Genomic DNA, 288,358 nt, shown 5'->3' on the forward strand with positions numbered 1-288,358 from the left:
GCATTGTTTGTAACATTTTTCACGTACAGACTTCTTCAACGTTTGCCTTTATTCCAAGTATCGTTTAACGAAAGTCAATAATTATTAAAGAATTGCAATTGATCGGCCCCAGCCCGCCCGACCTGAAGAGAAATCAGTGTCGGCCAGCCCAAGCCCGGCCCGGCCCAAAGAAATAACAGTGTCGGCCCGCCCAAGCCCGGCCCGACCCAAAGAAATAACAGAGTCGGTCCGCCCAAGCCCGGCCCGTGCAGGTCTCTAGTATGTAGTACTAGTTTTATCCACGTATTGAAAGACTCGGTAGGGGCAAATCTGAAATTACGACTGCTCCGAAGTGTTAAAATTTATCACGGCCTCAGTGTTGTCCATCAGTTTTTACAATAATCTGGATTTCTTGAAATTTCTGTGAATGCCGTATGTGACCCATCAATTCATTCAGCGTTTTACGTTTGGTGAGGTAAGTTACCCTCTTCGAGTAATACCACAAAACATATATCGTATTATGTCAAGTCAGAATTTCATGTTGGTCATTGTAGCTGGAATTTCTTACGTGAATCAGGATAACCTAGTCAAGTCTCTGCGCTTTTTGCGCTCATTCACAACAGAATTAAGAGGGACAGCAGAAATATAGTGGAAAGTATACAGCATATACCCACTCAGCGCGTTTATAAACCGGTGTATATTCACTTTAAATTTATGGAGTACACAAGTATACTCTCCAAGTGGAGTATATACCTGCTCTTCTTGGTTGCTTTGCCGTCAATTTTTATTCAGTTTTTCGAAATGTAAGCAATATATAGGGGAAGGTGTTGTACGTACCTTTGAACACCTGTGTTTTTCTCGAATTCAGAGCTATCTAGGTGCAGTGATTAAAATTCTTTTGGAAGAGTAAATGAAAAAGGGCACTACAAACGCGATTGGCTGTTGTTTACTGAGTGTTGTGCCGAGTAATGTTCCTTTTAATTTTTTCACCCCCCAAAACGAAGATTTTTTTGTAGTTACCTTTTTAGTTTTGTGCCCTTCGGTTTTCGCAAGTTGTGATATTTATTTGTTCAAACTTGGGATAGTATCGTTGGTGAGTACAGTAGTGTTTTTAGTTTTAACTTCTGTACATTATTTAAGCTAATGGAGAACTTTTTTTCGTAATGGTGACCCTTTTCTACCTATGAACGTTAATGCATTGTGTACCTTTGAACGATAAATAATACCGTTTAAAGGTACACGATGTAAGTAATTAAAACAATTTGAAATATTTTATATGGGTTAGGTTAGGCTATGAAGTTATTAATTATAATTTAAAAGTAGTTTCTAAGTATTCGCTTGTTTATACATGTGTGTCAGGTGAAATGCCGACAAGTAAGACTGGGGGGAAAAAGAGAGCCCATTGATCCTGAAGCTATGAATACAGCTGTTGCTGCTGTAACTGCGTTTCCGAAAAGACGAATCTCTTTTCGTGAAACGTGCAGGATCTACAAAATAAAGTTAGTTGCTCTTCATAAACATGTGACAATGTACTTAAAGTCAGGTTCTTCCAAACTTTTTCATTCGGTGTTAGATACGATACAAAGAGAGTATTTTCTGAGAGTGAAGAGAGAGAACTTGCAGAGTACCTGGAGACATATGCAAAGATGGTTTGAGCAAAAAAAAAAAAAGTCTGCAAGAGAATTAGCTTTTTTGCCGTTGCTAAGAGGAAGAATGACAGAAGTCAGTGGGATCTGAACGAAATTGCAGGTGAGGAATGGATGCGCTTCTTTCTGAAAAGACACAGACAGGAACTTTCATTGAGCTAGCCAGAGGCAACTAATCTTGTAGTACGATCCACAAGCTTTAATCATGAAAACGTAAGCTGCTTCTTCGTAACTTTAAGAGGGGTTCATCGTAGTTACACACCAATCCCAACAGATCGGATATATAATGTAGACGGAAACAGGCTTATCAACAGTTCAGGAATCCAGAAGCCCCGAAAGGAATGAAGGAAGTCTGCGCAGCAACTTCAGCTGAACGTGAAAAAACAGTGACAATGATAGCGGGAGTAAATGCCTTCGGTAACCACGACCAGCTATGTAGATTTTTCCCAGGGTAAATCTCAAACATTTTAAGCTAAAGAGGGCACCAAGTGAGACAATTGGAGCGGCAAATCCTAGTGGTTGGACAAATGAAAATTGCTTTCCTCAGTTTTTAGACCATTTTATCAGTCATACAAAGCCAACAAAATATCAACGAATTCTGGATGTCCTTGAACCACGAATATCATCTTCGTTTGCAAGCAATTGAAAGAGCATGAGAAGTTGGGATAATAATGGTGCCACTGCCTCCACATACTTCAAACAAGTTACAGCCATTAGACAAAACTGTGTTTGGATCATAACAAGCGGAATGGAATTGCTAAGATTGTAGGGTAAGGTTATGTTAATAGTTTATGCTTTATTGTTCACAAGTTTTTGTTAGAACTTCTCTTCCATTTTGAATTAAATTAATAAATTTCAATTCTGGGGAACTTTTTATAACTAAACTTTTTATTGCAATTTATAACTATTAATATTTATGGCTTCTTTTTATATTATTGCCGCTGAAACGTTGTAATTATTACTTTGTTCAAAGGTACAAGAGGGTCTGTTCAATGGTACACGACCATAATGTATCTGTGAACAAAACGGATATGTTCGTATTATATCTTATAAAAGCTAGTGTAATCACGTAACACGTTTGAAAATCATCCTATCTGATAGCAAAGAGATGGTACTTCAAACATGCGACAAAAATTGGGAAAAAAGTGCTGAATATTAGCACCAAAATTTCGAAAACTCCAAAAGTGTTCACAGGTACAACGCCTTCCCCTATGTATTTGCATATGCGAATGACTTAACTGCCTCCTCTTAATTTCGGTCACTTAACAATTATGACAATTTTCTCGAGTTAAGGAGAGAGAGGAACAGATTGTTCCTACCGAAAGCTTGGGGTTTTCATCACAACACTGAAAATATATGGGTACAAAAATCTTAGAACTAGTCACCAACTCACACAAGCATCGAGAGCTAAAAGAATGAAAGAAGCAGAAATTAAAAACACAAGCTGAATGCATAAAACGATAACGTACTGGAAGGAAATCAGTTCAAATTGGCAGTGCCGCAAATATAGAACCTTTTTTCGCCGTGTCGAACTGTAGCTTTTAACAATAAGCAACAGCCAATAATATTAAGCAATTTTTTCTCCAGACATGTTTTTAGGGGGCACTGACCCCCGGAGCTCTGAGAGTGCCCCCGGAGTAGACCAAAATAATACTTCTATAATATAATAATAAATAGAATAGTACCGTGTTAAAATAATATGTGCCCCTTCGAATACTAGGTGTGTCTCCCGGAACATTCTTTTTTTCTGAATGAAACACTGATATTACGGATATTGAACGACAAAAAAGAGCAATGTTAAAGGTATCCGCCTCAACTACATTTCATTAATTTGTGCCACTGAATTTAATCGATAGCTCCTCCGTGGCTAAGCGATTAGCGTACGCGCCTTTGGCGCGGAAGATCCGGATTCGATTTCCGGCGGAAGCTTATGTGGTTCGGATTCCACGTTAATCAGTAGATCCACGAATCATATGGCCTTGCTGTTGAAAAGGGACGTTAAACTCAAAAATACAACTCAATTTAATCGAACTACAAGGATGAGTCGTAAACCCTACAATATTTTCACAATCCAAATAGCACGCGCGTTTATACGCCGTAATCGATCGTAGGTACAATGTCAAACAGGCCCAAAAGGTAATGTGGGAAGTGCACTATTTAATACGGAGGCCACCACTTCATCAATGTCTTCATTCAGTTTTTAGTGGCAGTGACGTTGACTGCTCAACAATGTCTGATTCCTGAACTGTTACTGTATGAATTCAAACTCGGACATAACGCTGCGGCTATAACCCAAAACATTTTTCATGCGAAAGGTGGAAGTGAAGTACGACACAATAACTCCTTGGTTCCAGAAATTTTGTGCAAATTGTGAAAATGTCGGAAATCAGTCAAGATCCGGCCGTCCCAGGGTAATAGGTTCTGAAGTCATTGAGAAAAATCCAATCACCAGTACATGACGAATGTAAAACCGATTTGACATGTTGGAATCCACTGTAGTGCGTCAATTCTACGAACTCGGGAAACCACTAGGAGCTGCCGCCTTGTGCCGCATGTCTTGACCCCAACTCAGACTCACAGGAGAATAGGTGTATGCCGAGAGCTGCTGGAAAATCTGCATGATGTGCGTCTCCTGAAAAGCATTGTCACATGCGACGAAAAGTGGTTGCTTGTGCGAAATCCAAATGAGCAAAAACACAATTGAACAAGGGTCAATTTCCAGAACCGGTCGTCAAACAGAACCGTTTCGAGTATAATGTCATGCTCTGTGTTGTGGAACCACGAGGGGGTAAATTCACTTCGAGTACGTTCCTAACCGTCGTACCATTTATGCCGATCTTTATTCCAAACAGTTGAAGCTGTTGTATGCTGCAGTACGCCAAAAAATATATATATATATATATATATATATATATATATATATATATATATATATATATATATCTTGCATTGTAAAAAGAAAGCTTGTAACTGGATAACGCAAAGTCAAACTCGGCGCGAGGGCAGTTATGTCTTGTGTAAAGTTAGTGATAATATAACTGTGATACGATAACAGGGACTGTGCTCAAAATCTCCGGCTGAGTACGTGAGGTACGTGCGGTAATTAGGTTTCTCCACATTAGGAAGCTGTAGGCGTCAGAGATCCACCTTCAGTTATATGATGTGTATGGACCGTATGCTATGAGTAAATGTATTGTCAGAAGATGGTGCAGATAATTCACAATAGGTCATACTAATGTGCACAGTAGTGGCTGACCGTCTATGGTTATACCTGAGTTGGAACAAAATATGTAGTAAGCAATTCTATAGAACTGGTAGTTCACAATGTCAGAATTCTCATTTCAATTTCCGAAGATCTGGTATTTCCTGCCTCATGAGTTGTCCTGTCACTCAGCGATTTAAGTTTTATAATGTGTATGCATGATGGATTTCAGAACAACTGACAACGAAGCACAAGAATAAATGTCTAGCATCTGCTTTGATCTTTCTGCTCCGTTACCACCTGGAAGCAGAGTAGTTCTTCGATTGCGTCGTCACCAGGGACGAAACACGGGTGTCCTACGTGAAATCGTGTTCAACGACTTCCACCTTAAGCGATTTCTGAGTCTCGACAGAGAAGCTGAGTTACAAACGATTGTGACATCCTTCCTCCAGCCCTTGGCGAGATCCTTTGGAAACAGAAAGCTGTTTCCGTGTTACGACAAATGCCTCAACAAGGATACCGCATAAATTGAGAATTAGGTTGTCTGCCATTAACTCTCAGTAATAAAATCATGTTCTTCTGGTGTTCGTCTTTCATTTTACATTTCATGGGAACTTATTCTCGGGATACGTCTAGTAGAATTGAGCATTAATATTTATGTAATCGCATGTTGGTTGTTGGGCATTTTTTTAAAGTGAAGAGTTAATCACAATTCTTTACTTAAATGTACAGAAGGTCGAAGGCTTGGCACAACTACTTTTTTTATTACAATACGATATATACACTACTATATTATCTACACTATTATATATAAAAAGGATTAAAGTGACTTACTCATCAATAACTAAGACAAACTATTATAGATAGAAACATGAATTTGTAAGAGTGTTCCTTTGTCACAAAATCAAGAGCTAAGAAAAGATTTGTTTGAAATGTGTACTATAGAAAAGTAAAAGAGGATTCAAATAGTTCTTTGCTAAGAATAAAGTATCTCACGAATCTTTGAAGTTTTTTTTTTTTTTTTAATTCCGTTGCTGAGAAGGGGAAATAGAATCATTTTCTATAATATTATAATACAATTTTAGTTTTATTAAGGAAAAGTCTCAGGTAATTAAAACCAAACATTAGTGCAAAATATCAGAAAGTTGCAGGTTTGATTAGCAGTTACTTGATAAACCTGTCAGTAAACTGAACTTAAAACGAAATTTAAAGCAGGCTATTGTGGAAATTATTAGGAATGCGCACGAGTCGAGACACACTTTGTAAAATTCGAGACGAGTCGAGACAAACATATTTCTCGACTCAAATTTTCGAGTCGAGACACGAGTCGAGTCGAGACAGTTCGTAAAAATCTCGACTCGACTCGAATGTCTCGAAAATCTTTCTATAATTTTTAATATTATTTTGAAGAAAGTACTCATTCAAAAACACTCGGCACGAGAATTTCGGAAACTACAGGACTTGTCAAGGTGTTCGAGGAGTGCTGTGGTGAGTGTCTTCAACAAGTGGTGAAACCAAGGGGAAACGACTCGAAACGTCGAGGTGTTGGGAGGCCCCCCCCTCCTCGCCTCATTACACAATGTCGGACGTTGTAGGCTTAGCAGACTGGTAAAACAGGACAGGCAGCGAACTGCGTCGGAACTAACATCAGAGTTTAATGCTGGGCCAAGTACAAGTGTGTCTGAATTAGTGTTGTAAAATTTCCTGAAATTTTGAACCTGTTGGTAAAAAAACGTTTTTTCTATTTCTTTCCGGAAAAATTGGAAACATTGAAAAAAAATTAACAATGTTTGTATTTGGTTAATTTTGCTAGTAATGATATTTTTTTTCAAACTCGTGAAAAATATAAGTTCAAAAATTTCAATATTGCGAATATTAAAATATAGTACTCGAAAATAACACTATTCCAATATTATCTGTATTAAAATACTAGATTTACGCGTATGTGTTTGTCCCCACAGAAAAGTTTGTGTTTGTCTCCAGTCCTTTCGACAATGAGATATTGAACCCACAAGTGCTAGAAACGTGCCGTTTTCATTGGTTGATTCCAAATTTTGTGTAAATTGTCGAGTTCCACTGAATATTTAAAAAATAACATGACCATTAGTTCTTTTTTAGGGGTACACTGGAAGTACTGAAAATGTTTAAAAGTAAAGCTTCATACCCTACGAGTTATATATTCCAACATCACATAGTTGTATATAGGGGTTGTATATTTCTCAAATGTTTGTTTCATGGCCAAATGATAAGAGAACGAAGGATAACCATTTCTCCAGTCTAAGATGAATCTTCATTGTTTGGAGAGATTTTTTTAATGAACTCCGTATATAACTGACATAATTAATTGTGTGTGTAATTTATTTACTTATTGCATAATGTATGCAAAAAGAAAGAAAACACGGGTTATATATGAATTAAAAATTCCAACCACAAGTCGGCTCAAATCTTGCAAACGGTGCGAGATATTGAAAAAAAAATAGTCGAAAAAATTTCCCCTTTATGATACTCCTTGCCGATTTTTATGAAGGCGTCCTTCACTTGCATCTGTAAAGGGACATGTATAGATACGAGGAATGATAAAGATATTCATGCTCATATGTGAATGATGCGCTGTGTAGAGAGCGCAGGTTCAGCTACTTGAAAATTAATAGTCTGCACTTATTTCTGTTATCTCCTTTATTCGTGGATGTGCATTAATTACAGAAGTTAAAGTCACAGTTACATACAGTTGCATGCATTAATTACAGTTACATACAAGCCTACCAACATGAAGTGTTCTGTTGCAACACATAGGTCTTTTGAATAAAACTGAGTTCTCAATATGCTCTTTGGTCTGGTGAAGTTTTGTTAATTTTAACCAAATTACTTCTTAACAGAAAGAGGAGTAGGCAAATTTCAATAATACTCATGATCTAAAACATATAATTACTATTGTTTAATATTTTAATACAGACACTTATATAAACTTTATTTACAAAATCCTGTATGTAAACAAATACATGTTTTCTAGTGCGACAGATTATTACAATCAAAATGAAAGTGACTATGTTTCTAACTTAATAACTCTTAAATCATCAGACCGATCTCGATAAAATTTTCAACATAGATGAGGTTTGGGATGGTTTTTATCATTTTACTTTGAAGGTGCAACTTGAGGGAAGGAGAGAGGGAAAAACGACATATTAGTGTCGAATCCACAATTTTCGGGGTCGCTGAAATGAACAATGACACTTCCGATGCCATTTAAATCAAAATTCAGCTCCGCAACTTGGCGGAAGGGAGAATATGTATATATGTCGATTTTTCTTGCACCATTTAATGGTAGCGGAATATTTCCTTTTCTGTCTTAAAAATGGGCTGACAAGAAACTTTAAAAAATACAAAATAGTAAATTATAGGTTTATTGAAAATCAGTTTTTGTTGTTGTTGTTTTTTGTTTGTTTTCGTTTTCCTCTTTTCTTTCAGGAGAAAGAGCTGCGAATCTTTGTTCCTTCTTGAAGCCAGTTAATAATATTCAGGGATCTTTCCCTCGTGTTTCCCTTTGTTCATTTCTTTTTCGCACACTAATATAAACCATAAAGGCGCTGAATCAACCAGATTTTCTTTTCTGAAAAGACTGATGTCTCACAACAAACTTGTCTGTCGCTAATTCAATGGCCATTAGGGGTGGAAAGTTTCGGGTTGAATTCCTGAGATAAATAAAGCAATAAGGCAAAAGTGGACAATGAGCAAAAGTCAGACTCTCTTTCTCTTTCACAAATGAGCATTCAGTAATTGGAAATGTGCATTCAAGATGCAGAAATATAGAAAATGTTCATTCTATTATCTATACAAGCCGGCTACGAGTCTTGTTTTGGCCACGGGTGCAGTCCAAACTACGAAATATGTAGCCTACCGAAGGATCACACAGATGTTATCGAAACTATGTGCTATTGTTTCTTTGTATGCTTTGGCAGAAACTTCTTTGGATATTCTCACTTTTGTTACTTGCCGACACGTTGAGAAAAGCAATTTAGTAAACCAAGCTTTCTGTTTATTTTTTTCACATTGAGAAACAACTTCAACTCGTTGCGCTCTCGAGTTTGTGCTCAATTACAGTTGTAAAAGATTGAAGTTCCGATCACAGCGGCTCAAGAGATCCTGTGAATCTGAACATTTTGCAAACGGCTTCGGCTTCGGGGACAAAAACGTCGTGGGATGAATTTTCAAGCAATAAAGCATCTTTCATTTAGTTGGTCGTGTGATTTGTTGCGTGGTGTGGCAGAAAGAAAGCTGTAAATATTTTCGAATTATGAAAATTTTAATTGAATCTTAAACGTACGTATAAATGTGTAGTGTGTAGAGGAACATCGAGTAGTTACCTCCAGATGTGACAAAAAGTATAGTCGCTTTTTTAAAATTGCCAAGGACCATGTGAGTACATGTCTTATCCTATGAACCATGTTTTAAAATATTATGCTGTCTTTTCGTAATTTACGTTGCTGTCTGGAATAGGCTATAAAACGTAGATATTTCAACAGGGACGAACGCACGGGGTGGAATTTGGGGGTCCGGACCCTCCGAAATCCTGATTTTTGTGCAAATCTAGTCTAATTCTAGGGGCAAGTTTACAAATTCTAATATAATTTATCCTCAAATTGAACTTGAACTCCCAGAATACCTTTGACCCTTCCGAAATAAATAAGGGGCGCGGTGTCTCAGTGGTGGAGGGTTCATCTCCGGTGCTTGGGTCCCTGGTTCGATCCCAGCTAGCGCCGTGTGGACTTTGTGGTGGACAAACACCGCGCTCGTGGGTTTTCTCGGGATTCTCCCGTTTCCTTCTATTTTCTTCATTCCACCATTTCATTCATTTCCGCTGCTGTTCCACTCAAAAGTGTAGGATTTGAAGTCTGAACATTGGGAGCTAATTGTGCTATATATTGTGTTCATTATTATTATTATTATTATTATTATTATTATTATTATTATTATTATTATTATTATTATTATTATTATTATTATTATTATTATTATTATTACCCTGTAAGGTATGCAACCAACCTTCCAACTTTTTAACCATTGTCAACGTGAGGTCCAGCGTACCGGCAAATTTATTATTAAAAAACACTATAGATAGATATACATATATACATGATCGAATCCATACTTTTCGGGGTCCCTGAGATTAACAGAAGATCCCGTTTAAATCCACAAATTCAGTCCCATTTAGTACTCATAAGAGGGGACGGGAACAGGTAAAGGTAATTGAAAATTACCGACATTAGTGTCGAATTAATAGTTTTGGGGCTCGATAAGTTCATTGGTGAAAGTTTTGGTTCCCTTTATGTCCAAAATAAAACGTATTCTCCCCGTGCAAGCTATTCGGCTATTCTGTAATAATAACGAACGGAAGTTTCACATATTCAACCCCTTATTTCTCGCTGCTCAAATTTACTCACTTGTGCGGTATATGTGTGTATGTGTAAATAAGATCATATCTCTTTTTTTAGTTATTCGAAAAACACAAATAATAAAGAGGGAGGATTTTACCAGAAATCCGAAAACTAAAAAAGTAAAATTAAAACCTGTTGCTTTAAGTATTTTTCCTGTTAGCAAAATACATTGTATAATGCTGCAAACATGTTACAGCAAGTAAGATTACTAGCATCAGACGAAGAAATAGTTTTTAAATTGTATTTTCCGGTTTTTGCTAATATTTCCGAACTAATTATTTATTAATGGTTTCAAAATTTTTGGAAATTTTACCGATCTCGATAAAAATTTTCAACATAGATGAGGTTCGGGATGGTTTTTAATTATTTCATTTTGAAGGTGCAGCTTGAGGGAAAGGGAGAGAGGAAAATGACAAATATTAGTGTCGAATCGATAGTTTTCGGGGTCGCTGAGATGAACAGTGACACTTCTGGCAGTTTAAATCCAAATTCAGTCCCATTAGTACTCTAAGGGGGAATAGTGACATGTAAAGATAATTGAAAATTACGGATATTTATGTCGAATTCATAGTTTTGGGGCTCCATAAGTTAATTGGTGACAGTTTTATTGCCCTTTGTGCCCAAAGTGAAACGTATTCTCCCCGTGCGAAAACCGGGTATTCTGCTAGTCTGTAATAATAACGAACGGAAGTTTCACATACTCAACCCTTTAATATATTTCTCGCTGCTCAAATTTACTCACTTGTGCAGTATATGTGTGTATATGTAAATAAGATCATCTCTCTTTTTCAGTTATTTGAAAAATATACAAAGAATAAAGAGGAATTTTACCAGAAATCGGAAAACTAAAAAGTAGAATTAAATATTGTTGCTTTAAGTATTTTTCCGTTAGCGAAATACATTGTATATACAGTAGGACGTCGATAATCCGAACGTCAAAAATCCGAACGCGGTCCCTAGAAGCTTTTTACATTTTGTCTTAATATAACGCTAGAGATAAACAGACAATAGTGTGTTCGTCGGCATTATGGAAAGTAAGTGTTTTTACAAAAGTTCATTCATACGTAATTGTTTGTCATACATATTTTTATTTTTTTATTTTCTCTTAGGCCTATAAGTTTTAAGTGTGACTTACAAGATCAATGTAATTTAGTGTACGAGCAAGTTCTTCAGAAACATTAAATATAAGTAGCCTTTCGTTTGGTATTGTAATTACTGTATGTACTGAATAACCACTGTATCGATAGAAGAACATACCGTACAGTATATGTAAGCCTAAATGGCATTTTCTTAGTCATTTTCGAAAATCCGAACTACCTGTGGCCCCAATTAGTTTGGATTTTCGACTTCTTACTGTATATGCTGCAGACATGCAAGTAAGATGACTAGCATCAGGCCAAGATATAGTTTTTAAATTATATTTTCCTGTTTTTGCCAATATTTCCAGACAATTTTTTTTTAATGGATTCCAAATTTCCGGAAATTTTACACAGAACAAGGAAGACATCTCTATAAAATACATGTTTGATTTAACGTATTAACTAAAATGATTCTGGCCCTGTTATTTTAACACTTCCCTGCCATCAAGGGGGAACTTCATAAGATTGCTCGAGATAATTTTAATGCGTCTATACTAATAAAGCTAACTAGGATTATATTTTAGTTTCTTTTGTAGCCATAACTCCGCTCTATCACGGTGCTAACTTTGAAGTGTTTGGATGAGTTGTGCACAAAATTTCCCTATTCTAATACAAGAAACATAAGTACTCAATTATCTTAACTCTAGACTAGTAAATATAAAGTAGTTTTCATTTTGAAAGCATAATATAATAAAATATTCGAAAATTTCAATTTTACCCAAATTTTCCGTTTTTTTCAAGTTCGGGAAAACCGTAAGAAACTGTTGTTTTTTTTTTTTTACCCAAAATGTCCGTTTTCTCCCAGGCCTTCACAACACTACTCTGAACACATAGTGCACCGAACACTCCTAACAATGGGCCTCCGCAGCCGACGACCCATTCATGTGCGAATGTTAACACCACGATATCGGCAACTACGACTGAAATGAATACGTGACCATCGCCACTGGACCTTAGTATACTGGCAGAGCGTTGCGTTGTCTGATGAATCCCGATAACTTCTTCATCATGACGATGGGAGGGTGCGAATCCGTCGTATTCCAAGGGAACAGCTCCTTGGCACTTGTACTGCGGGACGGAGACAAGCTGGCTGCGGCTTAATTATTATATGGGGACATTCACGTGAGCCTCGATGTGTCTAGTGGAGCTCGAGCAAATCACCATGACGGCCGAGGCGTATTTCACACTGCTTGCAGACTACGCACACCCCTTCATGACGACCATGTTTCCAAACGGTAATAGCATTTTTCAACAAGATAATGCACCATGTCACAAGGCAAGGAGTGTGATGGGGTGGTTTGAGGAGCGCAGAAGCGAGTTCCAAGTGATGTTCTGGCTCCACAACTCGCCGGATCTGAAGCCAATAGAACACATCTGGAATGTGATTGAACGTGACGTCAGGGCGCATCACCCGCCTGCCCGGAATTTACGGGAATTAGGTGACCTGTGTGTGCATATGTGGTGTCAACTCTCTCCAGTGACCTACCAAGGATCATTGCGTGCATGCCAAGACGTGTCGCCGTTGTTATCCGTGCCAAAGGTCGACATACTGACAATTAGGTACGTAGTCATAATGGTCTGGCTGATGTGTGCGTATATTTTAACTCGTATATTTTGTCTCGTCTCGAATTTCGAGACGTCTCGACTCGACTCAAATTCGAGTCGAGACGTCTCGAAATTCGAGACGAGACAAAATATACGAGTTAAAATATACGCACACATCAGCCAGACCATTATGACTACGTACCTAATTGTCAGTATGTCGACCTTTGGCACGGATAACAACGGCGACACGTCTTGGCATGCACGCAATGATCCTTGGTAGGTCACTGGAGAGAGTTGACACCACATATGCACACACAGGTCACCTAATTCCCGTAAATTCCGGGCAGGCGGGTGATGCGCCCTGACGTCACGTTCAATCACATTCCAGATGTGTTCTATTGGCCGAATTTGAGTCGAGTCGAGACAGAGGCTGTCGCGCCGAGACACGAGTCGAGACAGAAACATATTTTCGAGTCGAGACAGCATTTTCTCGAGACGAGTCGAGACAGGCTTACATCTCGACTCGACTCGACTCGTGCGCATCCCTAAAAATTGTATGTAAATACTCTACTATTGTATTGAAATTAATATAATTCAATCGCTATCAAATGTCTTACATGAAAACGAATTCTAAGGTTAGTGGCTTGGACTAGATCTATGGTTCTCATCACTGAAGCCAATAAATGGGCGATATTAAAGAAATGTTGTTTAGATTTATTGTATATTATTCTGATATGTGGTCTCTTTTCACTTAAGACTATTGGTTTGGGAGGTGTGAAAACGAGTTAACTCAGTGTTGCTCCCGAGAAGAGACGTCTTGTTAAGTTTGAAGTATCGTCTCGATTCTCGAAGAATTCCGCTTCGTCTCGAAAAAATTTAATCTTCTTCAGTAATTTTATATTCTTTTAAAAGTAATTTTGGTGAATTTTTGGATTTAGCAATAAGAAATTTAAATGCTTTATTTGGATAGGTGTTAAATAATTAGCATTAACTAAAAATATACATATCGCCCAGCCGTTTTAACCAATGTTTATATCGAAACCAGGTCTGTAGCTAGGATGGCCAGGGAGATTTCCTCCTCTTCGACTACCTTCAGCCCTCCTGAAACTTTCACTTATTTGTTAGTGTGTATATCAAATAACTGCTTCTGTTATTTTCGGCCTTCGAGTAATGAATCATAAAAGGTAAACGAAATATATTGAACTGCCAGTGGTAGTAAAATAAAACTGCAAGTATTATTCTAACTCAGGGTTTCTCAACCTCGGGGTCGCGACCCCCCAGGGTTTCATATGGGTAGCTAAGATAAGCGGAAGAGATAAAGATGATTAAAATCTAATATCGGAAAATATTTTTAAATTTTTTTTTCTGATAGGCATATTTTTATTTTTATCCTTACTGTTAAAAACAACAACAAATAGGTCTACTAAATATTTTCAACAGGTGCAGAGTTGTTTAAAAATCAATTTAAATGAAAGAGGTGCGATATGAAACTAATGAGAACTGCATATTGAAACACCAGAAAAATCAAGTCATTTAAAATACTCAATAACTTGTTTTAATAACTGTTCAAGCTTTTTCCACGAAAATTAGAAATTACCTTTTTTTTTTAATCATACATCCAAAATTAAGGGAGCTATAAAGTTTTAAAAATTTTCAAAAGGTCTCCATTTTGAAACAGTATAACGGATCGGATTATATTTGTAATATGAATGAACTGACCAAATTCGGTTTTAATCTATTCGCTTTTAGGGAAGTTACTGTATCCATTATATACAAGAAATTGATTCTACTATTATAGAAATAGATGGACGTCGTGAGATCTTCGCAATAGGTATATTTAAAAATCCCACACAAGCTTATTACAAACCAGAAATTATCAATGGGTCGTTGGTAAGAGGATGTGATAAATTGAGGGTCGTAATAGAAATTAGGTTGAGAACCACTATTCTAACTGCATATGAATTCTTCTACAAGAGTGAGTGTTATCAAACATGCAAAATAAAAACTGGCAATAAAATACATCAATATATTAATTTATTATATATAGACCTATAATTATTAAAAGTAAATTGGGCAAACTATATTTAAATAGCGAATTCTGTAAAAACGTGGGATTATATGTTCGCTCGTTCGTGAATTAAAAAAAAAAAAAACTCAATTGATCAATAATCAGCCACAAATATTACAAAGTGCATGATCTACGAAAATAAGAGAATATTAAAAATATGGAATACTGTCTTACTTTGGAAAGTGCTATTCCTGATCTAAGTCAGAATCGTCTGTTGACGAATCTGTTATTTCCACTAAAACTCTGCTTGAGTTATTGAAAACCAACTGAATATCTCTGTAACTGTCTTCAATATCCTCCATGTGTCTCATGTAATTTTTCCATTTGTCAACAATAATTCTGCTCGGCAGGGATTCACCTTTCAAATTTGGTTTTAATTGCGACTACACCATTTCAATTGGATTAAGTACGCAATGATATGGAGGTAATCTTAAAACAGCATGCCCATATGATACTGCAAGTTCGTCTATTGCGTATCTTTTTCTTCTTTTGTTGGCAGGCAGTTGTTCATCAATAATTTGGAGAAGAACAGGTATTATCGGGACCGGACTAGGTACGGCGATATTGTGGATTCGCATATAATTAAGAATAGTTTCTTTTCTTCACGATATATTAGGCTTCGGATTAATTACACGGTTATGGTAAGGGGCATTATCCAAAATTATAACTGATGGCTCCTCTAAGCTTTTCAGTATGGAGTTTTCAAACCAATTCTCGAAAATTTCTGCGTTTATTATAGCATGATAATCGGCAGGAGCATCAGACATTTTCTTGTGGGTTATAAATAAAGCACTATCCACAAACCCAAATCAGCCACCACAGTGCATAATAACGATCCATTCCCCTTTTTTGTCCGAAGTTGCAACTGTGCAATTGTCAGAGTCATCAGACCAATTTTTCCTTTGGCACGTGTTGCTATCGTACCAAGTTTCATCGAGGTACACATCACAGCATCCCGCGGAACGGTAAGCTTTAATTTCTTCGAGATAACGGTATCTCCAAGCAATAACTTCGTTGGACTCACATTTCGCGCTTTTTCTAGACACTGATTTATATAAAAACCCCATACTATGTAACAGACGACGTAATGTTCTAATCGAATATGGAAATTCATAGTTAGTTCCGGATGTCTTCTCACACATAATTCGAGACAGCGTTCTTACAGTAGGTGACACCCCTTTCTTATAGCACTCATATACCGTACGTCGCAGCAAATCGCGAGTAAAATAATCTATTTTGCCGAACGGTGCCTGCTTTCTGTTCACGTATCGTTTTGTTAGTGTTCGATAAACACTGGGATCTGGAATTTGTAAAATATTTTTTTTATCGTTGTGAGTCCAATCCGCGTAGCGTCCGCTGTTAGTTTCATAGCATTTTTGCTGGCTAAAACTCCACCTTTTCGAATAACTTCACGCAAAAACTTTTGTACATTTCGCACTATAAAGACGCTTTGCTTCCTCAGCTTTGCTCCACTTCCAAGTACACGATCCTCCTTTCTGTTACTTGGACTTCTCTGTCCAGAAGGACCAGGTTGCGGATAATTTGGTACCGCAGAACTACTTATCCACGGCCGAAAGAAATTGGACATTTTCACTCATCGAGAAAATACTAAGACACCAGCACACTACAATCACTTTGAACAAAGTGTCGAGAGAAACTAGAGAACTCAAATTTACCAACTGACAACTATTGACAACATTAGTGGCCATAAACAATCAATTGAGGCGTTCTATAATAAACTAAGTTTATAGAGAAAGCATTCTAAGCTAAGATTTTCCCTTCCTTCTATTCGTTCCTTTAAGTTGCAAAACAGTATAAAAACTTTTAACTTTATTTATATGCTACTGCTCATTCATGGATGAAGAAAACCTAAATCAAAACTGTCTTTCTTCTTTTCTTTCCATTATAAACTTCAAAAAATTCATGTTTAAATTTACAAGGATTTTTTTGATTCATTTTATTATGGTTTGCAAAATCCGGAAAACTATAAAACTCAAGAGGGGAAAAAAAGGAAAATAACCCTACTGCCTGCCTTAAGTTGTAAATTATAGCACCAAAAATAAAGTTTCTTGCAGGAATTGAGAATAAATATTTACCCTTTTAAAGGCATTTACACACTTCGCTTTTCCGTTCTTTCTTTCTTTTTTTAAAATGTCACTCTGAAGGAAAGAGGATCTTTTTAAAAATAGTGAGACCTTCGTTAGTTCATTGTTCCGTATAGATCTTTTATGGGCAATACATAAATATGTCACTTCACTAAATGACATAAATATGTCACTAAAACTTTCGAACACCAACATTATGCAAGTTGGTGTGTAGGGTAAACTGAAAAATCAGTTCGTACTTTTGTTGTCCTCACATGACAATCTGGACTGAAAACCTTAAAACAGAGAGACACCAATTCATTCAGTTTAGAAATCTGGCAGCATTGAGTCCTTCGCGATCTCCAGTGCAGTTTGTGGTTGCTAAGCCACAGGGGTTAGAGAAAAGTCTTTCCTCTTCCAGGAAAAATAGTCGCTTATCCATGGTCCCGAGATTACAGTAAATAACCCGTATAACTAAGTCACTGATGACTTTGCTCTCCTAGAGTATGTTTAAGAAAATTGAATAGTGTTTTTGGTTAAAAATCCAAACATCCTGCAGCAAAAATCCTCGTCAGTGCCATGAAAGATTGTAGGAAGTGAGTGGCTGACATAGTTGTAACCATATAGATCGATTGCGTTTGGAGAATGAGTCAAGGTGTTTCGGTCAGGCCAAAGGTCACCAGATTGGTTCCGTAGCGATAGTTCGTCCATTATGAAGGAGAAGATGAAGTCAGTGTGATGTTTCCTTGAAAGCGACCATCACTGGACTGTTATGGAGATATCTGAAGAAATGTGAGTTGAGCCAAGAAACTATACGGCACATCCTAAAGAAGAAATTATACATGAAGATAATTGAGGTTCCGTAGGTTGCTCATCATTTCACCAAAGTGAAGAAGTCTTACCGGTTACATGATAGTTGCCTTCATCTTGACAGATACTGCATCGGAGAGGATAAACTCTTGCTGTGTATTGTTACTTTTCAGCAACGATTGAAAACAAAAAATCTACAGGAACCTAGATACTGATAATGACGTACGACTAAAAGCGTTCAATGCCATGCAGTACCTACAGGTGAAAATGACAATGTAGCGTTCTAGTACCACTTACTTCCATCTATACGTCCCAAATATCTGAATTCATGAGGGACACATTACATCTTGCATGACAACGCTCAATGTCACATGGCAGATACAGTGATCCAATTGCACTAGCCTGCGATGGAAAAAGTGTTTAGAAACTAATAAGTGATTCTTATAGATTTCGTGGCGCTGATTTCAACGGAATAATCGAAAAAGCTCTATTACGTAAGGTTTTTCACAAACGCGCTTCTTTCTATACGCCTTGGCTCTTTCTGTGAACGCTGTGTAGAAAACACATTAAATAGGTTCTTGCTAGATGGCAGGAAGACTATTGATAATGTACTTCCAAATTTAAGAGATAAACATACATAAAACAAATAGGTATAATATCTTCCTACTAATTAAATTTAATTTTGGTATGCAAAATTCAGGCACACCTGTTTATTAAATTAAGTTTTGTGCAATTCCAATGGCAAAGAACGTCATTTGCCATTATGGGATTGTTAGGTAATTTGTAAGTGTATGCCAGAGGTGAATTGTCTTAGTTTTGAATGTAAACGTCGCGGTCGTTTGAAGTGCACTACAAACTCTCCATAGTGTTAGTGAAGTGGTCTAAATGGCTCCAAGGAGTTGTAGGAATTCACCAGACGCGTTTTGTTACATTTGTGGAGAATACGTAGTAAAGAAATATCAGCAAAACATAACCAACTTCGTCAAAAAGTGTACTTCGCTTATTTTGGTGTAAAACTAGGTGACCAAGATAAATCGTGGGCTCCCCACAAAGTGCGTTATCCATGTGTAGAAGAGCTTCGAAGTGGTGGAAGGGTGCAAAACAGTCTTTTCGTTTTGGTGTGCCTATGATCTGGAGAGAACCCCGAAATCATACCGATGAGGGTTTTTTTTTTTTTTTTGTTCCTGCAACATACAAGGGTTCAACAAGAAAAATAAGAAGCACATTGTTTATACAAATCTACCTTCAGCAAGACGCCCCGTTTTGCATTGCTATTACAACCCTTCCAGAAACATTAGGGGATACCAGCTTAAGTTCTGACGAAGATGATAATCAGAATACACGTGAGTTTGAAGCAGTTGCAGGAAACAGCGAGCCTGCACTATTTTTGCAGGCAGAACTTAACGATTTAATTAGGGATTTGGGTCTTACAAAGAAATGTGCAGAACTACTGGGTTCTCGACTGAAGGAAAAAAATCTTCTGGCACCATATACTTCTTTTTATTGGTTTAGAAAAGGAAAAGAGATTTCATTCCTTACTTTTGTGAAGATGAAAACCTAGTATATTGTTGCAATGTCGCTTGATTGATGAAGAAATTGAACATACTATACAAGGTTAAAGACTGGAGACTATTCATCGACTCTTCGAAAAGAAGTATTATAGCGGTGTTGCTACATAATGGCAGTAGATACGCCTCAGTTCCAGTTGCTCACTCTGTGTTTCTAAAAGAAAGCTACGAAAATCTATCTGCAATACTCACAAAACTTAAATACAATGAACATGGCTGGACAATATGTAGTGATTCAAAGGTTACTTCTATGATTCTAGGACAACATGCAGGTTACACTAAGTATCCATGCTTCCTCTGCGAATGGGTTAGCAGAGATAGAGCTCATCATTGTACCCAGAAAGTCTGGCAACCTCGAACATCTCTACAGCCTGGAGGTAAAAATATAATACGGGAAAGCTTAGTTGATCCTAGCAGAATCCTGCTCCCGCCACTTCATATTAAACTTGGCATCTTGAAACAGTTCGTAAACGCTTTGCCAAAAGAGGGAATGTGTTTCCGATACTTGACTGAAAAGTTTCCAGGACTTTCAGAAGCTAAATTGAAAGAGAGTGTATTTATTGGTCAAGGCATTAGAAAACTAATGAAAGATAAGGAGTTCGATGATACGATAACCATACCTGAGCAAGAGGCTTGAAATGCATTTAAAGAAGTTGTTCACAAATTTCTTGGTAACTTTAAGGATCCTAACTTCAAGTTCATTGTAGAAAACATGTTAGTAAAGTTCAAAAATTTGGAATGCTCAATGAGTTTAAAATTGCACTTCCTTAATTCACATTTAGACTACTTCCCAGAGAATCTAGGTACAGTAAGTGAAGAGCAGGGAGAACAGTTTCATCAAAGTATGAAGGATATGGAGCGAAGGTACCAGGGAAGATGGAAAGTCAACATGCTAGCAGATTATTGTTGGATGCTGCTGAGAGACCTTACGCAATCATCCCATAAACGAAAATGTCGAAGGCGCAATTTTCAAGCAAAAAGGCAACATGAGGACCTGTAAATGTATGTCTTCGAGTTTTATGTAAAAACTCAAAAGTAAACTGTTTATAAAGTAAGAGTATAAGCTATTTTTCCTTGCAGCTATGACTCTTTTATACAGAAACCTTACGCGATACAAAAATATGAGTGTTATTTTTGGAATTAGCGTGCGAAAATACATAAAGATCAGCAATTATATTTTAAACACTTTTTAGTGACCTTCATTTTGCAGGCTAGTGTTATTGGCCAGGTGACATATGGAGGTCTTGGAATATTCACTATATTTAACACGTGAGGCAGTTCGATTTTGACCTCTTTGTACAGTTGAGAGAATCTCTCGGAGGCATCAATTTTTCAGATATTATATCTGTTCTATAACGGGCTTCAAATTGGTCCATTGCAACTAGCAACCGAATCAACCTCGCCAACGATATATGATGGCTACCACGAATTTGGGGAAACAATGCAGGACAACACAAGAGTTTATTGATTGGTGAGTTGAGACTTAATGGGGCATCAAACACAAAGGTTTAGATCCAAAGGTTGTAATGTGGTTTTCAGTGTAAATTCAACAGAGGTTGTTCAGTCTGCATTTGGCCAATTTCGACTTACCTAAAAATTTAGAAGAATCCATGGCGCCAGGTCCGTAAGTGCTCGATGTGTTTCCCTTGGTTCCTAACCATAGCCCGGCAGCGTAATTTCCACTGTAATAGGCTTCTCTGAAGAACTGGGAGGGGAATTGTGTCCCATTCCCTTTGCTCAGCTTTCCAAAGTCCTTCCACAGTTGTCACACGCAGTTTTCCCAAAGCCCGCTTCAGCAATCCAAATCCACAATAGTCCATAGGACTTGCATCTGGAGATTTAACAGGTACCTCATTGAAATTTATCACCTGTATACCACTTGCCTCCTCCATCTCCCTGTAGAATGTGAGGGACGATCGTGAGGTATGTGATGAGCTCTTGTCCATGTGAATGCGCACCAGATTGGCGTCATTTCCGTATATTGTTGGAATCTCATGCTCGTAGATCGGCCGCATGATCTGCTTATGAAAATACTGCGAATTTATTTTGCAGTTCTTCGCCACCCTACGAATCTTCAGTTTACCTCGGTAACAGTAGCTAGTAATGACTATGAAGTGAGGTTCCATGAACACCCTTACCGAGCTCCTTCTAAAGAAATACACCTGAATTTCCAAGACGATGACATTCATATCCGTTGCAAATGCTGTTTTTCCTTCTTTATCTTTTTCATTCTAGTATTGATGTGAGAACTATGTTCACTGTCTTTCCTTTCATTGGAAATTATCTTTTACGTATGAAAACGTAGGTGACAAAACCAGTATGTGTTCACATGTATATATAGATTCAAAATACTATATCAATAAGTATTTCAATGATTCTTACTTTTTCTACACTTAGTAACATGTCAACATGTCTTATTACATTTAGAAGAAGAAATTCACATCTTCATAATTTTTCCCGTTTGAGAATGTTGGCTTGGGGGCTCGAACCTATCTTTACAGGAACATGCAGTCTGCGCTTGTTGTGTTTCCGTCACTCTTAATGTATCAAACAGCATTTGCTTTTCTTTCCCACCCATTCTCCAGCGTACTTTGCTCTTGCTTTTCTGTGTTTGCAGTAGTCATTGGCTTTGCAATGTAAAAAATTGATTCTTCACCTTAATTTTTATATTTAATTAAATAATTAATAAAGACTGTCTGTTCCATATACCGAAAATAAATTAGATTTCTATAATAGATATGAAAGTTAACGGATGGATAACAAAGAAAGAAATTTACCTCATGTTTGAGATGTGACAGATGCTGGAGATTTTACAAATTTACTTGCTAAAACTAAGTGAAGACTGAACCTAAATTATAATGATCGAATGCATTACAAAATAAACATTGTTTTGGGAGGTTAAGTTGTATATACACGCAATATACATACCAAGTAGAATTTTCCGTATCTTTTGAAAATTTTGCCCATGTTTAGCCTTTTTGTGTGTGTTGCATACTTAATTAAGTATTGTATTGGAATGAATGTTCGAATTCTTATAAATAGCACAATAATGGTAATACAGTATTTACATCTAGGAACATAGAACATAGAATCTTCTTAATATTTTGCACGGTACTTCACTGTTTTTCATCTGTTTGGAGGACGACATGAGCAAAATACAGATTTCGTCATCCTAAATATTAAACAAAAAATCTCATCTACTCTACATAGTTCTCTATGTGATACTAAATCAATCCGACTCCTGTTACGTTCATAAACAGGGGACATTTGATCAGTTCGAGTTGAGTTGATTTTAGTTTAGCGTCCCTTTCAGCAGCGAGGCTATATGAGACGTGGACCTACTGATTAACGTGGAATCCGAACCACATGAGCTCCCGCCGGGAATCGAACCCGGGTCTCCCACGCCAAAGGCGCGTACGCTAACCGCTTAGCCACGGAGGAGCTCTTGATCAGTTCGACTTCCTCGAGTTGAATTAATATGACAATACTTGTAAGCTAATTATCTTGTTAAATAACACTAGTTAACAAATTTAAACTTAAAATTTAAACATGAGAAAAATCACCTGATCTTATAGGAACTTTTTGCGCTGAATTCGAATATGCACTCGGTTTCTCTCCATCACGTACAGTTTTCCCGTAACAGAGGGATTTTCGGGAAATTCCCTCAAAAATTTCCCTTTTTCAGATATTTTATTCCCCTAGCTCCTGTCCCCTTACATATAGTAACATAGAAATTACACCTAAGTATACCTTGATTTATATTTAATAAACCCTAAAAGTTTCGTAAAAATCGCTTTGTTCTTTCTAGAGAAATAAATATATTTGTATGTATACTGTGTGCACTGTTTATTGCACCTGATAGTAATGCTTTCAGATCTCCTGAGTTGGGGTAAAAACGATTTGCTTTATTACTACAAACACAGACATAAAAATGAATATTTACAATAGTCAACAACACACTTGTATTGCTCTCTGTAAATTAGAAACGTGTATAAAAATAGAATGTACTTCCAACGTATATTTTTTTTAAACGTACAGTATATGTATATCTTAATACATATATATACAATTCTCCAAGTTTTTTCGTTTTGTTCATGAAATGGTTATCAATATTTGTTATCAAATGTAACAGAATGCAAAAGAAAGAAAGAATGGAATACAGACTCATTGTTGACAACAATGAACTAATGCAGTCTGAATTTTCCACTACGGTATCGTTTCCCCCTCCCCCCGCGCATTTCTTTCTTTCTTGTGTTCTTGACACCTGGTGAGGGAGTTTTGTACATTTTTATATTGACGTGTGGTTTAACACTACTTCACTTTCAAAGTTGTCTTTGCTGCTAAGAGTGCTTTCATGTTTGATCTTAACGGCATTATACCCAACTAAGACCAGAAGTTTAGTTTGTGATCAGTACAATGGCGTCAAGAGGACGGCGTTCGTGTGTTAACTCACCAAATAGTTTTTGTTATGTGTGTTGCCAGTTTGTAGTTAAAGGACAGTGTAGATCCATTACGCCATCGGTGAAACTAGCATATTATATATATTTCGGATGTCGTGTGGGAGATCAGGACAAAACTTGGGCACCCAACATAATTTGTGCGTCGTGCTACGTCACTTTACTTGCATGGGCCAAAGGGAAACAGAGGTTCATGAAATTTGCTGTACCAATGGTGTGGAGAGAACCCACCAACCATCTGGATGATTGTTATTTTTGTCTCACAGTAGTTAAGGGACATTCTAAAAAAAGCAAATACACAATAAGTTATCCCAACGTTAAATCCGCAATTAGACCTATTCCGCACGGGGATGAACTTCCACTTCCCGAGCCCCCTACCAACTGGGAAGAGATATGGCCAAAAGACTCTGATGATGATCATGACCTCGATGAACCATCGACATCAACATGTACATCCAAGGATCCAACGTTCATCCCTGACTGTGTTCGCGAGTCACATTTCATCCGCAATGTGAACTTAATGACCTAGTCCGTGATTTGCACCTGACAAAACAAGAGGCGGAACTTCTGGGATCAAGGCTCCAGCAGTGGAACTTATTGGATGCAGAAACGAACATATCAGTGTACAGGAAAAGGCATGTTCAATTTTCAAGCTATTTCTGAATGCAAGATAATGTGTGCGTATGTACGGATATAAATGGGTTGATGGCGGAGCTAGGAATTCCTTACGTTCCAGAAGAATGGAGGTTATTTATCGACGCGTCAAAGGTCAGCCTTAAAGCTGTCCTTTTACATAATGGAAATAAAAAACCTTCTATACCACTTGCGCACTCAGTGAAGATTAAGGAATCCTATGACACCATGTCAACTTTGCTAAATCTTATAAATTACAAGGACCATTGTTGGCAAATATGTTGTGATCTCAAGGTAGTTGGTATTTTATTAGGACTGCAGTGCGGTTACACGAAGTACCAATGTTTTTTTATGTTTATGGGATAGCCGAGCTGATGACAAACATTATGAAGTGAAGGAATGGGAACCTAGAGTGAATTACGTACCTGGAGAATGCAACGTCAAATACGCTCCTTTGGTAGATCCTAATAAGATATTACTACCGCCACTTCATATCAAGTTAGGACTTATGAAAAACTTTGTCAAAGCCATGGACACATCTGGTAAAGGTTTCAAGTATTTGCGAGATAAGTTCCCTAACCTGAGTGATGCTAAGATTTCAGCGGGAGTGTTTATTGGTCCCCAAATTAGGAAATTAATGCTTGATGATAGCTTTGACAGCAAGTTAAACAGTGCTGAGCTAGCTGCCTGGACAGCATTTAAGTGTGTTGTGCGCAACTTTCTGGGCAATAACAAAGCTGAGAGTTACACAGAAATCGTACAGGACATGATACAGAAATACAAAGAGTTGGGTTGTAGGATGTCTTTAAAAATCCACTTTTTGCACTCCCACCTCAGCTTCTTTCCTGCTAACCTAGGTGCTCTCAGCGACGAACAGGGGGAAAGATTCCACCAAGATATAATGGCAATGGAGAAAAGGTACCAGGGACGATGGGATCAATCAATGATGGGGGACTATTGTTGGGGTCTTGTTAGAGAATGCAACATTTCTTACAAAAGAAGGAAGTAGTGTACGTTTTTGTAACCCAATGGAAGTTTCATATATTGTGATAATTTTGATTGTCTTTTCATGACCTTTTGGTACATTTGTATTATTGTTTATTGTAAATTGTCACACTTGTAAATTATATTGTATTATATTTTATATATGTGTTTGTGGTAATAAAGCAAACCGTTTTACCTCAACTTAAGAGATCTGAAAGCATTACTATAAGGTGCAATAAACAGTACACACAGTATACATACAAACATATTTATTTCTCTAGAAAGAATAAAGCGATTATTACGAAACTTGGAGGGTTTGTTAAATATGAATCAAAGTATACTTAGGTATAATTTCTATGTTAGTATATGCAAGGGGACAAGATCTTGGGGTGTAAAACGAAAAGGGAAATTTTTGAGGGATTTTCCCGAAAATCCCTCTGTTACGGGAAAATCGTACGTGATGGAGAAAAACCGAGTGCATATTCGAATTCAGCGCAAAAAGTTCCTTTAAGAACAGGTATTTCCTTTTATGTAACAAAACCTTTGTGTACTAGTGTAATAGAAACCTTCAGGTGACAATCGATTATTTCTGTCTCATATTAGAAGCGCTGCCCACGAAATAAGATTTCAGGCTGTCCCCTCTCAAAAATATTTCATGAAAGTAATGTCTCATATCGAAAAGTATGTTTCTATTGGATGATATATGCAACACTACATATGCAACAATGATATGTATTTACCTCTTTTATCTTATTTAGTATTCAGGGCAAAATGCTATTTTATTTGGGAATAGCTACAAACTAGAAGAAGAAGAAATGTTACAAAAATTGTCATAAATAATCTTGATTTGTAAATGTTTTATGTTTCTGTCGCTAGATGTAAATGTTTGTTGATTAGTCCTGAAGGCAGTAATCCGATTGCTATGGTAACAGTTTTCGTTTCCAGGGATTTGTTTATAATTAATTGTCAATATATAATGCAAAAGGTTGCCATATAACCTAGAAGTGTGTTGAATCGCTGTGAAATAATTAATAACTATTTTGAAATATAGTGAATTTAAGTAAATAAAACTAGTGTGTAATCATTGAATATTCATCGTAGTAAGTAGCAACACTGTTATATATGATTATATACTAGGATAAATATTTAAATAAGTAAATATTCGAACTGTGGTGTCGTTTAGAGAGATCTAAAGTTTTCTCCTCTGGTCTCGTAATCTTTTCTCAAATTCTTGTCTCGTCTTGATTCACGAAGAATTCTTTCTTGCCTTGTTTCGGTTCTCGGAAAGGTTTTCTCGTCTCGTCTAAATTCTTTGCTATCTCGTTTTCTAAATGTATGTAGAAAATTTATGCCCAAATTTTCCCTCAATTTCATCTAGAAGTTATCAGGGCATTACTGCTGTATCGCCGGACCAATTTGAAAATCGAAAAAAGTACCAAAATGTACTGCATTCGGTTATATTTGGTTCGATTACATTACGTTATGTTAGATTACGTTATTAGGCGTGTAGTTTTACTATGCGAATTCATAATATAAGTAGTAGTTTAGTAGTAGTAGGAACGGGTTAAAAGCCCCGCAGGGGTTAGTGGGCTCTGTTCTCGAAATGAAATGGGTTTTTCTTGTCCCTTTTAAATCTATGGATACGTATAATAAAACAAGTGTACCTCTCCGCGAAATAGTCCATCCGCCTCCACATACAGTGCCGCTAATAACATCAAAAACAACCAAAAAATACAACCATTTGCTTAACTTTTACTAATCCCTTTACCTGACTTTCACTCATTCTTCCTTACAATCTTAAATAAATTCTCCAATTGACCCGGTAAATTTCCTAAAATTGGTCCGGCGATACAGCAGTTAACCCGTTATCAGCATCCTTCTGAATCACGAGAAATGCAGACGCGTGTGATGTAACATTTATACCATATTTACTATTGAAGTATGTTCTGTATTGACTTGCGTAAGTTCAAACGTTGAAAATGTAATGTTTCTCGTCTCGCTGGCATTTGAAAATAGACTTTTTGTCTCGTTCGCAACACTAGACATATGTACGAAATTTTGAGAAGTGTGTTTCATCTTACTCATGTTTGTCAAACTTAGAACATTGGCTTACGAAACCAAAGATCATTGTACTTGAACTTTAACAGGATTTTTCCTAGTTCATTTTCGATACTTTCATTGTTCATTGTAGCCTCTTTACACTCATTGGATATTTTCAGGAATAAATTATCATTTATAGACGAAGTAACAATAGGAATACCCTATTTTTGTACATTTTGGGTAACAAATTGTTATAAAATCTTCCTACTCCATGAAGTCTGGGAACAAAAAATTTAGTAATGATACAAAAAAAAAAAAAAAATGGATCAAACGATTGCGATCTTGGCCAAGAATTTTAGAAATGATCAAAAAATGCATCAAAAGATTGCAATCTTGGCCCATAATAAGTTTTTGGAACAGGGGTACCAAATTTTTGAAGGCCCGTAAATCGAGTATTCTTATTTTATACGGAATAAGCACAACACACCCAGTTAAGTGATAGTTTCGGTTTGGCTAAGTAGTAGATTTCCAACAAACGCATATGATAATGAGCACCTGCGTGCTTTCGAGACGGGAGAGGGGGAAATTGAAGATAGAATGTCTATTGTTATTGTTTACAATAGGTCTTTGTTGACAGGAATGTTGTTTAACGTTGACTACACATGTACACGTGTGCGAACAATGTATGGAATCTTACCACAGATGTTTGTATGTGTAATAAATTAGGATAATTGACAGTTCGACTTTCTTTATCCTTTGTTGACAAGAATGTAGTTTGACCTGAATGGTGACTTACTCAGGAGAAAATTGTTTAGGGAGAGGTAAAACACAGGTCTGTTACTTTTTTCTATTGTTGACAGAAATGTCGCTAGACCTTGAATGCGCACCTACACATTGGGAAAAATTCTAGGATTTTTTCTATTGTTGACAGGAATGTTGTTTTAATGATCACGTGATTGCATAGGTAAGTGGGTGGAAGGGACTTGTGTGAACTTGTTGTTAGGACTTCATTTTGTTGTGACGTAAACACTTAAATACTGAGTTTCAGGAGACTGTTGTATGTATTCCGCTTTGGCTCCCGTACGCAAGTTAGTTTTCAGCGAACTTGACGGCGAGGAGACGCTATCATCTCCCCCTGAGCGGAGGAAGAATTTAAAATCCGACAAGAGGCTGGATTTCCCGGACTGCGTTGAAGTAGTATACTTAACATCTTCGGATGATGAAGACATGGTGACATCCAGAAGTCCTAAACGACAGAAGTCCTAAAAATATAGGCACTAGACCTAAATTTTAGTACTTCTGCAGTTTAGGACTTCTGCAGTTTAGAACTTCTGCCGTTTAGGACTTCTGCAGTTTAGGACTTCTGCCGCGATATGATTTTTAGGACTTCTGGCGTTTAGAACTTCTGCCTTTTAGGACTTGTGCCGTTTAGGACTTCTGCCTTTTTCATTCAATTGCTTTAGTTCTGAAATTCGGTACCACCACACGAAATTGGGACGATGCAGCAACTAGTTGGCAATAATGTTACGAACGTAGCTAATTCCAACAGTAACAGCTATATTTGTACTACTAAGATTATTATTATCACTATCTGTTCTGCACTTATACACGAGTTACATAATACAACCTATTTCATTCTAAGAATTAATTACATAATTAGTTAAGAAATTAGTTTCTTTCGAATGGAGATACGAGAATCCCAAGACAAATTCCTAAAACAAAAATAAAAAACAAAAAATTAAAAATGTTTAAAAAGCATATTTTACCAGACTTCCGAAACCAAGCAAACATTCAGAATTGCAATATATACTATGCGGAGCGTATTTTATTAAGAGTAGAACAAAAATCTACCAAAGTTTACTTAATTAGGACAAAAGCTCACTAGACATTTCAGTAGTAAGTGGTTGCCACAATACCAATATGAACGTATTTAATTCCAACGGTAACAACTATGTTAGTAACACTAAAATTATTATTAATAATGATAACGAGTAAGGAGTAGTTAATTACGAGCATGACAATTATTTGCTACAGAAAGACTTCTGTACAAGAAATATATGTGTAAAAATAATTTACTTCAAAACAACGCAAGGAAAGCAAAATTTATGACGTACATAACTAAAACACAATATTATGTTACTAATATGAGGTCAATGGTGTGGAAATAGAGAAAAACAGACATTATGAAAGATGTGGGAATTACATTTGGTAGGAAGTTAAAATTTGTTAAAATTTTGTCAACATAGAAATATATCATAGAAAGAGCAAGAAAGGACATTTATTTATTTATTATTTCAGAACGATAGAATATGTATTTATACAAATAACTTGTAAGAACTAAGGTTCTGTAATTTGAAACAGTATATCTAAAACTTTGACTAACAGATTGACAGTATTCTTCTTACGGACTCGATGGTAGCGCCACAAGAGATTTTTAGGACTTCTGCCTTTTAGGACTTCTGCAGTTTAGGACTTCTGCCGTTTAGGACTTGTGCCGCGAAATGATTTTTAGGACTTCTGCCGTTTAGAACTTCTGCCTTTTAGGACTTTTGCAGTTTAGGACTTCTGCCGTTTAGGACTTGTGCCTTTTAGGACTTCTGCCGTGTCTCCCGCAAGATCGCATATTATTGGTATATTCACCCAATAACATTTTTATCAATCATTTTTTGATTTAATTGAAGAAAAGCGCTCATTGCGCTAATTTTATGAGTGAAATAGTGAGAATATTTTAAAAAAAAGACAAGAAATTAAATGGTACGAAAAGTGAATGAACTGAGTGTGTTGCTGTAAATAATTTTCTTACTAGTGAAAAATCATGTGCAAACTGATTGATTGAAGTGATTGTGTTTGAAAAAAGATGCATTCTCATATTGATGGTGATTATATTTGTGCATCTTGTAGTGACAATAATATTAGTGAACTGTGTATTTTAAAAACTATGAATGTATACTCACGTTTAAATACCGTTTCCTGTGTACAATGCACGATGAATTTTCAGTGTTTGCTTCATACCAGTGTTCATTTCAGTGATACCAGTGTTTGCTTCTTCCTGATATTGGACCTTTTGCTGTACAGCATTTATCCAACGAAATAACTCATAGATTTGTTTGAAGTGTTTGAAGAACAACATAGTGAAATCTCAAGTTAAAACTTTATACGAAAAAGACCGTGAGTCTTTAAACAACATGGAATTTGTCGGACAAATAATTCCGTTTTTCTAGCAACGTAAACATGAAATTTCACCATTTGTTAATGAATACATTATTGACATACAAGAGCAAAATCTCCATTTGAATACAATCGTCTTTAGGATGCCAAAAACAACTTGATTGGTTAACATCAAACTTACACGGACTAACTTGAAATAATAAAAACGGATATACTGTATCACATATACGTAACCTTGGATGTGAATTATATTTGCAAGATGCAACCTTTTATAGTAAAGGTGCAGAGAAATCCATTTGGATTAAGAAACTATTTTCGTTAGATAATGTTGTTGATCTTGAATCAAAACAATGTGCACCATTAAATGAATTATGTGCAAATGTTATGAATGAATATTGGTCTTTTCATGAAGAAAACATAAAACTTGAGAAAAAATCAGGTTGTGCATATCTAAATGCACAACAACTTAATTATTGGTGGAAGTTTCAACGATCAACAGCATTAACTAACGTATTTTCAGTGTTGTAATTTTACTTTTCTTCATTTTCTTGTTTCTGAAATGAAACAAGTATTTTTTTAAAAAATAGTTCATTAAAAAATCTTTTTTATTTATATATTTATGTACATAACATATAAACAATAAATTTATTATTTCAGATAAATATTTTGTTTTCTTTTTAAAAAATTATTTACATTGTTATATACAATTTTATCATTCTTTTTAAATTTTGTCTTATGAAACAGTTTTTTTAAATGAATTATTGCGTACTATATGATACACGAAAAATAATACAAAATATCCATACACCACTGATTTTTCGTGTTGGTATGCTTGACATAGTAAACTTTAGTATCTTTACATAATAATGAATGAATTTCTTTTGGCACTGGCATTCGTAAACTATCAAAGTAAAATCCATGATTTTTGTTTATGTATAGTCCAACGCAATGAGTTCCTCCGGATTCTGACGTATCATGATTAATGATTAGTCCAACAGGAGTTTGCACTGTTTGTGGAATTGTATCAATGGAATAAATATCACTCACCTATGATCAAGTTTATCACTGAGAAGAACTTTTAAAATTTCATGTCTACTTTCTTTTATTTCCTTATCAGTGTAGGAATGTATTTATCACTCGTATTGTTCACAAACAATATATTATCATACACTTTTACATATTCACTGTATAATAAGGCTTCATTTACAAGTTTTGTTGGAAAATGTTTGATTAATATTAAATAGTTTGTTCTACACTTGTAATATCCAAATCGATGATTATAATGGGCACATTTTGACACATGAAATCCTAGAGATGTATACCGCGTACAGTCCAAATTGATTATATCACGTTGAAGAATTTCGTGCAGAAAGTCCTGGCTAACTTTCCCAAAAGTATAAACATGAAATATTTGTACAATATTTGCGAAGGATTTTCTTTAAGATGTGAATATTCGACATTTCCTTCGTGCCATTGGATTTCGTGAAAAAATTCACACAAGTATTTGTTTACCTCTTGTTGTTTCACACAGTTCAGTAGTAGCGCAGGGAGGTTTAAATATTCAGCTTTGTATTAATGGTATATCTGGATTAGCTATTGCTAAGTCCTTAACAATAAGTTCATCGTCGTTTTCACCACGGAAAGCGAAGAAGTGAACAACAACCCTCATGCTGCTCAACTGATTAAATATTAAAATGAATTATGACTATATACATTTCTATCTTTATTTATTTGTATGAAAATCAAATTGTGCATATACAATACAAGTGATTGGTTGTCCTAATGATTCTTTAAATGATACTTTTAAATTAATGGGAGGATCACGTACAACAACTCACGTAATATCATCCAATGTAGCAGTAGGGGATAGAGTAAATGCATAAAAAGTGTATCCATGTGGGTATTCATCATATGTAACAGTATGGCCATTATCTTTATAAAATATTCCTGTACCGGAGAACAGAGTCTGCTAACATAGAACGTATAAATTATTTGAAAAATCAGGGAAGAAGAGATTGGGAGGAAATGATTTTGAACCAAATTTTAGTTGCAGCTTGTTAAAGTTTTGGAATTCAAAAGGATTAATTTCTGACTTTCCATTAAAGGCTGCGTTAGAGACAAATCCGATAACGATCGCTTTAGGTACATTTCCAAGGAACAGATTATCAAGATTCTATGAATTTACTTGGGGTATTGTATAAGATCGAGTTTCAACTCTTGTGAGAGGTAATTTGGCACTTTCATGCACCCTACCTATATTTTTTCCATACCAACATGTGGAGATGTGTCAACACGTCGTGCATACATTGTAACTTGAGTACTACTTCATAAGATGTATTTGAAGCGCGCATTAGACAAAACACATCTTTTGTACGATGTAATTTATTACGAAGTCCAACTTTGGATGCACACGACCTAAACTTGCAATATCTACATGAATACGTCCATACATTTCAAATGGTGCACTATTATTAACAAAAGCAGCACGTTTATTAAAAACAGTATTTTTATCATGGAATGTATTAAATTATTTTGTGGTATCTTTGTATCATAAAGATGTAAGATGTGTTTGCGATGCATCATTTGAATAATTTAACAAGGTTTCAATATATGCGCGATAAGGATAAGATTTCGATTTCAAAGTAATTAATTATCATTTAATGAAATATCAACTTGACTAAGTAATGAATGTAGAAAATAATTTACTGGTGCAACTACATCGTTTTCATCTAAATTATTACCATTTGATTTTGTAATTTTACAACGTACGTAAAGATTAAGATATGCTCGATGAATAAATTCCTATGTTTCACCAGGTATAACAAATTCAATAGCTCCTTCTGAAGTTAGTGTAGAAATAGGACGATATTCCACATGAGAAGTTGCTTCTATAGCAGTTTGTGTCATTGGAACAGAAAATAAGTCAAATTCCGAAGTACAACACTCATGACTATTCGAATTAAGTAAAGCTATTATGAAAATATATCTTTAGTCTTCCTTCTTTTTGTTTTACGTTTAACAGTATGAGAACGTCTAAGTTTCATTGGTGGTCCAAAATGTATTACGGGAGCTTTACGTTTTCGTGGCCGTCCCTTTCCGCTACCAGATAGTAACTGACCAAATTTGTTAACAGCTTTTGTCTTTAAAGTTTCACCAGCCTCTTTTACACGCGCACGGATAGGTTCTTTTATTACACGGTTTTCTAATACATCGCCTGGAACTTGTATTTTTATTTGTGATGCTTGGCGACCTAATGCTTTGGCACCGTGTTTAAGAAACGGTAATGCAATACGTGCTAAACCTTTAAATAAACTACGGATACCGTGTCCCCGTTGATAAACTGGTCCTGAAAAATAAGGTATTTCACGACCGCGTTGATAACATATACATCTAGATTTCATTTTTATTTAGGAGCAATGCGTTTAAAATGAAGTGTTACCGTGAATGTAACTGAACAAAATTGCAAATTTCGCCCACCATGGCACTTTAGTAATACTTCGATATTGTTAAAACAAAATTTTGCAACTGGTTAATAATGAATATCTTGAAATGTGATTGTTTGCACTTTTCCGTACTTCACATCGCAAATTGTTGCAATGAGTGGTAATGGAGCTTTGGTATCACCTGAAAATTGATATTGCACAATATCAATAAGCACAAAAATTTGATGTGGATAACCAATATCAACGTGGGGTCGTTTAAGTCCACGTTTATGCAAAACAAGATCTCTATTTTCGGAAAATCCTCATTGTAAAGATAATGTTGGTGACAATGTGATTTAACACGATGATCACAATCTACGAATTCTGTATTTGACACATTAAATTTTATGAATTTGGAAACTTTACTTAATTCTTCGATTAAATGGTACACGGTCGGAGAATATCCTGGTGTAATTTTACTTTTGTGAGGTTGTGTATATTTTAATGTAAACCAAACAACATTTTCCCCATAGATAACATTATGACATGTTAGTGGAATGTGTATTTAACTTATAGCAACACACTAATCAGATTCAGATAAACGAATAGTGTTATTAATTGATTAATGAAATGTGAAGGACTATTTTTAGGATATATATCAGTACTAGTTGTTGAAACGAGTGTAATGTAAAACTATCATCAACACTATCAGAAATCATTTTTACTTAAAATGTAATGTTAAGTTTGAAGTTCCAAATTGAAATGTTTTTTGCCCGTGTTTATCTTTTAAGGTTACTTCTATCGGGAAAAAAACACTTTTTCTCCACTTTAGTGTGGTATGTGAGACAGAAAACATTTGATGTTTGCCATGATATGGTGTCCATTGATTTGATGCACTAATGACAGACAGGCGGTCCAATTACACAGTGTCTCAGTCTTGCAAAGTCTGTTAAATTTTATGTCGTCTGGGGTACCAACCTCGTCTATGTCTATATGTGGAGAAATGTAATAATAATAATAATAATAATAGTTCGAAAATAATTCAGAAGTGTTGAATACTCTTCGTCATAAACATTAAGTTTTCAAAGTAAAAGTCCAACGTCTTGTTGTTGTTTTACAACATCAACACAAACACTTATTTCAGTTGGAGTATTATAATCTAAATTGCACGGCAATTTTCAACGTGGAAGTAATCTTTCTTGTGTGTTTGATAGTTTTAAGTATACAACAGGAGAAAAATCTCTTGAAGGTTCATTAATAAACCTTAAAATGTATTGTAATCCTTTAGTAATACCAATCATACATTGATCTGATGCTTTTAAAATATGATATAAATGCTGGATTTTTATTTTATGATATACGTAAATTTTCAGGTATCATATCTAAAACACTTTTAACAGAAGAATAATATCCTGATATGATATTAATTTCGTGACGTTCATGTTTACCGTCAATATCATTATTTATTGTATTTTACGTTTTCACCTACATTATAAAAATCCAAGGAATATTAATTTGTGTTAAAGGAGCACCCCATTCACCGTCCCATAAATCAATAGTTTGTGAAAATTTCACTCTATAGGATGCTGTTGTATTATCAAAATTTTATTACATGCATTTGAAGGAAGAGTAACGTAAAAGTCTTGTTTAAGTCCTTTTTTAATCAAATATTTTTGTTTGAATTAATTCTTGTAATCCTTCTTTTTCTTCTTTTTGTAATTATTTCTTCTTATAATTCTTCTTTTTGTAATTCTTGTGCATAAAATATTCCTTTAATTTCATCACCATTCCAATCTTTTAATTTATAAGTTACAGGATTTCGTCCTGGTGCATACAATGTATATGCGTCTTGTAATGCTAACCATTCTTTTATTTTCGTTTGTGATATTTTAGTTTTACGTTGTACCATTTTAATACAAGATAAAGAACCAGGATTTGAATAATCATATGAATTTTTGATAAGTCTGTCATTTCTATTACATTTTATATTCTTTCGAACCTTTAAAAAATCTGGTTTACAAATTTTACTACCAATGACTTAAGATGTACTCACACGAGTAGAAATAAATTCTTTAGGAACATTAAGTTCTTCTAATAAAATTTTAAACTATTGAATTCCTAATGGTTGTTTTGAATATTTCCGCGTGCAAACAACATCATTCATTAAATATATAATATTTGAACCTGGAATTTGTTTTCCATGTATCTTTACTGTTCCTGAATGATCCCAATCTATTTTCTTTGAATTTGTGAATTGTTTTATTAATTGGTCTGTTTTCCTTCAATGTGTTTTCGGTGCTGATTGTAAAATGTCCGATACAACAGGTAAAATAGAACGATACTTTTCATCAGATGATCATATTCCTTGAACTTTTTCAAGAATAATTAATGTAAGAGGTTTCTGTGTAGATGCATATTGTAAATACTAATATGTTTGCTGATACATTATCTATTTTTCTTCAACACTAAGATCATTACGTTGTAAAATACTACTCATTTCTTAATCTAATTGCGATTCATGTGTATCTATAGTTTTAGCATTTAATTGAAATTTATGTTATGCATTTTCATGAACTAAAATCATTTTACGTTAGCCCGACCAGGCACGTAGCCAGGATTTCATGAAGGGGGGGGGTCCGTGACATGAAATACTGTGGTCATTACAAAAGGGGCTCGATCACTCTAAACTATTTTACTAGAACATATATTGGTTCGTTTAGCCAGGATTTCGTAACGGGGGGGGGGGGGCATGAAATTCTGAAGGCCCAGGAGCTCGATCATCTAAACTACTTTACTATCAACATATATTGGTTTGTTATAACAATAAAATGAGGATATGTTGGCAAGTATTTTAATAACAAACTATGAAGAAATTTCGAGCAAAATAATAAAAAAAAGTATTGAAAAAGATTTTGCACTATTTACGTCCTTCTCCTGTTTATTCAAATATAACAATTTTCCTTTCGTTATGACCTTAATTATTATAAGAAGTACATACTGAATACTGTCTTGTAAACTATCTTCTAATATATAAATAAAATAAAGAGTTTGTTTGTGTGTTTGTCTGTCTGTCTGTCTGTGTGCGGCCTGGGGACCAGACGAGTGGACCGAGAGTTACCAAATTTTGGTCAGGGGTGCCTTGGCCCAGGCCTCAGATCAAGACGAAGCGTTTTTTCAATATTTCGAAACAGTGGGGTCTCAGGGGGGCGTTTACTGGAACCGGCTTGGGAACCAGACAAATTGACCGAGAGTTACCAAATTTTAGTCACGAATACCTTGGTCCAGGCTCCAGACCAGAGTTAAACGTTTTTGTCGAAATTCGAACCAGGGGGTCTCAGGGGGCGTTTACCGGGACATGTAAAAGTAGTAGAAAATGACCGATATTTATTTATTTATTTATTTAACAATCACCAGATACAGCTCAGAGGCAATTTTACATTGAATATCCAACAATATTAACAATGGAAAGGATTTGGGAAGGTATCGGCCAGGGCCTGTTTAGCAGGTGCCATCCCGACATTTGTCTAGTAGGACTGAGGGAAACCCTGGAAAACCTCAGTCAGGATGGTAGGCAGCGGGATTCGAAGCCATGACCTCCCGAATGCGAAGCCAACGCTCTACCATTTGATCTATTAGTGTCGAATTCATATTTTCGCGGTCGCTGAAATCAATGGTGAAACTCCAGTCGCATTAACTTCCAAATTCATGCTAACCGGCTCCGGGCCGGGGGTCACCGGAGGGAGGAGTGAGATACCAAGACATATAAAAGTAATCCAAAATGACCGATATTAGTGTCAAATCCATAGTTTTCGCGGTCGCTGAAATCAATTGTGACAATTCCATTAGCGATGATTTGCAAGTACGGTATGTTGGCCGGGAGTCAGCGGGGGATGGATACCGAGACATGTAAAAAAAATAGCCCAAAATGATCGATATTAGTATCAAATCCATAGTTTTCGCGGGCGCTGAGATCAATGGTGACACCCTCACAGGCGTTGACTTCCAAATACAGCCCCATGTGCGAAACATGTGTATATTCAACTAGTTTTACAATATATGCATTCCTTTCTCTGTTGAATCAAATGCTAACAGAACTTTCTTTCAATATAATTTTTTTTTGTTTTTATTATTTCGTCAGCTACTGTCGGTTCCAAATGACAGGTTAAAGGAGCAACAGAAAATTGTCCTTGAAATAACATGTTTGATACTGCAAGGATGCGATGACAAAAAGTTATGATTAAAAATGTCCACGCTATTACACAACGGCACTTATGCTTTCGAAAGCTTGAAATCTCCCTGACTAGTAGCAGAAATTCTGAGAATCCCATAACTTTTCTTGAAATTTCAAATTCCCTTACTCTTCCAGAATACCTCGCTTACCTCGCCACCATATTGCAAGTAATACAAATCTCCTCATAAGAAAGAGAGGCAAAAGCTTCCTGTAGTTTTCTTTTTAATTTTTAACACTGATCCTTCTTTTTGTCATTTCATTTAGTTTTATCCTTCCTTAATTTTTTTCATTTCTGGTCTCGAAGGGGGGGGTCCGGACCCCCCGGACCCCCCCTTGGCTACGTGCCTGGCCCGACTTAATTTTTATCTTCCAAAAATACTACTTGTTACAGCTCCCAAAATCGGACCTAGTAACGACGGTAAGAAAGCACCTGAAGTAATATCTTCGTTTTCTTGCTTAATGCCGTACGTTGTTGAGAAAGAACTCGCTAGATCTTTTTATGTCTACGTAAGAGTTGCTTCTGACAAAAATTTAAAGGAATGTTCCCTTTTATCGTATTTTAGTAAATTGTGAAATGGTTCGTATTAAATCACCTGAAGCATTTCTCAGAATATGTTTACGTTTTGGTGCTTTACATTTACACGGAGTACGGAGAATGCTAAAGTGTTGTTTCACTTTCAACATCTTAATAGCAACTAAACATAAACTATGATTCCTTTGTCTTTTACGTTTATGCACAAGTACATTGTTTCATCGGGAAATATATTTGTACGTATTCCTAATGCATCATTTGTTTCCTGTGTTAAATCATATAATAAATAAGTATGACGGAAACATGTCACTTCATCAGATACATGAACGATATGTTTACTTTTTCGCGGTATGATTTGTTTACCTAAATATTGAATTTGTAATTTATCACGTGGATTTTTAAATACTATAATATAATGTGCATTTAACCTAATATCACGTACGTATTTTCCTTTTGGAAATAAATTTGTGCTATAAATATTACAATTAGTTTTTATGATGTGTAAATTTTTTTACATAAATTTGCAACATCATGATTGGTTTCAAACTTTAAATCATATAATATTAATAATGAATTCTCTTCAATGTGAAAAGTATTCCTATCTGGAAATTCTGTCTATGAAACTAATATTTGCACGGGAATCTAATTTTGGTATTACTGCACCGTCACAATACAATTTCACGAAATGTGGTAAACATTTGTTCACGTTCATTAAGTAAACTATTTACAAAACAAGTTTTAGCAACCCTTGAAGTTGCAGCAATTAAAATGGTAAAAGAATGATTTATTTTCAACATCTTGTTATCAAATGAATGCATGGAATAGAAAACTCACCTTTTATACACTCACTCACTCACTCAATAAAATTAAAATGACTAGAATATTAAAATGATTAGAATATTAAAGCTATCGAGTTTTGTTTAAAGCGATCCAATAAATAATTAGTATGATCACACTCAATGATTGTTCTTATGTTTCCATAGGTAGCAAATTGTTTACAAAATCACACCGTAGCCGTTCTACGGAGTACGCTATGCATACGATATAATAAATAATTAACAACTAGCTTGCATAGCAAACAAACTAGCACGCTCACATTCATTCGCATTTGGCGTTCGTGAGTCAAACGTTAAGTCTCTTGGTATCCGTATTGTATGGTTCTAGTGTTTTGTATGTCATGTAAAAGAATATCGTCATTGTCATCAATTCATTTACATTTTTTGGTAACCATACGGTGTGTTTTAGTCTCAAAATTAATTTTTCAGAGTTCTGTGGTTCAGTGTTATTCCTCGAATTATTTAAGCGTGCCGAAACTCGTCTTGACTTTTGCGCAGGCGCATACAATAATTTTTGGGTCCAAGAGCTATCCAAGTGTTAAATTCCCACCCCTCATCTACTTCATCCGTTAAATTCCCAAGATAATTACCCAACTGCTCATCTTTCTTTTGTAAAAACATAATACTGTCAGTATCACAGTAAATTGCACGTTCGGGTCTTACAGCAGTCAGAAAGTCTTAAAGTCAAAGTCTGGCCCACGAAGTAATAAATGCAGCCAAGACGACATTAGAAAATGCCAACAGAGCATTGTCATTTTCCAAGTCCTTGTAGTTCACTATGAGAGGCCTGTCACCGACTGGAATCACAAAATGAACTTAATATCTTGCCGATGACAGGTACCTAAGAAACTCTGTTTAGTTGTTGAGGATTGTACACTGCATCGTGTCCGGACGTTGACCCCATTTCCCATACAACGAATTAAGATATAATTTCGTTGTAGCGCGTAATCCCGGGTTCTTCCGAATATTATTATAATTTAATTTAATACCTTCATGGGCATAATATTCATCGATGTATTTACGTTTGTTTTCCTCAGTTTGACATGGTGCAGGAAAACCTGGGGCTTATTGCTTCATTTGAAGAAAGAAGTTCACGTAACTTCCGAACAATTCACCTGAATTCAGGATTCATCAGTTCGAATTGCCAAATTCATGAATATCGATGATCTTATAACCTTTTTAAGAGCAAGGTGAAGCTCAGGGGTACAAAATGTACCTGTTACTGCGCGATCCAATTCTTCATGTGTACATTCCCACACTACTTCATTTCCTTCTTCCATACATGCCCGGCACAGTCCGAAAAGTAATCGTCCACCAGCCACATATGGGAGAAAAGGAAAATATTAGTTTTTTGGAGGCATAATAGTACATTTGACTAACCCACGAGTGTTTGCCACTTCTGGAAAATCTGGCTCCCTATGAATCTTACGCATTACAACTTTAATTGGTCTACGTGCCATTAGAAAGGGATGTAACGATGTAATATCAAAATATTTAATGGTCTCATTATCCTTGCAATTAACGTATGATCGGAACACTTCAGTACGAACCCCTTGAAATGTCATTCTTGAAACAATAAGATCCGGTAAATGTGTACAATGTTCTTCAATGAACTTTTATAAATCTTTATCTGTTTTCCCATATTGTGCCAAGTACATTTCCAAATCTCATGTAATCTTACACCGAGATTTTGAATGTATTCTCGACGAATCATGGTTTGTTCGTACCTTCTTGCATACGTATCGGAAGGATCCTGAGATGTGTGAATGATTTTATCACGGTTGTTAGGAATACGCACCTGTGAAAATGACACCCATAATATTCATACGCTGTATTTGTATTTGGATCATATCCGTCAACCCCGTATTTACCGAAGCGTACCTCTAGACCAGGACCGCAGTACTGGATATTCTTCCCAAGTTGATGTTCAACATATTTTAACCACAAGAGTGCTTTCGCACTTTGTCGTTCATTATATTGAAATTCCTTTGGGGGAATCACTGCAATGGTATTCTTTGGTAATTGCAGGGTACGATACGTTTTCATACTTAACCCTGCAACCGTGAAACAAGCAATAAAATATTGGAGACCGTTCGTTTTCTCCTCTATGGTATTATTAACTTTGATGATAACTTCTGTAAGAATTCTAACGTCATTTTCACAGTAAGCCAACATTTCCTTTTGCAGGTCGTACTGCTTGCCACTTGCAGCACGTTCTTGGTGCCAGGCGATAAGTTGTCTCTTCTGTGTTCTGCGAGTCAGGGTCAAAATGTTGAAGAGCGGGAACCGGACCTACATAATTTTGATTTTCAAAAGTATTAAATAAATATGAGAAATCTCCCTTCTTCAAATTTTTAGATAGGCCTAATGTTTTAGGGAGAATTGATAATTCAACTCCAACGAACAAATACGTGTCACGGAAGAAGAATGTATTCAGAATGGACATACAAAATATTTTTTGACCCTGAACCAATATATCAGGAATAATATGCTGCTTCTCGATTAGATTTCTTAAGTTTTACTCATACAGTATGAACATGTATTTCTGCTTGTCTCACCATTCTCATCTTCCGCCATTAACATTATTTCAATATCAACTTTTGATATGTGTAGACTTCAATTTTTGCACAAAGCATTGATGATTAGGTTCTACTGTTGGGCTCTTACTGTTTAGCGGGAAGTCGGAATCAAAATGGGAGAGTCTAGCTTGACATCAAGCTAGAACCCCCCCATATGGTTACAATGGTCCGATAGAAAAAATTCAAACGCCAGAATTATGGGCTGTTTATGGGCTAATTATTTGCTCTAATCCCAACCTTTGGGCTCCTACTATTTAGCGGGAAATTGGAATCAAAATGGGCGACGAGTCTAGCTTGATATCAAGCTAGAACCGCCCATTCGGTTACAATGGTCCGATTGAAAAAATCATACGCCAGAATTATGGATTGTTTATGGGCTAATTAGTTGCTCTAATCCTAATTATTTTTGGGATCGTACTCTTTAGCGGGAAATTGGAATCAAAATGAGCAAGTTTAGCTTGATATCAAGCTAAAACCGCCCATTTGGTTACAATGGCGCGATGGGAAAAATTCAAACGCCAGAATTGTGGACTAATTAATTGCTCTAATCCCAATTATTGGGCCCCTGCTATTTAGCGGGTAATCGGAATCAAAATGGGCGAGGTTCGCTTGTTATCAAACTAAAAAACCGTACGCTTACAATGGTCCGATCCTAAAAATGCAAACGCCAGAATTATGGGTTATTTGTGGGCTAATTAGTTGCTGTAATCCTGATTTTTGGGCTCTTACCTTTTAGCGAAAATTGGAATTAAAATGGACGAGTCTAGCTTGACTAGTAAATTCATGAATTCTCTTTTCACGTGTTTATGTTCATTATCTTTGGAAGTAAGTAGTGTATATATGAAATGATGGAATGAATAAAGTGGGAGGAAATGGAAGAAACCCGAATAAACCCAAACACATGGTGTTTGTCAACCACAAAGAACACTTGGCGCGATCTGGGATCGAACCAGGGATCTTACGCGGAAGAGATAAACATTCTACCGCTGCTCCACTGTGACTCCCAGCAACAGCGAAGAGGCATTTCCTGTAAACTAAAATATATTTTAAAAATAATATATTTCACTATATAAATTCTATATATACACTACTTACTTCCAAACATTGAACATAAACACGTGAGAAGAGAATTCATGGATTTACTAGTAGAAATATATATTTGCATTCGCGGAGAATGGAAATAAACCAATTTTCAGTTAATACACATCGACGTTTTGTTACTGCAACTTTGAAATTATCATCCCACGTTATCTAGAAATCAATTCCAATCTTCCATGAGATTTCCTGCTAACGATAGGAAAACGAAAATCGAAACTAGAGCAACTAATTAGTACACAAATAACCCATAATTAAGACATATTAATTATTTGACCGTAGTATTATAGCCCTAGGTTTATAGCTAGACGTTAAGCCAAATCCCATAATTTCATGGAGAATTCGTGCTGAACGGTAGCAGATCCAAACTCGAAATTAGAGCACCAATTAGGCAATAAATAGTCCATAATTCTGGCGTTTGATTTTTTTCGATCGGAGCATTGTAACCGAATGAGAGGATCTAGCTTGCCATCAAGCTACACTCGCCCATTTTGATTCCGATTTCCCACTAAACAGTAGGAGTCCAAAAATCGGAATTAGAGCAAATAATTATCCCGTAAATAGCCCATAATTCTGGCGTTTGAAATTTTACAATCGGACCATTATAACCGTAACCGTATGGGGGTTCTTGCTTGATGTCCAGCTAGACTCGCCCATTTTGATTCTGATTTCCCGCTAAACAGTTGGAGCCCAAAAATTAGGATTAGAGGAACTAATTAGTCCATAAATAGCCCATAATTCTGGCGTTTGAATTTTTTCGATCGGACTGTAACCATATGGAGGGCTTCTAGCTTGATGTCAAGCTAGACTCACCCATTTTGATTCCGATTTCCCGCTAAACAGTAAGAGCCCAAAAAATGGGATTAGAGCAACTAATTAGCCCATAAATAGCCCATAAATCTGGCGTTTGAATTTTTCAATCTGACCATTGTAACCGAATGGGCATTCTAGCTTGATATCAAATAGGTTCGCCCATTTTGATTCCGATTTCCCGCTAAAGAGTAGAAGCCCAAAAATTGGGATAAGAGCTACTAATTAGCCCATAAATAGCCCATTATTCTGAGATATGTTCCGGTTGTTTAGTGTTGGTGGTTGGTCTAACTTGACACGTGTTGAAAATATTCTAAGGCTGCATTTGTTTCTCTAGTTGTGTATAACACTCGTTGCCTTTCGATTAATGTAGCTAAAATATATCTGATATAGAGAGAAGCAAGTGACCTTCGTCCTTTCTTTTAACCTAAAATAGGTTGTTGTTTCCGTTATGACAATATTTGCGAATGGAACAAATAGTTTTTCACACAAATGATTCCTTAATAATTTCAGATGTGGTTCATCAACAAAAGTCAATATCATGTATGAATGGGATTTACAACCATTTTCTCAATATCTCCTTGAAGCGCAAAAATTGTATTCTATATATTTGTTTACCATTTGGACATCAAAATCATAGCACATCATTTGTTTCCATTTTGAAAATTGTTCATAAGCTAAATAATAATAAAAATCTGAAATTTCTGATATATGGTGTCCGAAAAAGAATGTAACCTTCTCGAAAAGTTATTATTGGATCCTCTAATGTCATATTAGACAGTGGTGCCCACCCCCCCTCATGTCCATGACGCACCCCCCTCAATTGTCTATCCGTAGGTGTTCTTCCATGAAAAAAATATTTTCGATTAATTTTTACACCCTCTCAAACATATTTATATAGATTTTAACCCCCCCAAATATTTCAATGACGCAGTTTGCGTCATAGCCCCCCTTGTGGGCACCCCTGTATTAGAATCCTTTATATACCAAAAGCAAGGTAATATATCAACGTTGTTTTACCTCTCTTACAAAGATTCAATATTTTCACCCTTTGTGACAGCAGATATTTAGTCGACAATCCACTTCCTCCCATATCCGAATCAATATGTATCTTCTAATAACTGCAAAGGCTTCTGTGATCCGCTCTCGCAGCTCCGTCAGATAACGAGGCAATGACCTCGAGGGTCATCTCAACAACGCTTCATCATCATCACGAGTGCAAGCTATCCATCGCTGTGTGAGAGTTCATTCAGATACTCTCTCACGTCATTATGGAAGTGGGGTGGAGCTCCATCCTTTTGGAAAATAAAATCTTGGGAGTCCTTTTCAAGTTGTGGTATCGACCATATCTGGAGCATGCCAAGATACGATTGTCCTGTTATAGTATTTATTGCAAAGAAAAACGGTCCATAAAGTTTCATTCTGTAAATGGGAGCAAAGACGTTCAAATTTGGAGAATCTCTAATATGCTCAATGATTCGCCGAGGGTGTTCTGAACCCCAGATTCGAACATTATGCCTGTTGACTTTGCCTTGATATGGACGATCGTCTCACCGCTGAAGACTACCCTAAAACCTACCCTAGGAACATGTCAACACTGAAGACAGTGTAAAGTTTCTTGTCGTCTTCAATGAGTGCCTGCACAAGTTGGAGCTTGAATTTCAAACTCTTACGAAGAACATCCCAGACTGTTGAGTGGGGTAATGCTAACTCAAGGCCCGTTTTTCGAACTGACTTTGTGGAGCTACCTTGGAAGGATTGCCGAATTGTGTCCATTGCCTTCTCTGAATATAAAGGAAGGTCAGTGCTTTTGCCTTTGCATTGGTAACCTATCTCAATGAGTTGTATTACCTGACCAGGATAGCAGTGCGGTTTTGGGAGGATGGCACTGCTATTGTGTTTACATCAGTTTGTTCAAGGATGTTATAAAATAGAGGATATGCCCATACGTATCTTCATCATATGAACTCAATGAAGCCAAAATCAACCGAGCATCGTCTGAGCCGGAACGTCTGATTGGCTACTCACGTTTCCGCCATGATTGTTGGCTCAAAACATTGCGATCTTAGTGGCGCGGAGTGGGCAGAGTAGGTGTGGCGAAGCTGTGACGTATGTCTTCACGATTTTTTTATATGGGCAGATCCTCTATCTTGAGTTTCTTGGCGAGAACAGTGGGACAGGGGAACGGAGAGTTTCACTCTGCAGTGTATCCAACGATTTTTAAAAGTTGCAGTTTGCATATTATGCATAGCCTAATCTCTTTCCGCTTAATAAAGAACGCCGTAAGTTATGTGGTTGTAATGAACTATTCCTGCAGTAATACAGATGTATTGTGAATAGTGACATAAAAATGGAAATTATCATAGAATTAACAACAACATAGCACAATAGACAATTCAGTGAGCTTCTACCGTGTATTAAGCAGATTGTATAAAAATTGATTACGTTTTATTCGATGTCATTATAAAACAGGAGCAGCCTGTAAAACGCTGCTCACTAGTTTGTTCGCAAGTTAATAAGGAGGGTGTATTTTTGTTGTAGTTGTTTTTGTGCTTGTTACTTAAGATGTTCTGCAAATAACTTCAATAACTTTTAAAACTCTTTGTCTTAACTTGAACCAGGGGCTGATCCAGGTTGAATGTTTGGAAGGCAGTCGTTCGAAGTCAAATCAAGGTAAGAGTGTATTGCAAAAAAAAAAAGTAAAACAACTTTAGAAAAGGAGAAGTAGCTATTGTCTGCAATTTCTACAACAGAAATGGCCACCTGTGATTTCGAAGATGTACATTCTATTAAGCAAGAACGCCAATGTAAGGAATTTCTCGCAATTTATTCCATTGTTTGACTTCTGCAATGTAAAACAAAAAAGTAAGGCCTACCCATTTTAGCTTTCATTTTACATTTATAATACAAAGGTGAAAATTCTTAGGTTTTATTTTTAAAATAAAAAATATCCTATTCTTAGGGGGGAATCGCCCCGATCGCCCCTCCCACTGGACCTGCCCCTGGCTTGAGCATATGCGTGAAGTGGTTTATTACGAACAGGACCAAAAGAACTGTGATAGATTGATTACAAGTAATCCGGTTAGAAACACTGCTGCTTGCATTTTAAGTCCAAAGCCGGCCGCCCGCACTCGTTCTCTGGTCAGGTAATATGGAGTTCTTGTCAGGTGGATCGATCACAATCTGTCGCCGAAAGTTGCATTGTGTTATGATAATGGACGATGTCTTTGTGTATTCCACGGCACAAAATGCCTTTTGTTGTGTTAGCGCCATCTTGAAAAAATTGTGATCTTGAGAACGGCGGGTATTTAAATCAAAACTTGGAGTATCTGATAGCAATCCTTGTCATTGACACTTCTCTCCACACACTGGGGACCTAGGAAAAAATCAAAAAGAATGCAATATTTTTCGGAAATCCTGCGTCTGTTTTCTTGTAGAAAGCTCTAATCTCCCTCGGGAGAAACTTGAAAGCTTGAATTTACAGATAAGCATAAAACTCAGGGAGAAAAATATTGGGTTCTGATGAAGAGGTGATATATTTTTTAAAATTGTTCTAATTGAGATTGCATAAAAAACTGATTTAAGAATTTCACCAATTAGAAACACTTTTTATTATTAATTTGAGAAGAAAAATGGATACTGACTTCACTGAAATCCAAATAGCCAGAAAATTTTGTGCGGAAAATTTTAATTTCTAAAATTAAGATAGTACCGATATGAAGGGTGTTCGGATTTCCCGTTTCGCAATTGGGAGGTCCAAGTTTTATAGGTTTGTTTCAATGAATGAATGAATGAATGGGGAATTAATGGGGACGTCAGCATCGAGGCTATATGTCCCCATCACGATGAACGAAATTTGTTTCAAACTTCTAATAGAGTTAATATCCTTGAAATGAATGGAACACACCCTAGAAGTGTTTGGATTTAAGTTGTCCTGTCTCTTGCTCCTTCTACTCCAGGCAAACAATAAAATGTTAAGGAAAGTCAAGGGGAAAAATATTTTTTTCCTCTTAGAATCGTTCGGATTAGTCACATTAACACAAGTAGAAGGCACTTTGAACACAGTTGCATGTACAGTACATATATTCTCGCAACGTGTCCTGTTACCAACGCTTGAGACGTGACGTACTCCTAACAGTAGGATCTAATTGCCTCACTGCATGTAAGTCTAAGCAAAATTTCCGGATCGCATCACAATGCAAAACATGCGTTAAGAACTTTCGATGGTGCGTATATGGAAAAAAATCTTTTACTAAACTCATATAATCTTTAGTTATGTGATAATTTCAAAATAAACAGTCAAAAACATTGCTTAGTTTTTAATTCCATATTTTACTATTACAGTGATAAGAGCAAATATATAAGAAATTCAATCATAATTCAAGCGAAATTATGAAATATAAAAATGTCAACGGTTGATTAAGAATTAATGAATGCGTTTTCTCCGGACAGTAAATTAAAACCTACATGAATAAATTACGTGCCAGCATTGGAAGAATGTGTCTCCAATGGATGAGTGGTTAAGCTTGTTGCCTTGTAATCAAAGTCCGGGTTCGATTTCCGATGGAGACGCAAGTGGTTCAAATCCCAAGTTAAGCTGTAGGTCCCGTCCTTATTAGGTCATCATCATCTCATGGAAGGCAATAGGAAACTACCATTGGTTCACCTTGCCCAGAGATCTTCAGGTCAAACACCTACCTTCGGGCAGAACACCACATTACAATCATCATTGCAAGAATTAGGCCATTTAAAATTACGTTGGAACTTCTGTAACTTGTAATACCTAAACTGCTACTCAACAAAAGCTTTATGTGTGCGAAATCACGGCTTGTTTCCTTGTTTGAGACATAAGTTTGTGGGGGGAGGGGGCGGCAAATTATTTAGAGCCCAGGGGCGCACAATATATAAATACGGGCCTGGTTATACCCAGACATAACAGTAAATTTTACCATTTCTACCTTTATTTTTAGAAATTCTTACAGTCGCAGGGTTAAACATATGGGGCCTTATGCAGAGTCGTTCTGATGCGTGATTAGTGCTATACTAAAGATTTTGACTAACATATGTTCCCTGCAGTAGTCAGGCCTTTAGTATGACGCTAATCGTATGTCAAAATGACTCAGCATAAGGCGCATGATCTCTCAGAACAAGATATAAATGTTTATTTCTTAATCTCAAATGTCTAGATATCAAAAGTGAGAACTGGGATCACATTAGTGTAGCGGTGAGGGTTATTTATATTTGAAACGCATGTATACCATTATCAACAATTTTTGATACACTGCTGGATTAAGGTCTTTTGAATACTTTTGACAACCATCTATCCTGGATAATTCGTTTCCAAGATATTCACAGTGCTACCTAATTTCGTCAGACGCCCTTGTATTAGGATGCTGTGTAGGTCTCTACTTATTACTTGTGGTATCTAGTAAAACACTTGCTTTTGTCTACCTTGTATGGTTTGTTTTGGGTCTATATCTATTCACCTACACTTTCTCTCTCCGGAAGAGAGAGAGAACCAGTTGTTAAAAAAATTAGAATAGCAGCACTGCGTGTACGGTAAAAACGTGCATTGGTCATTTGGTCTTGAAGGTTCATGAAATGGAATATTCCGTGCATCGTACTGTAGAGCGGGCTTTCTCAACCTGGTGGTCGCGAGAGGAAAACATGGAGGTCCCGAAGGGAGGTGAATGAATGAAGGCTAGGATCTAGGATGATTGAAAAATGTATTTTTCAACACTAGTATTATTTTGTATTCCTTATTTTGATAGATATGTTTTTATTTCCGTAGGCCTACTTATGGTAAGATACAGCAAATAATAAGAAACAAAAGTTTAAACAAACGAAGAACCTTTTAAAAACAATTGGACAGACTGGAAATTACTCACGGAGGATATTGGTAAGAGGATGTAATAAAAGGAGGGTAGTAATATGAAATACGTTTAAAAATACTAGCGTAAAATGTGGGAGATTAGTGCAAAATTTAAGATTCACTTTTGTAGTATTTGTAACTTTTATTGGTATAACTATATAAAGTATTTTACAGTAAATGAATAGTTGTACGTAAAAGGATGTAATAATATTTTACAAACGTAATAGAATAAATCACAATGTAAGAAAATTCTAAAGTTTTAGCCAACTTAATGGTGGTTCGATGACAAGAGAAACCTTAAAATTTTCTGCTTGTTCTTTGTACACTGCTTTGAAAAGATATTCTCGTACTAATTCTGTTTTCGTCAATGTATACTTACTAGCAGCATCTTGGCTATAATGCAAAAAATTTGAAGCTTCCTTTAATTTCTTGTAACAATTGTTATTGTCACTATGTAGGGAAGTCGTGTCCGTTAACAACATGGCACGAATTTGTTGACGACGTTTCAACACAAACTTTCGCCATTTTTTCACTGTCCATCTAGCAAGGATCTCTTGTCGCAAGGAAACCCACCTTAAATCTTCAAGTTCAATCGACTTATCGTTTGTTGGTGATCGTTGACTTAATTTTCGAGATGGATTGAATGCAATAGATGAAGATGAATTCCAAAATTTCAACGTTGGATTTTTCCAGAGAGTCTTGAAACGCTTAAACATTCCTTTTCTTGCATGTGACATTGTAAGATGTTCAATATCTTCGTCATTTTGTATTCCGTGAGCTTGAGGATGAAATTAAAAAAAAAAGAAGAAAATGAACTTGAAATAATTAATTAGTTTGGAAATACAAATATTTGATAAAATAAAACTTCTTTCAAAGATATAATATAACAACGTTTCTCAAACTGTGTTCCCCAGATCACAATTGGTTTTCGAGACCTGTTCTTGTGATCCTCTTAGATTGCACATTGTTTAAAAAAAAAAAAAAGAGAGAGAGAGAAAATACTAAGATTCAAGCAAGTTGCGCATTACACACTACCTAAGAGTAGACAACAATCTCAAACACAGATTCTAAAAGTTCATATAGATATATAGATATATACCCGATATATTATTACATACTTGAGGAGGTAGCCTTAGATTATTACAAAATATGTATTTTCTTAATAGCAATATAAAATTAAGTTTTTCTTTAAAAAATTAATGCTATTTTAAATTAAAAATATACTGGCAAAGTGGTATATACTCAAAATATTAGAACAATGATAAATTTTGATTTGAAGCAAACAAGAGTACTGTGAGCCGTAGTACATTCTGACAAAAAAAAAAAAGTTCTTACCTGGGAAAAGTTTGAAAAACGATGTCATAGAAAATAAAATATTGCTAGTTTCAAGTTTTAGAACACAGAGTACTAATGCATGATCTATGCAAATCTTAGTACGGTTTTAATTTTAAGTCAGGATATGAGTTATCTGAAGGGTGATTTACAGACTGCAGAGGGTGAGCTTAAAGTCTAAGGAAGGAAGAAAATATGATGAAAAATGGAAGAAGCAGCTAGTAGAAAGATTGACGAAAATAGATGTTCATCTTCTATTTCTGTCTATAACTAGTCCTTGATGTTATTATTTGATTGGCGATTTCGGTTAATGTGGTCATAGTTCGTGAAGGAAATTGTCATCAAGATAGCATCTAGCAGAAGATATGTCGAAGAGTAGAGAACAAGAGAAATAGAGAATGGAAAAATAAAGAATAATAAGACAACTGAAGGGGAAGTATTGACTAATCTTAATAGGTCGTTCACACACGCAACGATAACATCGGTGGAAGCGCCGATAACGTTGGTGGTGGAATCGACTTCAATGTACACAAATCGTAGCTTGCACACGCCACCGACATTACCGGTCGATCTTCCGACACGGCAGATGCTGTCGGCCAAGCCTCCGATATTGCCGGCGATATCGCAGACATCGGTTTTGTCGGGGGCAATGTCTTCTTATGATTGGATGCACATGCGGCCGATAATGTCGGTCGGGCAGTGGTTTAGGTGAAGAGAGTGAGTGACAAGGCGCTGTGTATTCTTGTTTCGTTTCTTGTTTTGGAGTTTTGTTGTTTCCATTTTTCCTAACATAATTGTATATCATTATTATTATTATCTTGTCCTACAAACAACTTCGGAACAAGCTTATTCTGTTTTGGAGTAACTAATTCCCTTTATTAAATAAAGTATAAAATGTAGGAAATCTGAAGAGTACTGGTTTCCCTCTAAATAGCTATTATCAAATAGAATACAGAAAATTTAGATAACTAATTTTCGTTGATTATTTTCTACTCCCTTTTTATTTTTGTTCTCTCTCTCTCTCTCTCTCTCTCTTTTTTTTTTGATTGTACCTTTTTAAATCTACCAATGCATTAAAATTTTATTAGATTCTGGAAACTAATTTAAGCGTAATTTTCAAAGTTTGATACACTGTGAATATAAGCATAAGGAAAAAAAATCCTGATTATTATTACTTCCTTTTATTTTCATTGGAATTGTGTGTAGATCACTTTTCCCGGTCCCACTCAATAAGCAATGATTGTATACCCTATAGAATATTTGTTAACAAGTCAAAGTAGGATTATTATTATTTTGAAACGAAACCAGCACAATCAAACACTCTTTGCAAAGCTCCCAAGGACGTGACTCATTTGGCATTTTCTTTGTGGTGGGCAAACGCCGTGCTCGTGGGTTTTCTCGGGGTTCTGCCATATCCTCCTACTTTCTTCATTCCAACTTTTCATTCATTTCTCATCATCACCGTCTCCTTTAGCCTAGCCGGCATAACCGTGGGATGTAAAACTAAAGATTTCATGTCATTTTCATCTGGCATTTTCTTGATTGTGATCTCAACAACAGGGATGTGACTCCACGCTTCACTTGTCGTAGATCTTTTCTCTCACTTCCAAAACTCTCTCCCCATTTTTTAAAAGATTTTGTGGAATGGCAATTGAAAACAAAGACCAAAGCTGTGTATCCAAGTTTTCCCTCTCGTACCGGGATCGACCACCTGATCGAGTTCTGCAGTTTAGCTACAGTGACTGAGTGAAAAGGTTGTGTATTATTGCATTCTTACCTTTCTTGTTTTGCTTAGAATTTTAGAGATGGCAAGAATTTTTCCATACGATATTTTAACCCTTATTGAACTTGTAGAATGTAGACCTTGCTTACGGGATAAGACAACATACTTTTTCAAGGACAGAATTGAATAGCAAAAACCATGGCGAGAAGTTTATGCAAGTCTTGCCGAGGATTTTGAGTTCATAAACAAAAAGAAACGAGAAACGACAGGTATATATGGAGAAATGTAAAACAAAATTACTAATTCGAATCTTATCATTTAATTTACTATGACATTAGTGTTAATTGCATGGAATACAAAATAATATACATACACACGACATGTAACAGTGTTTCAACAAAAATTAAAACTAATGTACTGTGCAATGTACCGCAGCATCAATTCTAATCGAAACGAAAATAATATGTTTACGAAATCTATTTAAAACGGCACCGTTAAATCTAAACATGTTTAGGCATATTTTTTCTAAGTTTTGTACCGTCCTCCACCAGGGGCATCATTTCAGACTTCGCTTGAGGGGGGCAAGAGCACCACTGACGTAAGACTTTCACGTTTTGTACTAATATATTAGTAGACAATCGATTAAAGTATACGTCAACTCAAACTCTTTCGGGGCAATTGCCACCTCCTGTCTCCCTAAATGACGCCCCTGCACACCTGTTCAGAACAGTTTTTGTAGTCCTTGTTTTAAAAAAATAATTTTCCCGATTATTATTACTTTTATTTGTTTTCATATATGGAGAAGATTTTTAGAAACACAGTGCAGAATATATTGTGTGTGTCGATTACTTAGCTCATGACCTTCAACGATACTGTCGAGGCTTCCACCGACATTGTCGGCGACGTGTGCAAGTACGCCGGCACCGACACCGATATTATCGGGGCTTCCGCCGATTTTGTCGGTATCGTGTGGAAACACGCTAAGTGTTTCGTCTAGTTCATTCTTGTCGTATAGTTAAACGTGGAGTAGAAATACTAGTACTTCTTATAGATTTGGCATGGTAAATTAGATAGCATAGTCACGTTCTACAATGAGTTCTCTGTTAATAAACTAATGAATTATGAATAAATTGTATTAGTAGCGATTTCTGCTTTCATACTTAAACTGTTCCTTACATAAGCTATAGAAAAGTACGTAGCCAATAAAATCAATTCTTTCTTATAAAACAACTAATAACTTATAAGTGGCAGCTACTGTGAGCATGACTGTATCTGTTATCTGAAATTCTATCATAATTTGATTGAATGAGAATGACATCTGTTTTTCATATTCTTCCTCTGCTGAATCACATCTTTGTAATCTCTTCTGATAACCTTAGCATGTAATGTAATGTTTCAGGCTTATGTTGTCAAGTAAGATTTGTCAGAATTCAAATAGCCTACTAGGTACACAATCAATGTTTTCAATTAGGCCTACACTAAATAACAATTGACTATTTTTTTATTATTTAGATACAATAGACACAATAATAATACTTATACACAATTCCAACGTATATACTTATCTCTCATCATTAATTCGTAAAACGTTCTTAACGAAACAGGAACAAACAAAATTGGATAAAGAAAACTCACATTAGGAAGAATATTCTTCCTTTACTGATTCTTTACCAGTGTATCTATAAGTTCCATAAAAGAATGGGAAGGAACTAATTTTTCAATACCTAGGATGCATAAATTTTGTTCTTTTCTTTGCGGATGAATTTTCTTTGAACTATATCAAGTTCAATCAATATTTCTTTTATATATATATATATATATATATATATATATATATATATATATATATATATTTGTATCCTCATATTAGCTTTTGAATGTTACAAAACAATTAAAAATGTTTTTGAACCATTTGCACCTTATTTACATAGTAAAAGTATTAAATTAGGCCAAAATATGTCCTTGTCTCAGAGAGCAATGAGATTCAGTCTCTAATACAGATTGTTCTCCTTATTTCATGGTATGTGCACAATATAAATTCTCTCATTCTCCCCCTTTTCATTATGTTTGCGATGTATCCGCTGTAGCTGGGGTTGTAGAAGACAACACGTACCTGTTGCGCTTTGCTGCAATTATATACTTGTCCAGGACTGAATTGCTCTATTCGTGGCGTGCTACTCGCAGTACCTAATTCTGGTTTACGACTTGAATCTTTTCCTGGAGTTTTCTGCTCAGCAGGAAATATATTTCGATAGTCGAACCAAAGGAAGGGGTAGAAAACCATCTATCAACGGCATCATATCTAGTATTACTGTCTGCTTTTCTACGCCATCCAATGATATTACATCTTATTTGTATAGTATGTCGTCCAGTTGAATAAATGTTCAGTGTTGTCCTTTGTGTTAGAGAAGAAACACCTCATCTAGTTCTTTTCCATGTGGTAAGGTGCCAAGAACCGACGACACGTTGCCACGTTGGATAGCAATAGATATGCGTTGAATTTATTTTTATTATTTTTACTCATTTTCAGTAAATCCTTTTGTTAAAAACTACAAGTATATCATCTACGAAAAAAATCATAAACAACATTCAGGTAATTACCAAAACAATGGAAAACCCATGATTTGCAACAGTACCTATGTAGAAACCATTTTGTAATTTAAATTTTATTTAGATATTTGAATATTGACACTTTTCTGAAAATATTTTTTAGTGAATTGAGCTCTTTGGAGGCTTTACAATCTTTGCAGCTGCATTTATAGACATTAGAAATTATTTTATATATGGTTACTCATCAGTACTGCCCCGACCTTTAAATATATCACGGAAGTCAAAAATACTACTGATTCTAAATGATTATTTAGTCTTTAGAAAATTGCACGTAGGGAAATAGTTCATATTATCAATGTGCTGTAGTTGAAATGCCAATTCTTCGCATAAGGAGAATAGTTTATGGGAAATATCTGAGTCCCCTTATTTCAACGAAAATATAATGATAAAAATACAAAAGATACTCTACTTTCGGACATAAATTTTGAAACATCTTATTCCACAGAAAATGTTTGTAATCAAATTGATAGGATTAAAAACTCAACTTGAGGTGCGGCACTAACCATACTCAAAAAGTCATTTCAAATACTTAGTCCTTTTCTAATGTCTATTATTTACATAAAAATATTTATATCACTGAATTCTGAGATATTGCAAGCTCTTTTTCAGTAACACAATAAACATGAATGATATGGGAATTCATCACTTAATGAAAACCCAATTAATCGATTTATAGAATTACATTGACTACTTTGGGAGTGCCTATTGTAACATCCTGTCTCTGGTGCGAGTCGTCACAAGTAGCGACACTCGATTCCCGGTAGGGATACTCGGTCGAAAAAGTGTAAAGCGGCCCATACATGATCAACATGCATGAAAGATTTGTTTTATCATGCATGTTGGAAGAATTTTTTCCCCACACACGTACCAAAATGCTGTCCAACTTACTAGAAATAGTTTGAGAAATGTGGAGGACGTGGACCAGGAAGAGTCGAATGGCAAGACAACATGATTGCTACCAACAAATAGTAACCATCGATGTCTGTTAATTCAACATGACAGTACGCAGGAATAAGTGTGAAAATAAAACTAGTTGCAGTAATGATTTTTTTTACTTACCTGTGGAGATACCTCATCAGGGTCCTCATCTAGGTTGCTTCTGCTTACATGGGTTTCTTCGTGATACGATAAAAATGAAAGTTCATCGTAGAACCACAGGGGTGTAGCCACGGGGGAGCCATCGGGACCAGTCCCCCCAAAAATGATTTCCTGGACTCCCCCAAATGATCAGCATTTAAAACATCATCGTAAGATTACCTCGCTTCAGTCATTTAAAAATAATTGACTTCGAAAAATACTTTTTTTACACGATCAACTTGCCGTGGTTTTATAATTTTAATGCAAGTTGGAAGGTTTCTTCATGCATGTATGTAAGTGTATGGACCGCTTAACATTTTTTACAGGCCAGGTGTACTAAGTAAGGTTTTCCTGGGTTTTTCTCATTCACACTAGACAAAATGGCGGTATGGTACCTAACATAATAGTCCAGGTCGCTTTATTTCCTTCCCCTTTCTTTCTCTTTCCTCCCCAATTCACCAAGCAGTGTGATCGCCGAAGGACATCGTCCATCATACGTGACGAACTAACATGGCCTTAGATGCCGAAACCCCACAAATCTAATTCCTAATCCTAATCAAGTTCTGTAAGGTTCGAGCTAGATCCGCCATTTGTAACAATCTTACATTAACATAAAATTAAGTATACCAAAGGAACTCAATTTCACTTGGTCGATCATATACTTGCTAGTTCATTTCTGTGCAAGAGAATTTCCGAATTCGTGAACCTGGAACAGTTAGTATTCACCAGTGGCGGCTAATGTTAGCGTTGCAGCGTTGCGCAACGACCAAAGTATTTAAAGAAAAAAATATGATTATCAATAGTAGTAAAGAACAGAAAAATACTTTTTAATACTCGCATATATACACTTTAAATAACATATTTTTTACTTCTGTAACTGTCCGTTCCGTTAATCCATTTTAAAAAGCGAAAAATAATCCGTCTCAGAGTCTCTAATTTATATTGTGTTGCAGCGAGCATACAACGACCAGATTCCTTTACCGCGGGAATTGGAGCAAATGTTAAGTCTCCTTTCCTCTATCTCAGAAGTTAAAGGGACTGGTCGTTGCAGTGCTTCTGCAACACAGCATGGTTTCCAGTGAACGAGGTTTTTCGCTCTAAATAAGATTTCTGAATTTTCTTTCACTAGCAATTAACAAATGGAATTTGTTTTTATGCATTCATATTTTTAAATTACGGGACCATACTGAAGCAAATCAATATAATGACAATTAAAAAAGTGATTAGAGAATTACAAAATAAGAAAGAAAATATCTAGTAGAGGAGAAAACAAATGAAAGTAGACCCGCACTTACAAGCTAATTCTTATTTTGATATTGATAATGAAGGCCTAATTTGTGAATCAAATATTAATGTATGTAGAATCGCTCCCCCCCTCTGTGGATAGTATTTTAGCAAAAACATATTTCTTTAATAATATAAGTACATTTTATACTCTTGATAATTTCCACATAAAACTGTATGATGGGGAACGCCACATTGAATTTGGGTCTAGCTGGCAATGCTCAGAGGCGTAGCCACGAGGGGGGTCCACCGGGTCCGGACCTTCCAAAAATTTCGAAACTTGACTAACATTTGTAGACTTTCTTAACGAACTATACTTGTTTAACAGAGAAACGATTGATGTAGGCTTAATATTTTATTTTACGCCTCATCATGTACTCTTTCTTTTCTTATAGAAATAATAGTTCTATCATTTTTTCTAAGAATATAGGTGACAGTAAGTAAGACTTACTTATCGTCTTTTCGGGTGCAGAATAAGACAGGTTCCATATTATGTAGACGTATTGGACCTCCCTCAAATACTTTGAACCCCTCCCAGTTAACATTTCTGGGTGTAGAACTGGCAGTGCTGTTTGTTTTGATGTTCTTTTATTTTTGGCTCCTGTTACATGCTGATCCTTCATCTGGCGGGTTTCGAGGTTTCCTTTCCAGAACATATCACATTGGTAAGCGTTGTTTCGCCTCATGTGGAAGTATATTGTGTTCATCGTGCATTGCGTAACAACCAAGACGGATGATTTGGAATGTAGTTTTTTTTTTCTTTTACGCACATGTGTGTGTGTTAATGTATGAATATGTGACATTCGGAATTCATATACCAGTACCTCTTTTGTATCAGCTGTTTGGTTTTTAAAGTTTAATTTTATTGTGTGTGCTTTAATTCTGTAAATAACCTACAAATTCTGAATGAATTGTATACCATGACTTCTGTAAATAACTTACAAAAAACATTAACCAGCTTTCAACTGAGGAAAAATTTGCAATTAAGGCTTAGACAAAACAAGCAAAGGGTAATTCAGGAGAGTGTTCGAAAATAAAATCCAGTTTAAATTTACAGGTTATCTTATGGCAGTAGTGTTGTTTACACAAGATACATTTCCTCCATTTATTTTAAATTTTCCTGGATAAACTGTGAATAAAGTGTGTTCAATGTACATTTTTTTATAGCACTAATCTCTGCTACGAACTCTCTTCAGTCAACGCTGAAGAGGAATTCGGATCACTGTCAGGGACTGAGTTTGCTAGAATGAATCGTTCGCAATAATCCAGAAAAAATATTTAGTGAATCTACAAAGCTTCTGAAATTAATATTAACTGTACCTATGGCGTCAGCAAAAGACGAAAAGTTTTTTTTTTTTTTTTTTTTCCACATGAGAAAGAATTGACACTTTCAAGGAATTGAATGTCCCAAGAAAGGTTATCGCCATTGGTTATGCTTTCCATCGAAAAAGACCTGACAATAAGAATACCAGAGTTCAACCAGCATGTATTAGACAGATTTGCTCCAATCAAAGAGATGATAATGAATTTACTAATTAATTAAGGTGATTAATCGGATAAAATGTTATGCATTTCTTATTTTTTAAAAAACAGAATTTTATTTAATTTAACATGTCCCATAGCATTTGCATCTAAAGTTATGCTGATTAGTCAATGAGACAATTTTATATCTTCTGTCTCTTATCGTTCGTACTGCAACACCCGAAACCACAATCCACCGGCCGCCACTGGTATTCACTTGTTCCTACGTCGTCTTATTTGGACAGATTTTGCTAGGAATATAAAACTTAGCCCTTCACGATTTTTTTTTTCAGAAAAGGGGTACAATATCGCATATAACGTTACATAAAATGATGAACAAATCACTTTGTTCCTTAGCAACTGAAAATTACATAAATAAACTGAACTGTATAGGAAGCGCTAAACTCCATTATGCTCAATACAGTAGATGGAACAGGTCAAACGCACAGCTTCCTCCGTTCCTCGCTATATTCATGCCTGTTCGGGTTTATTTCGAAGGAAACAACCCTAGTACTACCAACAAAAACTAAATGTTCAACGACATTGCACCACTACAGAACAGAGTATATAGGGTTTGTGTGCAGTAACGCAACGAAGAAACTTTTCTTCCCTAGAAAATACCGTACAGGATTTAGAATCATGTAAATCTTACTCAGAGATGCACAAAGGGCAGAGAACAGGCCGTTCCGTCTGTTCCATGGAGAAATCGCTACAACTTTGCCTCATATTGTATACTATAAATGCATTCAAAACTTGAGGTCGCTTGAAGTGCCACTTACTATTATTCAATTGATTTTTTTTAAGTGGGTTACTTTCGTCTATACGGAACCAATTTAGGTGGTGAGACTTAACGAAACTCAGAAGTCGAAATTTGAGGACCACCCAAATATATGATGTACGGCGTTGTTCCTGTAAATTATCAATCCAGCTGATATGCCTGTTCATGTCCAAACTTGGGATTAAATGTCATACAGATTGCCACATAATAACTTAGCGACCCCGAAAACTATAGACTAATGTTGGTCATTTGAGACATTTATCTTTCACCCCTTCTCACATTCCCATGTCAATGGAGGCTGAACTTGGACTTTGACGCTATCGGGAATATGAATATTAATTTCAGTAACACCGAGAACTATGCGTTCGACACTAATTCGATCGTTTTTATTACTGTTCATGCAACTTTTTCCCGCCGTTCTAGAGGTGCTAATGGAAGTTAAACGTGCTTAAGCGGTATAGGATGCAGCACTATTCATCTACGGGACTTCGACAACTGTGGATGGGATACTAATATAAGTCATTTATTATTTTTACACGTTCCTTATTTCCTATTCCCGTAGGGGCGCTATGGGGTCTTACCCCACTAGGGGCTGAACTTGGATTTAAAAAGCATTGGAACCGTCTCAAATCAACTTAGGAACCCCGAAAACTATTGGTTCGACATTACTATCAATCGTTTTCGATTATTTTTTCTCGCTAATGACATTACACTGGTGGCCACACGCGAATTAATGTCTCAACGATTCACTTAGCAACATCTATTTAAATAGGCCTACATAAAGTGCAGGTGTTTCTTTTTTTAATATCCTGAGTACGGCGCTGTCCCGCCTCAAAAATCCTGGATGCGGAACTGTTTCCATATGTCCTTTTGTCCCATTGCAGAATGGGAAAGAAAATGCCCATCCTATACCTGGCCTGGTGGCTCAATTTATGTATTAATTAAGTAAGCTAGAACTTATCTTGGAACAGGAAACAACAACAACAATATTGTTTTCTGGAAACACTGTATGTCGGTATATATTGTTCGTAGTCGCAGAAAAACATACTTTTATCAAATTGTTAGAATTGTACTACACATAGGCGCCGACTTGAAGAAAATATTGGGGGGGGGCACTGGCGCAAATTCCAGGAGGATGAGAGGGACACGTCCCCCCAATCTTGGATCTGGTGGGACAGTCCTCCAATAATCTGACGTGAAAAGTTGTTTTTGGGATAAGTGTTATGATTTGTGTTCGTGTGCCATAAAGGAATGTGAGATGGAATTGACTTCTCTTGGCTTTTACCGGTACATTTTTTTTAAAAATATTTATTTATTTATTTATTTTTAAGAAAGAATCGTACTCTGTAGTAGTTCAAACTGAACTTCGTGCTGTAGTGCATTTAGCAGTCTCATCAATATGTATTAATTCCACATCCGTTACTTGGGCACAAATTGCAATAAATGCCAGAGGAGAATATGCCCATCTCCTCATTTCGGAAAATTGTCTCAGCTGTAGGCATGGGCACAATGCCCAGGAAAATTGGGAGACATGTCCGCCAAACATTGGAATTGGAGGCTCTCCCAATAACCCGATTTGAAAAGTGCTTTTTGCAGATAAGTGTGATGATTTGAGTCCAACTGCCTAAAAAAATAAAAAATGAAAAAATAAAAATAAATAAATAAATAAAAAAGAGGGGGCGCGGTGGCTCAGCGATAGAGCGTTCACCTCCGGTGCTTGAGGTCCCTGGTTCGATCCCAGCTCGCGCCGTGTGAACTTTGTGGTGGACAAACACCGTGCTCGTGGGTTTTCTCGGGCTTCTCCCGCTTCCTTCATTCCACCATTTCACTCATCTTTCATCATCACCGTCTCCTTTAGCCTAACCGGCATAACCATAGGACGTAAAACATAAAGATTTCATTTCATTTCATTTCCGACTGCCTAAAGAAAAGTGAGATGAAATTGATTTATCTTGGCTTTTCCATTTTTAATGAAAGTGAAGGTGTGCGATTGTGTGGGACGCTACCTGATGTGAAATCTTATCTCCTCCTCTCCCCTAGGCCCTAGCACACGAAGAGTATATAGACTACCCTATGTCAGTAGAATCCATTTTTTCAGTAAACGCGCATTTCATCTATTTGTATTATCAGCCTAGGCATCTACTCAAGCTTCGTAAGCAAAGAAAAGAATTTAATTGCCTGAATATTTTTCTCCGTAATCTTAAGGTTACATATGTTAACTAAAGAGTATATGCCATGCGTCAGATTTCTGTAACGATTCCTGTAATGCTATTGAGATTATCACCATTTTGCTCAAATAAGAGTATTGTTGCGTCATACATAATTTTCTTTCTTCCTAGTTTTGAGGAACTCATTATTTATATTATTATAAGACAAGTGTCCAAAATTTTAATGTGGATCATTGTTGATGCCTAATTGGAAACATACCAATTATAAATATGCATATATTCAGATTTCAGAATGTGTTCACGGCAGTGATTCGTAATACGGATATGTACTACTACTACTTAATCTACATCGCCTAATACATAATATACTCTACAACATGTTCACCTCAGAAATCAGATTCATCTACCGTAATATGAAAATCTTTTAGTTTTATGACCCACGGTTATGCTGGCTGGGCTAAAGGAGACTGTGATAATGATAAATGAATGAAATAATGGAACGAAGAAAGTGGGAAGAAACGAGAGAACCCCAAATAAACCCAGGCACATGGTGTTTGTCCACTACAAAGTTCACTTCGCTGGAGCAGGATTTGAACCCGGGACCCCATGCACCAGAGATGAACGCTCTACCACTGAGCCACTGCGGCCCCTTACCGTAATATGGGTTTCATCTCCCTTCTTTAGAATAAGTCTCAAATCTGCCCACCTCGCAATGTTGAGGACAACCAGTGACGCCTTTAGGATTTTGTTTTGAGGGGCTATGCCCAACACAGGGAAGGAAGTGGGCAATTGCCCACCTGAGTTTGAGAATTAAATGTATTTTAATTTAAGCATAAATTGAAATTTTATTGGCAAGAATTGCAGACCGATAAATCCTATATGGTATAATACAAAAATTTAGGAGTGAATCTCACCTTTTATTCTATCCATAGAAGAAAAAGGAAGTATACCCTTGGCCTACCTAATTTTCCGGGCTAATTATTCCCCATTTTGATTTTCTTTAATTCAAACATTTCCTTCTCTTTAAAATAACAAAAGATATAATTTTTTCCTTTGCTATAATAACTATAGTCCCGTTATGTTGATATCTGCGCAAGTTGGTGTGGAACATCAGTTTCGCTTATCAACTCCTCTTAGTTTTGGTGTTACTGATGACGGCCGACTTGAATTACAACTGACGCGCATTGGTCGAAAGTATGATAGGCGAAACGAAAGAAAGTAACATCAAGAAAAAGAAACAGAAAAGTAGAAAGGATGAAAGAAAGAAAAAGAGAACACAATTCTTACATTACATGAAATTTGGCACATACAGTATTATTTCTGAACAAAGAGCATAAGAAAATGGAAAGTCAATAAAATTCTGAAGGAATATTGATTTTTGTTCTAAGTGGAATGCGAAGAACTAAAAAAAATTATTACGAGAAGATCTTGAGCTCGATAGCACCCTATACGCCACTGAAGACAACTCTGCTCCCCTGATCCTCCACAGTATTGTTTTTGAACTTCATAAATATTTTGAACATCGCTTATATATATATAATTACCCTATCCCCCAATGTTGAAGACAGATTTGTGCCGATGGGGAGCAAACAATGAATAAATATATCATCATATTCAGACGTTTTCTATCAACTGCTTGATGAGAGCCCCTTCCCCACAGTATCTCGGTCCGCTCCGTCTGCTCCGCTGCGAAATTCTCGACCTAAATCAAATTTGCCTAAAACAAATTCAAGTTCAAAATTTGAGAACTTCACTGCAAGTTTGCGTACCACATTGATCTTCCCTTGTCATATCAGTGCTGCGATAGTGTTGGTTGAAGCTTCAGTGCTCTATTTAACACAGCTTTGAAAGTGGCGTTTTCCATCGAATAAGAAGGCTGTTCCTAAAATTGAATTAAAGGTACGACGAAGTTTATGACAGAAAGTCTTACTCCTCTTTGTTAATTTTTTCTAAACTGGATTATATTGGGGGGGGGGGCGATTATATTGGGGGTCGGCGCCTATGGTACTACACAAAACAGACAAAAAATATGTATTCCGAAAGAGCAATTGAAAACTATTTAATTTCAAAATATGGGTACAGAGAATAATACTTAATATAATTGAATGGAAAATGAAAATACATTGAAAGAGATAGTTAGGAAGAGGAAATTTCACTTGATTATGTATTTGAGAAGAAATTATGATTACGGTAGAAGATAAAACAGAAAAGCCAGGAAAGGATTGTAACTGATGAACGCTATTAAAGATGAGTTTTAAATCAAAACGACAAGTCTAATGGAGAAAAGTAGTGCATGGAAGCTTTTAAGTTTGTGACGAGTGACCTGACGGTGATGGCAAAATACTAATGATGATAATGATATCTCAAAGTGAATATTTATTAAATATGTTCAGGATACTTTTAGGGTCCGAACTAGACTTTCTACCAGAAAATCTTGTCCGGAGATGCAAAATGATATATAAGGGGTTGCAATTGGAAATTATTTGCTAAAGGACGTGACCTGCATTAGACTGAAGTGTGAAAACAATTTAATTTAGTTTAGCTCTGAGGAATGGGGGAAGTTGGTCAATTCTAGCGAGAGGAGGCACAGCCTTCTGGAAGTATGTCTGAAAGAAACACACTGTAACAAATTTCATAGGTAAATTTACAAAGAACGGTGACAATCTATTTGCCGAACCTCTATGTAAACCAATTTATACCTATAAAGTAAAATTACTAATATGAAATGGTGTAAAATTACATTTTTATCAATTAAAATATCATATTTTCTTATAAGTTTACTGTATTAAAAAAAAACAGAAAATTTTGTAATTTAATCTAAGGAAATTAATACCAACTTACAAAATAAAGGGTAAATGATTTTACATTGATATTTGGTAATTTAAACTACAGAATTTTTTTTTTCCAGTGCACTTGTCCGAACTCCAACCATTTCAGCTTTCTTTTAAACTCTGAATGAAGCGTGTTTTCTGAGCAAAATATTGTTTCTTAGATTTTAGATACATCGATACATTAATGTAAACTTGTTCTATTCAAGTAATAGAATACAATTACATCATATTATTAGAATATAAATTTTATGAATATAATATATCGAAAGTAATACCATCTGTTTCTTGTGCTGTGAAATCCTCTTTTGATGTATAATTCCTGGTGGTATAGTCACGAGCCATCAATCGACATAGAACATAACCTATGAATGGAATATAAGTACCACTTTTCATTGCATGTTGGAAGCTCTTCTGGAATATTGGTTCCCTTGGATCTCGGTATTTCTTACATAATTTGTCCAATGTTCTGAAATTAAGGTTATTTGCACATAGAATTCAGCTGCCATATGTCAGTGCAACTTAAAGCTAACTTTAACATGAGTTTCATTTTATTTGTGTATGATTATGTCTCTGTAAAGCAACAAACTCAACTGCACTCAGTTATTACTGTATTTATACCAGAACGACCAAAAGCACTGACAGTGATGCCAAATAGTGGGAAAAATCCCATATTATGTTTTTTTTTTGATAATGATTTCTTGAAATGGGAAAAAGGGAATTTTAGAAAAAATTGACAGGATTTAGGGTATTTTTCTTATATACCCATTCCATTAACGCCAACAAAATTGTCTATGGCTGAGTAGACAGATGAGTCTCTAATAGACCTGAAATCAATGCTAATTGTCATTTTTTTAAAGTATAAAATGCATGTTAATGTTAAAGTGATTTATGCAGTGACTTATGGATCTAATAAAGAAAAAAAAACTCAAAGGAACGTTAATTATACTCTGCTACTAAACAATAATTAAAAATGAAAGGAAACACAGAATTAACGGAAGAAAGTAAAACGAAAAACGTCAACTTCCAGAACGTTCCATACGAAATAAGTGAAGAATGAAGTTTGTCTAGTTTGATTATGTTCTGTGGAAGATCATGGCACAAAAGCGTGATGGGAATAAATAAACTCACATCAAAATTTATTTATTTTCATCAGCATCTTCAATTATCTCTTTCAATTAAGGAAAACATGTGCTCGTATGCCGTTTGATAAATATAGATGTTCGCAATTTTTGGATCATTCACTCATAGGTTGAAGAAAATGACTGATATACACTAATTTCACTTTTTATATTTTCTAAGTTTAACAAATGTTGTTATTAGTATAGCGTGGGAAACTCAAGAGCAAAATAGGAATTTTTGCCTCTGAAGATGAGGTTTTATAACGTTTCAAGTTAGCATCACTGATTGAGCCTAGGATCGCAATTCTTTGTGCAAATAATTTCTTTAATACGTAGATTGAAAAAAAAAAACTATAGTTTTTCGAAATTCGCCTCTTGTAAGATAAAGAAGGCGAATCACTTTTATCCTTTAGGTTTTTCACTCTTATTACCTGTTTATTTTGTATCGCTGAGGGTTCATGCACTAAATTCGTTATTCGAAGTAAGATGTTCAATGAACCAGGAAATGCGATGCCATCCATGACCCAAATTCAAAATGTCTAACTTAGAAAAAAAATGAGACATTCTTTGAACCGCTGGACGTAAGCTTACATTCTTTTAAATCAAAGCAGTAGTAGAAAATGGATCGATCTGGCTCATAATAGAACAACCTAGCTCATATGAGAACAACTCACAAGCCCCTGGGAAAAAGACCATTGTACACCGTGAGCCCACGACCTCCATTTTAGGGGTGAATTTATTCTCTTTTATGAGCACTTTTTAGGGGGTGTACTCGTTCTCTTTTACGAACACATTTTTAGGGGTGTACTCGTTCCCTTTTATGAGCATATTTTTCAACCCTTATTTTAACATAGCAGACTATGAACATACAACAGAACAGATTCGTTCCCTTTTATGAACACTCTTTCAGGGGTGAACTCGTTCTCTTTTATTAGCACATTTTAAGGGCAAAACTCGTTCCCTTTTATGAGCATATTTTTCAACCCCTATTTTAACATAGCAGAAATTACATAGCACAGCTAATAAAAGAACATGGTTTATTTCCCAACATAGCAGAAATTACACTGAGACTACGTAACACACAACATCCTCCATTTTAGGGGTGAACTCGTTCCCTTTTATGAGCATATTTTTCAGCCCCTAATTGAACATAGCAGCCTATTTTAACATAGGAGATAACACATAAGATTACGAACACAAAGAAGAGAAGATAACACATAACACTACGTAACACACAGCAGAACAGATAACACATAAGAGTACATAACACAACAAGAGTGTACTCGTTTTCAACCCCTATTTTAACATAGTAGATAACACATAAGATTACGAACACATAGAAGAGAAGATAACACATAACACTACGTAACACACAACAGAGCAGATAACACATAAGATTACCTAACATAACAAGGGTGTATTCATTCCCTTTTATGAGTATATTTTTCAACCCTTATTTTAACATAGCAGAAATTACACTGAGACTATGAACACACAGCAGAACAGATAATACATAGCACAGCTAATAAAAGAGCATGGCGTATTTTCCAACCCCTATTTTAACATAGCAGAAATTACGAACACATAGAAGAGCAGATAACACATAACATAGCAAGGGTGTATTCGTGAGCATATTTTTCAACCCCTATTTTAACATAGCATATAACACATAAGATTACGAACACATATAACAGCATCAGACTACAAAACATAGCAGGGGTGAACTCTTTCCCTTTTATGAGCATATTTTTCAAATCCTATTTTAAAATAACAGAAATGACATAAGAATACATAACTCATTCCAACCCTTATTTTAACATAACGAGCAAAGATTACAATCGAACACCCACGGTCTACAGATAATCATTTTAGAGGGTGTATTCATTCATTCTCTTTGATGACCATTTTTTCCACCCCTAATGAAATTACATAGGAGAGCAGATAATACATAAGATTCGTTCCCTTTTATGATTACTTTTTCAACCCCTATTTGAACATTTAAACATAGCAGAAATGACATAAGCATGTCCTCAAACTACTGACCATCGTGAACAAAGGTCAAACTCGAAAACGAAACAACATATCGAGGTGCTGTTTCCACATTTAGCAATTGGTCATCAAAAAAGTACTGACCATCAAGGTCAAAAATTAAAACTCGAAAACAGAGCCACATTTAGTAATTGGTCATCAGGTACTACATGTCCCAAAATTAGTGGCCATCGAGGTCAAAGGTCAACATACTTAAAACCTAATTACTCGAAAATGGATCCACGTATTGAGGTGCTGTTTCCACATTTAGCAATTGGTCATCAGGTACTACAAGTTCCAAAATAATGACCATCGAGGTCAAAGTTCAAAATACTTAAAACCTAATATCTCAAAAACGGAGCCACATACTCAGGTGCTGTTTCCACATTGAGTAATAGGTCATCAGGTACCACAAGTTCCAAAATAATGATCATCGAGGTCAAAGGTCAACATACTTAAAACCAAATAACTCTTAAATGGATCCACATATTGAGGTGCTGTTTCCAAATCTAGTAACTGGTCATGAATTACTACAAGTTCCAAAATAATGATCATCGAGGTCAAAGGTCAACATACTTAAAACCAAATAAATCTTAAATGGATCCACATATTGAGGTGCTGTTTCCAAATCTAGTAACGGTCATCAACTACTACATGTTCCAAAATAATGATCATCGAGGTCAAAGGTCAACATACTTAAAACCTAATTACTCGAAAATGGATCCACGTATTGAGGTGCTGTTTCCACATTTAGTAATCGGTCACCAACTACTACAAGTTCCAAAATACTGATCATCGAGGTCAAAGGTCAACATACTTAAAAACTAATGACTCGAAAACTGAGCAAAATATTGAGATGCTGTTTCCACATTTAGTAATCGGTCACCAAAGACCACATGTCTCAAAAGTGTCAACCATCGAGGTCAAACTCGAAAACGGAGCCAAATATTGAGGTGGTGTTTCCACATTTAGTAATAGTTCATCAATCACTGCAAGTTCCAAAATAATGACCATCGAGAGCTTGTAAACAGAGCAACGGATAAATTTTGTACAAAGCAGAAAAAGTGAAGGAGGAATAAATTTGAGTGGCGTATTGAATTTTGTACCAACGAGAAATGTCATTTTTTCTAGACCATGTTCTAATATTTAAACAAACGAAGGGGTGAATTTGAGTGACCTATTCAATTTTGCACCAACGAGAAATAATTGCGTATTTTAAACAAACAATCGGATAAATTTAACCGGCTCAGAAGTTCAATACTATTTTGTACTCTTGAGTGAGCTTTCCAATTTTGTAACAAGAAGGACCATTTTTTAAAAAACTAACTCAGAATTTCATTTCATTTTTGTAATACTCAAATTTGGATGAAGTGTTTAGTTTTGTACGAACCAGAAAAATTTGATTGGATTATTTCATTAGGTACCAACTGGAAAAAGTGAAGGGCCATTATTCAAATAAACGAAGCAATAGAGTATTTAATTTTTGTACCAACTAGAAAAAAAGAAGTGAAGTATGAATAAAATTTAGGTGGACTATTTTCTTTTGTACCAACTGGAATGTTCTATTTTTGTATCAATCACAAAAAAAAACGAAGAAGAGCCATTTTAACAAGTTCATAATTTCGATGTTCTACTTTTTATACCAACGAGAAAAAAATGAACTAGCTGAATATTTAAATATACGAAAGAACAAATTTAAGTGACCTATTCAATTTTGTACCAATGAGAAATGGCTCAGCAAAAGGCGAAGAAGGACTATTTTATATAATTTTACTACTCAAATAAACAATGGAGTATTTAGTTTTGTACCATTTTGGAGTGTTTAAATAAACAAAGTAATGCATTTGAGTGAGCTATTTAATTTGAAAAACCGAAGTTGAGTATTTTATACCATTTTGTATTATTTCAACAAACAAAGGAATAAGCAAAAAAAAGGATCATTTTATATCATTTTAAACTAGTCTAATAAACGAAGGCATAAATATGAGTGAGCTATTTAATTTTGTAGCTGAGTATTTTAACGAAAGAACAAAATTGTACTAACCAGAAAAAACCGAAGAAGACCCATTTTAACTAACTGAGAATTTCTGTACCTTTTGTACTATTTAAACAAACGATGGGATAAATTTGAGTGACCTGTTTTTTGTACTAACCAGAAAAATCGAAGAAGGTACCTTTCTACTAGCCCAATGAACGAAAGAGCAAATTTGGGTGTTCTACTTTTTTTTATACCAAACAAGGAAGAACCATTTTGTACTACTCAAATAAACGAAAGAAAAAGCAAAAAAGACCTTTTTAACTAGCGCAGAATTTATGTAAGAATAATTTCGATGTTCTACTTTTTATACGAACGAGAAAAAATGAACTAGCTGAATATACGAAAGAATAAATTTAAGTGATCTATTCCATTTTGTACCAAGGAGAAATGCCATTTTTATCTAGCTTAGAATTTCTAGTGCATGTTGTATTATTTTAAACAATACGAAGGGCTAAATTTGAGAAAGCGAACATGAACCATTTTACTCAAATTTGGATGGAGTATTTAGCTTTGTATGAACCAGAAAAAAAAGTAAAGAAGAACCGTTTTAACTAACTCAGATCTTTATACCATTTTGTACTACTTTTTGTACCAATCAGAAGAAAATCAAAGAAGGGTCATTTTAACTAGCCAAGCAAAAAAAAAAGGAAAGAATTAACACTGTACTAACCAGAAAAGGAGAAGAAGGATCAGCATTCTATACTTTTCGTGCCATTTATTGGGGTGTCCTATTTCTTTTTTTACCAACGAGAACCATTTTTAACTGACTTAGAATTTTATACCTTTTTGAAAAATTTGTATCAAATCGAAAAAAGCAAGGAAATACCATTTTAAATAGATCAGCATGTTATAGCTTTTTGTGTTTTTGGTCTACCCAATTTCTTGGCCATGTTGTACTATTTAAACAAACAAAGGAATAAATTTGTGTGACCTATTCACTTTTATAGCAAGCAGAAAAAGGAAAGAATTAACATTTTGTACTAATCAAATAAACCAAGGAATAAATTTAGATGGCCTATTTAGTTTTGTACCAACCACGAAAAAAAGCGAAGAAGTTCCATTTTAACTAGCTCAATATTTCTGTACCATATTAACTAACTCAAAGAAACGAAAGAATAAATTTTGAGTGGCTTAAGCAAAGAAGGTCAATTTGTACCTTTTGTGTTATTAAAACTGAGTGACCTATTCAATTTTATACCAAGTAGAAAAAATTTCGTTTGCAATTAAAAAAAACGGAGAAGGTCTATTTTATGTACATTTTGTACTACTCAAATAAACAAAGAAATACCATATTCTGCTACTCAAACAAACGACGGAATAAACTCAGAATTTCTATACCTTTTTGTGTTATTCAAATAAACGAAGGAATAAATTTGTGTGACCTATTCACTTTTATACCAACCATGAAGGTCCATTATAACAAGCTCGGTATTTTTATACCATTTTGTAATACTCTATTTCATTTTTGTAATAATCAGAAGAAAACAGCTCAGAATTTTATACCTTTGTGGTGTTACATTTTGTATATTTTTATGTCATCCAGGGAACAATTTAAATTGACTCTCCCGTCATTAAGTAAGGTTCATAAAATATTTGAACGTGAGATTTAACAAACCAGAATTGCGTTATAATTGTGTAGAACAGACTCCATAGTAATTTGCGTAACATCATGCATGACCATTTTTGATCACAGCAGAAGAAGAGATCATATCAAAGTAAGAAAAGTTTTCATAGTTCCATGTTGCTGCAGATATTTAAGCAACGTTACGAATGCGTTACCTAACATTTGTATTGCTAGTATACTGCCTATTGCTCGACGATTCAATTGTTTTTAGACTTTCCTTCCTCGTCTAAGTCAAAAAGACAGATATATATTTTTGCATTTATGTATTTTATTATAATGGAATATAAGATTATGGAATATATTTGGAAATAATAGAACATACATCATGATGTTATATTGCCTTGAAACATATTATGAAACACGGAGAATGCATAGAATGCTTTTATTGTAGGTATATAAAACTATTTATTTGATTTGTTTTTGCGGAAGAGTAGAAAAATGACTAGCATGGAAATGGCTTATGTTTCACCTAGAGAAAAAGAAATTCAGCGTGAAAACGAGAAACCAATACTGTTAATCCAGCCGTCTGACCCCGATTTGCCAGATGAATTACGTGATAAAGTGAGAATCATATATCCAACACAAGAAATAGAAGAAGTGTATTATTTTAGACGCTATAATAGATATAATGATGAAATACTCCCGGAAAGTGATGATGACAGTGTTTCCAATGTTACCTGTTTTGAACTGGAAGCTAATGAGTGCGAGTGTACTAGTAAAAGTATTAGTGATACATGTGTTATACAATTATTTAATGAGTATACACCAAATTCAGTATTATTATGTGAGGCATGTTCTAAACATAATGAGAATGAAAAAGATCACAACTGTTTGCTGCAGTATGATTACGAATTATTCCAAAAGGTGTGGACGATCTTAATTAAATGTGAAATGAGAGAGAAAATCTATAAACTTCATATAAAGAAGCATTTTAAAGGTTGTAATATTAAGAACACTTATACTTTGGAGAAAAAATTTAATCTGGTATATGAATACATTACAGAGTGTGATTATTATATCAACAAAATAGTAGAATTGTTTTTAGAGAAAGATAAACAATTATTTAATTCTGTAAATGAACACTGAGCCCACTGTAGCATATGCATTTGATTGCGTAACAATAGAAGAACTTGAACTGTTAACTGGATCAATTTGTAGTACTGTAATATTACAAACATTGGACTCTGGCAACTGAATTGTCAAGGAGAGTCAATTTAAATTGTTCTCTAGATGACATAAAAATATACAAAATGTAACACCACAAAGGTATAAAATTCTGAGCTGTTTTCTTCTGATTGTTACAAAAATGAAATAGAGTATTACAAAATGGTATAAAAATACCGAGCTTGTTATAATGGACCTTCATGGTTGGTATAAAAGTGAATAGGTCACACAAATTTATTCCTTCGTTTATTTGAATAACACAAAAAGGTATAGAAATTCTGAGCTTATTCCGTCGTTTGTTTGAGTAGCAGAATATGGTATTTCTTTGTTTATTTGAGTAGTACAAAATGTACATAAAATAGACCTTCTCCGTTTTTTTTAATTGCAAACAAAATTTTTCTACTTGGTATAAAATTGAATAGGTCACTCAGTTTTAATAGCACAAAAGGTACAAATTGACCTTCTTTGCTTAAGCCACTCAAAATTTATTCTTTCGTTTCTTTGAGTTAGTTAATATGGTACAGAAATATTGAGCTAGTTAAAATGGAACTTCCTCGCTTTTTTTCGTGGTTGGTACAAAACTAAATAGGCCATCTAAATTTATTCCTTGGTTTATTTGATTAGTACAAAATGTTAATTCTTTCCTTTTTCTGCTTGCTATAAAAGTGAATAGGTCACAAAAATTTATTCCTTCGTTTATTTGATTAGTACAAAATGGTATAAAATTCTCAGTTAGCTAAATTGGACCTTCTTCGATTTTTCTGGTTAGTACGTTAGTTACCATTGATCTTCTTTGCTTAAGCCACTCAAATTTATTCTTTCCTTTTTCTGCTTGCTATAAAAGTGAATAGGTCACACAAATTTATTCCTTTGTTTGTTTAAATAGTACAACATGGCCAAGAAATTGGGTAGACCAAAAACACAAAAAGCTATAATATGCTGAGCTATTTAAAATGGTATTTCCTTGCTTTTTTCGATTTGATACAAATTTTTCAAAAAGGTATAAAATTCTAAGTCAGTTAAAAATGGTTCTCGTTGGTAAAAAAAGAAATAGGACACCCCAATAAATGGCACGAAAAGTATAGAATGCTGATCCTTCTTCTCCTTTTCTGGTTAGTACAAAGTGTTAATTCTTTCCTTTTTTTGCTTGGCTAGTTAAAATGACTCTTCTTTGATTTTCTTCTGATTGGTACAAAAAGTAGTACAAAATGGTATAAAGATCTGAGTTAGTTAAAACGGTTCTTCTTTACTTTTTTTCTGGTTCATACAAAGCTAAATACTCCATCCAAATTTGAGTAAAATGGTTCATGTTCGCTTTCTCAAATTTAGCCCTTCGTTTTGTTTAAAATAATACAACATGCACTAGAAATTCTAAGCTAGATAAAAATGGCATTTCTCCTTGGTACAAAATGGAATAGATCACTTAAATTTATTCTTTCGTATATCCAGCTAGTTCATTTTTTCTCGTTCGTATAAAAAGTAGAACATCGAAATTATTCTTACATAAATTCTGCGCTAGTTAAAAAGGTCTTTTTTGCTTTTTCTTTCGTTTATTTGAGTAGTACAAAATGGTTCTTCCTTGTTTGGTATAAAAAAAGTAGAACACCCAAATTTGCTCTTTCGTTCATTGGGCTAGTAGAAAGGTACCTTCTTCGATTTTTCTGGTTAGTACAAAAAACAGGTCACTCAAATTTATCCCATCGTTTGTTTAAATAGTACAAAAGGTACAGAAATTCTCAGTTAGTTAAAATGGGTCTTCTTCGGTTTTTTCTGGTTAGTACAATTTTGTTCTTTCGTTAAAATACTCAGCTACAAAATTAAATAGCTCACTCATATTTATGCCTTCGTTTATTAGACTAGTTTAAAATGATATAAAATGATCCTTTTTTTGCTTATTCCTTTGTTTGTTGAAATAATACAAAATGGTATAAAATACTCAACTTCGGTTTTTCAAATTAAATAGCTCACTCAAATGCATTACTTTGTTTATTTAAACACTCCAAAATGGTACAAAACTAAATACTCCATTGTTTATTTGAGTAGTAAAATTATATAAAATAGTCCTTCTTCCCCTTTTGCTGAGCCATTTCTCATTGGTACAAAATTGAATAGGTCACTTAAATTTGTTCTTTCGTATATTTAAATATTCAGCTAGTTCATTTTTTTCTCGTTGGTATAAAAAGTAGAACATCGAAATTATGAACTTGTTAAAATGGCTCTTCTTCGTTTTTTTTGTGATTGATACAAAAATAGAACATTCCAGTTGGTACAAAAGAAAATAGTCCACCTAAATTTTATTCATACTTCACTTCTTTTTTTCTAGTTGGTACAAAAATTAAATACTCTATTGCTTCGTTTATTTGAATAATGGCCCTTCACTTTTTCCAGTTGGTACCTAATGAAATAATCCAATCAAATTTTTCTGGTTCGTACAAAACTAAACACTTCATCCAAATTTGAGTATTACAAAAATGAAATGAAATTCTGAGTTAGTTTTTAAAAAAATGGTCCTTCTTGCTACAAAATTGGAAAGCTCACTCAAGAGTACAAAATAGTATTGAACTTCTGAGCCGGTTAAATTTATCCGATTGTTTGTTTAAAATACGCAATTATTTCTCGTTGGTGCAAAATTGAATAGGTCACTCAAATTCACCCCTTCGTTTGTTTAAATATTAGAACATGGTCTAGAAAAAATGACATTTCTCGTTGGTACAAAATTCAATACGCCACTCAAATTTATTCCTCCTTCACTTTTTCTGCTTTGTACAAAATTTATCCGTTGCTCTGTTTACAAGCTCTCGATGGTCATTATTTTGGAACTTGCAGTGATTGATGAACTATTACTAAATGTGGAAACACCACCTCAATATTTGGCTCCGTTTTCGAGTTTGACCTCGATGGTTGACACTTTTGAGACATGTGGTCTTTGGTGACCGATTACTAAATGTGGAAACAGCATCTCAATATTTTGCTCAGTTTTCGAGTCATTAGTTTTTAAGTATGTTGACCTTTGACCTCGATGATCAGTATTTTGGAACTTGTAGTAGTTGGTGACCGATTACTAAATGTGGAAACAGCACCTCAATACGTGGATCCATTTTCGAGTAATTAGGTTTTAAGTATGTTGACCTTTGACCTCGATGATCATTATTTTGGAACATGTAGTAGTTGATGACAAGTTACTAGATTTGGAAACAGCACCTCAATATGTGGATCCATTTCAGATTTATTTGGTTTTAAGTATGTTGACCTTTGACCTCGATGGTCATGATTTTTTAACATGTACTAGTTGATGACCAATTACTAAATGTGGAAACAGCACGTCAATACGTTGCTTCGTTTCCTTGTTATTAGGTTTTAAGTACTTTGACCTTTGACCTCGATGGCCACTAATTTTGGGACATGTAGTAGTTGATGAGCTCTTGCTAAATTTGGAAACACCACCTCAGTATGTGGATCCATTTTCGAGTTATTAGGTTTTAAGTATTTTGACCTTTGATCTCGATGGTCATTATTCTGGAACTTGTAGTATTATAGTTGGTGGTCGATTATTAAATGTGGAAACAGCATCTCAATACGTTGCTTCGTTCTTGAGTTATTAGGTTTTAAGTGCCATAGAAAGGGCGTATGCCACATAAACTATAGGACCCAGGTAAAAATAAGTATGATATTTGTAATCAGCATGTCCGAAAACCCCTATATACCGAGTTTCATCCAAATCGGTTAAAATTGTCATAGAAAGGGCGTATGCCACATAAACTATAGGACCCAGGTAAAAATAAGTATGATATTGGTACTCAGCATGGTCGAAAACCCCCATATGCCGAGTTTCATCCAAATCGGTTCAAAGAGCGTATCGAATCGCTATGTTATTCATTGTCTTAAAATAGGGGTTGAAAAAAAATCTTATGTAATTTCTGCTATGGTAAAATAGGGGTTGGAAAAGTAATCATAAAAGGGAATGAATACACCCCTAAAATGGAGGTTGTTGTGTTTATTATCTTCTCTGCTATGTGTTCATAGTCTCAGTGTAATTTCTGCAATGTTAAAATAGGGGTTGAAAAATAAGCCATGTTCTTTTATTAGCTGTGCTATGTATTATCTGTTCTGCTGTGTGTTCATAGTCTCAGTATGTTAAAATAGGGGTTGGAAAATATGCTCATAAAAGGGAATGAATACACCCCCTAAAATGGAGGTTGTTGTGTGTTACGTAGTGTTGATAGTCTCATGTTCAAATAGGGTTTGAAAACGAGTTCACTCCTGTTATGTTTCGTAGTCTCTGTCTGATGCGCTATGTTCAAATAGGGGTTGGAAAAGGGAACGAGTTCACCCCTGTTATGTTTCATGTTCGTTATGTTCACCCCTGTTATGTTTCGTAGTCTCTGTCTGATGCGCTATGTTCAATTAAGGGTTGAAAAAGTAATCTTAAAAGAGAATGAGTACACCCTTTAAAATGGACTATGTTTAATCTTCGCTATATTTCTGCTATGTTAAAATAAGGGTTGGAAAATATGCTCATAAAAGAGAATGAATACACCCTTGTGTGTTACGTATTCTTATGTATTATCTGTTCTGTTGTGTGTTACGTAGTGTTATGTGTTATCTTCTCTTCTATGTGTTCGTAATCTTATGTGTTATCTCCTATGTTAAAATAGGGGTTGAAAAATATGCTCATAAAAGAGAACGAGTACACCCTTGTTATGTTATGTACTCTTATGTGTTATCTAATCTGCTGTGTGTTACCTACTCTTATGTGTTATCTTCTCTTCTATGTGTTCGTAATCTTATGTGTTATCTCCTATGTTAAAATAGGGGTTGAAAACGAGTACACCCTTGTTATGTTATGTGTTCGTACCCCTTTGCTATGTTCATTGTCTGCTATGTTGAAAAAGTGCTCATAAAAGAGAACGAGTCTTATGTGTTATCTGCTCTTCTGTTATGTGTTCGTAGGGGTTGAAAAATATGCTCATAAAAGGGAACGAGTTCACCCCCTAAAATGTGCTCATAAAAGAGAACGAGTACACCCCCTAAAAAGTGCTCATAAAAGGGAATAAATTCACCCCTAAAATGGAGGTCGTAAAAGACCATGGGCTCACGTTGTACGGTGGTCAATTCCCAGGGGGGGCTCGTAAAAGGGAACGAGTTCACCCCTTAAAAGTGGTCATAAAAGAGAACGAATACACCCCCTTAAAAGTGCTCATAAAAGGGATTAAATTCACCCCTAAAATGGAGGTCGTAAAAGACCGTGGGCTCACGGTGTACGATTGTCATTTTCCCAGGGGCTCCTGAATTGATTGATGTTGAGCTAGGTTGGCCCAGATCGATCATTTTTCTACTGCTCAAAGCATAGCTATAAAATTGTTCTTCATTTGCTTTGTTATGCTTTAGACCTGCGATCGAAGCACTAAACAGCATTTTTAATCCCTAGAGTATGTATGAATTGTGTGATGTTCCTATAAGAGTCAGGAGCTGAAATAGTTTATTGAAACTGAAGAAGTACGATCCTCAGATAAATATTTATATGTATGTTTGCATTTTGATCTTTAAAGTAGCGATAATGTATTCTGCGTCACGGATCTCAAACAAAGAATGCATCAACATGAAATAACCTATAAAATGGGTATATTAAATAGTGATGTCAGCGTATGACAATAACTAATGTTGTTAACGTTATTGATTAAAAAGAAAATGTTCTGTCGGCGGATTGGAGAAAACATTGAAGATTTCTAAATTTAATTCGTTACAACATTCTTCGTCATTGTTAAGTCTGCTAAGCCTATTTGTATAGGTTAGTGGATTATTCTACAGTACGGTCAGCGTTGTTTTGAGTTTGGTGCTTGTGTAGCGTATTCGCGAAGTTTCTCTAGCTGGGATATGACAACAACAAAAGGTTTTCAGTGTATAAATTATACTTTCCGGGAAGTCTTTGTATCATTTTCGAGGGAATTCTGAGTAACTTCGATTTGATGAGTTGATTATCACGAGCTGAGATAGTTGATCATCAATGTGTCTATAGAATTTCTTCGGCCGCCTAGGGACTTCGCCCCCAGAACCCACATTTGCTCTGCCTACGGCTTCGCATCTCATATTTATTTATACCTTTGCTTCCGTTCTTCGCACAGCACGAATACGTTTATGGCATTATCGTATCGTAGAAAATTTAAATCCCTTTTTCTCTTAGAATATGCATTTCAATCAAAATGAAATAATAAAAACCCATTTAGGCCCAAGTGCTAACTCTGTTCAAAAATTCAATTCAAATGGTTCACCCGTTTTGCCCTGATAATGGACAAGCAGGTAGCCCACTGTATAAAAGTGAATTTTTAATGATTATTTAATTGCATTTTTTAAATTTATTGTTACTATTATTATTAATTATACTTACTTTTTTAATTATTTTTTTTATCTCGGCCGATTATGAGAGAGAGAGAATAAGTAGTGATCGTGGAAAAAATCTAATTTGAGATGTCAACGGATTTCCATGTTTCGTGACCTCCACGTGACAAAAAAGGCACTTTTGGATGTGTAAGATTAGTGCGAATGAAACGTCTGATGGATGTCTGGTGGGAACCAAGGGAACTGAGCAACAGAACACAGAGATGGACTAAAGTCACGTATCTGATATCACAAACTTGGTATTACGTCCAGCAAGTAGACCGGAGTACCCAGTAAGTCGGGAGGCAATGGGTTATTGAGCAAGATGGTATGAAAGTGCACTATGGAGAACATACAAATGGAACTAGGTCATCTTTACGAATTCAAAGTGACACATTCTGCATAGCAAGCCGCTAGTCAGGAAATGGCAATAAACGCACCATTCGCCGTTGGTTTGTGAAATTTCATTCCGGTGACACAGCGTTGTAAAATGAACCCTGCAACTACAGACCAACATCATGTGTGGATGAGATGCTTAGGAACACTGTGGAAGGAGACACACAGAAAAGTGTTCGTGCCACTTTGGATGATTTAGGCTAGGCATACACCATACCATGGTTGTTCGGCGGCTAAGTTGTAAGTGTAATCTGTAAAGTTGAAAAGTTGGACTCACAGGCTCCACATAAGCTGACACTAGCCAAAGAGAATCACCGTCCGAGCGTATAAAGTTCTCTGAGTGTAAGGAAAAATCGGAAAATTTCCTGCATCGGATTGGCATTTCAGATGAAGAAAGGTTCTGTTCTGGCAATAGTAAACGGTGAGAACAATGGTTGGATTATAATCAGCATCCAGCTCTACCCACAGAATGTGGTGTTGCTGATATGTTGGCCTATGATGGTAGTAATCCGTCATGTCTTTCTCAGGCGAGATGAAACCATCAATACAGATTATTACAGCATTGACGTGCACGAAATGAAACGCAAACTTGTCTGCAAGCATTCAGTAATATACAACAGGAAAAGTTTCCTCATGTTGTTAAGACGGCGCAGGCTCTTCGAGAGTTGCAGTATGAAACCCATCTTCATCCACCATATTCCCCCGATATCTCTCCCACCGACGACCATTTGTTCTAACTTCCTGGCCATTAAGGTTTAACAAATGCTAACATTACCCAAAACAAAAAAAGAACGTGAACGGCCCTGATCGGTGTCAGATTATAGAATGTGTCATACCGCAAAATACCAGATTGAAGAGATTCTACGGTACATTAAAGTAAGATCTAATTTTTAAGGAAGTGATTTCTAAGAGTGTACAGTTGTCTACTAATCCTACAGATTTGACTAGATGTTTATTCTCTTTTAAGTTTCATTTAAATTACAAACGGGTTCAAATTTCGCTTAAAATAACTCTTAAAGCTCTTCCTTAAGCTCATCTTCACTTTCTTGAATCTTATTGAATAGCTTAGATACAAGAAAGAATATCAAAAATGTAGAAAATAAACAACGTAATATTTACAAAATACTATTAAATAAATTCTTGACCGTTTCCAAACCTTCTCTTATACACTAGAAATTCAGGTGCGCAGTTTATGACGTCACGCTTTTTAGTACACGAATTTATATACTACTATATCTTCAAAACAATTATTAGTTCATTAAAAAGCATTTTGTGGATAAAATCTGGCTTACTTTTTACATTTTGTAATATTCTTCATTGTTTTTAAGTTATTCACTTAATTAGAATTTTAGGAATAATCAAACAATCCATCAAAAGATTGTGATCTTTGCCAATAATTATTGTTTAATTATAATTAGTGTTTGGATAAGGGGCCACAAATATTTGAACGGCCCCTACATCGATTTTTTTTCTTTTTACGGAATAAGCAGATCATACTGAGTTAAGTGACAGTTTGGGATTGGCTACACTATATGTAGCTCTCCAAATATAAAGCTTACAAGAAAGATTTAAATTTAAATTTATTGGATCTTTTGATTAAAAAAATTGGAGCGTGCTTAATGAAGAGTCAAATACGTATAAATCTATACTTCCAACTGCAATTTTTATGTAAATGAACAATATGTACGAATATAACTTACTTATACTTGCTTGAATGTTTGCGTCTAACATAATTCCACGTTTCTTGAAGGCGGTAAATTGGAGGGCTCTGAAGACCAGACAGGATACTATAACACGATTGAAAACTATGCAACTGATGACATTTGTCTGCCGTTCTGATCAGCCGAGCAATAAGTTTTGCTCTATCCTACAAAGAAATTAATAGGCAAATATAGTAAAAAGAGTTTACACCTTATAATTTGTATTCGTAAGTTCTGAAAAATTAGTAGATGTTATCACGATTTTGTAGAATTTACTTTAATGGCTTTAAAAACAGTTAGGAGAGTATTTTGAAAGCAACAGAAGAAAGACAATACAGTAAGGGGAAAAAGAAGAAAGAAATTGTACTTTGAATTTTCGAAAGAATAGTTACAGCAAAATCAACGTGCTTAGTCTTTCGTGAATACCAGTCACTTCCAACTGCTTGCTTTGTGACGTCACAGCTTGGTGCTCCTCTTCTTACGTTAGTGAATAACAGTCGTGACAGTCAAATAAGAACATCGATAGCGTATTGACGGTTTTGCAGGCGTACTACTTGAGAGTCAATGGCTACACGCACACTGCCAACATTTATTTATTCCATTTCCTCACCTCACCCCCTTCTCTTCGTTCCTGAATGTTTTTTTCACTCAGGCATTTTTATGATTGTAAAATTCTGCCCCTACGTCCACGTCTGTAGCCAGAGCACTAATAAGGGAAGAGAGGGAGATTATATATTGAAGTGAAAGATGGCTTATACACCAATCGAAAGCACTAATGACGCATATTACGAAATTGTAATAAAATTTTCCGAATGCATATAATGTGCGAGTTATATTAATACACAGGTGTCCAGAAAATCCGTTTCCACTCCTAGAAATCGCAAACGGTGAACCAAATGTCAAAATAGGAAAACACGTGTTTGATAATTTTAAAAGTACAACGTATCAAAGCAAAAGTGTTGTCCCAGGGCCACCCACAGGGTCCCAGATGGGGTCCAACTCAAAAATTGCAAATGGTAAGGAGATCTAGAAGCATATCGTTGGAAACCTGTTGGGAAACGAAACGAAGAAGACGGAACAAGTCTCAGCTTTCTAGAATTATCCTGCGCAAAATCAAAGGGTCAGCAAAAACGTCATTGTAAAGTCTATGGCAACCTAAAAAAAGACAATAATAATAATAATAATAATAATAATAATAATAATAATAATAATAATAATAATAATAATAATAATAATAATAATAATAATAATAATAACGAAATGGTGAGACAGATGTCAAAACAGGAAAACAGGTGTGTTATCATTTCAAAAGAACAGTGATTGAAAGTAAAAATATTTGTCCCAGGGTCCTCCACAGGGTCCCAGATGGTGTCCTACTCAAAATTTTCAAATTGCAAGGAAGGTCAAGTAACATATCGTTGGAAACTTGTTGGGAAATGAAAGAGGACGGAACAAGTTTTGACTCTCTAAAACTATCTTGTGCAAAATGGTGGCCGGTCACAATGTACATCCTCATTTCGATTCTCCAAGTACATTGGCTTCCCATTGAGCAATCGGTACTTGTTGTCATTGTGACATGATTGTATGTATTTCCTGTTCCTGGTGCAAGAATTTTTTATGTTTGAATCATTTTATATTTAATAATCCAGAAAACGAGCGTAAGTACCACTATTGTACATTATATGTTAATAGTCAGTTCTATACTCAAATAAGTCAAATGTTATTTCTTTTCTCTTCTTTATTTCTTGATTTTCTTTTATTTATTTATTTATTTATTTAGATATTACTGGGCTCAAAAAGCAGAATCTCACAGTATGGGCGTTTCCTTTTTTCCGTTGAATAAGAATTGAAGTGAAAACAAACTAAAACCCGACTACAGGAAGAAGAACTAAAATCCAAAATGTTATCGTAGAGCGCCCACACTTATTCCATCTACCTTCATTTAACAACAACTTTCAAACGATATCCTTCTTGAGCCCCTTGCCATTTGAAAATTTTGAGTAGGATCCTGTCTGGCACCCTATGGAAGATTCTGGGACAAATATTTTTACTTTCAATCATTGAACTTTTGAAATGATTACATATGTGTTTTCCTGTTTTGACGTCTGTCTCACCGTTTCAGTTTTTTTTTAAAGGTGCCCATAGACTTTACAATGGCGTTTTGGCTGACATTTTGACCGGTAGCCATTTTGCACAGGATAATTCTAGAGAGCCGATACTTGTTCCGTCTTCTTTCGTTTCGTTTCCCAACAGGTTTCCAACGATATGCTACTTGACCCCCCTCACCATTCGCAATTTTTGAGTTGGACTTCTCCTGGGACCTTGCGGTGGCCATGGGACAATACTTTTTGCTTTAATACGTTGTACTTTTAAAATTATCAAACACGTGTTTTCCTGTTTTGGCATCTGGTTCACTGTTTGCGATTTCTAAGGATGGAAACGAATTTTCTGGACACCCTGTATATTCATATAACTCGCATAGTATATGCATTCGGAAAATTTTTATTACAATTTCGTAATAGGCGTCATTAGTGCTTTCGATTGGTGTATAAGCCATCTTCCACTTCGATATATAATCTCCCTCTCTTCCCTTGTAAGACAGAGGAGGAGGACGAGATCCTTTTTACGAAAGGGGCCCTGATATAAAATTAATTTTTTGAGTTTTACGTCCCACGTTTATGCCGGTTACGCTAAAGGAGACGGTGATAATGAGAGATGAATAAAATGGTGGAATGAAGAAAGTGGGAGGAAACGGGAGAACCCTGAGAAAACCCACGCATACGCTGTTTGTCCACCACAAGATTCACTTGGCGAGAGGAGGGTTGGAACCAGGGACCCCAAGCATCAGAGGTGAACGCTCTACGACTCAGCCACCGCAGCCCCAGGCTCTGATATGAGTTCACTCCTCATACATAGGGGCTACATTTCAACAAGCAGCTGAAAATTTCAGGTTGCTGAAGACAGTCGCAGGGGAGCTCAGCCTCCTAGCCCCTTCTAGCTACGGGCCGGGGTGGCTAGGGTTCATTTCCTACGTCATACATTGTCCAGTAGGAAATGACTGATGTGGAGTGCATACTAACACTAGATATCATATACAACTCTATTTCATAGCAGCATTTTTTTAAAACTAAAGCTTATCTCGTGTGCCACCTACTCTACAACTATGAAAGGAAATAAGGACACGATAATACATAACCGGAACTTGAAACTTCCAGGCAAGATTTATGTTCGCCTGCCTACGCGGAAAAAATCTCTGGCTTTTTAAACTTTTTTAACATTAGCGTATGAACCTCTACTAGTTAATATATTTATATGTACTGTTTTAAAAAGATAAAAGAATTAAAAAATAAAAAAATAAAAATTTTAAGTTATAAAAGTTTTACTGGAACGATTAATGAAAATCCATAAGCAAACAGGGATTCTGCAAAATTTCGCAAATTCTGATTTTCTCTTCTTTGAATAAGCGCAAAGTATACCAAAAGGAATTTGAAGAAACTGCATAAGAAACATATTAATTCTTCAATTGTTGATCTTTTTTTCGTATGTTTTGCGCTAATTCAAAGAACAGAAAGCCAGAATTTGTGAAAATTTTGCAGAATTCCTGTTTGCTTAGTCCTAAAGTTCTTGTAAATGGTAACTCATAAATAGTGACTTATTTCACGTACCTGCAAAACACCAAGTTCTACAATTTCCGTTGCAATCAGACAAGAAATCCTATGGGAGAAATGTATCATAGCATTGATGTTCGGGGTACCACGTATTGATTTGTGACATAGAACTTCCGTCAACTCAGAGTCAGTTATCTGGAAAACAAGAATAACACAACCAACAGGGAAATTCCACAATACAATCAAGATTTAAGCAGAAACTGGCAGCAAAGAAGAAAACTGCATTTAGACTCACATTCATAAGTCGTACTATTTAAAAATACATTTTAACTTCAGTTTAATAGAAGAACTGTACCTTTTAAATCTTTAAATATATGTGTCTAATCTGCGAACCACTTGCCAAATGTATTTAATAACCGATCTTCTGTGGTCCACGATGCTCTTACATTCTCTACTTCAAATTTAAGCATTGAGCTTTCTACTATAGGTGAACAGTTCTATTGTAAATTAAAGCTGTTCCATGAATGAAAAGTTGCCATTTGTGGAAATGGCATGATAATATATGAAATTACATGAAAGTAGAGCATTTAATGTGAATGTTAAATAGTAGTATTGAAGCGTCTTGTACACTTGAATAGAACCGCAGGGGGTCTGATTAAACTGGTACTCTGTATATTTTCTTGTCAGGTGTGGTAGGACAGGTCATTAGGAGGTTAAAGATTTATTGCCAGACCGTTAGATGGTCAGACTGGTTCTTGGAAGGTTGACCGTTAGGAAGGTTCCTAGAAAGGTTGAATGATCTGTATCACGCGATTTGTATATGGGGATCGTTTCTATAGGAAACTCAAAGGAATTATATTCCGAAAATACTAAAAATTGATCAAATTAATCTACAGAGAACGTTTCTTAGTTATTTATTTTCTCGTAATTACGCGTTGAACAATCGCTGATTACACTAGTCAACAAGGTTTTTGCCACATGAAAGAAGAATCCTGATCTTTAAGGAACTTTGGCCGTTGAATTCGAATCTGCAATCCGTTTTGCTCTATCACGCACAATTTTCCCGTGACAAAGGGATTTTCGGGAAATTTCTCCCAAAATTTCCCTTTTTCTTCAGTTTTGTACCTCTAGCTCGGGTACCCTTAGGCATATAAACATACAAATTATATTCTAGGTTAGCTTGATTTATACTTAGTAAACCCTGTAAGTTTCATCTGAGTCGCATCATTCTTCATTGAGAAATAAATACATTTCTATAAATATAAGCTATTTGTACTGTCCATTTTACCATATACAATAGGTGCGGAAAAATCACATGTAACTTCCACGGGAATTACAATATAAGCAAGGTTTATACTTCATTGGATTTGTAATGAAATATACTTTACAATGATGTATACAATGATGTATACACCATTTTATAAGAGGGAAATTCTAGAGGAATTTTTCGGGAAATTCCCTAAAAAAGTAGATTTTTGGTCTCATGTCACTGTTCATATAGTGATACAGAAACGGGAATTGCGCCAGATTAATCCTATTGAAAAACTGATCTTTAACTCCAAAGGTATACAACAAAATTCTTAGTTTCCACGCCTTTTAAACGTTATTCAAGATAGTGAACAAAAAATAATATTGACCTACAAAAACAAATATAAATAACTCACAATGGATCAAACACAATTGATTTACAAAGTATGAAAATAAAACATTTGTACTTATAATTAATTCTTCCTTTTGTAGTGCCAGTCACTTTCTCTAACTAAAAACTAGCAGTAGTCGCCCATCATATGAGGATCCCATTTACCTTGATAACGTTGCTCCATTTTTTGAATGTCCTGATGGAATCGTTCCCCTTGTTCGTCACTTACAGCTTCTAAATTCTCGGGGAAAAAATCCAAGTGGGAATGAAGAAAGTGAGTTTTCAGGGACATTCTACATCCTAACCTTTGATAGCTATCCAAAAGCTCTTGAACCAATTGACGGTAATTTTCTGCCTTATGATTTCCCAAAAATCCATACACCACTTTACTGAAAGCTCTCCAGGCGGATAGTTCATCATTATTTAACTTTGTCTCAAAGATGTTGTCCTTTAATAGTTTCCGAATTTGGGGCCCGACGAATATCCCCTCTTTTACTTTCGCGTCACTAAGTTTTGGAAACTGACTTCTAAGGTACGCAAAACCTTCTCCATACTTGTCCATGGCCTTAACAAAGTTTTTCATTAAGCCTAATTTTATATGTAAAGGCGGCAGCAGAATTTTTTCTGAAATAACTAAGGGAGAATACTTAACATTGTGTTTCCCTGGCATATATGTTTCTCTTGGGGACCATTCTTTTTGAATGTAGTGTGATTCAGTTGCCCTACTGTCCCACAAGCAAAGAAAACAACAGTATTTTGTAAATCCTCCCTGAAGCCCCAGTAATATAGCAATGACCTTTAAATCACCACAAATTTGCCAACAGTACTTGTTATAATGTATCGCAGCTAACAACACAGACAAACTTTCATAAGTTTCCTTCATCTCTACGGAATATGCCATTGGAATTGATGGCTTAGTGTTCCCATTATGTAGCAAAACAGCCTTAAGGCTTGTTTTAGAGGAGTCGATAAACAACCTCCATTCTTCAGGGATGTGTTGGAAACCTAGTGCATCCATTAAACCATCTATATTTGTACATGCACAGAGGGAATTTTGCATTATATAGTAACCTGAAAATTGTTCATGTCGGTTTCTGAAAATTGAAATTCTGGTGGTAGGAGCCAGTAAATTCCATTCTTGAAGTCTCGATCCCAGCAACTCAGCTTGTTGCTTACTCAGATTTAAATCCCTCACTAAGTCATTGAGTCTGGACTGGTTAACAAGAAGAGGTGTGTTTTTGGTTGGGCTATAGTTTGGATCAAAGGAAGTTGATGGTTCGGGCAACTCATCTACTTGCTCTTCTGCTAGAGAAGATTCTTCTGACTGTGCTTATGGATCAGGGATTGGGAGTTGAGGTCCATGTGGTCCATGGGTTTTAGAGCGGTTGGAACATTTGGGTACTCAATATTAGATTTTGTTCGTTTAAAATGACCCCAAATTTTTGTTAGACAGAAATAACAGTCTTCAGCATGACTGGTTGGTTCTCGCCAGACCATTGGCACCGCAAAAGGCATAGCTCGAGTTTTATCGCCACTTTTCCACTTAATAAGAGTAGAATAGCATGTTGCACAGCACACATGGGGAGCCCACACTTTGTCTTGATCACCCACATGACACCTAAAATAGCTATAATAAGCTTATTTTAACGTTTCTGTTAATGCACGGCGCTGACCTTTCACAGTATATTTTCCACACACGTAACAGAAAGTGTTCGGTGAGTTTATACACGCACGCCGCGATCTCTTCATAGCGGAGAAAGAAAACAAACACGCACACGCACTTACGACCACTTGTCACAGGTAAATCCAAATTAAAACTAAACGTACAATATGCATGCAGTTATACAACACTTCCTTATCTATTTGCCATGGACCTGACAATTTATCAGTAGAGTCCGATTTTGCGCAGCTTTATTGCATCAGCTAAACACGTGTTCTTGTACAGCTGTATCAATGCAAACACATGTCAGGTGGTAGAAAAGCACAGACCTCTTACTCCATGTCGTATACTCATTTTTCGTATTTGTGCCTGGATGGGTAAATGAAATTGTGTTTTTCTTCTTTTGGTGCAAAGAACGCAACATCACGTCTTCAAATAAGTAGTACAAACAACATACATGCAGCTATACTTATTTCTCCAGAAATAATAATGCGATTGTTCTGAAACATGCGAGGTTTCTTAAGTATAAATCAAAGGTTTATATGGTGTCATTTTTGTATTTATATTTCAAGGGCCAGTGGTACGAAAATTTGGAAAAAAGGTATATTTTGAGGGAATTTCTCAACCCCCTCCCCTTGTCACGCAAAAAACGGGTGATGGAGAAAAACGGATTGTACTTTCGAATTCAGCGACCAAAGTTCCTTTAGGATCAGATGTTTTCTTTCATGTGGCAAAAACCTTGTTTACTAGTGAGCTATTGATTTATTGAATTGATATAAATCTATATTCTGGCGCAATTCCCGCTTCTGTATCCCTATATGAACAGTGACATGAGACAAAAAATCTACTTTTTTTAGGGAATTTCCCTCTTATAAAAATGGCGGACATGGTGTACACATCATTGTAAAGTATGTTTCATTACAAATCCAATGGAGTATAAACCTTGCTTACATATAGTTCCTTTAAGATCAGTTGTTTTCTCTCATGTGGCAGAAAAAAAGTTAAAATTTGTTGACTAGTGTTATGATCAAATTAATTATTTGTCTTTTCATATTACTCGTTGTTATAAATGGGAGAGAATAAACTTTATTCATGCGGGACATATTTTTATTTTTTAATTTGAGTGATTGTATGCATAGCATAGTCGTTGTTAAAAACTTGTGGAAGCTCATGATACTGGTACATATACAGAGCATGGTTTACGTACGTCTTTCGCTGTCGAACTCAAGAGACGAACTGAACTTTTCCCGCGCTTTTTGGGAACCCGTTGGGTGGGAGTGAAAGATGGCGTTGTCGGGTAATAACCTTACAGGTACGTGTTAAAACATGAACACTAATACAAAAGACCGACGCCGCACCGGGTAGACATCACAGAATGCCGACAAGATAATAAAAACAAGTTTGGTGCCGCGGTGGGTGAACATGCGTTAGATAAACATTACAGAATACCAACAGAGTAATAAAAACAATTGATGGTGTGGGAAATGAACATCACATAATGCCGGCGTAGAATACAAAAGAAAGTTTGGAGCTTGCGGTAGATAATCAGCACAGAATACCGACAGGTAATAAAAAGAAGTTTGATGGCGTAATAGGTGGACATGACACATTATCAGCGGAAAATACAAAAGAAATTTTGCACCACGAATGGTGAAACTTGACACGTCACTGAACACGAATACAAAAGAACTGATGACCCTGTTGAAACATGAGGTGGTATTGATCGTGAATACAAAAGAATATTACCATAATAACGGATGATCCTTTTAAACAAGAGGCGACACTGAACGCGTATGCAAAAGAAGATTGTCACAGTGATGGATGAACGTGATGTGATACCGTATGCGAATACAAAGGAAGTTTGGTAGTATGAAGGGTATTGATAATAGAATGTTAGTTGTAATCATTTTATTTTACGTAGATGGTATGTGATTGCTTAGTAGATGTTTTGTTTACGCGAATAACAATAATGGTGGAATGTTGTTGTAATAGAAGATGTAAATGACCACATGAATAAAATAGATTTTATTTTAAAAACATGTAAACTATTTATTTGCACACGGACCATGTAAATCTTTTCTTTGTACGTAGATGACAAGTGATTGATTGGTACGCGATATGAATAACATTTTTGAGGGAATATTGCTCTAAGATGTGAATGACCGTAGCACAATGTAAATAACATTAATGATGTTTTAAAAGAATGTTTTGATCAGGTGAATGGTATATGAGAACATAAACGAAATGTAAGTACATGTTTTCTCCACCCCTATAGCTATGAAAATTGTATAGAGAATTAGGAAAGTACATGTGAAAATTTTTTAATTGTTGTAGGAGGAGTGTTTGAAAAATGTTTTAAAGTACCACGTGATATGACATCGTTGGTAAAGTTTTCCTTATATATGGGGTATGAAGAGAAGGCTGGCACTGTATCATCATTGAGTCGTTTGACAGTCAGGCACAACGAGAAATTGAGGAGGTAGACTGGGATTCTTCGTTTGATTTTGTCGAATCTCCTAAGAAAAAGTTTAAACCTTTAAGAGAATTTCCGTACTTGTTTATACAGGAGGATACACGTTATTTTTCGTCGGCTTCTCCAGATATTATTATAGACGCAGTAATTATAGATTTGAGAGAGGAGCCAATATTGATTCCTACTTCACCTGTTAGATCAAGAACATCCTCACCAGTACCACGGCCAGTACCTCACCAGTACTCTCCCAACATTTGACAATTTGGATGAGATTAAACCAATCTCTCCAGAAGCGTGTGTTTCTCAAGATAGCTCATCAGGTGAATCACCATTGCTTTTTCCAGTATCACCCCAAAAGTATCCATTGGATTTGTCTGTGCAGTCCAAAGGAAAAAAAATCATGTGCAAGTGTAAGCGTGACTTTAGAGATGAAAACTGTGTTAAAAATTGTTTTAAACTGGAAAGCAGAGTGTTTTACTGTGCCAAGGGTGTAGCTTAAATTATTTTAATCAATTCGGGCACAGGTGTCTTTTTATGAACACATTAACACTTGAGCCGGAAGCCTGGTGTATTATGACAAATAAAAATGTTAGAAATGAAGTGTATGATGTCTATGTGAAATCACACTTTAATAGTGAAATAAATAAACCCTCGTTTGATGAACAATATGAACAGTTATTAAGAAATCCTGAATATATTGAAGATCTGGTAAATTTACTGCTCGAGAAAGACCGAAGTCAAAGTTGTAATGTGTAATTTTTCTGTATATAGTATTATGATTTGCACGTTTTGTTTCCTTTTTTCTGTGAATATGCATATTATTTTTCTATAATTTCATTATTAAGTGTGTATACTTGTATATATTATTTTGCTATAGTTATGTGTATTATTATGTTTGTATACTTGTATATATATATATAATTCTTTTTGTATGTTTTCTTATATATATTATGTTTTTATATCGAAATAAATATATACAGAAAATTCATTTCTTGATTTTTATTTAACACAAACTTTTCCTAAATAAAAGGTATAATTGGTATTTTACAAGGTGGAACTTATCACATATAACTTTATTTTATACTCTTAAATTTATGGTACACGTTTTTTCCCTCTAAGTTTGATATTTGATGAGTGCTGTCTATTTTCTTGAAATTTGTTCTCTATTACTTTGAACTATTTAAAATTTTGATGGATATTTTTACTTTCTTGAAAATTTTACATAGAATTATTTAGAAGTTTCCAGTATACATTTGACAACTTTTTAAGAGCCACCGACATCCCTTGAAGATTTATAAACACTTATTTGTTATAATAATAAAAGTTGTACCAAAGGAGTATATTTTAAATTGGTTTGTACAGAGTTTAAACTTTGTAATAGCATTAATCAGTTCTTCTTCTGCAACATTTACTCCTCCCCCTTCTCATTATCAAAAGAATGTTTTAGTATTATTGCACTGCACTACACTGCACAGTAACTATTTTAAACTTTCTTAGCCAATTACCACAGTAAGATTCAATTGTTATCAGTTTTTACGTTCACAAAAAAACAAGTCATACTAATCCTTTTTACACTTTGTATGTGTAATACACACATACAAACACAAAACACTACAACTATCATCCAAAGAAACACAGTTCTATCAATTGTTGGATTTTTTCAATCATGAATACAGTTCATAGTTTTAATTACATTGGTTTCTATTCTGAATTAAGAGCTTCTTAAAATCTTTTTGCTTAAATCACTTGTTTAACAAATGCATAATTATGAATGGGTTCTTCATAACTATGGAAATTTGTTCTAATTTATTAAAAGTACGATCATGCATCTTCTGCAACAGAGGCAGAATTTCATCTTGTATGTCCATATTTGTAATAATGCTTATCACATTTGTCTTCAATATATATTTTTTATCTAACAGAATGCAGTTATGGTTTATTGTGTACTCTTGTGCACCCATTGCAAAGAAGCAAGCTTCTACTTTTAGCCTGCCACGTTTGGAACGTATTTATTAGACATTGAATGGTTATGTGAATATTATTGCTGTAACATGTGCATACATTTTCACCAATATCTTCATTAGACATTTTGACTTCTAATCTCCAGCACCCACAAAAAGAAGTAGAAGATTCCTCTATTGAAACAATTTTTGAAAATATTGTCTTTTTATGTATATAAGTAAATCAGTACGTAGAGAGATGAGTATTGTGTGTAATCTATACAGTCACACATCGATGTATCCTTTCTTAACTGTGTTATTTACATAGCTTTTAGTGACCTCATTGTAGAATTTTCACCGGTCCTTTTATTGATTTATTTGGAACGTCCACTTAAAAAAGGTTTGAACAAGTATGGCAAGGTAAATGAAAAACAATTGACAGTGAAACTCCGTTTTTATTTTGTATTACCACTACAATCTTTTATGATTATGAACTGTACTTGTATTCTTATGTTCAGTTTAAGACTACTTTTCTAAGATCTACGATACATCTAATTAGAATACTAACATTATTGGTTTCACACAATTGAAAAAACTGTTCTCCGTATCCAATTAATTATTTTTCAATGTATATGCGGTCACAGTTTGAATTTCCGATATATGCTGAACCAGTAATATTATATTTTCATTTGTTCTCGTTTTAATAAAGAGTATCTCACATATAGTAATATAAAACATTTTTAAAAAGTCAGAGGAGAGGCTTTTAACATTACCCTTCTAATTCTTATCTACTAGATTCTTCTATACTTAGGTCTTTCCATTCGTCATTTCCCCACTTTGAACATCCTAAGCTGCACCTATTCATTATTTTATTACTTTTGGCCATCCTCAGGTCACCCTTTTATTATTTTTTCTACTTAGGCAATCTTACATTTAACCCTAAACGGTTCATTCCCTGCTTCTGGAATTGCTTACAAAATAACATATTCACAGACTACTTCTCAGGTAAAATTAAGCAAAGTTGTCACCAGGAGGCATTATCTGCTTTACTATCGCGGAAAGTATGTACACAGATAACCACAACGAACAATACCTGAAAATAATTCTTTTCAAATGCTATAGGTCAGATCAGATGGTAACAAAAAACTCGTTAAGGGTTAAGGACCACGACAATGTTTGTTGGCATTGCATACTGTATGTTCGTGCGTTTAGTGCTTGTGTTTCCGGATTCATCTTGCACTTGGTGCACAAACCAACTATTTTGCCTTTGCTGCAAACAATGCAAATTCTCATGTACACTCGATATATCTCCGAATAATAATATTGTTCACAGCACAGTACACTTTTTTTTATCGATAGATAGGTACTGTGACCTTCATACCTAACATATCCCTAGATGTTAAAACTGAAAGGAAAGAACAACTAATTCCTATCAATTTTAGCAAACTGCGCAAATTATAAGGTTTCCAACATCACCCCCTCCTTCTCACGTCTAAATAATTGTTTCATGAAATTGCAGTTTATTTTAACGGATAAGGTGTAGTAAATATCCTATTTACCTGTTTTCTTTTCTTTTCTGGAACATATATGCTGTACTTTCAAAAAACAAGTACTTACTCAAATACCTTTATATGTATATGTATTAGGTTACACATCTCTGATGCGATGGTTTCTAGTTCGATCTCCCACACTAATGTCTTCCTTCATCTCATTTCATTCATCCACTTGTCTTAAGAGGAGTTTTTCATACCCTCTAGAAACAAAGATTTGAGTTCAGGTTCTTGAGACCATTCATCTTGTTGGTATTCAATAGCTTTAATTATATGATGTACAATGTATGTCAACTCTAACTTGTGTAGTACTTACTTATCACTTATTATTTAGTGTTCAAAACAGAAAAGATAGACAAAATTTGGAATTGATCCTAATTGTTTTAGTTTTCAAAAGTTTGTTGACAAATCTATCAGCAGGTTAGCCATAAGCCAGGATTGTTTAGAGGAATTCGTTTCCTATTTGTATTCTTTTTTCGTAATATGTAACATTAAAATTCCGTAGGAACCTCACCTTATTTCTCTTAATTTTAATTATTTTAGTTCTGAAAGAACTTCGATGTTAAATGTGTGTGAACGTATAAAGAAGTCATTCTTAAAATTGTAATTGAATAAACAAAATCATTCAAAAGTTCTTGAGCAATATACATGTATTCATGTAACTATTTTATACCATAGTCATATATTCATTCAACTAATATTGAAACTCAAGACCAAAATGTAGAGAAAGTAATAAATGATGTAAACTATCAAATTGTTGTAAAGATAAGGACATTTTTTGCAGACTGCAATGGCTCAGTGGTAAAGTTCCAGCCTCTTATGCATCTTGTTTTGAATGGCATTCATTTGTCACCAACAACTGTCTCTCTTAGCTCAAAGGATATAATCATAGCACGTTAAACTGAAAGAGCAATGTGGGTTAAGTGGTTGAGCATTGATCTCACATTCAGGATAATTCCAAACACCATCATAGCTCTTCCGTGGCTAAGCGGTTAGCCTACACACCTATGACGTGTAATTTTCATTCGTACGAAACAGTCTCTAATCCCTCTTTCCATTTTTAACAGGGAGTATTATTGTAAATAATACGCGAGAGAACTAGTAAGTTAACAGCGACTTCTTCATACGATCACACAAGTCAAATAAGAGGGTTTGATTCCGGCAGGAGTTCTTGTGATTCGTATGCAATATTAGCATGTAGAGTCACGTCTCGTGTAGCCTCACTGCTGAGCGAAGTGTTAAACTCAAATTCAACTCAACTCCATACACCACCAGCACTACCATTGACTATCTTAACTGAAGTTTTCCTCAGTCCTACCACGCGAATGTTACCTTAAATAGATATCTAGTATGTTAAATAAATAAGACCATTTTCACCTTTCCTGCAAGTGTTCCAAAGTTCAAAGTTCCAATCTAGGTTTTCATCAATTAAATGTTAGAATGAGACTTAACATACAACTTATACCCTACGTTTCTTCCTTCCTTTTTCCACCAATACATATTTGAAACAAGTTGTTTAAATATAGTTCACCTTAGGTGCATAGGACCCCGGGTTAGATTCTAGCCTGGCCAATTATTTCAATTTCATGACAAAAGTTTTGGATCTAATGTATTATAATTGCAGTGGAGAACATCCTGCTCGTGGATTTTTTCTTGGAGTTCTCCCGTTTCCTTCTCTCACTTTTTTCATCCTATCATTTCATTCATCTCAAAAGTGAACTTTTTAAAACTGATCTGGTATGAGAAATCCTAACTGTAAGAGGATCGGTACAACTGTAGGACGTAAAACTCAAAGATTTCATTTCATTTCATTTTTCCTTTAAGTATACCATATTTGAAACTAATTATTCACATCACCAGTACTAACTATAGTAAACAATCAGCATTAAGTAGAATTCATATCATTAGATGAAGACTCTGATCTGTTTACTAGTACAAGAGAAGAAAAATGAATTAACATTCGAAAACGTTGTTTTAGATGTTATTTGAAGCAATATGTGATTCGGATCCATCAGTAGCCTGTAGGAGCACGTCACGTGTACTCTCGCCGCTGAAAAGAGACGATCAAAATCCATCCATCCAATCATCAAAAAAATACTTGCCATAATTTCATGTAAGACTCTACACTTTGCACTATATGAAAGAAAAGACTTTGTGTCGTGCATAGAATGAATTTTCATCACAATATTTAATGAGAGTATTTTGATATGAGTTTAGTCTTACCAGAAAATACAAAGTTACACATTTATGAATACCTAAACACTGTTAAGAAGGGTAGAAATTAAAAAGAAAAATCTTTTTCCCCCAGCACACAAATAAGGAGGATTTATGTATAAAATATACAGTTTTCTATTTTACAATTTTTCTTTTAATTTTTTTATTTTTTTAGTCTCTCCAATTTTTCCCACGCCTTCACTATAACCCAATCCTCCCCATCATTTAAAAATATGTCAAGTTCATCAACATTAGCCCTCTCCTCCAACATTCCTATTGGTGCATCAACATCTACTGCCCACCTTCTTGCACCGGTTGGACTTCCTGTTCTCTTCGTTGATCCATTGGTACTTCTACTACTAGCTTTGTGCGTTTAAGTACTACTGGTGTTATCTGCGATTCTTCTTTTCCACAGCCTTCGTCATCCTACATACTTGTTTTTTCTTCTCTACCACTGCGCCCTCCTGCACCTCTTTTTTACCTCTCTTTTCCCTCTTCACATTGTTTTCATTCACTTTATCTAATAATTTGTCGAGACTGGCAAACCATGTCTCTGGATTATAAAATGATGTCGAGGGTTGTGGTTTTTATTTCTTCTGCAAAATAAAAACTAAAAGTGTTATTAGTACAACATATTTTTACAAAAATAGTACAATTATGATTAGTGTTTTCAATGTACACAATAATAGTTAATAGCAATAAAATTAATCCAATAAATCTTCGTAAGAAAGATCAGTCATAAACTTCTGTTATTCTAACCACGTACGAGATTAAAATATCAGTTTCTTTACCGTGCAAAACCTATGTAATATCTTTAGTTTGCAAGACCTATGTAGGATTCTGGGCGGTACTTAATCTAGTTTGCATTGTTGGTAAAAGCGCCGCAAGAAAGTTTTGTTCGTGTCTGAAATGTATTGTAGTGGGCCGCAAATTCGCAAACTATTTTTTTGCGAGTAAATATTCTTTTTTTTATTTTTAAACCTGCAACAGATTCGTATTCCATTTACTTCTTTTAAAATACAAATTCGTGTTGAGTGTTCTTTTTTTCCTAGCTGGAAACCAGACATCCTGTCTGCTTTCACGTCTCGCCACCGAGTTCCCCCCTTTCTGACCTGTAGGTCAACAGCAGTTAAGATAAACATTCTTCCCTTCTGGTTCGATACAGAAGCTTGGTTTTTTTTCTATATTTATGTAGTCTTTTAACAAGTTAGATTATTATTATTATTATTATTAGTGGTAGAATACTGTTAAGAAAACCCATATAGTTTGTGTATCTTTTTAAAATGTCATTTATGCTTCTGAAAGAAGATTCTTTTTCGTTCTTCGAAACATTAAATATATATGTATGTCTTTGGTCGAAAACAAGTAAGATAAACTGTCGAAGGGTCTTGAGTTCATTATGTATAAAACCTTTCAAGTTTATTACTTGAAATCTTTTATGTTTAGTATATGTTTATAGTTTAAGATACTATTTGTACAATTCTCTGTAATATCTCGATGTAATATCATTCTTCCAGAGAAAGGGGCTCACACACCTAAACTCAAGGACTACACATCACACGCACACGCATGCGCACACACAAAATCTTATCTTTTGCCTGGCTCCGCCCAAGGCACCTTGTTCTAGCCAATCTAGATGTTAATGGCATGGCTCGTTCCAATAGCTAGTAGCTCCACCCCTCAGAGTGGAACCTTTCCGAGGTCATCTGCACCCGAAATCGTGTGCAAAGCCAATAATCTTTCTTTTCAGGATACTGGTCCCCCTCGGGCTCCGCCCTAGGTACTTTTAAGATATCCACACATGCTCAACCTCTGACCTTACGGTCCTAGTGCAACGTTTGCTCACGTTACTATTTTGCACACAGACCGTAAATTGGTGCCGATTGCACCACCGACCGAGGCCATTAAAAACGCATGTTTTGGGCTCTCTCGTCGGACAACGTCCCTCTCCTGAACCCCTCAGAGACGTGCAGACTACGAGGAGTACGCAATTCGTTAGGTACGTCTCAGTTCAGGAACTTATCACGAAAAAGTCTCTAGTTGTCCATCCCTCTGCCTTCCAACCTCTCTGCCTCTACGGAGGCCTGCCTACTCAATCTCTTGGTTACCTACCTCACTACCTTGGTTTACCCAGTACTTGGCAATCTGTTTCTGAAAGCTCGATGGCTCAGCCAGGGTTCTCCCATAATTGCTGGTCGGCTTAGGAAACTGACGGTCAAAGTACTACCCTACCTAATCCTCACGGTAACTTGGCAATCTGTTTCTGAAAGCAAGACGGTTCAGCCAGGGTTCTCCCATAATTGCTGGTCTACTTAGGAAACTGACGGCTAAAGTTACCTCCTTCCGAACTTGGCAATCTACTTCCGCAAGTTTCGCTTCAGCCCGGACTCGCTCCAGAAACTGCTGGCAAGCTTAGGAAGTTGACGGCTAAAGTTCTGTCGCACCCCTATTTGATGTGTGTTTTGACAGACTCTAAGTTTATTGCTTAGCTGGCCTAAAACGCACCGGTAATCAAATAGTTACACCCTGTTTGATGTCTGTTCGCAGACCGGTAGATCAAACGGTAAACCCTTACACCTTCCTTGTTTGATGTCTGTTCGCAGACCGGTAGATCAAACGGTAACCGTAATTCCTTCTGGTAACCAACTTTGTTTGATGTCTGCTTAGCAGACCGGTAGATCAAACGGTAACCTTTACACCTACCCTGTTTGATGTCTGTTCGCAGACCGGTAGATCAAACGGTAACCTGTTCCTAACCTCTGGTAGCCTACCCTATTTGATGTCTGTTCGCAGACCGGTAGATCAAATAGTATACCTCTTACCTACCTACCCACTAGGACTGATTCGTGCCCTCCCAGTCTAGTACAGTTTTGTTTTATTTGTGAAAAGTGCTACAGTCAAGTTTGTTTTTTATCAGTGACTTTTAGTGAGTTATTTCTTAAACTACCTATTAGAACGCCGCCACGTAAGTTAAAACTCTTTTATATATAGACACAGTACTTACACTATCGCCCCGGCTCTGGTTCTTGTAATTTGTGTAGAGCCAATAAACTGCAGGCTTACTGCAAGGAACATATTTGTCGAGTTTTGTTTCAAGAGATATCCCAAAGGATTGTTGGTTATCAAACCTTAATCAGGATAACGATTCCATTGTTTCCATTAGAAGATAAGTCTTGGCCACGGCCAACGCTACCGTGTAATACTAAGATTCTTCAGACTGTTTTGTTAGCTGAGTTCCTGTTTCCAGTATAACTTTGCCGCTCGAGTTATAGTTGGTGTTTTGCAGAAACTTTGGTTGACTAATTAGAAGTATTTTGGTAAATTACAAAACTCTCTTGTGTGGGTGCCGGTCTACGCAAACGCATACCGCCGGCCCGCCACATAATTTGGTGTCAGCTTTGTGGGATAACTTGAACAACCTAGGATATCTTGAACAACCTAGGATATCGTGAACTTTTGCACAGCCTTAGGATATCAGGAATAATCGTGACATCGTAAACTTTGATACCAGTTTAAGTTATTTAAGTGAACTGTGTTTGGTGCATGTGCATTTTGCATGTGTGATATTTATTGTGTGCTGAAAGTTTTTTCCATCTGTTTAACTTTCGTTCCATCCTCCTTGGCGGAAGCGAAAAAGGGAAAAGGACGCTTTTGTTGTTTGACTGGCCATCAATCAGCAAAACATCCTGCTCACTGTATCGTGACGCCAAACGCACATTAGTGATTTCAGTTCATTAGTGTTTAAATAAGTGCAGTGCATCTTAGTATTGAAATTAGGCATTTAAAGCCCCATACAGGTGATAAACTCATCGTGAATTTAGATTTAGTTAGGTTAAGTGAGAAACTCCTCTCAGAAACCATTATTGCTCAAACCTTCGAGTTTTCGCAAATCTAAGAGGTTCATTCATTTATTTAATTTATTGTTTCCACATAGAAACGTAATTTGAATTTTTAATCATGGCAGAAGCTGACGGAAGTAACGTACAGCCAGAATATGTTAAAGTTTCTCAGGCAATTCAGGTTATTGCAGAACCATTTACAGGAGATCGTTCTAAGTTGAGGCAATTTATTGATAGTTGTGAAATTGCTCAAGGGTTAGTTAACCCCCGTGATAAGCCTGTATTATTGAAGTTTATTAAGTCGAAAATTTTAGGAGAACCTAGAAATCGTATTTTAGTTAGATTGAACGTAGATACTTGGGAAGCAGTTAAGACAATTTTAGAAGAGAATTATGCTACACATAGATCTATTGATTATTATGCTTGTTTATTGTTTTCTGCCAGGCAAGGCAAAAATGAAGGTATTAGCTCATGGGCTAGCAAGTTAGATACAATTCGAGCTGATCTGAAAGCTGCTGCTTCGAAAATATGTCGTGAAACTGAAAGAGCTGGTGCTCATTCACTTATTGATCATTTGACAAAAGCATCTTTTGTCCAGGGAATTAGCGATCCCCGCATTCAAACAGTAATTCGTGGTAAAAGTACAGAAGACGATAGTTTCGCTCAATTAGTAGATTTCGCTCTAGTTGAAGAATCGCACATATTGTCTCAGAGACGAAAGCCATTAGATTCTAAGAATGAAGATAGGGCAAATTCTTCAAATCATAACCATAAGTCAGAGAAGAAAGGAAATAGGAAATTTTCCCAGAAAAAGCATTCTGAAAGTAAATCTAGAGATTCTCATAACTCTTCTCATTCCCGTAAGGATAGTAGAAATTTTAAGAAAAAGGTTCATTGTTTAGAAGATTGTGATCATTCAGTAGACTTGCATGAAGAACCGCATGATAAACATTGTAGTGAAAATAGTGACAAATTTGAGGATTCCAATTCTTGTTGTGTTTTACGTTGTACACACTCCACAAGAAAGTTTCAATGTTGTGTGAGACCTATGTTTGTTTCCCGGTACTTCATACGGTTCAGATTGATCCTCACAAACAATGTTTTTTGTATGAATCTACAAGAAATAACCTTACTGCTGAATGACACGATAAACTGAAAATTAACTCAAATCAATCTTAGCTAAAACTTTCCCCCAGTGTATGAAAGCTAAATTAAAATCCGAACAGGAACACTCACAAAAAGTTTCACGGTTGTGAAAAAATCTCGTGCTTTGAAAACTCACATGATTCAGATTTTCTCCAACAAACAAAGTTTTGATGCCATAAAAAACAAGGTTCATACAAAATTATTTATCAAAAAGTGTAAAGCGTTCACTTCATATGCCTGGGGTCTGTAGTTCGATCCCGGCTCGCGCCACTTGAACTAACACTATGTCTGTGCTTTCTTTATACTTTCTTCATATACTTTTTACAAGTTTTTATAAAAAAGCGAAACATAAAACCACACCGGCTCCTTAAGCCTACCTGAGATAATAATGTTACGTAAAACTAAAAGATTTCCTTTTATTTATTTATTTATTTATTAAAGTACAAAATATAGTCTCCTTGGTAAACAACAAAAAATAAGATTGTTCCGGGTATTTCAATAGATAGTCAAAATACAGAAAACATTTATTTTTTTAAAGTTTCCTAGCAGATTATCAGTTCATTACTCTAACAATGGTAGTTCATAGTAAATCATTAATAAAATCTATCCTATATACCAACATCCTCAGTACCAGTGACACCTAGCGGCAAAATTCTGAATTAGACAAAAGTTGGGCGGTGGATGTTCTTTAGTGCACACGGATGTCAACAAATATTCTCTATTTCAAACTTAATGTGTTGAATTAGTTATTACAATCAGACGCAAAAAATTTCTTTCATGTGTTAGATTTCTCTCACCCACAAGATTGAGGCATTTTCAATATCCCCATAAATATGCATGTATGTTTTGATTATCTTAACATTAAACTGAACTATTGGTGATCAATACAAGTATGAGTAAACTCAACATTAAGTTGAACTATTTAGGTGAATACTGGCATAACCCCCTTCTCGCAACAAAGCAATAAGAATTCAGTTTTGAATCCTATGACCAAAGAGACGTAGTGAATGGTCTTCAGTGAGGCAAAAAGAGTAGGGGACTAATTAACAGCAGATACGGGCATAGCCCCCTTTCTCAGCAAGGCAAGAAGTGTTCGCTTTTTGGAAACCGCTAGCAAAAACAAATACCGCTCGCTAATGGTTAAGTCTAGGGGAGATTTACTGTTAAGACACGGGTATGATTACTCCCATAATATCATTTTTTCTCACAAAAGTACGGAGCAATATTTCTTGCGTCATGGAACAGGTCCCCGTTTATTACGTATCACAAAACTTGCAATGGTATTGCAGTGGCAGGTTGTTCTCGCTGGTGTATGTTGTTCTCGACGGAACAATTATAAAAGTTTCTAACATCATTTTTTCTCACGAATATACGGAGCAATATTTCTTACGTCTTGGAACAGTCACCGTTCATTCCGTATCGCAAAAGTTGCAATGGCAATACTGTTCGACGCAAGTCCAAAGGGACCATGCCTTAGCTTTCATAATCAAAATAAAGGAACGTGTTTCTTTCTTTCGAGTATATGAGTTGGGAATGCTTAATAGCAAAATACGGAACAATATTTCTTACGTCTTGGAAAACAAGTCAGCGTTCATTCCGTATAGCAAAAGTTGCAATGGGATCGCACTGCCATTTTCCCCCGCAAGTCCAGAGGGACCCGCGCACTTCGATGATCAAAATAAAGAAACTAGTTTCTTTCTTCCGACTCTAAGTCTGGAAAGTCCCACAAATTTACAGGAATCCTTCCACATCCACGTTGAAAATAGGAAACGCAATTTCTGCGACGTACACATCTGTTTCGGAAAACTGCCCGCTGCAAGCTGAAACCTTTTTCTTTATTTGTCTCTTTTCCCTCATATTTGTTTGTCTCATTATATCTACATTTTTATTATAGAAACACTTTTTCGAACACATTTTTAAGCAGTTTTAAACAATTAATACTGATTGATTTTTCAAATAGTACACAATAAATCTATTATATTTTTTCTTTCCATTCATTCTTGTTCATTTTCTATCTGTAAAGTGTTCATTTTTCGGAAACACTTCCCAATATGAGCGCAGGTTCTCCACAAATAGTTTAAACAATGTATTTACATATCTCTACATAAAAATAAATGTAATCTACAACCAATCAAATAATGTTGGTCACTACCCTATTCTGTTTAGTCTCGCTTTTAGGATTACGTAAAATCATGCAGTTATAAAGATTGAAACGAATTTCACACTTGGTTTCAGCACTAATCTATGAATTATGAACTGCACTAAATCATTTTTTCCTTCAGTGGGGCACTGAGGGACATCACTAAGCATTTCTAAATATCCTGACTTTTCGTAACTAGTCGGATATTTCCATGTAAATAAGACGGTAACTTGTTCAAGAAAGTATCACATGTAGTTTCTGACTCCCACCTATCCCTAGTTATAATACCACAGTACACTGTTCCCCAATGTTTCAGATGTCTAGAAATAGACACATAAAAATATGTACACTCGTAATAATAATAATAATAATAATAATAATAATAATAATAATAATAATAATAATAATAAAGCATGCTAATCATATAATGTATCTAGTGATATACTTGTTTGTTGCTTAAGTTGCCCACGAGACGAAGCAAACACGTACTTTTCAAACAAGAGTTTCCTGCTTAAATTGCCCACGAGACGAAGCAAACACGTACTTTTCAAACAACAGTTTGGTTGGCCGTGAAACAATTCATAATTCCCTTTTCCCTTTACATCACTCACAAAGTTATAGTCTTAGCATATTGTTTCAATTCATGAACAAAAGCAGATATCTCTCGTTCGTGGGGACACGGTAGATCAGTTGTAGTCTTTTTCGGTTTAGGAAAATGTTGGCTCAGTGGTAAAGGATATGTCTCTGGTGCATGAGGTCCATAGTTCGACCCTTGGGCAAATAAGTTTGTGATGACAAACACAATGTGTGTGGATTTCCTAGAGGTTCCCCGTTCGCTCTCGTTACAAATATATCAAAGCAATTATTATAATAATGTATAATCTTACGTTAGTTTTGATGCCGTCACTTGAAGAACACAAATGAAACAAACACAAAACCACAACTTAACGAAGACAGGGCAGGGGCGTCATTTCAGAGTTTGCTTGGGGGGGCAAGAACACCACCGACATAAGACTTTAATGTTTTGTACTAGTATATTAGTATACAATTGATTAAAGTATATGTGTTCCTCAAACTCTTGGGGGGCAATTTCCCCCTCCTGCCCCCCCTAAATGACGCCCCTGAGACAGGGTACTGAACTAAAATATTCAAAAATGCAGGTGTAGTCAATTTATGTTGTTTATTTATGAACATGACAGGAGAAAGGATAAAAGAGAGATAAGGTAAATGAATTTTCGTTTGTAAAGCCGCTTTGATTCAATTCTCTCTTTGTACAAAGAGTGAAAGGACGGGATATTATGTTTCCAGACAAAAATGCGCGACACCGTCTCGCTTTTATAGTGATCAATTCACAATTTATCAATTCTTCTTTCAATAATATGACAGAATACAGTCAAAGGTAACAAACTGAACTCCCATAATCAAAACAATTTGGCATTTTTTTCGATAGTTTCACAGAGACTTCGACAAAATACTTATGGAGGTAGATGGGCATTAACTGTAAAGTCCTTCAATATATAATCCGTTATCAGACAATTTCACATTGTGCGTAAAAACTCTACTCACCAATTTTAATTGATAGCATCAGTTATATCTAAAAATCTTTTGTTAGCTACGCTATCAATACAAGACATTTTGTCGGGTTTAATGACATGAGAGGCTTCACCAAACATTCAAGCTGAAAACTTCAATGTACTAGGAAAAATTCCCTTCTAAAAAATTCATTAAGGCGGGGTGGGCGTAGCAATTTTCTTTAGTCCAATATACAACAGCGGCTTCATACTAATTTAAATTTAATGATCCATACATTTCAGTAAAGGAATATGAAAGCCGATGTCAGTTTTTATATTGATTTTAATTTATTGCCTTCATTTTGATGTATATCTCAATAAATGTATTACTGAGGAAACAAAAATCAGACATCTGAATAGACAATGGCCAATAAACACAGAAGCCAGGTAGACCCATTTAGCAAAGAATGATCATGTCTCAGATATTCTTCAAGTAAGTGGCAATTGGCAAGGAACAAAGAAGGCGCAAAGTATATGCCAATCATCTATCGGGTCATTGGCATTGGGGCAAACATAAACCTCAACTCAAAAACTTGTTGCCAGGCAGCTTACAAGGAAAAAGCAGGAGGAAACCCATTCAGCCCTGTTTAAGGCAGAGAAGTGGTAGAGGAAGGTGTGTCCTTAACCAACTGCCCGGATAATTACAAGAACGAGAGAGAGAAGACGATGTAGCTGGTCAATGATCGGGGGTAAGAGGGAAGGAATGGAATCACCCGTTCACAACATGGAAACTGTGACCATTGAGGGGAAAGAGGGAGGGAAAATGGAATCTTCCGTTAACTCACAACTAAAAGAAGTGAATGACATGTGCGTAGATGAATATTTCTGTCTATCGCCTGGTGGACTTAGAGCTAAAAAGGTTTTCCAATGTTCGGCTGTGCAGCAGTGTGTGCGCGTGAGCATTTGCTCTGGGTTGGATGAGTTCCATGAGAACGTGTTGGTAGTTGAGGAAAAGCGAAGCTGGGAGACGGATGTATGTGTCTACGTTTCTGCAAAAGACAGTTCGTTTCCCATCGAAAAAATAAATGAAAAATAAGTAAATAAATAAATAAATATTCATTCCTTCTTCCCTTTCCTGGACACCTTATTCCTGTACACATTTTTAAATATTTTCAGAACAATTTTAACATATTCAACTTTCATAGAATTTTTTTCTAAATTCTCACTCAATGAGTGTTCTGTTAAGAGAAAAAATCTGAGTTTCTTGTTGAATTTTTTAACAGTGTAATTTATTACCAGCTTTTTGGTAGGATCACAATTAAAAATTCTTCATAAATTAAATTAAGGGGGAAGCTTCTGGGAGCTAGGGATCGCGTTTCAAGGCTTATAGCGGAGTTTCGATAGTCTGAGACACATTTTAATGTTATTGTATCATAATTAAAAATTATTTTTCGATTAAAGAAGCGTGCAGGATCATGTTTCAAACAGCAAATCGGTCATTCAACCTTCCAGGGTCCACCTCATCTCCTTCTAACGGTCGGGTAATAAATCCTTTCCCTTCCTAAGGCCCTCTAACACACCTGGCTTACACCTGGCTTACAGGACATGAAAGTACACAGCCCCAATAAAATAATTTACAGACAATAGCCCTATTTAAGTGTACAAAACGCTCTAATACTACTTTAATTGCCCCTCAATACTCTTGACATTTTAATACGACCAACCGATAGTTAAAGGCTAAACATCTGTTTTAGACAAAATAAAATGAAATATAGCGACCCCTTCTTAACATCTTAAAACTGTTTACTTTTGCCCTTCTCTAACATAATTTTGAAAGACAGGCTCTACTTCATAAACATTTCGTTTAAGAATATGAATACTTAATTTGTCAGGCTATGTAGTACAACAGATGCACAAACAATATTTGAAAGGTGTACAGAATAAAAATCAGAATAATCAATTAAGTAGAAAATTGAAATTGAAAAATACCGAACTTTAAAGAACAGCAAACTAATACATTTTCTTAAAAACAAAACTTTTCACTCAATAGAGTTTTCCTTATGAGTTACTATATTTAAAGCATCAATGAAATCACTTGAATGATATTGCTATATTTTAGCACTTTTTTTAGAATTTGATTTTTCTTCTTGTACTCTTAATTTATTTATTTATTATCAAAATTCCAGCTAGAGTTTCTATAGTTATTTTACACTGAAGACATTAGTCTAATAATGAAAAATGGAGAGGAACGCAATGGACGTCTCCAACTCGTGCAGAGCTAATACTTTGATCTGTTAACATTTTTGCCTAAAACCATTTGAAGGGGGTGAAATCAGGACCTACAGTAGCAACATTTTTGGACATTGAAAATATGTTTGGGAAAAGGAAACAACTGATATAGAGGCCTGAATTTGTGTGTGCATGTAGTCTGGGGTCATAATTAATATACAAAAATTTACAGACTTGTAGCTGCTCCCAAAGGTCTGAAAAAAATCGTAAAGTTAGGTAATTATACCAATTTAGCACATTTCACTGCCCAATATCTCCAATGGGTCTGGATAAAAAATTTTGATATTTTGCGAGTAGTTAGTCCTTTAGTATGCCATAACACACAACAAAGTGTGTTTTGTGTTTTTGAGCAGAAGGGAGTCAAAGTATTAACTAATGACGTCATACTCTAGGAGGTGTTTTGTTCATAAAATCTACTTGAAATTTGTTGTGTGAAGTAAAATAAAGTAGGATGAATGGTTAGTCCAGTCAAGGCTCTTAAGCTCGTTTCTTTCCTCTATTTGTAACACTGTCTTGTCAGACTTACAGCAGCACTGGTGACGAATGCCGCTATCAGCAGAAGGTGAAGAGAGTCAAAATGCACCCTTGACAAAAAAAAAGTCCGTAAGCATTCCTTGCTCTTGTTGCTTGCTATATTAATGATACTCAATCATATTTATTCTTGTTTTAAATGTCAACTCATGCAGGAGACTGTTGTCCTTTCTTTTGATCTACATTCTCAAGTCGATGAACACTTACTCGCTGTAGACACTGACAAATTTCCAGTAGATTTAATGAACAAAACACCTCCTAGAGTATGACATCATTACTTAGTACTTTGACTTCCTTCCGCTCAAAAACACAAAACGCGCTTTGCTGTGTGTTATGGTAAGTAGAAATGGAGCGACTTGTACACTTGAATAGCTTTTATTGCTTTCTTAATTGATTTTATTGCTTTTATGACTGTGTACTTTTGATGTCAATATGGCCGTGTCGGCCTTGGGAAGGTTTTAGGGGGAGGTGGTTTTATTACCCTGTTTGTTAGGTGGTTAGACGGGTTCCTGGAAAAGGTTGAGTGTTAGGAGGGATGGAGTAGTTTCTAGAAAAGAGGATGAAGGACATGTATCAGGTGATTTTGATAGGGTTGTTGCTAACAGCTATGCTATGATCAAATTAATTATTCTTTTATTTGTATTTCCCTAATAAATTAGTCGGAGCAATTGTATTGGTTCGCTTGCTAAGCAAGCTCCTTATTTATTGGATCGTTTGCTAACGCATACTCTGCTTATTTATTGGATCGTTTGCTGTGCAAACTCGTTGTTAAATTTGATTGTGATTATATTAATTAATTCGCTTCATTAGAAGCTCATTCTCTTAATAAATTAATCGGAACATCTTATTTTACGGATTGCTTGCTAAGCAAGCTCATTAGAAGCTCATTATAAAAATATTATGTTCGAACAATATGTGAGCATACTAGAAACGCTTGTTGTTAAATTTGATTGTGATTATATATTAATTAATTCGATCATTTGCATAGCAACTTGTATTTTGATGAATCGTATGCTAAAGCATACTCGTTGTTAAATTTGATTGTGATCATATTAATTTGTTATTCTTTCGCTTCATTAGAAGCTCTTTCTTATTTGTATTTTCCTAATAAATTGGAAGGAATAAACTTTATTCATGCGGGACTTTTTAATTTGACGGATCGTATCTTTATTTTCTCGAACACTGTGTGAGCATACTAGAAATTTCGTGTATAGAATATGTATGTATACTTCGGTACGATAGGCATTGCTGGTACATATACAGAGCGTGGTTCTTGTACGTCTTTCGCTGCGGAACTTAAGACATGAACTGAACTTTTCGCGCGCTTTTTGGAAACTGGTTGGGCAAGAGGGAAAGATGGCGTTGTTGGGTAACAGGTGCGTGTTAAAACATGAAGACAAATACAAAGGAAAACCGACGACACGTTTAGTACACATCACAGAGTGCCGAGAGAGTAATAAAAACAAGTTTGGCGCCAGGGTAGGTGAATACAAGACATTGGCGGCGAAGAATACAAAGAGGATTGAGGTTGTGGTAGGTAAACATGTTGAATCATGCCCCTTTGCTAATTGGTAATAGAAAAGAAGTTTGGCGTCAGGGTAGTTGAACACAAGATATTGTTGACGGCGAATACAAAGAAGATTGAGGTCGTGGCAGGTAAACATGTTGAATTATACCTGTATGCTAATTGGTAATAGAAAAGAAGTTTGGTAATGCGTTAGGTGAACACATCATATTGTCAATGGTGAATACAAAGAAGATTAAGGTTACGGTAGATAAACATTACAGAATACCGACAGAGTAATAAAACAACTTTAATGGTATAGGAAATGAAAATAAAACATTGTTGACGAAGAATACAAAAGAAGTTTGGCACCACGAAAAGTGGTACATGACGCGACACTGAACGGAAATACAAAAGAACTGTTGATTCTGTTGAAACATGAAGCGGCATTGAATACAATAGAAGATTGTCACATTGATATGATACCGAATGAAAACACAAAAGAAGTTTTGCAGTATGAACTGTGTTGACACTTTTCTTTGTACGTAGATAACATTTTAAGTGAATAGTACAGGATATGAATAACATTATTGAGGGAATACCGTTGTAAGATGTGAATGATCGTAACACAATGTAAATAATATTGACAATGTTGTTTCAAAAGAATGTTTGATCAATAAATGATACATGAGAACATAAATGCAATGTAAGTATATGTTTTCTCCGTCCATTATACCTATTGAAAGTTGTATAGAGAATTGGGAAAGTACATTTGAAAATATTTTAAATGATGTAAGGGGCGTGTTTTAAAGTACCACGTGATATGACGTTGACATAAGTTTTCCTTATATACTGGGTATGATGAGAAGACTAGCATAGTATCATCATGGATTCGTCTGCCAGTACAGTACAACGAGAAATTCAACTTTCCAACGAAGTAGATTGGGATTCTTCATTTGACTATGTTGAATCTCCCAACAAAAAGTTTAAATTGCATAGAGAATCTCCGGACTTGTTTATTGATGAAGAAACTTGCTATTTTTCACCGGCTTCTCCAGATGTTATTATAGAGGAAGAAACTTGCTCACCGGCTTCTCCAGATGTTATTATAGAGGGAGAAATTTGCTCACCGGCTTCTCCAGATGTTATTATAGAGGAAGAAATCATTGATTTAAGAGAAGAGCCAATATTAATTCCAACTTCGCCCGTTGGATCAAGAACAACTTCACCAATACCAGTAACAGGAACACCGGAGCAAAAGTTTCAAGTTCCAGCGATAAAGTGGACACTTGCAGAAGAAGAACAAGAAGAAAGATCAACAGCTCCTGATTTATTTAATGAGGAAGAGGAGGAAGAAATTTGTAAGTTATTCAACGAGATAGAAGAGTGTAAACCCAGCACGCCATCACCAAGTGTTTCACCGCTGGACTTTCCATCTTCACCCCAAAAGGTTCCATTGGATTTGCGTGTGCAGTACCAGTGCGAGTGTAATAGTGACTTTGTTAGTGAAACATGTGTTAAAGATAGTATTTTAAAGTGGGAACCGAATACAGTTTTACTCTGCCCTGGTTGTACCCTAAATTTTTTCAATCAGTTCGGGCACAGGTGCCTTCTTGTGAATATATTAACTCTCGAAGCAGAAGCATGGAAAATTATGGCAAGCAAAAATGTGAGAGACAATGTGTATTCAAATTATGTGAAATCACATTCTGCTAACAAAAGAAGTGAACATTTATTTCATGAAAACTATGACAACTTATTAAAGAACCCAAATTATATTGAAGGACTAGTGAACATTTTATTAGAAAAAGATAGAAACGCTACAAAGTGATTTCTTTTTTGTATGTAATATAATCTGTATATATTATTTTTATATGTGTGTCTGTGTGTGTGTGTGTGTGTGTGTGTGTGTGTGTTTGTACATATATAATATTTTCTATACTTGTTTGCTTGTATATATCTTTATCTCCAAATAAATATATACGAATTTCATTTCTTGATTTTTATTTAATAAAAGAAACTTTCCTAAATAAAAGGTATCATTGACATTTTACAAGGTGAAACTCATTTATGGTTTCTATCGTTTAAAATTGGTATTTGATGAGTGTTTTATATTTTTTCTTCATTTTACTAATACTTTGAAGTATTTAAAAGTTTGATGAGTATTTTACAAGTTTGCGATTTTGAAACATAGATCCTCAAAGTTTGTGTAACAAACAAACATACCTTGAATAAGAAGAGTTTATGTAACGAAAGATCCACATAAATAAATAAATAAGAACGAATTTGTGCAACAAATATTTGATGAATTACACTCTATGAGTATTGTGTTAAGAAAAGTAAGCAGACTTTCTGCAAGAATTTTTATCATATTCACAATCATAAATTGTTCAGAGTTCCACAGAAACTTTTTTTAAATATATTTACAATAAAAATATTAACACCGACTTTGCAATGAGAAAGCATTTTTAAGTTCACACTTAAGTGTCCTTAGTATTTTACATAGTATTTATTTAACACTACATAACTATGTTGATGTAAGAGTATTACGGTAAGTGAAACGAAATAAGAAGATTGTTCATCGTATTCTTAATACGTTCACACAAAGTGTTCGATTAAATAATTACGAGATATTAAATAATACATCAAAAAAAAATAACACCGACTTTGCAATGGCAAAGGAGAATATATATAAAAACAGAAACTGATCTAATAATGAATTTAAATATGTATACTATGAAGTAATATTATAGTATGATTTATATACTTACCTTACAAATACAATAAGTTTCACATACATGTGATATAAAATGCAGAAACTGATTTTACAAACACGAATCATAACATGCAGAAAGTGTTTTTACAAACGCGAATCATAACATGCAGAAAATGTTTCACATGCAAGCATCATAACATGTAGAAAGTGTTTTACAAACGCGAATCATAACATGCAGAAACTGTTTTACAAACGTTAATCATAACATGCAGAAACTGTTTTACAAACGCAAATCATAACATGCAGAAACTGTTTTACAAACGCAAATCATAACATGCAGAAACTATTTTACAAACGCAAATCATAACATGCAGAAACTGTTTTACAAACGCGAATAATAACATGCAGAAAGTTTTAACATACAACCATCATAACATGCAGAAACTGATTTTACATACAAACATCATAACATGCAGAAACTGTTTTTACAACGTGAATCACAACATGCAGAAAGTTTTGACATACATGTAATATAACACGTAGAAAGTGTTTTACATACAAGCATCATAACATGCAGAAAGTGTTTTACATACACGTGATATAAAATGCAGAAACTGTTTTTACAAACGCGAATCATAACATGTAGAAATGTTTTACATACAACCATCATAACATGCAGAAATTGTTTTTACAAACGCGAATTATAACATGTAGAAAGTTTTCACATACATGTGGTATAAATGTCGAAAAGTGTTTTCAAAACAAATAATTAACACGGAACTTCTATTGAAGTGATTGAACAAAATTAAAACTAAAAAATACAACTTACGAAAATGAAAATGTAACTTGCAAAAATGAAAATGCAAGTTGTCAAAACTAAAATGCAACTTGTGAAAAAATGAAAATGTGAAGTTTTCACATGCATGCAATATAAAAGTGTACAAACAAATTTTAGGCACGCGGATCATAACATACGGATTTTTGTTATATGCACATGTTAAAGTTTCATATGCACATGTTAAAGTTTTTAGTTGCATGAAATAATTTTCACAGAATATTTTAAGTACGATAATGTAAAACGCATTTACACAAAAGAAAGTTTTAAAATCATACATCTAAGGAAATAATAAAAAAATGAAAACAAGTAATATACAGTGATAAAATTTTATTTACAAATTACAATAAGATATATATATATAGTTTACATACAGATACATTTGTGATTTTAACATTCCTTGATATATTGTTTAATACAATCTATATTTATATTAGTATATGTACAATTACATATTGGCCAGTTTACTGCTGAAAGTTTTTTATCACTTGTTTTTGTTAATTTATACACATTGTTATTATTATTATTTTGTAATTGATTAGCAGAAGAGTTTTTATTTTCCATTATTACTATTTTTTGTGCATATTATAATGTAAATCTTTTTGTAAGAATAACTCTGTAATTAACTGAATGTTATCTTTGTTTAACAAAATGTTATATAATGTATATGTAAATGTCCAATCATCAATTTCAATATCACAATGCACTGTTGCAAAATCTTTATATAAGTCATCAAAACTTTGTGTGCTTACCATTCTACGCCATGCATTATAGCATAACATATCACAGTCTAACGTAATACAGTCATGCTCATTTAAATTTGCGCGATTTTGAAAACACCCGTAACACAAAAGTTCTCGCTGTGGTTTCCAACGGTCAATACATAATAACATACATTGTTCATCTATAGAAAAAGAGGAACACCGATATTCGCAATACTTGTATGTATTTAGGAAACGACATTGGTATTCACAGTATGGATTATTGATACACATTTTTATCGTGTTCAAGATATGTTTCTCTTAAATCAGAAATGTGATAATCATTGAATGTAATCTCCTGATATGTATAGTTAAATTTGTTTATAAGATGCGGAATAATGTTTACGTCTATATATTTCACATGAATCTTTAGATATTGTTTTAATATTTCCTCGCGTGTTGATTTCTTAATTAGGAAATTCCACACAGTAGTATTTAATTCTTCATCACTTTCACTTACACATTTATGCTCAGTTTCTTTCTCACTACGAATTGCACAACTTTCACAAAGTAATGGTTCAGAAAGTTTATATTTTTCTAGTAACTGTTTTACACAAACTTCATTTACTTCATTAGGAGTACAACCACACTTCACATCAATGAATATCAGAATGTTATTAGAAATTGTATTTTGATCTAACACTAATACTTCCTCTTCAAAGGGTATTTCATTTGGGTATCTGAAATTTCGTCTATATACAGTATCGTCTATGGTAATTTCTTGTGTCGGATAAATAATCCTATATCTTTCAGCGTCTTCTTCAGGAATGTCAGGATCATTTGGTTGTACAAGAATAATTTTCTTTTGTTTTTCAAGTTCAAAACGTTTTTCACGTGGTGAAATGTACTTTACATGTTTACTTTGCGATGAGGAAAGATTGGTTTCAATTTCACCTTTCCTTTTCTTATTATGAAAAGAAGAATATGTTCTTAATTGTTTAACATTATGCAGGTCTTTATTTATTTCTCGCTTTGCAACTGCTGAAACATCTACCTTTTGACTGTACATCTTAACAACGTATCATCCACTTTATTTGTGTTAGTACAAGTACACGCATGCGCAGGATTTATAGTGCAAAGGTAGGGGATGCGCGAAACAAATGCGCAGAAAATAAGTATGAATATTTTAAAAGTTTTTTTTCATTACAATATTTGTTTACGTATTGAATTAGATTCTGTGTATTTTAAATATCAAAAAATATTTAATTTGATACGTCAGACTAACTGCACTTTTTTATTTTGATTGAATATAATATTAACTTAAGAATAACATTAATTATATACATGATCTTATGAAAATATAGTGTGAGAAAGCATGATTTTATTCATACAGATTTAATTGGATGACAATTCAGTATTTGGATGTTACAGTACTATATCCAATTGTAATGTTTCATGATACAGAACATATACACAAAGTAAAGAAATATGCATGTAACAGTAGACATATACGTGTAACGGTTGACATATGTTTGGCTTATGTTGCACATGTAAGGAAGAAGGTATCATTGAATGCACACATTGTGACACTCAGCATGTCTTAACAGACACATATTGTTCCCCAGAACTTCATAAAGCGTTAAAGACTGGATATAAAATTCTGCAAATTATTGAAGTATGGGAATTATGAACTGTTGGTTCTGAGCTTAGTCATTTAAATATATCAGGAAGCTTTAAGATTTTACCTTATGTCAAATCAAAGGAGACAATGAAAAATACATGAAAAAGTATCATGTATATGAAGGAATAGAATTAATGGAAGATAACATTAGGACGAACCCATGCATGAAACAAACTACATGTCAATGTACGAAAAATGGACATAACGATCAGCCTTACTGCAAAACAAAAGATTTTGTTTACTTGGTGTTAACGCAACGCTATGCTACGGGTGTGAGGGTAAACATATGTAAACTTACTGCAGGCAGCATTCCTGCATTTTGGCTGTGTACCGGCTATTGTATTGAAAAGTTGCAAGTCCGCAAAAGATATTATTGATTTGTACTGTGTGGGCTTCTTTCGTCAAGACAATATGCTGAAAGCTACGTGTGAAAAAATTAGTGAATTTGTGTCTGTAGGGAAGACTACTGGCTTAACTGCTGATGATTCCGACGAGTTAATGGGTGTTTTTTTCGGGGTTAGTACGAGTTTTGCACCAGAACATAGTATATGTTCTACATTGTATGGTACAGGCGCTCGGGATTACTTTCGCATTGTTAATAGTAAAACTATGCAATATCCTTATTTTGGTCTGCGTGGAAAGGAAGTTACCATTGAATGTGTGCACACTAGTGGTATCGAAGACCCGCAAACATATGTTCGCTCATTATTCGAATTTGCACAAGAACATAGGCTAAATGACGTTAATGATGATGATATGTTTATCAGTATTACTATTGAAAGCTCGCGTCAAAATTAAACAAACGATGTACATGACATGACATCCTAAAAAAGGAAATGAATCCCGATATATCGTTACATATAGTTGAAAATGTTTTAAATACTAATGAACATTTGGAAAGAAGGGAAATCCATGCAAGGGAAAGGGTCGAACCCACGGATCAGCCAAATATGAAGATTATGCAACGCTTTGGAAAAGTGTTCCATCCCAATGGAGAAACATTGTATATTGTCATTCTTGGAATGGGTAAGACTGATCAACGTCGTAACTGCATGTACAAACTAAAGAATTATCCTGAGCTAGTATTAAAACAGACTAAGGATTTGTGCATTGATCCCAATGTTAGTGTTGACCATTAACATGGTTGTACTATTGCAGATGCGAAGAAGTTCGAAAACAAACTAACCTCTGAATATCAGATAATTATTTATGAGAAGAACAAATGAGTTAAGTGTATAATATATCCGTGAATTAACGATGGCAACAAAATTTACACCTTGTATGAGAACCAATTGATAACTAACATACATAAACGTTTGTAACCCAATGTTTTTTGTGGTTATTGTTTGTAGGATCTTAAATGTATTATAGTGAATATCTTACTATCACTTATTTCCCAAATAATTCTAGCAGAAGCGTATCTTTCAATATTTTAAATTGGGTTGTACATAGTTTTCATTTTGTATTAGTGTTAATCAGTTCTTTGCAGCATTTACTACTTTCTTTTCATCATTATCAAACATATGTTTAAAATTATCGCACTATACCGAACTATGCAGTAACTATTGTCAACTTTCTTAGAGAATTACAGCAGTTAGATTCATTTGTTATCAGTTTTTACGCTCACAGAAGAAATCAAGTTATACCAAATCCTTTTTACACTTTGTATGTGTAATACGTCTACACAGGAGTAACATTTTCACCCATACGTCTATTATTTCTTCATATTTTTCAATCACAAACACTATCACTATCACTATGGTTTTTATTCCAAATTAAGAATTTCTTAAAATCTTTCTGCAAGAATATTTCTATCAGTTGATTAAGAAATGTATCATTATGAATGGCATCATCATATATATGAAAAAACTGTTCTAATTTATTAAAAGTATTGCCGTGCATCTTTTGAAACTCATACCAAATTTCATCCTGTGTATCAATATCCATAACAATGCTTAGTACTTTTGTTTTCAATATATTTTTATCTAACAGAATACAGTCATGGTTTATTGCGTCTTTTAATCCCCGTGCACATCCACTGCAAAGAAGCATACTTCTTCTTTTAGATTCCCACAGTTGAAACGCATTTATTAAGCACTGAGTGGTTATGCGAATGTTATCGCAGTAACAGACCCATACGTTTTCAGCATTAGACATTTTCAGTTCAAATCTTCAACAGTTTGAAAATATTGTTTTTATGTATTTTTCTAAAACACTAGGCACAAATATTTTCACTGCCCAACATACGAAGAAGAAATCTTTTCATCGACTACAACGGAACAAGATTATTATATGTACCTTTGTTAACCCTGGTATTTATACGTTTCACCGTAGGATGTATTGTATTATTTGGATTAACCAATGAAAACAGGTTTGAACAAGTTTAAGGTAGACCTGAAACTCATAGTTTCCACCCCCAATTAGTTTTAGTTGCTATTCTTTTATGATTATGAAGTGATTCTTATATTCAAATTAACTTGAATATTTCATCTTTGCAACAGTTTTTTTTAAAAACAGATAAAGTCACCCATGCCATTTACCCGCGCTTGCTTGAATATCACATCTTTGCAATAAAATCATTTTTTTTACAAAAGTTTTTTTTACAACAGATAAAGTCACCCATCCCGTTTACCCGCGCTTGCTTGAATTTCTATACACTGACATTTAGATTAATAATTAGAAATCACGATACCTGAACATCAATAGATCCTTTGCATGTGTTTGTTTTAATTAGACTATTGAATTCGAACGCAATGTGACAGTTTGATTTGATCGATAAATAATTCTTTTAAAAGTTAAAGGGAAGATTTTAACAATGTTTACTAGATTTTCCGATTCTTAAGTAGTCCTTTGCTCTTGTTATTTTCCAATAATGATTATCTTAAGCTGTATCTAATTATCATTTTCTTACTTTTGAACATTCTTAAGTCTCTCTCATGCTGAGTTTCCTACTTTGTCCACACTCGTCCTATCCTATTACCCATTGAAGCCTTAGCGGTTTACTCCCTTTTCTATTTGCTTTTAGTATTGCTTTTCATTTGGTTCCCGCGTAAAATTCATCAGAGTTGTCAACCGGATGTGGGTAGTTGCTCTACTAATGCAGAAAAGTATGTGCACAGATAAGTACAACAAACATTATCTAAAATAATACTGGTCATAGGAAAGATCAAATGGGAGTAATAAATTGTTTAAGGATCTGAGAAGTGAACTTTGTGCCGGACAATATTGTTTTCGTAACTTTTCTTGGGAATTTTCCCCGTTTTCCCTCATAGTTTTATTCATTTCGTCATTTCCTTTAGCCTAACCGACATAAATGTGGCACGTAATACTCAAAGATTTCATTTATTTCATTGTTTAAGGAGAACGAGAATGTTTGTCAGTATTGGTTAGTGTAGGTTGCGAATATATGTCGCAATTGCACTCGCTGTTCAAATCAGCTATTCTGCTACAAACTTATACAAATTTTCATATTCAGTTGATAAATCTCCGAATGCTGATATTGTTCACAGCGCAGTACACTTTTTATAGATAAATAGCTAACATGTCCTTAAAGACTGATAAGCTCAACCAAAGAAAGAAAAAAATCTAATTCTTAATAATATTTATAGTAAACTGAGCAAATTATAAAAGTTTCCAACATCACCCTCTGCCCCCTTCCTTCTTACGTTTCATGAAATTGGAATTTATTTTTACGGATAAAGTGTGGTATATCGCCTATTTATCTGTTGTACAATCAAATAGATTTATATGTAATAGGGTACACATCTCTGATGTGCTAGTTTGTGATTCGATTCCCAACACTCATGTTTTCCTTCATTTATTCACCCGCGTGTCTTAAGAGGTGTTCTTCATACCCACTAGAAATAAAGATTTCAGTTCAAGTATACTTTCTGACTTGACCTCATTCACGTTGTTGGTATTTAATAGCTTCAGCTATATATCAGGTCTAATTTTGAAGTGCTTACTTATCATTATTTAGTGTTCAAACAATTTTAACAAGGAGACTGCTACGCATATGCACTCTAAAATAATACGAAAAATTACAGTGAGAACTATGAAATTGTTGACAAATCCATCATTAGGTTAGTTCTAGCTTCGTATTGCTTATGAGGAATTCAATTCAATATGAAGATCGTAATGTTGTAAAGATAGGAACATATTTCGCAAAACCATGAAGATTATTGAATACAAACTTTTTGTAGTGTACATCCTCTTTCTCTTCCTCTCTCTCCCTCTGTACTTCTCTCTCTGAACTTCTCTCTCCCTCTCTCTCTCCCTCCATCTCTGTACCTCTCTCTCCTTATCTGTCCCTCTCTGTACCTCTCTCTATCCTTATCTGTCCCTCTCTGTACCTCTCTCTATCCTTCTCTTCCTCTCTCTCCCTCTCTGGACCTCTCTCTACCTCTCTACCTCTCTGTACCTCTCTCCCTTCATCTGTGGACCTCTCTCCCTCTCTCCTGCTCTGGACCTCTCTCTCCCTCTCTTCCTCTGTGGACCTCTCTCCCTATCTCCCTATCTGTACCTCTCTCTCCCTCCATCTCTGTACCTTTCTCTATTCATCTCTGGACCTCTATCCCTATCTCTGAACTTCTCTCTCTGTACCTCTCTCTCCCTATCTCCCTCTCTGTACCTCTTTCTATCCCTATCTCTGAACTTCTCTCTCTGAACTTCTCTCTCTATACCTTTCTCTATTCATCTCTCCCTCCCTCTCTGGACCTCTCTTTGAACTTCTCTCTCTATACCTTTCTCTATTCATCTCTCTCTGTACCTCTCTCTCCCTCTCTGGACCTCTCTTTGAACTTCTCTCTCTCTATACCTTTCTCTATTCATCTCTCCCTCCCTCTCTGGACCTCTCTTTGATCTTCTCTCTCTATACCTTTCTCTATTCATCTCTCCCTCCCTCCATCTCTGGACCTCTCTCTCTCCTTCCATCTCTGTACATCTCTCTCTTCCTCTAAATGTACCTCTCTCTGAACTTCTCTCTCTCTCTCTATCCTTCTCTTCCTCTCTCTCCCTCCTTCCCTCTCTGGACCTCTCTCTCCCTCTCTCCCTACATCTCTGGACCTCTCTCTCTCTCCGTCTCTGTACCTTTCTCTCTTCCTCTAAATGTACATTTTGTTTTGTTTTGATTGTCAGCATTATTCATTTCTCTTAGCTTACAGAGCATAAGGAAAGGAGATTACACTAAATGATCAATGTATCGATTTCACGTCTCATATAACCTCTGTACTAAAAGTAATAAGAATAGTTTCTCTCTTTGTTCTAGCTTGCCTATGAGATGAGACGAGATGAAACAAAAGTTTGTATGGTTAAGCGGATAGCGTACATGTCTTTGACATCTAAATTTTATTCATACTTATAGTTTTCTAATATCATTTTCCATTTATTTCACAAGTAGGTCTTAATATGGTCATAGACTTTAGTGTTTCGAAACATTTAACAACTATTTTTTAACGTTCACACTCAAAGAGTGTTCTGAATTTGCAAAAAGCAAATGATCCAATGTAAATTAAATAACACGAAAGAATTCAAAAGCTGAGTTTTAATAAAAACGAAATAACACAAAAGCAGAGCTTGAACTCTTAAAAATTGTAATTGGTAAGTCAAAATACATACCGCAAAGCAGATAATCCAATAAAAGAAATACTCAAAAGAAGAAGAAATAAGTAATAAGAGGATTCGATTCCCAAGTAGAATGTTTAAAAGAACTTCAAAGTCTATCAGTTTACTGTCTAAGGACTACAAAGAAAATAGCTTTGATGAACTCCAAACAAATTCATACATATCATGACTATCTTACGTGAAGTTTTCCTTAATCCTGCAACGCAAATGTGATGTCAAATAAAATAAGATTGTTTTCACATTACGGTCACAAATTCAAAACCGAGGGAGGTTTACACCAATTAAATGTTAGAATGAGACTTGACATACAACTTGCTTACTGTTCTATCTTCACGAATGCATATTTTCAAACTAATTGTTGAACCAAACTTCACCTTAGATGGTTGAGATCCCGGGTTGACCAACTAAAATTATGGCTGAACATATTGTGTCTGTAACTTTTTTTCTTGAGCATTTTCCAAGCGTTCCTCTCAGAGTTTCTTCATTTTACCAATTGCTTTATCCTAGACAAAATAATTGTAAGGTGTCACATTTCATTTTAATACACAGTCAAGGGGAAATCATTTCAATACATAGCGAAGAGAGACCACTAATTATTTATTTATTTAACTAGTAAAGAATCTGATTTCAAATTTCAATATAAGACAGCAGTGGGTCAGTGGTAGTACCAGCAGTTAGACTTGTAGTGAACTCTCTTGGAGTTTTTCAAGACGAAACAACATTAAATCATTCGTTCATTTCTCATAATTACTGTCTCCTTTAGCCTATCCAAGTTTAAACTTTGATTAGTTTACCACAAGACAAAGAGAAATATTACTGGTGAAAAATCAAATAAGCAATTCTCTTTCTCTCTTTTCAATTGTTTTGAAATCTTCAAGGTTTGTACAGTATAGTTTCGTGTACAGTTTGTTTTCTACTGAAAAAAAAATCATGTAAGCACCAACTAAAATTGTTTCATGGCCAAGTGGTTAGTATGATCGTCTTGGCTAACTGAATAGTACATCAGTGTTGGACATTTAATATTTTTATTTGTACGAAAACATTTTCTAATATCACTCGTCGAGAATTCGATTCCCGAAGATAGGTCATGTGACAACAGATTAATTCTTACAAGGAATGTTCTAAGAATTTAGAAAAAATAGAGACTTCTTGCTGAAAAATAAACTCAAAATTCAACCATTCATCAAAATAGAACCTGCATTAATTTCAAGTATATATAAAGGAAGAAGAAACCTTATATGTTTGCACATTAGTTATTGAGACTATTATCAAAATACCTCAGTACTGTTAAAAAGTTAGAAAGGTTTTAAAAATTCAGAGGAAAGAAAACACAAATTTCCCAGCACCCATCCAGCAAGAACACACGATTTATTTACAAATATATATACAACTTATTTTATTTCAAAAATTTTTCTTTTAATTTTCTTGCCTTCTCTAATCTATCCCACTTTTCCCCTGCCTTCACTATAACCCAATTTTCCCCATCGTTCAAATATATATCAGCTTCATTCGCTGCCCCGCTATTACCCCGCTCCCCCACTATTTCCAGTGTTACTTCTTCCACTGGTCGAAGTTCTTTTCTTTCTTGAGTTAGTGGCACTGTTACTTCTTCCACTGGTGTAGCTTCTTTTCTTTTTTGAACCACTTCTACCACTGGTGAGTAGCGCGTCTTTTTCGTCCTTTGTGATGTCCCCTCATCTCTTCTCCTTTTCTTTCCCTCTGCTACATCTAATAAATTATGTATTTTTTCAAACCACTCGATATGGTTAAGGGAGGAGGAGGAAGAAGCGGATGATGATGTTGATGGTTGGTGTTGGGACTCCATTTCTTCTGGAAAATAATAAAAAAAATGTTATTAGTACAACATAATTTCACCAAAATAGTGCAAATTATACTTAATAGAAATAAAAATTCTGTTATTCTATCCACGTACGAAAATCAGTTTCTTTTAGCCTTTAGTTTGCAAAAGCTATGTAGAATTCTGGCAGAGTACTTTATACATTTTCGAATTCTCAATAAATCTGTACAAGCAAACTATCTGTGTTGTGTAAGACCCAAAGCTAAACGTACCAATAACTTAAGATCAAATCTAGTGATCCCTCACAATATAATCGGTAACGTTCTTGCATTCAGTGCGAGCACCACCTGGTTCAATTCCCGGTAGGGGAACTAGTGTTCCCCCTCACAATATAATTGCTAACGCTCTTGCATTCAGTGCAGGCACCACCGGGTTCAATTCCCGGTAAGGAGAACCAGTGTTCCCTCACAGCGTAGTCGCTAACGCGTTTTGGCTTTAATGCGGATGGTTCCGTGTAGCATACTCGCTGTCGCTTTTTGCGTTCAATGTAAGCGCCCCCGGAACCGAATCCCGGTATAAAGGTGTCGCGACGCGGACGTACCCGAAAACACATTCAAAGCAAACGGTTCTGGTCCAATTACCGGCGGGGCATTCAGTCAAAAATAATAATAATGTTTTTTCTCATTTACACCAAACAAATGTCTTGCGTGATACCTAATTTCCCTCTTTTCCCGAATAGTATGCTTGCTAGGAGTTGTCTGATCTCACAGGTTAAAATGTTTAGAGATCGGAAATATAAAATCAAATCAATCTTTCATCATCGTATAAAAGATAAATCTAATTCACCCGCAAAAACTCTTGCACTTGTAAAATCCTATATCTCAATCCCGATAAAAACTTATATGAGTCCGCTCCAACAACATAACAAGCAAAATTTTAATGCTATAAACGGAATTCAAACAAAATTATTTATTTATTTATTTAAAAAACTGGTAAGGTGTTCACTTCATATGTTTAGGGGGTCTGTAGTTCAATCCTAGGTTATGCCAACTGAACAAACACTATGTCTGCGGATTCCTTATACTTTTTTATACTAATACTACCAATATGTTTCCAAGAAAAAATTCAAAACCAATACATTAGCAATAGTGATTTAATACTATTTTAATAGAACTACTAGTGACATCTAGCGGCAAGAGTCATAATTAAAGATTAGTTGTGCGTTGAAAGTCCCGCAGTGCTGACGCGTGTGCGACTGATTTCCGTATATTTCTCAGGTGAGTATAGTATATATATGTTTTCAATGTGTAATAAACCATAGCACATGCTTGTATATTCTGTTGGTCTTAATATTCTATCAGAGTATTGAAGATCAAACGCGTATAAGTAAAACTATTGGGTTAAATAAGGAATATAAAGCCAAGTCTTTCAATGACAGAGCAAATATTTACTTAAGTGGTGCGGTACCGCATCATTTCTGGGATATGAAGCCCAGTTTTTCAGTGAGGGACCACTACCTCATCATTTCAGGGGGATGACCCCCTCTACTAGTATTGCTGCATACGTTTACATTGAAATCCTAGTGCCAAAAAGACGGGGTAAAACCAAAATCTCTCACTGCGAAATCCATGTATAAAACAAGTAACGTTCAGTAATGGGAGGCATTACTCTTAAAGACGGGTATAGCCCCTCTTCTCTACGCAAAAAGAGCGCGTTCACTATTTGGAAAAGTTATGAGGGGGGAATTCAGTTCGGGTATAGTGTCCCCTCTTCTCCACGCAAACGAGTGCATTCAGTAATTGAAAAGTTATGAGGGGGAATTCACTCCGGGTATAGTCGCCCCTCTTCCCCACGCAAAACGAGCGCGTTCACACTGCATTGGATTCTCTTTCTGCACCCCTAACAAGATATTTCGTATTTCATTTCATTTTTACAAAGCCAATATTTATTTTTCTCACTCATTACCTTGCTTAATATAGAGTTAGTATGTACAAAAACCATGTGACTACCATATGATTAAGATTCTGAATACTGCAACACATGTTAAAAATACGCAAGTTCATTTTTCAAATATATTCCCAACACTTATTCAGAAATAAAGAACATCTAGCTTAAATTTCTCTCACTTAATTACATTCTTTCATTTGTCATGTCTTGGAAAAAGAACCATTTGAGTATTCACTACGTTTCGTGATAGCCAAGCTATTCTAACACGAATTCAAAGGGGGAGTCCGCTGCTATGATCCAAAATGAATCAATGAACGTAGTTCTTTTCTTTCGAGTCTAACTGTAGGAAAGAAAAGTCTACACATTTACGTAAAAATTGCAATATTCACATGTATCTTGGAAAATTGCATCCACTACAACTAAGAGCTCTTTATATAAGTACATTTTTCAGTATGAAAACACTTTTTCGCGGTTCTGAACACTTTTTGTTCAGTTCTGAACACTTTGTGAATACATCTGTACACTTAATACTGACTGATTTTCTAAATATTAGGGATACAAGCAAACAAATGTCTATCTTTTCTTGAACTTAATTATTTTACACTAAACAATATATTTTGAACATTATCTGTAGTAAATATTGAATATGTATGTGTTCTAAAAGTGTTCTTTATGTGTAAATTGCTTATTTTCCGAAAAGACTTCCCAATATGAATACAGATTCATGACAAATCATTCAGACACAATGTATTTATATAAAATCTACCATCAAAAATATTGGACAGTACGCAATTCTGTTTAATCACAATTTCAGTTATAAAGATTCAAAGAAATTGCACACTTGATTTTTGTCGTAAAGTCCGTCAGTGGCGTGTCTTAAGGCACATTGCCAAACGTTTCTAAAACTATAAAGTATCTCATTGACGGCTCTTAAGGGATGTCACCATACATTTCTAAAATACCAACTATTATGTAAAGTATCTCATTGACGGCTCTTAAGGGACGTCACCACGCATTTCTAAAATACCAACTATTATGTAAAGTATCTCATTGACGGCTCTTAAGGGACGTCACCACGCATTTCTAAAAACGTCAAAAAATTCTGTAGTAAACTATAAGTCCATCTATCATTGGCAATTCTTAAGGGATGTCACCACGTATTTCTAAAAACGTCAAAAAAAAATTCTGTAGTAAACTATAAGTGCATCTGTCATTGGCGATTCTTAAGGGATGTCACCACGCATTTTTCTCTAAAAAGATTAACACTGCCAAGATATTTTTCGTGTCCCCACATGTTCTTAACTATAATATAATAATGCTAGTTTCATTCTTGACTCTTTCCTGTGGTTAACTTGTCCAAAAACGCAACCGAAACGGAATCAAAACTCAAACATAGTATTCAAACAATTAAAAAAAAAACCAAATATTTCGTTCCTTCGTGGTGACCGTTCAGGAAGCTAGCTTTTCCGGTGTTGGGCGTTATGCCCCCGCATGTATGGATCCCCCTGTTTGGCAAACACGGAAGGCAATATAAGTCATGGGAGGTTCCCCTGTTTGGGACACTATTCCCCCATGTATGGTTCCCCCGGTTTTGGCAAACACGGAAGGTAATATAAATCATGGGAGGTTCCCCCTGTTTGGGGTACTATGCCCCCATGTATGGTTCCCCCGGTTTTGGCAAACACGGAAGGCGTTATAAGTCGGACGCGGTTCCCCTGTTTGGGGGTGCTATGCTCCCCACAAGTTAAAACATATTGGCAACTCTTAGTTCGTTTCTACACTGTGTTAATTATTTTCATAAGAAAAAACAATATGTGTTAATTTTCTAGGGGAGTCCCACCATTCGATACTTATGCAAATATATCTAATCAATTATAATGATATAAAACTTACTTGAATATCTTCTTCTTTGAACAAACACAGAAAAAAAATCCAGAAAAACACTTTAAAGAAGCAACGCAGAAGACTTCACGAGCAAAATTGTTGATACAGAAAATGTGTACTGTATTTATATAATATATTTTTATTTATTCATTAACATAAGGGGAATGGAATAGGGGGAGAAAAAAATAAAGTAAATGAATTTGCCTTGTAATACAGCATTGCCTCACTCTGCAAAGAAGCAGAAAAGAATTCCTTTGTCGGTCTCTTGCCGAATCGAAGGAAAATATTTCTTTCTTTTTCTATAGAGGTAATACCAGGGAATTTTCACACAATGCCTAAAGTTTGAAAAACATCGCCAGCATGTCTGAATTCATACCTCAAAGACGCCAAATTGTCGTATTTTTCACGGCAATAGTTGTTTACCAAGCAATAAAATTCGTTAGCTGGGTTCAGGCGACAATGTTCTTAGATTTTAAAATTCCGGCTTTATTCAATAAACTATATAGCTATCATTTTCAACATCTGTTTCAATAACTTGTATTTTGCCGAAAAGAACAGCATAATTATTGTATGTGGCAATACACAGAAACCATTCTACAGGTTCTTTTTTGTGTGTGTGTTGTTTTGCAAACTCAAAATGAAGGACAACCATTTATTCATCAGGTTATTGGCATTGAAGTCCAAGGACAGTCTGGTACCATCACCCTGTTTGTTTGTCCGAACAGGGTAGTGGGCGGGGGAAAAGGTTGTTGTTCGCAAAACCATCCACCAGAAGTGGTTTGTACAAGAAATGTATGTCAGTTGTCGCAGGGTAAAATCCTGTTCATACAGGATGCGGCCAAAGAGAGGCGGTGAAGGGTGGGTACAAGAAATGTATGTCAATTGTCGCGGGGTGAGGAGAGGGTAGAATCCTGTTCACACAAGATGCGGCCAAAGAGAGGCGGGGGAAAGGTTGGTTCTCCCGTTCACTCAAACTAGAGGGAATGATTGGCAGGTATCTATCTCCCATGGTTAAACATTAAAGGCGGAGCAAACTGGTTTTTCCTGGCCAATCATATCGCAAGGTTGTTTGCATAGGGTGTGAGAAACTGAACTTCATTCTTCTTCCAACGCTCAGTATTGCAATGGATGTTGGAGAGAACACAGGGCCTTGCGTATCTTCAGTTCTGTACTGAGCGCCGCTGAAAAATACCAAAGTTAAGTCTGTCATTTAAGAACCACGCAAGCTAAACGAAAGAAGTGCAGTTCGCAACAAGAAAAATAGATGAAAATAAATAAATATTTCCTCCTTTCCTTCCTTTTTTCTATCTTAATACTTTACTCCGTAAAACAAAACACCATTAAAAATCATTGCTAAACATTGGAGCTTAAAGGGTGTAATCATATTCATTATTCATAATTTTCTAGTTCAAATAAGAGTGTTCAATTAGTTACGAGCTTTACAAGTCAGATCATAATTAAATTAATGGGGAAAAACCTTGTGGAAGCTAGGGAACGCGTTTTAAACCATATAGTGAAGTTCTAATTATCTAAATCATAGTTTTAATTCTAATTTAATTATAATTTCGATTCAAAAACGTATAGGTTCATGTTTAAAGCTAGGAACAGCGTTCAAAGCCGTATCCTCAATCAAAATCGTGTTGGATCACTTTCAAAGCCGTATACCATTGCTCTAATTATCTAAGTCCTAGTTTTAATTCTAATTTGATTATAATTTCGATTCAAGAAACGTATTAAATCATGTTTGAAGCTAGGAACACCGTTCAAATCCATATCCTCAATCAAAAACCGTGTTGGATCGCGTTTGAAGCTAGAGATTGCGTTCAATGACGTATACCAATGCTCTAATTATCTAAATCATAGTTTTAATTCTAATTTGATTATAATTTCGATTCAAGAATCGTATAGGAGCGTGTTTCAACAAGAAAGAAGGTCATTCCACTTTTCCAAACAACCTCTATTGCACAACTAATAAAACCACTTCCCCCAGAAACCTCCCCCAAGGACGGGGCCGGTCTCCCCAAGGCCGACACGGCCATATTGACATCAAAAGTACACAGTCATAAAAGCAATAAAATCAATTAAGAGGGCAATAAAAGCTATTCAAGTGTACAAGTCGCTCCATTTCTACTATGGTATACTAAAGGACTAACTATTCCCAAAATTTCAGATTTCTCTATCTAGGCCCATTGGAGATATTGGACAATGAAATATGCTAAATTGGCATAATTCGCCAACTTTACGATTATTTTTTCAGGCCTTTGGGAGCAGCTACAGGTTTGTAAATTTTTGTGAATTAACTTATGACCCAGGACTACATGCACTCAGAAATTCAGACTCCTACGTAAGTTGTTTCCTCTACCCAAATATGTTTTCAATGTCCAAAAAAGATTTTATGAACAAAACACCTTCTAGAATATGACGTCATTACTTAATACTTTGACCCCCTTCTACCCAAAAGCACAAAACGCGCTTTGTTGTGTGTTTTGGTATACTACAGGACTAACTATTCCCAAAATTTCAGATTTTTCTATCCTGGCCCGTTGGAGATATTGTGCAGTGAAATATGCTAAATTGATATAATTCCCAAATTTACGCTTTGGGAGCTGCTACAGATCTGTAAATTTTTGTGTATTAACTTCATTGGCGTCTCTGGCATGTAAAATTTGGGGGGGGGGGACATCAAAGGAAATGATCTAACTGCTAGTGAGTGTCTAAATAAATTAAATTAAAATAAAATATTGAATATTTCGTATTTCAAAATATTGGTGGGACGCGTCCCTCCGTCTCCCCGCCAGAGACGCCCATGATTAACTTATGTCCCCACTTTCAACAAAAATTACAATGGCAAATATAGGCACGGGAGACGGTGTGACATCATGCGTTCCCCTACCTGTTGGGCTCTACTTTCACCCCTGGTTTCATACTGATATCAGAAATATTAACGAAGAAGTTTCGATATAAAATGTATAATAGTCCTAACGATAAAATACCTTAAGAAAAAAATCTCTGTCAATCATGACGAGTTGCTCTGCAAGTGACGTGGAGTCAAAATCTGATGCTGATAGAGCAGTCTTCATATGGAGTTTCTGCTTCATGAACGACTTCTTTTTATCATCAAAGCTACATGATACTGTCTGTAACAAAACTATTAGCATTTTTCAGATTATCTAGTATGTAGAGATGCAAGGGCTCGGAAAAAAAACGGCTTTTTTGGGAAAAAACTCGGTTTTTTCTGCTTTGCTTTTTTGCTTCGGAAATTTTGGTCTTTTTTCAAAATACTGCTTTAAATTGATAAAACAGACTTTGTATCGCTTCTCTATAACACAAAAAATCATTTAATTAGTGGTTGATGCTGATAATAATATAAAACATCGAAAATAAACTATGAATTTCGAAAAAATATTTCAAACAATTTTTCTTCAACATATTTACATTATGAATTCCACAGGATTAACCAATGTATATAATAAGAATTTTTTAACCTCCTATATACAAAAGTAAGCAGAGTTTTGGCAAGAACCGTGGTTGTTTTTGAAAATGCCAAAAACCCGTTTTTTGGGGGATGTTTAAACCAGGCTTTTTTGGTTTAAACCAGGCTTTTTTGACTTAGATTTTTTGCTTTATGTATTTATATTACATATTCACAGAAATAGCCTAAGTTTGTTTCGCCTTGATGTTATTATGCAACAGCGGGGTTATGCCGGAAGAACTCCCATAAGCTTAAAGAAGTGCGGTCAGTAAATTTCTTAATTTGAGAATCTCCCGCCCTAGCCATTGGGAAAATCCCGTCATTACTTGAAATGTAAGACAATAACGGGAAAATCCTGTTATTGCTTTGCATGTAAAATTTAAAGGTCAACGTACCATAATCAGTACGCTAAAACTGAGGTATTAAATTACAAATTTAGTACCGGTACGTAGATATCATTGAAAGTCCAATCCAAGCTAATGTTGGAAGCTACGTAGGCAATCGATAAATTTTGCCAATTTCTATCAATATATTTAAGCAATATTGGCTTCTTTATAAAACAACACGCATTTAGGCATACAATTTGGTTTGTTTCGTATATTTAGGCTTAACATCCTTATATTTCGTATATTTAGGCTTAACATCCTTACGAAATACCGAGGTTATCAAGGAGAAGACTTTCGCTTAAACTGACATCCGAACCGCTACTTGGGTTACGCATGAAAGAAGGATTGTGGTTCGACCGAGAATTGAACATGGGACACCTTGATTAAAAGGTGAAAGGGAAATAAAACTATTGCAGGTAGTTTGATATCTGGAAACGTTACCATGAAGTTCACACGATTCGCATTTTTCATTCTTTTTATTTTTGTGGTTTAAACCAGTTATTAAAAAAAAAAAAGTTGGTGTAAACCAGCCAACCCTAAAAGTAAACACTTCTTTTTAAAGAATACACAAATAACTAGCAAAATAGTATGTAGTATTTTTACTTCAAAATATTCCATACCCTCTTTTTGAAACAAAATAAAATTAAAATAAAACATAAGAGAAATACTTAGATTTATATGATACACTTAAAGGCTGCACATCTAGAGCTTTTGGTTCTGTATATTCTTGAAATTCTACAGTTAAGTTTTATAGAACCACCATCACAGTTTACCCAATCCTCAAGTTTTCTGAATTTTTAACAAGAGGATTCAACATATCATTACGGAACTCCCCTCCCCCCCCAAAAAAAAAGACTACGGAATATATTTAAGTTAAGCTAAATACAACTGCACAACAAACATGACTGAGTGATTAGCTTTTGCGCTTCTATCGGGAAGTCCGGGATTCAACCAGCATTCGACCATTCTGACAAAGCTTTTCTTCATTCCATCTGTGAATGTAGAAATAGTGCGTGTACTGTGAGTTGGGCGACTTCCTTTTTTATTGTTTTTAAATCGTTATTATTACTAATTATCAGCAGTGACGGTTTTGCGAAGGTTAGGGGGGCGGTCTTTCGGACTGAAGCCCGTTCCCCAAAGTTACGGAATGTCTGCAACAAACGAAATATCTATTATTTACATCGGCGCAAATCTGTGTTCAACATTGGGGGGGACGGGTAAGACCGTTCCCATATTATATATATATATATATATATGTACAGTAGTCGAAATGAGATGGTATGTCATACTGCCTCTGGTTTTTCAGTAATGAGGACATACCGTCTCTGGTTTTTCAGTGATCAAGACAATATTTAAACAGCCGGTATGTTGAGTTAAAATCATAATGAAACATGCCGCCTCTGCTTTTTTCCCACTTCGAACACTGCATATAAGCGATGTTCAAAATATGTATGAAGTTGTAAAACAATGCTGTGAAGAATCAGGGAACAGAATTGTCTTCAGTGGCGTATTTAGGAGGCTATCGGGCTCAAGCTTCCCCCGAAATAAATTTGTTAGTTTTTCGCATTCCACGTACAGCAATAATCCTTCTTACCATTTCTAAGAATGTCATTGACTTTCCATTTTCTTATGCTATTTGTTCAGAAATAATACTGTATTTGTCAAATTTCATTACATGTAAGAACTGCGTCCTTTTGTTCTTTCTTTCGTTCTTTCTACTTTTCTGTTTCTTTTTCTTGACGTTACTTTCTTTCATTTCGTCTATCATACTTTATCGACCATTGTCAGTTGTGATTCAAGTTGGTCATCATCAGTAACACCAAAACTAAGAGGAGTTGATAAGCGAAACTGGTATTCCACACCAACTTGCGCTGATATCAACATGACAAGAAAATCAAAACGGGGGAATAATTAGCCCGGAAAATTAGGAAGGCCAAGAGGATGCTTCCTTTTTCTTGTATGATTAGAATAAAGGGCTAGATTCACTCCTAAATTTTTGTATCATATCATATAGGATTTATCGGTCTGCAATTCTTGCCATTATAACATCAATTTATGCATAACTTTAAATATATTTAATTCTCAAACTCAGGTGGGCAATTGCCCACTTCCTTCCTTGTGTTGGGCATAGCCCCTCGAAACAAAGTCCTAAATACGTTATTGGTTGTCTTCAACATTGGGAGGTGGGCACATTTGAGGCTTATTCTAGAGAAGGGAGATGAAACTCATATTACGGTAGGTGAATCTAATCAACTGTTGTAGAGTATATTATATATTAGGCGATGTAGATGAAGTAGTAGTACATATCAGTATTACAAATCACTGCCCTAAAAACATTCTGAAATCTGAATACATGCATATTTATAATTGGTATGTTTCTAATTAGGCATCCACAAAGATCCACGTTAAAATTGTTTTATAATAGTATAAATAATGACTTCCCCAAAACTATGAAGAAAGAATATCAATTATGTATGACGCAACAATACTCTTTGAGCTAAATGATGATAATCTCAATCAAGGACGCCGATTTCTCTGTAACTTTGGGGGGGGGAGCATTAATAAAAAATGCATAAAACAATACATATAACAAGAGAAAGTACATATAAAAATACATATTTATAAAAATATAGGGGTCCACGTGAGCTCTTGGGGGGGGGGGGGGGCTCCGACCTCCCAAAATCGGCCCCCTTGATCTCCATAACATTAAAGGAATCGTTACAGAAATCTAACGCATGTCATATACTCTTTAGTTAACAGATGGAACTTTAAGATTATGGAAAAAAATATTCGAGCAATTAAATTCTTTTTTTGCTTACGAAGCATCCTCTCTCAAAAGAAAAATTGGGACACGCGGAAATGCGTAGCAACAAACCATGGTTCGAACGAGCAGAAAAGAGAAAACAAGCAAAATTACGTTGGCTACAAAATAAGAATGAAATAACCGCACAAAATTTCGTAGACATCAGGGGGAAAACTTCCCAAACTTTTGGAACAAAGAAACGCGATTTTTAAAAAGCTAAAATTTAGGAACTTGAAGATAATAGTAAAAATAAAAACATTCGGGACATGTATAAAGGGATCAACGAATTTAAGAAAGGCTATCAACCCCGTGCTTATATTGAAGAAAGCTGATGGAACAGTTCTCACTGATACAGATAGCATTTTAAAAAGATGGAAAGATTTCTTTAACGATTTGCTAACACGCAGCAAAAACTAATGTGCGTGGAGAAAGGGAGATACACACCGCAGAAACGTATATTAAAGAACCCAACCGAATAGAAGTAGAAATCGCTATAAAGAAATTAAAGAAACACAAATCTCCGGGTGTAAACGAAATTCCGGCTGAGTTAATTTTAGCTCGAGGCGAAAAAATGTGGAACAAGATACACAAACTCATTCTCCTTATATACAACAAGGAAGAATTGCCGCAAGAGTGAAAAGAATCAAACATTGTTCCAATCCACAAGAAAGGCGACAAAACTGACTAATAATTATCGAGGCATTTCTCTTCTGTCAACATCCTATAAAATCCTTTCAAACATTCTATTAGCAAGATTGACCCCATACGTAGATGAAATTATTGGAAATTATCAGTGTGGATTTAGACGAAATCGATCACCTATCGACCAAATATTTACCATTCGCCAAATACTCGAAAAGAAGTGGGAATACAATAGCCCGGTACATCAACTATTTATTGATTTTAGAAAGGCTTACGACTCGGTTAGGGGAGAAACATTGTATAACGTTCTTACAGAATTTGGAATACCGAAAAAGCTAATTAGATCAATTAAGGCATGTTTAAATGAATCCCAAAGTAAAGTCCGGGTAGAAAAATTTTTAACCACGAGCTTTCACGTCGAGAATGGCCTGAAAGAAGGAGATGCGTTGTCGCCATTATTATTTAATTTTGTGCTGGAATACGCTATAAGGAAAATCAAAGATAGCAACCAGGGCCTAGAATTGAGCGGTATTCACCAGGTTATGGTATATGCTGATGATGTAAATTTCATAGGGGATGACAGGAGAACAATAGAAATAAATGCCTGCAGGGGCATGGGTTTAGAAGCAAATGCAGAGAAAAACTAAATACATGGAAGTGCGTCGGGACCGTAATACGGTAAATTATGGATGCGTTAAAATATTAAATAATTCTTTTGATAAAGTGGATACTTTCAAATATCTAGGATCAATATTAACAGACGAAAATTATATTCACGAAGAAATTAAATGTCGACTAAAAGCAGGGAATTCGTGTTACTATTCGATTCAAATCTCATGTCGTCGGAAATTCTGTCGAGGAATTCGAAGCATAAAATATATAAAACGATAATCATACCTGTTGTTCTGTATGGTTGCGAAACATGGTCGCTCACTCTAAAGGAAGAACATAGACTGAAAGTATTTGAGAACAAGATCCTGAGACGAGTATTCGGACCCAAGAGGAACGGGAATGGAGAATGGCGGAACTTCATAACGAGAAACTACATAATGTATACGGTCTACCAAACATTGTTAGGATCATCAAGTCTAGGAGGCTTAGGTGGGCAGGACATATAGCCAGGATGGAAGAAAGTAGGAACGCTTTTAAAGTGTTAGCGGTAAGACCAATCGGAAAACGACCATTAGGAAGACCTAGGCGCAGATGGGAAGACAATATTAAGACGAGTCTCGCAAAAATAGGAATGCATAGTAGAAACTGGATCCAGTTGGCTAAGGATAAAAGTCAGTGAAGAGCTTTTGGTTCAGTGCTTCAGCTTATGGGAAGGGTTCCATAGGCTGTAGAGTTAATTAGCTTACGAAGCATGAGTAGATGCCTAGGCTGATACTACAAATAGATTAAATTCCCATTTACTGAAAAGATGGGTTCTAGTGACATAGGATAGTCTGTATATTCTTCGTGTGCTAGGGCCTAGGGGAGAAAATGAGATAAGATTTCAATCAGGTTACGTCACGCACAGTCGCACACCTTCATTTTCATTAAAAATGAAAAAGCCAAGAGAAACAAATTTCATCTCACTTTCTTTTGTGGCAGTTGGGCACAAATCATCACACGTTTCTGAAAAAAGCACTTTTCAAATCGGATTATTCGGAGAGCCTCCAGTTCCAATGTTGGGGGGGACATGCATCCCCATTTCCCCGGAATTTGTGCCCGTACCTACAGCTGAGACAACTTTTCAGCATGAGGAGAAAGGTATACCCTTCTCTGTCATTTTTGCAATTTGTGCCCAACTAGCAGAAGTGGAATTAATCCATATTGATGAGACTACTAAATGCACTAAAGCACGAAGTTCAGTTTGAAATACTACAGATTACGATTCTTTTTTAAAAATGGAAAAGCCAAGAGAAATCAATTTCATCTTACATTCCTTTGTGGCAGTCGGACACAAATCATCAAGCTTATCCCAAAAAGTACTTTTTAAGTCAGATTATTGAGGGGGACTGTCCCCCCCAGGTCCAACATTGGGGGGGGACATGTCCCCCTCGTCCCCCCGGGATTTGTGCCAGTGATTATTTATGCCTTTACTCATAAACTTTAAGCTCCCGTCAAATAAAAATTACGAATGTTTAAAAAAACTAAACATTAGTAAGAAATCCTTCCCAAAATACTTTTCTAAATCCGTCACTGATTCTCAGTATAAAATGATTTTTAAAGTTGTATCCGGAAGATTATTGCTAAACATATAAACGAAACGAAATATTAGTTATGCCTGTACTCATAAACTTCAAGCACTTCCCAAATAAAATTAGGACTTTTTAGGAAACGAAACAATCAGAAAAAACCCTCCTAAAGTACTTTTCTAAATCCGCTACTGATTATTTGTATAAATTGGTATTCAAGGTTGTGTCCGGAAAATTATTTCTAAATCACTTCACAGCTACAGTATAACAGAAATGTGGAAGTACGGTTTGACGGATATATTGAAAAACGTACGCTTTGACGGATAAATAGAAAAACGGGCAAGTTTAACTTTTGCGCTAGAAGCTAGAGTACTAAAAGCTCTTAGAAATGAAACACGGATGACAAACTAGAGAAGAAAAAAGATGTCGATAACTCAAAAGTTAAAATAAAGTTAAATAGCCTCTAAAATTACCCTCAAATACTACATTCTTCATGTTAGCTTTAATTCGTAAAACATGTGCTGCATCCATCTTGATGGTGAATTTCAGAGCGAAATATCACATTCAGGTCATGGAATTTTTATCTAACTATAGAATATACTATAAGAAAGCTATTTAGATAGAAAAATCATGAAATTGAAAAAAGCCAAAATTTCCAAAATTCTCGTTTTTTTCCCAAAGAAGTCGGCTTTTTATGTGAAAAAAACCATCGATTCAAAAAAGCCGGCTTTTTTGCATCTCTACTAGTATGTAGTCTACAAGCTTACATGTAACATCATTGGTGGCGATTATACATTAAAAGTGAAGGGGGGGGGGCAAGGCATGATCTGTTCCTGTAGCTTTCGTAACTCTACGGGAAGACAAATAACCAATACGTACTCTCACGCAACGACAAATATTATATGGCACATTTTTTTCTACGAACCTGTAATACATACAAAAACTTTACATTTCCAAATGAAACTATATACATTACAGGATAACTTCAAAAAAGTTGGGGCAACTGCCCCCTCCCCCCCGAATCGCCGCTCCTGTGCAACATCATATTATAGTAATATCCAAAATACATTTTTACTCCATTTCAAACAAGACCATTTTATCACTAATTTATATATGATAGTATGCTGTCAGTTTTGCTAAAAATATCTTTGTTTTTTCAAAGTAAATTTATATTAAAACATGGAAATATTCTTAGCTTCAGAAAATCTTTTCAGCATTCTAAAATTTACGTCTTATTTTACAACTTCCACCCAAGAGAACAGACTGGATTTAGAGATGTAGTACAGTACATGGCATGCAGGTTGTGGTGGAAAACTGATAGAAAGATCAAATAAGTATTAGATGCGCCCATTTATGTGGTGCTCACTGACTATGAGAAAAGTGTTCATTTTTTTTTTTTCGAAAAGATTATTTATGAATGCTCTTAAAGTGAGTGTAAAAGCTCGACTATTGTTAACAGATGGCAGCACGCTTCCTCTATCTTTCTAATGTATTTTGTAGAGAGCAATAATATTTGCAATAATTCAATCAAATTCAAGAGATAAATATTCAAACTATGTAAATTTTTACTTTCGAAGTGTATAGTCGCTAACGCTCTCGTGTTTGGTGCGAGCGGTCCCGGGTTCGATTCCCAGTGGAAACATTCGGTGAAAAAGTTGTAACAGGTTTTTCAGGCCAGCCATCCTGAATGAGTTTTTCCTGGGTTTTCCTCATTCGCACCAGGCAAATACTGAGATGGTACCTAACATAATAGTCCCACCCCACTTCCTTCCTTTCTCGTCCTTTTCTTCCTCTCCATTTCCCCGGACAGTGTGACTGCCGAGGGACGTCATACCTCATATGTGTGACGGGCTAACATGTCCATAGATGCCGAAGGCCCAGAAGTCTAATTCCTAATAATAACTTTCGATGAGTGTTTTGCTTTTTGAACTTCATCAAAGACTTTTTTCATTTTCTCATCTTCGTTTGCGCCTCGGTTCTCGGCTACTGTAGCAGACGATAACAGACTCTAGCAAGGTTAAAGGATCTTCGAATCTCGGTCAGCATCCAGGATTACTACCTCTACCACTCAACATCGGGCCTAACGGTCGTCATGAAACGCAACCATGCATTGTTACTGGAACACTACGGTGACGACTTAATACGATTCTTCTGTCTATCTATGATGACTGCATCACTATAGAGCATCGCATTCTCTCTCGATCTTTTTCAGATAGCGAACAAACATCAGATACTAAGGTACAACGAATTACACCCTGTGTTAACCAGACTAACGCTACAATTGGTAGCCATACCGTGGATTGGGCATCAACTTCTGCCGAAAACCAGCAATACCAAATCAATCCAATGTACAACTTCTTGTTAACCGATTGTAATCAGAAGTACGGCACTGTTCATAAAGTATTGTCTCTCAGCAGTTAGTCAAGTATGTCTTCCGTTTTGAGATGCGTGAAATTGTTAAGATACACCGAAGCATTATTTTGAAATCCACTAATTCAAATTTTGTCACGCATGTTCGCAACAAAGCCATTTACAAAATTTTTGGGACAAATGCAAAGATTTCTACTTTAATATCATGAACATCGATTTCCAGATATTTAAGGAGTTATATGTCGGGAACCATAAGTTATAGGGAGATCATATTGGTGTCGATCAATACCTAAGAGGATGGTAAATATTTTGGTAGCCAATAGTAACCGATGGCCACTGATCAACTGGCTACTGGCCAACAGGCTACCGTTCCCTCAGATATTGGCCAAAAAAGTTCGAATTTCTGGAGATTTAAGGAGCAATATCTCGTAAACTGTAAGTCATAGAGAGATTGTATTTTGCGAATTTTTAACAGAAACAGAACAAAGTGCGGATAAAAAGATTTACTTTTACATCTAAGAACAATCAAAGTTATCCTTCCCGCTCCATCTCTCCATTGTTTTTAAGTTCGTTCTGGCAATGCTCTTGGAGTATTCTCAACTTGTTTATATTTGAAACTCATACATACCATTATTAACAATTGTCGATCCATTGCTGGATGAAGGTCTTTCAAATACTTTTTGACAACCATCTTTCTTGGATAATTCATTTCCAAGATATTCAAAGTGCAACATAATTTCGCCACATCATTTGTATGCTGTGTAGGTCACTACATGTCACAAGAGAATTATATTTATCTATCTACCTATCCGTCTACTATATCTCTCAGATATATATATATATATATATATATATATATATATATATATATATATATATATATATATATATATATATATATATATATATATATATATATATATATATGGAGAGAGAGAGTGAGAGAAACAGAGAGGGAACCGGTTGTTAAAAAATTAGAATAGCACCACTGCTTATAGATGAACTACTTCAAGTTTGAGTATTGAATTCCCATAGTTTGGAAGTTTTAGTTTCACACCGTGAAACGAAACTCACTTATTTAACAAATAGGAACAAGGTTACACATAATTGAAACCTTTACTTTCTTCAATCTTTCTACAAATTGCTTAGATAAATATCACATCCTAAGAATCAGATAGATCGTTTACAATAAACATAGAGGTCATAATGCCTTTTACAGCAATTAACCCGTTCCGGAGATATGATGAACTTTAGGATTTAGGATTTCGATTTCTGGGTTTTCGGCATCTATGGCCATTTAGTCCGTCATGTATGAGTGATAACTTGACTCGGCGAGCACACAATCTGGGGGAAAGGAAAGGAAGAAAGGATTGGGGAAGGAAGAAAGTGGCCTGGGACCTACAAGTTAGGTATCTGGCGTGAGTGAAGAAAACCTCATGCACGATGGCTAGCCTGAAAAAGCTTTTTATACTTTTTCGACCGGGTAGAATCGAACCCGAAACCGCTCGCACTGAAAGCGAGAGTGTTAGCGACCACGCTACGCGGGGTCAATCTGACGAAATTTGGTAAAGTGTGCAACATACTTAAGATTATGAAATTGTGAGAACTTGTTGCAATTACTTCTACTAAAATCTATTCCTGTAGTTTATAGAAACATATGAAAGTAACTTTTAAAAAAATCCCCATTACATCATATTAAGCAGTATAGCAATATCTACCCGTATTTTCTGTATCTCCAGAGCGAGCTGAGATACTAAGTTACTGTAAATGGCATTATGATCTTTACGCCTATTTAAGGTCCTCTATGTGATTGGTTGCGATACTTAACTAAACACTTTTCGAAATAAAACCTATTGAAGAAAGTAAAATTTTCAGTCGCTTATGTTTCTACATGTTAGAAATATGTCATACCATGGTTATAGTATTAGGCACTAAGTTACTTTCTATGTGCATTGACACGCTTCATTTACGTTATTACCGTTGTAGAAATCTCCAAAATTTGGATATTTACAAATGTTTCAGATACTATAGAGTTATTAGTTTGGTACCAAATAATGAATATGATATTGCAAACAGACTTTTAGCATGTGCAGTGTCAGTTCAAAGATATAACTTTATATTGAACTGGCAACATTATTCATGTTATTGTATTACAGTGTATGTTAACTATTAGGTTAAAAGTTACGACAGCGTTTCAAGATAAATGATCTACCCTGTAGGATCTATATACAGGAAGGATAACACCATTTCATATTACACCTTTGGGGTAACTTACCTTTGTCTTTACAAGGTTGTAGATTAGCAGGTCTGCATCTTTTCATCAATAATTTGTTTGCAAAGCGACGTGTTATGTTCTTACTAATGCGACTACCTGCAAAAATGTTGCTTTTCCTAAAAAGTAAGGAAACAAGGTACTGGTATTAACATCTTACTCAAAAAATAAACTTCTGAATCTAATTACAGAAACTTTAATGTGTTTATTAGGAACTAAATTATCTTTGGTGTTGTCTTTTTGTTGCTGTTTTCGTTGCTAGGGATTCTTGGTTTGATTCCAGGCCATATGAGTTTGTGGTGGACAACATCGTGTCCCTGGGTTTTCTCAGGGCTCTTCCGTTTCTTCCCATATAACCGTTCAGTTTCATTAATCATCCGTCTTCTTTAGCCTGAAGATTATAATCATGAAACGTTAAATTTCGTTTAGTTTCTTATGTTACTGAAACCAATGTAGAGTCTGTAGTGTGGACATATACTAACTCGTGAGCCCTGCACTCGAGAGCTCAATAACTGAGTACGAGCACCTGTAAGCACGAGCGCTATAAGCGGATAGCGACCTAAACTAACACCCTGAGTTCCAGCGAACACAAATAAAGAAAACAATGAGGTAAATAGTAAATTCGACTCTGAGCTAGAGTGAGCCTTTCTAAGATTAGTGAGGGGAGAACCTTCGAAGAGAGTAAGTCGGAGCCCACCCGAATCTGAGTGACCCCAATTACAAAATAGCAATCTCTAGAGTGTAGTGAATAGGTAGGTAAATTCCAATCATTAGAAAAGTAAAAAAGAAGAAGAAAAAGAAGAACCAAAACCTAAAATATTGTAGGCTTACAGTGATCAATAAACTCCAGAAAAGAGGACAAATTCTCTAGAATATTCTAACCAGTTTAGCTTAAGTTTAAAATAGTACCCTATGGAAAAAAAAGTCGATTAATTATTTCAGCCTATCAGTCATAATTAGAAACCTTAATGTATTTTTTTATTAATATGTAACATTAGATGTGGTAATCTATATTTATTTTAGTGTGATTTTTCATAATTTTACACGGATCACTATCTTTCTGAAATCAAAAGTCAACAGAGTTTATATCACTATGTTTTATACATAGTAGCGTATCATATGAAGCATTTTGGTGTGTCAACCACCAACAAGTGAGATATTTTTAACAAGGCATTCTTTCCCTATGAATATGCATTTCCTGATTTTATACATAATACAAAAGGATATAATAATTTAAAAGAAGAGTACGTACATGTCAACTTTACTTCTTGATTTCGTTACTGTATTACTTGCATGATTACATTTAAGCTTCAACCCTGTGTGAAGAAGAAAATAAAATATATTTTTTAAAAAAATATGATAATAGTAAATTTAAAATGTTAATAATAATAATAATAATAATAATAATAATAATAATAATAATAATAATAATAATAATAATAATAATAATAATAATAATAGTTTGTCTATCAGGTGTTTCTGATATCCATCGGGAGCTAGAGGGTGTAGAGAGGAAGATCCTATTCTGTGAGAGATTTTTCATGATGTTTTAAGGAATACTTCTGACCAGATGACGAAAGATTTCCTGGGAAATGCTAGCCCATTCATCGCGGAAAGCTGTAATAAGGGGAGGTATTGATGTAGACTTTTATGGTCTGGCACCCAGTCGATTTTTTCCGAACCATTCCATAAATGTTTAGTAGGGTTCAGATCAGAACTTTAAACAGGTCAGTCCGTTACCGATACGTGGTTGTCGTGAAACCACTCCTCCACAATCGTGCACTGTAAACAGGTGTTCTGTTATGTCGATATACACAATGGTAATTTTCAAACTGGTCTTCGATGGTGGGCAACAAATATGCAGCTAAAATACCCTACAATCCTCTACCATGACATTACCATGTAGAGCAGAAAGGTACTCAAGACCTCTCCATTAGGACAACATCATACTCTTTATCTTTCACTTCCAAATTCAACTTTACTGTAGAGGTCAATAGATTGATGTGGATATAGTTTGAATATTAAACATAGTATTATGATCGAGCAAAATAGTTAGAGAGAAAGCAATTAAGACAATAGAGGTGCCATTGGCTTATTTCGAGTAGTCGGTAAAAGTTTTGTGCAGAAAGAGAGTGAAGAATTATGTTTGTGTTTTATACACTGCTCACTAATGAAAATGCAACAACCAAGAAGAAGACAAGATAGCAGTGTCAAAGTTGGCAGGCAGAGTGTTGATGGTACGGCACATAGTAAATAATTAAACTTACTGCTCCGTGTGATGCGTGATAATGTGGTGACGGCGGAGCAGAACTGGCGGTGATTAGTAGACTGTGGACTCATTATTGGCAGTCAGAACAGCTGCAATATAGCGAGGCATCGAGACAATGAGCCCTTGGATGTACTCCTTGAGTATCGCTATCCATGCGTCTTCCACATGATGCCACAGGTCATCAACTGTGTTCGTAGTTTTCAATCGGGGATATCACCATGATCAATCGGGGAAACACATCTTCTAAGACTAAGGAAGTAGAGGCAGATTATGTCTTGCCATGAAGTGCAGAACAGTAATTGCAACATGAGGGCGCACATTATCTTGCCGAAATATAGTTCCCGGTAGGACTTAAACTAAAGAGACCACAAACGGATCCAGTACCTTGTCAATGTACTGTTGGCTGATCAAATGTACGTCAATGATTAGGAAGCACTAGTGGGCACATAATCCAATGGCACTCCAAGCCATAACACCCGATGCTGGACCAACGTGGCGATGAAAACTGAAGGCGTCCCCTAGCCTGTTCCATGCGGTCATCAAAAAGATGCAGATAGAAGTAGGATTCGCCTGAAAGTAGGATGCCTTGCAATTCGTCTCTTCATGCGCAACGTTTACACCACCATTGTAGACTCTCATGCCTACGTTATGTAGTCAGTGGAAGCCACAGCCATGGGCACCGAGTAAATATGCCCTACTCTGCTAGAAACGTAGAACTGTTTGTAGGAACAATAGGCGCTTTGCATCAGCCTCCAGTGCCTGCACCAATGTGCGGGATGTGTATATCCGATCCGCCAGAATGATACATATAACTTATTCTCACGACCCGTGATATAGCGCGGTCGTTGGGATCCAGCGAGTCACTGCATAGTGTCTTCGTGGAACCATAGCGCCTTATGCAGAGTTGTTTTGACGTATGGTTAGCATCATACTAAAGGTATGATTACTACAGGAAACATGTTATTCAAACTCTTTAGTATGACACTAATCACCAAGGTGACCAGAACTTTTACTTTCAAAAACGGAACGCATACGAATCGGCGTCGGTGGGGGGAGGGGAGTGACTTCCACATTGCATTTTGGGACTCGATTTACCGTGTTTTCAATTTACAAAATACATAAGTAAGAATGATAACACAGCGTTTCTAACTTAAGTGCAACCCAACAATACTTTTAACTACTTGAACACTCAGAATTCCAACTGAATTTACACTTGAATCACAGAACACTCAATTCCCATTTGAACATTCAGAAGTTCTAGGCACAGCTGAACCTTCCCAATGAGTGTCGGTACGAAAAAGCGTAGAATTTGCATTGACCATTTATATTTTGAATAATTATTACGGGACACCTGGGTCATTTTTGCTTAAAAACGGGACATTTAGGCGTCCCGTTTGAGAATCAGAAAAAAACGGGACAACGGCTGAAAATAAGGGACTGTCCCGGCTAAAACGGGACGTCTGGTCACCTTGCTAATCACACATCAGAACGATTCTTCATAGGACTCGTAGAGTCTATATATTCTGTAGTGTGGCCGCATTCTAGATAGAGAATACGTTTTCCTTATATGATTTTAGTGTCTCAAGATATAAGAATAAATTCACTATCAGGTGTAATCCCTCTATTCTAACCGTAATAGAAAGAAATATGCCATTTCCCGTTTCAATTTTGACCGCTAGAACGGCAAGAGATAGAGAGAAAACATTTTTTAAATATGAATTGAATGTAGTGTAGAAAAAAATACGGTTTAATATTGCTTCTAATCCATTTATTAAAACCGAAAGTAGTAGACATATGCTACTACTTTTGGCTTCAATATTGATCACCATACAGCAAAAACGATTAGAAATATTGATAGCAAAAAACTGTTTATCTGAACTTATTGTGTCAAGCATAGATTCAATTTCTCCTTAATCTCTACTGAAGCCAGAAGTTGCAGAAATATCTCGTTTCCTGTGTTAAAATTAAATTTTCATTGAACAAAACAATATGAGATTACGAGAAATTGTTTTTCACATTGTCGGGAAGAGTAAGTTCAATATTCCTCGTTATCTGATTACTGGAATGAAACTGAAAAATCTACACTTCTGTTTAGAATCTACTCTTACAGTTCGGAGGACTACCGTAGTTTCACCATGTGAAAGAGAACTCACTGATTAATTAATTTATTTAATCAGTACTGGAGACATAATTAACACTTCTGCAAAGAGAGGGAGCACATAAGTAATGTCATCGATGATTTTTTTCCACCATAATTGCGTATCTCCTTTTGACCTCCTCACTTTTAGATCAAAACGTAAGTTTGCATATGTATTAATCCATTGGAGTAGAGCTTTTAAAAAATGAGCTGTTTCAAGCATAGCAATCAGATTTAAACGTTCTATCGGAGTCTCCACTGCATAAACATATTCACAGTTAATAAAACAAAACCAAAAAAATATCGTTACTCATGAAAATGTACAACTTTCGTTTATATTAACCTGCTATAATACTTCGAGAGTTCTGGGGTCTCATTTCGTATCTCTTCGCAAAATTGGAACAGCTCAATGTAACGGAACTTTTGGTGGTGACTGTGAAAAAGAAATGTAGAGAATAGGTAATTCCAAAACAAAATTTGGATCATGGACATCATGTCGCATAATAAAAATGTGAAACCGAATATCGCAAATTAAAACGCAAATTTTGCTTTTCGTTGACTCGAACCAATACGGAAAAAGCTCACTGATTGTCATATGATTTAAACGTCTAGTACTTCGCGTGACCACAGCTCATCATATGATTCCATTGAGGCTTTCCATGTAATCTCATGTTAGGATGATGTTTAAAATTAATTCAGTAGTATGAATGTAAGATAAAGAAAAGAACCTTACACTGAATATCACACAATAGCATTGTTTACATTCATAATCTATTCCAAGTCACGCTTTCACGAGGTTGCCACACGTTTTTATTTCGGTAGCGTGATGCTTTTATCACTGGTTGCCTCTTAAACAGTTAGTTTCTCTGTTTGTGCTTTGATAAAATGATAGTGTTTGCTAAGTATTAAGCCTTAACGTGTAGTTTAAGAGAGTTTCCTTTTATTTGTTGTTTACCACAAATTAAATATTAACTTTTCAAACCATGGAGATTATCTTGCAAATGTTGAAATTATGTGTGTGTGTGTGGGGGGGGGGGGGATATTGACTTGATCCTTGTTTGAAGTTTCATACCTCATCTCAGAATCATCAATACGTACCGTTTCAGATTTACATTGATTGCTAACCACACATACGCCCTCCAAATGGTTTACAATTGAAATATTTAGTAAAACTTCAGCAGAACAATTAAGAACTCTGTACTTTACAATAACTCATTTCTCCTCCTTCAAAGATACCAAATTTTAAAATGGAGAAATAGGAAAGTCAGAACCAGTGATAAGGTGGACTTCTGGACTCCCTTAAAAAAGGCAGTGGTATAGATATTGGGAAGGGACACACAAACTAATCAGAGGAAGGGGTATTACGTCATTTACATAGAGATTTAGTTGGACGGGAATACACCCGAACGTCGTTCCGGAATACATTTGTCAGACAGTGTGGGTCCATACGGAGATTGCTAAATTCGAAGATGAGTTCTGGTAAATATTTTTTCAACTAAATCTGTCGGTTTGCTGTAATATCTCATATTATGTCTGTAACCACCTGAATTATGATTTTTAATTATGACATTTTGAAATAAAGATACTTTAAACAAACGTGTTGTTTTCATTTGATATTTGATTATAGATAACTGCGCTGGTGGTATAAGGTTGACCAATCTTATACGCAAAGTTACTGCCAACAAAAATTTACAAGGTACGCGCATTATTTTGAGTATCACTCCAGAAAAATGATGTAAATATTTCAGGGATTTTTTTTGAGGGGGAGCGGGGAGTATCATAAAGTGGAGAGCACAGCAAACAATTGTCCAGTTGCTCGGCGAGCCTGTCTACCCTTGACTACTGTGTATTTTTAACGCGTTTTGCTATTCTAATTTTAGTCAAGTTTGGAGTATGGCAATTGAACAGACTCAAATAAATCATATTGGCTCGTCTTTCTTTTTCTTTGGCCCCCTTGTAGAAAAGTTTGCCCATCGCTGATATACGCTTCATATTCATGTTTATTTATTTACGACACAAGTTGCGCTCTTCTTAGTATAAATGTCTCTCTCTGAATTTTGATGCAGAAAATTCGTAGCGTGTCGCCTTCTGACAATTACACATTTACCAGGAGAAACAAAATGCAGCTCATGAAAAAAAAAAGAAAAGAAAAGAGAAAGAAAGAAAGAAAGAAAAGAAAAGAAAAGAAAAGAAAAGAAAAGAAAAGAAAAGAAAAGAAAAGAAAAGATGGCATGGATCTAAGTATGTAAGTCTGAAAGAGCAAGATCCAGACTATATGCCAGATGAGACAAAATGTCAAATGTCTCCATATTTTTGACAGTTTTTGTGAAAGTGTGAGAGTGAACCTTGTAATGTTACAGGAATGTGTTTATTTCTCACGCAAGGAAGCATTTATTCTTTCAAGCTACTGACAATGAAGTTCAGGGTTGATGCCAGAAACATCTAGCACTATATAAAAATGAGTAACTTGATCAAAATTGGATCACGCATTCCGTTTTCTATTCTTTTTCTTCAAATTTCCGGTTTTGCGTTGTCAAATTTTTCCTATTTATCCATAGTTTCTGATTATCGGAATTTCGTAATTAATATTATCATCAAATGTCATTATTTGTTTGCAAAACTGCAGATTCATGGCTAACAAGAGTTTTGAAAAGAAGTTTTCAAAATTACAATTCCATGGTTTGTTTGTTCTACGCTGAGAAAAATCCGTTATCCAGACAATGGTATATTGTATATACAAATATTCGGAATCCTTATGCTTACTACAGAAATCAATACTAACCATACGTTATGCATACCCTACATATATACTGCCCTTAGATGTTACATCATGCTGTTGCACGATGTCTGACATCTAACAGTCTCCCGGATATTACATTCGTATACGTATGTTACATACGTCAGCTATATTACATACATACATCTATGTGTGAGATCTTGACCGCCTATGTACAGTTTTTTCGTTCGTACGGAAAGCACGCTTATTTGGAACACTTATACGGAAAGTACGTATAAAACATACTTTTTCAGTTATACGAGGGCTAGTCAAGAAAGACTTGGACTGATTTTTTTTTCTAGGCTATTTATTATTACTCAGCAACAGGCACTTGGTCCTTTTCAAAGTAGTCCCCGCCCATTTGAATGCACTTTTTCATTCGAGTCTTCCAGTCCTCAAACACGTGTCGCAGGCCATTCTTTGAGAGGTCCTTCAAAACCGCCTCCGATGCCTTCAGAACCTCGGAATTATCGGAGAAGCGGCGTCCACGCAGTCTGGATTTTAGGGCAGGGAATAGAAAAAAGTCGAACGGTGCGGTAGGCGTCTCCACCATCCTCAAACCTTTGCAACAGCTCCCTGCAAGTCTCCACTCGAACGGCCTTCTGCTCTGGTGTCAGGAGTCGCGGAATCCATCGCGCACACACTCGGCTCATGTGGAGGTGGTCATGCAAAATTTTGAAGGCACTGCCATGAGATATGCGTAGTGCGGCTGCCAGATCGTCGATACTGATGCGGCGATCTTCTCTAACAATGACTGCTGCCGTGTTAATGTTCACCTCAGTAACAGCTGACGCTGATACACCTGGTCCACCAGCTTTCGTGATTGTCATTCGGCCCTCTTAAAACTCTTTGAATCACCAGAACACGGTACTTCGTGGCAGAGCGTCATCTGTGTAGGCTGCTCTCAACATTCCTAGAGTTTCTGTTGCACTTTTCCCCAGGCAATAGCAAATTGTTCATCTCGTAATGACTCCATTTCTTCTACAGGCGACTTCTAGAGGCGGCGCAGAACATCACCTGCAATAAAAAGTCGTGGTTACCAAACATGCAATGATTCCTTAACAACATTTTATATATATGCACAGCAAGACCCACCCTACTTGTATGCCAAACTATGAAGCTCCAGCGTTAACAGAACTGCCGGGAAAAAAATCAGTCCAAGTCTTTCTTGACTTGCCCTCGTACGTTTGCTGTACGTTAAGTCCAAAAACTACAGGATTTACACATGTACCCTACGTTTTTACGTATGCTACATACGAATTTTTTCTTAAGGGAACCTGTCTAGGACTTGCGAACCTTCGGTCAACCTGTATAATGCTCGATATAATATCCTTAGATGATACAAAAAAAAAAAAAAAAAATCAGACTTTCGTATACTAGTGATCGGGTCCCACTCTACTTCACGTCATAAAGCATCATAACCAACAATTCATGACCTGTCATTACAAATCTTAATTTGAAGAGGCAAATCACCAGCTTTGAAGTTCTCGAGCCGGTTGTGGTCGTTAAGGTCTGATATTGCTTCCTACTCTTCCACTTCCTGTCAGTATGAGGTTCAAGTAAAAAATAATGCTTCAACGCCAATAAAAATGAAAGACATAAGGTGGAAACTCTTTATCATTCGGGCGTGAGTCTGAAGTCCTCCCAGCTTCTTGGGACAACATGGGAAAGCAAAAGAGGCCGAAGCAAGGCGTTGATTGCGTGACCTCCATGAATACCTAAGTCAGGACAGTGTAGAGCCTTTACATTACCTCTAAACACATCCCTTCGGCCTTCATGGCTTATCATAAAAGAAAGGGGAGGGAGCATATTTAAGTACTTTAGTGATAAAAATGATACATTTTCAATATTTGTGCCTGCCATTTTCACACACCTGAAGACAAGTTAAAACCAATCAATACTGATTTTTAAAAAATGTGCAGTTTAAAATAGTCTTTGTTCGAAAAGTACCGTTCAACTATATAATGATTTTGCTGCTTTTTTAAAAAAAAAAAAAAAAATATTTAATTGATGACAGGTTTACTTTCGGTGAACATGTTGCTGTTACAAAAAAAAAAAAAAAAAAAAAAAAATCCATGCAAATGCTTTGAACTATTATATGGATTTACAAATGCAAAATTTGACCAAATCATTTACTTGTTACAATACAAGACCTTGAGTTCTCCTGTAGGGGAACACATTCGCCCGTGGTCGCTCGCAATGGGACAATAGGGGGTAATTACTCCTCTCTAGATTTTGGAATTGGGTTCGGTTCTTCGAAATACATGTTAAAACATATTATATTTACTCACTCATCTATTACTCCTGTACTGTAAATAATAATTGTTTTAGATGAAGTATTATATGCAATAAGGTGTGTATATTCGCGAATTTGCTCATGTATAGTTCTTTTGCTCCCCCTTGGAAAAAAATTCTGGGGCGTTACTGTGTCCGCCTGCTTGGTTCATAGCTGTTTTATATACCTTTCCAAGCTAAACAGTGTTCTCAACTTCTTTTTAGCTATAGTCTCTGATCTACTTAAATAAAGTAATGAAACTGTATGAAAACACGGAGATATTAAAGAAAGTTCATGTTTAGTTCTTCATAACATAGCAAGACAAATAATACTGTCATTTTCTTCTTCCTACACTTAATTCCCGAGTACTCATTCGCCCAGGTACGTAGCCAGGATTTCGTAAAGGGCGGGGGGGGGGGGTCTGTAACATTAAATACTGTGGTCGTCACACCAGGGGCACAATCATTCTAAACTACTTTACTGGCAACATATATTTGTTCGTTTAGCCAGTATTTTGTGAGGAGGGGAAGAGGGGCTTGACATGAAATACCGAAGGCCCAGGACTTTGATCAATCTAAACTATTTTACTGGCAACATATATTAATTTGTTAGGACAATAAAATGAGGATATGTTAGTAAATATTTTAATAACAAACTATGAAGAATAGTATCTACGTTCCTTCCTCTGTTCATTCAATTATAACAATTTCCCTTGCGTTCCTTTCTCTGTTGAGTCATATGTTAACAGAACTTTCTTTCCACATAGCTTTTTGTTTTTATTATTGCGTCAACTATTGTCTTCCAAATGAGAAGTTAAAGGAGCAGTAGAAAACTGTTTTTGAAATAACATATTTGATACTACAGAGAAGCGATGACGAAAAATTATGATAAAAATGTCCACGCTATTACAGAACGGTACTATGTTTTCGAAGCCTTGAAATTTTCCTGACTAGTAGAAGAAATTCTGAGAATTCCGTAACTTTTCTAGAAATTTCAAATTCCCTGATTTTTCTAGGATATCCCGCTCATTCGCCACAATGTATTGCAAGTAATACAAATCTCCTCATAAGAAAGAGTAAACAAAAGATTGCCATAGCTTTTTATTTTTAACGCTGATTCTTCTTTTTGTCGTTTCTTTTCGTTTCATCCTTCCCTATTTTTTTCATTTCTGGTTTCGAAGGGGGGTTCCGGACACCATGGACACCCCCCTTGGCTATGTGCCTGCATTCGCCCTATACGAAAGACGCAACTATTTTCATACACCCCGAAACTTAAACTTGCGATAAATATCTAATAATCAAGCAATCTAATTATTATCTACTCATTTTTATGTGGATCGAAGATGTGGTCACTATCAAAATCAGATTTCACTGTAAGCAGTCCATAAAATAAAGTACGGATGAAGAGATGTATCCAAAGAAAGGACGAAAATTACACGATGACACGAGCAGCAGACATTATTGAGAAAAACAAAAAAGTCGAAGGGCACTTGAGTTGAACGTGCTGCGTGAAAAAATGGTCGAAGGACGAAAACAACCTTTGACTGGATACCTAGAGACAAGAAGAGACACAGAAAACATCTTCCTACAAGATGGGGTACGAAGTCAAGTAAGAGATCAATAACGTAGGAAAGAAACTTTTAATATATAGTAAACATCCAGAAAGTAAAATCCATTGGTGAATTAAAGAAACAAGAAAGAAAGAAAGAAAGAAAGAAACATCCACACAAAAGGTAATAGAGGAAAACAGACTAAAGTGCACTGAATTATAGGACTTGTACTATGTTTCAACATATTTGCTATCCCTGTTGAGACGTTTATTACAACAGAATACCATATTTTGTATTCCTATATTGAAGAATGATATCACCTGTGATTATACCCTGGGAGTATCGCCATCTCCGAAGCTTTTCTCCAAAGAAAGTTTTCAGATGCAACAATAGATGAAAATCAAACAAGAAGAGATTTGGGTTACTCAGAAGATGAGGAAATGTTCCCTATGCAAAGTCTGTAAGCTCATCATCCTACACTTTGTTCTGTAACTCGTTTAAATGTCACACCCACCTCCATGGCATTAACGCATTGATGATCTATTCACCATAAGCTCCTCCAATTCGACCGTGACGTATTTCGTGCATTAAAAAATCATGGCGTGTGTGACGTTTTCCTTCAACATTATAGCAAGCAACTCACTATAAAGTGTCTGAACTTCTTTCTGCCCTAACACTGATGTCTAGCTTGCAACGGATCCAAGTACTCGGCACACATGTAAACTCTTAACGAATGCAGTGCAGTTGCGGTATAAATTGCAAATGTGACTTACTTTCTGGACATACTTCGTAAGAAGGCTGTGGGAAAATGTTGCATACACCTTCATCAGGAAGTAAATTGCCAGTAGTTGATAAATGTGATTGTAAATGGACATCTTTTCTTTTTAAATAATTATCTAACTCTTCGTGACTGCTACCTATAGATTCTTGTGTTGGATTTTCAGGCGTAATACTGTATGTAGTATACATTATTTGCCTGCCACTACATATAGTTTTAAGATATTTTTAATTAGGGGTAAATTCATTGATTCTGACCTACTCTATAAATTTAATTAATGGTAGTAATTATTATCCACTTTAGCAAGGACGTACGCAGAGGGTGGGTTCTAGAAGTGCAGACTCCGCCCGAAATCCCGACTTTTCTGTAAATTTACTCTAATTTTATGGGTAATTTTTTTCCCCAAATTTTAATATAATTTATCCTCATATTAAATTTGGATTTCCGAAAGTCTTACGACCTCCCCGAAATAAATTTCTGCGTATGTCCGTGCGTTTTAACCAGCATATTGTGTTGCTACCATGTCATAAGCGGTTAATTTTCTAAGGTAAGAAATAGATGAGTATGACATAAATGATAAGAAAGGGAGAAATAGTATTATCACACTGATGAGGAACTTCTGTATAGCATTCCCGTATCATTAGTAGAAAATCGTTGATTTAAATTCTGCTATCAACCAGTTGGTATTCTTGGGGCTTTCAATAAGTTACATAAAAAATATAAGGATATAACTTTTAGATATGTAGATTCATGCGAACATCTTTCCAAATTTTCTTCCTATCTCCAACTGGTAACGTTTCTAATAGACACTATAAAACATCATGTTTTGTAAGAATATTTTAGGTATATGCTGCAATGCACATGGTAGATCGTGTATCATTTGGCCAAACCTTGTCAATAGACAAAAAATACAGTTTGTCTAGTCTTGAAAGGAAGCATGACGATATTGGTGTTTTTGAGATGGTGAAAATATGAAATTACTTTATTTGATGTTTTGATAGTCCTGTGTTTTATCCATGATGAACATTTGGGAACAATGGCATATGCAAAGGGGAGGAAAGTTCCGGGTTTTAATTCCCCTGAACAAGATAGTATGAAAAAATAAACATTTACCATATATATACGGTAAATGTTTATTTTTTCATACTGTCTTGTCGGGGATTAAAACCCGAAACTCCCCTCCCCCTTTGTATATGCCATTGTTCTCAAATGTTCATAATTCTGAAACGATATATACAGGGTGTTAATGAACTATACCGACAAACTATAAGAGATGATTCCTTACATCAAAATAAGATAGGGCTGCCCAAAATCGCGCGAGAGAGAAATTTCAAGAGGCCTATTTCGAATTCAAGAGACTATGGATGGTGTTCCTTATCAGCGTAAAGGAAGTCACGCATATGCAATCCAAAAATTTATATTTTATTAATGGGTGTACAGAGTATTCCCTGTAGGGTGAAATTCCCAAACATGCCATCAACCGAATATTGAGATATGCTCTGACTTTATGTCTGGTCCAAAGTAGGCAAATGGTAAGCCTTGATAGCAGTGAACACGAAATTATTAGGCGCAATATAGGAAGTGTTAAGGATCGTAAGCAGTACGGTCTCTCGTACGCAGGAAAACGCATGTTGGGATGTTTTCTTTCACGCTTATAAGTGGAGAAAATGTGAATTATATCATGACGAAACACATCGTATTACACGTTATTCGGAACACACAAAAACATGGAGCTGCTGATTCTTAACACTTCCGACTCCCCTCCGAAGCACTGGATGTTCATTGTTGTCAAGGCTTACCTCCTGCCTACTTTGGACCCTCCTTGAAATCAGAGTATATCTGAAAATTCTATTGAGAACATATCTGAGAATTACACCCTGTAGGGAATACACTGTACACTTATTGAAAATTGATGAAATATGCACTTTTTGATTTTATATGTGTGGCTTCTTTTACGTTGGTAAGGACCACCATCCACAGTTTCTGGAATTCGAAATACGGCCTGTTGAAATTTCTCTCTCGCGCGATTTTGGGCAGCCCTATCTTATTTTGATGTAAGGAATCACCTCTTATAGTTTGTCGGTATAGTTCATTAACACCCTGTATATATCGTTTCAGAATTATGAACATTTGGGAACAATGGCATATACAAAGGGGGAGGGGACTTTCGGGTTTTAATCCCCGACAAGACAGTATGAAAAAATAAACATTTACCGTATATATATGGTAAATGTTTATTTTTTCATACTATCTTGTTCAGGGGAATTAAAACCCGGAACTTTCCTCCCCTTTGCATATGCCATTGTTCCCAAATATTCATCATGGATAAAACACAGGACTATCAAAACATCAAATAAAGTAATTTCATATTTTCACCATCTCAAAAACACCAATATCGTCATGCTTCCTTTCAAGACTGGACAATTTAACTTTTTCGCGATTTTGGACAGCCCTAGCTTTGAAACTATGCACTTTTCGCCATAGGTCCATATGAACTTTTTCTCTTATTTTGATATGAGGAATCACCTCTTACAGTTTGTCGGTATAGTTCATTAACCTTTATTTTACGGCTTGTCATTACACTGCCAGAATAGTAAATCCGTTCTTTCCCGCGTGGCACTGTACTGACACAGGCGAAAGGTCTACTTTGACCCGCGAGGACACCGGTTGAGAACCAACGTTTTTGGTTCCTTTCACTATGGACTATCTCTTCATACAATAAGGCACATCATTTAAAAAAAAATATGTGTGCTCGCGGGTCAAAGTAAACATTTCGCCTGTGTCAGTACAGTGCCACGCGGGAAAGAACGGATTTACTATTCTGGCAGTGTACTGACAGCCGTAAAATAAAGGTTAACACGCTGTATAAATTCGAATTATATATATATATATATATGTATATATTAAATATATCTGTATACTTCTGAAAGAATATATATAAATTTCGAAACGATACTCCCTTTGAAGAAATTATGCGTACGCCACTGATTAAGACTATCTTACATCCAACGTGACACATAATGTGTGTTTTCTCATTCAGAAAAAGGGGAGAGCCAGCGGGTCCCCAACCACGAAGGCCTGACAGATTTGGAAATGCATCCCCCTTCCTGCCAATAGATTCTCAATTACCATCTAAGAGCAGCGGCGCAAACCTGTCTTCAACTGGGGGGGGGGGAGTAATAAGACCGTTCCCGCGGTGGAGGATCAGGGGAAGCAAAGTTGTCTTCAATATGGGAGGCGGGCAGATTTGAGACTCATTCTGGAGGGATATCAATTTCATCTCACTTTCCTTTGTGGCAATCGAACACAGATCATCACATTTCTCCTCCAAAAACACATTTCAAATAGGATTATGGGGGGGACAGTCCCTCCAGTTCCAACATTGGAGGGGACATGTCCCACTCATCTCCCCACAATTTGCGCCAGTGTCTAAGAAAAAAATAGTTCAAGCAACACCACTAAGGTGCTCTTGTTTTCTTTTTTTTTTTTTTAATTACCTCAGATGTTTTACTTATATACCTTCACCCGTCCTCAGCAGAACAATCCGCTGGGTGTTTATATGCCGTGCCAGTCTCATTGGGTTAAAATCATAATTCTCCTAGCGCGGACTAGGCACATGTCTTTTTGTTCCATTCAACTTCACACAAATAGAAAGATATTGAGTAATTACTAAATAACGATAGTGAACAGAAATGTACGCCCTCATTTTCACTCTCCCTCATTTTAGTAAACGAGGGCGAAAAAATAGTGTATTTTGAGGACGAGGTCAAGGGCGGCAATTTATTTTGAGAGGCAGGGCGAGGGTGAGTGAGGGCTAGGAAAAGTACCCATCTTTGAGTGCACACTGAAATTGCACAAACTTTTACTGCCTTATCTGTTGACACAGATAAAGCCTTAATGAGCAGGCAACAACATTGGAAATTGCGCAAAAAATGTGCAACGTTGTCATCATTACCATAAGCATTTCGACTAATAAAAACAGTCACCAAAACCCAAGTCGTTTAAGGGAAAAAAATACAAAGTAATGGATGACAATAGCATTTTAAGTCATCGCTATTATATGTATGCAAGGGCGTCGTTAGAGAGGAAGACGGGGAATATGTCCCAGTTAATAATTTTCTGTATCATATCTAACTGTAAGATTGCCTGTAAAATAAAAAGTGTAAGAAAATAGTTATTGGAAGCAAACTTACATAAAATAAACAAATAAACTTACAAATATTTCTAGCAATTCCCTTTAAATATCGTGAACAGGGGTTCGATCAATCAGAGATAAGGATTTGTATACATTTTCCAGTTTTGCCCAATCACAAACAAAGCATTTGTTTCATGTTTAAGGTGTGTATTAGTAACTGTCCTTTCACCTGTCTATAAATGATCCTTGAATTTGCATTTGCATCTTACATGTTAGTTACTGTTTTTAGGTGATGTGAGAAAGATTTGTTATATATTATCATTGTTACAAGAATGGGTGGTCAGTGTGGTGGTTCAGATGTAATAAGGCAATAATATAACAGGCCAATGAAGTACGAGAATCACGACGAGCCATGTCGGACAACAAATGGACCAGAAGCTTTCCACAGAAATTACAATAGTCAATTTACTTTCCTGCTCCTGATGTTCATACGGTGATTTCTGTTTTGTTAGAGATCCAAACGGAAACGAGTTCGTCATGAGGAAGTACACAGAGTTTAGGAATTCACAGATAAACCATGAGAAGGCACTATGACACTTTTAAAATCTGTAGGATTTAAATTCCAAGAATTCAAGCTGTAAACATGAAATGTTCTATAAATATATATTTTGCTTTGTAAACATTAGAATACAATACAAGTATATCTCACAAAGGAATGGCGTTTATATATTTTATTTCGGTGCAAAATTTCACACCATTTCCTGTTATTGGCAACGTCGCGGTGGAAATGTACGCAATTTCAACACTTTCTGCTCCTCGTTAATAAGTCATAGATTACAGATATTATCAACGATCTAATCCTTAGAAAAATTTGCGCAATGTCGTTGCACCGATCTTTGATAGAAAAAGCCTAAGTTTCGATGTTCTACTAAAATTCTCAGTTTTGCCCAAGATGACAGTTGTCCTGTTGAGTTACCGCACGCCTCAGCTCTAGAAAATTCATGGCTTCATTCTGATTATTCCTCTCATGTGTTCACTTTATGATAGAAATGAATATGTAAACATGACACGAGGAGGAGTTGTGGACAGTAAAAGTAGCACAATGAGGGTGATTGCCATTAAGAAAAAATCTTGTTATTTGATTTCAATAAAATGTAAATAAATATGCTTACAGTGTTAGTCTGTATGTCAATATTATAAGTTATTCAGATGTTTTTAAGAAACGACCTTTACACGTGCTTAGAAAATGGTATGTACACATTGTAACAAACAAGTGAAGAGTTTACATGATATAAGAAAGATATATATATGAGTAGCTTCTAACTGGCTTTAGTGAGTTTAGCTGCTTACTTGGATGGCTACTTTAATATTATCAGGTGATTTTTTTTTATCAGGAATAATAAACAAAATGTTATGATGACCACTCACTTCCATTCTTTCATCACCATTTTGAGCTCACTTAGAAACATCGGCCTTGAAAGTGCTACATAATATAATGTAATTATATTTGGTAACAGATGGCTGAGGAATGTCAGCTTGATCTGAAGTTTGTAGAAAATGGGTAGCTATTTTGTATATTATTTTGGGGTGATCTTCCAAAGCCTCTTCTTCGTTTTTACTGTCAATTTGTTGTTTTCACCTTAAAGGTCTTAAGTATTGCTCTTATAATTTTTGGACAAATTGGTGAAGAAGAGTAGTTTCAAGTTTATTATTTTTTTTTAAAAAAAAAGCATGTGTCTACATCAATTTTAAATAAAACGAATTTCTTTTCATTTGTCACGAAACTGTCCATTTTAGAATATTTTAATAACAAAGTTATTCGCAAATATCAGGATTGGAGAATCTGTATATAATTAAAGATATCACCCGTCCCGACTTTGTCGGGACAATTGCGGTTTCGGAAAAATATCCCGCTTACCGATGTGTAAAATGTCCCAACTTTCATGTTCATTGATGAAGTTAATGGCTTTATTATTCTTGAAACTTAGTTTCTATATCATACAAAGCGTTCAAAATAAGAGTAAACTTCACAACAGTGGAAGGTATTTAACATACACTACTATCTGCTAGAAAAAGTAGCTTATTCTATAAATGGTGTTTTATAATAAAAATGGCCCTTTTTTTCTTGATTCGAAATGTTTGAAGGTTTCAATAATAGGAAACAGTACTGACACATTTATTTTCAATAATAACGTAAAATAATTAAATTAAAAACTAAAGACTTAAATATGAACTAACTTTCTTCCACTGTCAACACTGGCGCAATCTTGAGGGGGTGAAGGGGGACATGTCCGCTCCAATCTTGGAACTGGGGAGACTGTTCCCCCGAAAAATCCGATTTGATTCTTTTTTAAACAAAAAATGTGATGATTTGTGTCCGATTGCCACGAAGGAAAGTGAGATGAAATTGATGTCCCCCCAGAATAAGCGTCAAGTCTGCCCGCCTCCCAATGTTGAAGACAACTTTTCTCTCTAATTCTCTACAGGATTGTTTTTCAACTTCACAAATATTCTGAGCATCGCTTAACAAAATAAAGAAATAAATAAATAAAGAAAGAAATAAAAAAAGAAAAGAAAATAAAGAAAGAAAAAAGGAAATGGTCTTACTTGTCGCCCCCAATGTCGAAGACAGATTTGCGCTGCTGACTGTCAACATTGTTACAAGGCATTTTCGTAGAGAGAAAATGATACGACGAGGACTTAGCACTGAACTTGGGGAACTTCATTCTGAATAGCAAGGCTGTCGTAGATTCAGAACTACGTATGAGACATATAACATCTTATTAGTTCTTTTTTTTTTTGTCATAAAATTGTTCTAAATATTAGCTGCAGTATTACAATATTAGTATCTAAACATTGCTCCATATATTTATGAAGCGATCCATGAAAATTTTGAATCGAGAAACATAAGTAGCAAACATGTGTAGCTATCTTCTAATATAAACCAGCAAATTAGCCATAATGTCAAGTAAAAACAAACAACAAAAATGGTCGAGCCGTAAGGTGACGAGAAAACGAAATTTATAACGCCAAATATTGGAAGTTCGAATGCACCCTAAGTTTTTTTTTTTTCATAAGTATAAGTATATCATAAATATATCATTAGTTTACTATAAACTTTCAAAAATATATACACAATAGCTAAAATTATTGTCACTCAAAAAAAAAAATGGGGGCTCTAGGCTCCCCGGCCCTGGGCTAGATCCGCCACTGAGTATAACGTACTTTTACACAAGCTATAAGTCTGTTTCGAAATTAATAAATAATGTCTTTACGTGTTAATAGAAACATACTTTAGGTAATGCTGATTTTTTAAAAATACGAGTATTATTTGTAATTATTTGGAAGTCATCATACGGTTTATGGATCTCGAAAGATAATTACCGGATATTAACGCAAAAGTTCCTGTGTGGATTTTATTCTACATGAAGACAAAGTGCGTAAATTCTTTTGTAATTTGTCTTATTTGATGTCTATCTATACGTCTCTCTCTATCTATTTCTCCTTAAACCAATGTTTTTTTTTTTTTTTCAAAGATGTTCAACTTATCTAGTCCATACAAGTAACGCAGCGATATTAATAATCTCAATCCATTAACTATATTATACTTAGTTTTGTGTGGAATGATTCAGAATTAGCCAATTCTAAATTAAGCATGCCGAACATCACTGTCACACGGGACGAAACAAGAGTAAAGGCTTTCACATCTCGTGCCGAATTTGCAGACAAAACGAAAATAATACAAGTTAAAATGCATAATAAAAGATTAAATTCTTGCAATATTCTGATTACCATGCAGCAAATCTCATTTACGGCGGAAGCAATGGACAATCGAACAAGACGGATGCCAAACAAGCAGCTGACGGGCCAGTATTTTTCTGCCATTTTCAGCTGCCCAATTTTAACATCAATAGTATTTTTAATGCCTTGTGAACTTTTGATATTTGGATACCATCAATCGGAATCCCACCTTTTCACATTTTTCAAAATATTGCGAAAGTAATATATATCGTACTTGTAGTTAGTACTTAGAAGACACCATTTAGTGAAATAATTCGTGCTATCAATATGTTTCTTTTCTGAAAGAATATGATTTCAATTCACTTATAATTAGGGATGGTATCGAGACGAGACGAGACGAGACTTTGTACAGTCTCGGTCTCGTCTCGGTTGATAAGTAGCGGTCTCGGTCTCGATCTCGTCTCGAGTTAAAAATCGCCGTCTCGGTCTCGGTCTCGTCTCGGTCAACAGATGCTTGTCTCGATCTCGGTCTCGGTCTCGAAGGCCAAGTCTCGGTCTCGTCTCGGGTCTCGTCTCGAAAGTCTCGAAATGTATGAAATTAAAATTGTGAAAGTATTATTATCGTACAATCTGTCGTTTCCGGTTCTTACTTTTTGCCTTCATTCTTGACAGAATTATGGTATGATGTATTTCTTCGTAGCTAATTTGCTAGCGCTAATGCTTTCCATGCGTGTGTTCCGGATTCAATCATCAGTGGGTATAACATACCTGGGATAAAAGCCTAATAGTAACCCATATTTAACTTTCAACAATAGACTTTGTCTCAAATAGCCTCAGTACTGCCTATACAATTAAACTCTATTAAATTAACTCCAGTATTTTACAGTAGTTTATTTACTTCCTTTGAATCAGAATTGTTCAATACCTCCTAACGGATAACGCAACACATAGCAGCACGAATGTATTTAATCGTACCGAAATTGAAACTTTACAATTTTTCAGTTATTATCCAAAACACTCTCCTTTGATTGTCATTTTAAAAACAGAATATAACGTTCATTATCTTAACAAATAGAGTAAATTATTACTACCATATATTTTGTTTCAAATTGATCAATTGCTTTATTACCGTTTCACATCTCAGTGTTTAATTGACAATTTAAAACAGGTACTTCCTTAACCTTATGGTGGGAGCTACAGAACTCATCTTTGCTATCTGTGGTCTCGGGTTGGATCACCAAACAAGTTAGATTCAAAGTCTTATGTTTCGTATAGTTCGCGTTTCACTTTAAGTGCATTCTGTTTCTTATACAAGCTTATAAGGTCGTAATGTATTATATAAGCATATATCCAGTGCTGTAACATAAATTAAGCTTATTCCTGAGTTCTCAACGGTGCATGGGGCCGCGGTGGCTTAGTGGTAGAGTGTTCACTTTTGGTGCTTGTGGTCCCGGGTTCGATCCCAATCTCCGCCAAGTGAACTTTGTGGTGGACAAACACCGTGTGCGTGGGTTTCCTCGGGGTCCTCCCGTTTCCTCCCACTTTCTTCATTCCACCATTTCATTCATTACTCATCACCGTCTCCTTTAGCCTAACCGGCATAAGCATGGGACGTAAAACTCAAAGATATCATTTCATTTTTCTCAGCGGTGATCTTTATTCGAGAAATCTAATTATGCGTTCATTACGCTGAAATTTTATATTGCTTGAAAATTACTTGCGAAATATGGACATACATATTATGTAAGTATAGACCCCCTATAGGTAATTGGAGCTATATGTATCTATTTTCTTTGTCCAGGCAAAACAAGTGATTCTTAACTTTCTAGTTTTCTTTTGTATTAATTTTCGTAGTTTTGCTGCAATGTGAAGGATCAAATTTGTTTTTCGCTGTACCAATTTCGTTAAATTTTAAATCTGACTTTACCCTACTTTACGTGGTAAAAGTTATATGTATATACATGAACTTTAGAGGTAGACTATGCTAAGTCATTTTTTGGTCGAAATTGAGTTAAGAATACTTTTATAATAGACTATGTTCTTTCTAGTGGTGTAATAATGTAAGTCTAAAAGCATCCTATTACTTTGTAACTACTTACAAGGGACATCACCCAATTGTCCGGCTCCGATTTCAATGAAATTTTTATTGCTGATAGAGGACATATATTCATTACTTGTGATGACAGAATTTTTTGCCATCGTGCATGTTTTCTATTTTTTAATAATTTTTAAAGGTTGTGATCTGGTTAATAGAGATTACTGCAGAAGTCCCTTACTACCCTTTGTAAACGGAGTGTTAATGAAAGAACAACCATGTAGATACGTATAGGGCCTAGGGGGAAGTCGTATGGTAGGTATGACCTTGACGGCAGCCATCTTGAAATCCGCCATTTTGAATTAAGGTCAAGTTTTTTAAATGGGAATAGGGTAATATGATACATAATTTCGGGCTAGAATTTAATCAGGAAAACAATGGTGAAGTTAGTTTTAAGATGCGCTCATTTGGTGAAAAGTTACAGCCATATTAATTGTTTATACTTACTATGTGCCTAAGTCCCTTATCTCCGCTTCTAACCCGCGTATTAATGATTATAAGTGGATAAAGGTTTCGGTAATACATATTATGCCTAGAGGGAAGTGATACGATAAGGGTATCATTGACGGCAGCCATCTTGAAATCCACCATTTTGAATTCAAGTGAAGTTTTGAAAACTGAAAACCATAGCATGTGGCACCAAATTTTAATAGTAAATTTTCCCCAAAAGCCACTGGTACGCTTAGTTTTGTTCTAAAGTTAACTAGTATAAATTTATGACTCTTCTAATGTACACGAAACGTCCATTATTCGATCTTTCAAATTGGCAACACTCCTAATTTTCATCGCATGTTTTAAGATTCCAACTGGCACTTTGCAATTGTTTCTATGGCTCATGTTTTCTAAATTTATTACATTTTTTAAGAGTTGCGATTTGTCAGTTCATGAATAGTGTTGGGATAAGCATCCAGCAATCTTTCTGAATTTTGAAGACTTGCCATGTAATTATTAATTTCATAGACAATGTAATTATTTATTTCCTATACCTGCAATTCAAAACCTCGTTTACTGACATGAATCATCGCAAAACGAAAGAACTCCAACTTTGCATTCAGGTAATACCGGAGACGTAGCTTATAATGAATAGTAGATGAGACGAGAAATCAAATGAAAATTCACTTCAAAAAAGGAAACGAAATATGACTGTTGTGTAAATCAATGGTCTTTTGTTTTGTTTTATACTTATTTGTTTATTGTATATTTATTTATTTTCTATGGCAATATTTTAGCTAGTCAGACAAAAAAGTCATTCGTTTTCTAGTTATTGTTGTTGATGGTTCATGTTTGTAAGATTTATAATCAGTATTGATCGGGAACTCGATTAAGTTACACCTTTTTATAAACAAGTTACCTGTTTTCATATTTTGTTCATGGTACAAACAGTGTGTTGGTAACAGTCATATTACGTCTCTTTGATATTTTCTATCATTGTTGCTGTTCCTTTAAAGTTGTATTTATTTTTAAAAAATACTGTTTGTCGTTTGCGCAACATGTAGGCTAAATTTCATGATAATTGTGAGTTCGTGTTACACCAATTTCTTATAATTTCATTTGTATTTCTTTACATCACATAGGTCCATAGGTTCCTCATGTACTTTGGGTTAAAATAAATAATTACACTGCCTAGGAAATTAATAATAACATGGCAAGTCTTCAAAATTCAGAAAGATTGCTGGATGCTTATCCCAACACTATCCATGAACTGACAAATCGCAACTCTTAAAAAAATGTAATAAATTTAGAAAACATGAGCCATGAAAACAATTGCAAAGTGCCAGTTGGAATCTTAAAACATGCGATGAAAATTAGGAGTGTTGCCAATTTGAAAGATCGAATAATGGACGTTTCGTGTACATTAGAAAAGTCATAAATTCATACTGGTTAACTATAGAACAAAACTAATCATACCATTGGCTTTTGAGGAAAATTTACTATTAAAATTTGGTGCCACATACTATGGTTTTCAGTTTTCAAAACTTCACTTTAATTCAAAATGGCGGATTTCAAGATGGCTGCCGTCAATGATACCCTTATCGTATCACTTCCCTCTAGGCATAATATGTATTACCGAAACCTTTATCCACTTATAATCATTAATACGCGGGTTAGAAGCGGAGATAAGGGACTTAGGCACATAGTAAGTATAAACAATTAATATGGCTGTAACTTTTCACCAAATGAGCGCATCTTAAAACTAACTTCACCATTGTTTTCCTGATTAAATTCCAGCCCGAAATTATGTATCATATTACCCTATTCCCATTTAAAAAACTTGACCTTAATTCAAAATGGCGGATTTCAAGATGGCTGCCGTCAAGGTCATACCTACCATACGACTTCCCCCTAGGCCCTATACGTATCTACATGGTTGTTCTTTCATTAACACTCCGTTTACAAAGGATAGTAAGGGATTTCTGCAGTAATCTCTATTAACCAGATCATAACCTTTAAAAATTATTAAAAAATAGAAAACATGCACGATGGCAAAAATTTCTGTCATCACAAGTAATGAATATATGTCCTCTATCAGCAACAAAAATTTCATTGAAATCGGAGCCGGACAACTGGGTGATGTCCCTTGTTAGTATAGTTTGAAAACAGTACTTACTATAGGTCTTACTTAAGGAACTGGTTTTTCGCTTCCTTGTAAAATTACTAAATTTTGACTTGGTTCAGTTTACCTCTGAGGTCCAGATATAATAAAATCATAGCCATAATCATAATCAACTATTGTCTACCCACTGCTGGATGAAGGTCTTTCCAAGTCTTCTCCACAACTATCTATCTTGAGCAATTCTTTTTCAGGTTACTCCCCAGTTGTTCTTGATTTCGTCAAACCTTCTTGTATTAGGACGTTTCCTAGGCTGTTTTTATCTCGTGGTATCCTGTCTAGAATTGTTTTTGTTCATCGATCATAATTTCTTGCAATATTTCCAGCGCACTTTCCAGTCCATGTTAAAAATTATTCAATTAGTACCAGTCATTAGTTGCCAAATAATTCATTTCTACTGTATATATTTGGCCTACAAATAGTTCAAATCCGCTACTTTTGGAGCACAGTCACACTACTTTTTGATTTTCGAATCTCCAACACTGACTCAATGATTTAAATCAACACAATGTGAGGACCTCCATTTGGTCTAGCGGCTACCACGCTTGACTTCGATTCGCGTGGTCCCGAATTCGATTTCCAGTGAGGGTACAGTTGAACGACCGAAGTGGTTCGGTTTCCATTATAATCATTAGCTCCACGTCTCCTTTAGACGCCCTAACATAATCATGGGATGTTAAACTAAAACAAACCAAACCAAAAGTCAACACATATGTATTACTAACTGTAAGTTCTTGAATAATTGCATATAGCTATATGGTATGGATCGAGTTTGAGGTTGCCGGTGGTCAAACTGAAACAAGTGAAATGTAACTAAGGTGTATTTAGAACTTTTAATTAAGCATGGTTTTGTGTACATCAGGCCTGGCTTAGGGAAAAAACTAATGTTACTGAAAAGTTATCAGTTACATTTAATTTCAGTTACAATTTGCATTTACATGTATTGCCGTAACGGAAACTTTGACATTAACATTATAAATAGCCCAAGATTATGAAAAACATAATCTTTTGAAACCATTCTTGCACCATAAAACAAATTACGAGTTATTAAAATATTTTGCAGCTTACGTTGTTTGCACTTATTTAGAATAATATTTAGCAATTTATTTAAGTTGGCAACACTGCTTAAAATAATGGAACTGCAACTTGTTGTAATTAAAACAACGAAAAACTATTGTTGTAATGTTATAGAAGCAAACTAAAACAACAATCATTATAAAAACAACACAAATGCGTTATTTTAAGCAATAAAACCATCACTATCCATGTTTTTGGTATCTCTGAAACGGTTTGAAATAACAATTCTTGTAAATGACATTATGATCACTTAAGTCTTTTGGAAGCATCTACATGATGAGACGTGATATGTCAGCACGTTTTCGAAGTAAAGTCTTTAGAAAAAGTTAAAATTTTTAATTCCTGTAACTTTGTTCCTTCCTTCATTCGAAATACATTATACCATGATCATAGTATTTGACGCTAAGATGCAAATGATGCGCATTGCGCCGTCTATGCTATTTGAGTTATTAGAGATCTCCAAAATGTTGATGTTAGTGATACTGTATTGTCCTTTATTACGCTGAATAATGTATGTGGTATTGTGGTTTTATTTAATATCTAACTTAGAAATAGATAATACCTTACATAGTGCAATTTGAGAAAATATAACTTTATTTTGCGTTCATAACACTGCTTGTTTACATATAGGCGCGGATCCAAGGGAAGGGCTATAGGGGCTATATATCCCCTTAACGCTCAGGTATAGCTACACTGAATAAAATGAGCTTCAATCCTGCTTTACAGTGGATAAAGAGGCAACCCTTCCTTGATCATAAGTGTGGCCCATTTTAATATATAGGGTGGCCCATTTTAATCTTTCCACGGAAATATCTCGAAAACGGTTGAACATAAATAAACTGAACAAAAGCTCAAATAGGAAATACTATGGGGCAAATCGAATGGTGATATCATGGTGTCCCCCAGGACCGCTCTTCAAGGGCGCCCGGGGCCCAACTCTAAAATTTTAAATGTAAACATGAGTCGAGTGACACCTCGTTCGATAGATCTTTAAAAACTGAAAAGGAATGTGGCAAAAGATTTTTTTTTTATATCGGTCACCGTTTTCAAAATGGCAGCCAAGATAAGTATGTTACCTGTATCAGTTAATTGTTCAGTAGCACTAATATGAAAACGGTTGAACATAAATGAACCAAACAAAAGTTCAAATAGGAAAGCCATGGGGACACATTGAATGGTGTTGTCGCGGTGTTCCCAAGGGCCGTCCTTCATGGGGGCCCAGGGACAAACTTTAAAATTTTAAATGGAAACATGGGGCAAGTGATACCTCGTTCGATAGACCTTCAAACACTAAACAGAGTTGTGACAATGAACAGAACAAAATGTGAAACAGGAAAATGACATAAAGCACGTCGGATGATGTCGTGGTGAGCCCCAGGGCCGCCTTTCATGGGGGCCCAACTTCAAAATTATCAATGGGAAAAACATCTTCTCATGGAAAAAACATATTGTCATAGATCTTTAAAAACTAAAAAGTGTTGTGGTAAAAGATTTTTCATATCGGTTACCGTATTCAAAATGGGCTCCAAGACATGGTGCCTGTATTAGATAAAACGTCCAGTACCACTAATATGAAAACGTTGTTGGAGATAAATAAATAGGAAATTCGTATAGGAAATCGCAGAAGGTATTTATCATTCCAACGGAGAAAAAGATTATTAAAGTATAAGTGAGATAATGCTAAAGAGGAAATCTAATTCTTAGAAAATGATCTTTTCGATCTCCCTCCGTAAGTAGGTGAAACGGAAATGAATGGTAAAATCTCAAATGAGAACCCCATTTTTACTTGCAATAGGTATGGCTTGTCTGAAACACTTGGGTGTACAAGTGACTGGTACTGTAATGAAGTAATGAACCAATATTGTGCAGACGAATTTTGAGCAAAACCAACACTTGTACACGTTGTTCTAAAATTGCATTGTTCGACAAATTGGTTTCGCATTTCAGTTGATTCATTTTTGCACAAACCATTGCCTGCAATCAAAATGAAAAGTAATATTTAAAAAGAATTTTACCTACCTTTTTTTTAAAGACACCTATCTGTTATAAAATCACATTTCAGATAATTTTGTTGTGTAGATACAATTTGCAAAAACTAAGGTTCTCATTTGCAATTTCACCGTTTCTTCCCGTCCCGCTTCACCCACTTACGGAGGACGTTGGAACTATAATTTTCTAGGGACTAGATTTCCTCCTTTGCATTATGGCACTTTTACTCTAGGCATCTTCTCCTCTGCTGCAACATTTTCGAGTTCTGGAATGATAAATACCCTCTGTGATTTCATATAGGAGTTTTATTCTGTTCATCCGTTATTATCTTCAACCGTTTTCATATTAGTGGTACTGGATGTTTTATCTGATACAGGCACCATGTCTTGGCGGCCATTTTGAAAACGGTGACCCATATGAACAATATTTTGCCAAAAGGCTGGTTAGTGTATGAAGATCTATCGAACGAGGTATCACTTGACCTATATTTTCGTTTAAAATTTCTAAGTTGGGCCTGGGCTTCCATGAAAGCTGACCCTGGGGGGCACCGCGACAACATCATTCGATTTGCCCCGTGGATTTAATATTTGAATTTTTGTTTGGTTCATTTATGTTCAACCGTTTTCATATTAATGCTACTGGACGTTCATCTGATGCAGGTATCATATCTTGGGAGCTATTTTGAATACGGTGAACGATGTGAAAAGCTTTTTCCATATCGCTTTTTAGTTTTTAAAGACCTATCGAACGAGGTTTCACACGACCCATGTTTCTATTTAAGATTATAAAGTCAGGCCCCGGGCCCCCTTGAAGAGCGGGAGGCACCATGACATCGCCATTCGATCTGTCCCATGGTATTTCTTATTTTAGTTTTTGTTCAGTTCATTTATGTTCAACCGTTTTCGAGATATTTCCGTGCAAAGATTAAAATGGGCCACCATGTATATATATATATATATATATATATATATATATATATATATATATATATATATATATATATATATATATATATATATATAGAGAGAGAGAGAGAGAGAGAGAGAAGATTCTATACAACAGCAGTGGATTTTGCTTCGGGAGAGGCCTGAGGAACGGGTAACAAACATTCGTGTTGTACGTGCAATGCGAAAAAATGATTACAAATTTATTTCGGGAGGGGCTTGAGCCCGATACCTACGCCCTAAATACGCCACTGTACAGGTACATCAGTCAACCGTTCCCATATTATCTCATACAGCAACGAAACAAATTTTGAGTAAAGGCAAAAGAACTATCAATATTCGAGACGAGACCGAGACTTTCGAGACTAACCATGGTCTCGTCTCGATTTATAGAGGTCTGTCTCGGTCTGGTCTCGGTATGTAAAAGTCCGTCTCGGTCTCGGTCTCGTCTCGGTATATAAAAGTCCGTCTCGGTCTCGGTACCATCCCTACTTATAATCCCATTGGTTTAGATAACAAACTTAGCAAGTATGAAGATATAATCCCATTGGTTTAGATAACAAACTTAGCAAGTACGAAGATCATATCAAACGCTGGTTAATTTAGTGTCAGTAATATTTGGGTGTTCTAAGGAAAATTAAATAAAGAAATCATACCGAGGTAATATTATTGTTTTATTTCTGAATACTTTGAAAAAACGGGAATGAGGCTCAGAAGCCACATCAGGTGTTGATCTACAGTTTAACGTGCAATCCGAACCAAATAAGCTACTACCGAGAATCGAACGCGAGTTGTATGTTAACACATAACCACGAGACAGCTAAGTTCGACATCAAGTGAATAATACACCAAGTGTATTAAGTGTACATATTATTTATCTCAAGTGTTCCTATCAGCTATTATTTTTCCTTATTTCATAATTTTACTTCAGAAAAAAGCATTTCTCCCTGCCGCGGATTCAGATTCCGATCTTCGGCACTTTCAGTTTCATTTTTCCGTTTATTTTAGAACTTGGCTAAATTTTTGGTTGCAAAGGGTTCATACGTAGGTAGACTGTTAAAGAAGTTCACGGTTCGCGTATTTCGATTGAAAAAATTCCCCTGTTTGCTTCGCATATATGTAAATCAATGTATAGAAAGAAATGTTAGGATACTGCAACTAATGTCTATAATACATTCATAACAAAGAAAAACTGGATAAGGTATGAGAAAATGTATCGTACGTGGATCTAAATCCGTGAAAGCTTTTCTCTTCAGAGTGAAGTTTCAAGGTTCAGAGTTCAATAATGTGAATTCCATCTGTTATTTTGTAACTGTTGACAGTTAAAGAATGTTAGCTTATGGTTGTCTTCTGGTTCTAATTGAATCTTTTCACGCTTATTATTGAACAAAATGTGTTTGCACTGTTTCCTCCTATTTGTCGCGAACTGTTAAGCGACATAATTGAACAAGGTCGTGAGCTGATTAATGCAAGCACGCTGAGAAAATGCAACGAATAAACAATAAAGCATTCTTACTGACTGTCGTATAAACATAATGAGAGATCAAGCATGAATAAAATTTAAACAATGTTAGAAAGGTTTCAGGTTTTCAATTTCAGCTTTACGTCCCACGCAGCAATTAACTTATTAATTAACATGTAGTATAGTGAAATATAGCTGAATTAAAACTTAAAGGAATGAAAGAATTTAAATATGTAAATTTCCCTACACCAAAATATTTTCCTTTATTTAATTGCTAGCTGAAAGGCCCATTCTTCGCATGGTTCAGATAAAATATGAATGTAAACAAACTGAACAATGAAAGAAACAAAAGAATCCATTTCCTACTACTTTTACATATCCCGGTAAACGCCCTCTGGTTCGAATTAAAAAAAAAAAATGCCTCTGGCCCCCAGCCGATGTTTGGAAGTTAACGCCTGTGGGATAATCACCATCGTCTTAGTGACTGCGAAAACTATGGATTTTACACTAATATCGGCCATTTTGGATTATTTTTTACATGTCTCGGTAGCCCCCTTCCCCCGCAGGTGACCCCGGCCTGCATACAGTGCTAGTTGAATTTGAAAGTCATCGCTAATAGAAGTATCACCATTGATCTCAGTGACTTTGAAAACTATAGATTTGGCACTAATATCGGTCATTTAGGATTATGTTTACATGTCTCGGTAACCCCCCCGCCGCCACAGGTGACCCCCGGCCCGCAGCCAAATGGGATGAATTTTTAAGTTAATGCGATCGAAGTTTCACCATTGATCTCAGTGACGGCAAAACTATGAATTCGACACTAATATCGGTCATTTTCTACTACTTTCACATGTCCCGGTAAATGACCCCCTGAGACCCCCTGGTTCGAATTTTGAAAAAACTTCGTCTTGGTCTGGGGCCTGAACCAAGGTACCCGTGACCAAAATTTGGTAACTCTCGGTCCATTTGTCTGGTCCCCAGGCCGCAAACAGACACACAGACAAACAGACAGACATACAAACTATTTTATTTATATTAGACTGACATTTCGAAATTTCTCATCCACTAGATCCTTTATTGTGGATCAAACGATAGTTTATAGTATTGCACGTATATCATGTTCACTTATAGGTAGCTGGCTTTTCTGAAATAGAAAACTCTCGTTATTTGTGCTTTAAGAAGTCTCTTTCTTAGGTCATGAGACGAATTGCTTTTGCAAGCTTAATATTTGAATTCGATTATCACAATGTAAAAATTAAACTTTTCTCTTTTCATATAATTAAGAAATGTAAGTTCACAATACAGTAGAGCGTCGATTATCCGAAGTAATTGGGGGACATGGGTGTTCGGAAAACTGGTTTGTTCGGATAATCGAACTGTACATGTTTATTTGCCAAAAAGAAGTACTGTACAGTAAATTTATTCATAAAAAGAAGTGTGCTGATTGTTGAAACACAGCGACTGGCGGCTTGGCCGGTCAGCAGCGCCTTATGAAGGCCCCATTAGAAGCAATGTTCCGCCAGCGGTGGCTCAGTGCGGCGACTACTGTGGGAAACTTGGTTTGGGAGTGAGGTGGATGATGGACGGTAGGATGGGAGAGTAACAGGTGCGAGCGAGTACACAGTTCGGTTAAGCGGTCGTTCGGTTGACCGACGTTCGGATAATCGACGCTCTACTGTATATTTAATATTTCAACCATTTTCAATAGATAAAGAAAACTGAATTATTTTTATAAAACATTATTTGCAGGATACGTAACATTCTTTTTGCACATATAGAGCTCCTTCGTGCTAAGCGGTTAGCGTACGCGCCTTTGGCGTGGGAGACCCGTGTTCGATTCCCGGCGGGAGATCATATGGTTCGGATTCCACGCTACTCAATAGGTCCACGTCCCATATAGCCTCGTTGCTGAAAGGGACGTTAAACTCAAATCAACTAAACTCTTTTTCCACGTAATGGTACAGTAGTTGCATGGGCGTCTCTGGCGGGGGGGAACAAGAGGAACGCGCACCCCAAATATTTTGAGTACGAGATAAATGGATCTGAAAGTATTTAGATCTATATGTAAGAAGTAAAAACATAGGCAGAACAAGATAAAGTTATGTCTGTCCTTAAACATTAGGTTAATATGATTAGAATGTACGCCTGACATGTGTCACTTTCAAAGAAGGTTTTTTTTTTTTTTCTAAGTCACACTTCTTGGTTAGTCAAAATAGTCTCGGCTGCAGACACACAATTTTTTCATTATTAACCAGCAACAATTGGTTTCCATGACGAAGGGAGACTGAAGAAGGGAAAAGAAGGATGTATAGAAAGTTTAGCTGCGGATTAAGAAAGGAAATCTACAGACAGTGAAATATACAATAGAAGCGAAAGTGACAAGAAGAACTTAAAAAGATAGAGAAATTTGAATATTATATACGAAAGTAAATTTTATGCGAATACTGTAGAAAGGAAGCAAGGGACAACTAATATGACAACATAGGAACTATAGATAAAAATGAGTGTTTAATGAGCGAATTGAGTTTGAGGAAGATGAAAAGAATACATTGAGGAGCCGGATGACAGCAAGAATAAACTATACATTTTAGACATTAAAATGGAAAACGAAGTAATCGAGGATGGTGCATCGGACAAGTTCAAAAACCTACAGCGAAATGAAGAACAAAAAGGTAGATAATATACTTTTTGAGTTTATTAAGAATAAAGAAGAAGAATGAAAATTTAAAAAAATCGAAATTTGCAATCAAATCAAGTCTCATCATAAGACTTCTTTCAGAGAGTTAAGATTTTGTTAGCTAAACAATCGAAATATATTAGGACTATAAAACTACACTGCTGCAAATGCGGTTAAGAACACTATTCTAAGCAGGAATTCACCGGTAAGAATGTTAAGGTGAAGAAATTACCTAAGAACCATATTATATATAAACTTTTTTTTTCTACAAGTAATCTACCAGTGATGGAAGAAAGTTATGATGAATTGTGTTACTAAAGGTAGAAAGAGCAGATGCCATTAGTAAAGTAGATTCCAGTTTACTTATAATTTTGACGTAATTTTAGTTCGGGTCTACTAGCATTCTAGTCGTCCCCGTCTCCCCGAATTTTAATAAGCCAGAGACGCCCATTAGTAGTTATGTGCATGGGCTACGTCAGGCGCACACAGAAATTTTTGTTGGTAGGGGTCCAAGGTTTGAGGGAGTCCAAATATAAAAGCCACTACGCCTAAACCATTTCCGGTTTCAAAGCTGCTTGTCATAGAACAAACAAAAACAAAAATGTAACATATAGCAACAAGTGGCTTTTGGGAATCAGTTCAATGTCTCAAGAAAAGATATTTTCGTCTGCATCTCTCTAATCTTGATTCAATATTGATCTGTATAGGGCAAAAAACAATTAACGATAGCGATAGCGTTTATTTGGAATCGATTCAGCGTCCAAACAGTAGGTTTCATCTCCTCTGGTAATCCTATATTTAAACCGGAAGTGGTGGAAATTAACCATTTCCGGCTTCAACGTTAATCGCCATAGAGTAAACAATGCAATAGACAGCGAGAAGCGAGTCGATTTTGCGTCTCAAGAAGAGATAATATTTCCAATTTGGGTAAAACCAGAAGAGCTAGAAAATAATAATTTTGTGTTTCAACATTGATTGCCGTAGAACAAAAATAATAATAGATAACGAGAAGCTTTTTTTTTTTTTAAAAAAAAAAACATGGATTCAATACCACAAGAACATGTTTCATCTCTGATATTATTCTAATCTTGCAACCGGAAATTGTATACATCAACTACTACATCCGGTTTCAATATTAATCTCCATCCCTTTAGAGCAAAAGCAGTAAGAGCGGTTTTTCGATGTGAATTCACCATCCGAAATCTTTAAGTTTTACGTCCCACGGTTATGCCGGTTAGGCTAAAGGAGACGGTGATGATGAGAGATGAGTGAAATGGTGGAATGAAGAAAGTGGGAGGAAACGGAGAACCCCGAGAAAACCCACGAGCGCGGTGTTTGTCCACCACAAAGTTCACTTGGCGGGGGCTGGGATCGAACCCGGGACCCCAAGCACCATAGGTGAACGCTCTACCACTGAGCCACCGCGCCCCCCCAATTCACCATCTGAGGAGCAGGTTTTATACTTAATCTTATTCCCCTATTGCATTGTGACCAGAAGTTATAGATTGTTTAGATTAGTGTCTCTTTCAGCAACAAGGCTATATGAGATGTGGACCGGCAGCTTAACATGGGAGACGAACCACATGAATTCCCGCCGGGAATCGAACCCTGAACTTGCGTCTAGAAGATATAGAAGTTATCGGTATACTATTTCCAATTTTAATATTGAATTCTCATAACTTGGAAGTGTATCTTAGATTTCGCTTTATGAAATGAAACTTTATTATTATTATTATTATTATTATTATTATTATTATTATTATTATTATTATTATTATTATTATTATTATTATTATTATTCTGAATTTAGAAATTACGTCTTGTAAACAGTGATTCTTGTAAGAAAATTGTTTTTTTTTTAAATAATTAAGAGAACTTATCTTAAAATACATGAAAACTGGAGAAGATGTTTGCGTCTTAGTTCGTAACTCAAATATTTTGAGTTAATCCCCAACATTACATTTTAAAATGTAGCGGGCTGACGTTAAAGCTGGTCTAAAACTCATAAACACATCAACAGTTTCAAAAAATCGAAAACATGTTTAACTAAATGAAATATCAACATACCTTTCGAGTTTTTAGTTCCATATCCTATAAAGTTAGCACGAACATTCCTAAGATGACGACATACTTTGCGATATATAAACTTAGCACTATAAGGAAAATAAGAATAATCAGTTGTCCAAAACAAAATGGGATTAACTATTTCTCTGAACTTTTCTCCACAACCATCAGCAGAACATTCTCTAGAAAACAACATGTTATGTCCCTCTCTAGGATAAAGATGCAGAGCTTCGCATGAAATAGTAATTGTCAAATCATGTTTTGGAAACGGTAGACATAATTCTTCTGTATTCTGATAGGTATTTCTAATATTCACCTGAGAAACAACTCGTTTTAATTGTAGTAGCTGTGTTTCAATAGGATACACTTCTAAAGTCCCAAAGCCATTCAAGAACTGACCGTGAGGGCATAATCTATGTCGACTAGATGGCCTAGAATTGTTCTGATATTCTTCACCAGATTCCCTCGAATTGGTCTGTAGCTTAGTCAATTCATTTTTTCTGTCTCTTAAATGGCTATTGTCTTTCATTGTAACCTCTGAGTCATGTAAGAAAAGACCATGATAGCAATTTTCTTGCACCCCTGATCCAAATCTATTGATCCGTAATCGTTTGTTCTCTTCCGCAGATGATACAGTAATTCTTGTTGTTGCCTCCGATTGAGTACGCTTTGCCGCAGGAATGAACTCGAATGGCCACGAGTCTCCTCTCGATTTATGTGAAGTTTGAGAATCACTTACAGTACGTGTACTATGTGCTCTTGTCCTAATTGAAATATTCTTGATTTGAGGCACATAAGAAGGAGCTTCTAATGCCATATAATTATCACCTAAGTACAATGTTCTATCTGTCCATTTCGGCCGAGCAACATCTCCTGCGCATTGAATCATCTTTCTAAGTTGCATGTTTTTCTCATTCCGATCCTGTACGATGTTACTTTTAGTGGCACTGCTCTTGGAAGTTGCTACAGAAGTCTCCGATTTGGTAGAAAGGGTATTCTCAGGGTTAAGAAATTTCACTCTTTCACACCATAGGTTCCATAACATCTGGAAAAAAAAAAAAAAAAAGGACGTTTGCTTGAATAAAATATTTTCTAAACAATTCCCAACTCATAGAGCAACTTTAATACGGTATTTTTCTCACCTAACAGAACCGGAACTGAAGAAACATCTTAAGTATTCAAAAAGAAGAAAGAAACGGAAAGGGAAATAACAGTAAACATTAGGTTCCGCCATTTGATAGTGAAATTATATAGAATCTTCGTGGTATGAAAATCATTAAAAAGTGCCAAAAGTATAGTTAGTCATAGTTGCAAGTTTATTTCAACATTTTAGAAAATAACACAACTAACTAAGTAACGTTATGGCTTATGAAAACCTGAAGGTTCAATGCCGCGTTCACAAAAGCTCCCCACTGACTTCTATCCTTAGCCTACCGGATCCAGTTTCTACTTTGTATTCCTATTTCTGCGAGGTCCATCTTAATATTGTCCTCCCATCTGCGCCTAAGCGTTCCTACTTTCTTCCATCTTGACTACATGACCTGCTTACCTGAACCTTCTAGATTTGATGACCCTAACAATGTTTGATAAACCGCATAAATTATGTAGTTCCTCGTCATGAAGTTTCCGCCATTACCCATTCCCGTCCCTCTTGGGTCCGAATATTTGTCTCAGGATCTCGTTCTCAAATACTTCCAGTCTACGTTCTTCCCTCAGAGTAAGCGACCATGTTTCGTAACCATACAGACCAACAGGCATGATTATCGTTTTGTATATTTTAAGCTTCAATTTCTTCGATAGAATTCACAAGGTATTTTGAACTGAATAATAATATGAATTCCCTTGCTTTTAGTCGACATTTAACTTCTTCGTGGATATGATTTTCGTCCTTTAATAGGCCTATTGATAATAGATATTTGAAAGTATCCACTTTATCGAAAGTATTATTTGATATTTTAACGCATCCACAATTTGCCGTATTACGATCCCGACGAGCTTCCATGTATTTAATTTTCTCTGCATTTACTTCTAAAAAACTGTCCCTGCAAGCGTTTAATAAGACCTTTGCATTTCTTTCTGTTGTTCTCCTACCACTCATTAAATTTACATCATCAGTATACGCCATAATCTGATGAATACCATTCACCTAGTGAGGTGAATTAGAAAACGACATAGAGAAAAATAATTAGAAGAGGTGAAGTTATAATTATAGCATTTTCTAAGACAAAACAAAAACATTTTCCCAGTCATATCAGCCCAACAGAATTAAGATACTAACAGCCATTAGTAGCAGTAGTTTATTTTCATTTAACATTTGCTTATAAATGCTACTTTTATTTATCTTTGAAATCTCGTGTTCATAAATCTTTTCTTTTGGAAGTTTTCGTTTCCTCCATCAATTCCTCATAAACATTCAGTCATATTTATTATCCCTTCATTTAGAGGGTATAATTGCAAAATTTTATTTCATTTGTTATTGTGTGATTGGTTTTCAGAGAAAATAGAGTCCTATAAGTAGCGCTACTGACTAATTCAAATCCGATTTGGTTAAATTTTGGACTTATCTGTCACTCTCTTATTATTGACTGATTTTAACTCCAAACAGTAGCAAGTGTGGGAAGTCTTATAAAACATATACACCACATTCTATCGAAATAGAATATTTTTGCGAAAACTATAGATCGCAAGGGCGTATGATTAATTTACTCTGTCACTAAAGACTGATTTTAAAATCAATTCGGAAGCCTCAGAAAATTATACATCTTATTTATTTTAAAACCAAATATTATTTACGACAGTTATCACGGACCGTTTTCTTTTAGTTGGAGGAGAAGGGTAAGTTCACTTTTTGATTTCCCACAGAATATAACTTCATACAGTAGGGATCATTGAGAAGCCTCAAAGGAGATAGGCACCATGTAGCTTCAAAGTCAAATACATATTTTACGAAATCAGATAGACAGGAACCGTAGATGAGTCGTCATTCCAGATTATCAACCCGGAAATACTGGGTGTTCAGAAAGTTACTATGCATTGCCATGTTGCGGTATGCTAAGTGTTGACTGATATGATTGTCAATTAGTAATACAACATTTTCTATTGTTTAACATATTTGAAGCATATTTGACCAGGTATTTGTATTTGTTAACAGGTTTGATTGAAGACCAACGGCTTGTGTGACATCATTGGGATCCAGGTCATCATGCTGACGATTGAACAAAGAGTGTTTCTTGTGGAGCATGTGTTCCGCAATGGAGACAAATTTACCTCAGCAACAGAAGCTGAATGAATGTACAGATAAGGCATGGTTTCACCTCTCCGGTTACGTGAATAGTCAGAATAGTCGTGTGTGGAGTATGGAGAATCCTCATGAATTTCATGTGTCTCCACTGCATGATCAAAAGGTTGGCGTTTGGTGCGCCATGACTCGTAAACACATCATTGGGCCCATCTTCCTTCAGGACATCATAAATGCAAAATGGTACTGCACCTGCATTCTGGAGCCCTTCCTAAGTGAACTGAATGAGGACAAAATTGAAAATGCCTGGTTCCAACAGGATTGGGTGACTGCACATACCGCCCACAAGGCGATGAGCTTTTTACAGGACATCTTCGGTGACCATCATCTCTCGAGGACTCTAGCCTCCGCGTTCCCCCGACTAGACTCCAGCGGATTACTTTCTATGGAGTACGTTGAAGGGAAAGGCCTATGAAGGCAACCCGCACACCATACAAGAACTTCAAGCTGCACTGACACGTCACCTTCGAAACATCACTCCCGATGTTCTGCCAAAGTCTTCAAGAACATGCAGAAACGTGTGCAACTATGTCTTCAAGTGCAAGGGGATCACTTCCAGCATCTCTTATAACTTCCATGACATTAAAGTTTAGCTTCAAGTTAATTTCAGTTGTTTAAAGTGGTTTATGGAAAATAAAATACGGCAAGTTATGAACTGCATAGTTACCTTCTGAACACCCTTAACTGGTGGAAAAAAGTTCGATCACTAAGTAAAGGATGAGCCCCGAAGACGAGAATGCGGAATATTTTACCTGCGAATAACAGAATTACAATACTGGAAACTTTAAAACCAATTTATATTCGTTCCATAGCTTAGAATAGGGTTTCTCAATCTGGGGGTCTCGAAGATAAGCGGAAGAGGCAAATATAATTAGAATCTAATACCGGAAAATATTTTTAAATATTATTTTAAATGTTGTTCTGATAGGCATATTTTTATTTTTATACATACTGTTACGAAGAACAAAAAATAGGTCGACTAAACATTTTAAAAGATGCAAAGTTGTTTAAAAATCAAATTAAGTGAAAGACAATTGGATTCGATATTTGTAATATGAATGAACTGACCAAATTTTCTTTTAAACCCATTTGCTTTTGGAGAAGTTGCTGTATCCACTATATACAACAAATGGATTCTATTATTATAGAAATAGATGGATATCGTGAGATCTCCGCAATAAGTATATTAAAACTCCTACACAAGCTTATTGCAAAGCAAAAATTATAAGGGGGTCGCTGGCAAGAGGATGTGATAAAATGGGGTCGTGATAGGAATTAGGTTGAGAACCACTGGCTTGGAACACGGAGAGTATAGTATTATCTAGATTACGAGAGTTATACACACACAACAAAAATGAAGGAGAAAGCAGACAAAAATATACATTAATCAACGTCAAGACATCCATGAGATTAAGCACATTATGCATAATCCAACAATATACAGTATACACATGACAACAAAACGAAACATATAAAACAATTCAGATAAGTACTAGTCCATGTTTCTCAAGGAATAAGATGAATATTCAGACAAGTAGAAGTACACGTAGATTCCGTTATTTCAATTCCAAACTATTTATTTAAGTTATCGATAGGCTTCGTACAGGTTTCTATTAGTGTGTATATAGCTTGTAGATAAAATTAGTTAGTTTTCCTTAGTTGTTTAGGTTTTAGGTTAGTCCACTAACTAGATTAATAACTACTTAAAAGTATTATTAGTGATTTGATCGATTAGTCGTAGTATAGAATAGTATACATAATATTTACATTTGGCAGCCAGAAGTAGTTGGTAAATATGTAAGGTAAATGTTTGATGTTTTGACTAATTAGCTCAATGTATTTCTTTGCTTAATTACTTTTATTTAATTATCAAAATTACATTGTTTGTTTCCCGATTTCTTTATTATATATATATATTGCTATTAATAATTACTCTTGCTAGTCCTTATTACTACATCAGCGTTACTATATACAGTGCCTTGTATGTTGCTAACTGTTTATGACAACATAAATTAATATCTCTGTTTATTTCTTGTACGATAACTGTCATAAAGTATAGCTTCCGTCAGTCACTAATAATAAACAACTAATCAATGATTGCTATCAGCCTTTGATGGCAATTCGGACATACGTACAGTGTAATCATTACCATCTCCAAATTACATAGTCCATTATATAACAAATTTATATTTGTCATGTTTATTCTCATGGAAAGAAATTTGACTTAACTCGAATTTTAGTTGATTTATCAAGCGATAATATATATATATGTTATTCATGATTATTGCAAGATATTCGGAGAATTAGTCTCTCTAGTTTAGATAATTAGCAGCGCATAACTGTAGATTCCATCTTTTCATTAATAATATCTCAAAACAAAATAACTTCAAAATAGAAAATAGATATTCCCTTACTAACTTCACAACGTACTGCGGCCTTTTAATTCTTTAGAAACAAATTTATTGAATGAATGTTCTGCAAAGTGTTTGACTGTTTTGAAATGCTTTTTATTATCTAAAAGTTTTAATCATTAATATGTTAATAGATTCACGAGAATTAATAGTTTTATCTGTAGTTTTGTTTCAGTTTGTAAAATAAGTTGAATAAATATCCATTTTAATTTGATTTATTTCTTTTCTTCCTTTCAGGTAATTCATTTGATGCAGAACGTAGACCCTATTCGTCTTCTGTAACGCATTGTTTTATGGACATATATTTAGGGACATGTGTGCCTTGAATATTTAAAATACTGTATTGTAATTTCTCTATTATAAGTAAACATGTAGCATAATTATAATAAACGAAAGCCATAAAATATCATTACTTGAATAAAACAAATGGGTTTGTTAAGTTTGCCCTCTGATTCAAAATAAAATTTTATAGACTAAAAATGTCATGAACCACTTCTAATACCCATGTAAGTATATAGAGTTCAACGAAAAAACATCAGTTTCGTGTTAGCTGGATGGCAAGTGAAATTTGATGTAATACACCTTCGTATTAATCTCTCAATTAGATAAATTCCTACAATATCGAAATCAGTAAAATTCTCCATTCAGAAGATTCTAAATTAAACTTTGATATGTCTCATTTTCTTCTAGTTTGGTCATGGTGTAATACCCTAGTTACGTTAGAACTGTTTTATTTTCCTGTTGGAATTTTGTTTTGCATGTTGACATTTCTTCTTTTTGACTGTTATATTTATTCTATCTTCGGTAATATTCTTTTCAAATTTTCAATGACGCATAATACCTTGTTCATTTTCGACTTTCCTTTTATTCTCGATTGGATATCTTTTTCCTTTAGCTGTTAAAATGATGGATTTCCTTGTTTTGCTCTGATTTGATTTCCTTTTTCTCATCACATAACGTCTTTTGTTTTTTATATTCTCTATTTTTTCCCTCGAACATCTAAATTTTCTTTTGTTTTGGAATCATCCGCAGCTTCATTCATTGTGTATTTACTTTCACTTCCCACTAATGTCAATTTTGTAGTCCTCATTTTCTTCATCTATTTCTTCATAAAATTCCATTGATTCACTAGTGTCGTCCTTAGATTTATCGACTTCTTAGATTTCCTTCAAATTGTCTCGGATCGTTGAATTATCCACGCCTTTCATCATACTAATACTTTTCCTCTGAGGTTTCATGGACATCTGGGAAGATATTATTATCTTTAACTTCTTTATTCGAGACAATCCAATATTCAAATCATCATCTCCAGATTCTTTAAAAGATTCCTTCTTTTCCATTGAGTCCACCAAATTCGTGACATTCCACTTTGTCGAGCTCTTCTTGTCAAGATTCTTTCCGGTTATTCTGTATCGGGTACTCAGTGTTTTCTCGTTATTGTAGGGACTGTGGTAACATCCTCAATTCATACTTTTATTGTGCTGTCATTAACTAGGTATATATTTACTTTTCGCTGCATCGGAGGTATCAGTATTACTTTCACAAGTTCGGATACTCATTTCCCTGTTGAGTGAGCTTTTGACTACCTAGATACAGGTCTATATATTAGTTCCTAGATTTTCAAACGTTTTACCTAGAGTAGAAACAAATTCAATATTACACATAACCTCAAAACATTGAAATTCTAGTAAAAAGTTTTAGTTATGTGTTTGTGATTTTTAAATAAAAATGTAGGATGAGGAAAATCTACTTTATCAGTAAGTTTAACATAATACAAATAGAAACCATAATTTCGAATTTGTTCAACATAATTTGAAAATCATAAATTTCTGAGTCGAAGCTAATAAAATATCTGATGTAATTTAAGGAGATTGATCAATTAACATTTATCATCAGCACTGAGATTTTCGAAATAAGATGTAGTTAGTACTTTAAATGGGGTATAGAACACTACTTGTGTTATTATGCGAAGCTTTATATTTTCCCAGTGAGAAACGAACATTGGATCGAACAGAAATCATTCCCATGAAGGAACACTAAAAACCCTCAATAATAATAAAAAATAAGAATAGCTTACCTTTTTGTTCTCGAAACCACCTAGTTCATAGTACGAAACTTGATTATTACAGTAACGTATTTTAAGGGTATACCTCTTTCGCCGTCGGAAAACACTCAAATTAATTGAATTCACAGAATATATGCTGATAAGTTCAAAATTTATGATATCAGGATCTCCACTACAGCAGAAAGAGTCAATATCAGTTGCAGGTTTAATAAAATCAGCAGCGATGATGAACTTTGTTGGAGTTAGTCCTATAATAATGATAGAAACTAGAAAGAAAACGGTTTTCTTATGTTGATATCTGTATATCAATACTAGAACTATTCCATCTTATATGCTATATTCCCTGTCCAAATTTTGAGATTGAAGTTCTGTTTTTGATCTACAGTTTGATCTTTTTGAGATACACTCCTTCTTACATACGTGATTAGAAAGTGCACTGTCACTATTTACTATTATAATAAACAGACTTTTCTAAAATACCAGTCGCCTGTTTCCACGGCTTGTCTCTGTTGTCGACGAGGGAAGATTGTCTGTCCTATCGTAAAGCAGCCGAACGACAATAGAAAACAGTGCACAAGAAACACACCAGAACTATAGGAGGCCAAACTGTTCTAAGTGCAGAAAAGATCTAAGAGGATTGCGGTTTCCCTGTTACATTTGAAGATATAAGGTATCTTGTGAAAGGGTATCTGGACAGAAAGGCTATCTGGATGATGAAGATAGGGTTGGCAAAGAACAGTTTCCGAGTGTTCTCTGAACCTCGTGATGTAAGGGGTAAGATTTACCTCCAAGAAAGTGTATATTAATCTGAAGTGATATTAATGGACAAACGGAACATGGTTTTGTGTGCAATACTTTTTCCTGTTCTCTATTGTTCTATTGCTTTAAACCAATATATATTTTTCTTTTGAAAATTTACAGGATATTGGTATGTCACTATGTTAACTATGGTTGTTTATGTATAACTAAAACTATGAAAGCATTCCAATAAATGTCCGACAACGTTTTTTTTTTTTTCGTCAACTATTGTTCACTGTACGATTACACATCATAGGGACACAGCTTCGGCTATTATGCAGAAATTCTATCGTGTCGGAAGTCACCCCACAACACGGGGTGACATCGGACACATTTTAATGTTTTCTAACTATGTGCACAGTTGGTCAAAAATTCTTTTCTTTCGCTTATTGCATTTCTGAAACATATCCCCAACGATGTTGAATTTACATTAATAAAATAATGTATCGTAGTTCCAGCACAGTTGAAAAATGTCCCAGATCTGACCGATTTAATCCAATTTGACGGTACTACAGAAGTTTTCGTCGTTTCAGTAATTTTCGAAGATAAAATTTTAACTTAGGATAAATACTATAGTTTATTAAGTTAATAATGGTGGTTATACCATGTAAGCAATCTGTGCAGGCACTTAAATCGAGAAGCCACACAAGCAGCTTAAGATATTCTATCTGTATAATCGGACCCCATCTGGTCCAGTAGTTGCGATATACCTGTCAGAGGTATGATAGAATACCAACGTAGTTGGGCGTAGTTGTTGCCGGAAGCCTGGCTGGTAGTTAAACATCGTTTCATCTTGTCCCCTACATGCTCAGTACTACCGGCGATCTAGCAGGAGAAAGTACAAGACGTTTACCAAGTGGATCACACTGAATTTTCCTTGTGATATTGAGACGTGTGGCATCCTGCTGAAAGATGGAGTCCCGTAAGGTGTTGAAATAAAGTCAGAAAATAGGATTGATGACGCAACAAATGGAAGAATCACTAATCATATTCCACTAATGAAGACTAGAGGTAAGAGAGATGTGCACCTTATTGTCAACCATACCAGAATACTAGGCGTGGGTTTTGTATGATACATGCAAACACACGCTGGATTTGCCCTCATAATCTAACTTTACACATTACTTGAAATATAGTGCTTGAAATATTACTACCTCGGAGCTTTACATGTAAGTACCCATTTTCTTTGCAAAATATTCTTAAATACTATTAGCTTAACCGATCTTCTCCCTAAAGCACTCTTTATACAAGATTTTAAGTCTGAAAATTTCAGAACCGGAAGATTAAGAATATGTGGACAAATTATTATGTAATAGTGAAATTTGTATTTCTTTTAGCCTTTCATATCGCCATGCCTTTCAGACTCATATTTTTTTCGGCACATGCAGAATCCGACTTGGAACAAATAGTAAAATTGAGGAGCGTTATCAAAAGTAACTATTTGGAAATTACAATTCTTTCATTAATTATCTCGCAAAGTCTTCTAGACTATTATTTTCTTGGCGCCAGCCCACTAACTGCCACTATGTCCATAAGCCAAATTTATAATATCAGTATGTTTACAAACTTACATGGTATAAACATATACTAATATACTCGTACCTATAAACTTACGAAATATGGCATGAATAATACACTACATCTTCAGATCTATATACAATTAAAAACTATTATTCGTGAGAAAAACACCCACCAAACAGCAGAACAGAGCAGGGCGAAGCCACGGCCCGCGCGTTAGCAACTTGCAACTAGCAAGGAAACGAAGTCAGTGAGAGTGGGCATAAGCATAACGGAAGATTTTTCAAGTTTAACGTTTCACGTTTATTTTCTTTAGCATAGGATGATTAATGAAAGATGGATGATTATGAAAATGAATTATTGTGAACTTAATCTTTTATGCTCTCCTACCGGAAACGAAACATTAGATCTTGTGCACCAATGGCGCACATACTAGCCACTAGACCAACGGGAAGACATAAACCAATCTGTGTTAGATGACGGTAGATATGCACATAAATGAGGATAGTGCCAAAACACTTCAAATGGCATAAAAACACATACCTTAGATATAGCGCAGCTTTGGGACACTTCTATGGTTATGCAAGATCAGTTTGTACACTGCTTTCACATAGCACTTAACTTCATCATGGCTAGTGGAGTGTTACGTGTTAAAGAGCTTACTTTACATTTCGTATTTGTACCTCATTATACATTTGAGATGTGAGATTTCGATATATTGTTAGTACTTACAGATTGGTGTTCTTAACTAAAATAATACATTTCTTCCGTAAAGTTTGCAAATTTATGTTTACTTGAACTGGAACAGCAGCAGGGGCGGACCGGCCATAGTGGAGTTGTTCAGCTTTCCACAGTGGCCGGTCCATTACAATTTCAAGGGGCTGGTAGATCTAAAAGACTTTCAGATAGTACAGTATGATCAAATCAAAAGATGTAAGCTATATCTGTAAAAGATTTTTAAAATGTAGGCCTATTGAACAGTCAAAATAATTTATTTCTTAATTTCCAATTCAAAAATTGATTCCTTTCCTGAAGTAATAGGCGTCCACTTTCGGAATACAACAACGTTCTTTATTTTGCATAACACTCAGGCAAGAGCTGTAATGTAAAAAGAAAGAAAAATGGAAGCTGCGGACACTTTGGAAAACGAGGGTGCCGATAATGGAAATTTCGTGGAACTTATTCTCCTAGGGAAATGTGACATATGTATGAAAGAGCGTTTAAATGAGTGTATAGAGAAAAGCAAAATTTATGAATCAGTAAAAACAGGAATTGGCAGCCTAATAACCATGTTATCAAAAAATATTGTGAATCACATCATAGACTCCATAAGGCACCTGATCAAGAAGGAAATAGTAAATGAAGTCTGAAAAGCAGGTATATTTTCCATTCAGATTGATACAACACAAGACCTTAACATGCAAAGAACAGTGTTTTGTAATGATTCGATATGTCCCCAATGAGAGAATTGTTGAAAAATTGTTTGGTGTTTTGGAAAGTCAACAACCGGCAAAGCACGTAAAGCTCTTCTTGTTGAACACCTTACAAATTATCAAATCGATATAAAAAAAAATATGTAGGTACTTCAACTGACGGTGCTGCAAACATGCAAGGCACTATAATGGATTCACATCATGATTAAGCAAAGTCTCCAGAACTGAAGCACATGTGGTGTTATGCACACATCCTGAATCTTGTGAAGGCAGAAACTACCAGTGTCACTCTCCAATGTGCAACTCTATTTGGGCTTTTAAATGATGTTGCAGTTTTCTTTTTATGAGATTCTTACTCACGAATGGATGAATTGAAAATCGCAAATGAAGGGACTGAGCATTGAAAACAACTGAATCTCACTGGAGAAACAAGATGGTGGGCAAAGGATAGCGCTCTGAAGAAAGTTTTTGGATCAAAGGGCAACAAGGGATCATCTCTTTCTGTTACTCTGTTTGTAACGCTTGACGCAATCGAAAACAACAATCTAATGTCACCAGACACTAGACGAAAAGCAGCATCACATAAGGAGTCTCTACTCAAATTTGAAAATATTTTGAAGGCGTTTATTTTTTGTACATTTTTGACCACACATCAATTCTTTCTAAATATTTACAAACAAATGGTTTGGATGTAATGAAAGCATTCAACGTGGTGAAAGTGACTTCCGATAAGTTACAGGAACATTGAGATTGTTTCGAAACAATCAAGAACGATGCGAAAGAATTCATTGAATGGACAAAAACTAAGTTACTTGAAGAAGAAGATCTGATCATTGCTGTTACTACTACTCTTCCATAGAAAACACGAAGGAAAATAAAAATGATGCCTGGAGAATTAGCACTTGATGAACTTGTATCCAATTCAAAAGACGCCTATAAATATCAAGTTTTTAACGTTATTGTAGACACAGTAAACACAAGTTTGTCAAGGGGGTTTGATATGGACAATAGTGCTTTCTCTGCTGACCTAGCTATTCTTGATCCAAAATGTTTCCATGATATTAGTAGCAGAGGATTTCGACCACCTGCACTTGAACATTTAGCTAAGACATTCGCATATTTTAAGTCGCATATCACAGATCTATTAAGAACGGAACAGACCAGTTTAGCTAATCATTGGGAGAGACTGAAACAGTGCCCTTTTGGTGAGTATGATATAATGGAATGAAAAGAGGAGGTTGAAACCACACATATCTCTCCAGATGACTTCACTCTGAAGAAAAAGTGTATTCGTTCATGTCAGGACTGTTGTGCTTGTTGCTACAGGCTTTTGTGTATGTATAATCTTTTGACAGGAACTTATTGTAACATAAGATTTGCCTACAAGTGCATGTTCACACTCTTTTACGCAGGTAGCAGGCTAGAGAATTTTTTTGTGTTAAGGTTCACAAAAAACAGACTGAGAACAACTCTATCACAGGATAATTGGAATCCTTTATGCTTATGTTAGTGGAAAAGAAAATGCTTCAATATACTGATGTACACAACATCATAGATAGTGTAGCACAGAAAAGTGATGTCCTAAAAAAAATTACTCATAACATGAAAATGTAGTCTGAAAGATATGGATGTATGTATCAATGTCTGGCTCTAGTTATGAGCTCATATTTCTAATTCACTTCACAACTTCATTAAACTTGCTAAAATACAGTATATTACAGCCAGCCAACTCCGAAAATTTTGTTTTGTATGAAGTTGAAAATAAGAAGCTAAATACACAAAATATATTTCTCTTGAAACAGTAGAATACCTATACTATTGTGACGATTGTGTGCTAAGGGGACATTGAGAATACTAAGCACAAAGTAGACCTATCTCGAATTGGATTTAGTTTCATTTACAAGAGCGTATATTCCTTGATTTACAAAGGACCAATTTAAAAATATAAAATATAAAAAATATTTTTGGATAAAAAAATAGAAGCTACTTTTTTTTGAAAGGGACCATTGGTGGAATTGTTCCACAGTGAAATTTTCATACCCAGTCCGCCCCTGGACAGCAGCAAGCAAGAATATTAAACAAACTGATTAAAGGATCATCTATAGAACATATGGAATTAAAGAAGAAAACTTTAAAAATAAATAGACTAATTAATTAAAATATAAAAATAGCAAAACAAAAAAATACATATACAACAGAAACTGCAGAGTAAAATAAAAATTCAAAATGAATGCTACTCAGATTAACACAACTGTAAGCGAGGGTAAATGTTACAATGCATGCTGCGGCTGCGCATCGTTAAGGAGGACCGCGGTGCAGTTTTACTATACGGATCCATAGATTGTAAAATGTACAGAAAAATTTGAGGAAGTCATGTCGAGAACGGAACCCAACCAACCCCTGCGGGCTTCTAACCTGTTCCTATACATTGGGACAGAAAGAGAGGGCTCTTTTTCCAGGAATTCTGAAAGGGGCGCGGACAAAATCCAAGCGGATAAAATCCAAGCGGACAAAATCCAATCGGACAAAATCCAAGCTAAATTCTGACAAGGCGGACAAAATCCAAGCGGATAAAATCCAAGGAACAGTATAATGTTCACAGCTGTAATATGTGCCTGTGAACACCCTAATTAAATTGTATGTTTGTGCCTTTCTTCAATTGTCATGCATTCTAAAGTTTTATCTGTAATTCTTTAATTTATTGAAATAACATTTCATTTACTTTTAAAGAACTGAAAATCCAATAAAGCATGTAAGATTGTCACAGTAAGAGTGCAGATGAGCTTTAATTACTTATCACATACATATGAAAATATGTAAAAATATTATGTGTGTACAAATACATTGTAAAAGTATGTATTTTCTTCTCAATTTTATAATATACAATATAATACATTTAAGACACTCAGCGTATTATTATGAGACCAATCATTGGAGTATTTTAATTCCATTCTTATGAGGTGTCATACAGAAGTCTTGATTTGTTTGTTGGTAGTGTTTTATGTATATTTTGAAACAAATATTTGTGATATACTAATCAAATTTTCGTCAGAAATGATCAAAATGTGAAATATGTAGTGTGTATTTTTAATAATGTAATAATGTATGTGACTTAAATAATGTAAAAGTGTTATCTAGAAAATCGAAATGTGAAAATGTGTCTAGACAAACTAAATGAAAATGAGACGGTCCCTTTTTCCGCTCATGTATAATTGTTTATATTAGTATGAGATCGTTGGGATCTGAGGACCCAAAATGGCGCCTTGTTTCGAGTTCGATCCAAAGCCACATCAAGTGTTCGTTTATAGTCCTCGCTGTGCGTGAATGTGCTGCCACCAAGTGAGAAAAGTCAAAAAAATCAAAACAAGAAGATATCATTTTTTTTTTTGGTAAGAAGGAAAATTAAAAATTTAAACTAGACTCATTCAAGTAAGTAGTTATAATTAAGATATTTTTATTTTAATCTTAATTATTTTACCACATTCAATAGGTGGATAAGTATGTTAAAATTTCCAACATCTTCCGGTATTTAAACCCACCAATTGGAAAATAAGGGGGGCGAAGTGAAGCTATCCTCGCCAGGAGGGGATAGCGTCATTTTTTCGGTTTGACTATGGCGTGTGTTAACATCCCAGGTAGCTACGGTGGACTGAAACCTTGAAAATAGAAGAAACCCACTGCGTTTAATATGTGAGTTATTAGTGAAAAATACAGTTAGGAAGGTGGGGTGAAGGCCTAAAGGACAACTATGAAGTGAGACAGCTATAATTCGAACTACGACAGAATTCCTCTTCCCTGGTGATGATGCACGTGGCTTACCCATAATGGATTAGTTCGCAGTGGATGTAACAAATTACAAGGTTTGACCGTTGGTTTCCAGGATTACAAGGTAACAACAATGCTTTTTTTTTATAATGCGGCTGAAGTAAAATTTTGAAGATCAGTTGTAAAACTGGAAGAAACATTCGACTCGGAAGATTCCAGGCGTGGGGGAAAGCGACTGCTGCCGTCTAAATTTAGTTTCGGACGAATTGGCTGATGTTTTATAAACCGTGACAAACCTTAAAAATTTGAACTAGGAACTAAATTCTCGGTTTTCGAAAATTTATATTTTTTTTATATATCAGATAAAAAGGGGGGAGCAAAGATAAATTAATATATACGCCTGCTTACTGTAAATTGTTTCTACGATGATAAAAGTAACATTATATGAGTTTCTTTATAGTAATGGAATCTAGAAACATGATTGCTTAAAGTAAATCTTTCCGGTCAAGCATGGGTCCCCAGTCGCCTGGGTGATAGAATTCGTCCTTCCTCTCCCTTCACTTCCACTTCCACTTGTCTCGGCTGGAACTTCAAATATCAAAAATCTACGCTTAGCTTAGCACCTCTCCATATCAAATCTTCGTTCAAATCTCTTTCGTTTTGTGTGAATTTATTTTCTTTGTTTGTTAGTTATAGTAGTTAGGTTAGTTTTAGTATCGTTAACTATTGTGTACCTAAATCTGAAATTGGCTCTGTTGTTTGTGGTTAATAGGACCCTTCTAGTAAACTTTAAGTATGGAATTATAAACCGGGGGTGATGTTTAGAACATTCACTGCTTTCTCTCTCTATCCTGCTGGCATGTTGTTAACATGAATGCTTGTGATAATGGAATTACCTGAAGCTTGTCCGCTCACCCTGTAACTTAAAGAAATATTTGGCAGATACGATCAGTAGTTAAAAATTTGTGCTAAACAAAATTGACACTAGAGAAGTTGCGATTTAATGAGCCATGGGCAAAGAAATAGTTAAATATATGAAGAAAGTGTGTATTTAGAGACGTGTTGCGCCTGAGATAGACAGGTTGCCCGCTCGAAGGCAGATAATATTTTATTTCTTCAGTGTGTTTATGTATGCCCGGCCATTCTCTATCTCCACCGCTGCCACTTTCATAGGGTGCTCAGCCATTAGGAAAGCTGTTGGGTGAAAATTGTATTCAGTTTGTGAACCGATTTAATAAGTATGCCGTAAACCCTTGTAATAGTTTTTTTTTTTTGTATTCCTAATGTATGTCAGCAGGCCAAAGAAATGTTACCATTCCCCCCTTCCTTTCGAATGATGTAATAGTGTTTAAAAACAATTGTAAAATTTAATACTAAATTGTGACAAAATTGAATTCAGGCAACATAACAATTTATTTTTTTTGGTCAACCCGATATAAACAGAACTTGTAATTTTGTACTATGTAATTCTAAATCTCCAAAATGCAAAAATGTACTTGCACTAAGAATCGGATTGACGAAACAGAGTTTATATTGTATGAAACTAACTATAACCTGAACTACTTTTTTTTTTCTTTTTTTTTTTTTTTTTTGGAAACTTAAGAGGTGCATTAAAATAAATGTTCTGTTCGCGTAGATATTGTTGTAAAGGTAGGTTTGGTGAAGACAAAATTTGGAATTAAGAACATGGGACTAAATTTTCAAACCTAATTATACTTTTTTTTCCCACTTGCAATGTATTTCAGTCTTTTTTCTCTCCGTGCGGGAAGGAGAGTTCTGTCATTGTAGTTTTATTTTTTTTTCTGTTCTAACAATAAATTAAGTTTGTACTGTCCGAAGTAGTCGTCATTGTGTTATGAGATCTGAATATCCCTTAGTTATAAGCTGGATTAACAATATTGGCAAGTGGTCTTCAGAACGAAAGAATTAAACTTTATAGATATTATCAACAGTTACAGTGCTTCTCGCAGTGGTCTCAACAGGAGAAGGATCCTGATTCGAAGTATAGTTTAATTTTATTTTTTTTCAAATCTTCCTTTCTTCATTATTGCAGATGTTATTTTATTTCTCTTTTATATTTTAACTTAAGTTTTTTTTTCGTTGTGAAAACCCTGTCCACCCCTCTAAACCTTCCGCTAACTAGTCTCCGCGACACGTGGTAGAGATTTATGATCCCTTCTGGCTAAAAACCAACGTTGCCTCAATTCCTTTTTCCTAGTTGATTTTTTTTTAAATTTTTGTTGTTAACTGAGAATAGGAAGGAAAGCTTTCTTCTTATTTTGCCGGACTTTAACTACACAAGTGGATCGGAGGTACGGCAACACTGAGAGCAGTGACAGCTTAAATGCTCGCGAGGACTAACCAAGGGTTGTGGGGATGAAAAGAAGCAGTGGTTGGGGAAAGAGCCCTTTAAAGCTGTCCCGATGTATACTACTACTACTACTACTACTATTATTATTACTTGTACTATGGATCCGTTTTTAACTAACGCTTTAAAAGGGTAAAATAGTGCAGGGTGAGGTAGAATAGAGTAGGATAGGGAAAAGTAGAGTAGGGTCGGGTTAGCTTAAGAGAAGTTTGGACCATTTTGTCTGCGTAAGGATACCAACTGGAGGGGGCATTGTGAAGTTTATATGTAAGCAATAAGCAGCAAAAAGCTTATTGCACACCATAAATATCTTATGGAGGTCCCTGCCCAAACAATGTGATAAGAGAAGGATCGTGATATGAAGTAAGCTGAGAAAGCCTGAGTTAGGATATGCTCGTTGGTTAGTACTGTAATTGCATAAAATATCAATTTGCTTAGTTAAGTTAGGGAAGGATACGGTAGGTTGTTTCTTGTCCCTTTCTGTGGAACTTACACTTATTTGCATTTCACCTGCCACAATCAGCATATACCACTTGTGTTTTCTGTAACTTTGCTAGTAGCTAACAGTTTTCTGCAACTAAAACTGCTATAAAGTCTAAAATTACGTGCTATAGATACGATCTAAGAACTTTTACATGAATTACAGCGTAAATCCTTATTACATAAAATAATCATGTTTGTTGAAATATTAGATACCTAAATACACCTGACGTATCCCAAACCCTTCTCTTGTAGTTTCAACAAAGGGAGATTCAACTAATACCATATCTTCGAAGTCGCAGTATTCTGAAAATAGAAGCTTTTGTATGCGATTCATTAACATTTTAATATTTGTTTTCAATTGCATAGAATTATGTTCAAGTTGGACAAATGTTTGAAACACCTAACCAAATAGAAATAGTACAAAAAATAATAATTTAAAAAAATTACAAATATAATTATTTATATAATATTCGTACATAACTTGTCGAATCTTCCTCTTCTTCGTACCACTTAGTACAGTATCCAATCGTTTTATTAGTTAAGTTTTTCCAGTTTTTATAGTTTTTCCTTTGTCGATTGTAAAGATTGATCGAAAGGTTCCTTTATTTTCAGTTTTTATATTGTTTCTTACTTTAATTAGCCCTACTTATTTTTTACATGATTGTGAGAGTCTTCCGTCTGTGCGTGTATTGGAAACTTTATTTTTTGGTAATGACTATCCGGATCTAAATTAAATTTTCTGAGCAAGTAGTCCATTGTCTAAGGAATAAAGTTCGCTATTTGGTGGCCGATCTCAGCCAGGAACACGTTTAGCTCGGCTTGTATGTGGTACTTCATTTTTCGGTAACTGCTGGTCGGATATGAACGAAATTTGATACATAAGTAGCCAGGGGTAAACGTGGATCTGAAAAGATAGGAGGACGCATGACGTCACACCGTCCCCCATGCCTATCTTTGCAAATTGTATTTCTTTTAGGAATGGGGGACGCTATAGATATTTTTTGGAAGTGGGGTAACGGGGTCCAGCCGCGTTCCCCCCTCACTTTTATCCCTGCAGGTAGCCCGAAAGTAGGGGCTGTATTCCGCAGTTTTGCTCGCCGAGAAGTTCTGAGTTCGATTCACCTCGGCTTGTGTTTTGCATATGTTAAGTTTTCTAGCCACATTTTATTTATTTATTTTTTAAAAATATTTCTATTATGTAAATTGTAATTATTAATTATATGGTATTTGCACACTCCTATCATCAATATGTAGTCTAATCTGCATTAAAAGAATCATCTTAGTTTAATCAGAGTTTTTGTTAAATAAATGAACTTTAGTGGTTTATCATAATACTGTAAAGTCGAATATTAAACAGCTGACAAAACGTCAAAATATTGATATTAGATTTATTTCCACGATACTAGGAAAGGTTGCTACAACATATGGATGTAGAAGACGGCTTCTTAAACTTTCATTTCACAATAACAGTTATGAATGTACGAAAGCAATGAACAGGGGACAACTGTTAGTAGCGACGATCGAACAGTCAGAAGAATAAACCCACCAAAGAATGAAGTACATCTTATCGTTACAGCGTGATGCATCGTACGGCATCATTCATAGTCTTAGATCGACATTGAAGCACATTGAAAGTGTGGACCGTCTGCGCCGAATGCTCGATGCACCTTGTGAATGCTGAAGTGTTGCTATAAATGCATTTGTGTTTGTTTCCATTGATTGAGAACTACAAATACTTCAGACTACAATGGCATTGCTGATGTGCCAAGTAGTAGACAGCGCATATTGATACGACTCTATTACAGTGATGGTCGTATATACGTTAGAGGCTATCATGGTGAGCGCAATCTACTAACGTGCATTGTTGAACTTCATAGTGGCCAACGGTAGGTGTGATGGTACGGAGACCATTGAGTGCTACATGCAATCTTGACAGTCACGCCATTTGGATAACATCTAAAGTCACCGTTTCACTAGGGAAGTTCTAGAGACCGATATCTTTCCATCAGAGAACTCCTGACGCCATGTTGCAGCATGACAAGTCAGACCGCATCCATTTCAAAATGTATAGGCCTTCTTTGAGAAACCACAGGCTCTCGCCTGCGTAGTCGCCCATCCAACATGTTTCAGATATAGAACCTTATTCCGTACCAGCCTTCGCAAAAATTGCGCAGCGTAATGCAACGCTAAATGCCAAATATCAATTATAACTGCTATGTGTATTATTGCAAACTGAACTGGAGACTTTGTGTTGCGTTAGGCACTGTCGATACATTGTATTTGTAGATATCTATAGAAGCAGAGTGGCAGGTCATTCCTTAGCAACGCATCAAACTTATATTGATTTGATGCCACTTCCTATAAAGGCTCTGATTGCATTCATCGAGACTTAACACTAATAATAGTCAGACGCTGCACATGCATTCACGATGTTACGACCTTACTCATCTTAAGTGTATATATATATATATATATATATATATATATATATATATATATATATATATATATATATATATATATATATATAAGAGTAAGGTGATAACACTATGAATGAATGTGCAGCGTCTGATTGTTATTAGTGTTAAGCGAAGGTCTAATGGTATGTATTACATTATTCGGGAGTATAATGTAATCATGTGTTGAAGCTGGGAGGGAGCAGTGATGCAAAATTGGAGACATGAGTTTTTCAAAGAGGCCTAATTGTGGTGCGCTGTTAGTTGGCGCAACTGCATCCAAAGTGGCAAGTACGTTAGATGTGTCCAAGTTAATGACAGCCTATGAAACTCATGATAAAGCAACATAGGTGAAGAGTAATAATGGGCGAAAGAGAAGCCTGGTGACAGGAATCGTCAAGAACTTAGTAGTATTTATTTTCATCAAGGACTGTAGAGTAAATGCGACAAAAGTGACGGTGGAACTTAGTCAGTACTGGAAGAGTCTATCTTGACAATCACGGTCCGACATGGCGCTCAAACTACTGATCACCGCCAAGAAGCCTTAGCACGAAGAAAATGGTGCTGAGAACATGCAACAGAACCACCGATAATTGGAAACTTGAAATATGGTTCGATGAACAATATGTTTGTGTATAGCGGACGCCCAAAGAAGCTTATGATCCAGATTGTTTCCTCTCTACCTAGAAGTATGGAAGCGGCACTGTGGGCCGCAACTGTCTGGTATTCCGTGGGGTCTGTGATATGCTCACAGGACACATTACTGCCAGTTATTATATAGACATTTTAGGTGGCCATATGCATCTTATGGTTCAGAGGTTGTTTCCAGAGCTGCTGAAGTTTTTGGGTCATGATTTCATGAAAATCAAGATAACTATAGTTTCCTTGGCTCGCCCAGTCCCCAAACCTCAATAGTACTAAATGCACGTGTCTGTTCTGGCGCGCAGAATCTGGGGAAGATACGTATAATACTTCGCCATCCTCGCTGACAGAACTGAGTGTTGAGGAAAGAATGGTACAGTATTCCCGTGAGTCAAATTCAGGGCTGGATTAATTCCTTATTCCGCCCTGATCAAATTCATAACTTTCTACATATGCCTTGATTCCGCTACGAATCAGAGCAGTTCTGCAGGTTAATGATGATCGAACGTTACTCAAGTAGTTTGCATTTTCTTTAGTGTATCGATTGTTTTGATAATCATTTGCAAATATATGGTAAACCAGTATCACGCAAGAACGAACAATCGCAGCATCATCTTTTTTCTTCTATTTGACACACGAGCCAAATAATTATATTAGTGATGCTGTTCATTGCAGCGAGCAAATACACATGTTCCAGATGTTGATATACCTATAGAGGGGGATTTAAATTGCCTTAAACGCGAACGATTTCGACCCCAAACAACAGAAGCAATTTTGAAACTTCAAAAAAGATACACGTCTTGTGTCAGGAAAATCATTGTGTATATGGACTATAGCTATATTTGCCCGGTATTGAGAATATGTTTCATTAAGAAGAGATCCAATGCCTGCATCTTGTAGTTATAAGAGGACGCTCTTATGCAAGGATCCTCTGAAAAAAATAACCGGAATTGAACTTTTTCACGTCCGAAAAGTTTTCTTATAACATAATAACTAGTTTGGATATATAGCAAAATATTCCCAATCGGGCCCCGCACTACCTAAGGCCGGCCCTGCCAGAACAGAAATACATGTCTGGTAACGTCGTTCCATGCTCAAGGTCAGGTTGTTGGAGAGCTCTTGGGGTAGCTGATTGCACTCCTCACGAAGAGCAGTGTCCTGGGCGGCGGCTGGCGGGTTCCAACATGTCTTCCTAATATGCCCAAGCATGTTTAATCGGATTTAGGTCCGGAGATTGCCCTGGCCTCTCGATACGTTGGATATCTTCCGTCTCTAGGTTTCTTCCACCAGTTTTTCTTGATGGGGACGGGCGTTGTCATCCATCAGCAGAAACTGTTCGCTAACTGCTCCTCTGAAAAGCCACATTTGGGCATGCAGAATCTCGTCTCTGTATCTCTGGCCATTGATGGACCTAGTATCGAAGATGTGCAGGTCAGTACAACTACGACCATCCATCATAATGCCTGCCCAGGCCAGGACGTCACCACCATCATACCGATTCCTTCCAACAATGTTCTTGAAATGTAAGCTAGTTTCCTCTTCGCACCAGATCAGAATGCGATGGGAATCGCTCTGGGAACTGTATCGGGATTCATCCGTGAACAGTGCGCGGCCCCATTTGTTGAGGGTCCACTGGTAATGTTCTCGACACCACTGTAAATTGGCCCCTTTGAGTTCCTGAGTCTGTGGAATACATGTTGCTGGCCGTTGGGCATATAGACCACTGGCTCTCAGTCTCCGGTACAATCTGGCTTGACACTCTCAGCCCTGAGGCGGCTGCGAGCTCCACTAACAGTTGTCTTGCAGGCATGGTCCGGTTCCGACACGCAGTTACGGATAAGTATCGGTCCTGTTGTGAAGTTGTCATTTGTGAACGTCTTTAACCGGTCTACGGTTGATGTCTCCGGTATCAATAAACTGTTTCAACAACTTACAATCTCAACATTTTGTGGCACATTTATGGCTCGTGCTACTGCTATCTGTGGTCTCCTTTTACCAAGCGCCCCATCGTCCGGCCTTTGGTAAACGCATCCAAATTATGTCTTTTTGCCATATTCCATTAATCTATTGCCATATTCAACCTAAGGATACCCTCCGCTCACTAGAACACTTCACTCACTGCTCACATGGAATGCGCCTATTTCGAATCCAAGCACTAGTGTTCGATTTCTTTCTACAGAGGGACAGGCGGACGTTTGTCATAGCCGGTTCAATGCTTCTCACAATCTACACACGCCTTCCACAATTCCTGTGCTCACGATGCTCTTCCCGAACTTTATATGCAACTTCTTGCATTATGCTTAAGTTTTGGACACTTGATATATATATTTCCTACCATGCCGTGAAAAATTGAGTGACATATAACACCACACACATAAACACACCTATTACACACAGCCTCTAAGTATATATAACATCAATTTAATATTCCATATATATCAATTTAATGGAAACACTTGAGATGTCCGTGAGCTCCTTCGTGGCTAAGCGGTTAGCCTAAACGCCTTTCGCGTGGGAGACCTGGGTTCGATTCTCGGCGGAAGCTCATGTGGTTCGGATTCCACGTTAATCAGTAGGTCCACGTCTCATACATCCTCGCTGCTGAATGGGACGATAAAACTGAACTCAACAACACCTTCAGGTGTCCGTGTTCGCAATGGTCGGGTGGTGACTGTAGCATCAGACTGTTGGCGCAGGTGTAGGGGAGAGAGGGGACATTGGTACACGGGACACATAGGTACGAGGTAGATATTTTTCCACTGTGAAGAGGTAAATGGACAACAGTTTGGTATTGGCAACATTGGTGACAAACGAACATCGTGAGGCATAGTTGATGGATGGACGCAGCGTTCTTTTCTCTGTGAATATGCACTTATATCGTTGTAAGCTTATATTGCCAGGCCTTTTGTGAGAGTGTCGTGACTACGCGGGCAGTGCAACGGCGGTTTAACAAGTTTAAAAACGGTGACAAAACACTGGAAGACGCACCACGTGCCGGAAGACCAACACATGTACAAAATGAAGATCTTCAGGCAGCAATTAAGGCGAACAGTGCCCAGACATGTGAGAAACTCAGACTACAATTCAGTGTGAGTGAAGAAGCCGTTGGGCAGCACCTCCAACTTGGGAAGCACTGCAAGTTGGGTCGACGGGTTCCACATGATTGGATCCGGGCCAGAATGCAACGCGAGCAAATACCTGTGTTTCTTTGCTGTCTTGTCTGAGGATGGAGAAATTTCTGGGTGCTGACATATGATAAGTGGGTCTTGTACGAAGCTCGACGGCGCCGTCATCATTGGTTAGCATCCCATGAACAGTTTCAAAAACAACCAAAACCAGCACTGCACCAAAAGAAGGCCCTTTTGTGTGTTTGGTGGAATGCTCGTGGCATCATGCATCGGGAACTGCTACCAGCTTGTCAGAGCATCAATGCAACTGTGTACTGTAAACAGTTGGTTTGTATTCAAGAACAACTCGAAACTCTAGAGGCAGCACATCTGAATCGCAAAGGGGTCCTCCTGTAACAGGACAACAGACTAGGATTACCCGGGACACCATTCTATGCCTTTTATGGGAAACACTACTGCATCCGCCATACTCCCGGATATTGTACCATCCGATTACCACCTGTTCTACCGCGATAGAATCCATGGCTTTCCAGAGCGTTAGCAGAAGGTCGTCGATGCTGATGGGACTATTTTTGATCTTCCAGGTACATTTTAGGCGACTATCGATGTTCGAAAGTTGTAGGTGATAAAACGACAGAACTTTCTTGGTTACCTTTAAAACTCCTCCTCCTTTAGAGACAAGGGAAAGCTCGAACCAAAATTATAATATCTTTTCCAGTTAGTAGTTGAGGTATGAAAGATTTCAAAATTTTGTAAATTGTAGGTAGCCCTTGTATTATTTATTTCTATTTTTTCTTATAGAGACAGAACCTCATTTATAGTACGTTTTTATCTTTGTAAATAGGTTGCGGAACTTTTAAATTTTGATGAAAGCCCAAGCAAGCATTGGATTTTTATTTTATTTTTTACCTTTTTGTAACAGGTTGAACTAGATCTGTTGAACTACTAAAGATTCTTACAAATCTTCATATTCTTTTTATGAAACATGTTTTCATTTTGCATTTTCGCTGCTGTAGGTCCTTAAATCTATTGTTAAAATACTTGAGTTTGTGGAAGTTTAATAGAATATTATATTTCAAAATATTTCATGGAAAAATAAAACAAAAATTTACGTTACCAATATTTCTCTTTGCTCGTACCAATCTGTCCAAAGTCAGTACCAATCTGCCCCCACATGGAGAAGATTGATACAGATTGCAGACCTTTCGTAAAGTGTAATTTACTCCAGGTAGGACATTAGTAGAAACAATATTGTACATTGTAAATGTAGCTAAAGAATCACAGTTTAAGTAAGAAAAAAAAAATCATGTTTCTCAAGCTGACGATATGTTCTAAAATCTCGGGTAAGTAAAAATCGTACTCGGGTAAGTAAAAATGCCCCTCCCTCCCCCTATTAGAGGAAACATCGTGTCATACTACGTCAGGAGCAGTAAAACAGCAGTGTGAAGTCAACTGCGCAGATGATAATAGTGTCAAATGAGGACTTCTCTCATTTCCAGAAAAATCAAATTTTTGGCGCTCGTTTATGTTACAAGTGTGACGAAATTGTCAGTGTCAGTGTCTCAATCATCAATGCCTCAATGTCAATTAAGGGCAGTCTATGTGTTTGCTTATTAAAATTACGTGCTCCCTTGGCTTGACTTATGTAATTTGCAGATAAACAGGACAGCAGTTTTACTATACGGATCCATAGCATAAGTAGTAGTAGGAGGAGGAGTAGGACTAGTAGTAGCAGTTTAGGTACGGGTTAGAAGCCCCGCAGGGGTTTGTTCGGTTCTGTTATTGACATAGAATAGGCAAATTAAATACTTCCCCAAATTTTTCCGTACATTTTACAATCTGTTGATCCGTATAGTAAAACTGCACCAAATAGGAATTGTTCAGAAGACTACAGACTTTAAATAACATGTATTCAGAATTTTTTTTCTCGCTCGTGATGACGCTTTGAAAATGTCGGAGATAATTTTAACGAAAAGTCACATCGTCAACAGATTTACGGTTTACCGAGAACAAATTTTGAGCAAAGTTTGTTAGCAGAGTGAAAGCGAGGAAAATAATGTCACGTCATAGCATTATATTAGTACAAATTTAATTTTAGTTAATAAAGTTAATTAATCGAATGAAATTAATCGAAAATGACCCTCAATAATTCATCGGACAAAGTGTTTGCGAATGAGTAGTCTTCTATAGTTAATAATCTTTGATCTTGATAAAGAAAAAACTGACAAAATATAGCCGGCTTACCATATGGGTTTTATTTATCAATCGATGTTAGATTCAAACATTATTACTTTATTGTTTTACCACTATTTTTTCTTGTATCCTCCCTGTGATGTTCTTTAAAACTTAATGAACATGGATGTTCAAGTAAGTCTTAGATTTTTAATATTTACTGTAGTGTAAGTACAAGGCAAATGGAAACATGTGACGAGCCGACCTTTTCGTTTAGGAAAGAAGCAGGAACGTTATACTTTCAGGAATTATTCATTGACTATCTAGGACAGCGTTTCCAAAACCATTTTCAACTTGCGGGACACTACGGGTGTAACTTGAATTCTCGCGGCACACTCAGAAATTATTATTTAAAACTATAAAATAGCGTGGTATTTTGTGTGTGTGTGTGTGTGTGTGTGTGTGTGTGTGATTACTGATCTCCTTCTCACAGAAAAGAAAGCTCGATCACTGGTCTCCCACTGTGGTAAATCATGATGCTTATTTTTCATCCTGATTTAGAAATTGAAAACAATTGCAATGAAATGTTGGACACAGGTTTTTAAAAATACGCTTTCTTTTTCGCAAACTGTATCCAGTCTTTCACTATGAAGGAAGATCACTAAATAACGAACGAACAAACAAATCTTTTACTTTTAAAACACAAATGTATGTAATTTACATGCATGTTTGCTTTGTCAAAAGGATTGAATGATATTTTAACATTTCAAGCTACGAAATAGTCTGCAAAAATGAAGAAGCAATAATGGTCATAGCAATGAAAAATACTTTTTTCAACATTAGAAAATGTACAGAAAAGTAACACAGTATGAAACTTAAAATTGTGGATTCATAGTGAAGGTTCCTAGTAATGGGAAATACAAACATACATTTTTCCCTATGTCTTGCAATTTGATTGCTATAGAATTAGTAATTTTGTTTCAATTTCCTCGCGACACACCAGCGGCCCATTCACGGCACACCGGTTGGGAAACGCTGATCTAGGATGTTCAAAAGGAGGTAACAAGGCGACTTTCATTTATTTACTAATATAAAATTAGTAAGCTTTAAAATGCATTGGTTATTCTAGTGCTGTACTTCTTTGTTCCGAATACCTGATCACTAATTTTATAAAAATCAAGTTTCTTCCATATTAAACATTTTCACTGAAGCTAAACAAGCAGTATGACAGAAGTATATAGCATAACAATTTTCAATAATTTTAATTAAATTCAATCTAAAATTATTATTAAGGGGCGCTTGTGTACATGCTTGGGATTCACACTCACTTGTTGATCAGCAAGTTATTGGCGATTGAAGGAATAAAAATGTAGAAATTTTGTTTCATATTATGATAAATATAGCCTTCCTATACGTATAAAGTAAATATATTCACTGCTATTCGTGAAAATGTAGCCTTCTTTTTTTTTCTTCATAATTTTAAGTTCGTCTTTCACAAGACTCTCAGCTGCCACATACAACGCCATTGAAACTGCCTTAACCAAGGATGTTATAAATAGAGGATCTGCCCATATGTATCTTCATCCTATTAAATCGATGAAGCCAAAAAAACAACCGAGCATCGGCACGTCTGATTGGCTACTCTCGTTCCTGCCATCGTCTGATTGACTACTTTCGTTTCCGCCATGATTGTTGGCTCAAAACATTGCGATCCTATTGGGCGGAGTGGGCAGAGTAGGGGTGGCGAAACTGTGACGTATGGCTTCAGGATTTTGTTGTAAGGGCAGATCCTCTATTTTATAAGATCCTTGGTCTTAACAACCATCTTAGCAACAGATGGTTTGTAACCAATATGGCTGCGCCCAGTAAAATTCACAGCAGACGACTTCAGCAGCGTATTGAGTTGTAACTGATGTCTGCTAAACATGATTTACTTGTAATTTATTATTATTATTATTATTATTTGAACTTTTTCGAGTATATTCGTACATGATTTGTTGCGAGGAATCGATTGGTACGCTCGTACATGTCCTGATTTCAGGATGAGACTGCATCAGATCTAATCGAAGGTTAATGTTAAAAGCTTTGGATTTCGCCCCAGTCGTCGCAATATTTAATGGATCACCGCATTGCAAAAGTAGTGACAAACAATTGTAAATGCTATACTAATTATCACAAGTTAAAATGCAAATGATAATCGGCATTGTAATTATTATGACTTTTTGCATTGTTTGCGTTGCGTTGCTGTATCCCGAATTTCGCGAAGACTGGTAAGGAACAGTATCGTCACTTCAGATTTTCCAAGGGAGGGAGATAATAGTTCCATTCTTTTATGAGCAGGGTGTGAATTGCCGGGGGGGGAGGATGAGGGGGATTTCCCCAATCACATCTTGTTCCCCCAAAGAAATCAACTGAAGTATCCCTACCGGGGATGCTCGCTTCCCCCCAAAAAAAACTATGCTTAGTATAATGCCAAATTTTACTAAATTTTGTCATTCCTTGTAAGGTTAATCTGCTAGCTGTATTCGACATGAGCAATGTAAACTATTCAGTTTTGTTCATTTTTAATTTCCCCACTATTTTTATTGTTGTTCAGTTGAACTACATTCCCCATGCTGTAAGCGTCGTTGGACCACCGATGGGCAACCTGCTACCTCTCGCCAAAAATTGGTTCCCCCGCAGTCCAATAGTGGCAGAGATGCGACGAAACGCCAATGAACCACAAAATTACTCCCCCAAAATGTGTTAAATCGCTTATATGTGTGATTTGTTTACATTAAAGTGCATCTAAAAATCATTCAAAAAGTACTAAAAAAAAAAAAGGCTCCGAAGTGGGCTCGAAATACCAAACTTACGATTACTAGGCACGCATTCTTCCGACTTCGTCACGGAGGCGATGAAGAAAAACCTCGCTTGTAGAGGGATAAATTGCTGAGGTATTTTAATTTAGTCAATCAGAGTGCTTGTTTAACTGTGTATATTGGACGATAACCGTTTGGAGTCAGAAAAAATACGTTCACAATGTAATTTTATAACAAAATGACACACATCTATTTACTTTATTTCATAGTTCTCCAATATTCACTTTCTAATGATCGGCGGCAGTTGCCACCTAAATTCATACAATTATACGCACGCGTCTCTATATCGACGATCGACAGTACCGGCATGTGGACCACTAGGTGTTAGCATCGCTTACAGCATGGGGTTATTATGACTACAGTTATTACTTGCAACCGTATCCACGTACCCTTCAGTTCGTCGTCGTTCGTGAATTTGAATACCTTAATTGCGCATGACAGTCACATATGGATTTATAAATACGTACTTTTAGCGTTTGGCCAAGAACAATTTGGCGAAGATCTGACATGTCATTCGCATTTGTATCGATTATGATTATCATCTTATTTTAACTTTTGTTATATTTCATTTTCCAGTGTATTCTTTGGTAGTGCATTGTCCTCATTCCCTAGTTTGCGTTTACGCAACTCAAAAATTACATTAAATTTGCGGTAATAGGCATAGTAATTATAATTGTAATCTGTATTTTTTGCGTTGCGATACCCAAATTTTACGAACACCCATATGGAATGTGCCCGTATATCACAATCATCTTATTCAGGGACTTCGATTCGAAGTGATATGTCTGTGCCAATGTTTTTCTGTGTTTAAAGAATTCAGTGGATAGCTATTTCTAGAGGTACATTCCGATCCATATTTACACAAACTTTGTGTACGACAAAGCAAGGCAAAAAGTAAATAAATAAATAAAAAATAAAAAAAACATTATAAATGCTATGCCGATTACTGCAAAGTTAAACGCAAATTTTGCATTGCGTTGACGCAAAGGGCGAGGGAAGTACAATAGAGTCCCCGTAATCCAAACATTCGGTTAATCCGAACAGGTCTTTGTTTCGAAAATTTGTACACTGAGAAAAAAAATTGTAGGTGGCATACTTAAAAAGATAGGTTACATGCGTAATTCCTGTAGTTTTTGGACTTAACGTACACCAGACGTATAACTGAAAACGCATGTTTTATAATACTTTCTGTATAAGTGTTCCATCTATACGTACTTTCTGTATGAAACAATGTAGGCGGTCAGGATCTCACATACAAATGGACGTATATAGCATATAGCTGACGAAGGTAACATAAGTATATACATGTGATATACGGAAAACTGTTAGATGTCATACATCCTGCAACGGCATGATGTAACATCAAACGGCAGTGCCTATGTATCATACGGATAACGTATGCTCCGTATTGATTTCTATAGTAAGCAAGAGGATACCGTATATTTGTACAATATACCGCTGTCCGGAGAACGGATTTTTCTCAGTGTAGTTTTAGGAAAATTAATAACTAAAAGGATGAAAATGGGTGCGTGTTTTCGTAGAAAACAAAGTGAACTTTCGTTAAATACAGTTCTAAATACACAAAGATAATAATACCCTAAAGAAAAGACTTGTAACTACTGTACTGCACTGTTCGTACCGTGTGTAGAAAGTGAAGGAATCAAGTTTTTCCAACATATTTTACATTTTTCCAGTACAGTACATATACTGTAGTCAGAAAACTTGTTTTGAAATACTATATACTATGTATTACAACACAACAAACCCGTTCATCCGCTTCAAATTACTCTTTTACTGTTATTCGGGCTAATTCAAACAACCACGTAATCCGAAGGGTGTTCGGTCCAAATTATTCGGATTAGCGGGACTCCAGTGTAAATAGGCCGAATTATTAAGGAAATAAACCTTACAGAGCTGCGAGTACGCGAGTGAGTACAACATATAAACACATTCAGAAAGGTTAGGTGTGGTGTGTGCATATCAAGCAATATATACATAGTTATTGTCGGTAGACTTATTGAATTAATAAATCTTTTATTTATTACAGATGTCATGTCATATTTATGTATGTGAGTAGGAAGGGGACACCTTGAGCTGTTTTCCTACTGCGCATGCGCAAACAAGCCACACCCCTTCACGCTGATTGGCTGGCGCCTCCTGGCCACGTTCTCTTTTATGATACATTTTAAGGGGTGGACTCGTTCCCTTTTATGATCACTTTTTCCACTGCTTATTTTACCATAGCAGAGAATACATAAGACTACGAACACATAGCAAAGCAGATAATACATAAGACTACGTAACATAGCAGGGATGTATTCGTTTCCTTTTATGAGCATTTTTAAGGGTGTATTCGTTCTCTTTTATGATCACTTTTTCAACCCCTATTTGAACATTTTACCATAGCAGAGAATACATGGAGACTACGAACACATAGCAGAGCAGATAATACATAAGACTACGTAACATAACAGAGATGTATTCGTTTTCAACCCTGAACCGTCCAGACATGGTCTTTTACGACCTCCAGTTTAGGGGGTGTACTCGTTTCCTTTTATGCTACGAACACATAGCAGAGCAGAGAATACATAAGACTACGAAACATAGCAGGGGTGTATTCATTCACTTTTATAAGCATTTTTTCAACCCCTATTTTAACTATAAACATAGCGGACAATGAATACCTGTGTAACATAGCAAAGGGGGTGTACATAAAATTACGAACACACAACTATTTAACATAGTAGGTCTGTATTCGTTCCACCCCTATTTAAACATAGCAGAACTAGTGAAAGAGTATGGCTTATTTTCCAACCCCTATTTTAACATACCAGAAATTATATAAGACTACGAACACATAGTAGAGCAGAGAATACATAAGACTACGAAACATAGCAGGGGTGTATTCACTTTTATGAGCATTTTTTCAACCCCTATTTTAACTATAATCATAGCAGACAATGAATACCAATGTAACATAGCAAGGGGGTGTACAAATGATTACGAACACACAACTATTTAACATAGTAGGTCTGTATTCGTTCCACCCCTATTTAAACATAGCAGAACTAGTAAAAGAGTATGGCTTATTTTCCAACTCCTATTTTAACATAGCAGAAATTACACTAAGACTACGAGCATAGCGGAGAATACATAAGACTACGAAACATATCAGGGGTGTATTCATTCGCCTTTTATGAGCATTTTTTCAACCCCTATTTTAACTATAAACATAGCAGACAATGAATACCTATGTAATATAGCAAAGGGGGTGTACATAAGATTACGAACATACAACTATTTAACATAGTAGGGCTGTATTCGTTCCACCTCTACCCTTTTACGATCACTTTTTCCACCCCTTATTTTACCATAGCAGAGAATACATGGAGACTACGAACACATAGTAGAGCAGATAATCTTTAAGGGGTGGATTCGTTCCCTTTTATGAGTCACTTTTTCCACCCCTTATTTTACAATCGAACACCCTGAAATAGGGGCGTATTCGTTCCCTCTTATGACCACTTTTTAGGGGTGTACTCGTCCCCTTTTATGAGCACTTTTCTCAACCCATATTTTAACATAGCAGAAATTACACAGAGACTATGAACATAGCAGATTGATAACACATTCTCCAACCGCCTATTTAACATAGCACATATTACATAAGTCTATGTAACATAAAAGAGTATGGCTTATTTTTCAACCCCTATTTTAACATAGAAATTGCACAGAGACTAAGAACGCACCACTCCTATGTAACATAGTAAAGACTACCAACTTCATAAGGGGTGTATTCGTTCTCTTGTATGACTATTTTTTTCAACCCCTATTTTAACATAGCACATATTACATAAGAATATATAACATAGCAGAGCTAATAAAAGAGCATGGCTTATTATCAACCCCTATTTTAACATTGCAGAAATTATGAACGTTCTCTTGTTATGGTCAATTTTATAACCCCTACTTTAACATAGCAGAAATTACAAAGATACTACGAAAACCTATTTTAACAGCACTCCTATGTAATACGAGGGGTGTACTCGTTCCCTTTTATCAACCCCTTTGAAACATAACATTCGTCAATTACTGCATGTCCCGTACCAACCAGTTTTGTACCATTACTGCATGTTGAGTGAAGGTTATTGCCTGGTTCCAAACTGCCTGCCAGTGGGAGCGCATCCGTTGGAGATCTGTGCACAAAAGAGAGTACTCCATTGGAACATCTGCCAATGTGGCGCTCTTGGCTACTGCATCGGCACGCTCGTTTCCCCGAATACTGACCGATACCCAGCAGACAAAGGTATTATAGTCGGTCATATTGCTGTAGTTGATGGCATCTGGGTCAATCCATACGAATTGGTCCAGAGGTGGTTGCTCGGCCATCTCCGAAAATTATAAAACTTTGTGACGAATCTTGTGTATGAGAAGGTCAATAACATTATTCAGGTTGTCGTATGTACACTCATGTCCAAAATGATTGTCGCATATCTATAACTGTCTTCTTGTAAGAATATAATTTGATAATGATTTTGCAGGATACTTTTAACACTGATACTATATGCATAATCATGTGGAAATGTATATTTGTGGAAAATTTCATAGGAAATGAATTATAAATACGAAAATTAGAATGAGTAAAACAAAATGTTGCTAAATGGACATGAAAGTTTTATTTTCGTTTTATTGTTCTTATTTACTGCTCTTTTGACATGAAATTTGCTACATACATGTCTTTGCCGATTTTACACATACTCACATTATAAGAAATACCGGGCGAATTCGTTACCAAATTATGTTCCTACAACATGTTTATAGACACGCGACAATAATTTTGGACATTTGTGTACAAGTGTTCCTGAATGACGGCCATCTTTGTTGACGGTGGAGTGCCATTTTTTGCACTTGCAAGCGTTTACGAAAATTACAGTTGCTCAGGACGTACGTATCACCATGTCCTTTTTACCATGTCCTTACTTTTTCTTCATGTAATATCAGTTTTGATGATGATGATGATGATTATAATAATAATAATAATAATAATAATAATAATAATAATAATAATAATAATAATAATAATAATAATAATATTTGCAATATTTTATTCACATACAGAATTACTTTTTGGCCTAAGTAGCAATTTTTAGCATTTGCCCACCTGAGATATTACGCCCCAAACATGGCATCAAATTACAAACTTCAACTTTCGGATCCCCATAAATCTACGATGCCAGTAGTATCATAAGTGTGGATATTTCTACAGACTCTTTACATGCAATAGTATTCAGCACAAAACTTATAAACCCCCCACTTTATGCCATTCCAAATTACAGCTCCTTTAAAAGTGTAATTTTCTGTACTTTTTCTAGTGATTTCATGTATTGATTTGCAATCAGAATATTTATTTAGAAGCAAGAGTATATATTCTCCGTGTACCTCCTGCTCTCCTCTAAACATTCGTTTTTGTTTGGAGTTCGTCTGATACGTACATCCTGAATAACTAATTTTCGTGAACACTTGCAAATGCAAAAAAAAAAAAAAAAGCACCACCGTTAACAAAGATGGCCGCCATTCAGGAACACTTGTATATCCTATATGTGCACGACAACGTGAATGATGTTATTGACTCTTTCATACAGAAGGTTAATCACACTCCAATTTTTATAATTTTCAGAGATGGTCGAGCAACTATTTTCCCTATTTTTGAATCACTTCAGATGGATTGACCCATCTCAGAAGAATGTCTTCCACGAGGGCGTATTTGCTAAAGATATTATAAACGCTTTGTGAGTTAGTACAAATAAGCACAGATGTAGCGAAGGATCAAGCGCATGGTCGAGGGTAAGCTTAACTGCTATTAGTTCAGCAGTAAATACTGATCACAAACGATGCAGATTAAATTCTGAGTTGTTCTTGTCGATCTATGGTATCAAAACTAGATGCATTCATGAAGAATATTTTACGGTGTTGTAAACATAATGACGTCACCTATTGATTGGATTACATGATAGTTTTCAGTGCTAACAAGACAGACTCAGAGACTACACGGACAATTCTGCAGAGCTCTAATGTTTCTGAAGTAGTAAGAAGATTGAGTGCCACAAGAGTAATAAGTCGGTACAGAAGATTCCAGCCCTCCCTCCTAATTATATTTAAACTCAAAGCAACTCTCTCCGATGTCATTATGAAGTGGAAACGTAATGGTGCGTTCATAACGCCGAAGTAACCACGCCGACCTTCATTTTTACTTCTAAAGACCGTCGAGCAGTGAAAAGGCTCGCTCCTAGAAACCGACAATCATTTATCGCCACCGTCATGAATGTTTGATGCCACGTGCGGAAACTTTGTTTCCTTAGCCGAGCAGCCAACTATAAACCATAGACTTCGCCTCACGTGCTCCGTGGAACAGGGAGCACTGTCGCTTAGTGGTAGAGTGTTCACTTGTGGTGCAACGGGTTCCCGGCCATATAAGGTTGTGGTAGATAATATGCTGTCTGGGGTTTTCTTGGCGTTCCGTTTCCTCCCAAATTGTCATTCCACCAATTACTTTATAATCATCCCCTTTAGTCTAAAAGACAAAAACGTAAAATTAGACATTTCAATTTTATTTTAATTTACGTTGTTTGCAGTACTGAATTACAGTATACCGTGCGGCAAAGAGTTACAAGGACTACTTAATCGTTTACTTGCTCCCTATCTTCGAAGGCTATTTCGGAATAAGCATTGTATCAACATGACAGAGCATCAGAAAAACTTTGAACCGTTGGGTCAGCACTTGCAAGACAACAGTTTATTGGTAATTAACTGAGTTAGTAGAGTTCTAATTTGAATCCGATTAAACATTTATGGAAATTTGTAACGCCGACTTTGCATTAGACTACAAAGAACAATATTGAGGCCGTGTCCAAAAGATACAAGTGCTCATTCGAAGTACGCTTATTTCCGAAACTGACGTCATCTAGTGTGCGTCAAGAGGTCCAAGTTCACAAGTCTGCGAGTACATAGTGCGTAATGTGCGAGGATTAACACTACCTTAGTATACTTGTGTGCTTAATATGGTGGTTTCTCGTAAAGTGACCTAATAAAATTTTAAAAGGCATATTCTTAATATTTTTGTTGAGGTGAATATATTTCTGGGCTGATCTAATAATAATTTACTTGATAAATATACAAATTAGTGATTTTACAAGTGGAATATAAAAATGTTACGGAAACAAATGTATTTACGTTATGTTCTTTGAGTATGCAATGAAATTTAAAATAGTGGAGGGAAAGCAACCAAATAGTCTCTTTAATAATGTCATAAAGACATTTGTGCTTGACATGATTTATGTAGCTTAATTGAAATAGTTACACTATCGGTAATGCAGATATTTGCACGTAAATGACAAATTTTAATGGCGTATGAATTAAAATGTTAAGCTCTATTATAGAATAATGAATACCTAGATTATTCATTTCTCTATAGCTACAGTTACAGCTGCAAATGTTGACTCGTAAGTAGATAGGCCTAATTTTCTAGTTATAATTCTAAGCAAATTCCTTTTAAAGTTACCATATTTCCTTGCACTTGAGAGAGACTGTAATCAGTGTCGGCCTGGACAGAGTGGCCTTTTGACTGCTATGGCTCATTGTCTCGTTGCGTTATTTGACTGTTTAATGTTATAGTGTTAGAGTCGAGACTCAAAGCAAACGGCGCCTACATGTTCTGAAGTAGGAGAATAGATGTTAATTAAGGCAAGAATGTGGTGTGCTATTGTTTATAGTGTTATTTATTAATGTAAATTTACTTTAATTGTCAGAGATGTTTAGCTAAAAATGGAAATATTTTTTTTATAAAATTTTCTTCAGAATTTTAATACTCAAATTATGCGTAAATTGCGTTTAACATATCTGAAAGACATCTTCACACTCCGTTTGGCTGAATTTTCAATAGTTATAAAATTATAACTTAATTTTGGCTAAAAGTTTATAGTCCCTCTTCTGACTAGATCACTGTATCGTCTGCATTGTAAGAACGAAAATAGTATGTAAATTTAACGTTTAATATTTTGCTAACTACAGCGACAGGATATTTGGATTTTATATTGAAGATAAGGCTCAAAAGCCCAATATTTGTTTACATTCTAATTTAAAATATTATATGCAGTGGACATGTGGTGCAAAGAGAGTTTACGAGACAGATGGTTAAAAAGCGAAACTCTAAGGACAGAAGCTCTTTAAAAAGGGCTATTTGAGCTTACAACAATAACTTCGAATTACCCACTGTACCCAAAGATGGGCTACTTAACGGCATGAGAAATGATCCAAATACTAGCACTTTAAAGTCACTCAGAGAGAAATTTTCTCGCATGTATGAAAACGTTAAAATGTTTTCGGAAAATCTTAACAGAGAATGAGATGCAAACGAACTTCATCTCAGGATAGATGCCGAGTTTGCAACGAAAAGTGTTCGATGTAAAAAGCGCTTTTGGATGAAAACTGCTTTGATGAAGAAAGAGTCAAGAAAAAGTCAAGTGCAAGAAGTTCTAAGTAGAAACCTTCTAGAGAATTTGTGACACCGCTTTACAAGTGCTGAGGAGAGGTTTATTCCAAGTGAACATTTAATAAAAGATTATGCCTGTTTGGACCCAAAGAGATTTGAAGAAATAAAGAAAAATGGATTACCAGATGGAGCCCTGGAAACATTACCAGAAAAATACAGGTGTATGTAAAGAAACCCTGTCAAGCAGACTCAAACAATTTGCTTCTCATTACAAAGATTATTTCAAGAATCTGAAGGATACTTCTACTAGTGACTTCAATGTGGGTCAGTGCCCAGCTGATTTTGGAAATGAAGATGAGTTGAGTGAAAACAAAACGGAAGATCAGGATTAGCTGAATCCAGGGAATATGATATGGCTCTTCTTCCAACTAACCGGGTAACTCATGAATGCTTATTTTCTTATAACCGCCACCAGGTTGTAGAAGTATTTTTTTGTGGACGCTCTGTATATTTCGTAAAGACAGTGATCATTTTTTCGATTTATACTCTATTCTGCGACGCAAATAAGTTCTTTCTTCGGTGGGAATTGCTTCCTTCCCACGCAACTGGACAAAGAAGTCTCTCATTTTTTCTCATACATATATTTAAAACATTGCCTTTTGGTGAGAACATTTCAGTGAGCGACGAACCTTTTCAGTGTTTCTCCCTGACTTATTAATATGCACAGTACATATTCTGCAGTTATTTGGAACTGAATTAAGTGCTTTCTTTAATCATTTATGGAAATACTAGCTGACCAGATGTTCAAGTGACCAGAGTGACACCAGTCACATTGCTTTTCCAGTTCCTTATCTGTACTTTCTCACGCCCGAATTATCGCAATGTCTCGTGCATCGTAGCCAGTGAACTAAAATTAACAAATGCTCTTCCGTATTCTGTTTACATGTGCATACAGGTGATTTAACTGAGGGGTTTTTAGAATGAACTGCCAACACTCTTCAGTCAATCATTGCAGCTCCTATCTCGAAGCTTTGCGCTCGAGAAGTTTGACTCCGGAATTGTGTGCAGCCACCACGCACGTCGCGTCGGGAATTAAGTATGACTTTGTGTTAAAGGGCACAAGCTATTAGCCGGTGAAGGACGTTTTCTTACGGCTAGCCCCAACTAGTGAAGTCCCAGGTTCACATACCTTGTGCGTACATGTAAGTTATAAACGCGCCCTCCAACATTAGCATTCTACTTTGGAGACTTTAATTTACTGAAGACTCATCTTAACGCTTCAGGATTGTTTGGCGCAGCTACTAGATTTCTACGTGGGATTATCCCGGCAACTTTTCCCCCCGTGCTAATCCCCCAAGTGCGTCAATGGTGTGAGAAAAGCATTTATAGAGAAATTTCAGACATAATCTCCTATATATAAATCAAAGTGATAAGGGGCTACAGTGCATTAAAAAGGCAAAGTGTGATTTTAGTAATGAAGATTATTATACATATTCTGTGTTAAGTGTTGTGATCATTTCCCTTCGTTATTTTTTCTTAATAGTATTCAAATAAATAAGTATAGTGTTATTTAATCCGGTGTGTTTTCGTTGTGTGTGTGAATGGTGTTTGTGTGCGTTATGGTCTGGATGACCGTCTGACCGTCCGTGAGGTTTTCGAGACGAGATATCCGAACCTCTCGGCACCTAATGTTCATCTCATCAATGAGACCGACGAGCGATTTGGAAATAATTCGTAATCCCTTCTTGGAGAGGTCCTTCAAGAGGTTCTACCCAGGTAAGTCCAGGTCTTAGGAGAATACTTATTGGTAGGACAACGAACCACGGACAGCGACCCGATACAAGGTTGGTTACAAATAAATAGCACCCGAACAGGAACCACGAATTGGTTATAAATAAATGGCCGCCCGAACAGAGACCACGAATTAGTTATATTCTAAGTTGAAGATCATCAAATCAAAACTGAGATCACTTTTGGAATAAAGTCTACTGGAAAATTTAATGCTCCTTACTGAATATGTCCAGAATTTTCCTGTAGATTACGATGTTATTGGAAGCGAAATAGCTAAAACCTCAAGAGATCTTAAACGATTACTTATGCTATGAAATTTAATATAGTCATGCAATCGTGCCTACAGGTATTTTCCTTGTGTTTGTATTGGAATAGATAGATTACTGCTAATTTATCTATCCTACATTCACATTTTTGTTAGCTGTAATTATATTATTATTATGTATTATGCAACATTTACGGCATTTCGTTCTAGTCGTTTTGTGTATAATTGTGTATGCTTAATGCTGTGAACAAGTGTAAAAAAGTCATTTTAAAAGCCAGTATGTTTACATAAATTTGTACATGAGGCGCCTCTCTGTTTCCATCTCCGCCTAGCTCTGATAGCTCCAGTCCGACACTAACTGTAATATTCCAATTACCGTACATTTTGCATTTCTGACAGTTGCCTAAAAGTGAAATACAGATCAAAATCCACATTTATCAAAGATTTTAGAAATTCCTCTTAGTAAGTCTTTCCTTTGGCCATTTCATTCATTCATTTCTTTTATCCTTCGATTCAATGATTTGATCTTTCGGTTTCGGTTTTAAGAACTTGCCTGTTAGCTCATATATATATACAGGGGTGTAGCCAGCAGGTTTGTGTAGGGGGGGCCCGTCGTTTTTGAGGGGGGGCCAGCTACAATGTACAAAGCCAAAAAAAAATGTTGCTGCTAGTGTTTTTGAGGCCTGAAAGAAAGGAAAATTTTGGTTTTCTTCTGGAAAACTAAAAACACTATTTTAGCTTATTATTATTATTATTATTATTATTATTATTATTATTATTATTATTATTATTATTATTATTATTATTATTATTATTATTATTATTATCTATATATATAAAAGAGAACGTACAAATCCTTTGTTCCCTCATCACGCTAATACGGCTGAACCAATTTCTTTCATTTTTGGGGGGTTATTAGGATTTGGACCCTAGATGGTTTTTATCATATCACTTTAATTTTCAATTACCAGTGTCTTGAGATAATTGACCATTCAAGTGTCCATAACGTACAAATCCTTTGTTAGTTCATCATAGGTAAAAATAAACGTATTTATATGCAACCCGCATGACCGTGTCACTCGGCGGGTTAACATAAATGACAGGCGATATAATGTTAACATTTACTGCAATCTACTATGGTTTTTATCATATCACTTGAAAGCGAAAAAGTAAAAATTATCTAAGTAACAAAGTTTATTGCGTTCCGGGGTGACCGCAGCGAAGCGGGGCGGGTTAACATAAATGACAGGCGATATAATGTTAACATTTACTGCAATCTTCTATGGTTTTTATCATATCACTTGAAAGCGAAAAAGTAAAAATTATCTAAGTAACAAAGTTTATTGCGTTCCGGGGTGACCGCAGCGAAGCGGGGTGAACGCTGCTAGTTATCCATAAATTATATTTAAGATAGTTTTTATTATGCTTAATCAAGAACTACTGCCCGGGACCAAACGCTATACTTTTGTGCATAACTATAAAGGTAACCAAGAAAGTTCTGTCCCTTTTCGTGGAAGTCTGTGTTCAATTGGACCTCACACCATGAGTTGAATGCGAGTGGAAATAAGGCGAACGTCAGTTGTTGGTGTGGGTATATCCAACATACTACCTGGTTATGGCAATTCAGACACACCGTGAACTTGCGTAAAGACAGAGGGAGCATGGGACATCCACAGAGCGTCATAAGAGCATGTATGCTGAACGAGTTCAAATGGAGGTCAAACACCGCTGTAGCGGGACAGAAGATATGCCAGGCATTTGGTAAGGGTGTCGTGACGACGCGGACATTGCAGCGATGGTTTAACAAGTTTAAGGACGATGACGAAACACCCTAAAACATCACGTGCCGGAAGACCAACACATGTACAAAGAGGAACTGGTACTACAATTCAGTGTGTGGACAAACCATTCGGCAGCACATCCATCAACTTGTGAAGCACTACAAGTTGGGTCAATGGGTCTCACATATTTTGACTCCGGGCCAGAAGGAAACGCGGCAGTCGCCTGTGTTTATTTACTGTTTCGGAGCCATTTCTGGACAGGGCGTTGACATGTGATAAAAAGTGTGTCCTATACGAAGCTCCACGGCGCCGTCATCATTGGTTAGCATCCCATGAACCGATTTCAAAACAGCCGAAACCAGCACTGTACCAGAATAAGGTCCTTCTGTGTGTTTGGTGCATCGTGCATCGGGAACTGCTACCAGCTGGTCAGAGTATCAATGCAACTGTGTAGTGTCAGCAGTTGAGCTGTGCTCAACAAAAACTCAAAACTCTAGAGCCATCGCTTCTGAATTGCAAATGGGTCCTCGTTTACGGGACAACGCGAAGTCCCACGTGGTTAAGATGACTCAGGACACCATTTTCCGCCTTGGATGGGAAACAATATTGCAACCACTATATTCCCCGGGTATTGCACCGTCCGATTATCACTTGTTCCATTCTTTGAACAATCACCTTAGAGGACGCCAGTTCAAATCCGTAGTAAAAATCCAAAATGCACCTGATACATTCTTCGCTTCACGGTCCACCAAGTTGTACCGCGATGGATTCCATGGCCTTCCAGAACGTTTTCAGAAGGTCGTCGATGCTGATGGGGACTATTTTTGATTTTCCAGGTTAGGTGACATATCAATGTTCGAAGGTGGTGGGTGAAAAAGCAACAAAACTTTTCTTGGTTACCTTTAAATTTAAGACCTTGTATACAGAACCTATCTACAAAAGATTGATTTTCTTTGAAATTTCACTTAATTTCTTTACTGTTTCCTGACAAAAATATTTATTATTCGTGACTAAAAAAAAAAATATTTTATTACACTGAGTAGAAATAAAAGAGAGAGCGAATGAAATCCAAATTGAATAAAAGCATTGTTTCTCACACCAAATTTTCCATCCTCTATGTCTTTTAAAACACTTGTTAAAGCATATAAAAATATACTTGTTAAAGCATATAAATCGCAGTAAATTGTGTAATCTGCTGTCACAAAAAAAGTATCCTATTTTTCGATCGGTATAAGGAAGAGATACTATACTATTTTTCGATCGGTATGGAAAAAACAATATTTCTCCTTACTATTTTACCATAAATTATTAATTGTCAATAAAATTTGTTACTTTTAAATGAATGAAGCGAGATAATTTTACTATGATGTTTTAAAAGCTGGTCATTTGGGGGGGCCAGGAAACCATTTGGGGGGGGCCGGCCCCGATGGGCCCCCCCTTGGCTACACCCCTGTATATATATATAAGTTAGTAGCCAGGTTGGTTCCTTTCTGTACCAAAGTTTAATATTTAATTCACATAGTACTGCCGAGCTAGTGTCAGTGACTGAAGGCGGGTTAGAGCCCCGCAGGGCACGCTCTTTTCTGTCTTCGTTACGAATCGGTTCATTAAACTATTCATTGAATGAAATGGCCAAAGTAATAAATACTTGCCTTTATCTTAATTCAAATAATCCTATTACTGTAACCACTTTGAAACAATCATGAACAAATAATTCCTTCCGTATAGTTGAACAATGAGAGACTTACATTACATACTGTATTTTTTCATAAAACCGCTTCTTAATTTTCATAAAGTTTTTATTATATTAGTAGTAGTTTTATGGTTATATTTGGACGAGGGAACTTATTTCGTTACTGAATAACCATTTTGGCAATCGGAAACATGTAGGAGAGACAGCGGGTGTATTTCACGAGAGATGTAGGACATAGAAAGCGTAGTGAAGGGCACGCAAGTGTTGAAGTGTATATATTGTACAGAGAACCATTTAAGGGGCTTATAAGATACTAATTTTACATTTTTTGTTATTTTTACCATATTATTTTAATTATGGTTATCCACCTTAAGTATATGTGATCCTTATAAATTGATATTTATAGTGACATAATAGCTCTTTTCTGTAAATTTTGGTCCTCATGGTGTTCAACTCTACCACTTCTTTCCTTGTCATCCTTTTTTGTGTTAACTCTTGGTGTTAATTAAGAATATGGAGACACTATTTCGAAGATTTACTAGTAAAATCTATAGATTCACAAATTGTAACATCTAAGGAACTTCAATATTAACGCAATATGTTAAAAATAGTCCAATTAGTATGCCTGTAACTGAAGTAATACAGTAGAACTACTACGACAATTATAGTGTCATTGTTGTATATCTACCGTACAGGAAGCAATTATACTCAATATGAACTCTCTTTCAAAGTAGTTTTAAGCCACATTATTGTAAATAGCGCTCCCCTCGGCACCTTCGGTGTCCTAAGTCTCTTGCAAGTTGCCTACTTTCCCTTGCAATAAAATTCCGAAGCTACTTCGCAACCGAGTCGTCAGCGCCCTAACCACCAATACCGGTCTTCTTTTGGAGGATTAATAAATATTCCCTCGCGCAAGCATGCCTAATAAAATAGAACATCGCCAATAGTTTAGTGAGTATTAAGCTGTTACGAGTTTATTGTGCAGATAAGACAACGCAAACATACAAATTATCTATACAGGTATTGCCTTTACGCTCCACTCTTGTTAATCTGCGCGTGAAAGATCCGAAGTGACAAATATTTGCAGGTACGGCAAAGCTGAAGCTGTTGGCATACATAAAAAACACTTAAGTCATTTTATGGTTATCCCATATTGTCAATCTGTACGATATATTTATCTTTAATATAACTGGAAAGTCATTCAGCTAAAAAAAAAGCATGTTTATTTTTTCTAGTACGCGAAATTTTCCCTTCTTTTGTTATCAATGTTCCATATTCCACCAGGATGAGGCGCTGTAACCAAGCGCGGATCAAAAACTAATTTGATGAAGTGTACACTGTTTAGTGTGCACTCCATTTGTAGACTTCGAGTGTGCATCCTCGAAGTGTGCACTATGCACTTTTGGACACGGCTTGATATCTGCCTTCATTGTAGCTCTCCGCGAAGAATGAGCTGCCATTTCCCAGAAAATCTTTTTCCACCTGATACCACAGACATGTGTTCGATTAGTAGAGGCTGCCATACTGATATACGTGCAGGTGGGACAACCCCATACTAAACGTCACTACATGAATTAAACCCAAGGACAATGTTTATATAATGTATGTAGAATAAAGATGTATCAGATGAAAAGCGGACTGATGAATTACTAAAACTAGAACTATATACTAAGTCCAAAGTTGTAACACTTTTATTAAACGGAAGGGTAATAAAATATTACAGTACTTATTAAAGTAAGGAAAGGTGGAACTTATCTTCCAAATATTTGCTGCGCATCAGTCATATTGACACAAGGTCTCGAAAAGATATAAGTATTTCTTATTTTCAATGCGTTTTCTGCTTGTACAAAGATATATGGAGAAATGTATTTACGAGTTTGTGAGATGTGTTTCTCAGGTAATGTTATGTACTGACTTTTGTATGGCAGACAAGCTACTTCCGGTTACCCCACAGAAAGAAGTCTAGTTGTTTTAGGTGACGTGATCTCCGGTTCGTACTACAAAAAATTACAAATTGCACAGGCAATAGAATATTTACTTTTTGTCAAAAAAAAATGCTCAGTAGTGTAGTAGAGCTCCACTTTGTCGAAAATATCAGGAGGAACTTTTAATTTGACTCAGAAGAGAAGAGAACACTCTTTGCTGTAGCATTGAACGTTGCTGATGATGAATATGAATGTGATAATTTGTGTCTCAGATGTATTGCATACTATCCTTTAATACTATTGACAGTTTAGATAGTTTTGTCCTGTAAGGATTACTGTAACGATTTACTTGTATTAGATGTTAAGTCTTAGATAATGACTTCTTTCAGTACTACCAAATATATAAATGAAAATATTTGCTAGTAGACACACTTAAATCTAGAAAAAAGTCGAAAAATCTCTGTAAAACAGCAGACGGAAAAGAAGATACGTTGTTCCAGATTACGAAGATTACCAATTTTCACATATAAACCATATCCCCAAAGGTTGCAAACACGTGACGCTAGGTCTGATCATCAGGCAGGCCATTCGACTGGCCCATGTCAACTATTCTATGTCCCAGGGAATTGCTCAACCAAGTAGTGACGCATCACGACACTGTGAGCGGGAGCGGTACCGGGAGCGCCATCGTGTTGAAAAAGCTGGAGGAATGTACCATCTTTGGACATCGCAGCTGACTGTATCTGTTCCTGTAAGAACACAAGGTAATTTTCCGTAGTTAAAGTTCCTAGAATGAAAAAGGGACCGATTAATCATGTTTCCCATATGTCTACTCACACCATAATTTTTCCACCGGTCATTTTCGAGGGATCTGTCTAGGTGAGGTTGTAAGATGAATAATAATGCATGGTATTCCTATTAATCTCCCCATTTACGTTGAAGTGAGTTTCATCTGAATAGAGTATCTGCATAATAAAATTCGGGTTTAGCCCTAATTGCTCGCTAGCCTACTCACAAAACTGCACTCGTCGATCAAGATTGTCCTCGGGGAGATTTTGCTGCATTTGCACCTTATATGGATGCCACTTATACCTGTGCAGCACTCTGTGCACTGAACTATGATTCATCCCACCTTATATTGATAAATGACATGTGCTTCGCTGGAGTGATATCGAGAAAGAGGCCAGCACTGCCATAGCTGTTGTTTCGTCCATTACTGTCAACGATCGTCCGCTACAAGGTCTGTCCACAACTGTGCCCGCCTTCTCAAATATTGGTTCATAACTGTGACACAGGGTCGTGTTGTAGATGATACTAGTTGAAATCGACAATCGCTGTATATGATCATTCGTTTCGCCCATAGCTTGAGCATCTGGATGTGTTCCACACATGTTAACGGCATGGTTCCACACCTAGAAGAAAGAGGTAAACATAACTTTCAATTGCCAATAACTTTTCACCAAACTAAGTAACATGAAATCTGATTGCATATTTACATCCTGAGAAAATTGTAGCCCATGGTCGTATATTACACTACTCATTTATCGTTCATAATAAAAATTTTCATTCAAAATAGTGGAAACAAAATGGCGGCCGTCCACGTAACACACTCCCAAAAGTGTTCCCCTGGGCCTAATATGTATCATCCATTTCACATTCAATGAAACTGCATCTGTGTGGATTTTTAGAAAGGGTGGTAAGGGACTATTGATACACTTTGTTGTTTGAATACGACGAACAAAGGTACCCACAAGGTAAACTGTAAACTTTTTAAGTACATAAGTCATGATATTTTTTCTGCATAATGTCTTTTATGTTTGATTTGATAGCGTTTCTGAGACATGAGAGTTAGTTTGTCAGAAGCGATCTAGATCTGCACAATTCTGTTACATATTTTGAAGTTTGTATAGGATTTGTTTTAAAGTTTTGGGAGGGAATTAGTTTCATATTTGAGATTATTTATCGTAATTCGTCTCCCTTCTCTTGCGCATATAGCAATACTTCAGGTTTTGGTGTCTCCTTAGATTCCGTGTTAATATTTAGTTACAAGATACAAATTAAATATTCACCTGTCTAGAAATTTCAACTTATTCATCTCTGGAATGAATAAGATCGCTTGGTACCTCTTTCAAGCAAGTGAGTCATATCTTTAGTGTCTGATTCATTTTCAATTATTTTGACTTTCCTTTGAACCAAGTTCTCTTTCCCTGGATGAGAAAAGACAAACATTGTTATCTAGTAAAACTTTGTATTTTAGCGTTGTTGATCTCATAAAGACGGCAACAGCGTGAGAAGAATGCAGTTCCTATTAAATTTCCCCCCTTATTTCTGAGGTAGAAGTTATTTGAGATGGACAAGGAACAAAAGATGTAAATTAAATTCGAAAAATGACCACTTTTCCTAGCGACTTTGACGTATTTACTGGATGGAATAATATTAGGTACCCAAACATTTTGTCGGATTTCGATTCTACAAAGCAAAGGCGATAACATGACCTGACAAATCGGAAGCAATCTCCATCAGACATATTAATCTGTCTCCAACGCTCGACCAGTCTGTGGATTGGGTAGAACTCAGCAGAGCGTAAACCAACGAAGCTATATAACATATCTGAACCGCAGATAGTGGTTGTCTAAAGACGGAAGAAGTGGTAATCCCACAGTTCAATATACGAATAATTAGAGGAGGCATTAGTCGATTCTTTGTATTTTGCGTCCTTATGCAACACCGTTCTACATCTTGGTATTCCAGAAGCTGACATTTCAAAATACCGGGGTCATTCAGAAAGAGAAAATGAACGTTTATTGTATAAAACACAAACTATACATGAAGTATGCAAAAGATTTAAGGTGCAGAAACTACAGTATATCTTAATCTACTTTCGAACATATTCGCAATGCACATTCAAGCACTTAACATAAAGTGATGTCAGTTTCTGTATACCGTCATTGTACTCTTGCCGCCAATGTATTTAACCATATATGACAGCATCATTGAGTTCATCGACAGTGGGAAAGTATTTTCCGGGAAGAAAAAAACATTCTACTGCAGTACGCAGCATACTCCATCTAGCTAGAACCCCTCATTTTGAGTCAGGCAGGTATACTTTTTTTTTCACTCTCGACCCTAGCCATAGGAACTAAATACACGTTTCTGATTGGTTGCAGTTTGCGATTGTCCAAACCTTCTGGTGCATGTATTGTGTATTATAGTAATAGAAGAAAATTGTCACTTTGTTGAAATTGAAGAAGCAGTTGAAGTTAAATGTATATCATGGGGGTCAAGGCGGAACAAAACGAGCCCTGCGGGGCTTCTAATTCGTTCCTACTCCTCGTCCTCGTCCTATTACTACTACTAGGACTCCTACTACTACTACTTATACTATGGTTTCGTGTAGCAAAACTGCACGCATAAGTAAATCAGTTTTTTGAGTATTATTTTCATCTTTTTTTAATGAAAAAGGTGTTACGAAATTTTTTTAAAAAGTTTCCTTGGGCTGGCTTTAAACCCCCGCCAAAAGCGATTGTTATTAGTAGCCACTTACACTAATGCACTCAACCACGAGAACCCACAGCAGGAGGCGTTTGATTTCTGTTATATGTATGCTACGTGGCGAGAGATGGATAAATTCAACCAATCAGAACCATGTGTTTAGCTCCTATGGCTAGGGTCGAACGTGACTAAAAATATGCAAGCAGGTAGACGGTGAACAAGAGTGATGAACCTTGAACATATACTACACAAGTAAATGTTCGGCCAAATTTGAGATGCGAGGTGTGACGAAACTATTTGATTTCCATTGTCTCGAAAGCTCAGATGTCTGGAAAGCACTTTCCTACTTTTGGAGAACTCAAAGACGTTTTTAATACATTGACAGCAACAAAATGCAGTGACGATACAGAAAAAAACTGATATCTAACTAACTAACTAACACTATGGCCTATGGAACCCGGAGGTTCAGTACCGCGTTCACAAATGCTCTCCACTGACTTCTATCCTTAGCTAATTGGATCCAGTTTCTACTTTGTATTCCTATCTCTGCGAGTTCCATCTTAATATTATCCTCCCATCTGCGCCTAGGTCTTCCTAATGGTCGTTTTCCTATGGGTCTACCAGTCAAGACTTTGAAAGCGTTTCTACTTTCTTCCATTCTAGCTACATGACCTGCCCACCTAAGCCTCCTAGACTTGACGACCCTAACAATGTTGGGTAAACCGTATAAACTATGTAGTTCCTCGTTATGAAGCTTCCGCCATTCCCCATTCTCGTTCCTCTTGGGTCCGAATATTGTTCTCAGGATCCTGTTCTCAAATACTTTAAGTCTACGTTCTTCCCTCAGAGCGACCATGTTTCGCAACCATACAGAACAACAGGCATGATTATCGTTTTATATATTTTAAGCTTCAAATTCCTCGACAGAATTCGCGACGACAAGAATTTTGAACCGAATAGTAACACGAATTCCCTGCTTTTAGTCGACATTTAATTTCTTCGTGAATATGATTTTCGTCTGTTAATATTGATCCTAAATATTTGAAAGTATCCACTTTATCAAAAGTATTATTTAATATTTTAACGCCTCCACAATTTGCCGTATTACGGTCCCGACGCAGAAAACTGGTATCACGATATGATAAGTGCTGGAATGTCATGGCGAATATGTTGACGAGTAGAGTAAGATATTTTTTTTTTATATAGTTTTTGAACCATAAATATTTTCGAAAGATGTTTATTCTTTGTGTTTTACACCAAAATGTTCCTTTTTTTCTGAATGACCTTCATGTGTATATTTAGTTACTAAATTAATGTATTCCAAACAACTTTTCTTGTATTTTATGTAAAGCTCTCATTCTTTTGAATCAGGTTAAAGAGAAAGATGTCCAAGGAGCAGCAGAGTTACTTGTTGAGCAACCAGGCCAAAAATTTAAGCAAACCTTTATAAATCTTATTGCAGGATCTTTCGGTAAGCATCTTTCGTAAGATCTTTCAAAGTATTTGTTGGAGCTACAGAAGAACTTTTAGATTTAGAAAGAAATGTGTTAGATGTTACATCCAATATAATTAGTAGTACAAGATTGTCACACTTGGTTTCTTGGAAGGTGTGTGCTCATGTTAAAAAAAAAAAAAAAAAAAAAAAAAGCCATTGAGTTAAATATATTTATGTAACTAACGTCTTATCTTAAGTGTCTTCAGGATCTTCCGTCGTATGCCGAGAAAATGATAACGCTACTTAATCAAATGGTCTTCTGAGGAAGAATTAAGACGACACGAATTGGTTGCCTAGAACCGACGATATTAGCATTTCTGAACTGCATATTCGCGTATTCTAACATAGGCATATCTAGTGATCATTTGGATCACCAAGACGAGTTATGGGAAGAGGGGTTTCCCTATAATGAATGGTTTCTGTATGTGGTCGTATACGTGATTTTTGTTTTCTGGTTATTTTTGTTATTTTTAATTTCATCATAGTAATACTTTCTTCAATATTCATTTGCATCTATCGTAGTCTTACTTAAACTGATGGATGTAATAGTAGGATACAATCTAGTACCCAATTGTGGGTATGTTTTTTTTTTTTTTTCTTTCTTGTGAAAGACACTGAGTTTCCTTACTTAATGTTCAATCCTATTATTATTACTTTGCCGTCACTTAGAACTTACATAATAAATACAGGATTTTTCAGATCAATGAATATCGTACGAATAAATGTTAATTTGTTCCTTGAACAAACGGTTGCACTCGAAATGGCCGGCATTCAATACTCTTCATCGCGTTTTGTTAGACTTCCAAACTATGCTATGCATAAGTAAGGGAATTCTTATAAAATGCCTATGTCGGTACGTCCCTCTGTCTATTTGTAGATAGGTACTAGAGCAGAATCAGTAAGATATAGCGAGAAACAGTTTTCTGATATGAATTAAGTATCCCAATATCCCTCAATTCCCACCGGAAATATTGGAAGTTCATCAATTCTCCTTTCAGGGTTGATCTCTACAGAGCAAAACCAATGCTATTGATCGGTCCGTCTCACTTGCGTTATTATTGCTGTAAATACCTCCAAAGGTTTAATTTTATAATACATATATTTTCTCATTACCTATTCACGGTTTCCTTATTTGGGGTGTATTTATGGAACGTAACTCCCACAAATAAGCAGTTTTGACTGTATTTTATTAAGTTTTACATTGTGTCATGATTCTTGTTACGAAATGGAAGCAATAAATTTGAGGCTGGTAATCAAGGCTATAAAATTAAACTTATCCAAATATTTAACGTTAAACTCAAAATATGGTTCCTAATAATTATTAGGAAAATAATTATGTTACGCTCTATTTTATCAGTATAGATTTATTTTATAATGCGCTATGTAAACATGAGGCAACCAATAGTAGATTTTCAATTTAACTCACTCCAACACCGCAAAGTTTAGGCCGTCCTAGTCTTTAGCACATAAGAATGGGCAGAAATACGATCACTTCATCATCGTTCCCTGCAGAGGAAATTATTTAGAGCAGAACAAAAATTCGAAACGAAGTGACGAAGGCAGACGAAGCTAAGGCCAACCCTCAGTAACTTTTCGCATACAAGAGCGAGTGTTTAGAAGAGAAAACGTTTGATTTCGCACTACAGTGGAACCTTTCTCATCTACCCTCGGTTGGTCCGCTACTCCGCTTGATCCGACCGTGCTCGAGCCGAACTTATACAATAATATATATATCAAATTAAAGAATTATTTTATGTAGAATCAAAATATACTCACAGAAGTTAGATATCTTTACAACAATTGATAATATTCAACAAAATATGACGTCAATTGTTCAGTGAAAGTAAGTAAAATGAAGCGTACCCAATTGATTTTGGAAGCTAATACTTGATTCCACATTTAGTAATATCGTCTTTGCATTGTTTTGGCATGGAGTATACTAAGTTTTGTAATGTCTCTATTGAAATGCAGTGTTGCCAGAGGTTTATTGCTTGAATTACAGAAACTCAGCTCTCGTTGTAGGATATCTTGCACGGTGTATATAAGCACCTGTGTACCCAGTAACTTTTAAACGTTGGCGAAAAGGAAACAGGATATAAGAGAAAGAATATTATTATGATCTGTATTAATCAAATGAACTATCAATATAATTTCTTTGATAGTTAATGTTAAAATAACTATTTCCGTCAAAACATATCTGCACTATTATTCTGTCACGATAGTAAGAGAGAAGAAGTTTTTTTTTTTTTTTTTTTTTTAAATGCGTTTTCTAACGGGATGGAGCAAAGAGGGTTTAATGTTTTCGCCAGGAATGGAGTTTCCCTGAAGTTAGGGAGATGAAACGTGGTACAGTTTTGGTCACAAAAAATAGGACTGCCTTCCAGAGACTAAGTCCGAAAAATTGACCCTAGATCCTTAAGAATTCCCTTTTGATCTCGCTCTTTCTCCATGCATTTTTACCACAGTCAAGGGTGGAAACTGAATGATAATATTGCAGTATACATATGGTAATTTCGTTGTAGGAAAAGAAAACTATAATACAGAAAATTACGGTAAAATTGCAATGTGATACATTATTTATACTTTAAATTTAGAACGATTAAATAAGGAATGGAAATAGGGAAATACTTTAACTACAAACAGACCACAATGATTAACCATCTGCTTCACGCGATTTGCTAATCGTTTCACTGCCAATTTGAGTATCCACAAAACATATCTTTGTTCGGTTACCTTCATAGGAACCACATGTAAGGAGTAATTTATCAAAATTCCATTGAAGTCAGCAGGTAAAAGCAAGAATATTTGAAAGCATCACGCTCTTTTCTGGTGTGATTTGTGATTCTTCCGACCCGTCTTTTGGATAGGAGGGAGAGGGGAACTATATTTCAGGAAACAAAGTAAGTTACTCTCAACGTCAGTATTAAAACCTAGCAGAAAATAATCCAAAACCTGGACAAATTTTGCTATGCATAAGACGATTTATTTTTCTTCTCGTTTTATTTTTTTTAAAGCTGGGCTCTCAAAATGATTTGTTTGGCGGGAAAACAAATAAGACTTTTGTAATTTATTTTCTGTAAAGTCCTTCAGCAAGTAACTCTGTAATTAAAATTGAAAATAGACATACAAACACGATGAGGAGAACTTTTAAAGTTATGGATCTTCACAAAACATATGCCGGTAATAATTTGTTTGTTACCTCTATCTTTAGTGCGTGAGGTCTCTGGACTTTGTGGTGGATAAACACCATGAGCGCGGGTGCTCTCGGAGTTCATTCTCCATTCTACCATTATCTTGTATCTCGTTATCACCATCTTCTTTAGCCTCGTTGCATAAATGTGCAACGTTAAACTAAACAAAAATGTTATCTATTTTCAAATTAACCTCCCCCAAACAGAAACTATTCTAAGACAAATTTCTTGTCAATTTTACCTTTTGCCAGGAAGAGATGTTGGAATATTTAAAATTCAAGAAAAATAATGCTGACGTTTCATTATATTGAAATAACCCTTATGCATTTTAAATTAATAATATCCGAAAACTGAAAGAAAGTAGAATTCTTATAACAGCATTCCTTCAGTAGCTTTACGCCACTGAACAGTAAATTTACACCACTTCGCACTTAATAACGATCCCACTTGCGCCGATGAAAACAAATAAGAATTTTGCACGTTTGCTTCTCGATCGTTTGCTTTTCTGAGGTATTACACCAATATTAAACTAAAATCCACAATTGTATTCATGTTTAATTTGACAGCTACCTTTATTTGTTTGTCTCTTATTGTCTCAGACTTTCGTATCTACATCATATTTTCTTTTATTCCACAATTTAATCCAATGCATAACTGGATTAATCCAAAATATAATTACCAACCCTGGGATCATCCGAATTTAACATTTTAATATTCTTTCATAAATTCACTAACGTTCTTCTTCTGCCATGAAATTATCTTAGACACAATAGTGCAGTATTGTAACAACATAACATACGCTGGATTTGCATATTTATGAAGCAGCTTTAAAAAAAAAAAACCGTGACGTGCACATTTCACTCAGGTCCTTCTGCATGCACTAGCGAAGAGAGAAAAAAGCTAGGCTACATAATGATATAAATAAAGTCAAGAAATAACGCAGGCAAATGCAAATAATCCACAAAATGAAGTAGTTCTACTAAAACGTTTCTCAGCATACAAATCCTTGATTTTACAATCCCATACCACCTGGAGGCAAATATGATTTTCACATTCTTCACTCATTCTTCACACATTCTTCATTCATTGTAGATGGTTGTTGACATTATTGAATTGAAATTAGTAGGGTTTGAGTTACAACTCCGTGACGTGTCATCTTAACTGAATTTTTTCAAGTTTTTCGTCGCAAAGCCTGCCAGGTGAATAATAGAATAGTTACATTTAAAGATAAATTCTGGCTGATTTATATTCAAAATTTCCTTTCCGTTCTTAGTTTTCAGTGAGAAAGTTTTAATGGGTATATTTGGAACTTTATTGAATTATAAGTAAAAAAAATGCATAATAATAATAATAATAATAATAATAATAATAATAATAATAATAATAATAATAATAATAATAATAATAATAATAATAATAATAGCGTTTTGAGTTTATAATATGCTATACTTTTTCAGGAGGAATCGCAAACGTATATGTTGGCCAGCCATTTGACACGATCAAAGTGAAAATGCAGACTTTTCCGAATATGTATACAGGGATGTTCCACTGTTTCCATGAGACTTTGGCCAGGGAAGGTATCAGAGGGTTGTACGCAGGCACACTTCCTGCTATAGTTGCGAATGTCGCAGAAAATTCTGTATTATTTGCTGGGTATGGCATATGTCAAAAATTAATGCTGTATTTTACTGGGAAAAAGGTAGGTATTCACAGTTTACTATTATTATCAAAGTTCAGAAAGAATAATGAGGCGTTGAGAAGCCAAATCGGTCAACTCCATTTTTGTTGTTGTTTTTTTAGTTCTACAAATTTTTGACTTGGGAAAGATACATTCTTTTCAAAGGCAAAATCGATTAACTCCATAGTTTAACAATCTGCCACTAGAATGCGTAAACGTTCTGATCACTCTCATTTAAATACATTCCGCCTTATGCAGAGTAGTTTTGATGTATGATTAGCGTCATACTAAAGCCCTGACTATTGCAGGAGACATGTTAATCGAACTCTTTAGTATAGCACTAATCACGCGTCAGAACGACTCTACATAAGACTCATTGTATCTAAATTACTAAAATGCTCAAATTACTGAAAAATCTCGTTTGATGGGCGTTTAATCAGTTTGGCATCTGAATGGCTCAATTATGCTAACGCCTAGTCGCTCGCACTGCAATACCACTTCTTGTGAGATCAGCGAAGTCAAGCTGTGTTGCTTCCAGAGTTGGCGTGGGTCAACGAAAATTTGACCCACGACCCACTGACCCACCACCCACCGTGACCCACGACCCACTGACCACCCACCCACCATGACCCACTCTGACCCACGACCCACCATGACCCACCACCCACCGTGACCCACTGTGACCCATGACCCACCACCCACGGTGACCCACTCTGACCCACCATCCACCATGACCCACTGTGACCCACCATGACCCACCACCCACGGCGACCCACTCTGACCCACCACCCACCGTGACCTACTTTGAACACGATCCACGGCCTCTTCTGAACTGACTAAAGAGTTTACACTTGTAATAAAACAAGACTGTGAAATTGTCACTAATTGGAGTTTGAATTTCTAGTCAATCGCTCAAGCACCACTCTGTTACAATAACGGTGGATGTGACCTTTACGATGTTTGTCAGTGAGGAAATTCAAACAGTTCGAGGTGGGGGGAAATTAGTGTGTGCCTAAAATATACTTGTACTAAGAGAGTATTCTTGCAAGTGTTAATTTCTGAACGCATTCCACAAGAAACTTCTATTCGCAGGAAAATATCCCTGTACAATATGGAAAAGGTTATGGTTTCTCAGTTCACAGTATTTTTCTGACAAAAGACTTGAAAAATCAGTTTTTCATAGGGTATAAAGGTGCTCGGGTACCCAGGGCCGGCGAGAGGGGAGGGCAGGAGGGGCCAGAGCCCTGGGGCCCGGGGCTCCAAAGGGGGCCCGGCGGCCGAGGATAAAGAATTACTAAATGTTGTATATTCTTGCTCAGTTCGCTTTCAATCAGTGCGCTCTTTGTGTAACAGTTTTTGTGTACTGTGGTCTTGCAAAGAAATGACAGGTGACCAGATCCAAGAACAAGCAGCTGCACTAGTCCAGCGATACCCAAAAGATTTAGGAGATGATCTTTCTGATGAACTGCATAGGCTGAAATTGATATATTCAGCCAATTTTGGTGAGAAAACGCTTTCACCATGGGATCTCCTAAATAACATCAAAACTTTGAATCTAGAAACTTTATTTCCAAATCTGACAGTGGCCCTTCGTATATTCCTCACAATCCCTGCTACCGTTGCTAGTGCAGAGCGCTCTTTCTCTCTGTTAAATAGAGTAAAAAATGTTTTACGCTCTACAGTATGTCAAGATAGATTATCAAGCTTAGGCTTGCTGGCAGTGGAGACAAAACGTGTCAAGTGTACCAACCTGGATGCTAACATTGATGAATTAGCCCTGAAAAAGGCCAGAAAGGAAATTTTGTTGTAACTATACGTAGAAAAGGATACATTGTAACTGTAACAGTTGTCTAGTATTAACACACATAATTAATTTCTCCTACAGACAATTACTGTTAATATCACATTATTAATCACACTATGGTTAATTTGAGCAATATTTCATTGAAATAACTAAATTAGGCCTAATGCATCATGTCTCTAATTAAGGAAGACTAACTGCATAGCTTACTTCTATCTAATTATTTCTAGCAACAATTTATGCAAAGATATTCATAGTACAGGGTAGGTTGGATGGTTGAGAACATTTACTTTCTCAGCTTTTATTAACTATTTAATACGTGCTTTTTCTATTTCCTTCACAAATCAGTTTGTTTTGAGCATTTGATTGAGCATTGGGGGATAACTTTTGCTATTACAAATAGATAAGTTACTTTTTTCTGTACTTTGATATCGTTGTATTAAATATATTATTTTTTTTATTCATTTAGTTTTGAAGCCTTTAAAAATCTTAGAACCAACAACTATAGGGTCTAAACAAAATCATAAATAGTAAATTAATGAGTTTTTTGTTGTTGTTTTGTTTTGTTTTCAGCGAACAGTGAACATAGGCTAGGTTCTGAGTTCTTATTATTCACTTATTTGGAGATATAGCAATACTGTTTACCATGTAAATTAAACGCATTAATGGTCTAATAAAGAGTTCAAACTAAGCCTTAATGTTCATTTTAGTTTACCTCCGTCCAAAGTGGTAAGTACGTAAAAGGTTATAAGGGAACGTGTAAGGGGCCCGGGATTGCTCAGCCCCGGGGCCCGCGACCACTCTCGCCGGCCCTGCGGGTACCCTATGTGGGAGCATCTCCATAAAGTATGCTCATAATTGTAATTTGTGTAATCACTAAACACCACGTTAAATTTAAGTTACAAATATGCATAATTGCAATTATTATGAATATTTATTCAAAGTAGTTTAAATAAAGCAAAGAAGAGACTTACTAAAAATTAGGTACGAAGTTGAATAACACAAATAAGCCATTAGTAATACAAGTATTCATTTTCCGTAACTCGTAATTTTCCACCTTAAAACAAATCTGAAATCAGATTTTTTTCCTGTTGGTAACTTTTTGGCGGTAAATCATCCGCAGTGGAATGATGTCCATCATTCAGACAAGAAATAACTAGCTCGTGTACTTTGAGCTTGTCTAGCGGTTGGCCATCTACATTGATGAGCAACAAGTTAGACAATGTTTGAGCACTTAGTCTATTTCTAATATCAGTCATCTGTAAATTGATAAGGGGAAATCCCCGTTCGCACTCTGTCGTGGAAATTGATAATACTTCTACCCGATTTCTGCAACTTCTCATCGACAATCTACTTGCTAGACTTAAGTCTGATAACGATTTTTCTTGGCCAGGTTTGAAATACTCAGCAAGTAGTATCATCTCTCTATCACCATACAACATCTTTCCCATATCGACCATGTCAGTTGGCAATGTCGACCCATGTAGAACAGAAACTTCATCTACCACGCCTTTGATAGGGAATCTTGTGAATAAATTATCAATTAAAGCCTGATAAACTGATGATTTCTCATTTGTTTATAAATTTAATTTTTGTAATTACACATGAAGGTTTGATACCATTACCAAGTTCCCTCCCCGTCTAGAAAGCGAAAGGGAACGAGGTTCCTGGAAAGTGTTCAGAGGTGAATGGGAATTTCCCTCTTTCTTCAACTTCAATTACCACACTGCTATTTGCCATGTGCCAAATTACGATGAATTTCAATTAAATTATTATAGTATAATTATTTCCTTGTTGAATTATCAATACTTTTCAGTGGAGAAAAGGATGAAATTTCAAAGTTCCAAATCAAAGTAAGTAGACCAACGTAAAGGGGAAAAAAGTGTAAAATTTTCCATACAATTATGCGTAGAATCCAAACTTCAAATTTCCGTGTAATTAAGCTTACAGTACAAATTTTATGCCTATTTTTCTCACAACTTTATGGGTTGATTTCCCTGTGCTATAAGCGCTCCATATAATAAACATAAGCTTCAGCAATTATTATAGCAGAAAGCAATGGATATATAAAGCCAAGCACTCTATTTTTTGTTTCTGATTTTTTTTCTTAAATAACATCGATCATTTTCGATCATTTTTACAAACCAACTCACTACCAATTTTCCATATATAGAAAGTGCCCCCCCTCCCACATAAAGGAAAATGTTTAAAAATGCTAGGACGCATTGTGTTTATTTTCAATAAAGAGTTAATACACTGAATTTCAGCTCCATAAGTTTAACGGCTTGCGAGATACTTTTTTTTTTTTTTTTTTTTGCAAAAATTCGTATCCCCACTACCCCCTTAGGATATTATACATTATAATGAAAGCAATATAACATCCCAGTTTGGATTAAGGCCTAACTATATACTAAAAGTAATTTCATTTGACTTTGCAATTTGACCGTGATGATCAGGTACACATAGTTACATTCAATTTTTTGTATAACAATTTTTACATTACAGTGATTCAAAAATGTATTTTTTCTAGTAGTTAGCTCTAAAAATTCACAGGTCTCGAAAGCCAAGTTGTAGTGTAAGTCCTATTGCTATTATTACTATTAAAAAATCAATATCCAAAAGTGCCTGAAGTTCTTTTTTCACTTGGTTAGATATACTCACCTCAGGTAAGTAGACAGAAACAAGTGGAAAAGGAAGGGAAATGAAGGTCTTGAAAGTAAAACGGAGACAAATTTACCAGTCTTCAGAAGATACTGTCTACAATGCAGTGAGCAGAGAGGGTCGGTAGATCATACTGAGTCGGTGGGTCGCAGTGGGTCACGGTGGGTGGTGGGTCATGGTTGGTCATGGTGGGTCACGGTGGGTGGTGGGTCACAGTGGGTCATGGTGGGTGGTGGGTCGCAGTGGGTCATGGTGGGTGGTGGGTCGCAGTGGGTCACGGTGGGTGGTGGGTCACATGCTGTTGACCCACGACCCACTGACCGACTCAGAAAACTTGACCCACTTGACCCACCGACCCACTGACTCACTCCATCTCTGGTTGCTTTTAGTCAGAGGAAAGATGGGTGACCGCTCTTACTCACTAGATTATGATCCTAAGTACGATTGTGAGATACTTGAAAGAAAGAAGTAGCCAACTTCGATCTGGAACTAGCATTAATTACTGCGACCACACATTACTCCAAAAACATGAGTGCCACAATCCGGCTGGTAGGTCCTGACTTCCTAATGCTGTTGTACCACGAGTTTAGTTTAGTTCAGAAATAATTTGAATATATATAGGCCTATATATAAACGAAAATATATTAACCGTCTAGTTTTATAAATTTTCGAATTTATTAGTTTCAGAATGATTTTTTACTTGCGAAAACTTTGTCAATCTTTTCTGCTGTTGAGCTGGCACATGAAAATATGTTAAATTTAAACATCCATCCTTACCTTCAACTCAGTTGGATAGGGATTCTACATATATATTTTTTTAATAGTAACAGGATAAATAATTTTAAAAGTCTTTATGAATCTCGTTTAAAAATATCAATTTCTCTAAATTCGATTGGATACGAGTAACTTACATGTCAAGAAATCGACTTTGGGGTGTTTAAGGGTTTCATTCGATAACATACTAAGCGTCCAATCTTGTTCATAATTATGAAGTGAAAATTACAGAAAATGAACATTATTTTAAAGAAAAAGAACAAATAAAAATATTTTATAATAAGCTATAAATCACGCGACCAACTGAGTAGAGTGATAGCCTCTCCTTAATAGTAAAGATGGAATATGCTGAACCTTCAGAGACAATTTACCAGTGTTTCTTCTGGGCAAATTTTCCCGAATCAATACTGTTCTCCTTGGAGGATATATATAAATTAAATATCACTCTTGTGAAGGACACATCCTTTAGCAAAGTATCCTACTGTAGCCTCCACTGAAGTGAAATATTAAATAATTTTAGAATAAGTGAGATGTGAAGTGACTCGCTCAATAGACAGGTGTATAATATATTCATATGAACCTATAAAAGAAAACAATGAAGTAAAATCTTTCAGTTTAACGTCCCAAGATTATGCTCTGTGAGCTAAGGGAGATGGATAATAAAGGCAAGGGAATGATGGTAGAAAAATTGGTGGAATGAGAATGTGTGAGAGTACGAGAATATCGCGAGAAAATCCACGTCAAGATGTCGTCTACCACAAAGTCAGTTGGCCGGAGGTTGAACTATGAAAAAAAATACTGTAAGAGAAAGATAGCAGTACTATAAAATCAAAACCATAAAAATAAACTCAATTGATTTGTTATGATTTCACTGTATTGTCGTAACTTGTAATATTTATGAATTAAGTTGATTGTACCTTGATTTTTAGAGCTCAAGTGTTTATTATTATTATTATTATTATTATTATTATTATTATTATTATTATTATTATTATCTTATTATTAATATAGACGTATGGTTGAAGTGTTATTTTTGTCTTCGACATATTTTAAATAATAATAATAATAATAATAATAATAATAATAATAATAATAATAATAATAATAATAATAATACTATATTTACTAGGAGCAAAAATTTCCGTACTAATTCTAAATAATGGACTGGATTTTCAGCTTAAGTTATATGAATGGGATTCAGTAGTATATACTCACTAGAATTTGACTCATATCGATTGAATGTAATGCAATTGCAGTACATACTTACTGCTTTTTATAATTGTTGAACAGCAGTATTCTTCTTATTATTAATTATAAACTGAACTGTAATAATATTACATGTAATTGAGTACATTGTTTGATCCATATCATATTACAGAAAGTCAATGAACTCTCTACGCTGCATAATGCCATATCGGGTGTTTTTGGAGCTTTTCTGGCAGCATTTGCTCTTTGTCCCACTGAACTAGTCAAGTGTCGTCTGCAGGCAATGAAGGAAATGCAAAATCTGTCAGTGACTCAACAAGCAAACGAACAGGTCAGTTATATTTATTTTACGTAAGGCTCCCAGACATTCTGGTTTAGCCGAGACATTGCTGGATTACATAAGGTTCTCCCAGATTAGAGTTCACAGATGTCCAGAATGTATCTAATCTGTCTCCCCAGAAGTCGTTCAAAACTCCAAATGTCCTGATTTTTCTTTTTTTTTTTTTTTAAAAAAAAAAAGTTTAAATAATTCGTGCTATATTTTTAAAATACCGCTCATGATACTCAACTGATAAGAATAATCTATAGGGTTGGGGAGTGTTACGAAGATGTATATATTGATTATATAAGCAATAATTGTATATGGAAGGTCGAAAACATACAGTACTATTAGACAGGGTTGTTAAAGCTCTCGTTTGGAACGAGCTTAGCTTACCTCAAACTCAATTCTCGTTTGAGCTATACCCAGCTTGACTTTCATTACGAACGAATTCTTACAAACTCCATCATCTGCGCTATTCGATGCAGTCGTACATTATACAAATATGAAATTTGGGCCGACTACACTGAAAAGACGCAAGGGGAAGGAGTACGACCATATTACTGATTTAAATGCGTATTCCCACCTCTCACCAAATATTTCCAGGTCATCACTCATATGTCAGACTGAATCCGCTTTCATTTGAGAGAACTCACTCATCCTCGGTTCAGTCCTGATGTTCTTGGCAATGGCAGCTGGGTCAAGAGACCATCCACATGTAGTCGACATGCCACTGTAAATCGTAAGATTGCAGTCCTGTTAAATATTAAATGTTACACCCACTGTTTGATATTGGTCCCCTCTTGCCTATTGCCTAATGTAGCGGTCGTCCGCTGCTGTAGTTGACCGTGGTCAACCATAGAGACCTGCATGGGCCGGGCTTGGGCGGGCCGAAACTGATTTCTCTTCAGGTCGGGCTGGGCTGGGGCCGATTAATTGCAATTCTTTAATAATTATTGACTTTCATTAAACGATAATTGGAATAAAGCCAAACGTTGAAGAAGTGTGCCCGTGAAAAATGTTACAAAGAATGCAATAGCTATTTACAGTTTGTGTTGCTTAGCGGCTCCACTTTCACTATAGAGGATTGCAGGCATTGCGCGGTAAATTAGGCTCTGACCTTGACCTTCACTGAACCCAAAATATGACAAGAAGGGGTGGGAAAGTTTTGCCTGTCGCTAAACAATATTGCCATCTTCACTTTATGCTAAAAATCAATTAAGTTAAATTTTTGTTACAGGAAATGGAGTTTTTGTTCTCTTGATGACAGGCAAAGTTCTAGGGGGCAATGGTACCATTCGGGAGGCAAGCGTCAGGTTGTGAACCAGAGTTTAGAAAATGTTTTGAGAGTTAGGTCAAGTTTAATGCTAAACTTTGAGAAAGATTGGGGTTCGAGCTAATTTTTTTAAAAAATTACCGGGCCGGGGTCGGGTCAAAAGCTTTTAAAATTTATCGGGCCCGGGCCGGATTTAGGCCAAGAATTTTAAAAAGACTTATTGGGCCGGGCCGGGCCGGGCTCGGGCCGAAAATCTCCAAAACTTTTCGGGCCCGGGCTGGATTGGACTCCGGCCGAAAAATTCGGCCCGTGCAGGTCTCTAGTCGATCACCATCTTTCTTCGCTAAGCATTGCTTGCGATTCAAAATGTTCCTCATGTAAGTGAAACAATGCTGTAGGCAGTACCAAACTCTAGCCTAGGAGTGCCAAAAGTTAAGTATAGTGTTCTAACATCTATAAAAAATGAATGATGATTTTTAAAATAGTATATATACTGATCCGCTCTTCGTAAAAAATAAATGATGATTTTAAAAGAGTAAATATAATGCTCCATCATTCATAGAAAATAAGTGGTGATTTTTAGAAGAGTAAATATGTTGTTCCACCGTTAATAGAAAATAAGTGACTTTTTAAAAAGAGTAAATATATTGTTACGTTTTACATTATAATAACAAAAAACAACTCTTGAGTTTTTAAATAAGGCACACAGAGAGTATAACCATTCATAAGAAATGTTTGTTTTTACAAGAACTAGACTTTCTATGCAAAGAATTTTGGGGGAAATAACTAAATCTGGGTACTTATTTATGCAAATTAGCTAGAAATTGTCATATAAGGACGCAAAACCTTAAAAAAATACCAGATAGCCATTTTTGGTCAAAAGTATCGGTAATCTACAGTGGCGGCGTTAGGCTCATAATATTAGGGGGGGCAAGAAGGGAAGCAAGAAAAATTTGGGGGAGGCGATGCAACCACACTGTTTTAATTTGAATATTATTATTGTCGCTTGTATATACATATACATATTATTATTATTATTATTATTATTATTATTATTATTATTATTATTATTATTATTATTATTATTATTATTATTATTATTATTATTATTATTATTATTCACCGGTTGTACATAGAAAAATTGGGGTGAAGAAGGGACGAGAAAAAATATTGGGGTGTAGGTCGCCCCTCCTCGCCTCCCTGGATGCCGCCACTGGTAATCTACACGAAAAAGTTTTTAGTTTTTGTGAAATACTACTTCCGTAGTCGTTTGTTTACGACCGACGAATATTGTCTTTCTGGCAAAAGAAAGCTACTAAGGGTCGATTTTCTCACTGTGTGTATGTTTCCTGAGTATAGCGAAAAAAAAAACATTCTGGTTAATTAAATAATGTTTAATTAGCAAACTTTGGTTAATCTCATTATTTGCCACATGTAAATAACAAAGAGAGAGAAAGTTCAGATAAAAGCAAATCAAAGTTTCCAACGAGGATCGTATCTCCAGAATTATCAAAATACGAAATTCGAAAAATCCCTCTCTTTAATCATACAAGAAAAATGCAGCTTTATTGCTTTATATCATTCGTTAATTAGATATATTTTCTCGTGTTAACATACTTCATAACCATTTGATGAAGGTGGGTCTTTGGTAATGCAATATGGCAAATCCAATGCAAAATATGCAAAACAAAAATGTTCGCAAACACAACCAGGGCTGAGAGTAAGGGATACAAAACCTAACTGGAAGGCAAATACATAATCAGTGGTTTATCCAGAATTTTGAACTTAGGGGGATGTTCAAAAATCTAGGTGGTGCATTTATTTTATTTATTTATTTATTTATTTACAAATTTTAAAATTCGTTGATGCAACGAACGATTGCATTGGATTTCCTTCCTCAGCCAGAGACAATTAGCGTCGACTTTCTCATGCTTTGTGTGACGTCGAGATTAAATCGTTGGCAATCCACTTATCAAACGTTGTTGTGACGATCATAGCCGTGTAAAGGTTGATTTCCATTCAGTCTTGCGTTGGGTGCTTTTCTTGAAAATTTATCTTATCGAAAGTAATTTGTTTTATTCTATTGGCACTTAAAAACAAGAATACAAAATCTTTTAAAAGCCAAAATAGCAAGATTTTTAATGGGTCTTCTAGTTTTGCCTGAAGGCCCTCCAGCACTTTGTAGAAAATATTTTAAATGATTTTATTTTTAGGCAGAACGGGAATTCCCGTTCTGCCTAATCTTTCGAGACGAGGAATTCTGTCCAGGGAGGGATTTCTTCAAGAAAATTTTTCTTTAGTAGTTTAACAGATTCTGTAAGGAGAATAACTATTTCTTAAAGTTTTATCACAAATTTTAGATGTTATTCTATTTGTTCTTCTCGGAAAAATGGCTAGATACAATTCTGTTATTAACAGTGTTATTCACATCTATTGCAGTAACAATGAATGTGATTTTAAAAAATGCTACTTGCATAGAAATGGAAAATTGATTGACTCAGTTGCAAGAAAGCCGTTTGACATTGTAGCTGAAACGAAGATAAAACAAACTTACTTCTGTCTAGTGTCAAGTCATTTCACAACAAAATTCTATTGTTTTCCAGTAGTTCACCTCCAACATGCTAAGGTTCGCTTTAGGATTTTAATTTAGGGTAAGCCTGCTCCCTCGTGTATGGATACAGATGCACCCTTGATTTATTAATGACAATAGGAATTACGTTTACAGTAGTGGTTGATGCTGCTTATTAAATAATTACTTACCATTAATATAAAAAGTGGAAAATATATTTACTCTTTATTGTATCTTTTAGTGTTTATATATTTTTCAAATTTTTTTGGGTAGGCCTGGCCTACCCGGCCTACCCGCTAAAACTGCCACTGCTCGCAGTACGTGAAAGGTGCCATAGTTCATATCCTCAAGACACGTTTGGCCATATATTAAACACAATGCAAAGGGATGCGTAAGACGGCCCTTATCCCCGATTACCTGACCTTTTGCTTACAAGCAATGTACAGAACAAGGCACGATCAGATCCGACTCAAACTTCGCCCAGAGAACACATAATAGAAAAGAAGAAAAAATGAAAAATTGGAGCTGCCCCCATCCAGAAACACCGGAGATATACTCCGCAATATAACGCACTACGCGACAATATGATGTAAGGTAAACATCGCAAGATACCAGTTTATGTTGGAAACGGAAAGGATGGGCAGCACCAGGATATCAAGATATTTGATATGCTATAACACTGACTTGGCGGCCATCTTGAAAGCCGCCATCTTGGATATAGCGTAAGGTATTGAAATGAGAAGCGGGGTGTATGATATATCAATGTAAGGTAAAATGCAAAAGGAAAACCAATGATGTAACCGCGAAAAACATATGTATGATGATATGGACGGGACGAAGTGTAGAAGACTCGGGCAAAACAAACGTGTATTCGAAGGGCAGAATAATAGGGCAAGACCCCACGATAAATGGTACGCGACAAGTAACTGCAACAGTGTCTGTGCATGGAAGTGCATCCGCCTTGATGTAGAACACTAACATTCTTTCTTAAGAGTCGCCTTATGCATCCTCTTGTATTATTTGCTTAATATATGGCCAAACATGTCTTGAGGATGTGAACTATGGCACATTTTACGTACTGCGACTCTTAGCATGTTAGAGATGAACTACTAAGAAAGTGCATAAAATCTTGATGTGAAATAATTTGATATTATACTGAATTAAGTTTATTTTATGTTTGTTTCAGTTACAATGTCAAACGGCTTTCTTGCAACTGAGTCAATCAATTTTCCATTCGCCCGCAGATATTTTTTAAAAAATTACATTCATCTTTACCAAAGTAGATGTGAATAACACTGCTGATAAAGAACTGTATCCTCCTCATTTTTCCGAGAAGAGGAAGAAGAATAACGTCTAAAATTTATGATGAAACTTAAAAAAATAGTTATTCTTCTTACAGCCTCTGTTAGAATTACCAAAGTGATTACTACGAATGTATTACAAAATTCAAGACAATCCCAAAGGAAAATTCAGACAAAACGGCTAAATTCAAGCGATAGAATCATAGGCGCAGATTAATAAAATATATAAATTTTTCTTCAACTACTATGAATCTAAAATGTTATCTGAAATTCTTCACTTTACGGAAATAACATTTTTTTAAAATGCTGAAAACCCAATAAAAGACGTAAGATTGTTATAGTAAGTATATATTTCACATTTTGATCTTTGTTAAAAACCTTGATCAGTATTTCAGAATAAAAATAAATATTTATACATTATTCAAAATAAAAGACTGTTATATGCTACCACACAAGTACGACTTTTTAAAAATCAAGTAGCATTACAGTTACTTTTCGTAATTAAAATGAATGGTCTTATTGTAATATGCTAAACGTATTTCAAATATATTAAAGGTATAATAAATAGGAATACCCAGAACTTTTCATATTGGTATGTGTGAAAGTAATAATCTGCCCTTTTATTTAACATTTTTATGCAGTTTACGAGTTTTCAGTATTTTAAAAGAAAGAAAAAGTTATTTAAGTTGAAAAAATACAGATAACATTTTAGAATCTATAACAGTTGAAGGAAAAAAAAATAATCATATAGGTTGTGCATTGATACATCCAATATATATTCATGTGATTTTTCCTTTGGATTTTGCCCTTGTCAGAATTTTCCTTGCATTTTGACCTCTTGGATTTGGTTTCCGCGCTCGTTACTACAGCCATTTTATACATGATTTCCAATCTGTATACAAATACGCTAGGAGTCAAGCTTCTCGGTGCTACATTTTCCTAAAAATTTCCTTCTCCTTCCCAGTTCCGAAAATTTTAGGGGGCTGTCCTAAAATTTTAGGGGGGTGCTGGGGGATGTTAGGGAGGTGTAGATAAATCACTGTACGTAAAGCCAAACCCAATATTGCACCTATCTTGCAGTATCTTTTGAAGTCTTTGAGCGAGTGCAATGTTGTCAAACGCATTTTGGGTGGAAAGTATCTGTTTCTTCCAGTATACCATACGCAATTAGAATTTCTTCACAGTAACGAGTAAAGTACTTTCCCGCTTAGAAATTTTATTTTGTTAATAATACTATTTATCCACTCGAAGGTTTATCTGTGCAATTTGCTTGAGCGCCGCTATTCAAGCATATAATTCTAATAAGAAAAGTGCATATTCTATATTTTGTGCGTTATTTATATGATAAAATTAAGAATTCGAATTAATTTTTTTTAATCCTTCACAGGTGAAAATAGGAGCCTCTACACTTGTGAAAAACATATTCCGTGAAGAAGGAATAGCAGGTCTTTTCCGAGGATTAACTTCAACTATGACACGTGAAATGCCAGGATACTTCTTTTTCTTTGGAGGATACGAACTCTGTAGAACGTTGATGACGCCACAGGGTAAAACAAAAGACGATATAGGTGAGAATTTGATATATTCAGAATATATTATTTTATTCTTCAGGACTCATTTCGACTAAAAAAGAAAGTTAGTGATGAGTAGTGCAAATTTCACCTGACAGAGGGAAAGTAAGAATTAAGAAAATATTTCCCGTCGTGTTTTTCAAAACTGAATTTTTATTAAATTATTCAAACAAAATATGAATATTTCCGAAGTAACAGTTCAAAAGAATACAATGAATGCTAATTAAGTAACTTGAACCCGTAAATATTTTTTGTAAATTTCATGTTAGAGAATGTTTATTTATTTATTTATTTATTTATTTTTTACACGGGAGTCAATCTATTCTAAGTGATCAAGCATGTGCTGCTCAACCATCTCCAAAAAATCTAATTATTTCATGAATGTTTATACTATATCAAGGTACTTTAAAACCACAATTAATTATTTAAAAAAAAAAATATCTCGTAGCGACGAAGCTTCTGCCGCCATTTTGCATTTTCTCGATTTCAGGCGTTTATATTGTTTGAATATCTCAGCATGTATTTGTCCTAACAAATTGAAAATTGCTGGGCGTGTTCAACTTGTGCAGAGTTAAAGCTTTGTCCTCTTAACATTTTTGCCTAAAACCATTTGAAAGGGATGAAATCAGGGCCTACAGTAGCAACATTTTTAGACATTGAAGACATGTTTAGGAAGATGAAGCAATTTACATAAATGTCTGAATTTGTGTGTGCATGTAGTCTGGGGTCATAAGTTTATACTCAAAAATTTGCAGACCTGTAGTTGCTCCCAAAGGCCTGAAAAAATCGTAAAGTTGGGGAATTATGCCAATTTGTCATGTTTCACTGTCCAATATCTCCAACGGGCCTGGATAAAAAATTCTGAAATTTTGGGAATAGTCACTCCTTTAGTATGCCATAACACACAACAAAGCACGTTTTGTGTTTTTGAGCAGAAGGGGGTCAAAGTATTAAGGAATGACGTCATCCTCTAGAAGGGTTTTAGTTCACAAATTCAACTGAAAATAGGGATGCGCACGAGACAAGATTTGAGGCTGTCTCGTCTCGAAAATGTGCTGTAAAAGTGATGTCTCGACTCGAAAAATGTATTCTTCTCTATTGGAAGAGCTGTGTCTCGACTCGAACTTTCTTAGGAAAATTCTGTCTCGACTCGTCTCGTGCATTCGTTGCTGTGAAGTAGGATGAATGGCTAGTCCAATTAAGGCTCTCAATCTTCTTTCTTTCCTCTAGTTGTGACTCACTGTCTTACCACTCACAGCAGCACTGGTGAAGAATGTCTCTAAGGCGAGAAAGATCAAAATACACGCTTAGCAAAAAATGTCCGTAAGTACTGATTTCTCTTGCTGCTTGCTATTTCAATGATATTCAATTCTGTTTATTGTTGTTTTAACTGTCAACTCATACAGGAGACAGTTGTCCTTTCGTTAAATTTACATTCCCCAGTCAGTGTTCTGAGTGAGTGGGTGTTCACTGACTGGGGAATGTAGATCAAACGAAAGGACAACAGTCTCCTGCATGAGTTGACAGTTAAAACAAGTATAATCATGTTTGAATATCATTGATATAGCAAACAATAATGAATACATACGGACTTTTGCCAAGTGTGCGTTTTGAATTTTCTCGCCTTGTGCTGATACCTGCATTCTTCACCAATGCTGCTGTGGGTGATAAGACAGTCAGTCACAACTAGAGGAAAGAAAGGAGATTGAGAGCCTTGACTGGACTAGCCATTAATCCTACTTTATTTTACTTCACAACAACGAATTTCCAACTGAATTTGTGAACGAAACACCATCTAGAGGATGGCATCTTTCCTTAATACTTTGACCCCCTTCTCAAAAACACAAAACGTGCTTTGTTGTGTGTTATGGTATACTAAAGGAGTGACTATTCCCAAAATTTCAGAATTTTTTATCCAGGCCCGTTGGAGATATTGGACAGTGAAACATGACAAATTGGCATAATTCCCCAACTTTACGATTTTTTCAGGCCTTTGGGAGCAACTACAGGTCTGCAAATTTTTGAGTATAAACTTATGACCCCAGACTACATGCACACACAAATTCAGACATCTACGTCAATTGCTTCATCTTCCTAAACATGTCTTCAATGTCCATAAATGTTGCTACTGTAGGCCCTGATTTCATCCCTTTCAAATGATTTTAGGCGAAAATGTTAAGAGGACAAAGCTTTAACTCTGCACAAGTTGAACGCACCCAGCAATTTTCAATTTGTTAGGACAAATACATGCTGAGGTATTCAAAACAACGTAAATGCCTGACATCGAGGAAACGCAAAATGACGGCACAAACTTCGTCGCTACGAGATGTTTCTAAAAATAATTAATTGTGGTTTTGAAGTACCCTGATATAGCATAAACATTCATGAACAAATTAGATTTGTTTGAAAAGGTCGAGTGACAATTTTTCTTTTTTCTCGATCACTTGGCATGGATTGGCCCACAGATAAGTAGTTCCAAAAGAAGAAGGAATGCCAGGAGCAAACTTATGCAACTGATCAAACAGTGAGTGGAAGACATAAAATTCCAGCAATGATGAATTTAAATATTTTTCTTTTAAAACATTGCTACAATACAAGTCAATCATTCAGTGATGATTTCAGGGGGTAGACCAGGGGGAAATTCCACCCCGGAGCTGCCAAATCCTCCCCCCCCACCCCCGCGTGCTTCAGGCTTCTCCTCATAATTATTAAAACAATTTGTGGAAAATGTCGTTAATGAAAAATAGGGAAGATTCAACGCTAAGGTCATGAAATTTATTCAACTAAGTGCGTATTTTCAAAACTTGGATACATTTTTACTGCTCAGTGAGAATGAATGTAAAGAACTCTGTGCTATATTTCAAATTAATGATGTCGATGCTGTTGTTGCGGATGCACGTTCTTTTAAATATGGAGCAAACTTGAAGATTTGAAGATTCTGGAACAGATTATGCTTCTTTTATTTTAAAAGCATGTGTTGGTTAGGAGGCTCTTAAACCTCTGGTTGAATATGTGTTGTGTATCCCTGCTTCTACTGCTACTGTAGAAAGGTCATTCAGTGCTATGAACAGAATCATGATAAAATTGCGAAATCGTATCGGTGAAGATACTCTTCAGTCATGTTTAAAAGTATCGATCGAAGGAGATATTTAGCCTACAGAAGATTTTATTCACGAGGTTATCAACAGGTATGCTGTGAAGAAACCCAAACGCATTCGACTGATATAATTATAAAAATGTGACTACTCTAATTTGTTACATTTTATAATAATTTGAAATAGACTATGTGATTGAAAAACTCAACAAAGCTTTTTTTACGTATGCAATAAATCATTTTCATTCACAGAATTTGTGCGAACGTTTTATCAGTTAAATAAGTCTAGTTTGAAACTTGTCTTTCAGTATAATTAACATTTTCAATGCTGTAGATTTTTAAGTTAATATTACCTTTTTCATATTGATAGCTATTTATTACCTCTAATTGCGTTACTGTCAGAAAGAAAGTGAAAATACTGAAATTTGAAGTTTAAGAATAGTTTTAACAAAAGAGACACTGACCAAAGCTTAAAACTTTACTTTATTTTAAATTATAATTTGTTACTGTTTCGGATATCTAGCATATCCTTCTTCAGACACGATCGAAATTAATGAAAATACAGACATATATATAAATGTTGTTATAACAGAGTTTAAATTCTTTAACCGTCATATATATATATATATATATATATATATATATATATATATATATAGAAACGAACATAGTATTAAATTGGTCAGTGTCTCTTTTGTTAAAACAATTAATCCAAAGCCATGAATAGTCTTACTATTTAAGAATAGTGTTAAGATTAAGAGCTTTTTAAGTTTAAAAATAATGTATTATCTATTATTAATATATTATGATATTTATAATATATGCAAGTTTGTAACTATTGTGCAGATTTGTCTACTTGTATGAGACACAATTATAAGCTGTACAGATAATCAGAATAATGTATAAGTTCTTTATATATTATCAAAATTTCCTTACGTCATCTCCTCGTTTATGCTCAGTGTAGGTTACCAATATTTTTGTGTATGTGTGCGCTTGTGTCTTTGAATTGTCTGTTCAAATATATAGGAATATGTATCGACAACAAAACTTTCTAAAATTTAAAAATTTGCTCTCTATTAATAAACTTTAACTGTAAAATATTTTAATAGTTTTTCACAATTTTTGTCGGTTTTTCCAGAGTCGATGAATACTTATGCCCCTTCTTCAAGTAAGAATTTAGCGGAAACTTGTAGGACATTTATAGTTTGTACTTTTCTCCCCCCCCCTGTGTATTAATATTCCCCCCGGGGAAAATGTTCTGAAATCATCACTGCAATCATTTCTGTTTGAAATTTTAAGCAAGGGCTTCTATGTCGGCGTTAAAAGAATTTTGAAATATCTTTGTTCTTTGCAATTGCATCAAAATCAGAAAAATGATATTCAAAATGTGTTTGTAAAGCATCCAAAGCTCAAAGACAAATATTGTCTCAGCTTTCTGACTGAATATTTGGTGTGTAAGCGAATTAAAATGTGTGAAATCCAAAATTTTTACCGGAAGGACTTAATGTGAGTGTACAAATCTGGCAGAAGCTAGTATTCTTGTAATTTTAAATTATGGTCATTCATATGTTTAATCAGTATAAATTCTAACTTCCTCAACCACTCGTTCTTGTGTAACTCAGTTAGATGATGATTCTTTTCATTCAAGAAAATTTCGGTTATTGTTCGGAGCTAAAAAGGAATCGCAGCTAAGCCAGCGTATTGCAGTATAATATGGTAAGTCATTTTCTCAACCTCTTCAATAAACTCACAGAATCGACTATGATTGAGCGTATATGATCTGATGTGATTAACAGCTGACATGACTGGCTCTAAAACTGCAGACATATCCAAGCATATTTCTCACAAAAGACTGTTGATGAATGATGCAATATACGATTAATGGTTTTGGATCACCATGATTTTCTACGGACTTTGATACGAGAGCAACGACGCCTTTATTTTTTTCCACATATGCTTTTGCCATCATCAGTAGTAATTAGAGATGCAAGGGCTCGGAAAAAAACCGGCTTTTTTGGAAAAAAACTCGGTTTTTTCTGCTTTGCTTTCTTGCTTCGGAAATTTTGGGCTTTTTTCAAAATACTGCTTTAAATTGATAAAACAGACTTTGTATCGCTTCTCTATAACACAAAAAATCATTTAATTAGTGGTTGATGCTGATAATAATATAAAACATCGAAAATAAACTATGAATTTCGAAAAAATATTTCAAACAATTTTTCTTCAACATATTTACATTATGAATTCCACAGGATTAACCAATGTATATAATAAGAATTTTTTAACCTCCTATATACAAAAGTAAGCAGAGTTGGCAAGAACCGTGGTTGTTTTTGAAAATGCCAAAAACCCGTTTTTTTGGGGGATGTTTAAACCAGGCTTTTTTGATTTAAACCAGGCTTTTTTGACTTAGATTTTTTGCTTTATGTATTTATATTACATATTCACAGAAATAGCCTAAGTTTGTTTCGCCTTGATGTTATTATGCAACAGCGGGGTTATGCCGGAAGAACTCCCATAAGCTTAAAGAAGTGCGGTCAGTAAATTTCTTAAGTTGAGAATCTCCCGCCCTAGCCATTGGGAAAATCCCGTCATTACTTGAAATGTAAGACAATAACCGGAAAATCCTGTTATTGCTTTGCATGTAAAATTTAAAGGTCAACGTACCATAATCAGTACGCTAAAACTGAGGTATTAAATTACAAATTTAGTACCGGTACGTAGATATCATTGAAAGTCCAATCCAAGCTAATGTTGGAAGCTACGTAGGCAATCGATAAATTTTGCCAATTTCTATCAATATATTTAAGCAATATTGGCTTCTTTATAAAACAACACGCATTTAGGCATGTAGAAATATACAATTTGGTTTGTTTCGTATATTTAGGCTTAACATCCTTACGAAATACCGAGGTTATCAAGGAGAAGACTTTCGCTTAAACTGACATCCGAACCGCTACTTGGGTTACGCATGAAAGAAGGATTGTGGTTCGACCGAGAATTGAACATGGGACACCTTGATTAAAAGGTGAAAGGGAAATAAAACTATTGCAGGTAGTTTGATATCTGGAAACGTTACCATGAAGTTCACACGATTCGCATTTTTTATTCTTTTTATTTTTGTGGTTTAAACCAGTTATTAAAAAATAAAAAGTTGGTGTAAATCAGCCAACCCTAAAAGTAAACACTTCTTTTTAAAGAATACACAAATAACTAGCAAAATAGTATGTAGTATTTTTACTTCAAAATATTCCATACCCTCTTTTTGAAACAAAATAAAATTAAAATAAAACATAAGAGAAATACTTAGATTTATATGATACACTTAAAGGCTGCACATCTAGAGCTTTTGGTTCTGTATATTCTTGAAATTCTACAGTTAAGTTTTATAGAACCACCATCACAGTTTACCCAATTCTCAAGTTTTCTGAATTTTTAACAAGAGGGATTCAACATATCATTACGGAACTCCCCCCCCCCCAAAAAAAGACTACGGAATATATTTAAGTTAAGCTAAATACAACTGCACAACAAACATGACTGAGTGATTAGCTTTTGCGCTTCTATCGGGAAGTCCGGGATTCAACCAGCATTCGACCATTCTGACAAAGCTTTTCTTCATTCCATCTGTGAATGTAGAAATAGTGCGTGTACTGTGAGTTGGGCGACTTCCTTTTTTATTGTTTTTAAATCGTTATTATTACTAATTACCAGCAGTGACGGTTTTGCGAAGGTTAGGGGGGCGGTCTTTCGGACTGAAGCCCGTTCCCCAAAGTTACGGAATGTCTGCAACAAACGAAATATCTATTATTTATGCCTTTACTCATAAACTTTAAGCTCCCGTCAAATAAAAATTACGAATGTTTAAAAAAACTAAACATTAGTAAGAAACCCTTCCCAAAATACTTTTCTAAATCCGCCACTGATTCTCAGTATAAAATGATTTTTAAAGTTGTATCCGGAAGATTATTGCTAAACATATAAACGAAACGAAATATTAGTTATGCCTGTATTCATAAACTTCAAGCACTTCCCAAATAAAATTAGGACTTTTTAGGAAACGAAACAATCAGAAAAAACCCTCCTAAAGTACTTTTCTAAATCCGCTACTGATTATTTGTATAAATTGGTATTCAAGGTTGTGTCCGGAAAATTAATGCTAAATCACTTCACAGCTACAGTATAACAGAAATGTGGAAGTACGGTTTGACGGATATATTGAAAAACGTACGCTTTGACGAATAAATAGAAAAACGGGCAAGTTTAACTTTTGCGCTAGAAGCTAGAGTACTAAAAGCTCTTAGAAATGAAACACGGATGACAAACTAGAGAAGAAAAAAGATGTCGATAACTCAAAAGTTAAAATAAAGTTAAATAGCCTCTAAAATTACCCTCAAATACTACATTCTTCATGTTAGCTTTAATTCGTAAAACATGTGCTCCATCCATCTTGATGGTGAATTTCAGAGCGAAATATCACATTCAGGTCATGGAATTTTTATCTAACTATAGAATATACTATAAGAAAGCTATTTAGATAGAAAAATCATGAAGTTGAAAAAAGCCAAAATTTCCAAAATTCTCGTTTTTTTCCCAAAAAAGCCGGCTTTTTATGTGAAAAAAACCATCGATTCAAAAAAGCCGGCTTTTTTGCATCTCTAGTAGTAATACACTTTTTCTCTGCCATTGAAGATGGTTTTTCTGAACAATATTTACAGCTAATTTAAAAATATCTTCTCCAGTGGTCGTGCCGTGAAAACTATGAATGCCAAGACGCTCTACATACATTTTGTAGCTTTTATCTATCCCTCGAATGAGAAGTAACACCTAAACAGTAACTGAAACATCTATTGACTCATCCAGGGTCAAAGATAACCACTCGATTTTTGTCAGACGATTGAGTTAACACTCGCCCAGCGAAGATACTAGAAACACTGTTAAAAATACTTTCTTAAATTTGAGAAACCGTTTCTTATCCATGCACCGAGATAATATTTTCTTAGAAGTGAGATTTGACAATTCTCACTTGTAAGGAAAGTAACAGTATATTTTCTCGTTTCATTTTATACAACCTCATGTACTTTTCTTTATTTCTCGCTAATGAGAGTTTCAAACACTTGTTTCTGAGAAAAGATATTCTCGGTGCACAGATAAGAAACGATTTCTCAGATTTAAGAAAGTATTTTTAACAGTGAATAACGTATCCGACGAACATAGGGTCATTTTTGACCCATCAATATTTTACTTGTTTTTAAGAAGAACATAGTATTATTACTACATTTCCAATTAATTTAAAGTTTGATATTAGTGGTGAGCATGTTGGTCTTCAGTGGCGGATCTTGAAGGTCAAAATGGGGAAGGGGGCAGCCAGAACCCAGACTACGATAGCTTGGGCACTTTCTTGTTGCTGTCTAATCAGTTCACGAAATATCTCATCTAAGTTTTCAAAAACTTTTGCTCAGACATTATTACCGAACAGAGAACAGACGCGCACAGTTTATTTACATTCTTCGTCTGCATGAGTCAAATTGGACCAAAATGTTTGATATTTACTCTGATAGGTAGTGTTACCAGTTCATGAAAGGAAATTTCCCGTCCGTATACACATGAAATTTTCTCACATGATTCAATGTTTCCCGCAAATATATAACGCACATAAACACACCCAGATATGAGTATATATTACTATGAGTTTCCATTGGTACATATTTTGAAGAAAATTATCTTATATCCTACATATTTGGAATAAATAGGCATGGGCGCGAGACGCGAGAACGCTAGAAGTCTCGTCTCGTCTCGTCTCGCAAACGAGACGTAACGCGAGACGAGACTTATAATATTTTGCGAGACGAGAACGCGAGACGAGACCTGATATATTTTGCGAGACGAGAACGCGAGACGAGACTTCAGCAAGTCTCGCGGTCTCGCATACATTTGTGTTATTGATATGGTATTCTTTTGCAAGTACCATCATACATATTGAAGAGAAGATAGTTAATAATATCAGGATCAAGTTTTGTAATAAACATGAGTGTACCGACAGTAGAGCGCCAGCAAAGAGAGTGATGGCAAAAGAGCGACGACCAGGAGAGCGTTAGCCAATAGATCGACGGGTCAAAAGGCGACGCACAAGGAAAGCGACGGTCCAAAAGGGCGACGCACAGAGATCGATAAACTATTGATCAAATGCTTGAAACGTGGTCATAATTCAAAATCAGTAAAAATGGACAAAAATTGCTATAATGAGACTTTTGATCTTGTTAATTATCAATTTGACATCAAATAAAAAAAATGGAGAAAGTAAAAATTGGAAAAAAGTAAAATTGGTGAACTGGACTTAGTACATTGGTGCATTTGACTTTGTTGATTACAAACTTATTATTTGACATTAAAATTTAAAAATTAAAAATGGCGTATCCATATAGCGGACTGCGTCTGAAAAAGTTTGAGATTCGAGAGGGAAAGATACTTTGTCTACTTCAATAGCTAGGACAGAGTCAATCTACCAGTCATTTATTAATTAAAATATAAGTTAATGAAGTCATTTTAATTTTTCAGTTAAACAATTGTTCTTCTCCCCCTTATTTTTCGAAAGCTTAGTCCTCAACCATATAGAGTCATTCCACCTGAAAGCGAAAAATCGAGCAAGACAGTCGATTATGTGAATGATAATAACCAGAAATATATATAAAGTTCTAAACCGTGTGGAACAAAAAGGCACAGTGGAATACTAACAATATTTTGATTCGAGCAAGAAATATGCTTCCTCCACAAGTGGTGAAAATTTCCATTTGTATTTCCACTTACTTCTGTCCCGGCATGTGTTTACGTGGCTACACGTTCCTTGCTGCTTCATGTTCCTTAGCAGCTGTAAAATTCCACAAAAACATTCTTGTAAACAAAGTCCGGGTGTAAAAAGGAATGCAATCACAAACGACAGTTGTGTTTTTCTGTTTTCAATCCTTTTAGTAGACTCAGTTCACGATTGTTTGTAATTGCTTGCAAAATTTGATTTTGTTTGTAGCGGTTTCAGACCCTGGAATACAGACAACACAACAATCTTGATGTAGCGTTGGAGCTTCAAAAGGCTGTAATGGTCACATCTGTTTTGGAGATTGATATGTATTGCTTTCTTTTCTTTCTTTCTTTCTTTCTTTGTTTCTTCTTCTTCTTTTTTTTTTTGAATTTTGGAGCAACAACAACAATATAAAGTGACAACATCAAAACAGATACTTTAGTGAGGCTCAGAAACACAAATTTGACCGTTTTAGTCATTTCCGATCAGAAGTTAGAGGGGGCATAGCTCAGCATCGTTCTCTATGCACTATATACTTTATACCACTAGCACTAATAGGAATTAGAAACATAAAAGATGATTTTTTTTCTATAGAAAGTACAGATGATACTTATTATTCTCTCAAAATTACGTTCCCTTTGACTCAACAATTTTTTCAATATTTCTTCCGAAAATATAATTTTGGTTTAATTCATCGACTTGGACTAAAAAGATCCAAATATTTCGTAACCCAAAATGTGTATTTGCGTCACTACTACGTGGTAAAAAAAAAAAAAGGCCTGTCCACATATCTATAGTGCAATTTTGAATTTATTTATTTATTCATTTTCGATAGAGCTCCAAGAAAATGAACATAACTTAAGATTCACCTATGGCCGTATCTTCATCATGAATGGCGTGCATTACAAACCATTCCATTTTCCTTCCTATCATATATTGATAAGTGTTCAAACACTCAAATCTCGAATGCGACCGCACGAAGATTTTGGCATAATTTGTCATTTCCACATGAAATAACCCTATAGGTATTGTCTACATGTTCAGTCGAATCTCCATGGAAGTTATTCCCTTCATCACCTTCGTTTGAGTCGTCTAAATTTTTGTCAGCTTCCGTGTTGGAAATAATTAAAAGGTTTACACCTTCAGATGACAAATTCTTCATTTTCTTATGAAATGATTTGCCCAAAGAAGAAATGAAAGGATCTGTTGTTGCCAAAAGCCTTCGGAACTTATCATCCATGTTTTCAATACGAAAACAGTTTCGACAGAAATTCTGACAAGCTGACAAAAATTCAGACGGTTCAGACGATGAATTCGATAAAGATTCGGCTGAACGTGTAGACACTTATGATGATGAAGCTTTCGCAAAAGGAGGAGAACAACAACAATTGTTTCGCTGAAAATATCTTCAGTAAATTGTCCACTGATTTCGCGTGTTTATTCTTTATGTAACTCCTCCTGTACCATTACCACGCTAAATAAACACCAAAAATGAATTGAATTCAGGTCTGGTCATACCGAAAGTGAAAATGTTTACTATTTGCCTAAACAAACAGCTAAATTTCCGTATTTTGTTTTGTTTAGTCTTGTTTTTGAGGCTAGAGATAGAGACTGGGCGAGACAAAATCAAATCTGTCTCGCCACGTGACCAGGACTGGTGATATTCAAGAAACAGTTCACATTTGTTTCGAGATAATACATTAACGACATCTCAAGATAGACTAATTTTTCCTCTTGTCGCATCTCGTGAGCATCATTAGTTAATATAAAAACTACTAATACTATAGAATTAAACTCGTTTGGATCCGACACTACTCGAAACTTCAGCAAATATCGAGTCGAATTGGAGATTATTTGAACCGAGTTCTCGAGTGGATATAAAATATTTGTATTTCGAGTGAAGCCAAATTTAAAGAAAATTTGTTTGAACTTGCTCGTCCCCAACCCTCGAACAAAATGGGTCCAGAAAAGGTAAATCAATATTGTGCGTTCGTGCTGTACTTTGCAGTAAGGAACAATGCTGTCATAATTATGAACGCCCTAAAGATGTTAATGTTCTACAAAATTGATACCTTAGAAGTGCATGGTTCTCATCGAAACATCCCTTCCACACAACATCATCACCTGAAATCGTAGAGACAATCGCAGGCGAAGGCAAGTCAGTGACTAATAGTTTATTTCTAAACTTTTGGGCTAGCATTTATTTGAACATTTACTATAAATTATGTCGACTAGTGGAAATGAAAAAAATACAATTTTCCTTTGTGTTATGAAATTTGTATTGATTTTTTTATGTTTTACTGTTATTTTGGTAGTTTCAAAGTATCTAGTTAACGGGGGAAGTGTTGTGACTTTTCGGCAACACTGATAGTTGCTTAGTTAGCTGTTCTTCTTTCTTGAAATGGTTTGATCAGGTTGTTACAATTACTGATTTCATGATAGGTTTAAGTTAACAAGGTTAATCAAAATCTAGTTATTTTAGGAGATTTTCTCATGACAAAAGATTCAAGAAATAAAGATTGTGTTAGTTTTTCTTTGTCACTAATTTCCCAAAATGCAATAAAATAGATTCTTCCATTATCTACACTGTTTTCTTTATTTTCTCTTTGGGGTCGTGAGCCAAGATCTTTGGTCATAAAGTTCTTGAGGAGGGGGAGGCAAATAGGGGAAAAAACGACACGTTTTGTCTTGTTTATCCACCCTTCTCCTGATGATGAGACATCTTGACAAATCATAAAAGCAGGATAGCAAACACCAGTACAATACATTTTTTTTTTTTATTTCTTTATTGAGGACATATTTGGAAGCTGTCTTTTCGGAAAATTTTGTCGAAACAATGAACTTAGGTAACATTGCATATTCGCGGCTGCGGTTTCTGGTCTTCTGTTATTGCACCCTCGGTAAAAATATCCTAGTTCAAAAATATACGGCTCGCTTTGATTTTTCCTTCAGTGCAGAGATTCGAGGCGTCGGTCAGAGGATATCATATCTTCTCTCTCTCTCTCTCTGTCTGTCTCTGACACTCTGACTTTCTTCTTCCTATTTTCAATGCATTATATATATATGAAGGAAAAAGACACGTGTTTAGCTCCAATGTGATGTAAAGCCTCTCGGTTTAGAACAGATTTGTTCCCCCTGCCCACCAAATTGTTTTCTTACGGTAACTTGTTTTATGAAGGCAGAAAAAAGGCCTAGTGGCTTGTTTAAGAAGGAAAATTTTTTAGTCAAAATAAAGCAGTTGGTTCTTTCCGCAAACATAAATTTAGGATAAATGGATTTATGGCTGCAAGACAGATCCTCTCACCAAAACCAGAACTGATATCTGCTTAGCTTTTATTCGTCAGAAAAGGAGGGGGTACTTTTTATGGTTTTGTTTTCAGTTTGAGGAAAAAACTAGTGTTTCAGATTGCAAACAGTTTGAAATATTATTTCAGATGAGTTTGGTTCGTTGCGTGAATTTCATTCCATTCCTCAGTTTGCGAAAAACGATTTGTATTGAGATGAAAGCAGTAGCGGATCGATACCATAATCTAAGGTAGTTCTGCACAGTGTGTTTTTTTTTTTTTTTTTTGTATATTAAATTTCCCGTGCAGTAATTAATTATAAAATGTACATGAACCGCGTATCTTTTAGCACTCTAATCGTTATACGTAAATCACAATTATAATTGAAATTAACAAATATATATAAAACTTTACTGAATCGCAACCGAAACACTATTGTTTTGCTTATTGGCTGTCAGTGGCGAATTTAGGATTTTGTTTCGGGAGGAGATATACACAGCATATGAACAAGCACTTAATTTTTCCTTTGGGATGCCTACAAGTTTAAATGAATTTCGGGGGATCTTGAGCCTTATAGCTCCTCTCTAAATACGCCACTGTTGCGTGTAACAAACTTTAAAAATACCATATCCATATCGTAAGAAACACTGTTTTCAGATACCATAACAAATTTGGATTCACGTAATGTCTACAGGTAGAAATTTTATTAACACTGCTGAGTTATAAATATTTTATCGTTTGTAAATAGTCTATATGACGTGTCTTCTGCTACACAAAATGTCCTATTACTCTATCATTAAAGTTCGGCATGATGGATATGAAATCGCGCTCGATTGATAAGGCAGCCAAAGCATTCTTTCCTGACATATTGTGCTTCTCGAAAATGTTTTAACTATTTTAAAATTAGAGAAGTAACGTTCTGCTTCAACTATTGTCGTTGGGGTATTAGAAGAATTTCCAAAAGGTTTATGGTTTCCTTAAAAATGTCACACAAATTGTGTTTGTTCAGAAAATTTGCACAAACTTGAACATGGAATACTATTACTTTCAATGCACACAACAATTACACTGAACACCGTTATCAAAAACAAGAGAAGGGAGCCTCATGTACATCACGTCGTGTGTCTTCGGCTTCTTCGGGAGTATTCGTGAGTTCTGAGCTGCTGGGAGTGCAGCTCTAGTAAATCCTATCCAAGAGACAAGGAAAACGTAATACAGTGCGGCTTGTGAAGATTTTTTTTTTTCAATGCTAAAGCATAGGGCAATCCGTGCACAGCTCTTGCAATATTATTAAGCTTCAGAAGGTGTTTCCAGTAATACTACGATATATAGCATATCCAGTAGTACAATTTCAGGACACCGTTAGAAAGAATATCATGATTACATGTTATTACCTTGATTAAACACAATTCAACTCAATTGAAAATACATTTATGCCACTAAAATAGCTGGTAGTTCTGCAGCTCTGCAGTACTTATAGGCAAGCCGCCCCTGGATGAAAGTGCATTTAAGTTGTGAAATATATATTACTAACGCTGCATGTTTACTATAAATACGGCTATTTGAGTTACCGTTCTTACCAAGTTATTTGAAAGCTTTTATCTTGCAAGTAAGATTACTCAAATGTAACATGCCGATTTCATTCATACTTCACATAGACAGAGACTACAGAAAACTGGCATTTTTTAATACCGAGAATGTGTGGTGTAAAATCAAGCATTGTAAATCGGAATGAGTGGATAAGCATTGTGTAACAATGCAACTATGAAACAAAACTATGTAAACTTTGAGTATACATTGTTTTAAAAGGGTCGAATGAAGACTACTTTATTCCAGTATTGATTTGCGAGACCGCGAGACGAGACTTCCAAAATTTTGCGAAACGCGAGACGAGAACTTAGGTCTGCGAGACGAGACGAGAACAGCTTTTGATTTTGCGAGACGAGACGAGACTTGTTTCAGTTCTCGTCTCGTTTGGTCTCGCGCCCATGCCTAGGAATAAAATATCCCGCGTTCCCGCCACTGATATGAATTTCCCGTTTTGTGAGAATTTTGGCAACACTGCTGACATGTTGGAGCATCCTAAGGGAATGAGCAAGTGATCATGAGTAGAAGTGATCATGCAGAGTGAGTAAAATGGCAACAAATCTTACGGTGTGAGGTAGACAAGACAAATAAAATATCCTTCACGTAAACAGCGAAGACCGGTTCAATTGTTTATTTGTGCTTGACTAATAAAGAATGTTAGGGTAATAGAAGTGTTACTACAGTACATGGTACGTAGGTTAAAAGAAGCATACCTAGGTCGATGACCGGAAAAAGGAAGAAGAAATAGGAAAAAAAAGTTAACATAAAACATTTATGGGTCAAAAATGACCCGATCTCCGTTGAGCGAGTGTTTATATATATATATATATATATATATATATATATATATATATATATATATATATATATATATATATATATATATATATATATATATATATATATATATATATATATATATATATATATATATATATATATATTGAATATCATTTACTCTTGAAGCTACAGTGTTTGCTGACAAACTGATTTTTAAAAAATAAATTAGCTTTTTCTGGACACATTTCTTCTGCTGCTGCAATCATGCAATCCTTGATTCATTTGCCGTCAGTAAATAGTTTCCTGTTTCGCTATTGAATGAGCCAGGTGGAAACTAGAATGAGTTGTTGCTTCTTGTTCAGCATTTATTTTCTGAGGTTCAACCCGCTTTTCAAAGATTCATATTTTTCTAACCGTAGGCTACCAGTAAATTTGGAGTAATTCTGAGAATGTTGTCTCATAATGTCGTTTAACATTGTAAGAACTGATATTTCTTCATTGGAAATTATACACACACATTCTTACTACTTGACTCAATTACGATATATTGATATCCACATTGTTCTTTAAATGTTCTGCACTCACTGTCTATATTTCGTTTCTTTTCTATATTTATACAAATCCACACAAAAGGCACATAACTTCAAATCAAAATAATGCTAATTAATATATTTACAAGCCGAGGTTCTGAATAAATAGAATGCATTGAGGTTTTATTTACTCACAAATAAACACATTGTATTTTCACTAAGAAACTATATAATAGGAACAAAACGCACTAGTTGCATTATATTTCGCTTTTCAGATGGTACTTGTCATTTCGAACTCAAAATTTACAACTGTCACGTGTTTAATAAAGAGCAAGACTGAGATCCCAATTAAAGTTATAAACCCTTTCATGATTTAGCAATTCAAGAGAGAAAAATATTTATACGAGAAGACTAAAATCAATGGGAGCGCGAACAACTTATTAGCGTAAAAAACTTCTGGCAAGTTTTGCAATAAGTATTCTACATCAGAATATTTCTTAGTAAAATATAAATTTCAATTATTGTTATTATTATTATTATTATTATTATTATTATTATTATTATTATTATTATTATTATTATTATTATTATTATTATTATTATTAAATTTTACTATTACATCGAATTTTACAGGTTCATTACAAACGATCATTGCTGGTGGAGTGGGAGGAATATCGTTTTGGATAACAGTTTTTCCTGCGGATGTTGTGAAGTCTAGAATTCAGGTTACTGGATCTAAAGAGCCTATGACAGTAGTTGTTTTACGTATTGTGAAGTCTGAAGGTAAATTTAGCAATTATTACCTTTCGGTACTGGCATGGTAGTAATTCTTTAAAATAATTCAAGATGGAGTTTTGTACTTTCGTCAACGCAGTTTTCTTAGGGTCTACCGGTACAAAACAGCATTACGCATATATATATATACAGAGTGTTTAATAAGTAATGGTCATAAATTAAACCGTAGATAGTACACGCCAAAACTAACAACTAACAAAAAAGTCTTAGTAAAGATGTGTCCGCAAACGCTTCGTAACGGAGATAGGGGCTGTCGAAAGTGTGGGAAAATGAAGTTTAGAGGCGAATATCTCAAAAAGTATGAATCGGACAGAGAGCGGTCGAATGAATGATTATCAAAGTCAGACCTGCGCTACGCAGAAATGCATGGTTGATAAGTCTGCAATGCGCGCGTAAGGGATTCCCCAAAGAAAAGAAGGAACTCCCGGAAAATTGTCCAAGGATAGGGAGCTCGAGATGAACATCGATGGCGAGTCTATCCACCAGTAATTCATAAGTCGTGGTACCAGGTCGAAAGCTTGAAAAGATACAAAATGGCGGACAACGTTTACGTGCCGTGTGTGGTTGCATAACCAGCAAGAAACGAGAGAGGCAATCGAAGAAAGGTGGTGGTGCATGTTGTGAACTACTTGAGAGCACATTCCTAAGACGAGTTATCAACCATGCATTTCTGCATAGCGCAGGTCTGACTTCGATAGTCATTCATTGGACCGCCCCCTGTCCGATTCATACTTTTGAGATATTCATCTCTAAACTTCATTTTCCCACACTTTCGACAGCCCCTATCTTCGTTACGAAGCGTTTGCTGACACATGTTTACTAAGACTTTTTTGTTAGTTTTGGCGTGTACTATCTACGGTTTAATTTATGACCATTACTTATTAAACACCCTATATATATATATATATATATATATATATATATATATATATATATATATATATATATATATGTGTGTGTGTGTGTGTGTGTGTGTGTGTATTGGGGGGGTTGAGCACTTTATGGCTTAATGTCCTTTAATAACAATAATAATGATAATCTAACAACTTAATGTTCCAAGGTAATAACCTTCATTTCGTTTTTGGGAAGAGATATTCCTGTCTATTATTATCATTAGAATATTCTATTGCTTTTTTTTATTTTTTTTTTAGAGAGAAAGAGGAGTACTGCTGATCTCATATATTCTCCCTATGTAGACTTCACAAACACTACCGTTCTCAATGTATAACAAAGGAGAAGAGGCCTCGAGCCAACTTTGTCTCTATATCAGCGCCCATATTTTGTACAGAGAAGCACTCGCATCTACACCCTTATTTCGCTATAATTTTCCACAATTATTCAAAAGACATATGTGCATAGAATGCATACTGTGTTGCTATTGTTACTACCACTACTCAACGAAATAGGTGGTGTTAACGTAACTCAATTTTAACACAGGTCAGTGGTCTCACTGTTGATACATAATGTAAATTTTGAAATTTAAAATTTAAAAATACAGTATGATAATTAATTATAAAGTACTAATTTTATTTCATCACTTTCAGCCCAACAAATGAAATTCAAACAATTCGCACCCTGGGTCTTGATCATCAATACTGTGTCTTATTCTTTGTCTTTCACAGCCAAGTCTTGGTCCTGCATTTCGTAGTCTTGGTGGTCTTTCATGCTATACAAGAACCAAGAATGCTAACCTCATCGGTACAAATGAAGACCAAGTGTGATTTTGCTTATGGTCTTTCATACTATACGGAAAGAAAGAAAATATGCTCATCGCTACGTAGTGATCAGCAAAACAAGGCCAAGAACAAGATTACCATGCACTTCGTTTTGTATATCCAATCTTTATCTTGTTCTTGTATCGATGTTCTTGGACTTGGTGAAATGAAATGAAATATTCAGTTTAAGGTCCCTCGATTCTGCACCGAGGCTAAGGGAGATGGTGACCATGAGAAATGAATGAAATGGTGGAATGAAGAAAGTGGGAGGAAACAGGAGAACCCCGAGAAAATCCACTACACGGCGTTTCTCCACCACAAAGCCCACTTAGCACAAGCTGGGATCGAACCATGGACACCACGCACCAGAGGTGAATTCTCTACCACTGAGCCACCGCGACCCCGCTTGGGCTTGGTCGTCCATATCCAATCTTTCTTTTGGCCTTGCTTAAACAACTTCTAGTTTTGTTCTAAATCCAGACTCCATATTGGCGTACATAATATTACAGTCGATTGGTAAAATCAGTATTCCACATTTAAAAATTACACACAAATATAAAAATAAGCATTTACCATAAAAACACTAGCTGCAAGTGTTCAAAATAGATTTATGGTTTCTATAAAATCAATTGAAAATAGCTATTTTTAATTAGGCAGCTACTGAAAAACAGCAGGTTTCGACTCCAGCCGAGTTTAAGCTCAACCTAAACTCAGTTGACCAAAGTGAACTGACCCGAGTGACCCGACCCGACAACCTGACCCGTGCTGACCTGATTGACCCGAGCTGATCCGACTGACCCGACCCGAGTAACCTGACCCGACCCGAGCTGACCCGACTGACCCGACCCGTTTGAGAGCACTAATAACGGTTGACCAGCTTCAGGGCAGATTTATTAAAGTAGGAGAACATTTAAATTTACAAACGTAGGTATAATTTCTAATTGCTTTTCTTTAGTAACTGAAAAAATACTTCTTGCATAACAGCTGTGAGTTCTATTTTATTAAAACTAGTGATGAGCAAATGCAAGACCAAGACCAAAACCGGGGTTGTCTTAGTCTCGCACATCCAGCCTTAGTCTTGGTCTTGCACTGGAACCTTTGGTCTTTGTCTTGGTCTTACACACCCAGTCTTGGTCTTGGTCTTGGTCTCGCATGCAAGAGTCTTGCAAGTCTTGCATTTAAGAAATCTCAAGCTTTTCATAGGTAAATTTTAGTATGGATATAAGGGATAATAAACTCTACAATGCGCCAATAGTAACGGAAATACAATGCATGTTTCTAAATGTAATATAGTTTAACTTTGTGTATCATGATGGTGTAGAACATAGGTAATGACCTTTCCTTTTCTAATGGGTGCCCACGCTTCACTAGCATAGGAAAATTAAGCCAAAAATGGCTCGGAACGGGGAAAAAGATATTAGAAAGCAAATTTTCATTTTAATACATTCTATGGACTCCCCTGATACTCCACAGAAAAGTCCTAAAATATCCCACGTGGGCAGCCGCCTGAAATGACATCATCAATATGGCAGCCACGCAACTACGACTACTTATGCTGATGCGGTAATATCTCATCACAGAACTAAGATACAAACTTCGTTCTGGTGCAAAATTAAAGATAAGGCATTGTATAAGTGATTTCAGCTAATACCGTTCTTCATTCACTCTCTTTTCATGTCACATCTAGTAACAAAGTTACCCAGTAAACCACAAGACCCCGCGGTGCGGGGGGTCCGGACCCTAAGAGGCCCAAGGGCTTTCAAAGGTCTTCCTGCACCTTGCCTGTAAATACTAACTTTTAAAGCACTTGAAAAAGAATGATATTTTAACAATAGTTTAATAACTTGAACCACGTAATGAGCTACCACAACTGACATGACGCATGAGATGTCTCTTATTTTTACTAACCAATCTACCCAAAGGCCAGATTAAGTATCTCAATCATGATATTCAAAATTAGATCATTCATTGCCTGTCTTCAAACTTAGAAGCTAATTTGTTGAATGTAATTAAGAGTGTAATTTTTCTCATTAATCATTGATACGACTCAATATTTATCAAATGAGTTTCATTATTCGCTATGTAAATTTTACTGAAGTAAACGAGAGCTTAGAAAACGAAGTTTTTAGACAGGTCGAGATTGAAGAATTGTTTTTAGGATTTTTACATGTAAGAAATCCAACTGCATCCAGGCTTGCAACTCTAATAATAAGTCATTTGGAGAAATTTGGATTGTCTTGAAAACATGCAAAGGGAAGGAATGTGATGGTGCTACTGTGATGAGTGGTGCTTACTCAGGTGTTCAAAAGACACTTGAAGAAATTGAGGAACGGCTTACATATATTCACTGCGCGGTACATGACCTAAACCTTGTCATTAATGATGCCGTCAAAGGTGTAAAAGAAGTTGCCAGTTACTAAACAGAGCTCCAGGATTTGTATATATTTTTTGGTCAAAGTATAAATAGGTGGAATATTCTGTCGTCATTGACAGGAGAATCAGATGTCACTTGGAAAAGCTCAATCCAATCAGATGGGCCTCACGGTGCCATACCATTGTAGCTATCAGGTTGAGGTATGCTGATATAATGAAAACTCTTCTAAAACTTTCACTGACAAGTAAGAAGGATAAAGAATTATCGGAAGTAGAGTGATTAGCGAAAGTCATGAGTTCCTTCGATTTTGTGTTTCTGACTGTGGTGCTGTCAAAAATAGATTCACAACTTAACATCCCATCACAACTTCTCCAAATTAAACAAATGGACTTTGAGAATGCTTTACGCACTCATGAAGAGAGCCGAGAGGAATTGAAGAAAGTGAGAGAATAACATCAAATAAAACAATAGAACACAGCTGTTGCTGCGAAGTGGAAAGTCAACCCTGTGTTCTTAGAAAAAAAGGTAACCCAAAGTGAAAAAGAAAAACTTTGATGAATGGTAGAAGATAATCGGTTTTCAAACACAGAGGCTTGCTTCAGGGTTAATGTTTACAACAGACTTCTAGATATCGCGTACAATGAAATAGAGAACCGTTTTACATCGTTGCAGACAATTCTTGATAAATTCTCAATCATATTCCCGATAGTACTTGTGAATCTTTCAGACGAAGAAATTTTAGTTAAGGGTGAAAAACTATAAAAGAAGGACCAGCAAGACGTTGGTCCGTCGCTACCATTGGAATTAACTCCCCTTCGCACTGGACTTAAAAGCCATATTTCAAAGATCAACACTGTTCTTGAATTGGCGGTATAAGTCGAGTTTAATGCTATTGTCCCACGTTATCCTTAATAGTTTTGATCACTTGTTCTATTCCTGACTTTATTCGTGACTCGCTCCCGCTGAAAGTTCATTCTCAATCTTAAAGAGGATCAAGAGTTATTTAAAATGTTTAATGACAGGTGACACTTAGGAATGTTCGAAGGAGAGGCTTCGACCATTGAAAAGAAAGATCTTATACGGGAGTTTGCGGTGATGAAGTCGAGGGAGAAGGATTTCTTGTAAAACGAAGTAGGAGAAAGTGGTCGAATTCTGCGCACTTAAGGAAAAATCGTTATTTCTCCGTTGTTTTTGTAAGCATAACGACATAACTTTGCACAACCATTGTTTGCTATGTAGTAGACAACATAAACACGAAGTTTGAATAAAATCTTGCACCAGTAGTCGATAATAGACAAAAAACCTGAACTATACATTTGCGCAGAATTACCCAACTAGGTGGGTAATACTGCGCATAATATGCGACAATTCTGCGCCTAAGCGAATATATATGTTTAAAGCAAGAAAACATTTTCATAACAAATAACATACTTAGATATATATATAGAGATGGAGTCAGTGTTACTTCCAGGCATGTTTTTGGGGGCACAGCCCCACCCCCCGGAGCTCTGCGAGTGCCCACTTGAGGAGATTAATATAACATCTATAACTTAATAGAATAGTTCCAGCTATGTCCCCCAGAATACTAAGTGTTCCCCCGGAACATTGTTTCTAAAAGAAACACTGGATGGAGTGGGTTCAGAAAAAGAACGACAAGGGGGCTACAAGTTTTACTATGTACTTTATTGTCTACTTGTTTTATGACTGAAAAAGATACATATATTTGAGTGCATTGAAACCATAAGCATAATGATAAAGGGATCTCAGAACAGAGAGCATTGTTTTCAATGATGCGTAGAAAGAAGTGTCGAACGGCTGAATCGTATGAGATGTATGGACAGGTATTGATACTATTATGGTATTATTTTCTCAACAATAGATGTAAATTAGGAGTGAAATATGGCTAGCATGGTTGTCAAGTATTAGAAGTACTGGACCAGTCGTAGATGGGCGAACAAAATTTCTGCATTGATAAATGCATTGCATAAACAATCTTCATTAATCCATCCATTGCTACTGCAGGAATAGATTGCACTTATTGGACCTCTTCTTTTAATTGTGACACGCGACGCCGTGTCAATATAAACATGGGCGGGCCGAAGATTGCACATGCACTACAAGCACACACAACAGACTTTCCACACTCGTTCGAAATAGCAGTTCCTACCTGTTTCTGACCTTTGGGTGCTAAAATTCTCGTGTGTTTTTATATGCTCGAAATACCCGTTTCGTCCACATTGAAAATTCTACTTAGTGGAAAATGGTGCTTTTTCATTACTGTTTCCATGTTCTTCAAGAATAGTGTCACGGCTTCTTCATTAAATCCCTTTATCCTATTCAAACTTACTCCCTCAGGTTTCCTTAGGCTTATTCGTGGATTTCTTTAAAGAAACAGTCTTAACCAGTCCATACTAGCAACTTTGGTATTTCCATCAAAATTATGGGCAATTTGATTTGCTTCGATAATCACATAGTCCACCAATTCGCGTTCTTGTTCTCCGAATAGATTTCCTTCCGAAAGTAGCATCGTATTTCCAGTTTTCATCCGTAGACGAATAGCATATTCTACTGTTCCGTACAATCCAACTTCTCGATTCGCACACCCACTTTTAACAACACTGATAGCTTCTCCTAGTTGTTCCTCTACATAACTACCTCTCGTAGTTGTTCTTAGCCTTCTTTTCGGCATCTATAATGAGAGAATGACGATATTTTGTGGATCTATTACATACACTTGTCATTAACATAAACTCTCTTGAGGTGCAATTCTGCGCACTGCGCAGTATATGCCATCGATTTTGCGCAGAATAACACCACTCTGCCATTTGACAAAAAAGACGAAATTACGACGTATTAAATATTGATTAGCACTACGAATTGCAATGATTATAATGCTGATTGTACACTATAAACGGAACATAAAATTAACTACCTAGAAATATATAAAGTATAGAACGTACCTCTTAGTTTGTTTGAAGAAAATTTAATATCAAGAGGGAAGAAATAATTCAATGGCCACTTACAGCCTAAACATTTGGCATAATGGCTTCTGTCTCTTAATGTTAGTTACTAGTAACGGTTTCTTAATGACAGTAACAACCAATCTGTCGTAAAGGATCTCAAAGTTCAAGAAACACGTGTGCGCAGAATTATCCGCCGCGCAGAATTCGACTACTTTCCCCTATTTGAATCTCTGTTCCGTAGCAAATAGAACACCAGGAATATTTCATTAAAATGTATATTTAAAAAAAATATTGACTGTAGAGGGGGCTCTTTCAAATATTCTTGAGGGAGGGCCCGAAATTTCTCGATCCGGTACTGGAGTTACCACATGCTAGACGAATCAGTTTTTAGTTGTTACTTGTTCCAGCCAATCAAATGAACGATACTACATGACGTCATGTCGTACACGTCATAATTTTATGCGACTTCCGATTATCCGTTGATAAGTTAATCTCTTCTCACAAACTGTTGGTGCAACGAAGTAAGATTCTTATCCAAAAATGAAAATAATCAACGGATTTAATTATCTGAGTTTAATCCTCGATTGGTGCAACTGAGCATAAACTTTTTTTTTAAACACAAACATTTGACTAAGTCCAAACTAATGTTGACGGCTCGTAACTCTGGAACCAAAGGTCTGGATAGGAAAATATTTTCACATGCATGATAAGCAACTGAAGGTCTACCAGAATCAAGTTTGCTCAGACAGAATCGAGTTCTACAGATCGCGTACAATATGTCCTGTCCTTGTGTTTTATTTTTATTTATACAGGAAAATCAAAATGAAGGAAGAGAAACTTAAGTCACTACAGAGCACTAACTTGTAAGTCCGAAGTCTACTCGAAAGCAAAGAAAGAAGCCAGAAAACCTAGAGCAGCGTTCGATATGAATTGCCCTACTGGTATCTCCTAAAGAAAAAAAAAATTCATTAAAAAAAGAAATAAAAGAAACTGCTTTTAACAAATGTTATTACCAGTGTACTTACTTTGTAAAATGATATTAATTGAATTTCTCTTTATTTTATATGATACTAGCATTAATTACCCACTTCGCTGGGTTAAATCAAGAAAAGATTGTGGTAGTTGTGATAGTCAGTCACTTTTTACTATTACCAAAACGCTCTCTGATATCGGTCGTTTTTATAGTTCTCTTCCTCATGTTGCGTGCCTGAATTTGGATTTAAACGACATCCGAAGTGACATTGTTCATCACAGCGACCCCGAAGAAACTATGGCTTCGGCACTTCGGCACTACTATAGGTCATTTTCGATGATTGTATATATATATCCCTTCCTCCATGTTGCGATACACGGCATCCGAAGTATGACTGTTCATCTTAGCGACCCCGAATACTATAGATTCGATACTGATATTGGCCATTTTCGATCGTGGGCTGAAATACGACTCCAGTATCGCCCTTTGGGGAGAATGCAGTAACAGTCTCCAAAACAAATTCTTGTGTATTTGGTGAGCAGGCGCCAAAATTGTACACTGAGTTGCTATCCACTGGTCAACGCGGATATATAACTTACTGTGGTTTGTTTCAGTGGGATGTGGATATTCTCCACGAATAAGAGAAGTATGTTTCTTCGAGAGTGGGACAAGCTTTCTTATGTTAGAATGTTGCTATCAAATTTTGTTATTTTGATCTGATTATTTTAATCTCGAATTTCTGTTCAAGGGTTAAGTTTCACAGTGGCAACATCGCATTGTTTGTTATCGTCCATGACGTGACTTCTAGCAGCTGTTTCGTATAAACTAGAGCAGGATCCGTTTAGTTATGACATCTTGTGTTTAAAGTAGGAACTATTTCCGTAACACACTGAATTCACGATTGTTGTTAAAATTCTATTTATATCATGTCAGTCTATGAGTAATGGTATTTCCTATAGCACGACCAACAAGAGATGGTCTCTGACGTTTCTTACCACATGCGGTGAGACATTGCAGCCCCTACTTTGATACTAGTGTTACATACCACGATCACTCTGTCTTATACCATTAATTAAATTGCCACTACAGTTGCACCGAAAAAACCTTGACACGCGAGTAGTGGCAATGTCACTGCGAGCTGTCAGAGACGTTCTCTTACTGGACGCACTATAATATTAGCACACAATCAAGCCGATGGGTGTCGCTACTTGCCTGATGCCAATGGATGTCATTAGCTGACGGGAATTTGGCAGATTTAAAACTTGTGACAATTTCGTTGTACCCGAGGACTACATGTTAGATAAACTTTTCATTTCGTATCAGAATCAGTGTTCGTAGGTTTCCTTAGGAAAATTCCCTCGAATGAGACAAAATTTTTCCTTTTTTTTAAAATCTTTTCCCTAGTTTGTTGAGTGTCCAATTCCTATGACAGAAGTTATATAATAAGATAAATTTAGTTATTAAAAGAAGTGCCAACCACATTTGTTTAATTCATTTGTTTTCTGCTTCTATCTTTTATTTCTTCTTTCTTTTTTAAACAAAAAATGCACATACACATACACATAGCCAATAACGGATGCAAATTATGCTACTTTGAACAGAAATACACAAATACAAACTTGCTAATGTGTTGGTTTGGTTCTGACGAAAGAGGAAAACTTTAAGAATTTATACTGGACAACCAGTCAGAGCGAGAGTTTCCCTGAACTTTCACGATTTATCGAAAATTTTTCTCTTCGCTTAATTTACTATGAAATTTTCCTTCAAACTATGAACAATGATCTGAACATGTCTGCCCTACTAGTAATGAAGTTCCGATTTCTGTCGAGAGGTATTGTACAACCATGCTGGGAAACCGCGGCCTATAATCACACTTATAATATTGTTTTGATAGATGTTATCTTCTGTGTAATCTCAAAATGATCTATTGTGTTTCTAAATGAAAAAGAGAGAGAGAGAAGAGACAGAAAGATATCATTTCATGAATTCACTTAATATATATAAATTTAAAGAACGAATGGATGAAAGCTATTTCCCAACGAAGTCCTGACCTGGCCACATCATAATAAACACTGACAGATACGTTTTGGCAAGATGATAGAATTTACTGTAAAGGGTAACAACTAAAATACAGTGATTTCAAATTTCATCAATGTTTGAAAATTATATAGTTATATGAAAGTGAGAATTTATACTATGTTTATTGTAATTTTTCTTTTATTTCAATAAACTTTGAAACTCTCAATTGCACTACTAATGAGCCTACACATATATCAAAGAGTTTCTAATGCGCTGCTAAAATAGATCTGAACCTTTGCGCATTACATGGTATTTGGACAAGTGGGGTTTGAATTCTGTCTTCATCCGATGATGATTAAAATTGAACTCTACAGGAAATCGATAAAATTTTCGAATAAAAAAAAAAAGCCAATTAGTTTATGGATTTAAAAGATTACTTTTAAATATAAACTGAATAAACCGAACAAATTTGATAATTTATAGGGAATTAATTGGAAGATAACAGGTATTAAAATAGATATAATTAGTAATTTTATTTTGTTGACAGAAAGAAGATATAAATAATAATGTAGCAGTAATTGCAAGTTAGATCGGGAGAGAATTTCCTCTCTTCTCTCCCTTAGCTGCCACCTCGAAATAATATAATTATGAATATAAAACATCAAATCAAACGTTCAAAATTCTATGTTTGCACTAAAGCTCTGCGAAATTCCGAATCCCTGTACTGTGAATAATTATGAATCAAAAATTTGAATGCACAAATACATCATATATCAACTGAATCAAAGGTTAGAAGAATAGTTAGGATTATGGTTTATGTTATGCTTGGATTTAAATGACATCCGAAGTGACATTGTTCATCAAGATGATTTGGAGGAATCTATTTTAATGTTTCAAGAATATAAATGAATGATCTCTTAAAAGAAACTATATAGAAGTTATGTTATATTTACGTACGCTGTCTTCATCCTGATTTCAATCATTAATGTAGTTTTAGTTTTACGTCCCGCGATTATGCCTGTTAGCTCCTCTGTGGCTAAGCGGTTAGCGTACGCTCCTATGGCGCGGGAGACCCGGGTTCGATTCCCGGCGGGAGCTGATGTGGTTCGGATTCCACGTTAATCAGTAGGTCCACGTCTCATATAGCCTCGCTGCTGAAAATGGACGTTAAAGTCAAAATCAATTATGCCGGTTAGGCTAAAGGAGGATCATTAATGTAATGGATGTTGACTTAACCTATAGGTAAATAAAGTAAGATTTTATTAATACACAAGAAAAGGGAGAAGATGAGCAATTGATATAATTATACATAAACATGATATAAAAGAAGAGAGTTGAAATGAAATACGTAAAGTGAAATAATATAGAAAACAATATATATATATGTATAAATATTAATTTATTACGTAGGAAAAATTTCTATACTTACCACTGATTGAGATAGTTCCGAAGCCTGTGACGTATATATATATATATATATATATATATATATATATATATATATATATATATATATATATATATATATCAGTGTTGGGAAGTAACGTAACGCAAGTAACGCGTTACTTTTTAAGTAACGTTTCCTAGTAACGCGTTACATTTTCCAAAGTAACTGTAACGGTAACGCGTTACAAATTTTTAAGTAACGTACTTAGTTTGCGTTACTTTTTTCGCGTTACATTTCGGATGAGTAACTATAATATATGTATATTTTTTTCGGAAGCAAATGTTTCTTTCCTGTAAGTGAATTTCTCAGAATGAAACAATCGAGCATGAACTACGTATGTCAGTGATCGACAGTCACAGACACACAGAGAAATAGATAAGTTCGTAGTGCCACTTGATGTTTTTTAAAGATGAGGACAGCCTTAGGGAAATCACGTGTACTGATTGCAAGCACTTGGAAGATTTTGTCGTAGATTTTGACAGCTCCAAATCAAATACATTCAGTGAGTGAACTAGGAGTGAAATGATACCGATAGTCTATTTTACTTTGATTGGTGTTGTTTTTATAAAGATGGAGAACGAAAATATTTTACCGTTCGAACGTTTGAAAGAACACTTTTTTCTTAAGAGCTGAGGATGATGGTGGACAGAATTTAAAAGTATCTGAAGTGTCCCGGCAGAAAATATTTATCAAGAAATAGGGTGCTATAATTAACGATTTACAATAAGGGGTTAATATGAATAAACTATTCTGATGAGCAGGTCTACTTTATTACTAGAAAATAGTTTGCTGATGGTATGTAATATTGGAGTTCTTTCAGATCAGTTTGCTTATCCTACATTCCAGTTGATTATAGAGTAGTGTAATGTTTCTCTATATTCTTTATTTTTAATTTTACATAACAACATTGTTATTATTATATAATTAGTTTAGTAGAAATATTAATAAGCAACTATTTTTTCTAACGCATAGGGATAAGCACGAGTCAAACTAAAACTCGACTCGACTCGAATTCAACTCGAGTTTCGAGTCAAGCCAAGGGTAATATCCTCGAGTCGAGTTCCGAGCCGATTCAGTTTTTCGCGCCGAGTTTCGAGTCCAATCGAGTTTGATAAATGGCTCGTTCGTTTTAAATCGTCTTGAAATCGTGGCCTGATTACATTGGAAAACAAAAGCCATGAGAAATGTAAGCTAAACAGTAATATGGAATACTTCTAGTGTTGCTCACGAGAGGGGACACTGCTCGCATCTCGTCTCGTCTCGATAGCGAGACCACAAGAGATGTTTTATAACAACCTCAGCTCGGCAAGTGAGAAAATGGCTTGAGCCGGCTCACTTGGGGTGAACCATCGGCTCGAGCTGGCTTGGTAGGGATGAGCCATTTTCTGGGTTCGGCTCAACTGAGCCGAGGGCTGTAGCCGAGTCGGTTGGGGGAGCTGTTGGCTCGGCTAACTTCTCGGTTCGGGTCGATAGTGAATGAGCAGTGAGCCGAGCTGCTCGAGTACTTGACAATTCTAAACCGGGGCCGAGCAGTTTTGAAGATATTTGGCCAGTGAGCTATAACTTTTAACATTCACTCAATCTAGACCTAGACCCTCAAACCAAATTCAGAAGCTCGTGAACAATGTCCTTGACTCCTAGACTTGGCGACTACCGGGGATGGCAATCAAATATTTTTTTAGTATTCAAATACAAACCGCCTATCTTTCATTTTTATATACAGTGTTGTTATAATTAATAATAATAATAATAATAATAATAATAATAATAATAATAATAATAATAATAATAATAATAATAATAATAATAAAAATAGTAGTAGTAGTAGTAGTAGCGGTAGTAATGTTAGTACGCGAAACTGAAGTCATATTTTTTTCACATTTTTAAAGTTTCGGATCTAAAAGTAACGCGTTAGTAACGCGTTACTTTCGAAGTAAAGTAACAGTTACTTTTTTGGGGCAAGTAACGCGTTACTAACGCGTTACATTTTTACAAGTAACTTACCCAACACTGATATATATATATATATATATATATACATAGATAGATAGATAGATAGATATATATAGATATAGATATAGATAGATATATGTATATAGATAGATAGATAGATAGATAGATAGATAGATATACACAGGGTGTTAGTGAACTATACCTACAAACTTTAAGAGGTGATTCCTCACATCAAAATAAGAGAAAAAATTTATACAGACCTATGGCGAAAAGTGTATAGTTTCAGAGCTAGGGCTGTCCAAAATCGCGAAAAAGCCAAATTTCGAGAGGCCCTATTTCGAATTCGAGAGACTGTGGATGGTGCTTCTTCTCAGCGTAAAACAGTCACGCATACACAATACAAAAATACATATTTCATTACTGCAGGGTGGAGGTCCCAGATATGCTGTCAACCGAATTTTGAGATATGCTCTGACTTTATGATCGGTTTAAAGCAGTAAACGATAAGTTTTGATAGCAGTGAACACGGAATACTTTGGTGCGATGTTGGAAGTGTTCAGGATCGTCAGCAGCACGGTCTCCCGTACTCGGGAAAACGCATGGTGCGATGGTTTCTTTCACGCTTATAAGTGAAGAAAATTCATCCTGACGAAACACATATCATGGCACGTTATTCCGAACACAAAGAAACATGAACCTGCTTGTTCCTAACACTTCCGCCTTTCCTCCGAAACATAGGATGTCCATTGTTGTCAACGTTTATCTGGTGCCTACTATGGACCCTTCTTGAAGTCAGGGTATATCTAAAAACTCTATTGAAAACATATTTGAGAATTACACCCTGTATGGAATACCCTCTACACCTACTGACAATTGATGAAATATGTACTTTTGGATTCTGTATGCATGGCTTCCTTTACGCCGCCGATAAGAACAACCATCCACAGTTTCTGGAATTCGAAATAGGGCTTCTTATAATTGAGCTTTTTCGCGATTTTGGACAGCCCTAGCTCTCTATGCACTTTTCGCCATAGGTCTTTATATATATGCTGAAACTGGAAAAGGAAAAGAGAAAAATTAAAATATGTAAATGTACATAAAGGTATCACTACAACTCAGAGACATTCTGAACTAACCTAATGAATACAAAGGAAAAGGTTACCTTAATGGTGACTGGAACGTAGTTGTTACCTGGTATACGATAGTTATTATTCCTAACCTTCAGAACATTAATAACTGAATTTTGCACAAGTTATAACTAATAAAAAATGTTACCTGACATTATATAATGTATGTCAAGTGTAGTAAAATGTTCTAAAATTAAAAATAAACATAATTTTAGTGTAATTATTCTTAAATATTATTTCTACTCACTAGGGATGATTCCATACCGGGACCAAGTACCTGGGTAAAACCTATATATAGTCTGGAAGCTCTTGTCATATGAAGTACGAAACCATTTTCAAATCACGGGCAAAACCGCACCCTGACCCTATATGAGGACAGTTTGTTGGTGTTTGTGACCCTATGTATGGCATATTCGACAAAAGTAAAAATTAATGTTACGATGCATCACGTGTAACCGCCTCATCCCATCATATTCCTTTCGGGCCCTTTGCTAAAACGTGGCTCGGGCAAGGGTTTGATAATATCACCTTGCACCCAGACCTACCCATTTGGTCAGTGTTGCCAACGAATTATACATGCAATGTGGCAGATGGTTTCTGTACCACTGAATATATATCCATGAAACGTGGTATAAACATCATTCGTCACTAGAGAAAATATACTCTGGATGTATTTCTGTCCTAAGGATTCCAGTTTGTCAGTGTTGCCAACCAATTGTAAAAAAGAAAAGTTGTAAAACAGGTTCCGTACGATGAGACGTTTATACACCAAATTTGGCAGAAACATCACACGACACTATAGCAGAAAGACGTTGATGGTGACCGTCTCTAAACATTTCTAGGTTGTCAGTGTTGTCATCCAAGTGTATACATCATAATGTTGCAAATGTCGTGCGTGTCATTGAAAGAATATATATCAGATGTGACACAAGCAACATTGGATAATGGAAAATATAGTGTGAATGTCCATCTCCCAAGCACCACAGTTTGGCAGTGTTGCCAACCAATGCAAACCTTCAAGATTTTCTCACGAAGTTGTGAACGGGGGGAAGATTTAATGTATGTGATGCATAAATTTGATAATTAATTAATTTATTAAAATGGTAATGTGGGAGGAAACATCACACACAAGCTAATAATTACTATGATTATGCGCACCCTTCCACTCACAAAGTTTAAACAAATGAAATTAGGTCAGTCGGTAGAGTCTGAATTATTAACAACAAAATTTTGAAATGATAATTTAGAATATATGTAACATGAAACTCTTAATTACAGGGATACGCAGTTTTAACATCCACCCTGAGTGTGAAAATTACCCACATTTACATGAAACATGCTCATCAGATTCACGGTTTATGTTTAATCCCGGCATCTGGCCTGACAAGAAAACATAAGGACTGGGAATTTCAACACATACCTGTCTGCACTGCTGGGTGAAGAAAAGGGAATCCAAAATTTCCGCTCCAATCCTTTTAATGAGCTGATTGAACATTCCAATTGTGAAAATACATTTTACAACACACTCGCGCGCTGACACGAAGATAAAAAAAATTTTTAATTTTGACTTTTGAATATCACTTCTAGTGAAGCGGAGCTCTCGCTTTTAATACCGTTTGTGCACATTATTGAACCACTTTTACCGATGTCTTCATTCTTGAAGTGTCCATCTATATGAGTTCCGATTCTACTGCACCTCAACGCTGATCCCTTCGGCTCCCTATAGTTGACGGCCAATGCAGGATTGGGTTACCATATCACCTCTTTTCTGGATCTCAGCTGTTCTCCTTCCGCAGGTGTCTGTCAGCAATAGCAGCTGTGTCTTGCTACTCCAGTGGCGGCCGTGAAGGCTGTACTTCTGAGCATGGTGCTCTTAATAATACTTGCACTGAAAGTTTTGCTCATTCGCAGCCACAAGAAATCACACGAAAATTATACCTATTTACACGAAGCATGAGTACAAGGCTATAGACTCAGTCTCTTGTACGCGTGTACTATGTGGTCGAATCGAGCTGTGAACTTACTGTATAGAAACATTGGTCACGGGCCTAAAATGACTGGCGCACTAAGTTCGTCAGGACCAAGAAATCAGTAGTTCTATAATATTCACTACGAATAAAATAAAAACATGCTCTCCTGAGCTTAGAACATGATCCCCATGTCTCGAATCTTCAATTCACTTCACCGGGTAAGAAAACTGTCACTTCGAACCGAATTTGTCGCAAAAGATGTGAACACCACCACAACCATCAAACAACTGCCCCGAGTGTCATCCACTCTTTCGTTTTATCCAAACGGAAGTTCATTGTTCGTTCAAACTCCGTGTTGGATCAAACCACTTTCAGCCACTCTAACAAAATAGGTAGGGTCGGTACCACCCTCACAGGAAGCATACCTGTGACCTACTTATTTCTTTAAAATCAACAAGTTTGTTTATTTTTCTTCGTTTTGTATCTCACACCGGTCAAAGTGTTTTTGGTCACTATAATCGTTAGTTAGCTTATATAATAAGCTTTAATTTGATGTATCTAACTCACGCGCACTATATCATGTTAATTCGTAATGTTTAATTAAACACAAAAAAAAATACTGAACTTGTCACTGGCCATGCTTGTTGACCTGTCGTGACGTGTGCTGCCATCTCGTTACGAATTACTTAAACTCTTGTCCAAGTGACATTTAGAATGGCGTCAACCTGCAATGTTTACTTTTAACGTTTTTAACTTTAGAATGGTTTATCAGCATAAATGAAATAATATAAGCAAACTACACATATTACTTAATATGAGGACAGTCTCTGAAGGGCTGTCATAAACTGGCACCTGAAAACAAGGGTTGTTTCTTGGTTTGAGAGTTCCCTTCTTTAGCATCCAGCATTGGTATATTGGTGGAGGTTAAAAAAAAACTAAGGTTTGTGTTTGCCCATAGGTCACCTCTCAACACCATCAACCAGGCTTATGATTGTTATTAGTACAAGCCATTACTATCATAACAAACATAATAACGATTCAAAATATATCTAAACAATACGGATTCATCCAGAAAGTTTATTTACACAACACTAAAACATACTCTTGTAGCAGACCATGTTGGGGAAGGCAGACGAAAATTATCACACACCAGGGACATCTAACGTGTGTTTCTGAATTATTACAATTCGGACCTAAGTGGACTCTTCCAAAATTTTAAATTTTTTCAACTTCTCCGCTCAGGCAGAAGTTCGTTGGTAAAACGACGCATCTTGTATCTGGGACGTGAAAAATAGGCGTGGCTAGTAAGGTTCACACTCTATTGTGTCGTCGATTTGCCACCGACACGCTAAAATTTCGTTTGCTACGAACTCATTGTGAACATCGACTTGTCGTCTACACAAAAGCAGTGTATGTTCCTCACAAGTAACACACTAGAAAGTGTCACTATCTCTGCTTATAGACAAAGTTTGAAGCTCATGGTTACTATAGCAGAATAGGGTGGCTACAGTGGATAACTGTACATACCCAAGCTTCAGTCAGAACAAAGCTCCATCAGAGAAGCAAGCTTTCTTAAAGTTTTTTTCTGAGGGCTTCTCTATCTCTACGAAAGCAAACACTAGCGTATTTCAAGCTCAAATGTTCTATCTTCTCCATTATTATATGTAAATCATATTGAAATACCACTGTCCCAGTATCATGTCCAGTCCTGATGTCAATCTACATATAATCAAATACGCTAAACAAACAATATATATATCCATAAAATACTAATATGTCGTCTGCTCCCTCTGCTACATATGTAAATCATATAAAATGAATATGAAAATTGTCCTAATTAAAACATTAAATATTCCCATAATATAGCAAAAATTTAATATGCAAATTATATATAGAACACTGTTAATGTGCTGTTTACATTATTCCCCTCCTAAGGAAATGCAACCGTTAATTACTTAATCGTTGCATTTTCTCAGAAGTGGAGACAATACATTTTACGCAAACATCATACATGAGCCGTATATTCCTAAAACTAAACACAATATTCCTAACCTATGTAAATATATTCCCACAATAATGAAAAAGAAAGAAAAAAACTAGTTATCAACACAACATAACAATACACAACCAATCAATATACAATACAACACTCAGCGCAACAATTCTCTTGTGCCAGCGGTGGAGAGGTGCGACCTTGAGTGATGGAATCATTCAGCCTTCCTTCCTGGATGACGCGGTTTGTTTACATTTCCTCTTCTACGACGTCAGCGGGTCAGCTGGATCCTGCTGAGGCGCGGCTTCGCGCTGAACATACCTCTTCAAGTGGAACATGTTTCTTTTCATTTTTATTACTTTCGTCTCAGGATCACCGAGAGTACTGTGCCATTTTCTCCTCTCTCTGAGCTGTTAGTAATGTTATGGGAACGGGATTTCCGAATACTGCGTACTGGACACAAATCGAAACCGACAATAATGCGTAATAAGTTATCTAAATGTGTAAGAGACTACTGTTGGTTTCTCACTAAGTATCTTAACGAGACTTTCTTCAGTCATCACCTCTGATGGTTGTGTTTCGCACGCACATGTGAAGCTAAACTCTGCTTCGTGCCAAATGGCAATTTCTTAAAAACATACTTTACTCCATCGTGAAGGGAACCCAAATATTTCTGGCTCTTTTCTTCTACGAGGATTTGTTGAAAAGAATCCACTGCATCCAGGCTGCTGAACCAGCGTCTTTCACAAAGATCCTGAAGAATGCTAAGTGCAGGGATCGGCTGATCGAATTCGCAGCGCGTAATGGATCCGAGCTTACGCGCATCCAGGCATATACGTAGTGACCCATTTTTCTTTGGTACTATGACAAGCGGACTCAGATAAGAAGTGGGATGCTTCTTTATGATTCCCCACGCCATCCATCGATTTATAGTATTCGTAACGGCAGTTCTGTGACGTAACGGGTACGGGTACATTCGGGTCTTCATTGGTCGGTCATCGGTCACTTCTATTGTGTGGTTGTAGTCCTTTACTGTATCGGGCTTCTCATCAAAGATCTCCCTATGTTTGTAGAGCACGGCGTACAACTTCTGTTTTTCTTCCCCACTCAAGTCAGTATACTTTTCGACGTGGTCTCTAATGTCATTTGGTGTAGTCTGGGTTCGAACCTTCGCCCACTCCTGTGGCGAGTATACAACATTTGCAAGTTCGGCTGCGGTTGGGAATTTCCCATCGTCCAACCGGCTGCGCAGAGTAGCCAACTCTCGCTGGTGGCATCCATCTGTCGACGCTAGCGCGCACTGCGGCGTAGTCAGCGGTCCCATCCTCGACGCGCACATACTACTTACAGTGGGATTACATAAATCAACCACATCATCCTCGAACTCCCAGGATAATTTTCTCATAACGAGCTCTTCTTCTTCGACCTCTATGTCGCGAAAAGAAACTTCTATCTGCTGGGGTTGATTCAACAAAAGGACGTTCCTCTCATAGTCTAATATTGCCCTACTTTCTACAAAAAACTGTGAACCCAAAATGAGTTCACGGTTGAGCCCTTTCACAATTATTGCTGAAGTATAGAACTCCTTTCCCGCAATAATTGGTTCTAATAACACCTGACCAATAATCGACGCAAGGGAACGACCGAAGGCAGAACTGACACGTATATTGGATGATTTAATAAACGCTGGTGGGGGGTCACGCTGTCGTATTATTTCCCAACATTGGAGTGAGATCGCAGAGATACTTGCTCCACTATCCAATAAAGCCAGAACTTTGTTTTCAAACAAACCTATTTCTACTTCCGGCAGTGTCACTAAATTATTAGTAGGTAATTTCTCAGTTGACGTCTCTAAAAGATCTCTAAAAATCGCATTCGTCTCATCGAACAAATTTCTATCAATTTTAATTTTGTCCCCATTTCTTTTCAAAAACATGATTTCTGAATGACGAATGTCGTCGTTTCCTCCATGATTGAAATGTGTGGTGCCAATAATTCTCTTACATGTATCACAGTCCTCATTCTCTAGTGTCTCTACAATTTTCACATGTCTCACAACTATCTTCTTCCTTTTCTTCTAATACATGACTCTGTTCCACAACACTACGCATATTCCCAGTATTAAAGTTCGCCGGTTCTCCAAGAATATTCAGCACGCTAGTATTCATGTAACCGTCCTGAGAACATGCGGACAGTTCTCAGTTCCTCTGACTGTTCCCTGGGCTATTCGCACGGGAATTGTAACGAGACGAGACTTGTCTCGTGGACTGAGTAGCCCTCTGCTCGTGAACACGGAACTCGTTCACCTCTGCAGCATAGTCACTGTTTCTATTATTGTCTCTCTGCTGCGTATTACCACGACCCCGGTTCCTACCTCTCCTTTGCCCTCTGTTGTTATGGTTCCCAGTTCGAGACCCTCCATCGTCACAAGATCGACCATTGGAGTTTCTCGAACGCCAATTATCGTTTTGATTGCTGTCTCGATTATTATAGCCTCTCCTGTAACCCCTAGCCTGATAAGGTCCCGTGTCGCTATGGAACCTCCTGTTTCTCGTGGGGCTACTCGGCCTACTGTTCCTTGGTGGGGGGAAGAGCGCCCTGTTTCTTCTTCTTCTTCTTCTATCGTGAGGGCATTGATTCCCCTCCGGTTATTCGCATTCGGTGGCTGGTAGGTGGACTGCAGCTCACCTACTATACTAAGCAACTCATCTATAGAGCGCGGTTTCGAGGAAACTATGCACCTATAGATGGAAAACGGCAACTGTCTTGGTAATACCCTTAACAATACTTGGGGTGGCAAAGGGGGTCGAGAATACTGTTAATGTGTAGTAACTCCAAGAGGTATTCTGTAGGTTTCTTGCTGCCCCGTGTCTCGAATCTCGAAGTTAGAATGGAGGCACGGAGGTTAGCTAGCTTCTCTTCGCTCAAGTATGCCTCCTTAAAATGCTTTACGAGGTCTTGATAGCTCCGGCACTTCCCTATTGTGACCTGAACCCATGGTCTTGATATCCCTCCAAAACAGTGGGATGAAAATGCGAGACGTCTCTCTTCAGGCACACCAGTTAAGTCAAAGTAATTTTCCAGTTCAACCAAGAAGTTGTGGGCCTGTACTTCTGATTCTGACCCAGAAAAAGTAGGAAGAGATAAATCTCTGTGTAGTAGCCCTAGCGCAGATGCAACTTGACAAGTAGCCACACTACTATTGTTATTGTTGTTGGTGGGAGGGGCAGCCTGCTCATCTGAACTCTCACGTCGCGAGAGCTCAGGGGACTGTCTCGCATGACTCGGTCCAGCGACCGGCGTGTCAACTCCATCATGTGAGACAGAGGCTGTGTTTTGACAACTGGAACTACTTTTTCGTACCGACTCCCTTAACAGTTCCAACTGTTCCTCCCATCTCATTTCCGCACGTCTTAACTTTGACTGCAAGTGCCCTACGGAGCTCTCCACGGTGGCCTTTACACGGTCTACTTCGCTTGACAGCGGTTACATTCTCGCCCACTCTCTCCATGTCACCACGTAAATGGTTGACATCACGAGAGACCTGCGCTAGATTCGAACCAAGGACCTCTGATATTTCACCTATCCTGTTCTCGGTATTGACTTCTAATTGGGTCACTCTTTCTTCTGTGGCCTCGACAGAAGTTTTCAGCTCCTGGCAGGATGCTGTGATCCGTGAATCAAGAGCTTCCGCTGAGGAATCAATCCTGGCCTCCAGCTCTGAGACATTCTGAAGCATTTCCTGCCTGAAACTGGCAGTAATCTGGTTCTCCACAGCTTCCAACCTGTCTAGCATAACTCTACTAGAGTTCTCCTGCCTGTGAGCTATCTCTTCTAACGTCCTCTCTTGTGCTCTTTCCTGCTTTTCTAGTTTCTTCTCGTGTTTTTCTAACTTATCTGCAATTTCCAAAAGTGATTTCTCATGTTTCCCAGAAAGCTCTAATAAAGACTTCTCCTGCTTCTCCGAAATTTCTAATAATGTCTTCTCTTGTTTCTTCTCTTGGTACTCTAGTTTACCAGAAATCTCCTTTAGCATGTTAAACAGTGACGCGAGACACGGGTCAGTGACGGTATTAGTGACTTGCGCTGAGGTGGACGGAATCGGTTCCCTAACCTGCTCCAGTTCGTTTACTCTTTCAGTGTGTACGGTACTTTCTCCAGGCGGAACTACTTCCTGGAGAGAAGTATTTACAACGCTGTTCGCTTCACCTGCGGTGTCCTGAGACTCCGACGGGAACTCTATAACCTGCGCAAATTCATCTTGTACAAAACTGTTGTCTGCGGAACCCTCCATTTCTCTAGCTTTTCTACGCGCTAAAACCATAAATGTGTTGTACCAATAATGATAACAATAAACAAAAATGTTCTCTAATGTGCCTAGCTGTTCTCTAATCTATCATTCCCCTCCAAAAGCTCTAAAGATTTCAACACACTTTCAAAATGCACATTAAACACAAAAGCAATAACACAATTAACGCACCGATAAGCTAACAAAAATAAATCATGAACTTTCTGGATGGCTTCTCGCGACAACCTGAAAGAAAACATATACTGTCTCGCGTCTGGCTTGTCCTAATATCCGTGAATCCGGTGGGTAATTTTCCTCTCTCGTTGTGGCATCATAATCCAAATAAACAGACAAATGAAAAAAAAACTTAAACTTTACTTTTTTGCCACAACGTTAACTACCCAAAACAAACTTTACAAGGGATATTTATACAAAAGTTACACTCAGGTTGGTGTGTGCCGTGCCCCAAGCAAACGGCAGCCAAGTTCTTTGTGAACGGGGGAAGATTTAATGTATGTGATGCATAAATTTGATAATTAATTAATTTATTAAAATGGTAATGTGGGAGGAAACATCACACACAAGCTAATAATTACTATGATTATGCGCACCCTTCCACTCACAAAGTTTAAACAAATGAAATTAGGTCAGTCGGTAGAGTCTGAATTATTAACAACAAAATTTTGAAATGATAATTTAGAATATATGTAACATGAAACTCTTAATTACAGGGATACGCAGTTTTAACATCCACCCTGAGTGTGAAAATTACCCACATTTACATGAAACATGCTCATCAGATTCACGGTTTATGTTTAATCCCGGCATCTGGCCTGACAAGAAAACATAAGGACTGGGAATTTCAACACATACCTGTCTGCACTGCTGGGTGAAGAAAAGGGAATCCAAAATTTCCGCTCCAATCCTTTTAATGAGCTGATTGAACATTCCAATTGTGAAAATACATTTTACAACACACTCGCGCGCTGACACGAAGATAAAAAAAATTTTTAATTTTGACTTTTGAATATCACTTCTAGTGAAGCGGAGCTCTCGCTTTTAATACCGTTTGTGCACATTATTGAACCACTTTTACCGATGTCTTCATTCTTGAAGTGTCCATCTATATGAGTTCCGATTCTACTGCACCTCAACGCTGATCCCTTCGGCTCCCTATAGTTGACGGCCAATGCAGGATTGGGTTACCATATCACCTCTTTTCTGGATCTCAGCTGTTCTCCTTCCGCAGGTGTCTGTCAGCAATAGCAGCTGTGTCTCGCTACTCCAGTGGCGGCCGTGAAGGCTGTACTTCTGAGCATGGTGCTCTTAATAATACTTGCACTGAAAGTTTTGCTCATTCGCAGCCACAAGAAATCACACGAAAATTATACCTATTTACACGAAGCATGAGTACAAGGCTATAGACTCAGTCTCTTGTACGCGTGTACTATGTGGTCGAATCGAGCTGTGAACTTACTGTATAGAAACATTGGTCACGGGCCTAAAATGACTGGCGCACTAAGTTCGTCAGGACCAAGAAATCAGTAGTTCTATAATATTCACTACGAATAAAATAAAAACATGCTCTCCTGAGCTTCGAACATGATCCCCATGTCTCGAATCTTCAATTCACTTCACCGGGTAAAAAAACTGTCACTTCGAACCGAATTTGTCGCAAAAGATGTGAACACCACCACAATCATCAAACAACTGCCCCGAGTGTCATCCACTCTTTCGTTTTATCCAAACGGAAGTTCATTGTTCGTTCAAACTCCGTGTTGGATCAAACCACTTTCAGCCACTCTAACAAAATAGGTAGGGTCGGTACCACCCTCACAGGAAGCATACCTGTGACCTACTTATTTCTTTAAAATCAACAAGTTTGTTTATTTTTCTTCGTTTTGTATCTCAAACCGGTCAAAGTGTTTTCGGTCACTATAATCGTTAGTTAGCTTATATAATAAGCTTTAATTTGATGTATCTAACTCACGCGCACTATATCATGTTAATTCGTAATGTTTAATTAAACACAAAAAAAAATACTGAACTTGTCACTGGCCATGCTCGTTGACCTGTCGTGACGTGTGCTGCCATCTCGTTACGAATTACTTAAACTCTTGTCCAAGTGACATTTAGAATGGCGTCAACCTGCAATGTTTACTTTTAACGTTTTTAACTTTAGAATGGTTTATCAGCATAAATGAAATAATATAAGCAAACTACACATATTACTTAATATGAGGACAGTCTCTGAAGGGCTGTCATAAACTGGCACCTGAAAACAAGGGTTGTTTCTTGGTTTGAGAGTTCCCTTCTTTAGCATCCAGCATTGGTATATTGGTGGAGGTTAAAAAAAACTAAGGTTTGTGTTTGCCCATAGGTCACCTCTCAACACCATCAACCAGGCTTATGATTGTTATTAGTACAAGCCATTACTATCATAACAAACATAATAACGATTCAAAATATATCTAAACAATACGGATTCATCCAGAAAGTTTATTTACACAACACTAAAACATACTCTTGTAGCAGACCATGTTGGGGAAGGCAGACGAAAATTATCACACACCAGGGACATCTAACGGGTGTTTCTGAATTATTACAACTCGGACCTAAGTGGACTCTTCCAAAATTTTAAATTTTTTCAACTTCTCCGCTCAGGCAGAAGTTCGTTGGTAAAACGACGCATCTTGTATCTGGGACGTGAAAAATAGGCGTGGCTAGTAAGGTTCACACTCTATTGTGTCGTCGATTTGCCACCGACACGCTAAAATTTCGTTTGCTACGAACTCATTGTGAACATCGACTTGTCGTCTACACAAAAGCAGTGTATGTTCCTCACAAGTAACACACTAGAAAGTGTCACTATCTCTGCTTATAGACAAAGTTTGAAGCTCATGGTTACTATAGCAGAATAGGGTGGCTACAGTGGATAACTGTACATACCCAAGCTTCAGTCAGAACAAAGCTCCATCAGAGAAGCAAGCTTTCTTAATTTTTTTTTCTGATGGCTTCTCTATCTCTACGAAAGCAAACACTAGCGTATTTCAAGCTCAAATGTTCTATCTTCTCCATTAATATATGTAAATCATATTGAAATATCACTGTCCCAGTATCATGTCCAGTCCTGATGTCAATCTACATATAATCAAATACGCTAAAGAAACAATATATATATATCCATAAAATACTAATATGTCGTCTGCTCCCTCTGCTACATATGCAAATCATATAAAATGAATATGAAAATTGTCCTAATTAAAAGATTAAATATTCCCATAATATAGCAAAAATTTAATATGCAAATTATATATAGAACACTGTTAATGTGCTGTTTACAAAGTCTACAGTATTGGTGGATATAATTAGACTGTGACCCATACTAGGTTTGTAATATGTTAGAGTTAACCCACAAGAACCCATGTTGTCTGTTTTCCCAACCATTCTAAAATACATTTTCTCGAAAGGATGCCTGACCATTGCATCCATAGACACAAAACTTGGCATGAACATTCAACATAATAGCAAACATACTGTGTTTGTTACCATTCCCCAAGCACCCCAGCCTGTCAGTATTGCTATTTTTTTCTTCAAAATGGAAGTTCTTATAATAACAGTATACTAGCTTGGTGATATTTTTATATTGCCTAATAATATGAACATGCGGCTGAACATATATCAAGGAACATGACTGTTCACCACACAACAACGAACGGCACAGGTTAGAGGCTCGTAGAGAAAGAAGGGGTTGGATGAGTCATCTGCATGAATCTGATCATAGGAGCTCCATTGTGGCATATAGAAAGCAATTGTGGAGGAACCGCAATTTGTCATTAGAGTTTGCTCATCACCCTATTTGCAACATTGTGATGTCTACACTTGGATGACAACACTGACAACCTAGAATAGTTCAGAGATGGTCACACTCAACGTCTTTCTGCTATAGTGTCGTGTGATGTTTCTGCCAAACTTGGTGTATAAACGTCTCATCGTACGGAACCTGTTTTACAACTTTTCTTTTTTACAATTGGTTGGCAACACTGACAAACTGGAATCCTTAGGAGAGGAATACATCCAGAGTAAATTTTCTCTAGTGACGAATGATGTTTATACCACGTTTCATGGATATATATACAGTGGTACAGAAACCATCTGTCT

At 35.9% G+C, this 288,358-nt stretch overlaps 2 protein-coding genes across 2 annotated transcripts in view; one reads left to right on the forward strand and one right to left on the reverse strand.

Moving 5' to 3' along the window:
- Positions 1-81,895: 81,895 nt before the first annotated feature.
- Positions 81,896-194,433, reverse strand: LOC145680738 (uncharacterized). The gene is made up of 8 exons (XM_081751697.1): positions 194,187-194,433; positions 183,621-183,856; positions 175,838-176,879; positions 142,505-142,568; positions 141,256-141,371; positions 130,121-130,275; positions 85,565-85,702; positions 81,896-82,066 (listed from the first exon to the last, which is right to left on the reverse strand). Exons 1-8 carry the CDS (start codon positions 194,335-194,337, stop codon positions 81,896-81,898), a joined length of 2,073 nt encoding a protein of 690 aa, XP_081607823.1. The 5' UTR covers positions 194,338-194,433.
- Positions 194,434-202,430: 7,997 nt separating this feature from the next.
- Positions 202,431-288,358, forward strand: part of LOC145681504 (mitochondrial ornithine transporter 1-like) — a 94,847-nt gene continuing 8,919 nt past the window's right edge. The window contains exons 1-6 of the mRNA XM_081753151.1: positions 202,431-202,566; positions 226,039-226,138; positions 230,811-231,052; positions 237,646-237,804; positions 244,326-244,506; positions 261,214-261,363. Coding sequence (XP_081609277.1) covers positions 202,549-202,566; positions 226,039-226,138; positions 230,811-231,052; positions 237,646-237,804; positions 244,326-244,506; positions 261,214-261,363 — 850 coding nt within the window. The 5' untranslated portion in view covers positions 202,431-202,548. The remainder of the gene's footprint in view (positions 202,567-226,038; positions 226,139-230,810; positions 231,053-237,645; positions 237,805-244,325; positions 244,507-261,213; positions 261,364-288,358) is intronic.

This window comes from Thermobia domestica, chromosome 3 (genome assembly GCF_964235325.1).
Source record: "Thermobia domestica chromosome 3, izTheDome1.hap1.1, whole genome shotgun sequence".
Classification (NCBI taxonomy): domain Eukaryota; kingdom Metazoa; phylum Arthropoda; class Insecta; order Zygentoma; family Lepismatidae; genus Thermobia; species Thermobia domestica.

Bases quoted from the DNA above. Each gene is read 5' to 3' on its own strand.
- LOC145680738 (XM_081751697.1), bottom strand. From the start codon at position 194,337: ATGCAATTGAAAACAAATATTAAAATGTTAATGAATCGCATACAAAAG. The intron at 142,569-175,837 runs GTATGTTGATAT...TTCTTCACACAG, and splicing joins TGGAACTAAAAACTCGAAAG to GGTTGAAGCTTAAATGTAAT. The intron at 85,703-130,120 runs GTATTTTATCGT...CTTGTTTTCCAG, and splicing joins ACAGAGATTTTTTTCTTAAG to ATAACTGACTCTGAGTTGAC.